This window comes from Diceros bicornis, chromosome 18 (assembly GCF_020826845.1).
Source record: "Diceros bicornis minor isolate mBicDic1 chromosome 18, mDicBic1.mat.cur, whole genome shotgun sequence".
Taxonomy (NCBI): Eukaryota; Metazoa; Chordata; class Mammalia; order Perissodactyla; family Rhinocerotidae; genus Diceros; species Diceros bicornis.
In genome coordinates this window covers 10,787,473-10,993,450 of record NC_080757.1, presented here as the reverse complement: position 1 = coordinate 10,993,450, position 205,978 = coordinate 10,787,473, and the positions used below count along the sequence as shown (strand labels likewise).

Genomic DNA, 205,978 nt, shown 5'->3' with positions numbered 1-205,978 from the left:
CAGAGTCCATAGTTTACATTAGGGTTCACCCTTGGTGTTGTACATTCTACGGGTTTGGACAAGTTTATAAAGACATATATCCCCGATTGTAGCATCATACAGAATAGTTTCACTGCCCTAAAAATCCTCTGTGCTACACCTATTCATTCTGCTCTCCTGTCACCCATGGCTGGTATGAGCTTTCTAGAGGCCAGCCACATCAGTGACTGGCATTGCCTCTCTGTTACCTACAGAAAAAACACCCTGCTCCTTTGCACAGATTCAAGACTCCATGATCTGGTCCAGGCCTCCCTTCCTCCTCTACCTTTCATTTACAATCTCTGCCCTCCACCCCCAACCACTGACACGACTCCTTCTCTCTTCACTCTACACATCTTCCTCCATACTTTTGCTCTCGCCGTTCCCATGGTTTGGAATGCTCTTTACTCCTTTTTCTACCTTTTTCCCCAATTCCACCCATTTTTAAAGGTCCAGTTATTAAAATTCTGCTTTCTCCAGGAACCCTTAGTCCAAACCCTCATTGCTTGCTATCTGAACCACATGACAGCTTTCAAGGGCTTTCTTACCTCCAGTTTATCACTCCTTCAACCCATCTCTCACACTATTGCTGGACTATCCTGATCTAACCTTACTTTGTATACATTGGAACCACCTTCCCCATCAGTGGTCCCTACCAGTGGTGTGCTGCTAAATGTTTAACAACCAGCTCTGGGTAGGGGACCCTGATTTGCAGCATCTGCCAGTTTCCATGGTGTAAATACTTCCACCATGGCCAATTTCAAGCTACCAATAAGACAATATTGAACATGGAGTTGTTAAGAGATGTACACAATTGGTTCTTATAAGGCTATATGTGCAAGCAGCCTCCACCACACCATTGATTTCCATTCAAAACTTTTCATTGGTGTTCCTTAAAGTACTCTTCGTACTATTGTTGCAACTCTCTGTAAATCTAAAATTATTTCAAAATAGAAGGTTTTAAAAGTCTACCAGAGGGGCCAGCCCAGTGGCGTAGTGGTTAAGTTCACGCGCTATGCTTCGGTGGCCCAGGCTTCGCGGGTTCGCATCCTGGGCACGGACCTATGCACCACCTATCAAGCCATGCTGTGGCAGCGTGCCACATATAAAGTGGAGGAGGATGGGCACAGATGTTAGCCCAGGGCCAATCTTCCTCAGCAAAAAGAGGAGGATTGACAACAGATGTTAGCTCAGGGCTAATCTTCCTCACCAAACAAAAAAAAAAGTCTATCAGAAAAGTCTACCAGAACAGACATAGATTCATTTGGCAAACTTCTTTCTCAGCAGAATATGGGTGCCCCTAAACTGTTACCCTCTGAGAAAGAAATGAGGAAATAATAATTGAGATAGGATATCATCCGAAGCCATTGAAAATCTATAGAAGGGCAGCTGGAGAGTTTTTCAAGAATATCTGAATTCTAATTTTGTGAATGAGTGTAACCTAAGAAGGTGGGAAAGGAATGTGAATGTCATTAAGACGAGATGGAATCTGATCAATTGTATTTGAATCAAGTCTCAAGAAAGAAACTTCTTTTTTCTTTTTTTAAATTTTTATTTATTTATTTTTCCCCCAAAGCCCCAGTAGATAGTTGTATGTCATAGCTGCACATCCTTCTAGTTGCTGTATGTGGGACACGGCCTCAGCACGGCCGGAGAAGCGGTGCATCGGCGTGCTCGGGATCCCAACTGGACCGCCAGTAGCGGAGCACGCGCACTTAACCGCTAAGCAACGGGGCCGGCCCTTTTTTTTAAAATTTATTTATCTAGTGTGTTTGTGTGTGTGTGAGGAAGATCAGCCCTGAGCTAACATCCATGCCAATCCTCCTCTTTTTGCTGAGGGAGACTGGCCCTGAGCTAACATCCGTGCCGATCTTCCTCTACTCTATATGGGAGGCCACCACAGCATGGCCTGACAAGTGATGTGTCGGTGCGCCCCCGGGATCTGAACCTGGGCTGCCAGCAGCAGAGCGCTCGCACTTAACCGCTAAGCCATGGGGCCGGCCCCCTCCAGGATTCTTTTTGAAGAGGAGACAGATAGGCCTTTTATACGCTGAAGATAAACGCACTATGTTCTTAGAGCTGTATGGTACTAGTCATGGAGGAAGTGCAGCTAATTCCCTTGCCTTGATTTCAAGGCTCCTTAACTGGCTTTGTATCATTCCACTTATATTTTCCTATGGAAAGAATGGGCAGAGGGACCAGCCAACATAGATGTTCTTTTGCCCTTGGCCATTTCAATTCACTTACAAATAAGTTGATATTGCCGTTTCCTCATCAATCTATTGTGAGTCTGGTTAGCTTGAGTCAGGTGTACCTTCACTCAACATTAAATTGATATTTACAATGTACCAAATATTTGCCAGGCGCAATTCTACGAGCTGGGGACACAATGGTGAACAAAACAGACGGGTTCCCGTCCTTATACAGGTTATGTTCGTTTTTTTTTTTTTCAGTTTTTTTTTTATTGCAATAACATTGGTTTATAACATTGTAAAAATTTCAGGTGGACATCATTATACTTCTATTTCTGCATAGATTACATCATGTTCACCACCAAAATACTAATTACAACCCATCACCATACAGGTTATGTTCTAATGAAGGAGACCAAGACATTAGTAAAGCAATTACACAAATAAATAAATATCAGCAATCTGTGATAAATGCTATAATGTTTGCTATGAGAACATATAATATGAGAAGCTGACTTAGTCTGGTAGGTCGAAAAGTTTCCCTAAAGAATTGACTTGATTGGCAAAATAAATTGTTGGGGCTTACAGAACTGAGGACTCTGCTTTGGACTGTGGTGACTCCATAGATGCAATGCTGCTGTGGTTCTCCCAGGTACTGACTATCTCATCACTCTACAGTACTATACAGTATTTGGCCCCTCTCCTTCTCTGAGTGTGTATGCTTTAGTCTTCCATCAAGTTTATTTGTGCCTCTTCTATTTTGAATGGAAGCTCTTGGGGGTGGTTGTCACTCAGCCTCCTTTAATTATCATGTAGTTGTGCCTTTGCTCAGCTCGGACACTTTACCAATGTCTCAGAGAAATGAACCAATTAAGACTGTCACATTATGCACAGTACGTACTATCATACAAAGATGACAATATATTTTTTAAGTAATAGCTTTATCGAGATATAATTCACATACCATACAATTGAATTACTTAAAGTGTATAATTCAATGTTTTTTAATATCTGAAGAGTGCAACCATCACTCCAATCAATTTTAGAACATTTTCATCACCCCAAAAGACACCCTCTCCCAATTTCCCCATACCCATTAGCAGTCACCCCTCTTTCCCCTAACCCCTCAGCACTAGGCAACTACTAATCTACTTTCTGTCTCTATAGTTTTGCCTATTCTGGACACTTCATGTAAATAGAATTGTATACTATGTGGTCTTTTGTGACTGTCTTTCATTTAGCATAATATTTCAAGGTTCATCCATGTTGTAACATGTACCCAGTGCTTCGTTCTTTTTTATTGCTGAATAATATTTCGTTGTATAGATATACCATATTTTATTTATCTCTTCATCAATTGATGGACATTTGAGTAGTTTCCACTTTTTTTTTGGTGAGGAAGATCAGCCCTGAGCTAACATCCGTGCTAATCCTTCTCTTTTTGCTCAGGAAGACCGGCTCTGAGGCAGCATCTATTGCCAATCCTCCTCCTTTTTGTTTTCCCCCAAAGCCCCAGTAGATAGTTGCATGTCATAGTTGCACATCCTTCTAGTTGCTGCATGTGGGACACAGCCTCAGCATGGCCGGTGCGTCGGTGCTCACCCGGGATCCCAACCCTGGCTGCCAGTGGCGGAACGCGTGCACTTAACCGCTAAGCCACGGGGCCGGCCCAGAGTTTTTTAAATTGAGGTGAAATTCACATAAAACTAACCATTTTTAAATGAACAATTCAGTGGCATTTAGTGCATTCACAGTGTTGTGCAACCACCACCTCTATCCAATTGCAAAACATTTCACCACTCTAAAATCAAACCCCATGCCCCCTAAGCAGTTACCCCCATTCCCCTCCCCGTCGGCACCTGGCAAATATCAATCTGCTTTCTGTTTCTGTAGATTTACCTATTCCGGATATTGCACAATGCAATCATAGAATATGTGACCTTTTGTGTCTGGCTTCTTTCACTTAGCATGATGTTTTTGAAATTCATCTAGTTGTAGCGTGTATTAATACTTCATTCCTTTTTGTGTTTGAATAATATTCCATTACATGTATATACCATAATTGTTTATCCATTCATCTGTTGATGGATATTCGGTTTCCACCTTTTGGCTACTGTGAATAGCTCTGCTGTAAATATTCTCAAGGATTTGTTTGAGTACCTGTTTTTAATTATTTTGGGTATATATCTAGGAGAGGAATTGCTGGATCATATGGACAATACATCTTTGAGAAGAGCAGAAATTGAACTTTCAAACAATGCACCCTATAATTTTTATTTTTAACAAAGGAAAGGGCAGAAATTTCAGAAAATTGAATGGAAGGAGCTGGGACTGATAGCATAGTTTGCTACATAAGTGAGGTAATCCAACCTAGTGTTTGCAGTTCACTCTACCCTATCACAGGATTCTTAAACCAAACAGGAAGTAGATTCAGGGTTTTAGAGTCCAAGCCCAGATATTTAGTTGCTGTCTTGTTCCACAGCACTGTTGTCCACCTAGTTTACTGACGCAAACAAGGTAGCCATGAAGATAGTGCTGGAAACCTAGGAACCGGAGGGAGAAGACTACAAAGTTTCAGGAAAAGAAGCCACTTTCTTCCGTAGAATGAGGGCCAGGGAAATACATTCCGAGAGGTAGCTTGTTTCCAGCTTCAGGGTCATCTTCTATGATACAGAGAATGTCAGTGGAGTTTAATTCTTCATAGAGAATTTTTCCTAAGGCTGTTCGCAATTGTTTTGGAGACCGCAGAGAACAGTTGGGAAAAAAGGGAAATGCCATGTAAATCTCATTGTTTAGGATTCAGAGGCAGAAAGCCCTCTATAGAAGCCACAAGGACCAGTACGGACCGAAGGTTTAAACAAGATGGTGGCTGGGACAGGACCGCTCTATCTTCCTGGGTGAAACTCTATGGCAGAGCAGAGGCGTATAGTTTAGAGAAGTGAAGCTGAGATGGGTAGTAACCCGACTACACTAGCGCTCTAGAAGAGTGGAGCGGAAAGAGATCTCTTGCGCATGTGTGGAACCGGGCGGAGGGGTTTTGAGACAAGGGGTCCAACCTACAGTGCAAGTTTTCTGAAACGTGTGAGTCGTTTAAGTCCAGTTAAAGCCGAGGTGGGGCATTTCCTAAGACGCATGCGTTCTAGACAAGACAAGCGATACCGTGGCGTGGTCTTTTCAACTCCCGGCGTACAGACGACGTCTGAGGTGGAAGGGGCGGTCAGGATTCCCAACACGCATGCGCCTTGAGGCCGAGGCGTTTCCTTCAGAGGGTGTGGAGTGCAGGGCTCTTTACTGCGCAGGCGCAAGGACTGCCCGGTAGGGCTAGTGGTCTATCACCGGGAGGGAAGAGGAGGTTGAAAGGCTTAAAAAACCGGGTGCGCCTGCGCGTTGCCTACCGGTGGGAAGAGCTCAGGATTTGTGAGGGGCGGGGTCACGTAAGCGCGTCATTGGACGGGCAGGTGGGAGGGAGGGTGGAGATCGGGGAGGGTCTGTGCGCTTGCGCAGTGCGGGGGTGGAGGGCGGAGGAGATAGATAGCACGCTTGCGCGGCTGTCACAGGGCTGCTTGGTTGGTCAGTGGGGAGTCGGCGCCTGCGTACTAAGACCCGTGTGCAGCAGCGGCGGCGGGGGTAGAGGCGGCGGCGGCGGCGGCGGCGGCAGCGGGCTCGGAGGCAGCGGTTGGGCTCGCGGCGTGCGGACGGGGTTGAGTCAGTGCGTTCGCGCGAGGTGAGAGCGGGCAGGGCGCGCGTGCGCGGAACCTTGGCTTGGGCCTGGGCATAGAGATGGAACTGCGCGGGGGTCGGGGAGGGGGCAGAGGGGAGCTGCGGCCGCCGCCACACGGGGTTCGGTCGGCGAGCGACGCGAGTTGCGGAGAGGCGCGGCCGCGCGTCCCGGTTGGCGCGCGGGGTGACGGTTGGGGCCGGCCGGGTGACGTTGGAGCGACGCAGGGCGGGGGACGGCGAGCCGCGAGGCGGCCACGCGGGAGAGGCCGCCGGGCGGCCACGCCAAGACGAGGGCCGGGGGCCGGATCGGCCCGCCGGGGCAAGGGTACCTGGGCCGTTGAGAACCGGGCGCCGCGCGGCCACGTGAGGTGGGGGAGGGGGCCATTCGGTGAGAGGGCATGTAGAGGGGGGTTGGCGGCCGGCGGGGGGGAGGGGAGGCGGCGTGGCTCCGGCCTTTGAGGAGGGGGCGGCCTCGGCACCGGAAGTGCCCCCCACGAGAGGCTGTCCTCGGGGTCGGAGGCCGCATGGCCGAACGTGGACGGGGGCCTCATGGTAGCGCGGGGACCCCTCCCCCCAGATCACGGCCACCGGAAGCCCCGGGCGGCCACATGGTGGGCGGGAGCCGGCAACCCCCAGCGCGTGGAGAGCTGGTCCTCGCGGGCGCCTAAGGGAGCTTGGAATTTGGAGGAGAGTGAGAAGCCCGAGGCCCGGATCTTGATCACCCGCGAGAGCCCGCTGCTGGCATATGTTAGCACTCCCCCACCTCATGGGCCCGTGGAACTTTCCCGCAATCCTTATATGAAGTGAGGCTGCCAGCCAGGTGTAAGTGGCACTTTTCTGGGCTGGGAGACCAGAGAAATGGGGAAACCGAGGGCGATTGGACGCGAGCCCAACTCTTCTTGGTTGTACCGACGGCACCTTAAAGTCCAGGGCAGATGAGTTCCCCGCTGTGCTGGGTGCTTTTCACCTTGTCACTGTCTTCTTCGCTGTGTCTGATTTGGGAGTTCCTGGTTTTAGAGTCCTTAACTCTTCTAGCTTAGTATAATTTATACTACTTACTACTACCAGCTTTTTGCTTTCATTTTATTGTCATTCACCACTCCCCACTCCCCCACTTTCTACTGACTGTACAGGCCCGGCCTGAAAAGCCGACAGGACCGATGCATCCTGGGAAAAGTGGGAGGGCCCTCGAGGAGAGGCTGGGTTCCTGGGTTCCCTTTGGGAAACGAGATCGAGGTGTTTGGCAGGGGGATCAGTTAGAAAACAACTTTACTTTCTTCCCCTCGGCTGCATCTGTAAATGCGTGTTGGAGAGGCGGGAATCCCCCAAAGAGGCCTTGTGGTTTCCTGTACCAGTGACTGGCTTGTGTGTGGATGCGGTGGGGGGGGTGTAACAGATGGGTGGGGCCCTGTCCTCCGGTTTCCACCATCTCCCCCCCCCCACATTAGCCCCGCCCTTTTGCTGGCTCATAGCTGCTCACCTAATTATAGCTCTGGTTGTATGTGGGGGAGAGGGGTGGTTGGTTTCAGTGGCAAGTAACACCTGAGTCCTCCCCCTCCCAGGATTTAGGCCTTTGCCCATCTCGGAGATTTGGCATCCTAATTTCCTGGAGCCTTCCTTTCCCAAGCCACCTCTTTAGCTTTCATTAGGGGGTGGGGATCCAGCTTCTTCCTCCTCCCACCAGCGCTTCATACATACACCAGTTCTTAAGTATTTGTGATTTCAATCAATATTTAATCTAGGAACTTTGACTTTATTTTAGGTTGGTAATGGAATAAAGGTCTGAGGGGGAATGAAGCAGTGTTTCCAGAGAGGAGTGGGATAGATTGGAGGCCCTGTTAACCTCCGTCCTTGCTGACCCCAGTTCTCTTCTTGACTCTAGTTGGAATCGAAGCCTCTTAAAATGGCAGATGATTTGGACTTCGAGACAGGAGATGCAGGGGCCTCAGCCACCTTCCCGATGCAGTGCTCAGCATTACGTAAGAATGGCTTTGTGGTGCTCAAAGGCCGGCCATGTAAGATCGTGGAGATGTCTACCTCCAAGACTGGCAAGCACGGCCACGCCAAGGTTAGAATTTCACCTCTGCATGTCTTGCCTTCCCTGCACCTCCTGTATCCCATGGGGCTCCTGGCAGCAGGCTGTCATTAGTCCTAGCTCTCTATCTTCCTTTCGTTCTTTTCTTACCATCCAGTTCCTTGTATTTAGTACTCAGCCCTGGATACCTACTACATCTGCTCCCCGGCCTTCAGCCTTTTCCTTGGTTATCCTCCAGTGCCCCATCATTCTCTGGTAGTCCCTCCCTTTCTCCATCTTTGTGTGAGTCTCTAACTTCCCTTGTTGGTCCTTTATGCTTTGGCTGTTAGCTGGTCCTTCCTTGTTCCTGACTTACTTTTTTGGTCTGTCTGTCTTCCTTTTTTTTTGTTTGTCTCTCTTCCTTTGAGTCTTTGTAGGTGCTCTGTTTCCATCATTTGCCCAGGGTTTCTACAGTCCTAACACAGAATGCAGCCTTCCCTGCTGGGGCTCCAGGTGTACCTCTGAGCTTCCACATCACCCCACTGCCCCACTCTCCAGTGCCAGCTTTCCCTTTGGATCTCTGATGCAGTATCAAACTGCTGCTCCCTGCCCCGCTCCTTGAGTTCTTTGAGCCTCCTTGCTTTCTTGGGTCCTAGCATTCTTGCTAGTGCTTTATCACTTGAGACTTTTCTTTTTCCTCAGAAGTTCCATCTGGTTCATGCTTGTTGGATTTCTTGTGGTTTTGTTCTCTGATAATCTGTCTTCTGTTGACTTGGCATTCATCTTGGGTTACCCCTAATGTCTAGATCCTTTTTTGTGTTCTTTCTGGTTTCCTTATTTCGCACTTGCATAGTTCTTTCTGATTGCCGCCAAGTCCTTTTTTCTCTTCAGCTCTCTTCCTTTCTCGTGCTGTCCTGTTTTCTCAGCTCTTTGCCTTCTACCTTTGTTATTTCCCAAGTTCTCAGCCTTTTATGCTGATGTCCAGAAAACTCTTCCAGACTTTTACCTAGACTCCTCCCACTCCCCTAGGCTCTTAGCCGCTTGTCTGTTAGTGTTTTGATAGATCAAGGTAACTGACTGCTCCACACCTGCCCCTCAGTTTCCCTGGTGCTGTCATCCCTGGTCTCAATGGTGGTCTTTTCGCCTCAGGTTTTTTTTTAGAGGCTTTAGTGTTTCTTTCTCAAGTTGATTGGTTCAATTCCAACTCCCCTAATCTTTGCCCTAACAACCTAGTCTGACTTCCCTCACCAGCCAGGGACAACATGGGCCTTTATCTCCTCCATCCTAGAGCTTGGTTGGGTTTCTCTTTGATGTGATGCATACACACAGGTCCACCTGGTTGGTATTGACATCTTTACTGGGAAGAAATATGAAGATATCTGCCCGTCAACTCATAATATGGATGTCCCCAACATCAAAAGGAATGATTTCCAGGTATGTAGATGGTCTGAGTGTAGATGGGTTAGTGGTTTGTGGGGGGTAATACATATTGACAGGAAGAGCTTGTGCTGGGAGAGAGGAGGGAAATCACAGGAGAGGGTCTGTGGTATTAGCAGTTCCCTACCCCAATTTGTCCATCAGACCCTGTATTCTCAACCTACCTGGGCCTACCTTCAGCTTCCTTCCCTCTCTGCCCCCAGCTGATTGGCATCCAGGATGGGTATCTATCACTGCTCCAGGACAGTGGGGAGGTGCGAGAGGACCTTCGTCTACCTGAGGGAGACCTTGGCAAGGAGATTGAGCAGAAGTACGACTGCGGAGAAGAGATCCTGGTATGGTGCCCCCCCTTTATTTTGTGCCCAGCTTTGCTCTTCGTGCTTCTTCCTCTGAGCTCAGACTTCTGACTATAACTCTTGCTCCCCCAGATCACGGTGCTGTCTGCCATGACAGAGGAGGCAGCTGTTGCAATCAAGGCCATGGCAAAATAACTGGCTCCTAGGTGAGTGTGACAAACTCACCCCCAGCCCCTTTCACACACTGGGTTGTCCCCAGCAAAGAGTTGCTTTAGTCTTGATTGTTCCAGGCTTACTTTCTGCCCCCAGCATGGTCCTCTCCATCTCACCTTTCTTCCTGTTGAAGGTTTTATCCTGTCTTACCTGGTTTCTCTCTCCTACCAGGGTGGCGGTGGTGGCAGCAGTGATCTTCGAGAATGCAGAGGCCCCCTCCCCCAGCCTGGCCCAGCTCTGGCCTGGCCCTTGGCTGGACAACTCCTATACAATTTATTTGACGTTTTATTTTGGTTTCCCCCACCCCCTCAAACTGTCGGGGAGCCCCTGCCCTTCACCCTGCTCCCTTGGCCAGGAGTGAGCAAGCCATGGCCTTGGTGAAGCTGCCCTCCTCTTCTCCCCTCGCACTACAGCCCTGGTGGGGGAGAGGGGGTGGGTGCTGCTTGTGGTTTAGTTTTTTTTTTTTTTTTTTTTTTTTTTTTTTTAAATTCAATCTGGAATCAGAAAGCTGTGGATTCTAGCAAATGGTCCTTGTGCCCTTCCCCTACGCATCCCTGGTCTGGTCTCTTGTTCCCCGTAGCCCTTGACCCCAAGCACCACCCCCACAGACTGGGGACCAGCCCCCTCCCCTGCCTTTGTCTCTCCCCAGATCCCTTTAGATGGGGAGGGAAGAGGAGGAGAGGGGAGGGGACCTGCCCCCTCCTCAGGCATCTGGGAGGGCCCTGCCCCCATGGGCTTCACCCTTTCCTGCAGGCTCTCTCCCCGACACATTTGTTAAAATCAAACCTGAATAAAACTACAAGTTTAATATGAAGCCCCCAACTCAGCTGCTGCTTTGGATTAAATGGGTATTTGTTGACTGGAAGGTAAATTTGGAGACCAGAAAGATTATAGATTAAACTGTGCCAGTGAGTTGATTATAACCAACCCACTACTGTGGACCTGCCTGCCACCCGCCACCCTCCAAGCAGCCTGGCCTAGTCCGGGTGGGAGGCAACACAAACAGTAGTAGCCAGGGGCAGTGGCAGATAGATTTTATTGGCCTAGGACTGGGACACACCAGGGACCCTCACCCATCGCAGGGGGTGGGGGTGAGGCTGAAGATAAAATCCGATGGTCACTTGTGGTAGAATCGTGGGTTCTGGCTGTGCTGGATGAAGGGGAGCCGAGGGCCAGGTTGGCTGGTTGCTGCAAAGCCCGACTGGTGGTGGCGATGAAAGGAGGGCTTTGTCAGTATGCATATTCTCCTTTCTTCATACCCTTACTGACAACCACCCCCAAGGAGGAAGGAAAAAGCAGGGGTGTGGGCTACCTGTCCTACCCAATTCTATTTTCCCTGGTAGTGTAGGGGTTCTGACAGGTTTGGTTACCAATCCTTACCTTTCCTGCTGGTTGCATCTGCACAGGGAGCTGGGGGGAGGCAAGGAGTCCAGGGGCTGGATGTAGAGCTTGGGGGTGCATGGGACGCAGGGAGGACTGCAGAGAAGAGAGTTAGAATCAGAGGCAGCCTGGGGGTCCCCTTACTGTAACCCTTTACCCTGACCTCCCAAGGCTCCATACTCACTGAATCAGAGAAGCCAGTCTGCTGGTTAGCGTGTTCCATCTGCTTTTGCAAGGACAAGGCACTGCCAGGCTGGAGGAACCCTAGGTGGGGAAAAGCAGTGTGTGAAATGAGTAGACAACGGGAAAGAAAAAGGGAGGACTCAGAACTGGGGTCCCTGCGTGGGGTGTTATCACCTGTCTGGGTGGGCTGGAAGTGGCTGTGCACGGCATAGGGCTGTGGCTGTGGCTGAGACAGGTACTGCACTGCAGGAAATGCTGAAGGTGCTGAGAAAGGCAAGAGGCACAGCCATTAGAACCTTCTTTAGCCTGATTCTGACACTCCTCCCTCTGGGCCTTGAGAAAAGCCCCCCTCCCTCTTTCCCACCACTCACCTCTGAGCTGCTGACTAGGACTATAGGCAGGCTGTGTGGGTCCATAGTGAGGTGGGGGCTGAGCAGTCCCATAGGCGCCGCCTGGGCTACCTTGGAATTGCCCGTGCTCTGGGGTCCCTGCGAAAGCAGCTGCTGAGCCCACATAGTGCCGGGTCTAAGGAGAGAGGATGAGAACTCACTACCTGTAAACTCCTTGAAAGCAGAAACTCCAGGGACTTGTGTATGCCCCGTTTTTCCCTATACAGTTAAGTGTTTGATACATTCATGTACTGCATAACGACGTTTCGGTCAACAATGGACCACATATACGACGATGGTCCCATAAGATCACCACCATACAGCCTAGGTGTGTAGTAGGCTATACTATCTAGGTTTGTGTTAGTACACTCCATTATGTTTCTCAGAACATATCCCTGTCGTTAAGCAACGCATGACTGTACTGGTCCAGGGAGGATGCCTGGGTCTGGGTGGAAGTAGGGAAAAACAACAGGCTAGACACCCAATCCTCCTCTTACCGTAAGCACTTGGGGTCCAAACATCTGTTTGGCTCTGTCAGCTGCCATGAGGGTGCCTGGGCGATTGTGTCCTCCAGGGCTCCCTAGAGAGGGAGAGGGGCTTCATGATGCTGAAATGGGGGGCTGCAACCCCCAGGAGGGCCCATTCTGACAAGTGGTTTCTGTACTCCTCACCCTGCATGCTGAGGAGGTGAGTTCCTGTGTGGACAGTCAGGCCCTGCTGGTACGCAGCTGATGTCAGAGTGGTCAGGTCACTGGAGTGAAAGGAAGGCTGGTCAAAATCAAAGACAAGTCCTCCCTCTTTCATTATTAAACAGGGACCTTTTGTTACCTGATCCCAGTTACACTTTGCCCCCAATTTTATTTATTTATTTTTAGCTCTCCAATCCCACCTCTGCTCCTTGCGCCTTCGTTTTTCTTCCTCATGTAAAACTTTCTTGAGCTGCAGAAAAAGCTGGTGCTTCTCTTCCTGTAGGGCCAAAAGCTTCTCCTGCAACTTCAGGATCTGGGAAGGGAGGGGAGAGAAGATGAAGGCAGGAGAGCTAAGGGAAGGAAGAACTGGGAGAGAGCAAGGGACTGCTTACTTGTTCCTTTGTCTCCTCTAGTGACATTCTCTCTTCCATCTCCTTTTTCTTCCTTCTCTCCTGCTCTTCCTTCATTTTCTGTTCCATCATCTTGTCCACTTCTTCTTCCTCTGGAGAAAGAGTCAGGCAGAATGAGCAAGTTGCAGTGTGGTTAAAATATAACGTTAGAGATTGAAGAACAGCAAAAACTGGTTATCCCAATACTTCTTTATGCTCTTAGTAAGGGCTCTTTCCCTCTTGAGGGGACAGGCTTCCCCATCAACGCAACAGGGGACAGAGAGAGGGAGGTTTTTCTAGGTGCTCTCCAAGGTCCTTCCCAGCTCAAGGGTTCTGGAGTTTAGACCTGGTCTCCAACTCCCACCACAACGGGGCTGTTCCTTCCCTCCTCTAACTTCGACGGCCAGCGCATTGGTCGGCCCGTGGGTCGGAGTCAGCCCTGGGGTAGCGGTACCGCCCTGGGCCGTGTGTCTACCCGCTTTTGCCCCGGCTCACCCTGGCGCTTGCGCTCCCGCTCCATCATGATGTGCCGGTGCAACGCCCTGGCCATGGCGTTGGAAAGCTTGGGGCGCTCCAAGAGCGCAGGCATGGTGCCGCCGGGGGCGCTCGGGCTGTGGGTGCCCGACTCTGTCACTGACTGCCAGACCTCGGACCGGGCCTGAGGGCAGACGGGCGCTCAGAAGGGACCGCACCCGGCCCAGGCGGAAGCCCGCCCGCCGCCCCGGTCACGTGTCCGGCGCCCGCCGCCCAGCCCGGCCCGGAAGACAGCCGCGGCTCCACCGCGTGCGCGGGCGGGGCCCGAGTCTCCGGCCGCGGCGCTCCCCGCCCACTGCCCCGCCAGCCCCGGGCGCCGGCCCCTCCCTACCCGCCTTCTCTTTGCTTTCTCCGCGGCCTCCTGCGCGCCTTGGCCGCTGCGTCACATCCGGCAACTGGCCCGAGTCCTTCCGGAGTCAGGGCAGCAGCCGGCCTCGCGGGTGGGGCGGAGAGGGAAAAGCGGAAGCGCCTGCGACGGGTGCCCGTCGCGTCCAAACCCCGTCGCTGCGCCTCAGCCGGCGCTGCTCCTGGCCGCGCGCCAGCCGCGGGGCGCCCCAAGCGGGCTCTGGACTTGCGGGCGGGGCCTCTAATTTGGCGGGGCCGGGCACAGCGGGGACAGCCCCAGCGGGCAGGGGATCCTCCGAGGGGCACGCGAGAGAGAGGCGGAGGCGGGTGCTTTGAGACGGTGTTTATTGGCTCCTTAGAAATCAGAGTCAGTAACAACTGTACAGAGGGCCCCCATCTTGCCTTGCACCCGCCCTTCCCCACTCCCGCCCGGTGGCCCCCGGAAAAAGCAGCTTCATGTGGGGCACAGGGAGACTCCTCTGGGATTCACAGTAACCAAGAACAAAAACGGAAATAAATTAAGTGATATGGGGGAGGGAATCATAGGGAGTCGTGTTCCCCAAATCAGTGCATGAAGAGGAGTTACCCAGGGCCTGGAGCTGGGCTCCCCACAAGCTCCCTCACCTCAGAGGGAGTGTTTCGCGCCCTGGACATGGAGATGTGCTCCACTTCCCATCTAAATCTGAGAGCCTGCCTACACGCTCCTGTGCATTTGCCAGACTGAGCACCTGTGCATGCCATGGGTCACTGGAATGAGTTGGAGGCAGTCGTCACTCAGAGTCCACAGGCCCAAGGCCCAACTGTGCTTGTAGTAGTGAGGTCTCACCCCTCATTCCACCCGTACCAGCAAGGCATAGAGGAGTGTGGCCCCCTTCTCCTTGGTTACCCACTCAAGTTCGGCTGGGGTAAAGTGAGGGTCAGGAGATTCTCTGAGGGCAGTGGAAGGGGGACCAGGGGTGTAGGAGCCAGGGCGCACACACACCTGGAACGCCACCTGGGCCTGGTGGGTCCGCTGGGATTTGGGGTCCCGGAATCTGTCAGGCAAGAAGCAGAAATAGGGCAGTGAGGCCTCTGGCCCCCATCACCTCTCCCCCTTGCTAAAGGCAACCACCACACTGGCCTTGCTGGTCCTAGGAATCACTCCCACCTTTTAAGACCTGGGTCTAGCCATTCTCTCTACTTGAACTGGTCTTCCTCCCAATGCCTACTTAGCTAACTCCCTCACTTCCTTCTCCAAGCCTTTGCTCAAATCTCACCTTCTTAAGGATGTCTACCCTGACTACCCTATTTAATATGCCCACTCCAACCACACTTCTGATCCACTTTACCCCACTCTACTTTTTGTTTCCATAGTACTTACTGGTCACTTTTAAAAATACTAAATACTTATTATGCATAAACATTCTAGAGCAAGAGAGGACATAAGTTCCACAAGAGCAAGATTCCCATTTTGTTCATCGAAATGAAATGAACAAAACATTAAAATGTTCAGTGAAATGAACAAAATAAGTGGTATTTGTTCAATGAATGTGTGAAGAAAGGGCTAGGGTGGAGACTGAGGAACTAGCAAGACAAGGTGGGAACAAGAAAGCAAATCATGGAGACCCAAGTGTCCCTGGCACCCACCTGCCCCCACCCCCGTGTACTCACTGCACTTTGGATGCCAGGGTCTCGGCCCCAGCATATTGGAGAGAGGGGGAAAGCAGCACTGGAGGGGGCTGCTCCTCCCGAGGAGGTGCGCAGTTCTCGCCAGGCTCCTCGAACCCTACCCCAGGCTCTCCCTTCAAGGGCCGGCAGCTTAGAATGGAGGCAGTGCCTGTGAAGAGAGGTGGGTCAGGGCAGCCCTCCCGTGGCCCACAGGCCCGGCCTGCCATACCTGCCCTGCTTCTGCCGGTGCCACGGTACCTGCTCCCAGCTCCCCTCGGTCCAGCACCCTCCGGACAGCTGCCACATTGCTCCCATGATACGCCATGTGCCACTTCTTGGTTAGCGTCCCAGCCTCCAGGCGGGGATTCACCCTAGGAGGTGGACAGATAGGGCAGATTGGACAAAGGTCACTGGCTCCCCAAGATTATCCCCTAAACATGAAGTTTGTCACTTCTTCCCATACAGCCTCTTGGGACCCTCCTTTCTCAAGGGGGCTAAAAACAGTAAGGGAGACTCATGATCCTGCCCCATATGTACCTGAGGTTGAACCTGCACCAGCCAAAAGGCAGGGCGTATTCCCGGGGAGGCTCCCCACGGCGCCTGTGGGCCTCGTCCCCTCGCAGCTTCCGGCAAGACTCACAGTAGCACAGGCTACGCTTCGGCGGAGGCATGAAATAATCCTCTGCAGGAGAGTGAGTGGCAGACTTGGTGCTGTGGCTCCCACCCTGGGTCTCAACCACATGGCCTCCTTCCGACTGATCTCCAGGGAATGAGGCAGGTTCTGGGGGACTGGGGGCTCACCAGGAAGCAGCAGCAGTTCTTGGAAACGGGAGCAAAGGGCATGGTACTCGCAGCTCTTGAGAGGGCTAGCAGCAGGCGGTGGACCCCAGCACACACTCTCCTTGATACCTGAGGGAGCAGAGGGGGCAAAGGTCACAGGAGCTGTGGCTAGAAGTATGGGGTGGGGGGGTAGGATCCTGGTCCCTTCAGGCTGGCTCACCATCTACCATGTCAGCTTTCTCCATGTCCCCTTGGGTTCCAGCACTCTTCCCACTAGCAGTTCCTGGTTCAGGGCTCACGATTGTCACCTGCAGGGGAGAGGGGTGGTCAGCCAGAGCGTGACCAGCCCCCAGGGCCTGCTGACCCCCTCCTTGGACCAGACTTCTCCTTTCCTCAGACAGCCCAGTCTCCCAGGCACTCCTTTCTCCCTGCCTCCCTTGCCACTCACCTGCTCACATTGCCCGTAGAGGTCCACGAGCGCGTGGCAGGGCTGGGAGACATCTGGCACAGCTACCCCCTGGTCCATCCCATTGACGTGGAGATGCAGCCCCCCGGAGCTGTCTAGCCGCAGTCCCAGGATGGTGCCTTCAGGACACGTGTCCAGATTTGGCCCAAACTTCTCATAGATCTGGGAGGAGAGACCTACTGTCTTGCCAGAGATCAGACTCCCACTGGCAGGGGCCACTAAAGTGGCCCTTCACTAAACTTCAGATCGCCAGTCCCTGGGCTTTGCCTCCAGGCCTGCCCACTGTCTGGGCTCTACCTGCCCCCTCGCCCTCCGACAATTACCCAGAGTCCACCTCCCCTTCCCCCACCTTCTCCATGGCAGAGACACAGGAGGCAGCGGCAAGCCCAAGACTGTCCAGGTAATGACACATGCCTTTGCCCACCCACCACAGGGTCCCCCCACTACAGTGCCCCTTTCTACCTGTGGTCCTACCTCCAGGCCAGGGGCCCCACTTCTCTCTTTTGGCCAGCCCCTCCCTACTCAGAGACCTGGCCCTCTCCCTTTTCTCTGCTCCCTACCCACCTTGAGACCATTGTGGAAGACCCCATGGCCCCGCAGCAGCCAGGCTGCCCGTTTGAGGGCACAGGCAGAAGCAGGGAAGTTGAGCCTCTCTGGTGGGCAGGTGATGACTCCCAGGACAAGGGAAGATGTCCACTGCCGGTTCAGGAAGTCGATCCGCACCTGGGGGAGAAGGCAACTATTCCCCAATCATGGCCTCCTGGAAAGATGCCCAGCAGAACCAGGCTCCTCACCCCAGCCAGGGAGGGAAGATAGCACCTGCCAGAGTGTAGCCTGGGGTGCTGCCCCTCCTGATGCTTGGAGGGACCTGAAACTGCAAACTCAGTTGTTTTCTTCCCTCTTTCAGCCTTGGTCTTGCTGTGGCCTCTGTAAGAATTCTTGTCCCTAAGGGCTTCCTTCAGCTGGCTGACATCTTTTAGTTTACAGCAGAAAGGCCCCCTCCTCTGGAAAGCCCTCCCTGTTCCCACATATAGGATCAGGCATCTCCCCTGGATTCCCCCAGCCACTCCCTACTGCTTCCTTCACGAGTCACCATGTGAGCGCTTCCTGCTAACTGACCTACAACCCCCACCAAAGCGTATGAACAGAAGCCCAGGAAGCTCATCCAAGGAGCTTGCTTTCCACTTTGTCGTCAACCTGGAAAGGCCTTTCTCCAGGAGGGTTGGCCCTGGTCCCCCTGAGCAAGAGGAGCTGGGGATAAGGAGGCGAGACCCACCTGGACCAGCAGCTGGGGCACCAGAGGCTGGTTGATGACAACGATGCCCTGATTGTAGCTGGCCACTCGCGTAGCTGTACGATTCCCATTGGACAAGAGAATATTCTTCCCATGGTTCTCCAGGAACTCAAGGGCTGTGGGCATAATGGCCACTTGATTCTGGCCCTGGTGTGGAGGAGAGACTGAGCTGCTGGGGTTGCCAATGTGAGGCCTGAGCTACCCACTGTAGTTTACACAGAGCTTGTGTATAAGCCTCTCCCTATCCAGGACTGAATCAGAGAACCCAAAAATGACCTGGTGGCCAATGGCCCACCAACTGCCCATCCATTTCTCCAGCAGGCCCTGCTGCAGCCTCTTACTCCCAGGCCATGCTCCTCGCCCTCGTCGTCCTCCTCGCCCTCACTGCCAGTTTCTGAGCTGGGGGAAGGAGGCTGGGTGCCTTCTGACTCATCCAGTCTCGTGGAACTGACAATAGACACACTCCGTACTGGCCCGTAGAGATCCAACACAGCCCACACGTTCTGGGGGCACACAAGACCCAGGAAGTGAGAGATCAGTGGAAGACCTCAGTCCCACTCCCAGAACCCAAGGAAGGGTCTTGGGTCTACCTTGGCAATGCCAGTGGTTGCAGGCCCCATATCCTCTCCATCTACCAGGATGTGCATCGTGTCATCTGCCCCCCGCCGAATGCCCACACGGCTCCCCACCTAGGACCAAGGTGAGACAAAACAAGGACAGATGCTCAGCCCACCTCTCCCTGCCACCCCTACTCCCAACCCCACCCCTATCCTCGGAGCCAGCTGCTTCACCCCTAGCCTCTCTAGGTTCCGGCCATAGTTCATCCTCTGGAGCTGCCCGTCACGCCTCACTTCACAGCTGGACACCATCCAAGTAGTCTTAGTCCGGAGCTCTGGCAGGGAGGGAGGCAGCCCCGGGCCGCTGCCTGCTCCGGGCCCCATCTCCCCTGGCGCTAGCGTGGTCAGCCCTAGCCGGAGGGAACCTGCCCATTTCTCATCCAGCTCTTCCACTTTCACCTGTAAGAGAGAAAATACCAGCTGGCGTTAGCTAGGGGCAGGAGGGTAGAAAGCAGTCTGGCCCTGTTGTCAGGGGCCCAGCAGCCTACTTTGTCACATTTCCACAGCCTACCTCAAATACTTCCTCAGTCTTGAGCTCCTTGGTGCTGAAGACGAGGCCATGAGCATAGCCAGCCACACGCACTGCCCTTGTGCCATCCTCCTCCAGAGTGACGTTCTTGCCGCAAGTACTGTGAAATCGGTGAGCCACGCCAGCCACTGTGGAAAGATGGCACCGGAGGAAGGGGGAGGATTGGGGCAGCAAGCTTCAGACAGGACACAGGGCAAAGCTTTCAGTGAAACAGGAAGTTGACATAAAGCTCCCACGTGCCATTACTCCTTCAAGACCTCTGACACCTCTTTTCACTACCGCCAAGACTCACTCCCAAACCTGCTATACCCCGCTGATGGTGTCCTGGCCCCCTGGTAGCAGGGAAGCAGGCTCTGTGTACCAGGTGTAACCTCCTCTCTTCTTCTTGACTGCTTCCCACGAGGGATTGTTCCCTCCCCTTGGCCTGCAGCTGCTGCAGCCAGCCTGTCTTTGAACAGCTTCCCTGCCCTGGAAGCTGTTTATCCCTCAGGCCCACAGAAGGCAAGCAGAGCCCGCCCGCCCTCCCTCCCTGCTGGCTGAACCTGGGGAGTGCAGGGGGAATGACTTCTCAGTGGCAGTGTTGCTAGTCGCCAGGCTGTTGTCCATGGGGCCGGTGGCATTGGTGATGGACACTTGGACACACTGGCCATATAGATCCACTACCGCATACACCTCTGGGTAGGAAAGGATCAGGTCAGAAACCTGATAGCCTGGGGTGAGCCGGGCTGAGGGTGGCAGGCTGAGCCACAGAGCAGTCACCTTTACCCGGAGGCAAGCCTGAGCAGGCAGCGCCTTGGTCCTGGCCGTTGATGAAGTAGTGCAGATCGCCCTTGGCGGTTCGCATCATGCCGATGCGTGCACCTGTGCCCAGTGCATCAAGATCACACCCATAGTTGTTGCGCATCGTGTTACCATCTTGCATGATGGCTGTGCCACTGGAGGGATGGCAGAAGGGGCAGGTCAACTTCGCAGCTTCCTCCCCACACAGGTCCCTGCCCAGTCTCTGCCTGTCAGAACCTTCCAGTGCCTTGGATTGGGGTCTTGACCTGGGGTCTGAGGGCTAATCTTATCTCCCACATCCCTGGGATCCCCTCAGGGAAAAGCAGGAACTGCCATAAGAGGAAGGAGGGTTGAGCCCTGTGGTGGGGGAGAGGGCTCCCAGAATCGAAGGGAAGGGGCAGCCAGATCCCCTAGGTCTGTCATTGTCCATGGCCACCATAGGCCCCAAACCTTGCTTCCCTCACTCACCCCAGCCAGTTCCACCCAGCCCCACCCAGCTGGTCCCTAAAGCAGGCAGCCCAACCTCAGCATCCACGTATCGTAGTCAATGTCCGTCATAGTGTTGGGGAATTCAAGGTCCTCTGGCCGAATAGCAGTCACTCCTGGGAGGAGGCAGGGGTAGGTCAGAGCAGAGCCCCCAGGCACAGGCAGCCAGCCCCTCCCCCAGCACGCACACACACACACACAGGTGCCCCTCACCAGCCTCAATAGAGCCTGACCAGCGGTCCACCATCTTCTGAATGACAATTTCAAACAGCTCTCCATCCCGCAGGGCCCTGCCAGGGAGAGTGGCAATCAGACAGGCTCTACTTGGGTGGCTGAGGCTAGACAGCAAGAAGGTGGGGACGTGAAGCTCTAGGTACTGACCGGTTGGAGATGACGATGGCGTCATTGAACTCACTGCGGCAGTTGTGACGGAGCGCGGTGCGGCCCCCGTTAGTGATGACTGCGTTACTGCCATGCAGCTGGTGGAAGCGCAGGTCGGAGCCCCCAGCCCCTGATGACGGGGAGCTTGGAGACACCTGGTTGTTCCCCTCAGGGAGTGGCTCAGGGACTGGGGGCACCTCTGCAAGAGTGGACATCACCCATCAGGCCTACAGTTGTCTCTGAGGCCTCCTAAGGCTACCCCACCCCCTGCCCCTGCCCAGCCCGGCCCTCACCCACGTCGTCCACGATAGTGGCCTGGGCTGCCTGGCCGTAGAGATCGACAACAGCATAGACGCCAGGGGGCACATTCCAGGCGGCAGGGCCCTGAGTCATCCCATTGACAAAGAAGTGGAGAGTCCCGTCCTCCCGTCGCACGACGCCCACCGTGTCCCCTGCCTTGGAAGAATGGGGGCTGGAGTGAGGAGTCAGGCAGAGTTCCTGCCTGGGCTGGTCCTGCAGCAGCCCCACCTTGCCTACCTCCCCACTGCTGAGCCCCCGTGGTACCCCCCCTCTCCCACCTTGAGGCGGTCCAGGTTGTGCCCATATTCATCCAAGATAGTTGTCCCATTGTGCATCACCCCATTCCCGGTCATCATCCAGGTCCCTAGGGAGTGGCAGAGGACATGAGGGGGAAGCAGGGTGCCTCTCCTTTATACAGCAGTCCCCACGTTACTCCCCGCAGCCATCAGCCCTGCCTGCCTTTCCTTTGACAGTCGGCTTTCTTCCCAGAACAAGGAAAGAAAACTCTGCAGTTCCCAAGCCAGCCACAGGCCCTGTCCACGAGGCACTCCTCAGCCACTGAATGAGTTGTCACAAGTGTGACAAGTAAACAAGGGGCGGGAGAACAAGTGTCAGGGCTTCGGGGACAGCTTCCTCTCTGGGACCCTATCCTTGCCCTACCCTTCTTAGGAGCTCACCAGAGCGCAAGTTGGTCATGGTGGAGGGCAACTGGAGGTAGGCAGGGTTGTGGGTGGTGACACCAATCTCAATGGAGCCAGCCCATTTGTCCACCATCTTGTCAATGCGCACCTGGAACACCTCTCCGTCCCGCAGGGCTCTGCTGCTTAGCACCACACCATGATTGAAGTCATCAGTGGCACTGAGGGCACAGCAAGTGGGGACTGAGACCCCAACACTCACTCTCAGCATGCCACAGCTTAGCCTAGCGATGCCTGCCAGACACCCACTGCCCTAAATCAACCTGCTAAACTTCACACTCCAGGAGGCTCCCCACTTTTCCGTCTAGGACTCCCCAGACCAGAATTCTCTCTGCCTCCCACTTCCCTCCCCCTCCCCCCAATCCTATGAGAGCCCCTTCTGCATGCTTCTCCCCACCCCGTGGGCCATACTGGGGCCTCAAGGCTGTGCGTCCCTCGTGGGTGATGGCTGCCTTCTGCCCACAGTTGGGGTGGAAGAGCAGGCGCTCGGGTTCTGCCTGGGCAGCAGGCGCGGCACGGCGCAGAGCACCCTCAGGGGACAGCGCCCGCAGGATGGCATTGTTCCGGCGTAGACGGTCGCTATGGTTGTTATCGTGGACGATGGTTACCTTCACTGCCATCCCATACAAGTCCACCACACCATACACCACTGGGGGCGTCAGTGGGGTAGCCACACCTATGGGGGTGGAAGGCACAGGGAATGGGGGGGTGAGGGGAGAAGAATCAAATTAGGGAGAACAAGCATCAAAGAGAGGCAGGAGGATGAGGTGCAGACCCCCCCACTGAAAGCCCTGGCCCAGCGGCCCTCTCTGCGCTTCCCCTTACCCTGATCGATGCCATTAATGAAGAAGTGCAGGGCAGAGTTAGACTTCCTCGTGAGACCAATGTGGTCGCCCTCCTATCCAAAGCAGAAAAAGACAGTCTGGAATCCACCCACAATCAGGCTCCAGACTTGTCCTGGGGACCGTGAGAACAGAGTGATCCTAAAGCCTTCCCACCAGCCCACGCCCCAGAGGAACAGCTCCAAAAGGTTCCCGTGAGTCTCTGACCGCGCTGAGCGCTCCATGCGAGTCAGGCACCGCGTCACACCACCCTATAAACATCACACTGTTTACCGCTCACGACGATCTATAAAATCCTATTCACAGGCTCATTTTAGACATTAAGGGGAAAGAAGAAGAAACTACCAAAGAGGAGAAGGTTCTTGCCTCAGGTCACTATCACAAATGGCCAAACAGAAAAGTGAATCGAACCTATATGACTCCAAAATCTGAGTGCCTAACTGCTGGACAACCCTGCCTTCTCAGAGGGAACCTTCTAGCAAAAGATAGAGGGCCTTGCCTTAGGTCACAGAGGGGACCGTGGTGCCCAGGCAGGGATGCAGAGTATCGGGGCCCCTGGAGAGTGGCCCAGACCCCATGGCCACCCTCACCTGCAGCTCATCCAGGCTGAATTCACAGTACTCTCGGCGGGTGCCCTTGCCGTTGGTCAGGATCCCACAGCCGCTCATCATGATGGTGCCTGGGGGAAAGCCGACACCCTGGTTACAGTTTGGGCTTCCTTCACCTCACCGACCCCAGGCCCATACCCCCACCCTGCCAGGGGCTGGTACCTGACTGCAAGTTGGTCATGGTGGCTGGGTAGTCCAAATTGTTGGGGTTGTGGGTAGTGACACCAATCTCAATGGAGCCCGACCACTTATCTACGAGCTTGTCGATGCGGATCTTGGGTAGAGTGACAGCAGAAGGGAGAGGCAGAGAATGTAAATGCAGAGAAAGGACCCTTAGCCATTGGCTCTTCCCCAGGCCCTACCCTTCCAGCGTCAAGGATCAAGCCCCATCTTTAGCTCCCAGAGGGCGAGGTGCTAGCCAGATCCCAGGATCTTGCACACCTCAAACATCTCATTGTCCCGGAGCGGGCGGTTGGTCATGACAACCCCATTGTTGAATTCATCTAGAGGCCGGCGGCGCTCAGCTGTCTTATTATTGTTGCTGAGTTTGATGAGGGTTCCACACTTCTCATGAAAGAGCAGGGCGTCGTTGGAAGTGAGGATGGGTGAGGTGGTAGCACCGCTCGACCCCAGCCCTTCCCCTGCTGATGGGGAGCTTAGGTTCACATTTAGAAGCCCCCCATTGTAGGCAGACAGGATGGCGTTGCTCACCACCTCAGAGAGCTCCATGCTGGCAAAGTCTGCAGCAGTAGGACAGAGGAAAGAAGCTGAAATAAGGCTCTACATCCTCAGGCTTGCCCCTCTCTCCCTACCCCTCTCCTGAGATCCCTCCCTTGTCCACCTCACTTCCCACTCCCATTCCCAGGGCCTCCCCGTAGCCCTCACCATTATGCGACTCAAGGCTGTTAGGAAACGTCTCTGGCCGGGCCTGCGCTGGGGACACCATGAAGGCTGGGGACCAGGTGGGATGGGAGGGGAATAAGGGTTCAGCCCCTGCTGTAGGGCCCACAGCCAGGAGACCCCCTCCTCTAGCCCCTGCTCTCCCCTTCAACAGACTCTGGGGTCTGAGTGTCCCTGCCCACACCCAGCCTCACTTGTCACTACATTTCCCCCATTCCTTCAGCCATTCCCTCCACCCCACTCCTCCACTACTGCCCTGTGTTCTCACCTTCATCTCCAGAGGTCCCCTGTTCAGCCAAAGCAGAATCTTCAGGGGGGGCAGAGGGCTCGAGGGGGAGTGTGGGGATGGGAGAAGGGGGGCTGAAGCCTGGCTCAGGGGGCAGCACGGTGATCTGGGTGCACTTGCCATAAAGGTCCACAACGGCCCAGACACGAGTGGGCAGGCCCGTGGCAGCCACACCGCAATCCCGCCCATTCACCCAGAGCCGAAGCTCCCCAGCAACCGTGCGCTCCACGCCCACACGGTCTCCTTCGCCAAGCTGGTCCAGGTCCTGACCATACTCCTCCAGCACAGAACGTCCATCCTTCAGCACCGAACAGCCCGACACTACCCACGAGCCCCCTTTTAGCCCCGTGGCGCTGCTTGGGAAGTCCAGCACACTGGGGTCCAGTGCCGTCACCCCAATCTCAATGGAGCCACTCCAGGAGTTGACCTATGATACGGGTGGTGAACAGAAACTCAGGATGGGTCATGAATGGGTCTCCCACCATTAGGAAACATTTCACAGGCCACTGCATCCCCCTGTTCCCATCTCTCAGACAGCTAAATGGGTTTTCTCTCTTGAGATGTGAGACACTAATCCAGAGATGCGGTCCCATAAGTAATTTTCTCGACTCTGTCTCAGGGATTGTTGGGTCCAGTTTCCCTTAGCAACTCTGCTTGGTACTCTAGGTGCTCAGTGTCTACGACACCACTCCTTTCCGCACCATGCCGGCTAAATTCCCTGGCTCCAGTCCCCTGCCCTAACTTCCCTGGTCTCTGGGGCTCCTCAACCACCCAAATTCACAGCTCTCCATGCCCATATTTATTCCTTGCTCTTGTATATCATTCTCTTCTAGGCTCTGGCTCCACTCAGATTCACTATGTTCCCAAATTCCACCTCTGTGCGCCAGGCCTCTTCACTAAATCACACACGAGTACACACACCTCCCTCTGTCTTCTCACGCATCTTTCCAGTCCAACCGGTGAGTTTGTCCTTCCATGGTTTGTTCTTTCTTTGGTTATCTCTCTTCTCCCATCACATCTCCAACATCTCACCAATCTCCATCTCCCAGAAATTGTTCCAGGAGGTCTGTTCCCTAGTCATTCCAGTGGGTGAGGCCCCCTGTCCCTTCCCTGCTCCTAGGTCTTGAACAAATTCAAGCTCTCCTTGTTTCCTTCTCCTTCAGACTGAATGTTTCTATTTCAGACTCCCTTTCTGCCTGTCACTTGGTGACCTAAGGTCTGTCGGTTTCCTCTCGATACCCGGTGTTGTGGGCTACCCTGGCTGTCCTACTCCGTCTCCCTCTGGTCCCTTCCCACCACCCTCCACATCTCGGTTCCGCGGCCCCAGCTCCGCACCTTGCGGTCGATGCGGACGGTGAAGACGCGTCCATCGCGCAAGGGTTCCCGGCTCAACACCAGCCCGTGGTTAAACTCCTGGCCCGGCTGCTGTCGCCGCGCTATACGCCCACAGGCCGACAAGCTCACCAAGCGCCCAGTGCGCGGGTGCAGCTCCCCGCCGCTGCCCAGAACCCCGCCGGACCCCGGCCCTGGGCCACTCCCGCCGGGGCCCCCACCCCCGCCTGGTCCCGGTCCGGGGCCTCCCCCAGAGCCCCCACTCCCACCCGACCCCGCCGCCATCGCCGCTGACACCGGGGCCGCGCGACAGCCGCGCTTGGCGGCACCGTGGCAACCGCGGTGCACAGACTCCCTGAGGGAATAGGACCAGGGGCTAGGGCCAGATATGCTTTACGGCACCGCTGGGCAATGAAGCATCCCTAGGCAGCTAGGGAACTAAGACTACCACGGTGGGAACAGAAGGACGACGGGGTCGACAGGTTTGCTTTACGGCACGGAGAGGTGACGGAGTGGCTCCGAGAAGGGTGAAGACTTGAGCAGGGAGCTTTTGCGACAGTGGGAGAAACAACTGCCGCAGGCATCTTTACGACGGAGAGGTGCTGGCGTCCAAACACTTTCGGCTTTGCGACAGCGGCACCGACGACCCCGCCCTCGTCAAGCCAGGCAACACCTAGACATGTTCGCTTTACGGCAAGAGGAGGAGTCGTCTTCCCTTCCCGCTATGCGCTTGAAAGCGGTGTGAGCGGGGTTTGGAAGACCCAAGGAAGGGAACTGGTAGCTTTATAAATGAAAATCTCTGCCCTCCACACCGCCGAGAGCGGATATATCTTACAGCAGTATCGCAATCCCTCCACTTTGCATCACCTCTCGTGAGAGGCAAAGCGGGCCGACTTTTGGTGGAGAAAAGGTTGGCGCTGTTTCTAGTCAAGCCCACCTTGAACTGCAATCCAACCAAACTCTTAGATTTTAAAGCCGCGAATAAAAAATCCAAAGAAACCCTGGAAGGCAGTTTCAAGCAACGATGCTGACGTTCCCAAAAGATCCCCCAGAGCTATTAGTAAGGCCCCAGCCCAACTCCCCGATGCTCGCGCTACGGTTGGAGGATTGTGACGTCACAATTAAGTCGTCTCGCTCCCGCATCAGGACCTCTGACTATGATTGGACAATTCGGATGAGGGCGGGGATGAGGGAGAAGGGCGGGAACAAATCCTACAGACAAAGAAAGAAGGTCTTTGGGTGGACAGAGAGGGAGGGGCTCCCAGCCTGAGGTCCCTATATAGATAGATTCTTGATCCCGCCCACCGCGGCTCCAGGGAGCCGAAGGGGAGGGGACGCGGCCCTCAGCCCGAGCGTCCCCCGCCCTCCGCGGTGGGGGCGGGGCCTCAAGGGGCGGGGCTATGTGGAGTAGGGTGGCGGGGCGGGGGAGCTGAGGGTGGCCCCCTGGCGGGGCCATGGAGAAGCAGGACTCTCTGGGGGCTGCCGGCTGCCTCAACGGGGAATCCCCTGGAGGGGCAACCAGGGGAGTGCCAGGAGGCATTGGAGGAGTCGAGGCAGGCGCCAGGCCGCCCTCCGAAGTAGTCTTGTGTCACGTTTCTGGCCCCCCCCTGCACTCCGGGGGAGTCGTAATTCGCAGTCCTCGTTCCAGCCGGCCCTCCGAGGGGGTAGCGGTCCTTGGTTCCGGGCCCAACCAGCACCCTGGGGAGGTTGCGGGCCACAGCCATGGGCCCGGCACATACCCTGGCGGATTTAATCCCCCCTTCCTTGGAACCCGTGCATCCGGGACGTCCAGCCTTGGGTCCAGGGGGTCTGGGGTGTACAACTCGGGAAGCAGTTCGCGCCCTGGGTCAACTTTCTTGCACCCCCACAAACCTTGTGAGGACCGGCCCCGGGGCATCCTCAAAAACAGCAGTTCCATCTCGATGCAGAAATCCCCCAGTGTGGAGAAGTAAGGAGCCCAGCTCAGTGGGCACGCCGCTCGGAGCCGGGAGGGTGGGGTTCCGGACACTTTGAGGGGGTGGAGCCAGGAGGGAAGGGGCGGAGTCCTGAGAACTATAAGTGAGAGTAAGTGAGGGCGATTGGGTGGGAAATTTGAGTTTCCAGGCCTTTGCGGGAGAGCGGTAGGTACCGGACCAACCCTGGCTACATTGTAAGTGATTATCATTAGGCCTCCTACGCCTCTGGAAGTACAAAGAGGGTGCAAGAAAAAGGTTTTGAATGACTGAAAGAATGAGGGAGGGCTGTGAGAAGAGGTCACTAGGCTTCCTCCTCGTTTTTTGTGTCCTTCCCCCACCCCAGGAAAAAGTCTCAGCGCTGGGATGAAATGAATATCCCGGCCACCTACCACCCTGCTGACAAGGACTACGGATTTATGAAGGTGGATGAGCCCAGCACTCCCTACCACAGGTGCTGAGCCCGTCAACCCAGACTCTCTTCCCTGTTCAAAGGCGGGTTACGGGGAGGAGGCTGAGAGGCTGCAGGGACTGGATATTGCCTGCTGCCTCCCTCCCAGCACTGCTTGCTCCTTCCTTTGCAGGCTGCAGGACAGCAATGAGGACCTACTTGAGGTTTCCTCCCGCACAATGACTCCCGAAGAGCTGGCGGAGAGGTGAGAGTCCTGCCAGAGCTCAGCAGGGTTGTGGGACCTCTTCCTCCTTCCACTCCTGAACTCTGGGGTCTGAGCCAGCTCTGCTTTTTTGACTACAATTCCCGTCAGAACTGACCAAGGCCAAGGTGGGGGAGTCAGCCAGCTTGGCCCTATCTATCACCTGCCACCATTGTTGTTCTCTTCCTTTGGTGCCCCCAACTAGTCTCCCTCCCTTCAGGTTTGCAACAATGGACAATTTCTGCCCCAAGGTCCTCCAGTACAGTGATAACAGAAGCTCAGGGTCTTCAGACAACTTTTCCAAGACACGTGAGATGAGGGTCGGGGATTGAATGAAAAGGGGAGGCGGAGTGAACCTTCAACGAGAGCCTGGAGGGAAAGCCAAGCTCTTACACTGGCCCACAGACTCCAGTGCTTTTGAGAAGCGCCGCAAGGCACACTACGATGAAGGAAAGTTCCTTAGGGCTCAGAAAAACCTGCCATTGGATAATAACAAGAACAGCAATGGGAGTATTGTCAGTATGGGAGGTGGCAGTCGAGGTGTGATGCTGAGCCCAGAGCCCAGACCTATGGAGAGAAGCTGGGCAGGAGGACTGGCCAGAGGAGTCAAAGTTGAGACTGACTTGATGACCAAGAACTACATCCTAGAAGCCAAGGGTTAGCTATGGCGGGGCCCCAGGGACTCAAAGGAATTGTAGTCCAGAGCCTTCTCCACCATAGCCTGTCTTCCTCAGTGGGCATTGGCCCAGGGCCCTGCCTAAGAGGGAGGTAATGCTGGGAGGTGACCCAGGGAAGACAGAGGGCAGCTGGGGTTGGGTCCCTATCAAGGTAGTCTTAGGGGAGGCTGGCTGGTGAGGAGGAACAGAATGCCCAAGAGAACCAGGGGGATGGGGAGGTCACTGAGGTTTTCTAAAATGGGAGGAGGTGATAGAAGTGAGATGAGAACCTGGGGCTTGAGCTTCTCTCCTGTGGTGGGGGCCACAATGGACACCTGAGGGGCCTGGATACGCTAGGTATGAGACTCAGATTGATTTGGGTGACTCCTCAGATTTCCCTACCTCCAGAAATCAGTCCCCAGCTCCAGCCACCATCGTGTTAGAGCAGGAGATTGATCTGCAACGCAAGGAGTATTATAGCAAGGGAAGATACCTGAGGCGCTCTCCCCACCCAGAGCTTGAGGAGGACACAGAAGATGAGCAGCAGGACAGTGAGAGCTGGGCCGGGTCAGCCTGGGGGCAGGAGGGCTGAGAACTAACAGATTGATGGATGCCGCAACCCTGACCCCATGATGCTTCCAGGCTCCACAAGCTTGAACTGGATGATGGAGAATCCCATAAGCACTGAGGTCCGTCTGCTGGACCACACAGGAAACCACTTTCAGGATCCCAAGGCTACTGAGAACTCCCTGACGGTGACAGTGACACCATTGCTGCCTGGTGAGAACACCAGGCCACCATCTCACTGGGCCTGGCTCTTGGCAAGCTCCCATGCCCCCAACCCCCACCCCTTTCAGGCCAGTAGACCAGCAACAGGTGCTAAGAGAGACCATAAACATCCTAGTGTGCAAGGCCCTTGTTGTACGGAGAGGAACCAGGGAGGCTCAGAAGGGTTGGGATCCTCTCCAGCTTGGCATCACCTGCTGACCCCATGCCTCCTCCCTGACTCCTCTCTGCCACCCACCCTACTCCAGGTACTGCCCTGTCTTCCAAAGACAGTAGGTCCCAAGCGGGTGTCAGTGGCTGGTGTCCAAAGGGCTGAACTGGCGAAGCCCAGAAAGCTCAAAGAGGGTACCTGGAAGCAACCCAAACTCCCCAAAACTGAACCAGCACAGACATGAGCCTGAGCCCTGGTGGGGGCAAAGGGCTGCCTGCACTGCCCAGGGAGGGAGAGGAGCTGAGTGGGTAGGTTCTAGGGAATCTGGTGGGTCTCGTGGGCCAGATCTCATGCCTGCTGCACAAAAGCTACTAACCCAACCCCTTTTCTCTCCAGATACAACTGTGCAGCTTCGATGGACTCAGGAGGAGGAAGCCAGACAATGGAAAATGTAGCCAGCTGGGAAGGGGGTGGGGACCAACCTTCCCCTGCCCTCACCACCCTAGGAGTGGACAATAAAGAGAAGAAGAGCAGGCCTCTGGGTGCTGTGAATTGGGGACCCAGGCTGGGCCTGCTCCGTCCTTGAGGAGAGGGGAGGAGGGAGGGAAATTCACACACAGGAAACCAAGGGCAGGCTGAGCAGAGAAGAAAGCTTGGAGTAGTCTGGGGAACTGGGCTCAACAAGAACCTAGGAGTCTGAGAAGGCCCAACTGTAGCAGGATGACAGTGATTGGTGTGATTCAGTCAACCATAAATTTACGGTATCATCTTTACTTCTTACAACAACCCTGGAGGTAGGGGTTATCATCCCCATCTTCCAGATGAGAAAACTGAGGAATCAGAGAGCTTGCCCAAGGTCACACAACCTTTAAGTGACAGAATCAGGATTTGAAACTATATCTGCCAGGCCTCTCAAATTCAACCACTAAAGGAGAAAGAAGCAAAGAAAGACCAGGGCCCCCAGTAGGAAGGTGACAGCAGATAGTCCCTGAGGGCGTGGCTGTGGCTTCTCTGATCTCAGGCCCCTCTCCTCTGCCCAGGCCCCGCCTCTGCCCCTCCCAGCACTGCCTGGAAGTGTGGGGTGAGAGCTCCTCCTAGGACACCCATTCCCCTTGGGGAAAAATCTGCGCCCCCCCAGGCTCTACCCAGGAGAGGACCTTCTCCTTCCTCATCAACGCCCCTTCTGGGGCAGGCAGTGCCTCTACCTGCATCCCCACCTGCTGGGCCCCAGGGCCCACTGGCCTCCGAGCAGTCAAGCTGAGATGACGGTCAAGCTGGATTTCGAAGAGTGTCTTAAGGACTCACCTCGCTTCCGGTAAGTGCGAGCAGGTCTGGAGGGCAGGGAGGGAGTAGTCCGACAACCCCCAACATGCACACGCACTCACACACAACCTTCCCCAGGCCAGACGTCCTTCCAGGGAGTAAGTCTCAAAGGGACAAGATGGAGCTTGGGGCCAGAGTAGGACCTCTGCTATCAAACCGGGTGCTCTGATGTTCTCCACTCCTTGCATGTGGAGGGGGCTGCTCCAGCCTCTCGCACCCCCAGAGCTGGCATTCCCTCCTCCTCCTCACCCAGACCCCTGCCCCTCCCCCAGCACCTGCTCTGGGCGGTTAGCAACTTCCTGCCCTCGCCACATCCACCCTCCCTCCTACCCTTCCTGCTCTGGCCTGGGCCAGCAGCTCCTACACTGCGCAGTGAGCTGAGCAAAAGAGGGTGGGTGGGTGGCTCTTCTTAACCCCTCCACTTTTTCTGTCTGTACCTCCACTCCCTAACCCCAATCCCTGACCTTGCTGAGGCTGACAGACCAGATGGACCCAAGCTCTGTTCCTGTGACCCCACCCCTCCTTTCCCAGAGCCTCTATCGAGTTGGTGGAAGCCGAAGTGTCAGAATTGGAGACCCGGCTGGAAAAGGTGATCCTGACATGGAGAGGTGACCCAGGAGCCAATTAAGATGAGAGGGGCGGGGCCAGGGAGAAAGTTGGAGACCAAGAATGAGTTCCAGGGATTATTGAATGCTAGCCATGTTCCAGGGTAAATATTTGGGGGGGTATAGAGAAAGAGAAAGGTGGTTCTGTGCTGTTAAGGAGCTTGGGATCTTGAAAAACCAGACTCATTGGTGGACTACTCTTGAGCCCTGCATTATGCTGGGCCCTGGGTGTTTGGGAAGAGCAAGACTATTTCTACCTCCAGAGAGCCCGCAGACGGCCTGTGGAGGACCAACTGTGAAACACTTAAACACAAGACAATAAGGCCTTCCCTGGCCTCTCTATAAAACATGCATGCACGTGCACACACACACATGCACACACACACTCCCATTTCCCTTACTCAGCTTTATTTTTCTCTATAGCTTTTACCTCAATCTGACATGTTATATATTTATTTGCTGCATTAGTTTTCTATTGCTGTGTATCAAGTTGCAAATTTAGTGACTAAAAACAATACACATTTGTTATCATAGTTTCTGTAGGTCAGAAACCACCCACAGCTTAGCTGGTCCTCTGCTCAGGGTCTCACAGGCTGCAGGCTCCTCTGAGGCTCAGAGTTTTCTTCCAAGCTCTTGTGATTGTTGGCTGAGTTCAGTTCCTTGCTGTTGCGGGACTGAGGCCCTCATCTCCTAGAGGATACCCACAGTCCCCTGCCATGTGGCCCTGTCCGTAGGCAGTATACATCATAGCAGCTTGCTTCTTCAAGGCCCGCAGGAGAGTCTCTCTTGTGGGTGCTGGCGAGATGGCATAAGTTTATATCGGATGTAATCACAGGAGAAGCATCCATCACCTTTTCCACAGGGTGTAACTGAATCGTGGGAGTGCCATCCCATTGTCTTTGCCATATTCTGTTGGTTAGAAACAAATCACAGGTCTCGCTCGCATTAAAGGGGTGGGGATTATGCAAGAGTGGGAATCACCCGGGGTCGCCTTAGTGTGTGTCTGTAATGATTTTTTTGTGTTTCCCCACTAGAATGTAAGTGCCATGAGGGACTTTTATGTTTTGTTTTTGCTCAATCCCCAGTGCCTATACTGGAGCCTGAAAGTTAGCAGAGGACCAATTTATACATATATTTTTTTAATTCAATTTTTTGAGTTAACTATAGACTCACAAGAAGTTGCAAAAATAGTACAGAGAGGGCCCACGTACCCATCACCCAGCTTCCCCCAGCGGTGGCATTTTATATAACTAGAGTACATTACCGAAACCAGGAAATTGATATTGGCACAATGCAATGAACTGTCTACAGACCTGACTTGGATTTTACCTGTTTTGCATATACTTTTCTGTGTGTGTGAGGAAGATCAGCCCTGAGCTAACATCCGCTACCAATCCTCCTCTTTTTACTGAGGAAGATTGGCCCTGGGCTAACATCCATGCCCATTTTCCTCTACTTTATATGGGACGCCGCCACAGGATGGCTTCACAAGCGGTGCGTCAGTCCATGCCCGGGATCCAAACCTGTGAACCCCAGGCTGCCAAAGCGGAGCACGTGAACTTAACTGCTACACCACCAGGCCGGCCCACATATACTCTTTTTTTAAAAAAAATCTTTGTGTATAATTCAATGGCGCTTTACCACGTGTACAGATTCTTATAACCAGCATCACGTTCAAGATATGAAACTCCTGGGGCTGGCCCCGTGGCTTAGCGGTTAAGTGCGCGTGCTCCACTCCTGTGGCCCGGGTTCGGATCCCGGGCGTGCACTGTCACACCGCTTCTCTGGCCATGCTGAGGCCACGTCCCACATACAGCAACTAGAAGGATGTCCAACTATGACATACAACTATCTACTGGGGCTTTGGGGGAAAAAAAAAGGAGGAGGATTGGCAATAGATGTTAGCTCAGAGCCGGTCTTCCTCAGCAAAAAGAGGAGGATTAGCATGGATGTTAGCTCAGGGCTGATCTTCCTCACACACACACACACACAAAAAAAAAGATATGAAACTCCTATCACCACAAAGGAACTCTTTTGTGCTACCCTTTATAATGATGCCCTCCCCTCCTCCTTCTCAAATCCATGACAACTACTCCTCTGTTCTCCATCTCTAGACTTTTGTCATTTCTAGAATGTTACATAAGTGAATTCATACAGTATGTGACCTTTCAAGATTGGCTCTTTTTTTTCCACTCAGAATAATGCCCTTGAAGTTGATTCAATTTGTTGCATATAAAGAGTGTCAGTAGTTCATGTATGAATAGTTCATTCCTTTGCATTGCTGAGTACTATTCTATTGTATGGATGTACCAGTTTCTCACTAGTTCAGTCTCATGAAAGTTCCTTATTTGGATATATGGGGAGGGTGTGGTGGATGAAGAAAAAACTGGACACTCGGTCCCCCAGCCCCACACAGTGGAGTTGTGAGCATCTGGGTCCTTGTCCCTGGTCACAGACACTCCATGGTGACGTCTGATAAGGCTTGGTTGTGGTCAGTTTTCTGACCATTACTGACCCTGCCAGCCACCCTCAAGTCAAGCTGTATTTCCCTGAAGCTTTCACTTGCCCTAGAAAGTGTTCTTCAGTTCAACAAAAGTTCACTGAGCACCTGTGCGGCCCAAGCTTTCTGAGCTTCTGCTGCCCAGGGTTTCCTCACAGAACCTCCCTGGTAGTCTCCTGTCCCCTGGGCTGAGCTGAAGGGCTCCACAGATATTTGCTCCATCCTAGATGTGGTGACTCAGGCCAGAGCCAAGTGGTGTCACCTCAGGGGCAATGCAGTTCTTGCAGGTAACAAGGGCTGGGGGTCAGGAGACCTCACTTTGGCTTCTGACGCAGCCACCTGGCTCTCCCAGAGACACCCTCCTTGGGCAAGTCACTTGTCCCCTTGTTTATTAAGCCTCCTTATTTGTCAGTTGGGGGGGCAGACAGAATGGGCCCTAGGAGCACCCTAGCATGCCATCTTTGCCCTTCCCTGTGGCTTTAGTAACTAATTAATATTTATGAGAGAATGTTCAGTGAGCTCAGAGTGGGATGACTCGAGACAGTAAATACTATAGAATTTAATAACAGCCAGGTAGAGCATTCATCCTGTGAGCCAGACAGTGCATGAGAATGGAGTTTCTGGGGAGCTCTACATGCAAGAATCAGGGCAGGGCAGGGAGAGATGCATGGGAGTGGACAGAGAAAGACATTTGGAGGTGAAGCTGACACTGGCTTTGGTGACAGGCTGGGAGGAATTTTGTTCCGGGCATAGAGCAGTGGGAGCAAAGAAGCAGAGATGAGAAAGCACCAGGTGTGTGTTAGAAACTGGGAGAGCTGGACTGGGCTGCAGAGAACGGTAGGCAAGGTTGAGAAGGAGGGCACAGCCCTGGGGAAGGGGAGAGGAAGAGGGCAGAAGTGGGGGTCCACCGGGTCTGGTGGCACACGGCACAACTCCCTGTTGCCCTGATGCTTCCTAGCTCCTCAAGCTGGGTAATGGCCTGCTGGAGAGTGGGCGCCATTACCTTGCCGCTGGCCGTGCCTTCATTGTTGGCATTTGTGATCTGGCCCGCCTGGGTCCACCAGAGCCCATGATGGCGGTAGGTGGAGGGCCCAAACCATGGTGAGATGGGGCCTGGGATGTGGAGAGATCCTGTGGAAGGGGGGGGTTGGCTTGGGGTCTGCAGTGGGAGGGGGCCAGAGCCGGGCTGGGGCTGCCATCTAAGACAGCTATAGCAGACTGGATCTAGAGATGGGAGGGCCCTACCGCCCCGTGCCTGGTACTCTCTTTCTGCTCTTCCTGCCTAGGAGTGTCTGGACAAATTCACTGAGAGCCTGCGCCACAAGCTGGACAGCCACGCGGTGAGTGGGGGTAGGTAGGGCTGGTGGGGGAAGCAAGGTTGTCTGTGGTCCTTACCCCCACCTGCCAATTTCTGCTTCCCCTCAGGAGCTTCTAGATGCCACCCAGCACACACTGCAGCAGCAAATCCAGACCCTGGTCAAGGAGTGAGTAGGGAGGGAAACCAACCCTCCAGCCCTCTTCCCATTACCATAGGGGCCTCCTTGAACGAAGGAGTTGTGAGACTTGGTGTGGTGGTGGGGGGTGTTTCTGGTGGCCTGACAGCTATCGCCCATCCCAAGGATCCCCTTGGCGGTGCTATTACACAGGCCACTGAAAGGCTGAGAGGGCCTTCTCCTGGGACTTCTCTGCTGGGGGCAGGTGAGTATACCTGTGATTCTGTGTTATCCTCCCACCCTCAGAGGACTCCGGGGTTTCCGAGAGGCTCGCCGGGATTTCTGGCGGGGGGCCGAGAGCCTGGAGGCTGCTCTTACCCACAATGCAGAGGTCCCCCGGCGCAGGACCCAGGAGGCAGAAGAGGCAGGAGCTGCTTTGAAGACTGCTCGAGCTGGCTACCGGGGACGGGCACTGGATTATGCTCTGCAGGTGCCTGCCCCACCTGTCCTCCTGGGGTACGAGGGCCTCAGTCACCTCGAGGCCAGAGGGCCCCCAGTGTGCAGTGGGAGGGGCGCTGTTTTCAAGACTGACCTGAGGTCTTTTTGGTCCCTCAGATTAATGTGATTGAGGACAAGAGGAAGTTTGACATCATGGAGTTTGTGAGTTGCAGTGGTGGTGAGGGCAAGGTGGGGAGGAGCCTGCGGATGGAGAGCAGGAGGGAAGAGGGAAAGAGGTGTCCTTCCTCAGCTCTGCCCCCTGCCCATCTTGTCCCCCAGGTGCTGCGTTTGGTGGAGGCCCAGGCTACTTATTTCCAGCAGGGCCATGAGGAGCTGAGTCGGCTGGCCCAGTATCGCAAGGAGCTAGGCGGCCAGGTAGGGCCCCAAGGAGCAGGCAGATGGTGGAGGGAGGGCAGGGGCTCTGAGATGACTCTCCTGGCCTAGTTGAGGGAGCCCGGGAACATCTGAGATGCCCCTCCTATGCCCAGTTGCACCAGCTGGTCTTGAATTCAGCTCGAGAGAAGAGGGACATGGAGCAGAGACACGTGCTGCTGAAACAGAAGGTGAGGGCTGGGACTGCAGGCAGGAGGCAGATGGCCTTGGGGCCTTGGTCTCTGCCCACTTCAGTTGCCCTTTGACCCTCTTCTGCCCCCAGGAGCTGGGTGGGGAGGAGCCAGAGCCAAGCCTAAAGGAGGGGCCTGGTGGCCTGGTCATGGAAGGTCATCTCTTCAAACGGGCCAGCAATGCATTTAAGACCTGGAGCAGGTGAGGCGATGATGCCCCAGTCAGCCAAACCCATCCGATTAAATATTTTTTGAGTGGTTTTAGTGCGCTAAGCACAGCAAGAAACACAAACAAAACTCCCTGCCTTCAGAGAGTTTACATTCCATTGGCAAAGACAGACAATTAACATAATAATTAGGTAAATTATATGTTATGTTAGAAGGTAAGAGTGCCATAGGAGAAAAATAATGAAGCAAGGGATGTGGTGAGCTGGGGAGGGGTGGCAATTTGAAATAGGATGGTCAGGGTAGGCCTACATGAGAAGGTGACTTCTGAGTGAAGACTTGAAGGATATCTGGGGGAATAATGTTCGAGACAGAAGGAGGAGCCAGTGCCAAGGCCCTGAAAAACTTGAAGTGTTGGAGGAACAGAGAGGAGGCCATGGGTGTGGACAAAGGGAGGGAGGAGGAAGTGGTAGGAGATGAAGTTGGAGCTCCTGGAGGTGTGAATCATGATAGGGCCTTGCCGGTTGTGCAGGGGTTTAGGCTGTACTCTGAGGGAAATGGGGAGCCATTGCAGGGTACGGAGCAGGGTGGTGATCTGCTCTGGTTCAACTCCTTCTCCATCCAGGGCCACTGCCCATATGGGATCTTTGTGCAAATTAGAAAATGAAGCCCCTTCCCCAAGATACTTGCATCTGTCACAAATTTAGCAATAGACTTATTTTATTAGAAAAAGCATTTTACTGCCATCTGCTGGAAAGTTGTCTCCATAAATGTATCAAATCTGGGTTGGCCAAGATGTTAACAGTACTCCTTAGATGTCCTGGTCTGTGCAACTGTCCTCCCTCCTCTGGGACATCTCATGGGACAGTCAGCCCAGGTCTCCTCTCAGCAAGATCCGTATGGGGCAAAGGGCACAGCCTCTCAGCTGTCCCTGTCCCGAGCCTCATCCCAGTGCTGCGCATGTCCATAACTCTATCTCTACCTCCTCCAGACGCTGGTTCACTATTCAGAGCAACCAGCTGGTTTATCAGAAGAAGTACAAGGTGGGTAAGCCCGGGTCCTGGACGCCTGGGCCCAGGGAGACTCAGCCCTTTCTGCAGCTGGCTGGACGTCTGCCCCCTTATCACCTTTCCTGCCAGGACCCTGTGACTGTGGTGGTAGACGACCTCCGTCTCTGCACAGTGAAGCTCTGCCCTGACTCTGAAAGGCGGTTTTGCTTTGAGGTGGTGTCCCCCAGCAAGTGAGTGCCATCCAGCCCCACGGGTGATGCTCTAATATATCTCAGTCTTTACCAACTGGAAAGGCAGGCCAATCACAAAGGCCTCCTGGAGCAGGGTCTTGGAGCCCCCTATGTAGTCTTAACCCTTTGCTGGCTGGATTGTAGGGCAGTCTGGGCGGGGGGGGGGGGTTCTGAGGGTAGGTTATAGGGTGATTGGGAATATTTAGAAAGATATTACCAGTTGGTATGGAAGTATTTCAGTATGACTGGTACAGTTGAGTACTAGCTGAATGTCAACCTACCTATCCTGCCCCATGGCTTCCCAGGCCTCAGACCCCTCCCCACTCTCTGTCCCGCTTCCTGCTCAGGTCCTGCCTCCTGCAGGCTGACTCAGAGCGCCTCCTGCAGCTGTGGATTAGTGCTGTGCAGAGCAGCATCGCCACAGCCTTCAGCCAGGCACGCCTTGATGACAGCCCCCGGGGTCCAGGCCAGGTACCTTAACATGGGGATGCAGGGCCAGGCTGCCCAGGGAGATGAGGCATCCCTTCTCCTTGGCCCCATGGCCTCTCTTTCTTCCCCTGTCTCCCCCAGGGCTCAGGACACCTGGCCATGGGCTCTGCTGCCACCCTGGGCTGTGGTGGGACAACCAGGGGAAGGGAGCCTGGCGGAGGTGGGCATGTGGCAGCCCAGGTGCAGAGTGTGGACGGCAATGCCCAGTGCTGCGACTGCCGGGAGCCAGCTCCCGAGTGGGCCAGCATCAACCTTGGTGTCACCCTGTGCATTCAGTGCTCCGGCATCCACAGGTCATTCCCTAAGGCCCCAAGCGTGGGCCCCACTCCTTCTGGCTGCAGTGTGTGAGGGGGCAAGATAGAGCCCATCACAGGGGCTCCTCCCTTCCCACCCTGCCCTGGCTTCCTCTCTTAGATCCTGGCCATGACTGGACCACTCAGTGTCTTGGTCTGGCCAAGGTTGGGGGACACCAAAAGGAGTTTATTGGCTTGACTGAAAGAGGTGTGGGGTCAGGGCTGCTGAGAGTGGGGGAGCCAACAAAGAGCAGAGAGAGGTCATGAGGCCTTAGCAAATCTATAGGCCCTCACCCCGAGTCAGTCTGGTGGAAGGGGGAAGGGGAGTGGCATGGAAAGAGTTGTCCAGGCCAGAGTGCCATGGGAGAAGGGAGGTGGCTAGAGAGGCCCTTAAAATGAAATGTGGGGGAAGAAGGGAGAAGAGGGAAGGGTGAACACGCAGGATCCTGCCCAATGCAGGTCAAGGCTACACAGGCCTCCTGGGCCCGTGCCTCTGCACAGCCCCTCATGCACGGCCTTGCCTCCAAGTCTTTTCAGGAGCAGCAGCAGCTGCCCCAGCTGCTGCCCCACAGAGGACCTGACTCCCACTCTGGCCCTCTAGGAGCCTTGGAGTTCATTTCTCCAAAGTCCGGTCTCTGACCCTCGACTCGTGGGAGCCAGAACTAGTGAAGGTGACTTGGGATATGGTGAAGGGGGTGGGGGGTGGGGGCAGGGTCAGTACAAGGCTGCAGAGCTCTGAGGACTCAGAGACTCACCCCCACCCTACTTGTCTGCCTCCGCCTCTGCCTGGGCCGCCCGAAGCTTATGTGTGAGCTGGGAAATGTAGTCATCAACCAGATCTATGAGGCCCGTGTGGAGGCCATGGCAGTGAAGAAGCCAGGGCCCACCTGCTCCCGGTGAGGTTGGGGCTGCCCTCCTTTTGGGAAGGGAGGAGGGTCTAGGATGGGAAGAGGGAAGACCGTCCCCTTCTTTCCCCCGACCCCCCTAGGCAGGAGAAGGAGGCCTGGATTCATGCCAAATACGTGGAGAAGAAGTTCCTGACCAAGCTTCCTGAGATTCGAGGGCGAAGAGGAGGCCGGGGGCCCCCCAGGGGGCAGCCTCCTGTGCCCCCAAAGCCTTCCATCAGGCCCCAGCCAGGGAGCTTCAGATCCAAGCCAGGTATGGCGTTGGTTGGGCATTCATTGAGTGCCTGCTGTGTGCTCAGCACTGTGCCAGGCCTGGTGGGGAGGCACAGAGTATGAGGCCCAGGCCTTCCCCTTGAGAATGCTGGAGGAAAACTGGCACTGGTTTTACAAGGCAAGAGTTTTGGGGGTTACAGTGAAGAAGGAGAAGGAGCATAGGTCTGGGAGTAGGCAGGGAGGGCTATGTAAGGGTGTCAACAACATGAGAAAAGTCCAGAGTGAGAATGAGCTAGGGTTTCCAAAGGCCTGTGAAGGAGAGTGTGAGTTTGAGAGGGAGCCAAGAGAGCTGGGGCTGAGCATCAGTGAGTCAGCTCACCTGTGACATCCCAGCTGGTCAGGATGGTTGGACAGGAAGAGGTGAATGATGCTGTTTCCCTCCACACCCTAGGGGCCACACACAAACACACACACACAGCTCCACCTCCCACCACAGTCCCCAGAGTCCTGAAGGCCTCCCCACAATTGAGAAGTGACCTATCCCATTACAGCATCAGGGCACTGTGCTGAGGGTGTCTTCCCAGACTCACAGCTGATTCCCTCTAACAGAACCCCCCTCTGATGACCTGGGCAGCCTGCACCCGGGGGCCCTGCTGTTTCGAGCTGCTGGGCATCCTCCATCTCTTCCCACCATGGCTGATGCCCTTGCCCATGGAGCCGATGTCAACTGGGTCAACGGGGGTCAGGAGAATGCCACGCCGCTGATCCAGGCCACAGCTGCTGTGAGAGTTGTCAACCTCCGCACCCCACCCTAAGGCTCCTTCTCTTCGACCTCTGCTCTGACTCTGGCCCAGCTCTTACCTCTCCCTCCACCCCCACCTGCTCCCTGGGAGCCCCACCCCATAGGGAGTGATAACCAATAGAGACTGGTTGCTAAGAGTGTGCAGTTTCGAGGCAGACAACCTACGTTTGAATCCAGGCTCTCACCACTTACAGGAACAAGTTATGACCCTCTCTGTGCCTCAGTTTCCTCATCTGTAAAACAGGGATAATATATCTCATTAGGTTGTACTATGGATTCAGTGTATGAATACATGTAAAGAGGTAGGCCAGGGCCTGACACTTAGCTGTACCCCTACAGTCCTGATGCCCATGCCCCACCTTCTGAACTGACCCCACTCTAAAATATCTTTAAATCTGCCTCTAAAGATGCCACCCTCTCTCCCCATTCCTAACCTCTCTATGTAGAATTCTCTTCTGGCCTGTGAGTTTCTCCTCCAGAACGGGGCGAACGTGAACCAAGCGGACAACCACGGCCGGGGCCCGCTCCACCACGCAACCATTCTTGGCCACACGGGGTAGGGGCGGCGGGGATGATGACCTTGGGGAGGAAGGCTCCGGACGGCGTGAGAGGCCGGCTGAACCTGACTATCCTCTCCAGGCTGGCCTGCTTGTTCCTGAAACGGGGGGCCGATCTGGGAGCTCGGGACTCTGAAGGCAGGGACCCTCTCACCATCGCCATGGAAGCAGCCAACGCTGACATCGTCACCCTGTGAGGATGCCTCAAGGGGCGGGGCTAGCGCTCGCACTATCCACTTGGGGCGGGGCTCACGCCGAGACCCGAGCGTGCCAGCCGGGGCGCGGGGAGGGGCGGGGCCAGCTCCTGGACCCGGAGAGGAAAAGAATGCTCCGAGTGTTGATTGGGGCGTGGAGTAAGAAGGGGGGCGGGGAGGTCCGAGGATGGTGAGTTCTTGGTGAGTGAGAGGCATCATTGTTGTAAAGCATCTTTTGAGCACGACCCTGGGGAAACATGAATAAAACAACTCACTCAAAGTTTGGGAAGTTGGGGTGGGGGGAGTGAAGAGAATGTCATTCATTCTTTAATTCCTTCCCCTTCAGGCTACGATTGGCAAAGATGAGAGAGGCCGAAGCGGCCCAGGGTCAGGCAGGTAAAGTACTCTCCGCCCCCGGCCCAACATTGTAATTCTGGGCGTCTGGCCCCCGACGACCCGTTCCCCTCGTGCCCAGCTTGATTAATCTCATTGTTTATTCAACAAACGTGTATTGGGCGCATCCGACGCGAATCCCGGAACAGAGCAAAGAATAGGCGAGGGCGCTGCCCTGACAGCGCAGATGTGCCCTCCACCCACGCGGGAAGCGCGCGCCCTTAGCAGGCCAGCTGCGCAGTCCCCACCATGCTCTTCCGCGCTAGGGCCCGGTCCTCCAGCCTCCCAGCCCTTCCTCCCTCCCCTCAGGGGACGAGACGTATCTCGACATCTTCCGCGACTTCTCCCTCATGGCGTCGGATGACCCGGAGAAGCTGAGCCGGCGTAGTCACGATCTCCACACGCTGTGATCCCAGGCCTTCGCGGGTCCACACCCCCAGCCCCCCCCCTCCCCACCGCCCGGCCCTTCGCCATTAAAGCCTTCGTGCTTTGCTCCCCGCTTCAGAGTTCATTTATTGGGCGCCACCTTCGGGCCGGCAAGGCGTTGGGCGCCGCGGGTCCGGGGTGCGGGAGCGCTTGGGAGTTGGCGACTCCCAGGGAGTGAAGTGGCAGCTCGGGCCTCAGCCCTAGCACCTGGCGGCCCCGGGGCGGGGCTCTCGGCTCAGGCGACGTGGCCAGACGCGGCCGGCCGGGGAGAAGCGGCTCGCGTGGGCTGGGGGCCGGCCTTTCCTTGGTGGGGGCTGGCGTCGCGCCGGAATGGCGAGGCTGCTCTGGCCACCCCGGCCCCGAGGCATCCCCGGAATGCGGCGGCTCAGCACCCACCCCCTCGGGAATTCCCTAGGGAAGCGAACTGGTCCCCAATTCCTGATGGCCGGGCCTCGGTTTCCCGAGTGGAGAAAAGTGCACTCCGGGAGAGGCTGGAGACTCGAGGTTAGACTCCGGCCCTCGCCGAGTTGCAGACGTGCGATCGGGCACACCTGGGGGCTGGCGGGGCTGTCGCGGCCACATCCGTAGCGACGCGCCTGAGTCACCCTCCGGACCCACCCCCGCTTGCGTCCGCCAGTCCAGCCTGTCCGCCCCGTCTCTCCGGTTCGCCGCGCTCGGATCCCACCTCCACCCGAGCCGCGCGAGCCCCGCGGGGGCGGGGGGCGGGGCGCCAAGGGGGCGGGGCTGCCTCTTAAAGGGACCCCGGCCACTGCCCTGAGGCCACTTCCTGGGGGCGGAGAGGACTTCAGCTGCTGCGACGACACCGGGGAAGGCGGCGACGCCCGGGTCCCGAGACTCTCGGCTACTTCCAGCAGAGTCCTCTGACACTCCCAGTTCGGACTCAGCGTGCATTGTCGTTACCCAGCCGATACAGAGGCACCTCCGCCATCAGCTCCAGTCAGCCCTGTCTCCATATCCTGGGACCCGTGCCGGAGCCAGGCCAGGCCAGGCCTCTGACTGGCCCCCGGAGCCCTGCGTGGACTTGCCCCCGGCGACAGAGATCTGCCTGGGAACTCAGAAGCTGGACCCTTCAAAGAGTCGGCCTTGTGCTCGCCACCGTCACCTACTGGTTGAATTCCGGAAACCCACTGTCTGAGGACCACAGAAAGGAATCGCTGACCACCGGAATCGGATGCGTCTGGACCGAAATCTCCCTTCCTTCCCTTCTGGCTACCCTCTGCTCTTTTCATCGGTTCTCTCAACCTTTCGAGCGTTTCTGTGCCCGGAAACCATCCCCCACTACCAAGGTAGCTGGGGTGAGCCCCAAATCTTGCTGCCTTGTTCTCCAACCTGTGCCTCCAACACAGCGAGTCTGAATCTTACGACCCAGTTCTGCACATACCCAGGAAGTTCTGCCTTTTCTTCTCTTTCGGTGTCTCCAATACTCCCCAAAATTTCCCCTCCTCCTGTGCCCTCTTCGACCCCCTCCTTTGGGGGCCCCGTGACCCTGAATGTGGGGGGCACGCTATATTCCACCACTTTGGAGACTCTGACTCGTTTCCCAGACTCCATGCTGGGGGCCATGTTTAGGGCGGGCACCCCCATACCCCCCAACCTCAATACCCAGGGAGGTGGCCACTACTTCATCGACCGAGATGGCAAGGCCTTCCGGCACATCCTCAATTTCCTGCGGCTGGGCCGCCTGGACCTGCCCCGCGGATATGGGGAGACAGCACTTCTCAGGGCAGAGGCCGACTTCTACCAGATCCGGCCCCTCCTGGATGCCCTGCGGGAACTGGAGGCCTCTCGGGGGGCCCCTGCACCCACAGCTGCCCTGCTCCACGCAGATGTAGATGCCAGCCCCCGCCAGGTGCACTTCTCTGCTCGCCGGGGTCCACACCACTATGAGCTGAGCTCTGTCCAGGTGGACACCTTCAGAGCCAACCTCTTCTGCACTGACCCTGAATGTCTGGGTGCCATGCGAGCCCGATTTGGTGTGGCCAATGAGGACAGGGCAGAGGGAGGCCCACACTTTCATCTGGAGTGGGCCCCTCGCCCCGCGGAACTCCCCGAAGTAGAGTACAGGAGACTGGGGCTGCAGCCACTGTGGACTGGGGGGCCAGGAGAACGACGAGAGGTGGTGGGCACGCCGGCCTTCCTGGAGGAGGTGCTGCGGGTGGCTCTGGAACACGGCTTCCGTCTAGACTCCGTCTTCCCTGACCCTGAAGACCTGCTCAACTCCCGATCTCTGCGCTTTGTCCGGCACTGAGGACTGAAAGTGCTGCCCTCAGTTTGACTTGGGGCGGGGGGAGTGGGCAGAAAGGGGGATGAAGGCTCCCCTGAAGCCTCTTTCTAGTTCTGCTTTGGAAGCTGTGAGAGTCAGGGGTCCCACTGCACCTGACTGGAGCCCAGTTGGGGGCAGGAATTCCCAAACCCGAGTCCACTGAGGGCTCACAAGTGGTCCAGAGGCTCTGGACTGCTGCTTTTCCTGGGAGGGGTGGGAAAGGTTTCCGTGACTTGTCTCCTGAGGCTGGGGACCTCCAGTGTTTCTTTGGTGGGAGCTCATTATTCAGGGGTCTGGGAAGGTAGCAGAACCCTGGAGGGACACTGAGGTCTGGGAGAAAAAGGGACTTTGGATTGCTCTAATGTGGTCTCCTGGACGTGGCTTCTCCTCCTGGAGCTGGGTGGCCTGGTCTGGACTGACCAATGAGAGGCTGGAACACTTTGCAACATGGAAAGGGAGATTCTTTGCTGTGTCCCAAGCCACGTACTAAGGGAGACAGAAAGGCTACACCCCACCCTAGGCTGGCATAAGGGAGCTAGGAGAATCCCCATTAACTATGGGGCTGGAGCATCCCTCTGGAGAGCCAAGTGTTTTAAAGGATCTCATATTGATGGTGGGGCTGGCCATGGGAAAGAGGGAGGCATCTTCTTGGGTCCTGCCTTACTTCCTTCGTGTGTGTGTGTGTGTCAGCCAGTGTGTCTGACTGATGTGTGGGTCCCTGACATCTGGGCTCCCATCTGTGTTGCTGGAGACAGCATCTGTGTGCTGGTCTTTCTGTGATCTCTGTGTGTCCTGGCCTGTTTGGGGTTGCCCAGCAACTGTTTGGCACTGGGTGTGTCTGGTATGGGTGTGAGTAGATTGAGAATTAGTTTAATCACAAAGGGTGTGTGTGTGCACGCATCTGCGTTCACATCACCACGTAGGCAGGAGGTGTCTGTTGGGGTTTGAGTCACTAGGATCTTCTTGGTGAGAAGTAAGAGGAGTCCCTGGGCTTAGCTGGGCCTGGAGAGGCCTGTATAGAACTCTTGGTTGCTAAGGCAACCATGGGCCTGTTGCTAGGAGATAGCTGGGGAAGGCCCAAGGCTGCCCAAGACAGAGAGGAGATGAAGGGAAGAGTTTGAGGGAGAATATGGGAAGGGCTGGGATTTCTGGGTCCCTGAGGGGATGGGATACTCACACAGAACTTCTTCACTGGGGGAGTCACTCATTTATCACTGGCTGTGATTTACAAGAAGAAAAATAAAATTGCTTTTGGAACCACAGACTTGTAAAGGCTGCTGAGGGCCAGATTGGGGGTGCCGTCCTCCGTGCAGCAGACGCTCTGCTTTCTCCACCTATCTCCCACTAGAGTGTCTTCTAATCTCTAGTTCCCTGGGCCCCATGTTTACCCCAGCCAGGGATGGAGCAGTGAACTGTTCTGGAACACTCTAGAACCTCCAGGCAAAGGGCTGGAACCAGGATCACAGAGCATTCCAAGGCCCTCCCAGCCTAGGTGGGGCCAGCCTTCTTTCACTACCCCCAGTGGGCCTCATGTGGATGCTGGCACTAGGTGGGGTTTTCCTGGCAGCCGCCCAGGCCTGTGTCTTCTGCCGCCTCCCAGACCGAGATTTGTCAGGCCGCCTGGCTCTGCTCTGCAGCCAGATGGAGGCCCAGTGGAGGGACTGTGAGGCCTCCTGGAACTTCTCGGCCTTTGCCTTAGGTAAGACCAGACATCCAGGGACAGGCCCAGCCACAGTCACCCCCACGTCCCAAGAGGGGCAGCAGGTGGTTTCCCGACTGTGCCCCTCAGCTGTCGCCTCAGCCCTCTCTGCACACGCTGGCCTTTCCCTCTGGGAGAGCTTCAGTCTCCAGGAAAGTCAGGAAAGACCCCAGAACCTCCTTCTGGGCTGATGAGGAAATCGCTGGTCCTTGCTCATCTCCACAGATGAGGTGTCCATGAACAAAGTCGCAGAGAAGACTCACAGAGTCCTGAGGGTCATGGGTGAGGTCAAGGGGGTAGGCATGACCTAGGGCCTTGGATGGGCACCAAGGAGGGGGATGGGAGGAAGGGGCTGGGGAGGCAGGGAAGGGTGGAGAGCAGGTGGAGACAGGAGGGCGTGATGGGGAGGTGCTGGGCTAAAGGGTGGAGGTGACCTGGCCCTGTTGAGGCCCTGGGCAATATAGCTGCTCTCTGCCTCCTCAGAGATCAAAGCGTCTCTCTCCTCACTCCCTTCCTATTGGCAATGGCTTCAAAAGACCAAGCTCCCTGAGTACACCAGGGAAGGTACTGATGCGGGTAGGGGTAAGGGGTGCCTATGAACGCAGGCAAAGGGGTGTGTGGCTGAGCGACTCATTTACCCCCACCCCTCCTTGTCTCATTTCAGCTCTCTGTGCCCCTGCCTGCCGTGAGTAGAAAAGGAGAGGGGTAGTGAAGACAAGGGGCCTCCGGGGTACCTAAGAAGAGCCTGGCAGTTAGCAGGGAGGAAGTGGGGTCCTCTGGAAGGGTGGAGCTGGCGCTTCCCCTCCCCAGCTCTGGTCCTGCTGTCTCCTGCAGGGGGCAGCACCACCCTGTACAACTGCTCCACCTGCGAGGGCTCCGAGGTGTACTGTTGGCCCCGAAAGCGCTGTTTTCCAGGTCCTTACTCCCCACCCCTGCCTCACCCCACTCAGATCTCTGAGCTCTTAGGCTTCCCCAACGTTGACTGGTGTGGTCCCCAGGATCATTCACTGCCTCCTGGGTTCCCTGCAGGAAGTCATGATCTTTGGGAAGCCAGGATTCTGGTCCTCTCTGTCTTCGGAGCTGTCCTGCTCCTGGGTGTTCTGAGCCTCATAGTGGAGTGAGTTGGGGGATCAGGGCAGGAAACAGCCTCACCGCCTCCACCTCCAACCAGCCCAGTGCTTTCCATCACCTATCCTTCCTCCTTCCCTCCCAACTCCCTTCCCTTCCTTCCCAACTCCCTTCCATTCCCTTCCCTTCCCAAGCCTCCCATCTTGTCTTCCCTCAGGTCCAGCCATCTCAAAGCAAAAAGTAACTTGTGAAGATGCTGACAGCCTCCCAGCCTCCAGTTCTAAGGAGCATGTACCCACAACTTCCACTTCCTGGGGGGAGGTGGGGCAGGGAACCAGCCAGCCCCTCAGTTCCAGCCCTAAAGCTTTAGTCTTCCAGACCCTAAAACCCAGATATCCCCATGATCCTAGTGTCAGACAGCCTCCGGGGACCCAGGCACCCGCAACTGTAAAGTTCCTCCCCTCCAAGCCCTCAACCAATCAGATAGGGGCAATCCGATGCCAGGAAATATCTACAGAAGGAAAGAATCCCCTCCACACACACCACCACTCCCACACCCCCTTCTGCCTGTTCCTGGGAAGTGAAGTGGGGGCTGTCTGCCCCAGAAGCTACTCTTGGCCCTGTATGACTGACTGGGAATCCGGGAATGAGTGTTCTGGAAAACTCCCTCCCTCTAGAGTGAGACCACATCAGTCAGTCTGCTGGCATGCTATCACCCCATTGTGCAACCTCAGCCTCCCGCAGAGGTCTCCCTCCTGCCAGGCCCAACTAAACCTGCTGTCAAATTGCCTCTACTGCTGCCTGGCCTCTGTCTGCAGCTAGGGAGGGCATCCGTATAGCAGGGTGGGGGGTGGTTGCACCGCAAGAGACATTTGGCAACATCTGGAGACATTTTTGGTTGCTTTGACTGGGGAATATGGTACTGGCATCTAGTGGGTAGAGACCAGGGATGCTGCTCAACATCCTAAAATGCACAGCAGAGTCCTCTACAACAAAGAATGATCCTGTCCAAAATGTCAATAGTGCGTGGTTGAGAAACCTTGGTGTTCAGTCCCCTGGCTATCAGTTTTTTGGTTTGGGGGATGGGAGATGGGACATGAAAAGAGAGGCCTGTCACCAACCACAAGTCTCAGTCCAAGGGCCTAGGCCTGGAAGGGATTCTGGCCCTCACCTAGCCCAGTGGTTTTCAAACTGGGTACCTGGAGGCTCCAGGGCAAGGATCTCAACCAGCTGCACATCGGAGTCACCTGGGCCTCATCTCCAGAGACTCTGAATTTAGTGGTCTCATATGAGGCCTCAGTTAATCTAACTTACAGCCAGGGTTAGAACCACTGTTTTGGGGTACTCATAAAGGTCCTGGGGATAGGGAGAGGAATGCCTACCCCCTCCAGGAGACTTCATTCTATTTTGTTTTACACATTCTAGCCCAGTCCCTTCATTTTACACACAAAAAATGCTACCCAGAGATCATAGAGCAGGATCATACAACTTGCCCAAAACAACTCGTTCATCCATTCATTTGACAAATACTTAGTGAGTGCCCGCCTGGTGCCAGGCGGCATTACTGCCCATGCTGGGATGAGAAGCCATGTCCCCTGGCTGCCCAGGCACCATAGCTCTCCTCTGGTCTGCAGGAGCTGCCTCGTACCCTCCTATGCTGTACCCTTTTTCTAGGCTCAACACTTTGGAGTTGTCCTTGTTTTCACACCCAACATCTCTCCCCATTCTTGAAGGGCCTCTATCCTGTCTGTCCCCTCCTCCTGCCCTTTGGCCTCCAGCCCACTCTAGAACTGTCTCACTGTGGACCCCAGTCTCCCAGATGTGCCGAGGAAGATGTCCCTGAGCTAACATCTGTGCCAGTCTTCCTCAATTTTGCATGTGGGTCGCTGCCACAGTGTGGCTTGACAAGTGGTGTAGGTCTGCGCCTGGGATCTGGCCTGCAAACTCTGGGCCACCAGGCCACCAAAGCGGAATGTGCTGGACCTAAGCACTATTCCACGGAGCTGGCCCCCACACTGCTCTTCTTAAACCTCCACATTGCTCACACCTCCTGTCCAGCATCAAATGATGGTTAAGAACCTGGGCTGTGGAGTTGGGCTACCTGATTTCAAATCTGGCTCTGTCTCTTACTGGACTTTGGGAAAGTTATTCTCCGTGCCTGTTGCCTCATCTTTTAAATGCAGATCATGTATTTCATTGATTCTATGGGCGTTTTTTTTTCTGTTTACATTTTAACATCTCTGAAGAATCCACCTTAAATTGAAGATATGTCGTGGCATAGTGGTATATATTACAATTGATGATATTGTCAATTCAATGTAATGCAACAGCACTTACCTTACAGAATTACTGTGAGGTCCAAATAAGTTCATATAAAATGCTTGGGACTGTCCCCGACATATAATGGGCCCTCATTAAGTATTAGCCATAATAATCTCTTACTTAAAACCCTTCCCTAGCTCCTCCTTGCCTACAGAATACAGACCTGGCCCTTACCCTGACCTTCAAGCCTCTGCATCAGCAGCTCCCCCCTGCCTTATTTTGTCCTCAGGCCAGAGCTGTCCAAACACAGATTTAACTGGAATCTCTGCTTGGATGCCCCACAGGCATCTCAGACTCCACATGTCCAAACCCACCTTCCTCCCAACCCCGCCCACCTCTTGTAATTTCTCTCAAGCTTAAGGGCAGTGCCAACAGGGTCAAGGACCTCTTCCTCTCATGTCACACACCCACTTCTCATCAGCAAGTGATCTACCTTTGTAATACTTCTTGGAATCTGGGCCCCACGTGTCCCTGGTGCTTTCTCTCCCAGCACTGCGCATCCCACAGCCACACTGAATCACTTGTAGTTGCCCAAACACTATGTCTTCATGTCTCCTCGCCTTTGCCCAGGCTTGTTCCCGGGATGCCCTTCTCCTTTGGCTCAGACACTGCCTCTTCTGAGAAGCCTTCTCTGAGCCCCTGAGACAGGGTAGAGTGTCCCTTCTCTAGGCATCTCTCATGTGGCCTCTGTTATATCAGGTGGTGAGGTTTCTTTATACATCTTCCCTCTACACTATGCACTACCCTATAAAGCCACTACCCAAGGTTTTGTGTCTTTGTTTCCTCAGCGCCCGGCACATGGTAGACACCAGGAAGTGTCCTGACAACTCTAGCCCCTTTGCTGAACCCTTGTGATATGCCCTCCCCACGTAAGCTCTTCATGAGCACGTAGCACAGGAGGCTAGTGGAGTTTGTTTCTTTTCTGGGTACACAAGGCCAAGCCACCAGAGTGTGGCCTGCTGGGGCAGGGCTAGATTTTCTGAGCCCCTCACCAAACAGGGGAGGCTGCTGTGGGTGTGGCAGTTTTAAACAATGGTCCCCACATTCTTTGACATGCCTCCTACCAAGAGGTAGGGTCTACATATCCTTCCCTTGAACCTGGGCTCCATGAATGGCTGACCAATTCATTGAATGCGGCAAAAGTAATGCTGGGCCGCTGAGCCCAGGCCTTAAGAAACTGGCACCTTCTGCCCTCTGCTTCCAGAAACCAGTCACCATGCAATGAGGATACCCAGCCTACATGAAGAGTCCACATGAAGGGTTTGGCCAAAAGCCAGCATCTACTGCTGGACACATGAGTGATAATACAGCCTCCAGCTGTCAAGTCTCCCTCACACTTTCAGTTTTTCCAACTAAGGCCCCAGACATAGTGGAGCAGAGATAAACCATCCCCACAGTGTCCTGTTGGAATTCCAGATTCTCAAAGTCCAGGAGCATAATAAAATGGTTCTTTTATACTACTAGGTATTATTACTTAACTATAGATAACTGGATCATTGGGGCAGAAAAAGAAGCCAAGGACTTGGCCCTACAGGCCCTGGGTTCATGACATGGCTGGCCCTGAAACTTCCTAGCTATGTGCATGAAAAACATCACTTCACCAGCCTAAGCTTCAGTCTTCCTACCTGTAAAATGGAATTAATGATGGCTTACACATATGGAGACTGTATGTTAGACACCATTCTAAGCGTTTTATGGATTGTATTAGTTATCTATAGCTGTGTAACGATTTATTCCAAAACTCAATTGTCTAAAACATTTATTATCTCACAGTTTCTGTGGATCAGAAATTCAGGGGCAGCTTCACTGGGTAGTTCTGGCTCAGAGTTTCTTATGAGGGTGTAGTCAAGATGTTGGTCAGGGCTGCAGGAATCTGGAGGAATCTAAGGTTTGACTGGGGCTGGAGGATCAGCTTCCAAGACAGCTCACTTGCATGCCTGGTGAGTTGGTGTTGGCTGTTGTCAGGAGGCCTCGATTCCTCGACACGTGGAGGCTCTCCATAGAGCTGCTTGAGTGTCCTCATGACATGGTGGCTGGCTTCCCCCAGAGCGAGGGTTCCAGGAGGGGGAGTCACACTGTCTTTTATGACCTAGCTCAGAAGTCACACACCATCCTTTACGCAATATCCCATTGATTACACAGATCAGCCCTATCCTTTGTGGGAAGGCACTATATAAGTGTGAATATGGGGAGGGGAGTTTCATTGGCAGCCATTTTGGAGACTGGCTACCGCATACGTAGACACAGTTAATTCTCCAATAACTCCATAAGGTAGATACTCCTAATAGGCTCATCATGAAGATGAGGAAACAGAGGCACAGAAATGTGAAGTGACTTGCTCATATTCACAGGGTGGTATGAGGTAAAGCTGGGATTCAAACTCAGGTAGGCAGGCTCCAGAGGGAAGGTCTAAGCTACCATGCTGTAAAGGCCCTCAGCTCCATCGTGAGCTTGAAGGAATATTGTAGATCTAAGAGTACTTCCACTTTGGAAAGCAAACTAACAGATACATACAAGGTGGTGGACTGGTGACTCTAAAAACTAGTAAGGCAAATGCAAATTGGGGAAGAAAGGGACTTCATGGACCTGGGAGATGCAGATGGGGTGATGGAACAGGAGCGTTTTATCCAAGGGTCTGGGAAGAGCCAACCATGTGGGGCAAGGGAGTGCCACACAGGGGGGATGGGTTCACCAGGAGAATGCTTATGGGTTAGGTTTGGAAACTCCCATCCCCATCACTCCCAACAAAGGAGCTCTTGATATCAAAAATCTCCTTTGCTTCACCCTACCCAGATGACTCTCTCATCAACAAAGATCACTGAGCACTTATCATATGAGCCAGGCACTAGGCCGCACATCGGGGACATAGCAACGCTCAGGCAACATGAAGTCCTTTTCTACCTGGAACTTGGAGTCTAGCCGGGGAGACAGACAAGTTACTGGCAAATTCCACCAGAATAATGAGTGCAATGACGGGAAAGCACAGGGATCTTGGGGTGCAGGGGAACAGACCTGACCAGTTAGGGTTAGGCTTCCTGCACTTAGCAAGGCCACATTGGGATAACGGTGGGAAGAATTCCAAGAAGAGGGAACCGCCATGCCCAGGCTCAGAAGAGAGAGAGCCAGAACTCTGAGGCTGCCCATGTTGAGAGGTGGACATGGGTGAAGTAGAAGCGGGAGAGCCCAGTGATCCCAGGGATCAGAGCAGGAAAGGAGGAGCTAAGGGGGCACTAATGTAGCTCCCAATGGAAACAGAGAGGTTTCTGCGCAGGGACGGGCCCCACTCCCAACCCAAACCCAAGGCTGGAGGGATGTGGGAGGGAACATGTGGGTGCCCTCTCTGCTTATCCTCCTGGTTTTCTGCCCTGTGGGGCAAGACTTGGCTCCAGTGGTGTGAATGTGCTCATCCTTCTCGGATGTACAGCCTGCAGGGCAGGGCAGAGGTTGGGGAAAAGCAGATGGAGGAGGGTGGTGCCAGATCTGGGCCTCCAGGTTTAAGTGTTGTTAGCAGGATGCCGCATCTCAGCCTAAAGGATGTGCTCCCTGAGGGTGGTTAGGATGGTCAGGTTGTGCTCCCAACATCCCACCCTTCTTTATGGGCAAAGGTGGAGAGGAGAGAAGCTTAACTCCAAAAGTAAGAAATGAATAGGGAGAAGGGAAGGAATAAAGAGGCCTCTGATTCCCTGGAGAGCCAAAGACAAAGGTGGGGCTGAGCTGCTGCCTCTGGTTTCCTGCTGGAGCATAGAGGACGTAGGCCAGGAGTCCAATCAATAGTGTCCTCAGCCTCCTCTCTATCCCCCAGACAAGGCCTAGGCAGGGCCAGCCTCTCTCCCCTGAACCAATGGTAAGAGCCTGTTCCCTGAGCTCCCTATTCTTCTCTCTCACCTTTTCCTGGCCTCTTACTACAGCAGGCTGGTTCTTTCACTCCCCTGTATAAAGCCTTTCAGTGGTTACCAGAGCCCTCAGGTAAGGCCCAAGCTCCTGACCGTGTTCGGCAAGCCCCTGTAGAATGAATCCATTAAGGGCAAGGATCTTGTCTGCTTGTTCACCTGGGTCCCCAGAACCTGGCACAGTGAAAGCTTGCTGGAAGGATGGATTGATGCCTAGTCTGGCTTCTGCCAACCTCTTCGGCTGCATCTGCCTTCATATCTCCCCATGTGTTCTACACTCATGTAGACTCCTAGAAGACCTCCAGTGTACCCAGATCTGTAAGGACACTGGGAATTCCGAGGAAAATCAGGTTTCACATGCTCCATGGAGCCACTGTGTTTCCCACCAAGAACTTGGACAACACCAAGATAAATCTCAAAAACATGTTGAGTGAAAGAAGCCAAACACAAATAATAAACACTGTGTGACTCCATTGACAGGAAGGTCAAGAGCAGGCAAAAGTGATCTATGCGTTTTAGAAATCAGAATAGTAGTTGCCTCTGGGGAATGGAATTGACTGAAAATGGGCACAAGGCAACTTTCTGGGATGGTAGAAATGTTCTAGGTCTTTATCTGCATCCATGGATGTATACATTTGTTGAAATGCATTGAGCTGTACAGTTAAATCTGTGCATGTTACTGGATGTAAGTTATACCTCAATAAAGTACTGTCAGTATAGAAAGTATAGTAACATTCATATGAATATGACAATGCCAAAAAACCCCTCAGTGTATGGATTAAACAGCACATCAGACATAACCAAAGAGAGAATTGGTGAACTGGAAGATACAGCTGAAGAGAGTACCTGGATTGCAACGTGGAGACACAGAGAATGGAAAATATGGAAGAGAGATTAAAAGACATGGAAGACAGAGTGAAAAGGTCTAGTACACTTTTTCTTCTTCTTCTTCTTTTTTTTTTTTTGCTGAGGAAGATTAGCCCTGAGCTAACATCTGTTGCCAATCCTTCTCTTTTTTGCTTGAGGAAGATTAGCCCTGAACTAACATCTGTGCCAGTCTTCCTCCACTTTATATGTGGGTGACCACCACAGCATGGCTGACAAGTGGTGTAGGTGCAGGCCTGGGATCTGAACCCATGAACTCTGGCCACCTAAGCGGAGTGCACAGAACTTAACCACTACACCACTGGGCTGGCCCCTATAGCACATTTCTAATCAGAGTCCCCAAAGGAAAGAACACAAAGAATGCAGGAAAAAGAATATTTGAAGAGATACTGGCTGAGAATTTTCCAAAACTGATAAAGATGCGAATTCATAGATATAGGAAATACAACATACAGAATAAATAGAAAGGAATCTATAGCTAGATACTTTGTAATAGAACTACAAAATACCAATGGTATCTTAAAAGCAGAGAGAAAAGACAGATCACCTACAAAGGAATGGCAATCAGACTGAGGAGACTTCCTCACAACCAGTATGCATCGCAACTATTGTATGCTCACACTGTCCCAGGTTCTCAGAACACAAGGATGAACAAGACAGATCCAGCCCCTGCTGGGTGGAGCCCACAGTGTATCAGGGATGACAGATATGGAGGGAGCAATTACAGGATGATGAGCTGGCCAGGTTGGAGGGCAAGAGAACTGGCAAGAAAACCATACAGGAAGAACTGTGAACTACGATGATTTTCCCATCAATGCTGGTATATCCTGTGTGTTTTACCTTTTTCTCTCTATGGGACTCTGGGGACAGCAGCTGCTATGCTCACACATCCTTCCTTGGGACAGAAAGAGACAGGCCAAATGTACTAAGACTGGTGGCTTCCTCCCTGGGACCCTTGAGAGAAAAGGAGAGGGCATGGTCCTCCTCAGAGCCTTCTTCACGTTCCTGGACTGTGTCCCTGCAGCCACAGGCCAAGCAGCGATGTACAGGGCCCTGGGGTCAGCAGAGGCTACATGGGGGAGGGGGGTTGTGTCAGAATGAGGCCAGGAAGTGCCAGTGCTGGGGAAGGTGCCCTGAGGCATACAGTGCTGCCTTTGATCACCAAGACCAGGTACCAAGCTGGGATGGCGCTGAGAAGCCACTCAGAAGCTCTGTCCCCCCACCAACACACACACACACACACACACACACACACACACACACACACACACACAAGACCTCCCACACGCTCCACCCTGCGGAGCTCCCCAAAAGGTCCTTTTCAGGTGCAGCACATTGGACTGCAGTTCAGAGCTGGGAAAAGGATGACGGCTTCAGTCTTAGACTCTGTTTAGGCTGGGGGCAGACTGCCTGCACCACCGTCAACGCCTGTCTGCCCTGTCTCCATCCCAAAGCACCCTGCACCACCGGCCTTCCTAGACTGGAGTGCTAGGAAGCTCTCTCCCCCACGAGGAGGCAGGGACCGTGTCCTGTTGAGCCTTATACTCCCAGTGCCCCGGCAGGGTATCTCTATCAGGTGTTTATTCATTTAAGGGGTGGGATTCAATTCATTTTGGTTGAGAGAAGTGAAGGATTTGGCAAGAGGGGACATGGGGGAGGACACAGAGAAGGAAGTGTGGGGAGGGGTGAAATGTTCTTTGGAAAAGGCTGGAAGGAGGGTGTGAAGATGGAAAGAGGGTGTGAAGGGAGGCGAGCAAAGGACAGAGGAAGGGAGGCTTCTCAGGGTCCGGCCTGGCGAGGAAGCGGCCCGCCAGCCGCCCTCGCAGCCCTCACCTGTGCCACCAGGGCACTGGGGGCGCGGTGCGGCCGCAGGTCCCGCCCCCCGCGGCCTGGTCCCGCCCTCCCCGGGATTTAGCGCTGGCAGCCGGGGCGGCTCCCGGCCGCCGCTTCCGCCTTCGCCAGGTGAGGGTCCGGAGAAGCAGGGGCGCGCCGCGCTGGCTGGTGGAGCAGCCGTCGCTGGGGGTACGTCCGCGGGTGCGGAACCTGCCCGCCGCCGCTCCGCTCCCCTCCCCGGCTCGCCCCTCCGCGGCCGCGTTTCCTCCTGGCCCCTCTCCTGTGCTTTCACCCTCTCACCTTGCGAGCGGTCCCAGCTCTCCCGGGTCCTGGGCTTTCTCCTCCGCCGCCCCGGCTCGCGCCCAGTTCCCCAGCCCGCGTCCGGGTGTCCATCTGGGAGCCTCGGGGCCTCCGCTACCTCCCGGCTTAACTGAAGTGCGGGGAGGGAGGGGTCCAGGTGTGTGTAAGGGAGAGTGTTTGCGCAGGCGGCCATCAACCCGAGCACCCAGAGCCTTATTTAATACAGACTGGTGGAGGTGCCTTGACGCCAAATTAGATTGAGTGACTCAGGCGTGCGAGCAGGGCTCTGTACCAGGAGCTGGGCTCAGGTGGGTGTGGAAGGGACTGTGCACCTGGCAGCCTAGGTGGCTCTGAAGGCCGTCCTTGAGTTGAGCGCGGCCCGCACGTAGCCGCCCATCGGGAATGACCGATTTGATTTCAGATGTTGCTGCCCTGGGCGTCTCTGGGCTGATGCAGCAGTGTGCCTGCCTAACTCAGGTATGTGTGGACGCTGTACCGTGATGTCATGTGTGTTGTGTGTGTTTATGTGGACCTTGACGTCTCAGATGTGTGGGGCGGTGTGTCTTGGAGGCAGTGAACTGCCATGTCTCAAGTACTTGTATGTGAGAGGGTATGTGGCAGTAAGCCTGGGTGTTCTATGGCAGCATGCTGGAACGTCTCAGATTTGAGAGGACATGTATCTGGGTGTCTCAGGCATCTTTTGCAGCATATCTGTAGGTCTGAGTGTGTGTGTGTGTGTGTGTGTGTGTGTAGCAGTGTTTCTGGGTGTGGGAGGCAATGTATCTTCGTGTGTGTGTTTGTGTGTGTGTACCTGCCTGTCTGAGATAGGGTGTGGTTAGCGTATCTCGGCATCTCTGGTGTGTATGTGGTAGGTCAAAATGTCTCGTGTACATAAGGTGTCTCAGATATATGTAAGTGCATGTGTGCAATGGTGTACCTCAGGTCTAAAAGGGCAGTGGATCTGGGTGTCCTAGGGGTACAGAGGCAGTGTGCCATAATATCTCAAGAGTGAGCAGGGCAACACACCTGAAGTCTGCACAGTGCTAAAATCTTAGGTGTGAGGGGCCAGGCCCGTGGCACGGTGGTTGAGTTCGCACTCTCAGCTTCGGTGGCCCGGGGATCGCAGGTTCGGATCCCAGGTACGGACCTACGCACCGCTTATCAAGCCATGCTATGGCAGGCGTCCCACACATAAAGTGGAGGAAGATGGGCACGGATGTGAGCCCAGGGCCGATCTTCCTCAGCAAAAAGAGGAGGATTGGCAACAGATGTTAGCTCAGGGCTAATCTTCCTCGCTAAATAAATAAGTAAATAGATAAATAACCAAATAAAAAAATAAAATAAAATAAAATCTCAGGTGTGAGGAGGGCAGGTTTGTCAGTGGTGAGGGGGTAGAGTACCTAAGTCTCGAGTATGGGGAGCATTCTTCCCAGGGTCTGTGTGTGTGAGAGGCAGGATTCCTGGCTGTCTCTGATGTGTCCCTCCCTCTGTACCTGAGTGTTTCTGACGGGTTGAGGGTGGAGGTGGCGACCACATCTCTGGTGTCTGAGTGTCTCAGGTGCCTACCCTGGGCCATGTGTCTGGAGGAGAGTGTGTCATCCTTAGGAGTTCCTTCTCTAGACATGCTCCCTGAGGTGGGCTCCGTGTGGCTGCTGCGACTGCTCCGGGACATCCAGCTGGCCCAGTTTTACCGACCCATCCTTGAGGAGCTTAATGTTACTCGGCCAGAACACTTTGACTTTGTGAGACCTGAGGACCTGGATGGCATTGGCATGGGCCGGCCTGGTGAGGGACCCCTGCCCCGAGGCCCTGGTCTCTCCTTCTCCAGCCTGTTAGTTGCCCCCACCCCTCCTCCCACCAGCCCTCTTCTTGCCTGTATCCCTTGCATCCTGCCCCCACCCCCCACCACCCCAGCTGTCTGATTCTGGCCTCCCCCAGCTCAGCGCAGACTGGCTGAAGCTCTGAAGAAGCACCGTTCAGGGCTCAAGTCTAAAAACTGGGTCTACAAGGTGTGTGTTTTAGGGCAGGGATGGGAGGCTTAAAGGGCCAGCTTAGGCCCGGGAATGGGGTGGGCTGAGTGGCAGGGAAGGGTGTGCAGGGTTCTGCACATCTGATTTCCCACCCCTGTTTCAGATCCTTGGGGGTTTTGCTCCTGAGCAGAAGGAGACCATCCCACTCTCAGACAACACTTGGTCCCTCCCTGAGCCAGAGGGAGGGCTCAAGTGTCTGATCCCAGACGGTGCTGTGTGCAGAGGGGAGCTGCTGGGCTCCGGCTGCTTTGGTGTGGTGCACCGAGGGCTGTGGACACTGCCCAGTGGCCAGAGCGTGAGTGTCCAGGGAGCCTACTGCATTCTGGGTACCCAGGCCAGCTGCCCCTCTGTTCCAAGTGCCCTCTCTGCTCTAGCTCTGGCATAGCGGCACCCTAGGGTGCCTGATGGTGTTTCCCTCCGCCCCCAGATCCCAGTGGCTGTCAAGTCCCTGCGGGTGGGTCCAGAAGGCCCCATGGGCACAGAGCTGGGGGACTTCCTTCGAGAGGTGTCCGTCATGATGAACTTGGAGCACCCACACGTGCTGCGCCTGCACGGCCTCGTCCTGGGCCAGCCTCTGCAGATGGTAAGCAGCCCTGGAACTAGTGTGCGACAGGAGGGTGGGCAACGAGTATCCTGTGGGGCCGGACCACTGCTCAGGCGGCGCTGTGCTCCGCAGGTGATGGAGCTGGCGCCACTGGGCTCCCTGCACGCGCGCCTGACCGCCCCAGCCCCTATGCCCCTGCTGCCAGTGGCCCTGCTCTGCCTCTTCCTGCGGCAGTTGGCGGGGGCCATGGCGTACCTGGGGGCCCGCGGGCTGGTGCACCGAGACCTCGCTACGCGCAACCTGCTGCTGGCTTCACCGCGAATAATCAAGGTGGCCGACTTCGGGCTGGTGCGGCCGCTGAGTGGTGCCCGCGGCCGCTACGTCATGGGCGGACCCCGGCCCATCCCCTATGCCTGGTGAGGGGCGGGGCCGGGCGGGTGGTCTGGCTTGGAGCCCCGGAAAGACAGAGCGGATCTGGAGGGCACTAGCTAAGGGGAAGTGCAGAGGGGACTGGTCCTCCAAGGGAGGCTGGATAGTCGTTGGGTCTAGAAGGGCTTGGAAAAGAGGACTTAATGAGGACGACGGGAGTGCCAAGGGGGCGTGCTCAGTGGAAGGTGGGAGCTCCCGGGGGCACGTATCTGGCCCCCTTCAGCTCTACTTCCGCAGGTGTGCTCCAGAGAGCCTGCGCCAGGGGGCCTTCTCTTCTGCCTCGGATGTGTGGATGTTTGGGGTGACGCTGTGGGAGATGTTCTCTGGGGGTGAGGAGCCCTGGGCCGGGGTCCCGCCATACCTCATCCTGCAGAAGCTGGAGAAGGACCGAGCCCGGCTGCCTAGGCCTCCCCTCTGTTCCAGGGCCCTCTATGCGCTCGCCTTGCGCTGCTGGGCCCTCCACCCTGCTGACCGGCCGAGCTTTTCCCACCTGGAGGGGCTGCTCCAAGAGGTGGGAACCCCTGCCTCCCAGATTCACTCAGTCTCTCTTCCCTCCATTCTCTGTCCCAGGGACAAGACTAACAAAGACTCCTGGGCTGGAGTCTGGGACCTGGCTCTGAACAAAAGAGGTTCAGTCCCTACCTGCAGGGAGCTCAGAGCCCTGGGGAGGCAGCTTGGGGCTACAAAGATGCAGGCTGAAGGGCTTGGGGCTGGGGCTGGGCTGGAGAAGGGGAGCACAGAGCAGAGAGCAGTAGGTTGCAGTGGGTGTCTGACAGGCAGAGGAAAAGAAGTTCAGCATGGGAGGGGGAATACAAGTAACTAAAGTGGCAGAGGTGCCAGGGGCTGTGCCATGGGGGGATTTGTAAGGCATGATAAATAACCAGAGCTAACATACAGAGCACTCAACCTGTGTAAGATACTGTACTAAGTGCTTTACATGCATCCTTATGCTGTTTACTCATTGAATCCTCACAACCCACCAAGGTCATTATCATCTCGATTTTACAGATGGGGCGGTTAAGGCACTGACAGTTTCAGTGACTTGCCTAAAGTCACACAGTAGGTGGAGGAGTTGGGATTTGAACCAGTGAATCTGACTTCAGAGCTGTTCCCTAAATCACCATACTCTACTGTTAAAGGAGCTTATTTAGTCTTTACTCTGAGGGCACCTGGGAGCCATGGAAGTGTTTTGAGCAAGGGAGTTACCAGCCAGCTTTACATGTTGTATCACTCTGGCTTGGTGCAAGAATGGATTAGAGGGATGATATTGAAGATGGGCAGACCAGGTAGGTGGCAATGGCTGTGAAGCAGAAGTGAGATGAAGATGTCTGGATGAAAGTCGAGGCAGTGGGGCTGGAGAGAAATGGAAAACTTCCAGAGGTGCTTGGGAGGCAGATCTGATGGGCCTGGGTGTGGAGTAAAAGCAGTATATAAGATGACTCTCCCCTTGGTCACCCTAGGTAGAGACAGGGGCCCCCTTTGTTGCTCCCTGACCCCTGGGCTGTGCCCAGCTTGGCATGGAATCCAGGTCTGCCTCCCCCTACTGAATTACAATTGGGGGACAGGGACAGAGGACATACCTGTTAGGGGTTTGATTGGTGGGTGCATAAACAGGAGTCTCCTTTCTTCCCTGCCCCCATGTTACCCTTCTGACTCAGGCCGCAAGCCCAGCCATCCTTTCCTCCTGTCTCTACAGGCCTGGCCTCCTGAGGGACGTTGTGTGAGGGATGTCACAGAGCCAGGCGCCCTGAGAATGGAGCCTGGGGACTCCATCACTGTCATCGAGGGCAGGTGAGGGCCCCATGCCTCCCACCCATCCCCAGGAGAAGGATTTCCTCCCAACCTTCCCGGCCCTGGTCCCATCTCTACTTCTCCCCAGCTCCTTGAACCCTGATCCTCTGCCTCATTTCCTCCTCTCCCCATTGGGCCCCGAGAGCTCCACCACAGTGCTGGCCTCCCCGCTGGAGCCACCACGGGACCATAGAGCCCTTTTGTGTTAGGGAGAAAAAGGCTTCCCTTCCTCCAGGCAGATGCAGCTCCATGGCCCACAGCTTGTGAGCTGAAAGTGGGCCAAAGCCCAGTCCCCACTCCCCGCCCCACCCCGCCCCCTTCACCAGCGCCTCTTCCCACAGCCCCGACTCTGCAACATGGAAGGGCCAGAATGGTCGCACATTCAAAGTGGGCAGCTTCCCAGCCTCAGCAGTGATGCTGGCAGATGTGGGGGGCTCGCCAGCCACCCGTCCAGTCCACAGAGGCTCCCCTGCCCGGGGAGAGCGACACCAGGGAAACACAGACGGGTGAGGACTTGAAAGAGTAGGGGGCAGAGCTAGACTCGGGGAACCAACCAAGTTCAGCAATTTCTCCGGAAGGGAAGTTTGGGGAGCGGTCCAGGGTGAAGGTGGACTTGCCTCCCAGCTGGAGCTTCCACTCTGGGTGGGGGCCCCACAGAGTTTCTTTGGGAGGGGACATTGATCTGTGCGTTGGGGGTGTGTGTGGAGAATGAAGTGGAATACTCTCCAACAGGGACAGGGCGAAGGCAAAGCTTCGGGATCCACCTCGAGCCCGGGGCCAGAGAAGGAACGTGCCCCTGCAGGCGACGAAAGGTGGGCGTGGAGGTGGGACAGGGCCTCCAGGGTCTCAGAGGAGATCAAGAACCACCCTCCAGTTCTGCACCCTGCTCTGAATCCATGCCTTTGCATATATGATTTCCTTCCCCCACATTCTGCCTGTTGCATCCTAGCTGTGCTCTGAGATCTGCCCTCCCCACGAACAGCGTCTCCCCACTGCAGCCCCTGCACTCTCAGCTCTTTGGGTCCTCAGCTGTCTAGGCCTGGGTGTCCGTTCTGTACACCTGTCTTACTGTTCCACCTAACACAAGGACCACCCTGAGGACAGCTCAGACAGAAAACAGGAAGAAGGCAGCATCTGGGCTTCCTCTCAGGTCATTTTTTTCTCAACTGTGCAGGCATTTCCAAGAGTCTGGAATCGGTTCTGTCCCTGGGCCCCCGCCCCACTGGGGGTGGTGCAAGCCCCCCTGAACTTCGACATGCCAGAGCTGTGCCCCAGGGACCTCCAGGCCTGCCACCCCGCCCTCCCTTTGCCTCAAGCTCTTCTTCTCAGCCCAGCCAGTTCCCCAGGGAGCGGCCTCCCTGGCCCAAAAGAGAACCCCCACACAGTCACCCCATGGGAGCGCCAGGAGCCAGCAAAGCTACTGCCCCCCTCTGGAGGCCTCTCGCCTGACTCCGAGTTGCAGAGGAGGATTATGGAGGTGAGGTCTCCCTGAAGTGGCTTGGTGTCCAGAAGGGGCTACAGGCTGGGGTAGGGGCCCAAGCGAGGCTTTGTTCCCCGCAGATGGAGCTGAGCGTGCATGGAGTCACCCACCAGGAGTGCCAGGCAGCACTGAGGGCCACTGGGGGAGATGTGGTTTCTGCCATCCGGAACCTCAAGGTAAAACCAGACTCTCCTCTTGGGTTCCCGCCTCTCCTGCCGCTGCCCTCTGGCAGTCAGCTGCCTGCCCGCCTGCCTCCACAGGTGGACCAGCTCTTCCACCTGAGTAGCCGATCCAGAGCCGACTGCCGGCGCATCCTCGAGCACTACCAGTGGGACCTCTCAGCTGCCAGTCGCTATGTCCTGGCCCGGCCCTGAGCTCTACTCCCTTGGGCATGGACATCAGCATGACCCAGGGCCTGGCCACTTGGGACCAAGCAGAACCAGAACAAAGTCCTGTCGGAGCAGACTTTCCCACCAGGGGAGATCTTGCTGTAGGCAGCACAGGAGGAGTCCAGGGCCAGGCACTGACAAGTGTCTCCTCCTACCCTGCCCCTTGGCCTCTGAGGGCTCAAGCTCCCTCGGCCAGGTCATAGAAGGATCTTATCTACCCTGCCCACCACATTCCCAACCAAGAGGAAGACTCAGAGGAACAGAGCTGCTACACATCATACCCACAGGAAACTTCTACTTGCTACAGAGAGTGATCCAGTGGCCATACTGGACCATGGGAACAGCCATCCTGAACTGCCGTCAGCTGCCACACTGCACTTTGGGAGCAGCTATCTTGGATGATGGAAGCCTTACTGACTTGGGGCACATGGCCCAAACTGCCTTGGCTTGGTCCGGGGCCATCATGGGTGATGAAAGTTGCTCTCTTGGACTCAAAGACACTTGATCCTGGCAGCATGGATTATGAGATGGGCCAGCCCCCCGGAGCCCAGCTGTCATATTTCCCTTTGTGTCTTCCTACACCAAATCTTTTTTCTACCCTCTCCCATTACATACGTTTTCCAGTGTCCAAAAAGTTACAAAGTTTATATGAATATAACATACAAAGATGCAGCTTCCTTCCTAGGGCAAGGGAAGGAAGGGGTGGTTAAATAAGGCACAGGAAGTTGCAGGAAGCACCAGCTATGGGTAGGGCCCAAGGGGGAGAGGAGGCTGGCACTGGGTTCTAGGCCCTACAACTGTTGGTGGGGAGGTAAGGATCCCCTCAGAGTGCCATGGTCTGAGGCTGAACCGATTGGCCAAGCTGATGCAGGGGAAGGATGGCCACGTCTGTCATCTTTGGTGCTGCTTACCCTTCCCCACCCCAGCCCTGCCATAAAACCCCAGAGCCCTGGATTCCAAAGGCCTTGTCTGGAGCTGAGGTCCTAGAAGGGGCTGGGAGGAGGTGGCTAGGAAAAGTTTGAAAGCTGACATGCCTGTGTGCTGAGGGACTGCCGGAGATAGTGGTGGGAGGGAGCAGGGGAAGGGCTCTCATACATACCCTTCTGTGGGAGCCACAGGTGATAGAAGCCAGGGGAGTAGGGTAGGGATGAGGCACCATGGCCCCCCAGCCTCTCAGGCATCCCTGTCTCTCCTCTAGTGTACATGGAGAAAAGGTGCTGCCTCTGAGGAGGGGCCAGGCCAGGGCAGGCGACCATCTTGAATTCTGGTTGAGGTGATGGTCTCCTCACCCTGAGACAGCCTCTAACTGGTGACGGCAGAGGGCCCAGCGCTTCCTCGCTTCTCGAAGAACATGTAGTCCTGAGGGGAGGGCACTGTCAACAAGTGATCTGGCGGGGCCAGCCTGGCTCAGCTATCACAACCGAGGTCTGGAAGCACATCCCCCCATAAAGTCTGTCCCTAACCCTCTCCTAGCAGGAGGCCAGGAAGTGCACGAAGGCTCAGCGAGAGCAAAGGAGTAGCAGGAGGGCAGGGGCAGGGGTGGCCAACTCACAATGAGGAATGTGGCTCCCAGCAGCACAGCCTTCACCCTCACGTCCAGATCCAGCGGGAACTGTAGGCCGAAGTCATCTGCATCCGTGAGGGCTTCTCGGAGCAGCCCCCCCCACTGCTTGCTGATGCGGCCCACACTGCGGGATTCATCCCGAGTCTTCACCTGTCGAGAGAGGAGGGAGAAAGGGAGGACCCAACTGGGGAGGATGCGACCGATCTCAACCTGCCTCCAGTCTCACTCCCACAGTCACCATGTAAGAACTATGCAGGCTCTACACTTAGTGAATCCTCCCAGCAGCCATGTGACATCTGGGGAAACTGAGGCACCCTAAGTCACACTCCCAGTACAGAGTAAAAATCAGGATTCAAACTCAGCTATGTTGCTCTTGAAAGGCCATACATCACAACTGAACATCAGGGCTGGGAGAAATGGAAGCGCAACATCGTCTGATCTCCTTAGTGTATGGCTGGTTGCTAGGTTTGTTTTGTTACCAAAGTCCTTGCCACCTACAGTTGGTGCCGTTTGTGCCCTGCACAAAGTAGCTTGGCCAAGAGGGCAAGGGAGGCTGCTAAACTCCTGGCTGTACTCCACCAGCCAACCAGGCTCCTAGAAGGCTGTGTCTGCCAAAAGGGGTGGCTTTCCTCTGATCAGCAAAGTAGGGAGGGCCCTGTCTTGTCTAGAATTGCATGCAAGCCTCATCTAGAGGGGCTTCAAGCCCATCTGTTGAGGGGAAGATGCAGCAGTAAGTGGCCTCTGAAGACCACAATTTCCACTGGCCTCTCTGGGCTCAGCAGCAACAGGCCCTGCCGATGTGGGTGGTAATTCACAGTGACTCCCTGGTCCTTTTCCTATGCTCATTCTCCAGTGGCTAGAACTAGAGTGATATCCTTCTGTGTCCTTCCCACCCCCTACCTGCACTGTCCTACAGCTCTGGGAACTTCCTGCAGGCCAGTCTCAGGCTGGATAGGGCCTCTCCCAGGCAGCCCTGCGGTCCCAAGAGTACAGCCTCAAACATGGCCCATTCATAATTATGTAGAAGGGAGACTGGCCCTATGAGAACTCCACAGTCTACATATTCCCATCTAGAGGTCACCCAGTTATCTTTCCCAACCAGTTCCCATCACAGAATCTTTCCCCAGCTACCAAGGTGACGCATTTTTAAAAGTAACCTTAGGTAGGCTACCTCATCAGAAGCCTTGGAAAGTCTACAGGATTATACCTGTTGTTTCTCCTTTATCTGCACAGGTAATTATCCCTTAAAGAGTCTGTAAAGTGACTTTGTCTTCTAGAAAGGAAGGTGCTTCCCAGGCCTCACCCTGAAACGGTCACCACTTGGGTTCTCCAGGCTCCAGGCTGGTGAGTGGAAAGCATGGTCAGAAGGGTATCACCTGGATTCCAGGTTGGAGGGGCCATTTGGACTTCTAGATTGGCAGGGCAAGCCACAGGATGTTAACAAGTTAAATGAGTGCTTGCTCCAGGGCCTGGGCTCACACACTCCTGCACAGCAGCCACAAGGGCCCAGCCCATGACAGACTCAAGAATCATCCTCTACTCTAAATCTGGGCTGGCCTTAGAGTTTTTCCCCCTCAAGACAGGCCTGCAGGTAACAATCAGCAATGGTCCTTAAGATGAAACCCTTTTTGCCGTGTTTTTGTAAGACCATGGGGCCATCATGTTTCTGAATGGAGGCAAACTGGAAGTGTGGTGGGAGTCACAGTGGATTGGGATTGATGAGCTCAGGGTCTTGACCTTAGTGTTGGCCATCCTGCCTCATGGATCATCTTTATGGAGGTCCCAGAAACCTCCCCTTATGCCTGATACGTACCTCAAAGTTAGTGTCTGTGCCACAGCCACAGGTCCAGCAGGGCCCCACCACTCTCAAGATGGTCTTTCGATCGGCATCCTGGATGGAGAACTTGGGGAGGAAGGGATGCCAGGTCTGTAGCACATGGCCAATGGTGGTGCCAGGTGGAGCCTGTACTTCCATCTGGAGTGGGAGGCAGTCAGGGTCACTGCTGAGCCAGGGCATCCTGGCCCAAGCTCTCACCAGTCCAGCTCTACCACCTATCTCCCCTCACAAGGCCTCCCATCCCCTTCACTAGACCACCTGTCATCCCCCTCACTAGACCTCTCATCCCACCTGCCCACTCCCACCAGAGCGAAGCCTCATCCCAGGCCTCATCCCTCGTCCTGCCCCACAATTGGCCCGCCCCATTAAGGCCTGCCCCCTACCCAAGTCACTCCCAGGCTCTATCCCTCCCCGCCCACCTCCTGGAGACCACACGGGCAGCAGCTGCAGCCACAGCGGAGGGGGCGGAGCAGGCGCAGCACCTCTCGGTCCCCGGGGTCCACCAGGCGGACACGCAGTGGCCGGCCGGCACCACAGCACAGACGGGCGCAGCAGTTGCTCTCCTCAGCCGCCTGACCCAGGGGCTGTCCGGCCCCCGAGCGCAGTTCATACCGGTTACTTGTCTCCCAGCCTAGGAGCGCTGCCAAGGGGTGATACGCTGAGGCTCAGGCACCGGCGCCTGTCCAAAAGCCCACTATCTCTGCCCCCATCACGAGGCCCAACCTACTCCTCCTTCCACTCACTTTCCACTCGCTCAGCCTTCTGATGAATCAAGATCTGATCAATCTGGAAAGAGAGTAGGGGCCGCCCCGCCGTCAGCTGGCCGGCTTGGACGTCCGGTCCCTTTCCCGTCACTCCTCCCTCCTCCCCTCCCTCCCACTCACCTGCACCAGGAATTCGAGGCCAGAAGGCACCCCTGGCAGTGGCAAGAAGGGGACAGCAGGCCCCGGGGCCCCGGGGCCAGGAGAAGGGAAGAGAGCGAAGCCGGGCGCAGGGGCAGGCGCGTGGGCGGGCACTGGCGCCTGCCCGGGCCCAGGATGCAGCGCCGGCTCCGGGTACCCGGCAGTCACAGGGTAGGGAGGTGGGGGCGAAGGGGCGTAGTCTTTAGGGGGCAAATGGCCTGTGGGGGGACAGGAGTAGATTAGAATAGGACCCGCGGCCTCATCCCCAAACCCCTTAGCCCACGGGCCACGAGGCCACGGGGGAAATGTGGTGGCAAGAGACTGAGAAAGATGGGGCGGGGGAGCAGGGCGGCGGCTCCCCGGGAGGAAGGGAGGAGCCCCACTAAGCCAGTCTGAGCACATTCCCAGAGGATGTGTTCGACACCCGGCTCCCAGGTCCGTGGGGGGATAACGGAGACCCTCGGCCTTGCGCCCACTTACCTGCCATGGGGAAGGGGCGAGGGTTCGCGGGATGTCGGTATCCGAGAAGCTTAGTTCTAGAAGTGGAGGCAAGCTCGGAGACAGCCAGACAGACACAGAGACAGACACAAAGACGGACAGGCAAACGCCGAAAGGCAGCTGCGCCCGGCGCCGGCCCAGGGTCTCTTGGGCGGCGCCTCTGACTCGGAGAGAAACCGAAAGTGTCAGCGGGCGGGGCAGGGTACCTGGGACCCTGGATTCCCTCAGGGGCCCCAGAACCGCCCCCTCCCTTTGTTCTCCCATTTTCCGCGGAGTAGGCTGTAGGCAGACGGCAGGACAGATGGACCTGCGGTCAGACCGACGACCCGACCTCGAGGGAGATCTCCTGACCCTTCTGTGCCCCCCGCTCACCTGAAGCCCCTAGAATAGCCGGGGTGCCCAGCACTCGGCGGCTCTCAGAAGCTAGTGGAGGCGGGCCCAGGACCTGACTCCGCCCCTCGACCCGTCCAGGCCCCGCCTCCCCGGCCTGGGTGGCGCGGCTGCGCAGAAATGATGCCGGCTCTCCCGCGGGGCCGCGGACTCTGGACCACCGGTTCCTTCTGGTTGTCCGCGTTCCCGCCCTTTCCGCTCTCATGTAGAGTCCGAGAAAGGAAGCTCGCCTGGGGAGGGCAGCCGGCTGAGACCTAGCCCTGCGACACCCATCAGGTCTACGGGCGCAGAGTCCTCAGTCCCCCTTAGTGGGAACGAGGGCCGCTTGCGCGGCCCTGGACCCCAGGCTCCTCCTCCCAAGGGCGGTTCGGGCCTCGCTGACGCAGCGGAACACCCTTCACACTCGTTGGCTTCTAGGACTGGCTCCTGGCTCCCTTTCCACCTCTCTGGGGCTACCTCGCTGTCCCCTCTCCCTGGCGCAGCAGTGACCCACACAGACACCTTGCAATTCCAGTACTTCCTTCAGGCGCCCCCAGCCACGCGGGTGACAGGCCGCCAAACCGAGTCAATAATGAGCGTGCGTGAGGTGAGGCGCGGGGCCAGAGGAGGCAGCGCGGTCAGCAGGAAAGGCTTCCCCCAAGAAGAGTCTCTTCCTCTCGATCCTGAGCAGAGGCATGCAGGCGTGAGGAAGTCCTGCGCCTTGGGGGCCTATAGGCTGAGTGGCAAGAGATGAGTTTAGAGAGGGAGTCCAGCCCACGTGCACAGAGGGCCTTCTGGGAGCTGGGACTCGGCCCCAAGGACAGCAGCTAGCCCACTGAAAGATTTTAAGACCGAGGGAGGTCAGATGTTTTAGAAAAACCATTAAAACTGCAGCGTGGAGAACAATGGAGGCACTCAGGCTGGCTTGTTGGCAGTAGTCGGGGGCGAGGGGGAGGATGGCTGTGGTAGTGCAGACCGACAGCAGAGGCAGATTTTGGAGATATCTAGACAATAATATAGAACTTGTTTGGGGGGTGAGATGTGGAGGTGAGGAGTCCAGGATGACCCTAGGTGCCTGCCTGGTGACCAGGCAGGTGGAGGCGTCACCCATCAAGATGAACATGGGGAGATGCAACTTCGGGGGTTCCTCTGCCTCTATGTCCATGTTCCTCTGGGCTGGTCAGCTGCTCCCACAGCTTCAGTCATCATCTGCTTCAGACCCAAGTGCCTGGTACCCCTTAGTGCCTCAGATTCTACATGACCCAAACCATGGGCCAGCCTCCACGAAAACACATAGACGTACAGAAATTCAGTTATTCAACCAAGATTTAGTGAGCACTTACTGTATGTCAGACAGCATTGAAAGTGATAGGAATATACAGCAGTTAAAAAGAATTGACAAAAATTCCTGATCTCCTTGGGTTTACATTCTAATGGAGAAGAGACTGATAATGTAAACAAAATACATCGGAAGTCAGATGGTGACAAACGCTATGAAGAAAAATAGAACAGGATAGGAGGACAGAGAGTGGTGGGCAAGAGTTGCAATTTTGAAGAGGGTGGACTAGGAAGGCATCATCAGGAAGGTGATAGTTGAGCAAAGACCTAAGGGAAGGTCAAGGATTGAGCCATGCACACTTCTAGGTGAAGAGTGTTTCAGGCAGAGGGAACAACAAGGGCCAAGGCCCCAAAGCAGAAGTGTGCCTTACTTGTTCCATGAACAAAAAGGAGACTGGTGTGGCTGGAATGGAATGGAATGAACGAGGGGGAGGTAAGAGAGGTCACAGGAGGCCAGATCACATACGGCCTTTTAAATCATTGGATTATACTCTGAGTGAAATGGGCAGTGTTGGAGGGTTTGGACAGAGAAGAGACATGAGACTTACATACCAAATCAGTGGTCCTCAACCCTGGCCACAAGTTAGAATCATCTGGGGGTGCTTTAAAAATCCCTCTGCCTGGGCCCCACTTCATATCAATTAAATTAGAATATGTGGGGCAAGGTGCAGACCTAAGAACTTTTTGAAAATTTCCCAGCAGATTTTTTTTTTTTTGGTGAGGAAGATTGTCCCTGAGCTAACATCTGTGCCAATCTTCCTCTATTTTTTGTATGTGGGATGCTGCCACAGCATGGCTTGATGAGTGGTGTGTACGTCCACACCTGGGGATCCAAATCTGTGAACCCTGGGCCAGGAGGCCGAAGTGGAACACACGATCTTAACCACTATGCCACCAGGACGGGCCCCCCAGCAGATTTTAAATTGCAACCAAGGCTGAGGACTACTGTATTAGAAGGGTCTCTCTCTCTCTCAGGCTGCAGTGTCCAGAATAGGCTATAGGTAGGCAAGGGCAGAAGGAAGTTCTTGCAAAGAGCTGGGTGAGATATGATGGTGGCTCAGACCAGGCACCAGAGTGGTAGCAATGGAGGTGGTGAGAAATGGTCAGATTCCGGTTATGTATTTGAACCAAGAGGATTTGATGATGGCTTGGATATAGGATGTGAGGCAAAGGGAAGTCAAAGTTGACTGGGGCTTGTCCCAGGAGACCCTTCACAGTGTGGGCTCCACCCTTACTCTGGTCATTTCCCGCCTGCCCCCTCCGTCCTGAGCTCCAAACACTCCTGTTCTCCCTCTTGTTACCAGCGTGATCTTGTCCCTTTTTTCTGGTGAACTATTCATGCTGAAACCCAGCAGATGGACGGAAGTGCTACCAGTCCCCAAAGGCAAAACAAGCCCACCTCAGTATCTCCTTGTAACACTCAACATATTGTAACCAATTATTTTTTTAAAGGGTCCGTCTTCACTGCTGAAATCTGAGTTTCTTGGTATGTACAAGAAGGAAAGAACTTAGCTCTGGGAATTGGACAGAAGAGAGACTGAATCACAGCTTACCCACGTCCCAGCTGTATGATATAGAACAAGTTACTTCAACTCTCTTATCTTCACTTCCCACTAACTTGCAGGGCTCTTGAAAAGACTGAATACAATGTGCAGTAATAATAGGGACCAATTATCAAGCAGGCCTTATTTATCTTGGTTCCCCAAGAGTTCAGCCCAAAGCTAAGGTATTAGGGATCACATTACATGGAGGGTGGCCATTCCAGATTCCGGATTCTCCACCTGGAGGTTCTATGTGCCCCAGACATTACCTGAGATGAAGGATGGAAATGCAGCAAGAGCACTGGACTGGGAGGTAGGAGCCTGGGGATCCAGTGCTGGCTCTGCCACTGGCACTCGGGCTACTCTGGAGGTCCCCTCTGAGACCTTATTTCACTCATCTTTAAAATGAAGAAATATTGTGATCCTCTACTAATACACCTCAAATCATGCCTCCTCCCTTGATATAAATGTTTCAGTGGCTCTCCATTGCCCTCAGAACAGAGTCCAACCTCTCAGCACAGGGCCCTCCACCATTTGGCCCCTGCTACCCGCATTGTTGGCTACTGACCCTCTCAAGATCCTCAAGCCAGCCACCAGGAATTCTTTCAGGTCTTGAATGCACTAGGCTCTCCCCTGCTTCAGGGCTGCCTCAAAAGCTCTTGCCTTGGTTTGGAACACACCCCTCTCTCTCCTCATCACCTAACTCCTCCGGGTCTCCAGTGAACACCCTTTTACACTGCAGCTACTACAGGAATCTGGAGCTCAGGAGGGACTGGGGTGGAAGATAGACATTCTGGATTGAAAAGTATGCAGATTGTAATTAAAGATATGGGGCTGAATGAGATTACCTGAAAATCTTCTCATTTGGAGAAATGGTCTATACTTTTTTGAATGCGCACCTTCAGAAAAATTAAGTATGCACGTAATATACTATACAGATATGCACTTTATAAAACATACACAAAAATAGAAATCAAAAAGGATGAAATTAAAATATGTATACATAGGCGTTCTATTTTTGTGTGTGTGTGAGGAAGATTAGCCCCTGAACTAACATCCAATGCCAATCCTCCTCTTTTTTGCTGAGGAAGATTGGCCCTGGGCTAACATCCGTGCCCATCTTCCTCTACATTATATGGGACCCCGCCACAGCATGGCTTTACAAGCAGTGGGTTGGTGCGCGCCTGGGATCTGAACCTGCAAACCCTGGGCTGCCAAAGTGGAGCACGCGCACTTAACCGCCACACCACTGGGCTGGCCCCATGTTTTTCTTTTTCATTAAAATTTGGAAGCCATTGATTTCAACTGGGTAGAGGAGAAGCTGGCAAAGCAGCCACAGAGATGGGGAAAACCAGAAGAGTGGTGTCACAGAAGTGACATGATGTGTTTCAAAGACAGTGTGGCCAATTGTGTCAAATGCTGCAGAAAAGCTGAGGAAGATGAGACTGAAAATCATGCACTGGATCTGGCAACCAGGAGGTCATAGTGATTCACAGGATCCCTCCAAGGGCATTTATGGGGAAGAGATGGGATGGAAGACTGATCAGAGTGGGTTGCAGAGTAAACTTGAGTCCAGACCTCTCTCCCGAGCTCAGACACCTTCCTGAGCTCCCCAACTACCTGCTTGGTGCCTCCACTTGGATGTGTCCTAAGCAACACGTCCAAAACTGATCTTCTAATCTGCCTCCCCCTAATCTGCCCCTCCTTTGGTTTTTCTCATTTGGGTAACAGCACCTCCATTCAACCAGATGCGTAAACTAGAAATCTTTCTCTCATTCGCCCCTTATATCCAATCCATCAGCAAGTCCTATCAGCATTATCTTCAAAATAGTCCTTTCACCACCTCTTGCAGCCTAAAGCAAGCCACCTTCATCATCTGACATCTGGACCTCTTCAGGCCTCCTGATCTCCCTGTTGTATCCTTACCTTCCTCCAGTTGGTTCTCCAGATCTTTTAAATGTATAAATCAGATCCTAGCAGCCTCTCACTTTAAACCTTTCAATGACTTACTGTCGCCCTACAAATAAATTCCCAGTGCTTACCACTGCCTGCAAGGCCTGCACTGCATCTGGGACTCCCTACTCACTACATGTCAGCCACACTGGTTTTGCTTTCTCCAACTCACTCAATGTTCTCCTGCCTCAAGGATTTTGAACTGCTCCTTTTCAACCTGTTTTGCTAGCTATTCTTTCTGCCTAGAATACACTTCCTTTCCACTTTGTGCATGGTCAGCTCCAGTTTCAACGGAGGCCTTCCCCTCTAAAGGGGCACCCCCTCCACTGTCCCATTGTTTCACTGCCTCCCTGTTCTTTTCCTTCAAGCACATAACACAACTTACAATGATATATTTGTGTGTTTCGTTGTTTAAGGTTCGTTTCCACTACTAGATGGGCAACTCCACAAGGGAAAGGATGGCGTCTGTCTTGTTCACAGTTGAATTTCCTTGTTATGTGTGTCTGCCTGACCCATGATCAACACTTGATGACTTAATAAACACGGCCCCCTAAATATCTTGCAGTTCTCTACATGCTGTGGGTGCTACTCCAGCCTGCCTCACCACCTTTCCTCACTCCTTTGCTGTCTAACTCAGAAGCGGCCTACATTGAAGACTTGTGTGGCCCCATATTCCTCCCCTCCCCATCTCTGTTTCTGTTCAGTTTCCTCTGCACAACAGAGCTCTTTTAAGGATCATTTCAAGCACTATGAAGCATCTTCTGACCCCCAATACATGACGTTCTGTCCTTGCTTTGAACTCCAAAGTAGTCTGTAACTAATGGCACTCCTCCTGTCCTGCCTTGCCTTAACCCTGACTTCTAGAGTGAGTACTCAATAAACTTGTGGAATGACAGGGATGAAAACCACCGCCCTACAGTAATCTTCAAATTTAGTGAGTATCAGAACCACAAGATGAGCTTATTAGCAGACAGATTCCGGGGGCCAGCCTGGTGGTGCAAGCGGTTAGGTGCATGCACTCTGCTGTGGTGGCTCAGGGTTCGCTGGTTCGGGATCCCGGGCGCGCACCAACGCACCGCTTGTCAAGCCATGCTGTGGTGGCGTCCCATATAAAGTGGAGGAAGATGGGCACGGATGTTAGCCCAGGACCAGTCTTCCTCAGCAAAATAAAAGAGGAGGATTGGCAGATGTTAGCTCAGGGCTGATCTTCCTCACACACACAAAAAAGAAGACGACAGATTCCCAGGCCCCAAAGATGGCTTCAATAAGAACCTGCATTATTTCAAGCATTCTTTATGACTCTGATGCCCAGCAGTTTAAGAACCTCATAACAAGTTAACTTGAAGCGAACAGAATCCCCAGACCCAAGGCTCACTGATTCAGTCTTAGGAAAGGGAGAGAGTTCAGAAGTTGACAATCCCTATCCTTCTTCCTCCAAGAGGTTAGATGAACAAAGACTCCAAAATTCTTTATTTGCCTTTCTCTTTTAATCCCCTCCCTGCTCCAACTCTCAAAAAAGTACCCAGAAATTAAACACAAGGAAGCTCAAAGAGCCAAGGCAAGCCAGCCCAAGAGTAGCAGGCTCCCTCCCACAGGGGCCAAAGTCTGGGCGCTGGGATCTCCACTCAGAGCCTGGTAGTAAAAGCTGGTGCAGAATAAGGTGGTTCCAGAGGCTAGCAGTAACCCGGCCTGAGGGAGATACAAGGAAGAATACAGGCTAGTAAGAACAGGGCACGATGAGAAGTGGGTGGGGCTTGGTCAGGGTTAGAGAAGGGGGGAAGATTACCCAGAGGGGCTTTCTGCAGTGGGGCACCCCTAACAGGGCCAGGCTGTGTAAGAAGTGGTGTTTGTTGGTCTTGTCAAAGAGCTGTGAAAAAAAGAGAAATGGGGGGACTTCCTAAGCAACGCACGGGCAAAAGTTTGTCCCCCAACTGAAGTGCCAGCTTGCTTCTCGGTCAGACGGAGTTCTCCGCCTCAGGCTTCCAGCTCCAAAGACCCGCGCTCCGCCCCTCCCCTAGTTCCCTCAGGGACCCCAGACTTTGTGCCCTCATAGACCCGGAAGTCGGAGAGCCCCAACGCATTACTTCACCTCCTTTCCGTAGGCATCCGGGAACTGGGCGCCTGTGGAAAGGAGAGGAAAAGGTTACCAGCCCTAGCGCCAGCCCTGACCGCCCCCATTCCCGGGGGCACCCAGGTGGACACTGGCGAGAAATGGCGCCCCCAGGAGGCTTTTGATTCGTGGAAACATACATGGACAGTTGTGGGAACCAACTGGACCGAGCTGAGGGACTTGAAAAGGTTTAGGGCTCCCCGGGCTGTCTAGTCAATGGGAGCCCCGGCAATGCCCATAAACCCCACCCCTGCACCAGACCCCAAAGGTCGCCCATAGCACAATCCCAGCTCCATCCCCAGCCCCTGACCGTGCGCCCCGTAGGAGGCCAAGCCTAAGGCCCCGGCTCCGGACAAAGCACCCAACCGGCGGAAAGCAGCCCCTGGCCCAGCCATGGCCGTAGTTGGTCACGCGCCCGACGAACACCGCCCAGGCCACCCAAGAGGCCAGCCAATCCCGATCTTCCATGCAAATAAGGCCCACAGGTGCCCAATCCGGGCTGTGTTCATTTCAGCGTCCAGGTCCTCACCCGGGTACTGGCGCCTTTGTAAAACCTCTGTTGAGTGGCGAAGACGTCTGGCGGCGGAGAAACCAGAACCAATTAGAAGCGGAGGAGCGGAGCAGTGTGTGTGGGGGGGGGGGGGGGCGGGACTGCGGGGGGCGGGACTAGAGGATTTGCGTCACGGATTGGCCCACTTTCCAAGTTGATCGCCTCTTCTAACACCGCCCCCCCACCTCCGCCCAATTTCCGAAGATCCCAGTCCCCAAGCAAAGTTCCGCCCCTTTCCCCACAGGCTCCTCCTTTTCAGCTTTAAGCCAGACTCACTCCCCAAAAGAGGCAGCCCCACGGATACCAAAGCCCCACCCATAGCCATTAAACCCCGCCCACTACCCAGATGGCTCCTCCTCCAGGCCCGAAGGCTCCTCCTTCTTCATATGATGCCCCGCCCCCTATATTCACCCCTCCTTCCCCAACCCCCAACCAACCAAGAGAACCCCGAGGGTGGGAGATCTGGGGGGATGTCTCCACCCTTCCCCGGCCCGCTTCGTCCATCCGTCGGTCTATCCACTCCCGCCCCCTTCCACCGTTACCAATCCCCCCACACTCCGGAGGGCGGGCAGGCAGGCGAGTGCGAGCTAGGGGTGTGCGCTGCTCTCTCGGCAGGGGGCGGGGGAGGCGGCCGCGCGGTGACGCGCGGGGCTGCTGCGGCTGCTCCGCCGGCGGATCATCACTCTCGGGCTGGGATGGACGCGGGGCGGGCGGGCCCTGGCGCGCGGAGCCAGGAGTCCGGGCCTCCTGGCTACTGAGCGTACCTCGAAGCCTCCCCCTTACCCCCACTTTCCCTCCTAGGAGCCGTGCCGACCTCCGCCCCGGGGCTCCAGACTCGGCTCCCCCCTCCTCTGACTCCTCGGACCTCCCCCTCCCGCCCGCCCTCGGGATCGACTAGATCCCTCCCCCTCCCCTAGGATTCCGGCTGGATCCCTGCCCCTGCACCGCGGATCCTGCGCTCCCGGGCTCCGGGCCCCTGGGGATTGCCGTGGACTCCTCCTCCCGCACCCGATCCCTTAGGATCCTCCGCCTGTACCGCCTACTGGTCCCTCGAAGCCGGCCCACGGAGGCAGTGGATCCCCAACCCAGTGCTGTCCCGTTGCCCTCTCCTCGCCCCACCGTCCCCACTGCGGGGTTCCCTGTTCTTGGGCTCCTCCTGACCCCATCCCCTACCTCTCCTTTCACCGGGGATCGACTGGATCCCGGCCCCGCCCCCCGGGGCTGGGGCGATCCCCCTCCCCCGCCGGGTGAGGCGCTGCGGGCGGGGGCTGGGCCTGCGGAGCCGCGGGGGCTCAGAGGCCGCCGCCCCCCTCCCGAAACCCGTCCGCCCCCTACTCGGAGCCCTGGATGGAGGCACCACGGCCCCAGGGCTGAGCCAGGTAGGAGCTAAGCCGGGCTGGGTGGAGGGGGCTGCGTGGCGGTCCACTGGGGTCTCCCTCTTCCCATCTCTTTCCCTGCGCCTGGCTTCCCCCAGCCTGCTCTGTCTGCGTGTCTCCGCCTAGGGATGCTCTCGCCGTGTCTCTGCGTCTCGGTCTCTTTGTCTCTGCCTCTCTCCAGCCCATGAATGATCCTTTGAATGGGCCCACAGACCCCGTGTGTTCCCATCTCCCCCTCCCCCTCCTTCTCCCCTTCCCGGCCAAGCCATTTTCCCCACTGCAGGAAGAGGGGGGGGCCTGCGGCCTGAGCCCCGGTCCCTCAACTCTCCCCGGCTCGGGGAGTCAGGCCTGGGCAGGAATGGAGAGAGCAAGGCAGAGGGATAGGGAGAAGGAGGGGGGAGCAAGATGTGGCAGACAGAGATGGGGAGAGAAAATGGGGGAGACAGAGATAGAGAAAGGAAAGAGAGAGAGAAATAGAAGGGGCTTGAGGGAGAAATTTGAGGAAGGGATTTGAAGGGGAGAGAAGGATGAAAAACACCAAGGAGGGAGATATAGAAGAGAGAGATGAAAAAAAGACGGAAGGGTGAGAGACTAAAGGCAAGAGCCGGAGCAAGCTGGAAGAGGCCGGGGAAAGATGCTCTGAGGGAGCGCTATGGAGAGGAGAGAGATGGGGTGGGGGGGAGCTCCAGTGGGAGGGAAGAAGGGGGAGAAGCTGGCAGGGAGGAGGCCAGGGCCTAAAGTACCTTAAGGAAGGGGGGGTGACAGAGGCAGACTGTGTTAGTGGGAGGGGGAGGGGGCGGCAAGGCCATGGAAGCAGAGACCAGCCTGGCATGGGCAGAAGAGATCCTGAGGGAGCCAGCCCTATGCCCCTTCCAGGTGATGGGGGAACAGGAGCTTAAGAGGACCTGAAGAGGGGGAGGGCATGACTGGGTGTGTGTGGTAAGGATTCCTGTGTCCTCATCTCTGGACTAAATTGACACCTGCAGAGAGCCACCCGCGGGCTGGTGCCTGGCTCTGAAAACCCCGTGTCAGCAAACAGCTCTGGCAGCTAGGGGGGGGGGCTGGGGGGGGCTTGCTGAAACGACCTGGGTGTCTGCTCCTTCAATCTGATCTCTTCCCTTGTCCTGCCCCTGCTACCCTGAGCACCCAGGCATCAGAGTAGCAACTGTGGGGGGCTGGCAAGGGGAAGGGGAAATGAAAAGCTCAGATGTGACAAAAAGAAAACCGAGGTTTGTCCCCAGGACACAGGTCAAAATGCTGTGCATGGAAGAGAAGGCGTCTGGGGTCCAAGGCTGTTCAAGACTGGGGGGCAGTTGGTGGGTGCATCTGATGCTCTCCAAACCCACCTCAGCACCCCTTCTCCCCAGCCAGAGAGGCCTGGTCCCTAGAGCTAGGCTCTGATTGGCCAACAAGGGGCAAGAAGCGGGTCTTTTAGGGTTCTCTAAGCCCCCAATCTCCTCACCCCTCAACATACATACTTCTTCCTCTATGCTAAGGTTGGGGGAAACTCGAGCGTTCTGACTCATGCCTTTGCTCTCCCTCTCATGCCCTGAGTGGACCCCATAACCAAGCCAGCCCCTTCCTCTCTTCCTCTAGAACCCCCTCCAGGGTGAAAGCTGCAGCCCGTTGCCGAGGTAACATTGCGGGGCAGCATCCCGTCGCCCAGCAACCGGCTGCAGGATCACGCATCTGTCCCTGGATTTGCCCCTCCAGCATCACCTCCCTACTCGAGCCCCTGCCTCAAAGCACCTTAACTTCTGAGGGAAGAAATGGAGAGGGCCAGGGGGAAAAGGGTCCCCTGCTGCACAAATCCTTAGGGAATGGGATGTTGAAGAGAGGAGAAGGTGCTAGGCTTGTGCAGTCCCAAGAAAGACTTGAGTCTGGCCTGGGGTTGGGGTTCAGTGCCATGAAATTACAGCGCAGAAGTAATTAACACATATAAACAAACCTGCCACTTCCTGCTAATTAATGACTTGGTATTTTTATTTTCTCTTCCTTGCCCATCTCATCCTTCCCAGGGAGGTGGGAACTGGGACTCCTGAGTCCCCTGAGGAGAGCCTGCCTGGGAGGGATAAAGCAGCTGGAAGGGGGTGTCCTGGGTCTAGGGAGCTGACCCTCCTCTGGTTCTGTGCTGGACAGTTACCACATCTTGACCCCACCCCCCAGCCTCAGACTTTTCTATTTGGGTCCCTGCTGATGGGAGGGGGGTTGTTGGGGTTGGGGAGGGGCCTGGGGGCCTGGAGGTGAAAGAAGGGGGGCAACGTGCTCTGAATTTCAAATCACTAACCACTTGTCTCTTCTGTTTCCTCTTTCCTCTCTGTCTGCCCCGTCCAATTTTCCTTCCCTTCTCCCACCTCTCCTCTGTATTTTTCTGTCCATCTGTCTGTCTGTCTGAATCTTGCATACCGTGTCCCTCCTCCCCGAAGATCGGGCCTGCCTTCACCTTCTCCCACTTCCTTCCCCTTCCCCACCCCTTGCCCCCTCCATGGAGAGGAATAGATCTCTCCTCTGTCCAGTCTAACCCAGGGCCCTCCCCAACCCCCTCCTCCCTCCTTTCCCCCACCCCCTCCTCCCTCCTGGGGCGAGGGGGGCCTCCCTCCCTTCCCCCCCTTCTCTCTCTCTCCGAGGGGGGGGGGTCCCAGGGAGGGAGGGGGGGGTCCCCCGATCAGCATGTGGCTCCTGGCGCTGTGTCTGGTGGGGCTGGCGGGGGCTCAGCGGGGGGGAGGGGGTCCTGGCGGCGGCGTCCCGGGCGGCCCGAGCCTGGGCCTCAGCAGCCTCGGGGAGGAGCGCTTCCCAGTGGTGAACACGGCCTACGGGCGAGTGCGCGGTGTGCGGCGTGAGCTCAACAACGAGATCCTGGGCCCAGTCGTGCAATTCTTGGGTGTGCCCTACGCTACGCCACCCCTCGGCGCCCGCCGCTTCCAGCCGCCCGAGGCCCCCGCCTCGTGGCCCGGCGTGCGCAACGCCACCACCCTGCCGCCCGCCTGCCCGCAGAACCTGCACGGGGCGCTGCCCGCCATCATGCTGCCTGTGTGGTTCACCGACAACTTGGAGGCGGCCGCCACCTACGTGCAGAACCAGAGTGAGGACTGCCTATACCTCAACCTCTACGTGCCCACCGAGGACGGTAAGGGCGCTGGCACCAGGCCGAGCACCCCGTGGACACAGCCCACAAACGCACATGCAAACCTTCAGGCACTGGCACGGCCAGGGGCCCGGTGCTGGGCTTTTGGGGGGCCGTGAGGGGCATTCTGTCCCTGCAGGCTCTGCATGACCTCCGAGGGTGGTATGGGTGCCTGCCAGGCAGTCCCAGGAATGAATCCCACAGACAGCCACCCCAGAAGTTCTTTGTGCCCACAGAGAATCGATGGTAAGGGCAGCAGGCACTAGGCTGGGTTTACCCACCCTCTCCGCACAGAGGCGCACACAGAGTGGCCACTGAGGGTGATGAGGTGATGGAGGCATTCATCTTCTGCCTAGACACCCACTCCAGCTCTGCCGGACCTCCCACCCCCAGGCCTGGGCTTGTCCCTGGCTCAATATCTACTTTAGCTATATCTATCAAGGACAACATAGACTCCTCCTTTCCCTCAGGCCGGCATGGGTAGACTTCCATCTGTCACATCAGATCCAGAGCCCCTGGCCTGAGCTGAGTGCCTGTTCTCCAGGATGCTGTGTCCCCTGACCCCTATATACCCCAAAAGGATCAGGGAAGCTCTTTGGCAAAGATTCCTCCACTTACAGCAAAGCCCACCTATCCCCATCAGAACACTTTCCCTAGGGCCCTTCAGCTGGCTCTTGTCAGTGAACTCTCTAGTTCACTACAGCACTGCTCATGGCCCCCAGCACACTCCCCCTGGACAGTTCTCCCCCTGCCAACCTTCAGCACACCAAGGTTAATCAGAATATCTTTCAGAATACCTTCCAGATGTCTACAACAGAAGAGTGATCAGCAGAAATCCAGCCACCCCAACAGACCTCACAAACAGCCCCCACGGGATCCTTCTAACACCCCATGTCACTACTCCAAAACACCCCAACACCCCCAGAGACCAGTAACTCTTACAACACTCCCACAGGCCATTTTCCAACAACTTTACACATAGGCCTGGTACCCAGGAAACCCTGTATGTACACCCTACACACCCAATACTGCCACATCATGTCCTCAAGTCCCACTACAGACCAGGAATCTCAGCTACTCAACAACACTCAGGTCATGTACCCAACCGACCTACACACTGACCATGTGCTCCAACACCCCACATATCACAATTCCCAGCAACTTCACACAGCACACATCCCAACACTTCTCTGAAATTGTGTGTCCATCACCCACACAGGCCTGGGCCCCCAGTATCCCTGGATATAGATCATGTGACCTAGTAACACCCACACATAGGCCTTTACCCCAGTCATTCTGCACCTGGAACATGTGCTCCAACAGGCCACTCACACCACAGTCCCCAATACCCTCTACACTTCTCAAACATTGCTTACCCCACTTCCTACCTAGAGATCATCTGTATCATACCTCAGGCTGTGACAACAGCCAGCAGCCTTACACCCTACTCACAGATCCGGTACTCCAACACCTCACTCCCTGCACTCAGAGTCCTCTCATGCCAATCACAGAACACCTCATGCACCTCAACCCATGTTCTTCCCAACACCTCCCATATGGACCATCCACCCTGTATTCCCATACCAGTCATGCACCCTAACACCCTACCTACCCCTCCCCATATAAACCGTGCCTCCTAGCAACTTGGACACACAATGCATAGAAGTATCATCTCCTCCAATCCTATCCAGATTCCAAGCACCCTAACAGACCATTTACCCCAATACATTCCACACATCCTCCCCAATACCCCAACACCCTCCACATGAGAACCATCCACTTCACATTCCCCTGCCCTCTCATGGACCACTTATCCCACCGCCCTCCTGCCTGTGAATCATTCTCTCCACTGCCTCCACACAGACTGGCTATCTCAGTGCTCTCCACTCGTGGACTCTCTACCCCCACATCTTCGTGTAGGCTGTCCACCCCAGTGTCCCCTTCAGTGGGCTATCTATCTCACTACCCCACAAGTGAAACATCCACCCAGTACTTCCCACTAATGGACTGTCCACCCCAACACTTCCAAATAAGTTGTCTACTCTGCCCCCACACCACCCATGCCCACGCCTTCTGTATTTTTATCCATCACTTATTGCAGACCTGCTTAGGGCCTGACACATTCAGGTGATCTCACTGAATCTTCACACCAGCTTTGGGAGGAAGAGGTTGACTCAGGCATACACACACACACACACACACACACACACACACACACACACACACTTAATATTCTCATGCACACACATGGCCTGCTGACTTCATTCCCATCCCCATCCTGTTATGGAGAAGAACAGGTCCTGATCCTAATGGGTCCCCACGGGGTTATCATTGCTAGTTGGGAGAAGCCTTCCAGAGGCTGGCCTGGGCCTTGCTGACCCATCCCTCCTCATTCTGTTGAGGAGAAGCCTATGAGCCTGGGGGAACCCCTTCAGGCCTCTGGGTTCCAGCTTTCCCCTGACCAATCCCGCAATCGGAAAGAACCCTGGAGCCAAACTCTGAGCCCATTGTGGGGCCTTTCCTTGACAGTGGACACACTTTGTGCCTCCCAGCACCTCGTGGCACCTTATGTGTCAAGCTAGCTCAGGGCACTGTGTTCCTTTTCCCTATTTGAGGACTGAACCCCCCAATTGGGGAGGGGGGCTTTTGGCATTAGAGCAGGGGTTGGTGGGGGGCTGGTGCCCCTGGTGGGAAGTTTACCATTTTGGGGGAGGAGAGCAGGCCTGGGTAAGGGATGAGGTTGGGGGAGGTGCAGAGGGAAGAGGTGGAGTGGAGGGCAAGACCTGATGACCCCTTTCCCTGCTTCACCCCACACTGGGGAGATGGGGTGAGAAGCCAGGCCTGTGAGTGTGGATGGAAGAGAAATGCTGATGGGTGAGAGGCTGGGTAGGTGGGCAGGCAGCCTTAGCTGACCTCCCCACGGCTCTCCAGTGGGGAGCTGAGGGCTTCCAGGGGCTTCAAGCTGCAGGGGCGGGCTACCCCTAACCCCATCCTACCCTGTGCCCTCCAGATTGGTCCAGAGGGAAGCAGAGTCCTTTCTGCTGCAGCCCCTCCTCTCTACAGCCTGAGGGAGCAGGCAGGTGCTTGACTGGCCCTGAAGAGGGCCTTTGTGAGTGGTGGCCTGGGTGGCACAGCTGGCCTTGGGCTCCCAGGCACCCTGGCGGGCTTCCCCTCCCCTCCCATCCCACCTCTAACACCGTTTCATTTCCAGCAATTAGCAAACACATCGACAAGCCAAATCCTTTCCAGCCAAATCAATATATCTTAAGACAGGCCTCAGCCCACTCAGGCACCCCACCCCCCCAAAAACAGCCTTTTCTTTGGGGCATGACTTTTTCCGGGGAGGGGAACAAAATTGGGTTGTAGAAACGTTTTTCTCTTTTCTTGGTTTCTTTTTCTTGCAAACAATTTTGCTTTTTTTGGCTTATTTTTTCTGCCCCCCACCCTCCCCTTTTCTGCTTTCTCTCCTCCCCTCCCCATCCACCACCTCCCCCGACCCCCATCTTTCCCCACAAAATTGTCCTTTTTTCTCTGTTTTGTGTTCCCGGTCTTAGGTCCGCTCACAAAAAAACGTGACGAGGCGACGCTCAATCCGCCAGACACAGGTAGATTTAAAAATCCCGCTGCTGCATGTGGTTGCTGATAAGAGGACGTTCACGGCCCTGCCCCTAACTAAATGCCCCACAGCCCTCAAGGCCCCTCAGTTCTCCCAACTAAAAAAATGAAAAAGAAAAGAAAAGAAAAATTTGTGATAATTGGAAAAAAGAATTATGAAAACTTCAAACGAAATTTGAACAATGTTGGACCCACTAGAAAACCTGCAAGAAAAGCTAAACATGGTGAAAATTAAGTGAAAAAAGAAATTGGAATATCAGAAAAAAAAAACTCCAAAGAATTAAATGTTTAGAGTTTGACAGAAATTTGGACTGTTTTGAAACTTGTGAAATGTAACATTTGAAAAAACAATTTTAATTTGGAGCAAAACAACGTTTGAAAAAAAATTTTAAAGTTGGCAAATTGATGACACAATTGAAACATCAGAAACCTGCTACAATTTCCAAAAGCCTATCAGACGCAGAAAACACAAACATTTGAAGCAAATTAAAGAATTTGGAAATTTTTGAAAACAGGGCCCAATATCTTGAAGTTTCACCAGAAAATTTTGAAAAAAAAATGCAAAGAACTTTTTTCTTTTTTTCTTTTTTTCCAAAAACGGATCTTTTGTTTTTTTTCTTTTCTTGTTGAATCTGCCCCGAGAGCTTCTTGCTTTTTGGTTGTTGTTTTTTCTTTCTTTCTTGATCCTGTTTTTTTGTTGTGGGTTTTGAATTCTTGTTGCCCCAGCCCCCCTTCCTGCTCCTTCCCTTTCTGACCCCCTCCCCCACCAATGGGAGTGGAGGTGCTGGGTGGGGAGGAGGGGGTGAACTGAGGACATTTAGCACAGGACCTCGGAGGGAAGGAGACTCCAGCCTGAAGCCCACTGGAGGTTGAACAAAGGGAAGAATAGGATTTGGGGAGGACACAGAGGGGATACTGCCCACCTACGAGCTCCTGGCCAAAGTTAGGTGGAGGGAGGTGGCAGAGAAGGTCTTAGAAGACAGGAGGCAGGAAGCTGTCTGGGGTGGGGGGCTGTGGAGGGGAGGGTCTTAGTGACCTGTTGGTTGACTTTCTGGCAGGAGGAAAGTTTCTAGCAGGAAGACGGAGGGTGGCAGAGGAGCTGGGGACCAGCTGTGGAGACCCAGGCCTGGCTTTTGTTTGCCGAGTGCTAGTCAGAGATTGCAGGTGTCAAGAAAGAGGAGGGCCTGTGGGACAGTGGTGACCCCAGCCCCAGCATTGTGGCTAAATCATGGAGGGGTTGCAGGGGAGGGTACTTACTATAGCCTTGGGGACCCTGGCAAGCCCTCTCAGACTCCCACCCTCTTCTGGAATTAGTCACTCAGTCCCATCTGGAGTGCCTCAGGGGCCTACTACATGTAGCAGTGATTATGGGATCTTTTGGGGACATGGAAAGAGAGGGGTTCAGTGCAGAACCCAGGGCTCAGGCCAGTTTGGGGGGTCCGAGACTAGAAGCTATACCCTGGCTTCATTAAGCAGGCTATTTCCCACCCTGCCTCCTCTTGCCACAGTAATTAGGCTGGGGGTTGCCGTGGTAACTGGGGAGGTGACCTAGAAAGGAATTAGGGCGGGGAGGAGACCAAGCCCCCAGGGACCCTAGGGCCTGGCACCCCCTCACCCACAGACCAGGCTACCACGTGGAGCTGAGGCCCAAGGCCTGAGTCTGAGGAGACGCCAGGACCCTCCCAGCATCTCTAGCTCTATTGCCAGCCTTGGAACCTTGCTCTTCCTAGGAGCAGGAAGATTAGCTGTGTGTGTGTAGGGAGGGGGTTCCCTGGATCCAGCAGATGCCCTGAGGGGGGCCACCCCCCACCTCCACTTCTGTTAGGCTTGGAAGGTCTGCCCAGCTTTGGAGAAGTGCTGTGGGGCAGGCTGGCAGGAGGTGGGGAGGGACCTTCTGCCAGGGCTAGCTGGGGAGGGAGGGAGGGGAATCCGGTCTTGCCCCCCAGGGATGGGAGTGACATGTCCCTTGAGCTCCGGGCTGGTCCTCAGCAGGCCTAGGAGCTGGGCGGTGCTGCTTCTGGTCTGACTGTATCCTTGTCCCCCACTTCCTGGCCCACCCTCCCGCCCTCTCCCCACACAGATATCCGGGACTCTGGGAAGAAGCCTGTGATGCTCTTTCTGCACGGCGGCTCCTACATGGAGGGCACTGGGAACATGTTCGATGGCTCCGTCCTGGCTGCCTATGGCAACGTCATTGTAGCCACACTCAACTACCGCCTTGGGGTGCTCGGTGAGGGTGGGCAGCCAACTCTAGGGGCTGGAGTATGGGGGCGGATCCTGGCGGGCAGGGTTCCTCTAAACCCAGCAGAAGCAGAATGGCTTCTGGGCTGGACTGAGCTGCCCAGAGAGGGGGCAAGGGTGCTGTGACACCCCCAGGGAGCCCATTTCTTCCTCTACCTCCAGGTTTTCTCAGCACTGGGGACCAGGCTGCAAAAGGCAACTACGGACTCCTGGACCAGATCCAGGCCCTGCGCTGGCTCAGTGAAAACATTGCCCACTTTGGGGGCGACCCCGAGCGCATCACCATCTTTGGGTCTGGGGCAGGGGCCTCTTGTGTCAACCTTCTGATCCTCTCCCATCATTCAGAAGGTACCAGCAACCTTCTCAGTCTGCCCCTCCCTTCTCCTTTCCCACACCCCTGACCCTACCAGCTCCCCCTTCTCCCTTGGGCTTATACTGCCCAGCCTGAAGCCTGCCTGTTGCCTATCTCGCCAGGGCTGTTCCAGAAGGCCATCGCCCAAAGTGGCACTGCCATTTCCAGCTGGTCTGTCAACTACCAGCCGCTTAAGTACACGCGGCTGCTGGCGGCCAAGGTGGGCTGTGACCGGGAGGACAGTGCTGAAGCTGTGGAGTGTCTGCGCCGGAAGCCTTCCCGGGAGCTGGTGGACCAGGACGTGCAGCCTGCCCGGTATGGGTATGGGTGTGGCAGAGGGCCAGGTCCTTGCTGGTTCCAAGGAGGTTGAGGATGAGAGGTGCCCACAGGCATTCTATTTGGCAAGGAGAGGTGGGCTTCAGGCCCCTCTAGGAGCTCTACCTTCTGTCTTGAAAGCCTTCCCTGAGTGGAGGTGCCTAAACAGAGCAGGTGTGCACAAGATGCCATGAAGGGCTTCAGGGAAGACTTCCTGAGAGGCCAAGTGCCCCGAGGACTCAGGAGATTTTAACTAGGGGAGAAGGGTTTTCTGGGCAGAGGCTCAGCAGGCTGCGAGCTGAGAGGAAGCTGTGAGCAGGTAATGAAACCCTGACCCCTTCCCCCCAGCTACCACATCGCCTTCGGGCCCGTGGTGGATGGTGACGTCGTTCCCGATGACCCTGAGATCCTCATGCAGCAGGGAGAATTCCTCAACTACGACATGCTCATCGGTGTCAACCAGGGAGAGGGCCTCAAGTTCGTGGAGGACTCCGCAGAGAGTGAGGACGGTGTGTCCGCCAGCGCCTTCGACTTCACAGTCTCCAACTTTGTGGACAACCTGTATGGCTACCCGGAGGGCAAGGATGTGCTGCGGGAGACTATCAAATTTATGTACACGGACTGGGCCGACCGGGACAATGGCGAGATGCGGCGCAAGACCCTGCTGGCGCTCTTTACTGACCACCAGTGGGTGGCACCAGCTGTGGCCACCGCCAAGCTGCACGCCGACTACCAGTCTCCTGTCTACTTTTACACCTTCTACCACCACTGCCAGGCTGAGGGCAGGCCCGAGTGGGCAGACGCAGCGCATGGGGATGAGCTACCCTACGTCTTCGGTGTGCCCATGGTGGGTGCCACTGACCTCTTCCCCTGCAACTTCTCCAAGAATGATGTCATGCTCAGCGCCGTGGTCATGACCTACTGGACCAACTTCGCCAAGACTGGGTGAGGCCCAGAGGGGCTGGGTGGGGCACCCTTGCAGGCCAAGGGACACACACCCTCCATCCTCGGCTCCTCTCCCTCACTCCTTCACACGGCCATCATTCCTCCATTAAAGCGCTCTTGCCTTCTCCACTCAGACACCTGCTGGACACCTTCTCTGTGCCGGGCACTGAGTTGCATGTTAGAAATTCAGCAGAGTTAGAGAGGTCCTTGTCCTTTCTGGGGGTGGGCTCATTTGGTGGCTTTGGCTCTGTGTCTGTCTCTCCTCTCCCTTGCCTCCCCACCCTTTCTCTCTCCTCCCAGTGCTCTGCCCCTCTGTCTGACTGCTCCGATCTGTGTGTCTGAGTATGTGTAAGGCTTTGTGTCTGTCTGTTTTCTTTATTGCTGTCTCTACATCTCTCTTGAAATCCATTGATATCTCTCCCTCTCCCTCTGCTCTCTTTGCTCTATTTCCTTTTTGCCTGCTGATTTCACCCTGGCTGTCTCTCCTGTGACTTTGTCTCTCTGTTTCTATATGTCTCTATCTCACTCAGTCTCAGCTTCTGCCTCTCTCACTGGCTGTCTCTTTGTCTGTCTCTGCCTATCTCTGGCCCTCTGTCCTCATCTCTGGCAGTCTGTCTCCATCCCTATTTGTCTCTCTGTCTCTGGCAGTTTCTCTGTCTCTTCGTGTCCATCTCTGTCTCTCTCTTTTTCTCTGACTTTCTTTCTGTCTCCCTGCATCTTTATCTATCTCGCTCCCCATGCCTCCTACACCCCCGTGGGAGCCTCACCCTCACTCCTCCTTTCCCTGCCCTCCTGTGCCCACAGTGACCCCAACCAGCCAGTGCCACAGGACACCAAGTTCATCCACACCAAGCCCAACCGCTTTGAGGAGGTGGTGTGGAGCAAGTTCAACAGCAAGGAGAAGCAGTACCTGCATATCGGCTTGAAGCCCCGCGTGCGTGACAACTACCGCGCCAACAAGGTGGCCTTCTGGCTAGAGCTCGTGCCCCACCTGCACAACCTGCACACGGAGCTCTTCACCACCACCACGCGCCTGCCTCCCTACGCCACTCGCTGGCCGCCTCGCCCACCCCCCGGCGCCCCGGGCACACGCCGGCCCCCACCGCCTGCCACCCTGCCACCGGAGCCTGAGCCCGAGCCCGGCCCCAGGGCCTATGACCGTTTCCCCGGGGACTCCCGAGACTACTCCACGGAGCTAAGTGTCACTGTGGCTGTGGGCGCCTCCCTCCTCTTCCTCAACATCCTCGCCTTCGCCGCCCTCTACTACAAGCGGGACCGGCGGCAGGAGCTGCGGTGCAGGCGGCTCAGCCCACCGGGCGGCTCAGGCTCCGGGGTGCCTGGTGGGGGACCCCTGCTCCCGGCCACCGGCCGTGAGCTGCCACCAGAGGAGGAGCTAGTGTCACTACAGCTGAAGCGAGGCGGTGGCATCGGGGCGGACCCTACCGAAGCCCTACGCCCTGCCTGCCCGCCTGACTACACCCTGGCCCTGCGCCGGGCACCGGACGATGTGCCTCTCTTGGCCCCCGGGGCCCTGACCCTGCTGCCCAGTGGCCTGGGGCCCCCGCCGCCCCCGCCGCCCCCCTCCCTCCATCCCTTTGGGCCCTTCCCCCCGCCTCCCCCCACCGCTACCAGCCACAACAACACGCTACCCCACCCCCACTCCACTACTCGGGTATAGGGGGTGGCCTGGGGGGGCCTCCTCCCCGGCCCTCCCGGCCCGGCGGGAAGTGCCACTCCGAAGGCAGGGAGGAGGACTTGGCCACAGGCTTTTCTCGTGTGGAGCTGCCACACGTCAAGGAGCATTAGGTGGACGTGGGTTTCCTCCCCGGGATGCGTGTTTTGCCCATGCAGAGAGGCCCACTCTCTTCTCTGGACCTGGGCCTCTGTACAATTGGAGGGCGTTTTGTTTGCCCCCCACTGGGACACCAGTCTTCGGTGTGTGGAAACGTGGGAGCATTTTCCCATGCGGAGGTGTGCTTTCTCACAAGGGGGTGTGTTTTCCCATGTGCAGGGTGAGGTTTTTTTTTGCCGCCCTGGACACATGTTGGCCCCCTCAAAGAGTTTCTGCGGGGATTTGTACCCCAGAATCCTGTTCCCTCATGCCTTCTCCCACCTCCTCCCCCCTCCCCACCCCATGGAGACCCTGGAAGTGGAGTGTTCACGGACAGTGACCCTTGGCCACCAGACAACGCAGGGTGGTGCCTGGGAAGTAGCGAGGAAATCACAGCCCCCCCCCCCCGCCCCACACCCCTCCCCATCCCAGCGAAGCATGTTCCTCCCCCATGGCACAAGTCAGATGGAGCACGTTCTCTCCAGTTGGCCTCGCCTTCCACAGATGACAGACAAAGATTCCCTGCCAGGGGGATGGGAGGAAATCCGTGCATCCCTGTGCTGCCTGGGAACTTGTTTTCCCACGGGTCCGGGACACGTTTCTCTGAGTGGAAGTATGTTCTTGCATGTGGATGTGTGTTTTCCCATGCAGACGGTCCCTTTCTCTGCAGCACCTCCCTGCATCCACCAGGCCTCAGGCCCGGCACTTAATTCCTCCTCACACAGCAGGTGGGAACAGACTTCAAACTAACGGAGCTGAGAGCTGACTGGGATGTACAAACCCTGAGGGGAGAGCTCTGCCCCCCGCCCCAGATGCTGAGTTGGGGGGTGGGGACATGGCACCTGTCACCCACAGAGGCCATGCATGTTTGACCAAAGCCCTCATCAGGGTCTGAGGACAGCCTTTCCCTCAGTCTTCAGACCATTTGCTCATCCGTGCCAAACTGGGTAGGTGAGTTTGAGGGGGGAAGACCCCCAAAGTGTGCCAAGGATTCCCCAGTCCTGGGTCAGGGCAGGTCAATGTGGGGGCACGTGGATACAGAGGAGGGAAAGTGACAGCTGAAGGGGTCCCGACTGTGTCTCTCTCCTCACCATGTCTCATCCCTCCCTCTGTGCCTCAGTTCTCCATTCCTCCATCTCTGTCTCCCTCTTTGAAGCCGTCCCCATCTGTCAGACCAGTTTCTCCCTCAGCTGCCCACTCTCTTCTTTGACCTGCCCCCTCTTCCCTTGGCCACCAGGGCTGAAGGAAAGGAGTGGAGGAGAGGAGAGCAGGGGAGAAAGGCTTCACGGGACAGGCTGGGGACAGAATGAGGTCAGCTGTGCTGAGGAGCAGATGGAGGGGGCAGTGGGAGACGGGGCTTGGGCAGACACCAGCAGGAAGAATTTGAAAGGACATGTGTGAGGTGACTGCCCGGAGGGCACCTGAGGAGAAAGGGTTTGAGCCTCTGGGGAAAAGAACGATGTCAGGAAGGGTTTTAAGGGACACCAGTGGAGAAGGAGCGAATCCTCATCTGCTGGCATTTTGTGGGTTTCTTAGTGCCAAACTTGAGTAGGGGGTGGGGTGCTGTCTTCCACTGACACCTAAATCCAGTATCCCTGGTCTTGGCTCCCCAGAACTTTGCCTCCTGGCTGTCCCTTCTCCTCCCGCCTCCACCCGTGGAAACTTAGTTCTTTTCCCACCTCTCCCTGCCTGGTCCAGCTCCTCTCCAAACAGCCATGCCCTCTAAATGCTAGGGACCTGGGCCCTGAACCCTGTAGACAGATGCCCCCCAAATTGGGGCATGGGAGGGGGGCTGGGGGACCCCATGATTCAGCCACGGACTCCAGTGCCCAGCCCCTCTCCCCAGAACAATTCCCTGACAATCCCATGTCCCCACCCCAACCCTTCACGGCTCTGTACACATTTTTAAACCTGGCAAAAGATGAAGAGAATATTGTAAATATAAAAGTTTAACTGTTGGTTGTGCCTGCTGTTATGTTAGGGGGTGGGGGCAGGGGGCTCTGAAAAAACAAGCCCTGGGGAAGTGACTGCCGATGAGGGAGGAGGAGGGTGTCCGAGCCCACAGCCCTTTTCAGTGAACGTCTCCCAGCTCCGAGGGCTGAGAGAAAGGAAGAGTGGGTGCTGGAGTAAGACTGCCATGGTAATGGGGCTGTCTGGGGAGTTCAGATCAGGAGCCGTGCAGAGGTCAGAGCGTGGTGGAGAGAAGGAGCAGGCAGGGGCTGATGGCAGACACTAGACAGGCCAGAGGGCCCATGGGCTGTCCAGGTGTGCCACAGGAGAGGCATGCAAGGTGAAGGGCTTAGCCTCTGCCAAGGCCTGGGCCCAGGCTGGAGGGTCAACTGTGGGCCCAGGACTCTCCCTCTTGGCACATTGTGAGGGAGACCCCCAGCATCATTGTGACCCGCTTACCCCCAGTAGCCTCTGGGACAGGCAGGCGGGCCGGTAGATACTGTGGGCACAGAGGGCTGGGGGCCAAGGGGCCCCGGTGGCCCTAGGGACCCCCATGGCTATGGCTGAGTGGCCACAACCCGGGTGGGCTTCGTATCACAGCCCCAACACCAACAACTGCCAGGACCTGGGCAACTCCTTCCTGTTGCTGCTGGGCCTCATCATCTGCATTAACATTGGCATCAATATGGTGACACTGGTCAGGGTGGGGCTGGGCAGGAGGGTGCTGGTAGGACGGTGGGGTCGGGGAACAGGCCTGGTGGCCAGGACCTGCCTGGGGTCACTGTGTCCTCCCCCACCTAGCTCTGGTGCAGACTCCGTGGCTTCTTACACCAAGTGTTCCATATTGTTTGTGAGAAAGGTAAGCAGGGGCTGGGGGTTGGGGTGTAGGAGGGGCAGAAACCAGGCTTTCTAGCCCTGACCCTAAGCTGGCCTCTTCCCCTCCTGCTCTCTCCTCTCAGACACCATAGCTGTGCAGCTTCTTCTCCCTGCACCCTGCCTCTCCATCCCTGGAGGAGCCAGCCTCCTCACCAGCCTCTCACCTCTCCCTGATCCACAGAAGCTTCTAAGTCATCCTCACCTGGGAAGCAGACCCAGCTCCCGAAGCAGAGCTTCCCTGCAGTCCACCTTCGATGCACCATGGACCCTGTGAAAATGACCGTGACCCCTCCACCCACTCGCCGCTATCACCATCGAGGCTCTTCAGCGTGCCGTGCCCACTGCCCGGTAGCCTGGGCCCCAGACACTGACAATGACGAGAAGCCCCCACATCAGCACCCAGCAATCTGCTCCCACAACTGGGATCACCCTAAGGACTGGAAAGGCTTCCAACCCACCTGGGGGTTCTGGGCTCCCTGGGCCCAGGACACTGTGGAACCACCTCCCCAGACCATCCGCTTCCAGCAGACCATAGAGGAAAGACCCCTCAAAAGAGAGATGCGGTCAGAGCTGGGCCTGGAGGCCTATGTGTATCCTGTGAACCCCCCACCCCCCAGCCCTCAGGCCCCGAGCCACAAGAACAGTGGAGGCAGGGCGGGGGCGGGGGCTGAGGCAGAGCAGGAGCAGTGCTTGCCAGCCCCACCAGCCCCGCCACCCATCCGAGGCCCAGCGATCGTCCCAGACATCCCCCAGCGCCACTCCTCAGGCCGCATAGTGTATGATGCCCGCGATGTGAGGCGGCGGCTTCGAGAGCTGACCCGAGAAGTGGAGGCCCTGTCCCACTGTTACCCCCTGGCCTCTGGATCCAGCACTGCTGAGGGGATGGACAAGGACTGGGTATACCATTCCCTGGCAGAGAGGTGACTGGGAAAAGAATAAAAAGGAGAGAGAAGGTAGTTTGTGGTAGTGTGGGGGATGTCAGAGCCCACACAGCACCCAGAAGCCCTAGTTGCTAAGGGAATGATCTCCCTGGCAACAGGGCCTAGAGAGCCCCAAGGACCCTCATCAACTCTTGGCCTCCCCAGGCCCTGTCCTCAGCCCTTTCCCAGACCCTTCATGGTTGTAAGACTCCTACCTGACTCTACTCTGTTTTCTTTAGTGCCCAGAGAAGCCTCCCAAATCCCACCCCAGATCCCCAGGCACTCTTTTACTAGATGGGGAACCCTCATCCCCATGGCCCTAGCTCCTCAGAGGTCTCGTTCCTGCCAGAGCCCAGGTTTAGGCTGCAGCTAGGGGTGAGACATGGTTCCCTCTTAAGCCCTGGTTTCTTTGAGGAGGGATGGCTGAAGGTCAAGGCATCCAGTCCCTCACAGTTCCCCAGTCAGAACCTGAAGCTCCTGTACCCTCAAGCAGGCTTGGAGCTGAGGAAGAAATACTGGGGACACACTCAAGGGCTGCCTCACGATAACATCACAGCCCTCTGTGACCTCACTCCTCTAATTAGCACCTCCATGTCACAAATGAGTAGACTGAGGCTCAGAAAGACCAAGTGACTTATTCGTGGTCACAAGGTCACCAAGGATCAACTTCACGACCTCAGATGCTCCATCCCCCTGCTCCCACAGGTAGATTCCCATTGCCACTGAGTCAGCCTGGCCCATCGGAATCTCCCACCTTCAGTCTGCCATGTGAACTCATCAGAATACCGCATCCACTGGACAACAGGAAAACCCAGGCTCTACCCTACTTCTAGACAATTGGAATCACACATGCATGCACACATGTACATGTGTGTGCACATACACACCTTGGGAACAAGGAGCCATGTGAGTGCGCATAGGCTGAGGGAGCTGGACCTCACCTGCCATACCAGCTGGGTTTCTGGAATGTACCCAGGATAGGTACAGGCCTTTTGTGAATCGCCCAGCTTGTCTGATCATTTTCATTCAGCTAACGTAATTGATCATTTTAAGCTGATTCCATTCAGTGAGTATGCATTGAGCACCTCCTATGTGTTTGGAGGCTTGATGGGAAATGTCCACTGGCTGTTCCTTTATTTATTTATTTTTTATTGAGGTAACATTGGTTTATAACATTACATAGATTTCAGGTTTTATCACCTGAATTATAATTCAACTTCTGTATAAACTACATCGTGTTCACCACCAAAAGCTGTTTCTCTATTCTGCTGAGTTGTTCAGTGTGCAAACAAATGACTTGAGGTCCCCAGGGCACCATTTTCACAGACCCCAGTGATGAGCCTGGTTTAAATCGAAGACTCCTTTTGTCATATCAACAATTACGTCTATTTTGCGCTTTGTGAATTTCATGTGGTTTGCTTAAGGTGGCAGCTAGCAGTTTTTCAACTTAGAAGGGTGGTTCAGTGGGAGGGCATTTGGTTAGGATGGAGAGGGGTGGTCCCTGGCAGAGGCAGCAACCCCAGCAAGGTAGAAGTCAGTCTTGCTCTGAAGTGAAGGGGCCAATGGGCTCAACGACCACCAGCACTGAGGGCTGCAATCCCTGGCCAGAAAGGGGTGGGTAGAGTGGGTGCTAGAGGGATTATGACAGGGAAATGGCCAGGTCAGGGAGGGAATGGTGCAGCAGGGGGGCGATCCCAGAAGGGACTCTTGCTGTCACTGGTCCATCTAGTCACCCTAGCTCTGGCCCCAAGTAAGCATGGGTTGGAAAGTACCAACAGGCTACATAAGCTGCCATAATGTCTCAAAAGAACAATAAAATAGAGGAAATCCTTTATGCATGATTCAATTCCTATGAAGATTGTCTCACAACTGTAGCTACCATATTTTCAAACCAGGAATCAGGTGTTGAGTTAAGCAAGTCCCACAGAGACAGAGGGACAGACTGGGATATCTGGGGACTGGGCTCCATTGAGTGGGAGAGATGGCCATATAAAGGGTCTGCCAAGTGGATAAAAAAGCTGCCACCTCTGCATTGTGACTTCCTTCAATGTGCCTCATTATGACCCAGCTCCCTCACCAGCTGGTAGGTGTCCCCAGGTCCTGGCATGAGTTCAGTGTGGGTCGGGGCTGGTGGGGGGGGGCGCGGCCCAGGTGGCCCTAGGACCCCCCCACCATGGAAAACCAGCTCTGGTATGACACCCTGGGGTGCTGCAGTCAATACCAAGAAAGTCCCCAGGATGCTGAGGACTTCCTACTCCTGCTGCTGGGCCTCATCATTCTTGTCAACATTGGGATCAACATGGCAACTGTGGTCAGTGATGGTTGTGGACCATCCCTAGGGGTAAAGAGGGCTGAGGATCAAAGCCAGCTGCAGCCTGCACCTCTCCCTGCAGGAGTGGTCTTGGCTGGGATGGGGGTGGAGGGTGGGGGTGGAGAGCCTGGCCTTCACTCCCACCCGCCCACCCCACTCCACCCCCAGATGTGGCATGGGTTCCAGAATGCCTTAGACAAGATGATCTGTTGGATTAATCAAAAAAGTAAGTATGGTAGCTAGAGAGGTAGGGACCCCCCCCAGCACACAACCACCACAGCCCTAGACACCCAGGCCCTGGTGTTCTCAACCCCGAACTCATGACAATTGCCCCGCCTACATGGACTCGTGCCTCCCCCAGATGAAATCTTGCAGGCTTGTGAAAGTTCTCCCCAAGATTCACCAGCCAAGGTCCAAGACGTCCACATCCACTGCATCCTGGACCCTGTAGAAGTGAAGATGGCCCGGCCCACTTGTTGCTACTCTTCCTCCTACCACCGCATCCGCAACCGCTGCTCACGCCGCTGCCGCCGCCGCAGCCGCAGCCACCAGCAAAGGCTGAAGAACCACAGACAGTTCCCCTACAACCGCTCAGTCTTCCGTAGCCAACAGCACAGCCGCAAGATGTCACAGCTGTGGCCAATGCCCCCCTTTGATCGGGAGGATCTGGACTCCTGCCTGGAAGAGGAGGATGACCTGTCCTTCCCATATCCCAAGTACCCACAGCGGGGCTGGGGAGGGCTCTACCAGCAAATGGGCCTGCCCTCCAATCTGGGGCTGTGGGGCCGCCAGGGTGGGATTCTGGCCAGCCTGCCACCACCCTCTCTCTACCTGTCACCTGAGCTGCGCCGCATGCCAAAGCGTGTGGAGGCCAAGTCGGAGCTGAGGCTGCAGTCCTACAGGCCCCTCTGCTCACAGTCCCGCATCTGGGGCAATATGGAGGCTGAGCAGTGGACCTCGTCTCTGCCAACTCCCCGCCAGCTGCCCCGTAACCCCTCCTGGGTCCCCGGGGGGCACAGCCCCTACTCCTCAGGGGGCCAGCTACTGTGTGACTCCTGGGATCAGAGGCGGCGTGGTCTGGAGGGCTCTGAGCCTCCATCTCTCCTGGTGCCCCGGGGCTCCCGTCCCGAGGCCCAAGAGCAGTGCTCCCCACAGTCCCACCGGCGGAGCCTCCCCAGCCATGCTTACAGCCAGCCCAACCGTAGCCCCCACCCATCCACGGGACACTTGTGCTACGGCTCCCGAGACCCTCATGAGGCTCGGCGCCGGGCGGCCGAACGGGCAGAAGCACTGTCCACTCGGCACCCTCTGACTACCTCCACCTCCCTCACGGTGTTGGGCGAGGCCTCATACCAACAGGCCCTGGCTCCCAGCCCGGCCCTGCTCTCCCGCTCCTCCCAGCCCCTGCCCGAAGTCCAGGCTGCTGAGCTCCCTCCACCTCCACCCACCTTCGTGCCACTCAGACGGAATCCGGGGGGCAATGCCAACTACCAGGTGTATGACAGCCTGGAGCTGAAGCGGCAGGTGCAGGATAGCAGAGCGCGAGCCAACTCACTGCCGCCACCTTCCACCTTAGCCTCGAGGCCCTCCCTCCACAGGAGCCGGACCGGGAAACTTAACTGACCAGCAGCGAAAGTAGGCAGTGGGGCAGGGCATGGGGAGAGGAATAAAGAGCAACAGAGTCCAGGAAACACTGTGGTGGTCTGTGGCTTGGAAGCGCCACTCCTTCTGCCGACGTGGGTCCCTGCCCTAGGCTTCCTGAAATGAGAAGCCAGTGTCCCCTTCTTGGCATGAAGTTCCCCTTGGCTTATTGGACACAGTCCTGCTAGCAGGGCCCTCCTGGTCCTGCACCATGCGCTAAGTAGATCTTGCAGCTGCAGACTCCAAACCACTGGTCTCTGGGCACCTACTCTGTGTCTCTGCTCTCCCTGTCCCCACAGGGGGCTCAGAGGTTCAGCCCCACGTGAGAAGCTAAGGTCAGATTCCAGCCCTGGGGGTTCCACACTTGGACAGATGTGGGCCCTTGGCCCAGTGAAGGGCAACAAGAAGGCCAAGGCTCTGGATTCCTGCCAGGCCTTCCCCAGGGCTCTGAGGCCAAGGTCTTCCCAGTCTCAGGAGCGATCAAGGGGATGGAATGCGTGAGTGTTTGAATGAGTGAGTCAGCAGGCAGTGAGGGAACGAATGAGGGTGGGAGGGGAGGTGTGCTGGCTTCCCAGCCCTGTTTGACTGTCCAGGCTCAGGTTATCTGAACCCGGTTACCAGGGAAAGCCACCGTGGGCCCTCCTTTTCCTCCCCCTCCTTCATTGTGACCCCAACTACCTGCCCCATTATGATCCAGTCCTTCTCCCCCTCCCCCACCAGAGGAGTCTGGATCCTAGTGAGTATATGGGGGCCAGGGGGCCCAGGTAGTCCTGGGACCCCCGGCCATGGGTGAGCGAGCCCACCACAGAGCCCAAGTGTGCTCTGGCACCAACCTCAGGAAGTGCCAGGACCTAGGAGACTCAATTCTTCTGATTCTGGGCAGTGTCATCTTGCTCAACGTGGGGATCAATGTGGTGATTCTGGTCAGAGCAGGGTCTGGGCAGCAGGGTTGGGGGATCCCTGGGGCCTGGAAGGGGCTGAGGTGGGAGGGCAGTTGGGATGTGTCCAGGGTTGGATTTCAAGGCTCACCCGACTTCCTGACCCTCCCCTCCCCTGCTCCCCTCAGCTCTGGAGGCATCTGAAGAGCTCCTTGCGGATTCTTTTCCGTCATTTTTTCCCCAAAGGTGAGTGGGCCCCAGCACGGCCTCAAGGGGATGTGGGTCTGTGCCCTTTCTTCTATCCCTCTCCCCATTCTCAGCCTCTCAGGAACCCAGCCTTGTCCCATCCCACCTTTCCCTGCAGACAAGCAACCCAGCCGTATAGGCAGCCATCCCATGTGTATGCGCTGCTCCGTGGATCCCAAGAACCTGTTCACAAGAGTCTCTTCCCACTTCCATCATCGCCCAAGCTTCCTGCTTGGGCACCCTAACCACCTTGACTCCTGGATACCAGACACGAATGATGAGAAGGCTTCTAGGTGCTGCTGGATGCCACCTCAGTGTGGACAGGCCAAGGCTCCTGTGGAGGCTCCGTGGGGACTGTGGAAGGAGGGGATGATGGGAGCTGGGGAGGCCCCTCAGGTCACAGCCTTAAAGGCCCAAGCCACCTTCTTCTCCAGGCAAGAGACATCTTCCCAGTTCCCCAGGATGAGCAAGTTGGACATGGTTCCACTCCGCTTGCCCCCAAAGAGCAAGACTAAGACCCCAGACTATGACCCAAACCAGGCCCCCACCCAGGCCCCGACCCACTCCCCAGTCCACGCCCCTGAGCACACCCACCCCCAGGCCCAGACTCGCTCCCCAGTCCAGACCCCTGAGCACATCCCTGCCCAGGCCCAGACCCGCTCCCCAGTCCACTACCCTGAACACACCCAACCCCAGGTTCAGATCCGCTCCCTAGTCCACCCCCCTGAGCATAGCCCCACCCGGGCCCAGACCCACTCCCAAGCCCTCACTCCTGAGCACACCCCTGCCCAGGCCCAGGGCCCTGAGCACACTTCAGTCCACACCCTGGGCCACAGCCCAGAGCACATAACAGTCCATGCCCCAGCCTGCACCCCAGCCCAGGCTCGTCTAACCTATACCCATGCCCACAATCTGGTCCCTGCCCCAAACTCTGTCCCAGCCCCTCCTCCAACTTCTGCCCCTGCCACTACTCCTGCCCCAGCCCCTACACCAGCCCCTGTCCCAATCTCTGCCTCAACCCCTACCCCAGCATTGGTCATGGCCCGGACTACCACTCCAGTCCCTGCACCTGTCCCTGCCACCACCTCTACCCCCATCCTAACTCCTATTCCCTCTACCCCGCCTGCCTTCAGCCAAGGCCTCTCCACTGGCCATGTGGTCTACAATGCCCGCGGGGTAAAGCAGAACTTATTCCGTGTGTGCCTCCCCCAGAACTCTGAGTATTCCAGAAAGTACTTGGGCACTCTTTCCAGGCCCCAAGAGGGGCAGGGCCTGGTGAGCTCTGGTACAGCTGAGCAAACATCGAATCAACGTAGTGGGGACAGTGCCAAGCCCTCCATAGGATCCATATTGGGTTACCTGGAGTTGGGGAATATGGAATGGAAGATCTCAAATGATTTCGAAGACAAGTTCTCACAGCCCAAGACCTTCCCTTACTGCAGCTTCCATCCTTGCAGTTCTGAGAAGAGAAACACAGAGTCCCAAGCTCCAGTCTACCCCAAATTCCTGGTCTACTCCAAGGATGCTACACCTTCTCAACCTTGCTTTCATTCTCCAACAAATGCCTGGAGCCCACTGTGCACCATTCCTCCACCATGCACTCTTTCCCTGCCTCTTGTTTCTCCCAGGTCCTTTGTCCTTCATCAACCCACCAACAACCAGAAGCCCTCCACCTTAATACAAACCCCTACCTTTCCCCCAACCTCCAAGTCTCCTCAGTCTGTCCCCTCTTCCCAGTTCCCCATCCCTCTGCAGTTCTCTACCATTTCCCAATCCCCAATCCAACCCCAATCCCCGGAACTTCATGAGCGTCTAGGCCTCACCCAAGACTCTGGCCTCCAAAAGACCCCAAGCCCTTCAAAAGACTCTAAAGTTCCCAGGAACACAGGCCTTACCCAAAATCCAGGCCTCCGCAAGAACCCAGGCCTTACCCAAGATCCAGGCCTCCACAAGAACCCAGGCCTTACCCAAGATCCAGGCCTCCACAAGAACCCAGGCCTTACCCAAGATCCAGGCCTCCATAAGAACCCAGGCCTTGCTCAAGATCCAGGCCTACATAAGCTCCCAAGCCTTACCCAAGACTCTGCCCTTCACAAGAATCCTCAAGATTTTGTCACTACTCAAGATTCTGGCCCCCAAAAGAGTGTAGGTCCTACTCAAGATCCAAGTATCTCTAGGAGCACATGTCTTACCCAACACCCTGGCCTCCACAAGAACACACCATTTCCCCAAACTTCTGACATTCAGAGGACCTCAGGCTTTATGCAAGACACTGGAGTTTATAGGAATCTAGAAGGAAACCAAGAGACTGTACTCCACAAAAGTCAAGATCTCTCCCAAACAACTGGTCTCCAAAACAGCCCAGGCCCTTCTCAAGAATCTGGGGGTTACAAGAGTACAGGTAATGCCCAAGATCCTGGAGTCTATAGAAGTCTAGGCCTTACCCAAGATTCTGGCCTGCAGAAGAACCCATACCTTGCCCAAGACTCTGGAGTCAACAACAGCTCAGGCCTTTGCCAGGAATCAGGTCTCCACAAGAGCCCAGGCCTTGTCCAAACTTCTGGCCTCCATAAGGGCTCAGGACTTACCCAAGACTCGGGAGACTACAAGAATCTAGAGACTACAAGAGACGATAAGAATACTCAAGATTCTGGAGTTTGCAGGAGCCTGGGCCTTACTCAAAATTCTGACCTCCATAAGAATCTAGGCCTTACCCACACCACTGAAGTTGAAAAGAAAAGTGACCTTACCCAAGACGTTAGAATTCACAGGAGCCCAGAACGTACCGAAGGCCCTAACTTCCACAAGAACCCAGGAATTAATCAAGATCCTGGCCCCCAGAAGGGTCCAGCCCTTACCCAAGACTCTGGCCTCCCCAAGACTCAAGGCCTTATGGAGGAATCAGGCCTCTACAAGAACACATGCCTTATCCCAAATCCTGACCTCCACAAGAACCCAGGCCTTGCTGCAGGTACTGAGTCTGTCCAAGTCTTGGGCCCACCTCAGACTGCAAAGTCAACACTGGCCCTGATGAAATCATTTGTATCTGAGGAGGCTCCTCAGAAGGAGGATGCAGAGAGGCACGTACTATGGACTTCTGTCCCACCCAGTCAGAACTCCTGCTCTTCCAAGGCCCGGGTGATCTACAATGACCTGCAAACCTTCTCAGAGGTACCTGTACTAATTGAGCTGCAGCCACCCTCCCGGAGAGCAGGCAGCCAAGACTGGGTGTACCGCCCTGTGGATATGGTTCCTCCAGCCTGCCAGAACTATCGCCAGATGTCTATGCCTCCCAAGATCAACTGGAAGCCCTACTGTCCTGGGCCAGGCACCCGGGTAGGGCATGTGGTCTTTGATGCCCGCCAGAGACAGTTTGGAGTGGGCAGGGACAAGTGTGAAGCTCCATCTCCCAGGTGCCTTCACCAAGAGGCACCCAACAACTCATCAGAGACCATTAAGGAGTGGGGCTATCAGTGTGTGATGAGAACCTCGGAAAAAGAGGGAACAAATGTGCATCAGGAATAAAGAGGCAAGAGAAGTGTTCTGTGATTGATTTAGGACACCCACCCTAGCCCCATTCCTGACACTGGCCACCCACAGGGCCTGATGAGGACTGGGACTATCCCTGCCCCTGCCTCTCCTCCATAGTGGCACAGCTAAACCCATTATCCCCAAGGCCCTAGAGCTGCATTGTCCTTTCCCTTGTCACTCATCCCCAGCATCTTCAAAGCTCCCACAGAGCCCAGAGAACTTAGTTCTTTTTAGGGTGGCTCAGAGGCCACCCTCTGGGGAGGAGGTAAGATGTAGGGATGCCCGATGCCTGATTACCCCAGACTGTGAGAAAGAGCCCAGTCTTCAGTTTTCCTGATCTAGTCTTTTGGGTCACAATCAGATGTATGGAAACCTGCCTCCCCAGTTCTGGGCTGTGTTTTGAGGTCTCTTTGTCAGTGACTAGGAACCCCTGAGATCTGGCATCCCCAAATTGAGCTCTGGATTCTGAGAGTCCCTTCCTTTACAGGCCTCTAGTTTTTCTGGGTGTCTCTGCTTAATTTTCTTGCCCATGGACTTAGGCCTATCTCATTCTGGAGACAGGCCCCGGGGAAATGAGACTGTAAGAAGCCCTGGTCCAGTGATGGATTGGCCTGATCTGTGACCTTGTCCTTGGTTTCCTATCTTTCTGTCCTATTATTCTGTCTCCTAGTTTCATCCTGGACTTAAGCTGTGTCCCTGATAGCTTACTGAAGCTATTCCTATTGGTTATTGAAAGCAATTGGTTACTGAAAGCAATTTCCTTCCCTTGATAATTTTCCATTGCCCTGCCCCGGCCCAGCTGGGAGTTTCTTCTGGACTTGATTTTCTGCCCTAATAACTCTTCTGTGTACACACACGAGCTGTGAGACCCCAAAGTGTTTTCCCTGCCACCACTCATGTGTATCTGAGGTGGGCATTGCTAACATGTATGTGCCTTCCCTGAGTCAGACGTCCATTCCTGGGTCACCACCTGTGTGTTCTTGCCTAACACCACCACCACCAATTCCAAGAGATGCCTCCCCACCCAACAACTCTTTCCAACAACTCTCTGGCTCAGCTCTGCCCTTGGACAAGTCATGTGCAACCTTTCTAGGCTGCAGTCTCATTTCCAAAATGAAGTTATAATTGCATGGAAGAACCCTCCTAGATCCAAATGACCAGGGCTCCTCTACTCACACGTGAGAGTAGAGGCCCCTATTTCTCCCAGGCGCTAGAATATGTTCCCCATTATTGTTTGCTATTCAGATCCATCCCATTACCCCTCTGCTCCAACCCCAAGGAATGTTTGTATGGGGTTGACCTAGGCTTGGAAAGGCACAGAACAGTTTATCTCCACAGAAACTACAACTTCCATCAGGCACTAGTTCAGCGGAACAAGAAGGGACATGGGGGCGTGGCCCCAACGCCTTGGTAGCACCGAAGACAAACTATAACTCCTAGGATAGCGCGAGATCTCCGCAGAGAGGGAGAGTCTGAACTCTGACTGGAGGCGGGGCCGGCCCGGAACCACCCTGACAGCCTCCAGAAAAGGGCGTGGCCCTATTTAGGGGCGTGGCCTTATGGGCAGCAGGAAGAAGTTACCTGTTGAATCATTTTATGCATTCTCTTCCCAACCCTTGTAGCTACCCCGAAAAGGGAAGCCGCAGACCATAGGCTCTTCCGAAAAAGAGGTAAGGGGAGGTAAACAAGGGGCGGCGGAGGAGACTGGCTATCGCATTCCGTAGGAGGAGTCCAACAGCTAATTTTTACCTGCTGAGTCAGGTGAACTGGTCCATGGGGGCGGGGACTAGCATATGAGAAAAGGGCAAGGACGGAGGAGGTATTTGTTCGTTTTCAAGACTAAATTCAGAGCCCTTCATCTGCAGACCCATTGGCGGACTGTCTCTGGGGCACTCTCTCGGCCTCGGGAAGAGAAAAGAACCGGGGCGACTTTTCAGCAGCAAAGGAAAGGCCCGTCTAGGCTTTCTCCCCTCCGTGTTTTCCCTAGCCCAAATTGATAGAGCCACATGGCTTCCACGGTCTGGGGGAGTGCACCCTGGTGGGGCCCGCCGCCCCCAGCCCCAGCCCGGCCGCTCATGGACATCGACTTCTGCTCCGGAGCGCAGCTGCAGGAACTAACCCAGTTGATCCAGGAGCTAGGTGTACAGGAGAGTTGGAGTGACGGGCCCAAGCCGGGACCAGACCTCCTCCGGGCCAAGGACTTTGTCTTCTCTTTGCTCGGTAAGTAACCCTCTCTGCCTTCGGGAACTCACAGATCTCAGCCCCGCCCCACCCAGCCCCGGCTTTGGGTCACGCCCTCACAATCCCTTCTCTTCCCTTAGGTCTTGTTCACCGCAGAGACCCCCGCTTTCCTCCCCAGGCAGAGCTCTTGTTGCTTCGTGGCGGGATTCGCGAGGGCTCCCTGGATCTGGGGCCTGCACCCCTAGGTCCCTACGCCCGGGGACCTCACTACGACGCCGGCTTCACACTCCTGGTGCCGGTGTTTTCTCTAGACAGCACTGGGCAGGAGCTACAAATGGACAGGGAATCCTGTTACGCATGGCTCTGTCTCCCAGAGCAGTTACGCGGAACCTCGGTCCGGGAGGCATGGCAGGATTGCCTAGGACCCCCAGTCCCAGGAGGACTTGATTCGATCCACAGAACCGAAAGTGAAGGAAGTCCCAAGGACTGGCAAAGCTCAGTGGACCAGCCGCATGGTTACATCAGTGAGCATGAGCCGCAGGTGTCTTTGGAAAAACCACCTAGTAACATTTCGGGGCCCGAGTCGCCTGGGCAAGACGTAACCGATCTTGGCTTTCCCGCACCATTGAAAAAACTGAATGGTGACGTCACCAAAGCAGCCGACGTTAGCCCAGTCCCACAGCCGTCGGAGGCTTGGGAGACATGGCCCACATTGTGCCCCGCACAGGTGGCTGCGTGGTTCTTTGCTTCTTTGGCCGCGGTCGCTGAGTCTCTGTTCCCGGTCCCTGGTGCCCCGCGCTTGGTCCACGCAGCCCGCCACGAGGGGTTCACCACCGTCCTCCTGGCTACGCCGGGCCCCCCGCGCCACCTCCTGCTCTTCGACCTGATCCCCGTGGTGTCCGTGACCGGCTGGCCCGAAGGGGCTCGGAGCCACTCGTGGGCCGGCCCGCTGGCTTCCGAGTCGTCCTTCTACCTGGTGCCCGGCAGCAGCACAGAGCGGCCGGGCGCTTCGGGCTGGCAGCTCTGCTTCGCCCGCCAGGAGCTGGCGCTCAAGGCGCGCATACCCGCTCCGTTGCTGCAAGCGCACGGGGCGGCCCAGGCCCTGCTGCGCCCGCTGGTGGCCGGGACCCGGGCCGCGGCGCCCTACCTCCTGCGGACGTTGCTTTACTGGGCGTGCGAGCGGCTGCCGGCGCTCTATCTGGCGCGGCCCGAGAATGCGGGCGCCTGCTGCCTCGGGCTGCTGGATGAGCTGGGCCGTGTGCTCGAGGCCAGGATGCTGCCCCACTATTTTCTGAGCGGCCGAAAGCTGCGTGCGGGGGACAGCGCCGCTGCGCTGCTCGGAGCGTTGGCCCGGCTCCGCGGGGACCCTACCGGGGCCCTGCGAGCAGCGGTGGAGGAGGCCAAGGCTGCGCGCAAGGGGGGCGGCTTAGCTGGCGTGGGAGGCGGGGCCCATTAAAGACGCTGCTCCTACCAGCGTGGAAAGTGCTTGTTGTTGGCCAGCGGGATGTGGAGGGTGACTGCTCGCCCCTCGCCTGGGAGACAGATCTAGTGCCCTGCCCAAAGGTCCCTTTCTAGAAGGCCTCCTCGCCGGTTCCTCCCCATCCTCCCACCCTCCTCCCGCCCCATTCTTGGCATAGGTCCTTCCATTCCGGCCTCTCTACTTTCCAAATCTGTGGCCAGCAACCCTCTCACTCCGGTGCAGCCTCCGGTAACCATCTCCCCCCAATTCTTATGGCCTTTTCTCTTAGGAGTCAATAGGATGGGGGAATGTTTTTTGCTGACAAAACGTGGAAGGGAGAGAGGTATGGAGACCAGGGACTGACCAATTTGGCTCACACAAAAGCAGAGATATTAATGAGGCCGGATTTCACCCCAGGCTAGATCTCACCACTACCCCCATCTCTTCAGTTATTGCCCCCACTTTCCTCATCCAGTTGTGAACTCCCATCCTGGGCAGTAGAGTCTCTTCCCTTTCTCCATTCTTGGGGCGTCCGCCATTCCGTCTGCCTTAAGCCCAACCTCTCCCCCCATCCAGGGTTCCATTCAGTGGAGTCGCCTCCTTGTCCCTCCTCCTCTGAACCCCGAGACATGCGGCCTTGCCTCCACTCTGCCTGCCTCTAAGACCGTCCCCACTCCCTGCCTCCAAGGAACCCTGGGGTTCCGCCCGCCCAGCTTCACCCCACTCTTTCCCAGCGTCTCCGCCCCCTGCCCCGCCCCCGGGCCGGCTCTCCGAGGAGGGGGAGCTGCTGTCGCCGCCGCCGCCTCAGCTCCCCAACAGCCGCTGCCGCTGCCGCGCTCCCGCCGCTCGGCTTGGTCCAGCGGCCAGGCCCAGTGCTCTGACTTCGCTGTACCAGGGCGCTCTGCGGAGACACCCTCACTCCTTCCTGGGGTCCTGGGCGCCTAGCCGGGCTTGGGGGGAAGCTCCGCTTGCAGAGGACGGGGGGGGGGGGAGCCTGGAACCGGAGCCAGCGCCACCTGTCGCCGGATCAACAAGACAGGACAGGTTGAGGGGCGTCGGGGAAGGAAGAGGGGGTGCTGTAGGCAGTCCCGGGGAGGAGACGAAGCTCTGTCGCAGGAAGCTCTGATGCGCTCTGACTTGTAGGGGGCCTGTTCACATTTGGGGATTGGTGACAACGTGGGTGCACTCCTCGCTGAGGGGGCTGAATGGATTAGAGGGCGTGGGATCTAAACAGCACCAGCTGTCCCCGAGGAAATTAAGGGACAGCCAGGAAAAAAAAAAAAAGAAGCAGAAAAACCGGATGCTCCTTATTTCCAGGTAAGGGAGGGACCTCCAGACAACAACCTGGTGTATCCATTAGGAAGGGAGGCTTTGGATGTGGCTTCAAAAGGAGAGGAGGATAACAAGGTGAGGAAAGGGGCTCAACCGCGGGAACCCAGTGCCACTAGAAATGGGAGTGACTTGGTGAAAAAAAAGGTATTGTCCAGAGACAGGGTCTAGGAACCCCTTCTCACTGACCACGGACAGCTTGGATATTCCCAGACATAGTTTTTGGGGATTTCAGTGAAAAAAGTGGGGGATCCTCTCCACTTAGAGGATGGCAAAGACACCAAGGTTGGATTCCTCCCTGACATTGGCAGCACGCTAGTAGGGATGGGGTGGGGTGAGCTAATATATCCCCAAAGCTAAGGACCCACACCTTTTAGATTACAAGAGTAGATTTGGCAGGAGTGCAGGGCCCCAAAATAGGGTGGAAAAGTGCCTGGGGATATTGGAACTACATCTTGGAAATTTTGAGGGTCTTGGCTTTGGGATAGCGGAAGTGGGAACAGGGACGCTGGAGAGCAGGGAAAGGGAGAGTTTTCAGTAGGGGGCGAAAGTCGAGGGTGGGGTCTACTGAGAGGTACATAGGCTGCTGGGTCCGGAGCTAAGACGGGGCCCAAGGGTGGGAGCTGGTGTAAAGGGGTGGGGGGGAAGGGTCTAGGGCTTATCCTCAGGTCCTGTTGGTGGGGCGCAGAATCGGGACTGTAGTGTCGAGCATGCCCTGGTGAGCGGGCTTCTCTGGAGGAGCCCAGCGCGCTTCGGGCGCTTGCTGGTTTGGGGGTGTCTCTTCCTGGGGCGCCATGGCGGCGCTGGCCAGTAGCCTGATCCGGCAGAAGCGGGAGGTCCGCGAGCCCGGGGGCAGCCGGCCTGTGTCGGCGCAGCGACGCGTGTGTCCCCGCGGCACCAAGTCCCTTTGCCAGAAGCAGCTCCTCATCTTGCTGTCCAAGGTGCAACTGTGCGGGGGGCTGCCCGCGCGGCCAGATCGCGGCCCGGGTGAGTGGCTGGGGCGGGGTCTCCGGGCCTTGGGTCTCTCTGCCTGGGAGGTTGAGGCCAGAGACTCTGAAGAATGCGGCCCGACTGAGGGCGCTCCCCGAAAGTGAAAGGGGGTGGGCCAGGACAACAAAGTCTCTGCCAGACTATGCCTCAGTTTCCCTTCTCTTTTGTCCATAACCTCGAGTCTCCTTGCTTTCGAGGGCAAGGGGAAAGCTTGAGGGGCTAAGTCGGGGGCCCCTAAGCCTCACAGCTCCTGCTCGCCGCCCCCAACACAGGAATCCCCACCCCCACCGTTCTCCGCCTACGTGCCGGCTCTCGCGATTCTTGCAATCCCGAGCGGAGGGGCTGGGGGTTCCGGACGCCTGGGTCACCTCGAGGGTTTCTGCAGCTCCGGCAGCCCCGCCCCCGCCCCGGTTCTCCCGCTCCTCCCCGCCTCGGCTGGACTCCTTCTGGCCGAGCTTGCCTGGCTCGGCGCCAATCCCCGCTCCTCTCCCCCGGCTGTCCTTGCAGCTACCTCACCAGTCCCCCTCTCTGTGCGCCATCCTCCCGTGACCTGCGCTTCAAGAAGGGAACTGGGCACCCCCCCGTTACCCCCTACGCGACTCCAAAATCGGGTCCCACATACTCAGGGGACCCTCTGCCGCCAGGAACTCAGACACAGTACATGGCTGGAGACCTGCACGGAGACTGGGGGTTGTACCACCTACGAGGAGGTACAGGGAAGTCGGCCTAGAGCAAGCGACGGGGAAGGAGAGCTATGAGGGTTAGCGTGTAGTCCCCGTCCAGTTACGACAGGCAGGGAGTCCCTCTGGCCTCGGTCCCGCCCGCTCCCAGCTCTCCTGGGGGTGGCCCCTTCGCGGTCTCCTCTCCCCGCCGCCGGCCCTCCACAGTGGTACGGTCCGCAGCCCACCCTTTGAGTGGGACCGGGCCCCACGTGACTCAGCCTGCCTCGCCAGCTCCCCAGCCCCCTCCCCCATTTCCTTGATTTGGTACCGAATGTCCCCCACCCCAGGCGGGTTACCTGGCTGAGCCTCAGGGAGGGCTGGGCCCCCCGGGAGCCAGCAGACTGACAGACAGACAGACAGACAGATGGGTCAGTGTCAGACAGGCCGGCGCTGGGCCAAGGCAAGGCCCGCGCCAAGCAAGCGGCAGCCGCAGCAGCAGGTGCTGAGTCAGCGTCAGGCCCAGTCCCACCCCCACTCCTGAGGGGGCGCCCCTACCTTGTGGTCACTTTGCTGCCCCCCACATTCGCAAACACACTGCCCCTTCAGCAGCCCTGCCTGTCTCCCACTGTCCTCTGCCTTTTGATGTATCTCTCCCCTTCCTCTTCCCTCTTCTCCCCTCCCCCTGCTTCTGGTTGAGCTGTAGAGTAGGAATTAAGCAATTTCAATAAATTTCAATAAATTAAACTGAAAGCTGGTGGTTAGAGGAAGCAGAAGGGACCCACACCCCAGCTTTCTCAGGAGTCAAAGAGAGGTGGGAGAGAGCTTGCTTGGAGGATCCAAGAGCTGGGGCCCTGGGACCCTCTTCCTTCCCTCCATTCTCCTTTGTTTGTTTCTTCTGATCCCGCCAAGTGTAGAAATGTTTCTGGGAACAGAGATGTCATTTTCAAAGACGAATGTCTCTCTCTCCAGAGCCTCAGCTCAAAGGCATCGTCACCAAACTGTTCTGCCGCCAGGGTTTCTACCTCCAGGCGAATCCTGACGGGAGCATCCAGGGCACCCCCGAGGACACCAGCTCTTTCAGTGAGAGGGGAAGCCAGTGGCTGGGTGGGAAGGGGGAGATGGGGCTAGGAGATGACAATCCTATTCCCTTTCAGGTTCTGTTGTTTTCAGTCTGGCTCTTTGATCCCCCAAGGGCAGAAGTGGAGCTGGGATGGGGGGAGCTTAGATGGGGGTTCGAGGCCTGGGGTACTGATGCCCGCTCTCTCCACCCCCAGCGCACTTCAACCTGATCCCAGTGGGGCTCCGTGTGGTCACCATCCAGAGTGCCAAGCTGGGTCACTACATGGCCATGAATGCTGAGGGGCTGCTCTACAGCTCGGTGAGACAGTGAGGCTGAGTGGCCTGGGGTTTGGGGACTCGCCCACATCAGAGCACCTCCTCTAGGGTCCATCCAATCCCTACTCCTTGCACAGCCCCCCAGATACCCCCAGGCTCTTTGAATGTCCAACTCTCTCAGCCTTTTAGGGCCGCCATTTCTTGTCCTACCTCCTCTCGACTTCATTATTACTCACTTCCCTGAAGTCATTCACGATAGGGGACTGTGAGAGGTTGGGAGTAGAGTAGAGAGAAGGTATCTTCTTATTCCAGGGCTCCCAAAAGTCTAGTTCCTGACCCTCAGGGGCCTTCCTCATCCTCTTTTTCTCCCAGTTTCTGCGTGGGCTCAGAAGTTGGCCCTCCCAGCCCGAAATGTGTGGATTATATCCTGGCTTGTTCTTCCCAGGGCTGCCTTCTGTCCAGTGATGTGTCTTTTTGTCTCTGTCTGTGTGCCTTTCTGGGTCTTTGTCCCCTCAGCCACATTTCACAGCTGAGTGTCGCTTTAAGGAGTGCGTCTTTGAGAATTACTATGTCCTGTACGCCTCTGCTCTCTATCGCCAGTGCCGTTCTGGCCGGGCCTGGTACCTGGGCCTGGACAAGAAAGGTCGAGTCATGAAGGGAAATCGAGTCAAGAAGACCAAGGCAGCTGCCCACTTTGTGCCCAAGCTCCTGGAGGGTGAGTATGACTCAAGAAAAGGTGGGCCACATGGGAGGGTATTGACCTTGACATCGATATTTAGCTCAGGGGCTACAAGTGTTAAGAGGACACCTGGTATGACAAGTAAGGCCAGGAAGGCTTTGGCCTTTGGGGGTTTGTGGAGCTCTCTTCCTGTGGGTTGGGGTTCCCCAAGGGTAAGTGTAGGAGAAAGGAGCCCTTTCAGAGCTCTGATTCTACCTAGGTCTCTCTGTGCCTAACTCTCTTTCCTGCTCGTCTCTCTCCCCTTCACAGTGGCCATGTACCGGGAGCCTTCTCTCCACAGTGTCCCTGAGACCTCCCCTTCCAGTCCCCTTGCCCCCTGAAATGTAGTCCCTGGACTGGAGGCTCCCTGCGCTTGCACTGAGCCAGCCACCATCACCTGCTCCTTGCCCTGCTCTCTCGCCTGCTGCCACACTTATGCCCTGAGCAGCCAGGTCCCACCAGCTGCTCTACCCTGAGGGAGCCTAGGGGCTGGCTGTGACTTCTGGGGCTGCTGAGACCCTTAGATCCTTGGACCCAGGAGGAGGTCAGAGAGGGAGATATCTGAAAATGGTCCTGGCTGATCACTTCTTTCCTTCCACACTCACACACCTCCAAAGCCTTTCCCCCAAAGGGCACTGGGGGTTCCAAAACTGACAGAACCAGGGCATAAATACTCTCCTCCGCAGGCTCATCCAGTTCCTGGAGCCCTATGGCCTTTTCATTGCCACTGAACCGTAGATTTATAGGTCCACTGGAGCTCAGGATTAGTTTCCTTATTTCCCTACTCCGCCTTCTGCCTTGTTCTGGACAGGTTCTGGAACACCAGGCACCCCAGCCAGGGCCATTTCTGCATTAAGGCTCTGTGCTGGAACACAGGCATGCTGCCAGGCTCTGTTCTGGACCCATCAGGCTCTGTCCTTGACCCAGGTGGACCCATGGTTTCCAAGTAGAAAGAGGCTGATGTTGAGCCCTGTCCAGCTGTTGGCCTTGGCCTGACTGGGACCAGTCTCAGATCACCACAGGTTTAACTTTCCTATCCCAGAGACACCCAATTCTAGAGCATGGAGTTCTAGACACATATGGAGCCATGTTTCTTTTTGAATCTCAGCTTTAGGACATAGACCCCGACTCTCAGCCTTTCCCTCCAGGATGGAACTGGGGCCTGTATAGCCATATTATTGCTCTAGAGTTAAGTTCTAGACCCACCCTCCCACCTTCTCTAGTGATACCTATTAACAATGAGCTCTGGAAAGAACCCAGTTATGATTTATAAAGAATTAACTTCTGCATGAATCAAGAATCACTTCTTGTTTTCCTAGATAATTTTCTAAAAATCGTATTCTTCCTATAGAGTGCTAACCTTATTTTTACATGCAGTTTCTAGCTCCTGAAATTCAGCTGGGGTCCTGCCAGGGAAACAGAGTCTGAGGAAGGGCAGAGGAGTTTTGGAAGGAATCTCTGGCTCGCATTAGGGAAGCTAGGATGGGAAAGGGGCCAAAACCATGGCATGACTGGACCTGTGCTTGGGTTTGGGGGACGTGAACACTTAGCTACCTCAGCAGGAATTCCTTCCAGGTCCCCTTTAAAGCTGAGGGCTTTAGGGTAATGAGTCTAGAATAAAAAGGACAAAGTGGACATATCCTTGACTCCCCCCCCCCCCCCCCCCCCCCCCGCCCCAGTGAGGAGATCCCAATTCAGCAATAAGTCCCACCCATCATGGGCGCTAGACCTCATACACCCCTAGAGCTTCTAACTGAATAGGACTTGCTTTACCTTACAGCTTATAACCTCAGCTGGGTTTTAGGTACCCAAAAGGGACCTAATTAGATTTTTCTGAAAAACGTGGAGAGCTAGGGGCAGGCCTGAAAAAGATCAGGAAGACACTAGTGAGCTAGGAGGGAGACTGAGTAGCCTCAGACCTGGACAGGGTAGACTGAGGAGGCCCTGAAGGGAGGGGCTCGGGCTCAGAGGCAGGTCACTGTTCTTCAGGCTCTTTCTACTTCTGGCTTGTTGCAAGAGGGGTAGATGCTCCCCTCACCCACACAGACCCGGCTCAGGCTCCACTCATCTCCTGGCTCTGCTCCCAGGAGACCCGGTCTCCACTCCATGCTTTCTCAATTAAAGACGATTTATACAACTGAGGTGTTGTCTGTCCTCTGTGGGTGGCAGGCATTGGCAGTTGCTCTGGGCGGGACTAAGTCCCAGGGGCGGGGCGGGTGGGCTGGCGGCTGCCCCCCAACAACAGGTGCACATTCCTGGGCGCCTCGTCACTTCCCTTGAGCTGGCTGTCCCTGCGGCTCACCGAGCGAACTCACTGAGCGACGCGGCTGGGCTATGACCCTAGCGGTTCTGCTGCTGCTGCTGGGGGCGCTGGGGGCGCCGCTCGCCCCGGGTAAGTCTGGGCCTCAAAGGGGCAGTGACAGGGCCAGAGGTCATGGCCAGGCACCATAGCTTCACTAGTGCTCTCCTCCTCCAGGCGCCCGCGGCTCCGAGGCAGAGGGCCGACTCCGCGAGAAACTTTTCTCGGGCTATGACAGCTCGGTGCGGCCGGCGCGGGAGGTGGGAGACCGCGTCGGGGTCAGCATTGGTCTCAGCTTGGCGCAACTCATCAGCCTGGTGAGGGCGCACGCGAGGGTTTGAGGTCCGGCCCACTGACCGGCTGGGGGCGTGGCCCTCCCTAGGCAAGGCAGGACCCAGGGACGGTTCGGGGCGGGGCCTGAGACGAGGCCAGGCTAAGAGATGGACGGGCTGTTATCAGATATTGGGTCGAAATTGGACCAGTGGACCATCTGTGGGCGTGACTGCCGAACAGGCCAAGGGTAGAGCAGGGTAGGGTGAGGAACGGGCCTGTGGGCGGATCTTGAAGTGCAGCTGGGGCCGATTGACAGGCTGGGGGGCGGGCCTTGAGGCGGGGTCACAGGCTGGGGCGGAGCTTGGTGCCGGACAACGTCAATAAACAACAACAGGCGGAGGTTCAGAGCTTGGTGAATTACGAGCTGTGGGTGGGGCCCCGGACCGAACCAAGCGGAGGGCCGGCGGGGTTGCTAGACGAATTGGCTGGCAGTATAGACCACAGGATATGTCTGAGATAGAGGCGGGGCTTAAACTAACGCAGCTTCTAGGAGGCGGGGCTTGCACCCAGGAGAGCGGGACTCAGAAAAAGGAGGGAGTTTCCAGGGAGCGCTTGACCCGCCCAGCCCCCTCATTTCTCTACACTTACATCACTTCTACCCTTTAAACTTTTCCCTTCTAGAACGAGAAGGATGAGGAGATGAGCACAAAGGTGTACTTAGACCTGGTACGGAGACCCCACCGGGTGGGAAAGGGCGTCCTGCTGCCTTTACAATTTCCTCGAATGTCTGGCCCAGTGAATATTTTTTGCTTCACCACCTCAGAAAACACAAATAACTGAAACAGAAGCTTCAGGAAACAATACCTATCTTTACTATGGGAGTTGCACTACATGCATATTTCATTCTAATTTTTTTTACACTGGTTTGGGGCCACTAATTTGATTCTCGACCCGCTAAAGGGTCGCGAACTGCAGTTTGAAAACCAGTGTTTTAGAGGACAGCTAGTGCAACCTCCTCATTTTACAGACTAAAAAACTGGGGACCGGTGCGAGGGAAGGGGAAATTAGCTGATGGGGTTCCAGCGAGTGCAGGTGAAGCCGGAATCAGAACCACAGCCCATGCCCGCGCTGCTCCCCTCACTTGCACTCCCGGGCTTCCTTCGGACATCCCAAGTCTCCTCCCAGCCTCTAGCTCGGGACAGCCCCTCAGCCTCTGCTTCCCTAGGAGTGGACTGACTACAGGCTGAGCTGGAACCCTGCAGAGTACGAGGGCATCGAATCACTCCGCATCACGGCCGAATCCGTGTGGCTACCAGACGTGGTGCTCCTAAACAAGTAGGATCCTCCTAAAGTCTGGGTGGTGGGGCGGGGCCTCCATAGAGGCGGGGCCTCCGGAGGGCCGGTCCTGATCCTAGATGAGAAGATTCCTTCCCTGCAGCAATGACGGAAATTTTGACGTTGCTCTGGACATAAACGTCGTGGTGTCCTCCGATGGCTCCGTGCGCTGGCAACCCCCGGGCATCTATCACAGCAGCTGCAGCATCCAGGTCTTTAGGCTCAGCCGGCGAGGCTCAAGGCGCTCTCAGAAATCTGCCCTCTCCTCAGACATCCTGACTTCCCAGAGACTCCCCTCCCTCCTCCATTATCCCCCATGACCCTCACATCTCTCTCGCCCTCCTGATCAGTTGAGTTTCATCTTCTCTGTCCACTTTCATTGACTTCCAGTCTTCCTCATAACCCTCCTCCATTACCCATGGCCTCCCCTAATAACCTTCCAATTCCTCTGTGACCCCACTTCCCTGTGACCTCCCCTGGTGGTCCCTGTCTCCCTGGTGCCCCATCTCCTCTGACCCCTATCTGCCCCATGACCTCCCCAACTCCCCTAGCCCTGACCAGTTCTCTGGCAGCTCGAGTGACTCCCCACTCCATCCAGGTCACCTACTTCCCCTTTGACTGGCAGAACTGTACCATGGTGTTCAGTTCCTATAGCTATGACAGCTCAGAGGTCAGCCTGCAGACTGGCTCGGGTCCTGGTGGGCAGGAGCGGCAGGAAGTGCACATTCATGAAGGGACCTTCATTGGTGAGTGGGCATGGCTCCCACGGCCATGGGCTTTATGATTTCCAGTTTCTAACACGCTGATAAATATACTCCATCAGTGATGCCCAAAACAACCCTGTGGAGTCAACAAGATAGGTACGACTATCTACGTTTTTCAGATATGACAATTGAGACTTATTAAAGTTTATTAGAGATGGGCTGCCCAGCACAGGGTCCACAGCTAGCTCATTAGCACATCAGCCCCCTCTGCTCTAGGATGTGGCAGAGAAAGCCCTATCTGGCACCGACAAGGACAGGTCCACATCTGTGTCCCCTTCTTCTGCTCTTCTTCCCCTTCCCCACCAAGAGAATGGCCAATGGGAGATTATCCACAAACCTTCTCGGCTAATCCAGCATCCGGTGGATCCTAGGGGAGCAGGGGAAGGACAGCGTGAAGAAGTCACCTTCTACCTCATCATTCGCCGGAAGCCTCTCTTCTACCTGGTCAATGTCATTGCCCCATGTATCCTCATCACTCTCCTGGCCATCTTTGTCTTCTACCTGCCGCCAGATGCAGGTAAGGGGGCAAAAGGCCCCAGCTCTCCTTATTACCTCTTCCTCTTCACCCTTAATCCAGGCAAGGTTTTCCTGCCAACTCAAGCCATCATGGATCGTGCTTTAGTTATCTCACCCAGGTTTTCCCTTCAACCAGAGCCTTTTCATCTGGATCCAGGTTTTCTCTCCAACCACAGGCTCTGCCTCCCCTCTGCTGCCCAGTTCTGTCCACCCAGTAACTTCTGAACTCTACCCTTCAGAATCCTAGGATCTCATCCTCGGAACCACTATTCCTGTGACCAAAAAATTCCCAGGCTTAAACAACTCTCCCTTTCCCTTTCCCCATTCCTGGCTTCCTCCCTCCCCCACCTGCTAGTCCCTTAATCTCCTATCTCTCTTGGAAATAATAGCCAACATTTCTCTAGGAGATAGCATAATGTAGTAACAGTGTAACCTTGGGCAAATTCCTTAATCTCTGTGTCTCAGTTTCCTGATCTGGAAAGGGGGACAACCATTGTCCCTATCACATAGGATTATTTTGAGGATTAACTGAGTTAATAAAACTATGCCTGGTACCCGGTAAATTCTATGTAAGTGTTGGTATTGTCTTTGCTCTTTTTGAGCAAAGACTTGCTATAAGGTAATACAATTAACATGTTACATATATTAACTCAATTCTAATCTTTATAACAACTCTGTGAGGTAAATACTGAATTGTCTTCCCATTTTACAGAGGAAGATAAACAGGCTGAGAGAGTTTAAGTCATTTGTCTGACATTACACAGTTAGATAGAGGCAGTGTCGCTATTCCAACTCTGGTTAGTGCTGGTCTGATTCAGAGACCGATATGATATCTTTAACTCTGGTATTCAAAACATGCTTTCCTTCTCTCTGGAATCAAGTCCTCTGTCTAGGGAAGGAGAGGGATGCAGCTCTAGAACACACTTCCAAATGTAACTTCTACTTCCTCCTGGAACAAGGCAAGTCTTGGAACCCAATACTAAAGGACTAAAGTAGAGCAGACCATAAAAGTTATTTATTTCAATACCTTCATGAAGTTTGCAGGTCTGTTGTATGCCACAAGAATAATAAGCCACCCGGTATATCCTTATATATTTTGTTTCATTTTTAGATCCCTCAAATTGCTATATAGTTCCTGAAAATGCTACAGTGGTTGGTCCATTCATTCATGCAGCAATATTTGTTGAGCATCCATAATGTGCAAGGCACTGGGAATACATTGGTGAAAAAAAGAGACAAAAATCCCTGCTCTCATGGAATTTATATTCTAGTGGGGGAGACAGTCAATAAACATAATAAATAAATCCATTAGATAGTGTATTAGAAGAGGACAAGTCCTAAGGAGGAAAATACAGTAGGAAAAGGGGTTGGGGAGGATGAGAATGAGGGCAGGGGTTGCAATTTAAAAACAGGATGGTCCATGAATGCCTCACTAAAAAGGGAATATTTGATCAATATTTGAACAAAGACTTGAAGGAGGTGAGAGAATGACCCTGACAGATATCTAGGGGAATAATGTACCAAGTGTTAACAGTGAATGCAAAGGCCCTGAGATGAGAGTGAGTATGCCTTGCATAATTCAAGAAATAGCCAATGTAACTGAATGAAGCAAGAGAGAAAACAGTAGGAGATGAAGTCAGAGAGCTAATGGGAAGGGCTTGTAGACCATACTAAGGACTTTGGCTTTTATGTTGAAGGAGACAGGAAGCCACTGGAAGGTTTTGAGAAGAGCAGTGATATGATCTGATTTACATTTTGACAGAATCAATCTGGCTGCTCTGTTGAGAACAGTCAGCAGGGGGGCAAAGGAAGAAGCAAAGAGGACGCCTTTATAATAACTCAGACCTGAGGTAATGGTGGTTTGTACCAGGGTGGTAGTGGTAGATGTGATGTCATCAGTTTAAGGATATACTTTGAAGGTAGAGCTATGGATTGGATATGGAATGAGAGAGAGAGGAGAGTTGAGAATGACTCAAAAGATTTGGCCTGAGCCACAGGAAAGATGGAGTTGTCATTTATGAAATGGGCAAAACTATGGGAGGAGTTGCTGGTGAGAGAATTAGGTTTTGGACATGTTAAGTTTGAAATGTCTATTGGACATCCAAGTGGAGAGGTTAAGTAGGCAGGTGGATATAAGTCTGGAGTTTAGTGGAGTAAGTTCACACTAGAGTTATAAATGTAGGAGTCATTTGCATGCAGTTGGCCTTTCCAAAAGACTGTCCTTGAATGGGCTGGAAACATGGTGACCGATTATGGCATAGTGATGGCTTTTGGGCAAAGCCTAATCCTTCCACCTTCCCTTCTGCCTCCTAAGGAGAGAAGATGGGGCTCTCAATCTTTGCCCTGCTGACCCTTACCGTGTTCCTGCTGCTGCTGGCAGACAAAGTGCCTGAGACCTCCTTGTCTGTCCCCATCATTATCAAGTACCTCATGTTTACCATGGTCCTCGTCACCTTCTCAGTCATCCTTAGCGTCGTAGTCCTCAACCTGCACCATCGCTCACCCCACACCCACCAAATGCCCCTTTGGGTCCGTCAGGTAAGAGGATCTCCGCCTACAACCTGTGTTAACTTTCAGTCCTAGTATTTGGCTTTATGTCTGGGTATCACTTCTCCCTCCCACCATCTTCAACCTTCCCTTTCACAGACCTGAGGGAGAACTACAACTCCTGGTAGAGTGTTGAAATGCCAAGGCCTGTTGATGTTGAAACGTTGCACAATTAATGTTACCCTCCCATCATTATCATTTCATAGATCTCATACTCTCATCATCAATACTGCCCGTCCTGGGTCCCAGGGAAACATTCTCAGCGTTAGGTACTATCAGGGTAGAAGTCCTCTGAACTATTCTTTCCACTCAGGATGCTTCCCAAACCACTTAGCTTTTAAGCTGTGTGGTTTCATTTCCTTGTATGCACGCATGCGCAGGAATGGGCATGTTGCGTGGGGGTGGTTAGCTGCTTCCCTTCTGGTCTGGAGTCATGAAAGCCCCCTCCAACACGACTCTTCTTTTACTCTGCAGATCTTCATCCAAAAACTCCCTCTGTACCTGGGTCTGAAGAGGCCCAAACCTGAGAGAGACAAGATGCCGCCACCTGTAGCCCTCAGGGATTCTCCAGGAAGTGGCTGGGGTCGGGGAACAGATGAATATTTCATCCGGAAGCCACCAAGTGATTTTCTCTTCCCCAAACCCAACAGGTAGTAGCTACTCTTCATCACCCACACAGAAGGTAAGAGGGAGGGAGAACTTCAGTTCCCAGAAGACTGTGTGGAGGCAGGCGGCCTGGGCCCCCGGAAGATGCTGTGGTTGAGCATCATGGGAGTTGTAGTATCCCTTCTGCTGCCCACTTAGCGTAAAGCAGAGAACTAAAGCGTAGAGGGATGAGAGGAATTGCGGAAGGCTGGCGAGGTCTCCCCGCTGGCAGGGAGAGGCTGAAGGGCCCTGTCAGGTTTGAAAACTGGCAGGGTGTTGGAGGAAGGAGTTAGGGCGGGGCCTAGAGCGCTGGCTCTGGCTGTGTGTCTTTGCGCCCGGGGCGTGGCCAAAGAGTCCCGCCCCTTTCAGGTTCCAGCCTGAACTGCCTGTCCCGGACATGCGGCGATTTATCGATGGTCCAAGCCGGGCTGTGGGCCTGCCCCCCGAGCTGCAGGAGGTCGTTTCCTCGATCAGCTACATCGCTCGACAGCTGCAAGAGCAGGAGGACCACGACGCGGTAAGCCCACTGAGGGTGGAGCAGGGCAGGGCCTCGATTCCATTCGCAAACTCAAGCTTCGCCCCTACCACTCGGTTTTATTTATGACTGGAAGTTTGCCTCACTTGGTCCCGCCCCCTGCTTTCCGATTGGTTCTGTCCTCCCATCCATCGCCGGCCGTTTTGCACTTCTCTGTTCCGCAGTCTGCCCTCGTCTCAGAGCTGTGGTGGGAGGACCAGAGCCGGGTGTGGGTCTCTGGGAGTGGCCTTCCCTGGGGATCTGGGGCTCAGGAACAGTTTCTTGTGCCTACCGCCAGCTGAAAGAAGACTGGCAATTTGTGGCCATGGTCGTGGACCGCCTCTTCCTGTGGACCTTCATCATCTTCACCAGCGTCGGGACCCTCGTCATCTTCCTGGACGCCACTTACCACTTGCCCCCTGCCGACCCCTTTCCTTGAGAGCAGAGGGTCGAGACTCAGGTCCTGGACCAGTTAAATCGAGAGTTCGGCAGTACTCTGAAACCTTATCCCTTTCTGCCTCTTCACTCCTTCACTAGGCATCCAGTCCCCTCCTCATTTCGTTTCTGGGGAGAGAGCCGAAGTGGGACTGGGCAGTAGGAGGCCTTGGGCCCACCAGAATGCACTATCAGGTTATTTACTCTTTGGCTTCTTGAAGAAGCTCCTTTGAACATCAACACCTAGGCTCCCAGTAAAATGGAACAAAGAACAAGAACTAGACGGTAAGCCTTATGAGGGCAGGAACTATATCTTGTTCAATGTAATATCTCCAGCACCTAGCACAAGTCCTGACCTATAGTAGGTGCTTTACATTTGTTGAATGAATAGGGAAGAATTTTTTCTGGAAGGAAATACACCAATTAATAGTGCTTATGTTTGTGTGTTGGGACTAGTGGTCATTTTTTCTTTATTTTTACCTTTCTGTAATTTATTATGTTTTGCAAACAGTATTATCTTTAGGATAAAAAAAGCTTATTTCTAAAAGGATGCATTTGTAATGAGAAAAAAAAAAACTGCACTTTAAAAACACTCAAGTTAGGGCCGGCCCCGTGGCTTAGCGGTTGAGTGCGAGGCTCCGCTGCTGACAGCCCGGGTTTGGATCCCGGGCGCGCACTGATGCACTGCTTCTCCAGCCATGCTGAGGCCGCGTCCCACATACAGCAACTAGAAGGATGTGCTGCTATGACATACAACTATCTACTGGGGCTTTGGGGGAAAAATAAATAAACAAAATTTTTAAAATAATAATAAAAAAAATAAAAACACTCAAGTTCCAGCTTTGGTGCTGACTTTGGACAAGCTATTAAACTGCTCTGTGCCTAAGTTTCCCTATGTGTAAAATGAAGCTAATACTAGTATCTGCCTCCTAGTCTGAGGATCATATGAGAAGATGGGAATAAAAGCACTATACGGTATATATCAGAGGTTGCAAACTGGTGTCTGTTGTTTGGCCCATGTTGTTGGCTTACACAATTTTAAATTTGAATTAGTTTGCTACTTTTAAAATTTGGGTATTTCCCAGAGAAATCTGGATTTCTGGCTTCTCTTGAAAAATTTTAAAAACTACAGTAACATCAGGCCAACTCCCCTGTTGGCAGCAATGTGCTAGAGCTGATTAGTGGCTGCCCACTTTGGTCAAGGTATTTGTTCCAGAATTCCTCAAAGCCCCCACCCCCCTGACCAGCTTCACTCATTTTACTTGCCCATCCCTCCACCACACTAGACAAACTACACGGGAGGGGGGACAAGGAGTTGAAGCCAATGGGACGCTAGGAGTCAAAAAAGAAAAGTTGTTGTCTCTTATGGCCATCACACATTTTGTGCCTCAGTTTCCTTTCAATTTGGAGAAAGGCTTGCACCTGGTTTAAGGCAGGGCTTTTCTGGGACATGAAGATCTTGTGCCCAGCAGGCTGTGCAAACTGGACTGAATTAATCTTCCTGCCTGGGGCCAGACCAAAGTCAGCTTGAGCCTAGTGGCTGCAGCAATTATGGTGAAGTACCTAAGAAAAGTTGTTGTCTCTTATGGCCATCACACATTTTGTGCCTCAGTTTCCTTTCAATTTGGAGAAAGGCTTGCACCTGGTTTAAGGCAGGGCTTTTCTGGGACATGAAGATCTTGTGCCCAGCAGGCTGTGCAAACTGGACTGAATTAATCTTCCTGCCTGGGGCCAGACCAAAGTCAGCTTGAGCCTAGTGGCTGCAGCAATTACGGTGAAGTACCTAGGGTCAGCAAGCCCTCACACCTACTCAATTGCTGGAAGTTGTTGTCCTAAGAGGGAGAACAGGGCTGCAACTCCCAAGGATCCCTATGGGACAAGGTTAGCATGTCCCTGTCCAGCCAGACCCACCAGCCACGCAAATAATTGCACCTGGCATCCCACTGCAGAGCACAGTTTGTTTGTCTTGTTGGTTTATTGGCCTAGAGAGTTGGACACACACACAAATGCGGAGATAAATATTGGTCAGTTTCTCTAAATCTGGATCCTCACTACGTATAGAGCTAGAGTCTGTAGAAGTCTAAATCTTGCGTGCTGTGGCACAGAACCAGTGGCCTTCCCACTCCACCATCACCCTTCTTCCTAGGGAACATGGGGAAAGAGGGCACAAACTGACAAGACTTGATAATTTTCAAAAGACGAAATAGTAAAATCCCAAATTTCCAACATCTGAAATGCACAATATTCAAGTTCCCCAGCTCAGATACATATATTTTTAATTTCCATTTTGCCACAATCTCACTTGTTGCCCAGAACCACCAAATTCTGGAAACTATTTTCCTAAGTCATATTTTCAAAAAAATAAATGTCTACAATCTCAGTTCTCCCAAAATGTTCATGGTTTTGGAATTTTGACCTGTTCTGAAATTCAAATTCCCCAGTCCATCCTCAACCTCTTCCATCTCCTGTGCCTTTTTGCCTCAGAGGAGTGCAGGTTAAGGACATAGGGGGACTGTCATCGCATCTGCCCCCTGCCTCCAAGGCCTTCCTCAGTCTCTCTTGTGGTTCCGCTGTGTGTGTATATATATATATAATTTGTGTGTAGATATATATATGTATTCTTTATTATGTACTTTTTTCGCAGTTTTTCTAAAGTGCCAGAAATAAGATTTGTGGGAATTTTTTAGTGACTTTTTTTTTTTGCATTTTTCCCTGTTTTAAACTTTTTTCCCCCTTAAAAATTGGAACTTGGTACATTCAGTAGGAAACTCTTCACTCGGACTGTGGCCAAGACCAAGAAAAGTGCAAAGAGACAGAGGAGGAGTGAAGGAGCGACACTCCTCCGTGGTTAACATTCAGGGAGCCTGTCGAAAACCTTCCCCTTCTTATATGCTGGGAGGGTGAGAGGAGGCAGGAGGAGGCTCCTGTCCCTCCCCCAAACTCACCTCCCTCCAAAAGCCATGATCTTGCCCTTTCAGCATCTGTTGAGAGGGCAGCCATCTTGGCCGCAGAAAACAGTAGCTGGGAAAAAGGCTGCCATTTTGATGACAGCAACTTTTCCCCTTTTTAAACTGCACTCCTCTAATTCCCATTTATCAAATTTGCTCCCCCAAACTGGCTCTCCCCTTGTGAGCTGCTTTGTTGTTTTTTTTTTTTTCGAGGTGAAGGTGGGTGGGATGGGAAATGTTCATCCAATCACAGAGTGGGGAAGCCCAGTTATCAAAGAGAATTAGGAGCAAACATTTCTTCAACTCCCCCACTGGAAAGAAACATAGGGACCCCTGACCAGGGTTAACTAGTGCAAATTAGGGATCAGGGACTATTTAAGGTCCCTGCACCCCATCCCTAGGCTGGGATCTTTGGGTGTGGGGAACTGAGTCAAAAATGGGGTGTAAGGTGCTATTTTGGAGGGAAAGTTGGTGGGGATACCCCAAAGCCCACCAAGGGAGTAGGATGGTTTTCCAAAAACCATCTGGAGTGATGGTGAGGGGAGCAACACTGGGGAAGATGGGGTAAAGGTAAGGATGGGAGGTCATGTGCAAATCTTGGGCTTACCCACCCATCCAACTCCCATCATTTTTCTGGCTATTTGGTCTAGTCTGGGAGAAACCATCAGGAAAAAACAGGGAGAAAAGTAGATTCCCTTCCCCATCCCGTATGGAGCTCCTCTCTCCTGGCCCCCAAATCTGGTTTAGCCCAGTAGAGGCCATATGCAGAGGCAGGAAGAGGTGTGATCTACTCACCTCTTTTGCCTTGGAAGAATCTGGGGCTCACTGGATTTGAGGGTCAAGATAGGGCCAAGATTGATGCTGCCCTGGGCTGAGAAAGTGCTCAGCCATGGAACAGATGGAGTAGGGTAGCCCTCCCCCCAACACCTCCTTGACCTGGACTGGGAGAGGCTATCTCCAGAGTCTAGGAGTATGACGAGGAATATGGAAGATCCAAAGGCATGGAAGCCAAGGAAAGCATGGCATCATAACGTGACGGAAACAAGGACATAGAAACCCACCCTTGGGAAGAATGGAATCCAAAGCCATGCTCCTGGGGGGGGGGGCCCGGGGGGGGTCAGGTATCACAATGGTCTGGTCCAGGCCCTGGGCCACGAAGAATGGAATGTGCTAGGAAGCATCTAGGGAAGGGCTTAGAGAAAGCTTCAGAATGAGAGGGGATCACTATGGGAGAGAGATGGTTTCCCCCTAGGTTTACGAATTAGGGGGGAGGGTTAGACATTCAGAGCTGGTGGGGGCCATGAGTAGAGATTCTTATAAGTATATTGCTCAGTTGCCCCAAGGGCTGGAGAAGGGATGGGAGCTGGCCCCGCCCCTCATGGAGGCCATTCCCTGGAGGAGAACTGAGAGGGGAACCACCAAAGATCCCTTCCCAGGAGATGGGAAAACTACAATCTCACACAAAGCAGCCTGACCCCTGAGCTCCAGGGGCCCCCACGTCCCTGCACAAGAGTGTGGAGGGACTCCCAAGGGGCAGGGAAGCCAGGGAGCTGGTAGTGGCGGGGGGTTCAGGGAGGGTGGCATCTGGTGAAAGGGGAGATCTGGGCCCAGAGCTCACCCCACATCTCCCTTCTGGGTTCTCTCAACCCCTGCCCTTTCCCCTTCTCCCTTAGGGGGGACTGGTGGAGGGAGAGATGGGGGGGGTGGCGTTGGGGGAGTAGGGGGTGCTGCTTGAGGATTGACTGCGTAGCCAAAGACCCCTGGTAGGAAGGGAAGGGCCCCCCCTCCCTTCTCATCAGGTAGGACCATGTTAAGAGCAACCGGGAGAGCGGCCAAGTTGCTGAAGTTGTAAGGGTAGGCAGCAAGGAGCTGGGGGCCATAGACGAGTGGGTAGGGCTCGGGGTAGAAGGTGACTTTGGCAGCCCCCATCGCCTCCATCCGGTCTCCCTCCCCAGCCCCCACTGGCCCCTCACTCCCAGGTTTTCCCCTGCCACTGCCAGGTTCCCGGCCACTCCCAATTAGAGCCAGTGGAAATTCCTGCATAGGAGGGTATGCATAGGTGCCCGCTCCTGCCACCACTGGGGGCTCCTCACCCCCCGAGATGACAGGGTCCTGGAGTGAGGCGGTCTTGGAAGCTTCCTCAGCAGCAGCGCTCCCGCAACCTGCCTCCCCGCTGGATGAGGAGACTTGCATCTCTTGGGGGGCTTCCTCCTTGACATCCCCAGGTCTGGTGCCAGCGCTGCTCTTGGAATAGGCAATGACAGGTGTGGGGGTACCCCCGGGCCGCTCAGCAGCATGCCTCTGCCCGTGGCGGCTCAGGGCGGCTGCCGTCTTGCACACCTTGGCGCAGTGAGGGCAGGCAAAGCGGGTGGAAGGCCGACGTCCAGCCCGGGAGCCGTGGGAACCTCCACTGTGGGCCTCCTGGTGCTTTCGCAGCTTCCTCAGAGTGGCAAATGTCTGGGCACAGTCCCCGCAGCGGTGCCTCCGCTCGCCACGGGCACGCCCTGCAGCGCCCTCGGCCGCGGGGGTCTCATCCCAGCTCCTCCGTTCCAGCTTCTGTCTCCAGCGTGGCGGCCGGCGGCCTCTGGGCATCCCGCTGCCCCCAGTGCTGCCTGTGCCTGCAGCTCCAGCCTTGCGCTTGGGCTTGTACGAGTAGTAGGGCCTCCAGAGCTGGTCCTCCCCACCAGCCTTTGATTCCTCCTCCTCCTCCTCCTCCTCCTCCTCATCATCATCATCATCGTCCTCCTCTTCGTCCTCCTCCTCACTCTCCTCCACCTCCTCTCCGCTCAGCTCCCCAGGACGCAGGTCAGTTTCTGAGATGCGGCGCTTGACAATGGCCTCCTCACCGATTCGCACAGTGATCTGACACAGTGGAGGTGGAGCCTGTAGCTGAGAGGGGCCCCGGCCAGGGCCTGCAGGGGGACCCCCGCCCCCACCAATCCCACCAGCTGGCTTGGCCGTGTATGTCAGAGTCCTTCCAGCCCGTGGGTTCCGGCCCTTGGCCTCCTCTGTGGCTGTGGCGGGCCCTGCGGCTGTTGCTGGGCTGACTGCTGTGGCTACGCTTGCTGGTGTAGCTGCAGGCTCGGGGGGAGGAGGTGGGTACTCACGTTTTTTGGGAGGCCTTGGGGGAGCAGTGTAAGTGATGACCGAGGCGGCTTGGGCCCCCGCTGTGCTGGCTGGCCCACTCCCTGTTCCACCACTGCTACTGCCCCCATGAACAATGACAGATGGAGCTGGGTGGGCAAAAGTGATGACAGAGGGTGGAGGGCCAGGCTCTGGGGCAGGTGGGGGTCCAGGTGGTGGGCTGGCTGGCATTGCTGCAGGGGCCGGTGTGTTGAGGCTTGGAGAAAGGGGGGCTTCGGGGGCTCCCTGGCTGTAGGTCTTGTAGGGCCGCTTGGCTGCCCGCATGGGGAGCAGGCGGTACAGCTTGAGGGTATTGAGCTTGGGCTTATAGCCTCCATTGGGTGTCTTCTCACTGGCCAGGAGGCCCGGGCTAATGCCATGGAAGGCTCGCTGGTGGGTCTTCAGGTTATAATAAGTGACAAAGGTCTCCCAGCAGAAGATGCACTGGTACCTGGGCCAGGACAGCAGGGAACAGGGCAGGGACAGAGCCACTTGAGTCAGGGGCCATGAAGCCAGGGCCTCAGCTTCCCATGTCCTCTACTGCCCTCCACTCAGACCTATAACTGCCCCAGCCATTTGCTCACCCTCCTTTCATGCTGCTTGTCTCACCTTGCCAGCCTCAGGAGGGACCCCAGTCCTAGCTCACTGCCCCACTACCAGCTGTGAGACGCTAGGCCTCAGCTGTTCCATCTGTGAACTGGGAATAATCACATACCTCGCCTAACTCACAAACCTTTTTTTTTTGTAGCTCAAATGACAGAATAGGGAAATGTCTTATGAACAAGGACACATTCTGGAAATACATATTATAACTATTAGTGGACATGCCTGCACTCTCCCTAGTCCTTTCCTATGAGGGCAACTTTCTCTTTCTTCCTCAGCCTTCTCCACACCACCAAGCCAGGACATGGCACCTAGAGGTGCTAATAAACATCAGCAGAACAAAGTGGGGCTGGAGGGAGGCAGATGGGTGAGTAATGGAGCAGGCCAGTCTCAGGATGATTTTCTAGGCCCCATCCTCTGCCCATTCCCTCCCTTGTCCATGTGGTCCCTGGGTGCTGACGCTTGACCGCTGCGCCCCCACCCACCCCCCAATCCCCGGCCCTCCAGGCCACTCACCTGCGTTCCCCGGTGTGCCACACCTCGTGCTTGGTGCGGTACTCAGCCAGGGCGAACACCTTCTCACAATAGCGGCAGGGGTACTTCCTCCGCCACGAGTGTACATTACTGTGCCGCTTCAGGCTGGACAGGGTCACGTAGGAACGCTCACAGGCCGCGCACACATATAGCACGTGGCCACCCACCACCTTCACCACGTGCTCTGGGCCACCATGGAAGCCCACTGGTGGGGGCAGGGCTGAGGCATCCACTCCTGCAGGACCACTGGGGCCAGAGCCGCCTGCTCCCAGCCCTGCAGACCCCCGAGTGCTGGCCCCCCGTCGGCACTGTGCCTCATGGGTCTGTAGCCGCTTGGGATGGATGAAGCTTTTCCCACATCGGGGGCAGGGGAGGGGCCGCCGGGGCAGGGGGGGCTGTGAGTCCGGAGCCTGGGCCTCAGCCCTGTCACTCTCCCATTCTCCAGCTGGCCTAGGCCCAGGCCCGAAGCTGTCCTCTTCAGGCTGCGAGGTGGCCATGGGGGCTGGGGCAGGAGGTACCCAGGCATCACCTCCCTCCCCCAGGCCCTGCAGGCGGGATATGCCCAGACGCCGCCCCAGAGCTCCGATCTCTGCCACAGCTGCCCCGTCCCCTCCACCGCCAGGTAGTGCAAGCCGGGCACTGTAGATGAAATTGAGGACATCAGAGAAGGCGGCTGCTGGGACTCCTGGCAGCTCCAGGACTCGGGGTGGGGATGAAGCAGGGGGTGAGGCTGGAGGAGAAGAAGAGGAGGAGGAAGAGGAGGAGGAGGAGGAAGAGGAAGAGGAGGAGGAGGAGGAGGAAGAGGAAGAGGAGGAGGAAGAGGAGGAGGAGGAGGAGGAGGAGGAGGCAGCTGTGGTGGTGGCAGGGTTGGGGGCTGAGCTCCCAGTAACTGGTGGGAGGGGCAGTGGGGCTGAAGCGAGCAGGGCCTCTCTGAAGAAGGGACTAGAAGCAGCCAGGACACTGCGGTGAGCAGGGAACTTGGTGTCTCCGGCTATGAGGGTGACGTCACAGAAGAGGCCACGGAGACGCTGCTCATTGAGCTGGCGCAGGACGGCGGGGGCATGGGACGGATCCGTCACCTCTGCAGGGGGGGGCATGGCGCCAGCCTAGACGGAGAAGAGGCCAGGAGAGGGTCTCAGAGGCTGGGCAGAGGGCAGGGGCCTCTAAAACCAGGGAGGTGAGCTGGGAGGTGGTTGGAGGTTGTTGGTCAGAGACTAGAGGAAAGCTAACTTGTGGTCACAGAAGTCAGGGGTTAACCTTAGCCACCTACGTCTGGCCAGCGGGGCTGAAAGAGGCCAGGGATACCTCAGGTCATGACGAAGGTCAAGGGGTCAGAACCTCCAAAGTCAGACTAGGGAGGTAAGCAATGGACACCTCTCTCCCATTGGAAGGAAGAGGAAGCCCCCACAACTACTGATGACCATTTCACAGGACTACCCAGCTTAGACAAAATGGCTGCCCTTGCTGGCCTGCTGCCTTTGGTCCAATTTCTCCTAGCTACAGACCTCTCGCACGGCACCGTCTCACCTGAGAGCACAGCCAACATGGAGTGGAGCGGGGGTGGCTCAGCGAGTCTCTTCTGCAGGGCCTCTTCCTTCTGTGGAAAAACAGAAACCATGACTTCAGGAAGGAAACTGGGAAGGAAAGGACCCCAGGAGGTGGGGGGTGGCACAGCACTTGGGGTCAGAGACGATGCTGAGGCTGCTCTGCAGACCCTGACCCTCAGTCAGGTAATTTGTTTAGCTGCATCCAATCAGACCTAGGAGGTCACACAGATTATTGCAAGGCCTTGTCCTGCTGGCCCCAGAGAAGTACAGGAACAAGATAATTTGCATATTCCCAATGTACCTCAAAACAATACAGCAGCGTAGTTCGATCTCATAGGTCCAGGGAAGCCTGTTGGATCACTCTCAAGTCCCTTTGGCCCAATCTTTGGGGCTCAAAGGAAATGAAAGATTTGCATGTCGTCTTTCATTATAATAGTCTCATTTACATATCAAAATAGATTTGCTAGAGCTTTTTTATTGGACCAAGCTGCTAGATATTCAAATTAGGAGAGGACCTCCTCTCACACATGCCAGCCTCACAAAGCTTAGAGGAGGTTTCTGGTCTTGGTGCCAGGCGACCATCAAAGACCATGGATTCATATATACGTGCCAGCTTGCTCCAGTCTCTGAGGGCACTGGAAAGGCCACCAGACCGGGAGTGAGGAGGCTTGGGTCCCCTTCCTTACTCTGAGAGCTTGTGGATTTGAGACTTTGGCTTAAAAAGGGAGGAGGGAACCCAACCCCTACCTCAACTCTTGCTGGGAGGCTCATCCAAAGGAATACCAGATAACCCAACAGTGAGCTGTCGCGGTCACGCACAGAAAGCACCTCACAGCTGCTTCTCCTGTGTGGGCACAGCCAGGGCTTTGGGGTCCCATTTTTCAGTTGAAGATCTGAGATCCAGATCCACAGAGTGACTTGGTCAGAGTCACACAGAGCTGGTAATAACAGGTCAGGGGGGCCTGTTCACAGAGCCAGGCCTGCTGACCTGACAGCAGAGGTCTCAGCCCATCGTCCACCCTCCACAAGGTGTGGGAGCTCTCTCATTCCGAATGCCCTGGGTCACACATGTCCTCTGAGGTGTCCTGCATCAGGAGTTCCTCATACAATTCCCATCCCCCCAAAAATGCTCTTTTCCCATTTATTACTCATACTATCTGGACTAAAAGGCCTTCCCTCCACAGCCCATTTCATGTTCCCAAAAGACTGCTCTGACTCCTCTCCTGGAGAAGGAGGAGGTGATAAAGAGGGGTGATATTCAAAAGTTCTAATAGCCCTGACTGCCAGGCACACACCAGTACTGGGTCAAGTGTTACCTTGTCAGTTGTCAGATGGCAGATGGGTCGGGAATCCTGGGGAACCGCCCGTCGCCCCGGAACCCCCCCTCGCCCCTACTGCCCCATTTGTGGGCTGGTGTTCAGCTCTGGTTATAAAGTGAGGAAAGAGAGCAAGGCCTCCCACTCCCTTTCGTGATAGCCACTGGCCCACTGGGACCCCCAAGAGTCAGTGCTTTTCTTGCATCACCTCATTTGCTCCTCAGCACTTCCCCATTTTATTTATTTATTTATTTTTAAACAGTTTTTTTAATTTTACTTTATTTTTTTTTGTGAGGAAGATCAGCCCTGAGCTAACATCCATGCTAATCCTCCTCTTTTTGCTGAGGAAGACCGGCTCAGAGCTAACATCTATTGCCAATCCTCCTCCTTTTTTTTTTTCCCCCAAAGTCCCAGTAGATAGTTGTATGGCATAGTGGCACATCCTTCTAGTTGCTGTATGTGGGATGCGGCCTCAGCATGGCCGGAGAAGCGGTGCGTCGGTGCGCTCCCGGGATCCGAACCCAGGCCGCCAGTAGCAGAGCGTGCGCACTTAACCGCTAAGCCACGGGGCCAGCCCCAGCACCTCCCCATTTTACACTGACAGACCAAGGCTGAGAGATGCCAGATAGCTCGCCCAAGGATATACGACCAGTTAGTAGCAGGGCTGGGATGTGATCCCAGGAAGTTTGGCTCTAAAGCCTGTGTTCTTGACCATACCACATCAGGATGAAAGATATGTTTACAGCTGTGATGTTGCAATATAATAAGTATATATATTTGGTCTTCATCCCTGTTCCTGACACATAGCTCCTAAAACTCCTGTAATTTCCCAAGTGCTATCACTAGCATCCTCTGTTCTAATCTTTGGTCTTGGACCCTGGTTCCTAACACTAAGCTCCTAAATCCCTTGGAATTTCCTGGGTGATAGAAGCATCTTTTGTTCTAATGAGGTGACTCTGGATGGGCTCCTGGATAGCTTCAGGATGGGCGCTGGTCACCAGAAAGACCAAGCCATGATTAGAAGCTCGGAACTTCCAGCCCTGGCCCCCAACCTCTGGGGAGAGGAGAGGGCCTGGAGATTGAGTTAATAATTGATCATGCCTATGTGATGAAGCCTCCATAAAAATCCCTAAACTATGGGGTTCATAGACTTTCGGGTTGCATTCCGCAAGGGTGGTACACTCCAACTCCGTGAAGACAGGAGCTCCTGTGCTCAGGATCCTTCTAGACTTTGCCCTATGTACCTCTTCATCTAGCTATTCATCTGTATTATCATATCCTGTATTATATAATAAACCAATAAACACAAGTAAGCATTTCCCTCAGTTCTATGAGCCATTCTAGCAAACTATCAGATTTGAGGAGGGGGCCATGGGAAAATTCAATTTACAGCTGGTCAGACAGGACAGGAGGCCCAGACTTGCGATTGGCATCTGAAGTGGGGGCAGTCTTGTGAGACTGAGTCCTTAACCTCTGGGATCTGATGCTGTCTCTGGGATAGCGTCAGAATTGAGTTGAACTGTAGGACACCCAGCTGGTGTCAGAGAATTGGTCAGTGTGGGAAAACCCCACACATTTGGTATCACAAGTGTTGTGAGTAGAATGTATAGAAAAACAATTGTTTATCTTTAAATAGCACCGACTAGGGCCCCCACTAGCCCATCTAGTACCTTCATGAAAATTAAAGGAAGGGGAAAAAATTAGAGGAAGGGCCCCTTCCTCCAGGAGGCAGCAGCCCTGCACAGGTGAGCAAAGCAGAGGTTCGACTCCAGCCCCCAGTTACCCCCTTGGCCAGGCCTGCCCTGTGCAACGGGCTTTGTGCCTGAGGCGCGGCTACGTGCTGCCAAAATAACGTGGACCATACCTGTCAGGGCTTCTTAGAACCACAGAGGTCCAAAGCTGGCCTGGGATCACCTAGAATCATCATCATCATGGTACTTGTAGCTGCCATTTATGAAATGCTTAGTATATGTCAAGTACACTGCTAAGCATTTAATCTGCATCATCTCATTTCAACACTCAAAAGGCCCACAGAGAAGCAGGGGCTATCATCACCCTCATTGTACAGGTGAGGAAACTGAGACTTTAAATACTCTAAACTCCTTACTTTCAGGTAGAGAGAATATAGTGGCAGGTGATTTGCCCCCCGGTCTCATGGCTAACCAAGTCGGGATTTGGACCCAGCTCTTCTGAGTTCAACTGCCCCATCACTAGCCACTGCCCTGCAAGGGCTTATGGGAGGTGGAGAAGACACTAGCTTTGTGACCCTGGGCAAGCTGCTTAACCTCTCTGTATCACAGTGTCCTTGTCGATAAGGTGGGATAATGAATAGTTCCCCCTTCGTAGGGTCGTTGGCAGTGCCTAGACGAGTGTGTGGCACACAGTAAATGCTCAGTAAGCGCTAGCTCTCCTTATCATTCTGGAACTCAGTCCCGGAAAATGGTGGGGGGAAGTGGTGAAGAAAAAGAGGCAGAAATCAGGCTTCATGGTAGGTTTGGTGGCTCTGTGGTTTTTAGTTTTTTATTTGTTTTTACCGTTTCTCTACTCTTGACTGGCCGTGTGATCTTAGAAGTGTGACTGAGGGTGGGATCCGAGCACTGAAACCAGACACACTCCACTTCTTGCTGTTCCCTTTGCCTGGAATGTTCTTTCCTCAGACAGCCTCCTGTCTTGCTGCCCCACCTCCGTTAAGCCTAGACTCAAAAGTCACCTTCTCCTGGAGGCCTTCCCTGGCCACACCCTATCTCCCCAAATTTCCTATCCCTCTCCCCGATTTTTTCTCCCTGACACTTGGTAAACCCATTGCTCATTTATCTCTAGAATGTAACCTCCAAAGGAGGGGGAGATTTTGTTTGCTTTGTTTACTGCAATCTCCAGTGCTTAGAACAGTGCCTGAGACATAATGGGGGATTAAAAAAATTTGGTGAATGAATGGAGCTGCCTTCTTCAACTGCCTATCCTCAGGAAGGAAGCCATTCTCAGTGTTGGACCAAAGTGGCTGAGACCCGGGGATGATAAGCATAACTTGACCACTTCTGGGGCATCACACTTTGCCTAATACGCTTCCAGGGCTTGACATGCATTATCTCATTTAATGACGTCCTCAAAGTGGCCACCTACAGTCAGTGTTTATATTATCCCAGTCTTACAGATGAGGAAACTGAGGCTCATAGAAGGATATACCTTGCTCAAAGTCACACAGCTTGTGAGCAGCAGAGTCAAAATTCAAATCCAGGCCTGTGTGAACCCAGATGCTGAGTCTTTTCCTCTCCACAACGCCGGACTGTCCCCTGACGGGGCCTATGGCCAGCCAGCGGTTACAGAAATCACCACGCGAGGTCTCCGCACTAGGTGCAAACTGTGTCGTGTCTGACTCCGCCCTTTCCCTCGCTCCCCACATCTAGCGGTCACCAAGTCTGGTCGAATCTGCAGCCTAGCTTGGAATGGCTCTGGAAGCCTTCCCTTCAACCCGCCTCTGGCCCCTACACTAGCTCAGGGCCTTGTTAACACTCACAGGGTCCAAGGCCATGGCCTCAGCCATTCCCCTGCCTCCAGGCTTATCTTCCACCATCCAGCCTTCCTCTCACTGAGGGCCAGCTTCCCCAGGGCAGCTCAGGTGGTATCACTCCTGGGCTCAGAAACCTTCACTGGTCCCCACTCACTCCAGAATAAAGTTTGAATTCCTCAGCCAGCCATTCAAGAGTCTAGCTCCAATCTTCCTTTCTAGTCTTGCCTGGTGTCAGCCTCCCTTCAAGCACCCGGTGTGCTCTTGAACCTCATGTGTCCCACACCCTCATGCCTTTGCCTATCCTGGTTCTCCTGCCAGAAACGCAACCTTTCCCCAACCTCTTCCCCAAATCCCTCCAAAGTGTGAAAATCTAATTCAAATGTCACCTCCCTCTTGGCCCTCCCTGACCCACAGGGCAAGGACAAGCTCTCCTTCGCCTGGCTCATCAACATTTGTTGCCCCGATGGCCACCACTCAGCAGCAGATATTAGGTTCTCACTCCCCAGGCTGGGACGCCCTGAGTCACTGTCTGAGCACACTGGTCTTCTAAAATAGCCGGGCGCAGGTGCTAAGTTCTGCAGAGATTGGGGAGAAGTGTGTGTGTGTGCGTGTGTGTGTAGTGGAGGTGCACAGAAAGCTTCAGAAGGGCAGCAGAGGACAGTATATAAGGGCACAGGATCTGGAACCTGACTGCCTGGGTTCAAATCCACCTTTACCTCTTACTAGCTAAGTGGCTTTGGGCAAATTATTTCTCTGGGCCTCAGCTGTCTCGTCTGAAAAAGAGAAGTAATGAGAACATCTACTTCCACAGGGCGTTGCGAAGACTAAATGAGTGATCATATGTAAAAGCACTGAGAATAGTGCCTGGTACATAGCAAGTGCTAATGAGTGTTTACTGCTATTGTTATTAGCCAAGCCCTGAGACAGGGCTCCGTGCTGGCAGAGGGCTAACAGTGGCTGGCACAGGCATAGCCCCCAACTGTAGCTACTTTCCAGGTACACTTCCCATGTGGTACTTACTTACTACCCTGTTGGAAGATAGGCAAGGCATGTAATTAGCCCCATTTTACAGATGAGGAACTGAGGCTCACTCAGGGCAAGCGCCAGTGAGGAAGTGGGAGGGCCAGAACTCTTCAGTTCTAGTCTAGGCCTCCTTCCCCTCCACCAGGCCGTCGTGCACCTGTTGTGCAGGCCTCACCCAGCAGCCAGCACCCCTCAAGCAGGAGGGCCCCACCATAGTGCCCTCTCCGACCCCCATGCATATCCGCCCTTCCAGCCAGGCCACGCGCAGTCCACAGTGGCATGCACACTTGGAGCACGCATACCACTCACCCCTACATGCACACACACATCTACAAAACAGCCCAGGCCCCAAAGGTGAGGAAAACCTGTTCTGAGGAATCTGCCTAGTGAGCGAATTCTGTTCCCAGACCCTTCCACAGTTGCAGGAGTGGCCCAGTGTGCGTCACAGAAGAGACGGAAAAGCAGAGATACCCGTAAGGGGGGCAGAGAGAGGGTGAAGCAGGAGGAGGAGACTGAAAACTTCGTGTTTCTTTTTTCCATTTCAGTGACAAGAGTCACACCCGGCCTTTACGTAAACATGGCCAAGGAGCCAGTCTGTCCAAGCTCAGTTTCCTTGCAGCCGCCAGGCCTCTCCTCCCGGTGACCCTGACATGCTGGGCAGGCCGGTGAGGGGCAAGCACACAGACCCTGCACAAAGACTAGCTGGGCCACCACGACAACACCCAGGCCTCCCGCCGGCTGCCCTTGCTCTGCCCCATATTTATCTCTCTGCCTTCTTCATAACATATCCCCACAGCAGCCCCACACGGCCACTTAAACACACAGAAGGCAGGCACGCACACACAGCTTGCGCGGATCTCCAGTCTGAGGCCCACATTGCCCTTGTCACGCCACCTCCCTCCCCACAAGTGTTTTCTGACCAGCTCGCCTCCCAGCCCAACAGCACGGACAGGCTCCCACAAACAACGTCACAAAAGAATCCTGGAGAGAATGTTGCAAACACACAACCTTTCCCTCGCTCAGCTGCCCACCATCCCATAAACACAACCTGCACATTCCAGCCAGAGCCCCTCACACCAGTGCCAGCTGCCATACAAGTACCTGAGACACACCCTGGGGTTTCTCGCTTCCCATATGATCCAAGGGACCTGAGTTCTAGATGTGCACCCCCCAATGCAACTCACTCCTCCCACAGATACACAAACCCACCTAGCCGGCCATCCTCACGAAGACTGGACCACAACTCAGCAGGGCCACAGAAATGCGACCCAGACGTGACACCTTCCCACTCAAAGGTACACAACTGCCCCCTCCACATGGGTACACACACTCTGCACTCTGGTACCCTCCACAGCACTTACACCACGCCAGCTATGCAGAAAACAACAGTTCATAAATAGTTTATATGTGCAGCATGAGAAACATAACGTGCAACAAAACACATGCTGGTATAAAACATACATAAAACCCCACATCTAACAAACTCAGCATGCATTGCACCCTGCTTCGACTGCAGACCTGTCACCCAAAGCCACAGGGCCACATCTTGTAATTCTGCCCCACAACATTGGACACCCCTCCATCTGGCTTTCTGTCCCCATGGCCCAGGGAGGGCCCTACCCGGACCCCTGGCTGCCAGACCAGCAAACAGTGGTGCCCAGGAGAGGTTTACCTTGCCCCACAACACAGCAGGAGACACACAATTTCCAGGACTCACAGCCACAACCCTGCCCCGACGGCGCGGCGGCTCCGGGGCCCCTGCTCGCCCTGCGCACCCCGCACACCCCAACTGTGGGGCGCTCGGCGGCCCACCCCTCCCCCTCTCTGCCTGGCTCCTACGCCATCGCCCTCCCAGCAGCTTGCAGCGCCGGCCCGGGCTCACACCCGCCCCGCCCCACCCCCAACCTGCCCTACAAGGGGAGGGGGACATTAGGCTGCAGAATTAACCCTTCAAATGGGGAGTGAGCGCGGCCCCTTCCACGGCCACAGGCGATCTCGCCCCCCGACCACTGCTCGGTCTGACGCCGTACTGGGGCCCCCTTAGCCGCCCCCCAGCGCCGTGCGCGCTTGGGGGCGGGGCCAGACTCAGCCCCCGACCCCTGAGCCCCCAGGTCAACCTCAAAGGGGAGCGGTCCGGCGCGGGGCGCGGCCCGGGCCCCCGCGGCGCCGGGCAGCAGGAAGGGGGCCCGGCCGTTGGCTCCGGTCCGCCCTGGCCCTGCCCGGTTCGCCCCGGGGCCCACCTGACTGCGATGGCGCCGCGTCCGCCAGGCCCGGCTCATCACCGTGGCCGCCCCCGGCCGCTCCGGTTTCGCCCGCCTCCAGCTCCGGCTCCGGCTCCGGCTCCGGCCCCGGCCCCGGCCCCCCCTGCGCCTGGCCCCGGCCCGGCCCCGCCGCCGCCGCCGCCGCTGACATCATCGGCTCCCCCCGCCCCGGTCCTACCCCCACCCCCACCCCCGGAAACAGTCCCCCCCCAGCGCCGCCGCCGCCGCCGAGAGGAGGCCGGCGCAGCGCAGCCGATACCGACACCAAGCTCTGGGCTTGGGCTTGGGGCGAGCACGCCCGACGGCCTTCGCTCCCGGGAAGGGAGCGGCGCCGCGCAGGGCCGCCAGACGGGTGGGCACCGAGCGGGGCGCGGGCCTGGCTGCAGCACCCTCGCAGGTCCGCACGACCACCCACTCTCTAAGAAGGGAAGCCCCCCCCCCCCACCGCCCCCTGCACGTCCTTCACTCAGCAGTGCACACAGCCCAGAGCACGCACACCCTCTCCGGGCGCAGACACGCAACATGGCAGGCTCACAATCAGGCCCAGTGGGACCGGCAGACCCAGGCTCAGCACACTCATAGGGCAGCCCTGGACACACACACATACACGCACACCCTCCCCAGAAATGCACAGGGACCCCCCACCAGGCCGCGGGCCAGGAAGGCCCCAGCCCTACGGAACAGGCACAAATAATGACTACCAGCGCAGATGCATACGCAGCTTGGTATTTTGTCCCCACCGGCAGAAATATCCATGTCTATATACTTGTGCGTAAATGCAGAGGCCTTGGTGTGGGCCTCCTGGGACAGCACCAACAAAACACCAGGTGGAAGCACACACAGAAGAAGCACATTCCTGAAACTCCAGAGGGACAGTCTCAGAGACTCCTCCCTGGTGTTCAAAAATTCAAAATTCAGGAGACAGAGGAGCCGGCCCTCAGAGCTCCTTTCAGTAAAACCTTTCTGAAACAAGGGGAGACACAAATAAATTAATTTAAAACCAAAGAAGTCTCATCACAGAGTAGTTGTGAAGAGAAAAAAAAAGAATCTGACAAACTTTGGAGTCAAAGACATAGATATAAAGCAAGCAGAGTTGGAAACAATGAGAAAATAGGCCCACCTCCACCTCAGGGAGGTTCCAAGGAGGAATCTCCCACCCCCACCCACCTCAGGAAGGTTCCAGGGAAGAACCCCATCCCCACTCCAACCAGGTCACAATGGTTGGAGCTCTGATGGGTCCAGGCCCCCTGAGCCAGGAGTAGCAGGAGAAAGTCCAAGGAGAGATGGTGAGTGTGGAGGGCAGGGGCGCATAGGCCCCCTCCCTGTAGCTTCTGGCTGGTGCCTTTCCCTTCCTCCCCTAAAACTTCCCAGCTGTCCTACAGACACCCACAAATGAAATTCACAATGGTGTACCCAGACGTCTCTGGAACCTGTGACATCACACAGATACACAGCATCTGAGGCCGCCTCCCCTTCCTCAAACCAACAGAGCATCCCTGGGTCCTCTTTCTCTCCTCCCAGGAACAATTTACCCAGAGAAACAGTGCTCCAGGACCGCTTACTCCCTGCTTCCTGCTTTAGAGGCTCAAGGCCCACATTGTACCACGTCATCCATTTTTCAGGCCCTTTCTAGCTCCCGAGAGTTCCTCAGTAAGACAGCCTGCCCCTCTACTCTCCCTCAGGGTTCCAGCCCCCAGCCTGGCATTCGCCTTGCCCCAGACCCTCCAGGCTATGGCTGCCCTAATGCCTGAGCTCCTTTCTCCCTAACAGGCTGGCAGTCACCCCTACTTCAACCTGCCCGACTTCACCCAGCCATCGCCGCCCTCCACTCCGTCCAGCCTCCCCTCACAACAGCGCTGCCGGCCCTCCAATGCCACCAAGGGCCTGCTCGTGGCCCTGCTGGGTGGGGGCCTGCCCGCTGGCTTCGTGGGCCCCTTCTCCCGTATGGCTTACCAGGCTTCCCACTTACCCTCGCTGGAGCTGCTCATCTGTCGATGCCTCTTCCACCTCCCCATTGCCTTGCTACTTAAACTGCGTCGCAACCCACTGTTGGGACCTCCGGATGTCCGGGGCCGGGCCTGCCTCCACGCCCTGCTCAACGTCCTCAGCATTGGATGCGCCTACAGTGCGGTTCAGGTGGTGCCTGCTGGCAACGCTGCCACTGTCCGCAAAGGTTCTTCCACCGTCTGCTCTGCCCTCCTTGCCCTCTGCCTTGAGAGCCAGGGTCTCAGCGGCTATGATTGGTGTGGCCTGTTGGGCAGCACCCTGGGACTAATCATCATTGTGGGACCTGGACTAGGGACACTGCAGGAGGGGACCACGGGCCTCTATACCGCCCTGGGCTATGTGCTCGCTTTCCTGAGTGGCCTGGCACTGTCGCTGGGGCTTCTGGTGTATCGTTCCCTGGACTTCCCCTCCTGCCTACCAACAGTGGCCTTCCTGTTTGGCTTGGTGGGGCTGGCAGGCTCTGTGCCAGGCCTCTTTGTGCTGCAGACCCCCGTGCTGCCCAATGATCTTCTGAGTTGGAGCTGTGTGGGGGCAGTGGGGATCCTCGCCCTGGTCTCCTTTGTGTGTGTGAGCTATGCGGTCACCAAGGCCCACCCTGCCTTGGTGTGTGCTGTCCTACACTCTGAGGTGGTGGTGGCCCTGATGCTGCAGTATTATGTGCTCTATGAGAATGTGGCACCTTCTGACATCATGGGGGCAGGGGTGGTGTTGGGCAGCATTGCCATCATCACTGCCCAGAACCTCAGCTGTGAGAGGGAAGGGCAGGGGGTGGAGTGAGATCAAACTTGAGAGCCTGGGGGTTGGGGGGGCAGGGGTAAACAGAAGGAGAGACTGGAATACAAACATAGAACAAGTGACTGGAAAAGAACTGGTGTGGGAGAGGGACACCCCTTGGAGTCAAGGGTGACTTGGGGACGTGCTGGAGAGGGACTGCCTGGAAGACCCAGAACAAGCCTGGGGACCAAGAGATGTGGAATCTAGGCTGGGGCTTGGAGATCAGGGCGTAACTAAGGGGTAAGGTCTGACGAGCACATCAAAGGGGCTGAGGCAGGCAGGCCATGAACCATGGGGAGGATTTTTCCCTCAGAAGCAGAGAAGAGCATTGGGGCTGGAGTGTTTGGGGCTTTCAGGCAAACAGAGCAAGCAGCTGTGCTGGGGGAAGGGAGTGTGCCTTTTTTCCCTGAGCGTCCGTTTCCCTTCCTGGTGGTGACGTGACATTGACATCAAACAAGGATCACTCTGAATGTGGCTGTGCAGTTGGTGTCATCTCTGCTTTGGAAGGAGAGTGGAAGTCCTACCCCGCTCTTATTGGACAATCCCTTGGGATCCCCGCTCCCCATCTTATTTCTGAAATATTCTAGGCGGGGGGGGATTTCCTAATGTTCAGACGCCTTGACCCCGATTCCCACAGGACTTCTGTGTCCCGCCCCAAGGCTAATCTGCTTTTCCCGGATTGTCGCGGTCCCATGATCTCTCCCGGACAGCGACCAGCCTCCTTCTGGAGCAGGTCTCCGAGCTGAGGCCTCTTCGAGCGGCTCAGGCCGGGGACCCAGGGCCAGAGCTCCGTACAGCGCTCCATTAGAGGCCAGAAGATGCCCACCCGTCCCAGGAGGCCGCTCAATAAACATCAGCTACTTCCGGGCAAGCAATTGGCCTCGCCATCTTGATCTGTTCATGCATATTCAGCGCGATTACTGCATATTCATGACCAAGGACGGCCCCAGCACTCCCGCCTCCAGGAACCCACTTGGGAGGACCCGGCTGGCCCCGCCTCCTTCATTACCGATTCGCAGAACAGACCATTTTCCAGCGGTGGGGGGGGATATTAATGAGAGACTTCTGCTGAAGACGAAACCATACTCCAAACTAGAGTAAAAGAGGCCTATATTTACCCTCCATCCTTCAAACCTTAAATTTCAGTGCGAGAGAGAGCAGCGAGGGGAGGCGGCGGGATAAAAAGTTCCCCTCCCCCCTGTCATTTCAAAAGGTCGCCCAGAGAGGGAGCGAGAGAGCGAGGATCAACGACTCAGGCGCACGCCCCGTGCAGGCCGGTGCAGGCGGCCCCGTAGCGCAAGGGAAGGCGGGAAAGGAAGGGGCGGATACGCAGGGGCGAGTCTATAAAGGGCGTCATTCGGTCAGTTCTCTCCTCAGAAGCGCCGAGAGCGCGGCCGGGACGGTTGGAGAAGAAGGCGGCTCCCGGAAGGGGGAGAGACAAACTGCCGTAACCTCTGCCGTTCAGGAGCCCGGTTACTTATTTATTCGTTACCCTTTTTCTTCTTCCTCCCCTCAGGATCTTTTCCTTCCCCCCCCTCTTTTTTTTTTCCTTTTTAGGAGACGAAAAATCTCCGGAAAGGGGGAAGAGAGCTCCTTTCGCTCTTTTTCGTTTCCCCGCCTCCTTCCCTCCCCCACCTTTCCCTCCTCCGGCTTTTTCTTCCCTACTCGGGGAGGTCCTTCTCGGTGGCCGCCCCGACGGGGTCTGAGCACCTAGGCGGAGGCGGCGCAGGGTTTTTGTAGTGAGGTTTGCGCCTGCGCAGCGCGCCTGCCTCCGCGATGCATGGAGGCGGCCCCCCCTCCGGGGACAGCGCATGCCCGCTGCGCACCATCAAGAGAGTGCAGTTCGGAGTCCTCAGTCCGGATGAACTGGTAAGCGGCTCTGCCCTTCGACTCCTCCTCCCTCCCGCGCCGCGGGCGGGGCTTGACGGTGGCTGCGGAAACTTGGTGCTTCTCGCTGCGTAAGAGTCACCGGCAGGGAGAGTGGGTTAGCGGCGCCGACGCAGTGTGGGGGTCCAGCCTCGCGTCCTCCCACAGTTAAATTTTGCTAGGATGTGAGCAGGCTGAGCGCTGTGTCCGGGAGGGGGGCCTGGCCACAGAAGGGGCTGGTGAGGAGGGTGACTGGCTCCACATCTCAGAGTTACCGACGTTAAACGAGGTGAGACGAATCCTAGGGGGCCTTTCAGCTTTGGATAAGAGGCCGAGCCCCAGATATTTTTCCTCCCCCTTCTACAAATATTAATTGAGCACTTGCTATGTGATAGAACAGACGCTGGGGATACAGAGCTGAGCAAGACAGACAAGGACCTGCCTTCTGTGGGAAGGGGCAGGGGAGACAGACACTAAACATATGGATAAATGAATAAACAAGATAATTCAGTTAATAGCAAGTGCCCTGAATAAAGTGAAACGGTGTAAGGCGATGGACGTCACTGAGGTGAGGCTTCTTTAGATGGAGTGGTGTTAGGGTCTGGGAAGGCCTGTCTGAGGAGGTGACATTACTTGAAAATCATCCAGGCCATAAATTCTAGGTCAAGAGCTTTTCAGGCAGAGGAAGCAGCAAGTGCAAAGAGCCTGAGAGAGGAAGGAACTTGGTGTGTTCCAGGCGCTGAAAGAAGGCCAGCGTGGCTGGGGTTTAGTGGCTGAGAAGGAGAGTATTACCAAAATGGGCAGAGGAAGCATCAGGTGGGGCATGCCAGGTGGGATATTGTAAATCATGATAAAGAATAGAAAATAGAATATTCTATTTTCAGTAGGAAGCCATTGGAGAATTATAAGCAGGAGAGGGACATCAAGTTTACATTAAAAGAGAAAACAAAACCTACTCCTTTGTTTGTCCTGTGAAGATCTGATTGGGGAGGAGGGCTAAGAATGGAAGTGGGAGAGACCAGGGAGGAGAGTGGGTCTAGGGGAGAGCTGTGGGTGACTTGGACTCCTTCCTTTGTGGAGCGAACTGGTTGGAGAGAATGGAGTTGAATGGCTGTGTTTGTGGATGGAGGCAGTCGCTGGAAGAGAAGGCTCAGGTGTGTGAAAGTTGTGTCAGGAGTTAGAACTTCCTGAACTCACATCATACCACAGAATAAATTCCAAATGGAGTTAAGATTTAAACCTAAAAAACAAAATGTAAAGCACCAGAAAAATACAGAAGGCTTTTAAGGTGCTGATACTAGGGGCAGAACCCTTAATAGTAATGAGTTAATTGTAGGTAAATTTTTATCGAGTCCCTATTATGTGATAGGCACTGAGCTAAGCATTTTAAATACAAGGCCAGATTTTAAAGAAAGGAAGGGCACATTTCACGAGCACTTCTGTTTATCAGAGACACCATGGACAGCTGAAAAACAGATTGGGAAACAACGTTTGCAATGTGATGGACAAGGTTAGATTTCTTTTTTTTTTTTTGTGAGGAAGATTGGCCCTGAGCTAACATCTGCCAATCCTCTTTTTTTGCTGAGGAAGACTGGCCCTGGGCTAACATCTGTGCCCATCCTTCTCCATCTTCCTCCACTTTATGTGGGACGCCGCCACAGCATGGCATGATAAGCGGTGCATCGGTGCACGCCCGGGATCTGAACCAGCGAACCCCGGGCTGCCGCAGCGGAGCACGCACACTTAACTGCTTGCACCACCGGGCAGGCTCTAGATTTCTTAATATACAAGGAACACTTACAAATCGGGAAGGAGAGCACACATCTAGACAAAGGGATGAAAGATCCGAATAGGCAGTTCACAGAAGTAGTATAAATGGCCAATAAAAAATATTCAGCTTGCTAACAAAAACGTGCAAATTAAATAAAATTTTTTTCCTTATCTGATTTTTCCCTGCTGGCAAAAATATTGGGAAATAGGCACGCTTACGCATTGTTGTAGGAGGATAAATTGGTATAACCTTTTTGGAGGACAATCGGACAATTTAATCAGTCATTTAATATGCGTATTCCTTGGCCCAGCATTACCACTTCTAAAAATTTATCCTTGAATAAGAAACTCTTAATTTGTTCCTCTCGAACTTGCCCCTCCTCTAAGTCTTGCCTAGTTCATTGAGCAAGCATTGCCTCCGCTGTTCATCCAGTTGCTCAGGCCAAAAACTAAAAAGCCATCTTTGATTCTTCTCTTTCTCACAACCTCCACTCAGTCTGCCACTGTCAGTTGTACCTTTCAAAATATATCTGGAATCCAGCCATTTATGACCATCTCCATCTCTACTGCCACGTTCCATTCCCCCATCATCTTTCCTATGGAGTACTGCAGCGCCCAGTTGTTCCTCCTGCAGTTTGCAGGGCAGCTAGAGAGATCTTTTTATCATGTCTCTTCCTGCATGGAATTCCTTCCAAAGGATCCCAACTCCTTACTCTGACGTATGAGGTCCTTTATTATCTGGCCCCTGCTTGCCTCCCCATCTCATCACCAATCTCCTCTTTGCTCTTCTTTAACCACACTGACCTGCTTGTTCCTCCAACACTGCAAGCTCATTCCTGCCTCAAGGACTTTATTATTCAGTATTCCTGCTGCTTAGAACAACATTGCTTGGGTCTGCTCCTTTAAGTCAGTATGTTCTCTGCTCCGATGTCATGTCATTAGGAGCACTTCCCTGACCACTCTGTAAAGTAGCATCCGCATTCTCTAAGCCTTAGTCTTGATTTAATTTTACTTCATAGCCTGTCACTACCTGAAAGGATTAGTTTTTGGTTACCTCAATAGAAGGTAAATTGCATGAGGGACTTGGTGTTCACCTCATTTCCTTCAGCCTCTCAAATAGTGCCTGGCACATAATAGGCATGTAATACAAGTTAATTGAATAAATGAGTGAATAAAATATTGGGGAAGGATTTTTATTACAACATTGTTTGAAAATGGTAATTATAAATCGCCTGAATATTTACTAGTGGTTGCTATTGGGTAATCCAGTGTCTTTTCTTACAATAGAATAAGACCTTCCCTATATATTAAATCCCCTGTTCCCAAACTGCTGAGGCACTGCAGCAAACTCACAGGGGCCCAGTGAGAGGTTTTAAATTTTCAAGAGAAGCACAGAAACACAGCAACATTTGATGCCCTGGGAACTCTTAGTTCCAGGTAGTTCCCTTTCAGCATTAGATGGCGCCAAATCCCTTTCGATGACGTCATGTCTTTGTAAAGCTGGGTTTTTAGCAGTTGCTAAATACTGGGTAAAAATCAGTGTAGAGCAAGAAATAAGGGTGGTGATGTCCAATCTGATTCCAAGATTTGAGAAGTTGTGCAGTGCCCAACAGGTGTCGTAGGTAAATAATTGTGGTTATTTGGGAAATAAATTAAACTATTTTTATTTTAATATATTAAAATATTTTTCTCAGTTTATATGTGTTATTTTTTCAAATGGCTATTGAGTTTGCTAGGACATAAATGCTTATTAAATTGTTTGGATCTAGGTACCTAATAAGTGTGGGCCTGTTTTGACCTAGAGAGTGCTGTGCAAGTTACTAAGACACTAAGGGCGTTGTGTACTGATAGAGTTTAGGAATCTGTATAAGTGAAAAAGTTACAGGACAGTATGCAGAATGAGACCTCACTTATGTAAGAATGGGAACATATTGCATTTTTTAAAAAGTATGGAAGGCTGTTTCACAAAACTTTATAGGGGTCATCTCTGGGATGCAGGATTATGGGAGACTTTGATTTTGCTTTGCAGTGCTTGCAGTTTTTATGGTGCTCCAGTATTTAGAGGGAATAACAGTTATACCTCGGGTAGGATGGTGGGTAGGTCACGGGCTTCTTGTGGAACATAAGGGTCGACTGTCTTCCAGAAGTCTTGGAGTGGGGTGTATATCGAGGTACAGAGGGCTTTGAGAATTGGCTGCAACGTAGAGCTGTTGTCTTTGCTGTTGTAGGATGGGTTTGGATGTTACCGAGTGAGGGTAAGGAAGCGGGGAGGGTTGGTGCTAGGGCTTTATGCAAAGCTTGTACAAAGTCAGGAGAAATGGGTACTTGATTACATTTGAAGGAGTTGACCCCTGTTCATTAAAAGCAACTGTCTCCCTTGGAAAGCATAATTTATTTATTCCCCAACTTATTTCAGGAAGGATTTAAAACAGTAGTATACTTTTATGTAGTGTGGGTTACATTGGTGAATCAGAAGATTGTCCTTGTCTTCAAATTATTTAGAGTCTATTGAGAGATTTCCTATACATTCAACAACTGTTTACTGAGTTTGGACCATGTGCTGTTTGTTTGCTGTGTCCATGCTGAGGATATAAAGATCAGTGAAACATGATCCTTGCCCTCAAGGGTTACAGTCCAGTGGGAGAGACAAATGTGTAAACAAGTAATTAAAGTTGGACTGAGAACCTTGCTGGGGTGTGGACAAGGTTAGGAAGATTTAGAGAAGACTTCACAAAGGTGACATTTGAATTGAGTCTTAAAGAAGTTTACTGGAAAGGGGGCATGTGAAGAAAAGGAATTTTGAGAAATCTAGTGCAGTCGGAGCATAAATGTAGGGGGACAAATGTGGTAACAAATAAAGCTGTAAGTGTGGGTTGAAGCCAAGTTGTAAGGACCTTGTGTGCTTTGCTAAAGTGAGGAGAGCAAATGAGTATTTTCTGAGAAATATGGCGGGCCTTTTGTTCTCTCACCTCAGGGGCATCCCCCTGGGACTGGCCACCTCCTCAGGGGTCTAACCTTTATCCTGTAGGTAGTGAGAACTAGTGTTTGGATGAAAGGTTGGGGGCTAAAGTAGTTTGTATATAATCCAGAAAGACAATTTGTTAATTTACGTAGAGGGATAGTCCAGAACATTCCAGGACAGCGCCTGGCCCAGTCTCAATGCCTGGAAGCAGAATTAGTCCTTAGAAGGTGGTTGGCTTGGTGCGCATGGACTTGGAGCAGAGGGAGGTGAAAAGGTTTGAGCATGATTTCCCTTAGGTACCTCTAGTGACTCCCTGACAGATTCAGGCCTGCTTCCGCTTTTTTGTGTTTCGTTGAAGGTGAGCAAACTCCTTTGTATTTCTCCCAAGACATAATGCAGCTGATGGGGTTCCAGCTTTGTGAATTTGTGAACTGGGCCTGTCTCCCTGAGATTTCACCAGGTTATCTTCATGAGCATTGTGGGTATTCAGAACCTCTTCAGCCTTGCATCTGTAGACCGTTTTTGGTTTCTACCCAGCAGTGGCTAGTCAGATCCATTATGAGGGCATTACTGGTTTGACTGGCAGGGGACAACATTCTCTCTTTTTTCCAAGTTCTTTGAGGGCACTTCCTGTAGTGTAGGGTTCTAAGCAGTTTAGTTCAGTTTAACAAACATTTATTGTGAGTCATGGGATCCAGGATGATAGAGAAATGCTGCCTGCTCAAGAGATGCTTATAATCTATGGGGAAGCCAGGCCCGAGTAGATAATTTCATTGCATATGAGATGTGTGGTGATAGAGGGGTTATGGAAGCACACAGTAGGCATGGCATTCTGCCTTAGGGAGGCTGTGGAAAGGTTTTCTGGAAGAGACATGTCTGAGCCGAGTCTTTAAATAGCACTTTGTCTTGTGGGGAAGGGCATTCCAAGCAGAGATAACAGCATGTACAGCAGGGACCCAGAGGAGTGCGTCACGTATGCTGGGTGATAGGGGGACTACAGGGGACTCTGTTATTGATGTGGAAAAAGAAAGGAAGGTGGAAACATCATAAAACCCTTATTGTAGGCTGTCCTGCTGAGTTTGGACATGATTCTGAGGACGAGAGGGTATGAGGATTAGCTTTCCATTTTAGAAGAAACACCCCAATTGTGATATGGGTGGATTGGAGAGAAACAGGCTGATGACCTATGGAACACTCTGGTGTAGACTACAAAGGAAGGGCCTGACCTAGGGCAGTGATTGGAGGGATGGAGAAGAGGGGCAAGACTGAAGAAGTATTTAGGAGATAAAAATGACAAGTTCTTGGTGAATGATTGGACAATGATAGCTGTCATTTATTGAACACGTATTAAACTGTTGGGGAAGAGGGAGAATCCCCCTCTGCCCTTTCCCTTAAGGTTCTTATGGCTAGCCAAGTAATTAAAAGACAGGTTAGCAGGAGAAAATAATACCAAGTTTAATAACATGTATACATGGGAGAAACCAGGGAAACTGAGTTTCTCAACACAATGGCAGAGATTCTCATCTTAAATACTATCTTCAGCTAAAGACAAAGGAGGATGTTGTGGGGGGTAGTTGTTTGGGATTTCAGAGGGGAAGACGACAATTCACATGGAGAGAGAAATGTAAATGTTTGTCAGACAATTCTTTACAGGACCATCTAGAGATTGTGGCTGGAGAGACAGAAATCACAGTAATCAAGAGTATGTAGGGCTGGCCCCGTGGCTTAGCAGTTAAGTACGCGCGCTCCGCTACTGGCGGCCCGGGTTCGGATCCTGGGCCCGCACCGATGCACCGCTTCTCTGGCCATGCTGAGGCTGCGTCCCACATACAGCAACTAGAAGGATGTGCAACTATGACATACAACTATCTACTGGGGCTTTGGGGGAAGAAAAAGAAAAAGGAGGAGGATTGGCAATAGATGTTAGCTCAGAGCCAGTCTTCCTCAGCAAAAAGAGGAGGATTAGCGTGGATGTTAGCTCAGGGCTGATCTTCCTCACACACACACAAAAAAAGGAAGATAGTATTAACAAAAAAGAAAAGAGTATGTAGATTTAAGTCCTCTCCTTCCGTACTGATAAGAGTTTCTACAGATGAGGCCATCCCCCCCTCTTCCCAATGTAGAAAGGGAGATGCATTTACAAATGTAAATATTTGGTAAACAGAACTTTGAAAAGAATGGGCTTAGCGGGACCCTGCCAGTCTGTCTGTACCCAGAGTTAAATTCTAAATTCCTTTAGGCAGTTAATGGGGGAGGTCAAATGTCCGTCAGAGAAAATAACCAAGGTAAAGAGATATATTTCAGGGTGGCCAGTATTGATTTCCCACAACATCCTGGGTTTGTGGGCTAATTAAGTCCTTAATGGTTACATAGTTCATAAGTGATAGAGCCAGAATTCTAAACCAGGGGTCTCCGACTCCAGCCCATGCCCTGTCAACTGTTTTATGCCTGAGGGAAGGCCGGATAAGTGTTGTTTCTGACTTGAGTGCCACCATCTTAGATGGGGACTAAAGGAAAAGGAGAGATTTTTGTAGAGAAGGGAGTTTGCGTTTAGACATTTTGAATTTGATTTATCAGTGAGATATCTGAAGGGGTTCAGTAGGTCATTTAATATGTGAACCCAAAGTCCAGGAGAAAGATGAGGCCTAGAGGTAGAGATTTGGGTGTCATCAGTATATAGTCAAAATCATGGGGCAGCATATAGGGCACAATGAGAAGTGTGGATGAGCTGAAACCTTGGGGAGTAGCAGTGTTTAAGGAGCAGACCAAGGCAGAGGAGCTTAGGAAGGAGACTAGGAAGCCGAAGCCAGGAGGTAGGAAGAGAGAGTGAGCTTCAAGGAAGTGGCCTATCTGCAGTGTGTCACAGGCCAACAAACTAAAACTGGGACAGGCTTGTTGGATTTGGCAGAGTGGAGCTCAGTGGTCCATCAAGAGTGGTTTCCGGGATGTGGTGGTAGCAGAAAAAGATGTACTATTTAGGAAGATTGCTGTGTATATGCTCTCATAATCACTGCAGTTTGCAGTTTGAACTCAGTCGTCTGTTTGTCGAGCATGACGTGGTGGAGAGAATACACAGCAAATCCTGGCTCTAGCGCTTTCTAGTTGTATGACCTTGGGCCTCTCAGTTTTATAATCTGTAAAATGGAGCCAGTGATGCATATTTTAGAATAGGTTAGTCGTGAAGATAAGAATGAATCAGCTAGCACTGCGCTTGGGACCAGGAAGATGTCTCCTGGAGTTTAAATAATTATTTATGCTGCAGCATGGTTGACTAAGATGAGCATATGTTTGGGAGCAGAGAGGGTTGGGTTCCGCTTCTGCTGGCTCCTTCAGATTGAGGCTTTGGGCAAGTCACTTCACACAGCCTCAGGTTTCGCATGTCTGAGATACGAATTCATGCTAAAAGGATTAGTGGTTAGGGTTAGAGAAACAAGGTACATTAGGTACCTTTGCTGCCTAGCATGAAGTTGACACTCAGATCGAAGCTTTTATTAAGTTCCTCTAAGTTCTTCTCTCTAGAAGTTAGTAGACCAAAGCCTAACTAATTTAAAAGTCCTTAGTTTTCAGCGTGTGAAAACTAAAGTTTGCCTCAGCTAACCTCCAGCCCAGGGCAGAAATCTCTTCTCCAACTCGTGTCTACTTCTGAGCTCTTCCATCTCTCCCTTTCCTTCACTGAATTGGTCCCTTTAAGTCCTGGCTCCACCTCTCTCAGGATTCTGGCCCTTCGCTCTGCCTGCATCTCATGAGGTGCCTGGGTTCACTTTTGCTCCAAATAATTTTCACCAACCTGCTGCTCTGGCACCCGGCTCTCCTGTTTTATAATAAAGTCTCCATCTGAAGGTGAAAGGGTTCAGGCTGGCCAGGCCCTTAAGGAGGAGGAGGTGACAGGGATCGGGGCAAAGAGTGCCTAACTTGAGGAGCTGAAATTGGAGTTGGCAGAGCATGTCTTGGGGGGAGGATACCTGGGCTGTCTCAGCGGGACGCAGTGCAGAGTGGTTCCTGCTAGGTACTTAGATTCTGGGCTTGATTTCAGCCTCGGGGAGGAAACAAGGCATTAATACCCCCTTGAAACAACTTTTATTTCTTTTTTCTGTTAAGTCCTGTGGATGTCAATGACTTAGAATTCAGCCCAGAGGGATGTCTGGGGTTGAGTCCTAGAGATAGGCGATCTGTATGGAGCCCAGGGTCGACTGCAGTCTAGTCTGAGCACCCCGCTCCCGCTCAGACAGTGACTGGAACAAGCTTGTGACTTGTGATATTCAACTCGGGCATTTCCAGAGGTATACGCACTGATCCCCCATTCCCCTCACTCCAGGCTAAACCTGGTTAGTTCTTCTGTAAGTAGTTTGGGGTTCTTTGAGGCCTTAGTATAGGAAAGCTGGAAACTAGGAATCCTAGTTAATTGTTATTGGCCTTTTTTTCCCGCAGAAGCGAATGTCTGTGACAGAGGGTGGTATCAAATACCCAGAGACAACCGAGGGAGGCCGCCCGAAGCTTGGGGGGCTGATGGATCCGAGGCAGGGGGTGATTGAGCGGACTGGTCGCTGCCAAACATGTGCAGGTGAGTGTTGAGGGGCTGGCATGGAATCCTGAAGGGCAAGGAGAGAGGCTTGGCTCCTTAAAGAAAACCAGGCCTGAGGGTGGACCCCTGGAGACCTAGTCTCCAAGGTGACAGTGGGAGGAAAATGTGGTGTGTGTTCCCACAGGAAACATGACAGAGTGTCCTGGCCACTTTGGCCACATTGAGCTGGCCAAACCTGTGTTTCATGTGGGCTTCCTGGTGAAGACAATGAAAGTTTTGCGCTGTGTCTGCTTCTTCTGCTCCAAATTGCTTGTGGACTCTGTGAGTGGGGGATAGGCCCCGGCCTCAGGGAGGGGTTGCTTGGTGAGGGGCAGGGGAGCAGGCCCAACTGACCCTGCTCTGCTCTGCCCCCAGAATAACCCAAAGATCAAGGACATTTTGGCGAAGTCCAAGGGGCAGCCCAAGAAGCGGCTCACGCATGTCTATGACCTCTGCAAAGGCAAAAACATCTGCGAGGGTGGGGAGGAGATGGACAACAAGTTCGGTGTGGAGCAGCCTGAGGGCGATGAGGATTTGACCAAAGAAAAGGTAGCTGGGGCTGGCCTAGACTGCTGGGAGGGAGGGGTCAGGAGGTGGTCCTAGAGGTCTGGAGAGAAGAGTGGGAGGGCTGGCCTGGTGTGGAGGGAGATGGCCTGATCTCTGGCCTCTGATGACCCCTCTCTCCTTTGAAGGGCCATGGTGGCTGTGGGCGGTACCAGCCCAGGATCCGGCGCTCTGGCTTGGAGCTATATGCAGAGTGGAAGCACGTCAATGAGGACTCTCAGGAGAAGAAAATCCTGCTGAGTCCTGAGCGAGTGCATGAGATCTTCAAACGCATCTCAGATGAGGAGTGTTTTGTGCTGGGCATGGAGCCGCGCTATGCCCGGCCTGAGTGGATGATTGTCACAGTGCTGCCCGTGCCCCCTCTCTCTGTGCGGCCTGCTGTTGTGATGCAGGGGTCTGCCCGTAACCAGGTTAGTGGCTTCAGGATCCTGCCTCTCAGATAGATAGCTAGATGTCTGAAGGGAGGGAGCCCTGTGGCTGGGGGTGAAGGTGTGCAGGAGCCAGTGGTGGAGTGCAGTGTGCATGGGTGACGGACAGATCATCTGGGTCTGAAAATACCCTGCCATTTGTTAGCTGTGAGACCTTTAACAAGGCCCTTGACATGGTTAAAGGTCACAAAGGTGCTTCTGTATCTATGAAATGAGAGACCAGACTTGCCTCCCAGAGTGGTGTGAGGATGAGAGAGGTGCTGTGTGCTGGCACATGCATGCTCAGTGCTCAGTGGTGGCTGGATTGTGACAGTGCTGACTTCTACCTCAGGATGACCTAACTCATAAACTGGCCGACATCGTGAAGATCAACAATCAGCTTCGGCGCAATGAGCAGAATGGTGCGGCGGCCCATGTCATTGCAGAGGATGTGAAGCTCCTCCAGTTCCATGTAGCCACCATGGTGGACAATGAGCTGCCTGGCTTGCCCCGTGTGAGTCAGCACGCTCCCCACACCCTGCGCCTGAGTAGGGGGCCAGCATGAGGCCTCCAAGCTCTGGAGAAGGACCCACTGCTGACTACTGGGGTGCCCCCCCCAATGTTTCTTCACAGGCCATGCAGAAGTCTGGGCGTCCCCTCAAGTCCCTGAAGCAGCGGTTGAAGGGCAAGGAAGGCCGAGTGCGAGGGAACCTGATGGGCAAGCGAGTGGACTTTTCAGCCCGCACTGTCATCACCCCTGACCCCAACCTCTCCATTGACCAAGTTGGCGTGCCTCGCTCCATTGCCGCCAATATGACCTTTGCAGAGATTGTCACCCCCTTCAACATTGACAGGTGTGCCTCAATTCAGAAGCCCTGCATGGAGTGGCCAGGGGAGACATGAGGGGAATGGGCTTGGAGCGAGCAAGAGGGAGCATTGAGGTTTAGAAGTTTGGGCTTTGGGCTGGCCCCGTGGCTTAGCGGTTAAGTGCGCGTGCTCCACTGCTGGCGGCCTGGGATCGGATCCTGGGCGTGCACCGACGCACCGCTTCTCCGGCCACGCTGAGGCCACGTCCCACATACAGCAACTAGAAGGATGTGCAACTGTGACGTACAAGTATCTACTGGGGCTTTGGGGGAACAATAAATAAATAAAAAAGTTTGGGCTTCCACTTGGAGCTTTGGTGTGAGGGTAGTGACAAGGGCTTTTTGGGAAGCATTTTATTTATTGTACCTCTTTTCCCTCCTAGACTTCAGGAACTAGTGCGCAGGGGGAACAGCCAGTACCCAGGGGCCAAGTACATCATCCGAGACAATGGCGATCGCATTGACCTGCGCTTCCACCCCAAGCCCAGTGACCTTCACCTGCAGACTGGCTATAAGGCACGTAATAGGGCCGGCCCCGTGGTTTAGCGGTTAAGTGCGTGCACTCCGCTACCGGTGGCCCGGGTTCGGGTCCCGGGCGCGCACTGACGCACCGCTTGTCCGGCCATGCTGAGGCCGTGTCCCACGTACAGCAACTAGGAGAATGTGCAGCTGTGACATACAACTATCTACTGGGGCTTTGGGGGAAAAATAAATAAATAAAATTATTAAAAAAAAAAAAAGGCACGTAATAGACCAGGGCCTTTCTCATCTGAGTGGGAAGCTCTCTGGAGTGGGGGCCTGCTGGAGTGGGCCATCTGAGGCTGTCTTGTTCATTAGGATCCAGGCTTGTTGACTCTCTTTATAAAAGACTACTGCTGTCCTAGGCTAGGTTATAGCTGCCAGCCACTGGAATTCTGGGTGGGGATCACATAAACCCAAGGGTAGCAAGAGGGACATAAATGGCGGGGAAGAGGGATCTAGGGATGGACAGAGCAGAAGGCTTCGTGTTCAGAGTCTCTCTCTCTTTTCTCCCTTGATTGAGTTCCCTGAGGTGGAGGGTATTATGTCTTAGTCATCTCTGATAACCTGGTATCTATCCCAGGCCTGGGCCAAAGGGGATCGTTGATAAGCGTTTTAAGTGAAATAACACCACCACAGTGTCATGCGTTTCCGTGTACAAAGCATTTTAAGTACACTGTCATTTCATTCTTAGCATATCCCTTGCACTGAGACTAATCTGCACTTCATCTCCCTAGGTGGAACGACACATGTGCGATGGGGACATTGTTATCTTCAACCGGCAGCCAACTTTGCACAAAATGTCCATGATGGGCCATCGGGTCCGCATTCTCCCCTGGTCTACTTTTCGCTTGAATCTTAGGTCAGTCCCCTTGCTGAGGAAAGCAGGCTGGGACGGGGCTGCTCCCTGAGGTTTCATACAGTCATCTTCCCGCCTCTGACTTCTCTCTTTCCCTGCAGTGTGACAACTCCGTACAATGCAGACTTTGATGGGGATGAGATGAACTTGCACCTGCCACAGTCTCTGGAGACTCGGGCAGAGATCCAAGAGCTCGCCATGGTGCCACGCATGATTGTCACCCCCCAGAGCAATCGCCCTGTCATGGGCATTGTGCAGGACACGCTCACTGCAGTGCGCAAATTCACTAAGAGAGACGTCTTCCTGGAGCGGGTGTGTGATCCTAGAGAGGAAACCTGTCTGGGCAGGTGGAGGGGCCTCAGGGTAGCGGGGCGGAGGACGGAAGGAAGCGCTATGATTTTTGCCCTGACTTGCTTTGCACTGACCTGTATGTGAGACTGGCTTTTCTATGAGGCGGAAGGAAGGGGGTCAGGAAAGATCAGAGGCCGAAAAAGGTGCATGGCTTTAGCTCCCCATTTAATTCCTTAAAATGGCATGTAATTTCAGGTGTTGTCTGGAAAGTAAAGGTGAAGGGAAAAATAAATGTGACTTTGTTAAAATTTTTATTTATTTGTTTATTTTTACTTCCACTTATTTCCTGATTATTAAGTAATTGGTACTTGTTAAAAAACAAACAAACGTGGGGCCAGCCCGGTGGCGCAAGCGGTTAAGTGCGCACGTTCCGCTGCGGCGGCCCGGGGTTCGCCGGTTCGGATCCCAGGTGCGCACCGACGCACCGCTTGTTAGGCCGTGCTGTGGCGGCGTCCCATATAAAGTAGAGGGAGATGGGCATAGATGTTAGCCCAGGGCCAGTCTTCCTCAGCAAAAAAGAGGAGGATTGGCATTGGATGTTAGCTCAGGGCTGGTGCTCCTCACAAAAAAAAAAAAAAAAAAGAAGTCTCACTATCACAATGAATTTTTTATTAAAAGTTTGGAAAACACTTTCCCTGGAATCTCTTTGCCCCTGAAATCTGGCTTCACACCTTGGGCAGGGTGGCCTCCCCTAACATACCCAGAGGTGAGGCCTGCAGTTATGACTTTGTGTCTTTCTTGCTCTTTATCTCACAGGGTGAAGTGATGAACCTCCTAATGTTCCTGTCAACGTGGGACGGGAAGGTCCCACAGCCAGCCATCCTGAAGCCCCGGCCCCTGTGGACAGGCAAACAGATCTTCTCTCTCATCATACCAGGCCACATCAATTGCATCCGCACCCACAGCACCCATCCCGATGATGAGGACAGTGGCCCTTACAAACACATCTCTCCTGGGGACACCAAAGTAGGGCTTAGCTTCTGGATGTGTGGGGACAAGATTTGGACATTGGAGCCAGAACAGGTGCCTTGAGTGGGTGCTTTGTCCACAGGTGGTGGTGGAGAATGGGGAGCTGATCATGGGCATCCTGTGTAAGAAGTCTTTGGGCACATCAGCCGGCTCCCTGGTCCACATCTCTTACCTAGAGATGGGTCATGACATCACTCGCCTCTTCTACTCCAACATTCAGACCGTCATCAACAACTGGCTCCTCATCGAGGGTGAGCATAGGAGCTCTACCAAGCCCTCTATGAATGCTATCTCTCCCACTTCTTGCTGCCCTTCTTCCATCTCTTGCTCTTTCCTCCTTGGATTGGTGTTTCTCCATCAGCTCTCGGCTACAGTTCCATCCCATGCTTCTTGGGAATCTAAAGAGGGTGTTGCTGATGCCTCTCCTTGTCTCTAGGTCATACCATTGGCATTGGGGACTCCATCGCAGATTCTAAGACTTACCAGGACATTCAGAATACTATTAAGAAGGCCAAGCAGGATGTAATAGAGGTGAGAGAGAAGGCTGGGCGAGGACTGAATAAGAGGCTCTCAGAGACTTTGAACCTAACACCAGCTCTAGCAAGAAGGGTGTCGGGGTTAGAGGAAAGGGAAGTAGTTACAGAGGTTGATGTTGCCCTGAGAATTCTGCTTCCTCCTTTGCACCCAGGTCATTGAGAAGGCTCATAACAATGAGCTGGAACCCACCCCAGGGAACACTCTGCGGCAGACATTTGAGAACCAGGTGAACCGCATTCTCAACGATGCTCGAGACAAGACTGGCTCCTCTGCCCAGAAATCCCTGTCTGAATACAACAACTTTAAGTCTATGGTTGTGTCTGGGGCTAAAGGTTCCAAGATCAACATCTCCCAGGTGGGGAGCCTTGTCTTTCCAGATAGGGGGCCACATGAAGGTTGGGAGGGGGGAAAGTGTATGTTTGGAGGGGTTGGGAAGTTGGGGAAAAATACTGGGAACTCTTATTTTTAAGGCAAAGGGAGGGCCGACCCCGTGGCTTAGTGGTTAAGTGCGTGCACTCCGCTGCTGGTGGCCCAGGTTCGGATCCCGGGCGCGCACCGACGCGCCGCTTCTCTGGCCGTGCTGAGGCTGCATCCCACATACAGCAACTAGAAGGATGTGCAGCTATGACATACAATTATCTACTGGGGCTTTGGGGGGAAAATAAATAAATAAGTAAAATCTTTAAAAAAAAAAAAATAAGGCAAAGGGAGAGTTAGACGTACCCCACCTTTTCTGTTTCCCAGGTCATTGCTGTTGTTGGGCAGCAGAACGTGGAGGGCAAGCGGATCCCATTTGGATTCAAACACCGGACTCTGCCTCACTTCATCAAGGATGACTATGGGCCTGAGAGCCGTGGCTTTGTGGAGAACTCCTACCTGGCTGGCCTCACCCCCACTGAGTTCTTTTTCCATGCCATGGGGGGTCGTGAGGGTCTCATCGACACAGCTGTGAAGACTGCTGAGACTGGTGAGGCTTTTCAATCCGGGGCCCTTTCATGGGCTGGTACCAGGGACTACCACAGGCTGAAAATCCCGTAGGATGTGGAGAGTGGCGCTTCTCAGGCTAAAGGCTTCTATTCCCAGAGATGTAATTTGGGCCTTTATGGAAAGAATAGAGACTAGAGTTAGGCAGATGCCAAGAGTTAGGCAAACACCCTTGTTCTGATTGCTGTACTGCATTCCATGATGCAGGGAGAGAGCCTCAGGGTCTCTGCTACTGACCTGTCACATGGCGGGTGGTTCCTACAGGCCTCTACTTAGCCCTGGCTCCATCTGGTGGTGGACGTGACTTTCACTGAGAGACCTTGGGGTTGAGGGGGCTCCCACCTGGCTCATCTGAGGATCCACATGGGTTAAGGATCCAGAGTGGCCACATGGCTTGTCCTAAGATAGGGAGGACTTTGGGGCTTTGTCATCCTCTCCTTGCCTTGGGTCCCACAAGTGATTACCTCCCCCCAGGCTACATCCAGCGGCGGCTCATCAAGTCCATGGAGTCGGTGATGGTAAAGTATGATGCGACTGTGCGGAACTCCATCAACCAGGTGGTGCAGCTGCGCTACGGCGAGGACGGCCTGGCGGGCGAGAGTGTTGAGTTCCAGAATCTGGCTACCCTTAAGCCTTCCAACAAGGCTTTTGAGAAGAAGTGAGGAGGGGCAGGCGGGTGGTTCTCACCCCCTGGGGCTCAGGGCCCGCGTTGTAGGATTCCTTTCCCCACACACAGAGCCTGGAATGTGTCTTGCAGTAGAACTTACTTTTTAAAGCCGTTTCCCCACCCCTCTGAAAGCAGCTGTGTGATGGGAGAGGGTGGGTCCAGGGCAGAGTTAAGACCCATCCCTGGTTTGTCCCTAGTGATGGTACAAAGCAGGCCCAGAGGGGCTGGTGCAGGCTCAGGTCCTATTGGCAGCCCTCAAGCCTGGATCTTATATTTCCCCGCTCAGGAGTCTTGCCTCCAAACCCCTGTTCCTGTAGGTTGCACACCTTTGGGAGTCTCACAGTGCCCATTGTGGGGATCAGACCCCAGCCCCACCTGCCCCTTGACTCCACTCCCTGCCAACTGTAGGTTCCGCTTTGATTATACCAATGAGAGGGCTCTGCGGCGCACACTGCAGGAGGATCTGGTGAAGGACGTGCTGAGTAATGCACACATTCAGAACGAGCTGGAGCGAGAATTTGAGCGGATGCGGGAGGATCGAGAGGTGCTCAGGGTCATCTTCCCAACTGGCGACAGCAAGGTGTGTGTGGGCAGAAAGGGCTGGGCTGGAGAAGTGCTGCCACTGCATGGCTGTCCCAACCCGTGAACCTCCCTCACTTCCATGCTGCCTCAGGTTGTGCTCCCTTGTAACCTGCTGCGCATGATCTGGAATGCTCAGAAAATCTTCCACATCAACCCTCGCCTTCCCTCCGACCTGCACCCCATCAAGGTGGTAGAGGGTGAGTACCTGCTTCAGGGCCTCCATGCCAGGCTTGGGGGGATAGGAGCCAGCTGGACCCTGGTCTACAATCTCTTCACCCCTCGCTTGGCCCCCAGGAGTCAAGGAATTGAGCAAGAAGCTGGTGATTGTGAATGGGGATGACCCACTGAGCCGGCAGGCTCAGGAGAATGCCACGCTGCTCTTCAATATTCACCTACGATCCACGCTGTGCTCCCGCCGCATGGCTGAGGAGTTTCGGCTCAGTGGAGAGGCCTTCGACTGGTTGCTCGGTGAGATCGAGTCCAAGTTCAACCAAGCCATTGTGAGTATTGTACTCCTCACCTCAGTCTTGTTTATCTCCTTTGACCTATTGACTTCTCTGGTCTCTGAGAACAGCCCACTTCTACCCACAATCACCTAATAATGGCTCTCATTCATTGAGAGACTGCTGTGTACCAAGTCCTGTGTTTGGGGGTTTATACCTTTATTCCTTAGCAGTCTTAAGACGGACGACCCTAGTTGGGGGGGTGGGGGTTAGTCCCGTGTAGCAGAGATAAAAACTGAGCCTTGGAGAGATGGTGTGACTGTATTGTATGATACATATAGAAAATAAGTGGCATGGCTGGGATATGAAATGGGAGTATTGCTCTTTATTTTCTTAAAATGCCTGCTGTGCGCAGAATCCTGATTTAGATGGAGGTAGGGAATTGGAGGGAGTAAGCAGAAAAGAGATTTATAGATATTGGAATATACTATTACTATCTTTAAGAGGTTTACAGGGTAATGGAAGGAGAGAAACATAATTATAGGCATGTCTCTGAGTCCATTTGGTGTAAATCCAGTTTTATAAATCCAATAATTAAAATGCATTAGGGAATACTACAAAACATGGTTGAAAGAAATTAAAGAAGACTTAAATGGAAAGACATCTGTGTTCATGGATTAGAAGACTTAATATTGTTAAACGGCAGTAATCCCCAAAGTGATCTACAGATTCAGCACAATCCCTATCAAATTCCAGCTGCCTTTTTTGCAGAAATTTACAAGCTGATCTTAAAATTCGTATGGAAATGCAAGGGACCCAGAATAGCCAAAACAATTTTGAGAAAGAACAAAGTTGGAAGACTCCCACTTCCTGATTTTAAAAGTTACTGCAGAGCTACAGTAATCAAGACAGTATACTACTGACATAAAGATACATATACAGATCAGTGGAATAGAATTGAGAGTCTAGAAATAAACCCTCACATTTATGGTCACTTGATTTTTGACAAGGGTGCCAAGTCAATTAAATGGGGAAAGAATAGTCTTTTCAACAAACAGTGCTAGGACAACTGGATATCCACATGTAAAAGAATGAAGTTGGATCCCTACCTCACACCATATACAAAAATTATCTCAAAATACATTAAAGAGCTAAAATTAAGTGCTAAAATTGTAAAACCCTTAGGAGAAAACACAGGGGTAAATCTTCACCACCTCAGATTTGCCAGTGGATTCTTAGGTATGACACCAAAAGCATGAGCAGCAACAACAACAACAAAAATAGATAGATTGGAATTCATCAAAATTTAAAACTTTTGTGATTTAGAGAACACCAAGAAAGTAAAAAGACAACACACAGAATGGGAGGAAATATTTGCAAATCATATATCTGATAAGAGCTATGCATAAAAGGATATATAAAGGTCTATTACAAGTCAACAATAAAAAGAAAAAATGTTGGGCCAGCCTGGTGGTGTAGTGGTTAAGTTCACGTGCTCCACTTTGGCGGCACAGGGTTTGGATCCCGGGCATGGACCTACACACCGCTCATCAAGCCATGCTGTGGTGGCGTCCCACATGAAAAATAGAGGAAGATTGGCACAGATGTTAGCTCAGGGCCAATCTTCCTCACCAAAAAAAAAAAAAACAAAAAGTGAGGGGCTTATCATTAAGCCTTCTAGGGTAGACAGAGATATAAGGAAAAAATAAATGATTCATAAAAAAAAGTCAAAGGATTTGAATGGATGTTTTCCCCAGAGAAGATATATAAACCACCGGTAAAAACATGAAAAGGTTCTCAACATCATTAGTTAACAGGGAAATGCAAATCAAAACCACAGTGCAATACCACTTCATGCCCACTAGGATGGCTAAAAAAAAACTTACAAGTATTGGTAAGGATGTGGGGAAATTGGAACTTGCATACCTGGCTGGTGGGAATGGTGCAGCTGCTTTGGAAAGCAGTCTGGCAGTTCCTCAAAAGGTTAAACATAGAGTTACTATATAAGCCAGCAATTCAACTCCTAGGAATATACCCAGGAGAATCGAAAACATATGTCCACACAAAAACCTGTGCACAAATGTTCATAGCATTATAATAACCAAGCAGTGGAAACAACCTAAATGTCCATCCATTCATGAATGGATAAACAAAACTGATATATCCACACAAGGGAATATTATTCAGTGATAAAAAAGAATGAGCTGTCAAGCCATAAAGAGACAGCGATGAACCTTAAATACGTATTACTAAGTGAAAGAAGCCAGTCTGAAAAGGCTACATATTGTGTGATTCCATACCATGAAAAAGGTGAAATTTTATGATATGTGATTATATCTCAATTAAAATAATATATTGGAGAGCTTCCCACTTAGAAGACTTATGAAATAAATATTTACCCTGTAACTAGCATACTTGTAGGAATCTGGACTGTGGGTGCTATACTACCTTTTTCTGGGTGTGCCAGCACATCAGGTGCTAAATGGCATGTGTAAATTGAAGCGATGTCTGAGGAAGGGGATGATCAAATAAGACTGATTTTTTTTTTTTTTAAGTTTCTCTGTCCTTTCCAAATGCCTTTGCCCCATGTCCTCTAAGAGCAGAGGATAGTCCCAGCTCTGACTGCATTTCACTCTCGTTCACCCGAAGGGAGAAGTTTGCTTTTTCTGATGCCAGCTTTTCTTACTCTGTAGGCCCATCCTGGGGAAATGGTTGGAGCTCTGGCTGCACAGTCCCTTGGAGAACCTGCCACCCAGATGACCTTGAACACCTTCCACTACGCTGGTGTGTCTGCCAAGAATGTGACACTGGGTGTGCCCCGACTTAAGGAGCTCATCAACATTTCCAAGAAGCCAAAGACACCCTCACTTACTGTCTTCCTGCTGGGCCAGTCTGCTCGAGATGCTGAGAGAGCCAAGGTAGGGGTTGGGTAGATGGGCTTCCTGGCAGGAGGAAAAGGAGGGGAACTCTTCCCGTTGAATAAAGGGTTTGGGATTTCCTCTATAGGAAGGTTTGAAGAGGCCTTTGGAGCCACCCAAATGCCTATGTCATGAATCTGTCTTTCTTCCCAGGACATTTTGTGCCGCCTGGAACATACAACATTGAGGAAGGTGACTGCCAACACAGCCATCTACTATGACCCCAACCCGCAGAGCACGGTGGTGGCAGAGGATCAGGAATGGGTGAATGTCTACTATGAGATGCCTGACTTTGACGTGGCCCGAATCTCCCCCTGGCTTTTGCGGGTGGAGCTGGACCGGAAGCACATGACTGACCGGAAGCTGACCATGGAACAGATTGCTGAAAAGATCAATGCTGGTAAGGCTGGGAGAGCAGGCCCAGCTCAGGAGTCCTGCCTGGACTTCCCGTCTGTCATGTCACTGCACTCTAGTCCCAAACAAGCCACCCAGCCTCACCGCCTTCCATGCACCAGTTCTGTTCCTCTAATGCATCTCTTCTCCAGGATCACTGCTCCCTAGTCTTCAGTATCTCCAGTTCCCCTCTGCCCTCCCTTTTCTTTCTCAGTGTTTCCCCTCTCTCTTTCTAGAAGGGTTCTATGTGAAAGAGGGGAAGCCAAAAGAGAACCCTGTGTGGGGAGAGCTGCAGATGAACAGTGACTAGGACGCAAGTCCTATAGATGCCGTCTTTCTCATGGCTGCTTCTCCCCACTAGGCTTCGGTGATGACTTGAATTGCATCTTTAATGATGATAACGCAGAGAAGCTGGTGCTCCGTATCCGCATCATGAACAGTGATGAAAACAAGATGCAAGAGGTAAATGGGACCCGAGAAGAAATTGATATGTTAAACATAGAAAACTGTTAAATCATGTTTGTGACAAAAGAAGTTAAAATGAAAGAACGTTGAGGTACCAGTCACACCACCTAATGTAGGAATGGAGAATGGTGGTTAGCTATGATTTTCAAAACTTTCAGCAGCAAAAATCTTTGAAATCTGAAGTAGAGGTCATATAGATAAAACAGATGGCATTGAAATGGGGGCGACTCCATAGCCATGTCACATGTGGGAGAGCCTTGGCTCTCCCACAAGGCTCCTGCATGAGGGTTGGGGGCAGGTTGGACAGTAGGAATTGCTGTGTCCTAGGGAAAGTGATGTGACAGCAGGTGGAACAAGACCCGAGAAAATGTTTGACAAGTGACTTCACTCCTGGGCCTGGCTCCTAAAAAATTGCTCAGCAGATGTGGGTGTCTGTTGCTTTAATAATAAAAACTCTGAACTTACTAACTAATGAACTGTCAGAGAATAGATAAGAAAATTGTGACATGTCTTGATGGAATACAGTATACCTCCATTAAATGAGATCACTTGTCAAGGCAGTGGCAGCCTGGGCACCTGCTCCGTGAGTGCCAGAGCGAGCAGAAACTGCTGATGCCTTGCTGCAGCCCTCAGAGTGCACACAGACACAAGTGGGAATTGTGTTAGGGTGGTGGGGTGGGTGCCTTTTCTAAGGTTTCTTTTAATATAGTCCTACAAACACAATCAAAAGTAATCTCACTGGAACTGAAGAGGGCGGACCTGACTTGACTCTTAGGTCCCTGAGGAGGCTGTGGTGTGGGCTGAGCCTGGGAAGAGACCGGAGGATTCCAGGAGCTGACTTCACTCTTGTTGCAGGAAGAAGAGGTGGTGGACAAGATGGATGATGACGTTTTCCTGCGCTGCATTGAGTCCAACATGCTGACAGATATGACCCTGCAGGGTATCGAGCAGATCAGCAAGGTCAGCCATTCCCTCCCCCATAGCCCTTCCACCTCCCACTTCTTTCCCTCCACCCCACCCAACCTGAGCTTACTCTGTCCTCCTCCAGGTATACATGCACTTGCCGCAGACAGACAACAAGAAGAAGATCATTATCACAGAGGATGGGGAGTTCAAGGCCCTGCAGGAGTGGATCCTGGAGACGGACGGTGTGAGCTTGATGCGGGTGCTCAGTGAGAAGGACGTGGACCCCGTGCGCACCACATCCAATGACATTGTGGAGATCTTCACGGTGAGCCGCTCAGAGACCCGCTGCCCTGGTCTTTCCTGGATCTCTGGCTATAAGCCCCCTTCCCTGGTTGCATTCCTTGCTCTCCACTCACAGGATTTCCTTGGTCAGATTTTTTAATGTCTGAATCTACTTTCACTGACTTCTGACCCTCTCTCTTTGGATCTGGGTGGCAGTAGGAGCCGGGAGGAGAGCAGAGCTACTTGTTCTTGACCCTTCACCTCCAACTCCCATGTCAGGTGCTGGGCATTGAAGCTGTGCGGAAGGCCCTGGAGCGGGAGCTGTACCATGTCATCTCCTTTGATGGTTCCTATGTCAATTACCGGCACTTGGCTCTCTTGTGTGATACCATGACCTGTCGCGGCCACTTGATGGCCATCACGCGACATGGAGTCAACCGCCAGGATACCGGACCTCTCATGAAATGCTCCTTTGAAGAAACGGTAATGGCAGAACTTCTGAGCAGGGTGGAACTAGAGAGAAGGGAAGGAGGGAGTGCTGTGGGAAGAAGGGCATCCACCAGAGTGAATGTGCGGTGGGCACTGGAGCTGTTCCTCCCTCTTTTGTGTCAGTGGGCTGTCACGAGAGGAACAGCCCTGGGGCACTGTGTAGAGGGTCTAATGGGGCCTGCCCCCTCTTCCCATGGTTCAGGTGGATGTGCTTATGGAAGCAGCCGCACACGGAGAGAGTGACCCCATGAAGGGGGTGTCTGAGAATATCATGCTGGGCCAGCTGGCTCCAGCTGGCACTGGCTGTTTTGACCTCCTGCTCGATGCAGAGAAGTGCAAGTATGGCATGGAGATCCCCACCAATATCCCCGGCTTGGGGGCTGCTGGACGTGAGTATGAGGGCCTCAGCTGCACAGAACCTGGCTGGGCCTACCAGGAGGAGGCAGGCCATGGATGGGAGGGCGGCCAGTCCCTAGGTGATGGTCCTCATAAGTCACCGTGTGCCCCTTTGCAGCCACTGGCATGTTCTTCGGCTCAGCACCCAGTCCTATGGGAGGAATTTCTCCGGCCATGACACCCTGGAATGTGGGTGCCACCCCAGCCTATGGCGCCTGGTCCCCCAGTGTTGGTGAGTGACCCAGCCCAGGAAGAGAGCCCTCTAGGTGGTTCAGAGGGTGGGTGAGCTGGGCTCGTGAAGAGCCACCACATTGGGACACTGGAGGCCTTGGAGCTCTAGGGAAGGTGTCGGGTGGGGTGGGTTGCTTGGGCTCCTGCTCTGGTTTTAACTTAACCTTTCTCTCACTTTACAGGGAGTGGAATGACCCCAGGGGCAGCTGGTTTCTCTCCCAGTGCTGCTTCAGATGCCAGCGGCTTCAGCCCAGGTTACTCCCCTGCCTGGTCTCCCACGCCAGGCTCCCCAGGCTCCCCAGGCCCCTCAAGCCCATACATCCCCTCACCAGGTGAGTCGTCCCTGTCTGACAGGGCCAAGTTTGTTTCCTCTCGGATCTTACCTTTTGGGCGAGTCTCTCCATCACTAAACTCCTTTCGGCTTCTTTCCCACAGGTGGTGCCATGTCTCCCAGCTACTCGCCCACATCGCCTGCCTATGAGCCCCGCTCCCCTGGGGGCTATACGCCCCAGAGTCCCTCTTACTCCCCCACTTCACCCTCCTACTCCCCTACCTCTCCATCCTATTCTCCGACCAGTCCCAACTACAGTCCCACATCACCCAGCTACTCTCCAACCTCTCCCAGCTACTCCCCGACCTCTCCCAGCTACTCCCCAACCTCTCCCAGTTATTCTCCCACTTCTCCCAGCTACTCGCCCACTTCCCCAAGCTACTCGCCCACATCACCTAGCTACTCGCCAACTTCTCCCAGCTACTCGCCAACCTCTCCCAGTTACTCGCCAACCTCTCCCAGTTACTCGCCAACTTCACCCAGCTATTCTCCTACCTCTCCCAGCTACTCGCCAACATCTCCGAGCTATTCACCAACGTCACCAAGCTACTCACCCACTTCCCCAAGTTATTCACCCACCAGCCCTAACTATTCTCCAACCAGTCCCAATTACACCCCAACATCACCCAGCTATAGCCCAACATCACCCAGCTACTCACCTACTAGTCCCAACTACACACCGACAAGCCCTAACTACAGCCCAACCTCTCCAAGCTACTCTCCAACCTCACCCAGCTACTCCCCGACCTCCCCAAGCTACTCTCCTTCAAGCCCACGATACACACCACAGTCTCCAACCTATACCCCGAGCTCTCCCAGCTACAGTCCCAGCTCTCCCAGCTACAGCCCTACCTCACCGAAGTACACCCCAACCAGTCCTTCTTACAGTCCCAGCTCACCGGAGTACACCCCAACCTCTCCCAAGTACTCACCCACCAGCCCGAAATACTCACCCACCTCTCCCAAGTACTCTCCTACCAGTCCCACCTATTCACCCACCACCCCAAAATACTCACCAACGTCTCCTACTTATTCACCAACCTCTCCAGTCTATACCCCAACCTCCCCCAAGTATTCACCTACTAGCCCCACTTACTCACCCACCTCCCCCAAGTACTCGCCCACCAGCCCCACCTACTCACCCACCTCCCCCAAAGGCTCTACCTATTCGCCCACTTCCCCTGGCTACTCGCCCACCAGCCCCACCTATAGCCTCACCAGCCCAGCCATCAGCCCGGATGACAGTGATGAGGAGAACTGAGGGTGAGCAGGGTGTGGCGGCAGCTGGCTAGGGCGAAGGGCAGCCTTGGTGATGCCCTGCAGCCCTCACCTCCCTCGTGGGGTGCAGGCCTCCAGCCCAGGTCCTTTGTACATAGCTCTTTGTGACAAAGTTCCCCATTGAAGTTCTGGTCCCATTTCTGGTGGGCCTTTTTGTCTTGTCCTCTACTTGTGCTGTTTCAGAACCCACTCACCCAGCTGTGGTGTTCTCGTTCCTACCCCACCCACCCCAGGCCTGTCCCCAAGTTGAGGATCTCTCCTTGCCTATGGCTTGATTTGGGGGTAAAGGGTATTTTAACTTCCTAGGGGTAGTTCTTGCTCTGGGTCGTTTACGGCTGATCCTTGGAAAGAACAAAGCTAAAAGCTAAAAAGCTGCCTTTTGTCTGTTATTTTATTTTTTGAAGTTTAAATAAAGTTTACTAATTTTGACCAAAAGTGTGTACATCAAATGCTTAATTTGGAGGCAAGAATACCCAGGCCCCGGCCCCTGCCTGGGCTGCTGTTCCATTTAGTGTGTTTGAGCTGATCCCAGGGGAGCAGGCAAGACAATGAGAGCAGACAGTCTGTCCATTGAAGAAATACCGACTGTGTGCCATGCATCGCTCTGTCCCGGGCTTGTGGTGGTCAGACAGAGACCACCCTTGTCCTGCATTAGGGCAATAGTGAACATAATGGCTTTTTAGCCCATTTTAGTATGTAATTTGGAAAAGCATAGAAAGATGTAGTACAGAAGCAGAAAAATTTCACCCTTCATGCCGCCACCAGGAGGCATGTTTTCTTTTGCTATTTTTCCTACACATTTCTCAAGTTACTTCTAATCAGCTTTTGTTTTGGCCTCAAACCAACAGTGAGAAGATTATGAATACTGAAAGCCAAAGTTAAAGGATTTGGGGATAATTTTCTGGTTTTAGCTGATCATTTCATATTTTCTTTCATTAGCTCCTTCTTAACGTGGATATCAACTTTCTATATTCTCTGCAAGCTATTTCTGCTTTGCTTTAGCTATTTTTAATTAATTTTCTTAAACTTTGAAATATTTCATAGTATAGAAAGTGATACGGCCAACATCTATTAATTTATCACTAAGATTATAGATGGTAGATATCATTTTGCCACATTTAATCCAGATCTTAAATTGTTTTGAAGGAAATGAGTTCTTTTTATAAAAAGGATATACATATATTTATTATAAAAGATATGAGCACTGTAGAAAGAAGAAAATAAATTTCCCCAAATCCTACCGCCTAGAAACTAGTGTTGACAGTTGGTGAACACAATTTTACCAGACATCTCTTTCATCATGTAGAATGATGATAAAAGGTTAGATACAAATTGTTTAATAAGAATGGGATTAGTGGGCCGGCCCCGTGGCTTAGCGGTTTAAGTGCACGCGCTCTGCTACTGGCGGCCTGGGTTTGGATCCTGGGCGCGCACCGACGCACCGCTTCTCTGGCCATGCTGAGGCCGTGTCCCACATACAGCAACTAGAAGGATGTGCAACTAAGACATACAACTATCTACTGGGGCTTTGGGGAAAGAAAGGAGGAGGATTGGCAATAGATGTTAGCTCAGAGCCAGTCTTCCTCAGCAAAAAGAAGGATTAGCATGGATGTTAGCTCAGGGCCGGTCTTCCTCACAAAAAAAAAAAAAAGAAAAGAATGGGATTAGTTACATACTGTCTTGATTTGTGGCTGCTATAACAGAATACCACAGACTAGCTTATAAACGACAGGAATTTTTCTCACAGTTCTGGAGGCTGGGATGTCCAAGATTAAGACAGTGGCAGATTCAGTGCCTGGTGAGGGCCTGCTTCCTGGTTCATAGATGGCCATCTTCGCACTGTGTCCTCATATGGTGGAACGGGTGAGCGAGCCCTCTGGGTCCCTTTTATAAAGGCACTAACCCAGTTCATGAGAGCTCCACCCTCATGACCTAAGCACCTTCCCGAAGCCCCACTTCCTAATACCATCACAGTGGGGATTAGATTTCAACATATGAATTTTTGGGAGACAAACATTCTGTCTATAGCACATATTATGTAATAAATACAATGATTTTTAAGAAGAAAAAAGTGAAACTGATGAATTTGCTGGATGTTATATCACCGATTTTTCTCCTTAAGAAACGTTCCTAGAGCCAGCCCTGATGGCCTAGTGTTTAAAAGTTTGGCGCACTCCGCTTCAGCCGCCCGGGTTCAGTTCCTGGATGTGGAACCACACCTCTCATATGTTAGTAGCCATGCTATGGTGGCAGCTCACATAGAAGAACTAGGACGTAACAACTAGAAAATACAACTACATACTGGGGCCTTGGGGAGGGAAAAAAAAAAGAGAGGAAGATTGGCAACAGATGTTAGCTCAGGGCTAATCTTTCCCAGCAAGAAAATATATATATTCCTAAAAGTTCCTTCTAATATTAACATACATTATGATTTCTCAAAAAATTAAAAATAGAAATACCGTGTAATCCAGCTATTCCTCTACTGGATATTCATCCAAAGAACATGAAATCAATAATTCAAAAAGATTTATGCACCCTTATGTTCATCACAGCATTATTCACAATAGCCAAGACATGGAAGCAACCCAAGTGCCCATCAATGGATTAATGGATAGAGATGTGGTATATATCTGTACAATGGAATACCACTCAGCCATAAAAAATACAAAATTGTGCCATTTGTGACAAGATGCATGGACTTTGGGCATATTATGCTAAGCAAAATAAGTCAGACTTGATGGAGCAACATGAATACTGTATGGTTTCACTCATGTGGAAGATAAACAAGTGGATAAGGAGAACAAATAGGTGGTTACCAGAGGGCAAGGAGGTGGGGGGACGGTGAAAGGGTTAAAGGGGCACATGTGTATGGTGATGGATAAAAACTGGATTATTGGTGGTGAACACAGTGCAGTCTATACAGAAACTGAAATATAACGTACACCTAAAATTTACACAATGTTATAAGCCAATATGACCTCAATAAAATAATTTAAAAAGATACAATTATGAAAACTATTGAGAAATTGATGATATGCTATTTTAAAAAACGTTTAAAGTTTAGATGGCATGGGTTGATTTCCTACAGTATTCTCGTGTTCCTTCTTCCTATGTTTTCTATGGTTTTAAAATTTCGTTTTATGTGCTTTAAAAGAGAATAAATCCGTATACCCCTACCCAGTTTAAGAAATTGAATCTTGCTGTCTCTTAAATGCTCCTGCCATAGCGTGGCCTTCCCTCTTACCCAGAGATAACCACTACCTTGAATGTTGTTAATTGTTCTTAAGAATGTTATTAAATATGTTTTTGAACTTCATATAAATGAAATCACACTGTATATCTTCTTTGTGACATACTTCTTTTAGTCAACATTAAGTTTTAGAGGTTCATCCTTGTTGAGGTTTATAGCTATTCAGTAATTTTTACGACAGAATAGACTTTATTGCATTGTTTAAATATATACTTTATCCATGTTACTGTTGATGGATATTTCTTTATTACAACATAGCCACCACGAAAATTCCTGTACCTGTCCAACGTGCACATAGGCATGGGTTTCTCTAGGGTATATCCTGGAAATGGAATTGCAGGATTGGATCATTGGATGTGTACTAGGTGAAACCAAACTTTTCCAAAATGGTTCTACTAGTTTACAATCCCACCAGCAATGGATGAGAATTCCCTTGCTCTACAATCTCTTCAATATGTGGTAGTGTTCAAATTAAAAAATGTCACCTATTTTGTGTGACATAGTATCTTATTTTATTTTTTTTTAAGATTTTATTTATTTATTTTTCCCCCAAAGTCCCATTAGATAGTTGTCTGTCATAGTTGCACATCCTTCTAGTTGCTGTATGTGGGACGCGGCCTCAGCATGGCCGGAGAAGCGGTGCGTCGGTGCGCACCCGGGATCCGAACCCGGGCCGCCGGCAGCGGAGCGCGCGCACTTAACCGCTAAGCCATGGGGCCGGCCCACATAGTATCTTATTATGCTTTTAATTTGCAATCCCTGAGTTACTAAAGAGGCTGAGCATCCATCTTAAGGGACAATGGTGTTTCCTCTTCTGGGAAGTGCATGTTTGTCTTTTTCCCATTTTTTCCCTTTAGTTATTCCTCTTTTGTGATTGATTTATAGGAGCTATTTACATATTTTGGATACTAATCTTTTCCAATTATCTATGTTGCAAACAATCTTCCAATTTAATGGCTTGGCTTTTCACTCTATTCAGTGTCTTGAGTTCTTATCGTAGTTGAATTTACCAATTTTTAAAATGTTTTGTGTTTTTTATATGTTTAAGAAATCCATCCTTACTCTATACAATATTCTCCTATATTGTCCTCCAAAAGTTTTATGGTTTCGTCTTTTGCATCTAGGTCTTTAATCCACCTAAAGTTGATTTTTATTTGGTGGGAAGAAGGGATCCAATTTCATTGTTTTCCACATAGATACTAATTGTCCTAGTATGATTTATTAAAAGACCCATCCTGTTCAAACCATCTGTCTGTCTAAACTGTCTTGGTGTGTACTTAGTCTGTTTCTGGGTTCTTTATTCTCTTCTTTTGGTCTATTTTCTCTTCTTCTGCTAAGCATACCACATTAATTGCTAGACTTTTATTGTATTTTGAGTATCTGGTAAAGCAACTTTCCCTCACCTTATTCTTTTTCAACAATGTTTTGGCTATTTTTGGCCCTTTGTTCTTCCATAAAATATTTAGATCTAGCTCATAAAAATAACCCAGCAAGGATTTTTGTTAAAGTTTCATTAAATCTATAGCTTAGTGTGGGGAGGACCTCGTTTCTAACGTTTTGATATACAGAAATGAAATCACTTCTTCATTTCGTCACTTTTTCATATCAATTTTATATCCAGCAAACTTTGTAATCTTTCTTCATAATCTATTCATTTATGTGTAGGGTTCTTTGTTTTACACATAGACAATTATATCATGTACACATAATGCCAAGTTTGTTTATTCCTTTTCAATTATTGACTTTTATTTCTGTGTTACTATACTCTGAGAAATTTAAGTTGCTGATTAAAGAATGATAACATCCTTGTCTGCTCTTGATCTTAAAAAAGGATGATTTCATTGTTTCACTAACAAGTATGATGTGTTATAATTTAAAAAAAAAAAACTTTTATCAAGTTAAGGAAGTATCCTTCCATGTCTAGTTTGCTAAAAGATCTTATTATGAATGAACATGAAATAATAATAATTGGGATTATTCTCCCATTTTCTGTTCTTTCAGAGTATAGAATTACCTGTTCTACAAATATTTGGTAACACTCATCTGAACTGTGGTCGGGCCAGATGCTAGGGTGTTTCTATGTGGGAAGATAGTTATGTACTTATTCAATTTCCTTAATTATAGGACTAGTCATGTGTTCTATTTCTTCTTGATTTAGTTTTGGTAAATTGTATTTTCCTAGGAACTTTCTTCAAATACAGTTATTAATAATATCTTATTTTTATCATTTGTTTAATTTCTGCTGTTCCTGGAGTGTGTCACCATTTTGTCTCCTGTATTGTTTATTTGTTCTCTATCTCTCTAGCCATCTTGTCATACGATTGTCTCTTTTTTACTCTTAAATAATGAACTTTTGGCTTCGTTGATTCCATTACATGTTCGATTTCTAATGAATTAATTTCTTTTTTTTTTTTTTTTAAGATTTCATTTATTTATTTTTCCCCCAACGCCCCAGTAGATAGTTGTCTGTCATAGCTGCACATCCTTCCAGTTGCTGTACGTGGGACGCGGCCTCAGCATGGCCGGAGAAGCGGTACGTCAGTGCGATCCCGGGATCCGAACCCGGGCCGCCAGCAGCGGAGCGCACGCACTTAACCGCCAAGCCACGGGGCCGGCCCTAATGAATTAATTTCTGTTCTTAGCTATATTGTTTCCTGCCTTTCTACTTTCTTTGGGTTTATTCTGCTATTCTTTTAGGTGATTTCATTAGCTTTTTAGCTGTAAACAGTTATATTGTATTTTAAAGAAATTAAGAGGAAAACAAGAGTCTTTTATATTTACCTGGATAGTTAGCATTTCCTATGCTATCATTCCTTCCTGAAGGTCTGTATTTCCCTCTTGTATCATTTCTCTTCAGCCTACACACTGCTGGTGACAAATGATCTTAGTTTTCTTTTATCTGAAAATGTCTATTTTACCTTCATTCCTAAAGGATATCTTCATTGGATATAAGATTCTGGTGTGACAAGTTTATTTTTCCTTTTAGCACTTGCAAGATGTCCTAGTATCTTCCGGCCTTCATAGTTTCTGATCAATTTGCGGTCTTTGAATCATTATTTCCCTGCATTATTTTTTTCTGAATACTTTCAAGATTTTTTTTTCTTTTGTTTCCAGTAGTTTTACTGTGGTGTGCCTAGGCATAGTTTTCTTATTTATCGTGTTTGGGTTTCCCTGAGATTTTTGATTTTCTAAATTTATATCTTTCACCATATTTGGGAATTTTTCAGACATTATTCTTTTAAATATTGTTTTCTGCCCCATTCTTTCCCCTCCTTCTGATAGTCCAATAACATGCATGTTAGACTTTTAGATTTTGCCCCACTTGCCCCTGAGATGCTTATTCATTTTCAAAAAATTTTTGTCTCTCTTCTTTACATAATTTTTATTTATCTGCTATCAAGTTTACTGACTTTCTTCTGTCATCTACATTCTGTTATTAAGCCTATCCAGTGAATTTTTCATATCAAATGTTATATTTTTCAGTTCTAGAATTTTCATTGATATATACAGTAAATTCTTGTTATTCATGATAATTATGTTCTATAAGATCACCATGAACACCGAATTCATGAATACCGAACCGTTGCTCCTAGAAAACATACAGGGTTAGGTTCTTGCAAGCTTCTGGTCACATTTTCAACAACTCATCAATACATAATCTTGTTTTATGTGTGTTTCTGTTAAAGACATGTTATTTAATACATGTTCTTGATTCGTTATCATTGAACTCATGGCCAAAAGCATTATAACTCATGCCTGAACAAATCTTATCTAACACACATATTTACTCCATAAGGTACATCACAGCCTCCTTGCACTTAGTAACACCAGACAGCGATTCAGCGCTATGTTTGGGCTCCATTTTATTTTATTTTATTTTTTTGCTGAGGACAATTCACCCTGAGCTAACATCTGCTGCCAATCTTCTTCATTTTTGTATGTGAGCTGGCACCACAGCATGGCCACTGACAGACAAGTGGTGTAGGTCCATACCCGGGAACCAAAACCAGGATGCCACAGAAGTGGAGTGTACCAAACTTAACCTCTAGGCCACCGGGGCTGGCCCTGGGCACCATTTTAAATAGCTAAGTCAGCAACAAAGAGCAAAAAAAAAGTGAAAAACATGTCACTAAATATACCTCAAAAAGGACACTTGTTTATAGTATGAGAGCTGAAACAAGAAGGCAGAGGGTTGCCTTGTTCAGCCTCAGCTGAGAACCTGTGTGTGGGTAACTCAAATTTTCACATCTGTATATGTCTGCAAATGACCACACAAACACCACACATATTGATTTTGGAATTACAAATAAAGTTTAGCAAGTAGGAGAGTTTGCAGATATGGAATCAGCCAACAGTAAGGACCAACTGTGTGTGTGTGTGTTTATCTTTCTTTCCTCTTTCTCTCTCTGTTGAAATTTCTTATCTTTTAACTCACTGTAAGAGTATATTTATTTACCTCATTGAGCGTAATTGCAATAGCTGTTTTAAGTCCTTGTCTAATAATTCCAGCCCTCATCTCGAGGTTGGCTTCTGTTGATTTTTCTTTTCCCTTATGAATCGGTTACATTATCCTGGTTCTTTGTGTGTAAAGTAATTTATATTGCATCTGGATATGGTCAATATTATGTTATGGTGACTCTGAATTCTGTAATATTACTCCAAAGACTGTGTGCTTTTGTTTTATTAGGCAGTTAACATGGTTAGACTCAAACTGCAAATATTGTCTCATCTGTGACGGATGGCAGGAGTAGTTTTTGAGGCCAGTATTTCAGCTTTGTTCTGACCCCAAGAGAGCTCTTAGTTGTCTGTCCACACACCCACCCCCCAGCCCCTTCTCTCTGGTGAACTAGCTGGCCTCTGGTTTAACTTGTTGTTCTTAATTAAAATGAACTACCAGCCTCCTCTTACTTGCTTACCACCACCATCTCCATTGTTTTAGAGAGTACCCTTAGACTTGAACTTCCCCACACTCTGTTTCAAATAAAGTCAGTTCCTTTGGAGAGTGTGTCAGATCTCTGTGTTTTTATGAACTGCCCTGTCCCCCTGTGCAAAATCTCTAAGCCACTACTCTTGGTGCTGGGTGGGTGGGCGGTGGTAGCCTCTGATCTTCTCAGCTTGCCTCTTCCCAGCATGGAGCCTCTGCCCTGTGAGCGAGCTGGGGCAAGGACATTTGGGGTTCTGCTATTCTTGGCCTGCCATACTTGGGGTAGAGCCTCTTTCCACTGTATCCCTTGTTTAGGAGCTGAGAGGAGAGGAAGCCTTGTCTTCTTGGCCATACCTGCCCAGAGCGGAGCTTCCATCAAAGTAAGCTGGGGTTGGACGGCAGATATAGAGAGGGAGCAGGTCGTGGTGCAATGCCATAGACTCTCACTGTTCTAAGTTTTAGTAGATTTTCTAGAATAAATGTTTCTTCATCTGTGGCATCCTCTTAGGACAATTACCAAACTTTGATATTTAAAATAGTTTTCACCATTAAATTTGTTTCACTGGGAAGTGCTCCATGGAACTCCTTGTGCTGCCATCCTGGAGGTGAAACTTCACCTTCATTGTTCTTCTTTGCTTCTCTCTCTTAATTAAATTTGGATGTTAAATTAGTAACAACTTTATTAAGATATAATTTACATACCATACAATTCACCCATGTCAAGTGTACAGTTCAATGGTTTTTATCATATTCACAGATATATGCAACCATCACCACAATCAATTTTAGAACATTTTCATCACTTGAAAAAGAAACCCCATGTCCTTTAGCTATCGGCCCCCCATACTCCCCTCCCCAGCTCTAAGCAACCATTTATCTACTTTCTGTCTGAATAGACTGGCTTATTTTGAACACTGCATATAAATGGATGTAGTCTTTTGTGACTGGTTACTTTTCACCTTTGTTCTTGAAAGATAGTGTTGCTGGTTATTGACTTCTAGGTTGACAGTTATTTTCTCTCAGAACACTGAAGATTATTCCTTTGTCTCCTGCCTTCACTTGTTGCTGTTGAAAGAAGTCAGTCATCTGTCTAATTGCTTTTCCTTTGTAGGAAATCTGTCTTTCCTCTTTGGCTGTTTATAAGGTCTCTTTTTCCTTGGTGCTCCACAATTTCACTATCACATGACCTAATGTGGCTTCCTTTCTTTTTATCACAACCGTCTTGTGATATTGTGGGCTTTATAGATATGAGGATTGATGTTTTTCAATAATTCTGAAAAATATTATCTTTTTTCCATTCTATCTATTATCTCCTCCTGGAATTCTGATTAGATATATGTTAAGCCTTCTGACTCTAATTATCCATATCTCTTAATCTCGCTTTTGTTTTCTGTCGGTTTGTCTCTCTTGAATGCATTCTGGACAATTTCTTCAGATCTATGCTTTGATTCACTATTTTCTTTAGCTAAGCCTATTCTGTTTGTTTTGTCCATTGAGTTAATTTCAATTTTCATATATTTTCTTTCTAGAAGTTCTATTTAGTTATTTTTTCAAATCTTCTTGGTCATTCTTTATAGACTCTTATCTCTTGCTCCTATTTTCAAGTATCTCTTTTATTCCTTTAAACAAATCAATCAGGTGAGGCTAGGTTAAGCTGTGGTAACAAACAACCTGAACATCTCAGTGGCTTAAAACAACAAAGATTTTTTTTCCACTGCCTGTTGGTTGAGCCTATGCTGTGTGTCATTGTCCCCACTCTGGGGCCTATGCTGACAGGGCAGCCCTGTCTGGAACTTTGTTGGTTGTAGTGGTAGAAGGAGAAAGAACCTGGTGAAGCTCACACTGGTTTAAAAGCTTCTGTTGAAATGTGACACCTCTCACACAAATCAAGCCTGACTTTCAGAGGAGGGCGAAGTGTAGAGAGAGGAATAGATATCAGTCAATAGTAAAAATACCACTCATCATAAACAGTGTTAACTGATCGTTTGTTCCTGGCAATTACAATAAGTGAAGCCTTTGCCCGGGCCAGGCCTCCGGTGAGGCAAGCAAGGCACTCACTCTCAGAGGCACAAAATTTAAGGGGACAACAAAAAACTCATAATCTAGATAAATAATATTTTAAAGCAATACTTTAAAAAATCAAAATAAAGGTAAAAATCCATTATGAGTGAAATATGAACATTTTAAATTAAAAAAGGATCAATATTAGTGATTTTTTTTTTTCTCTTGCCTCTGGCCCCAGCATGGCTCAGCACAGCACTGGCCTTGGTAGGTGTAATTCTGCAGTCTCTTGTCTCTCCTGACTCTTCCGTGGTGCTTTATTTGCATACGTATTTTATAGCTTTGGATTGTGAGCTGCTCTTTTCCCTTGGAACTTTATCTGTGGAAGACCTCTGAGTCCTTAACGGAAGGGGCATACTTCTAGAGAGAATTTGTGTTTGCTTTGCCTGGCACCTGGGTGCACTACCAACCGGGAACGCTTTGCACTCGGTTGTTAAAGTTTTCTTGGGCTACTAAGGCAGTGGGAATTTGAGCATAAACCATGGAAGGCCTGGATTGTGGTTTCAGGTTCTCAGGAGAGATTATTTATTTTCTTCTATTCAAGGTCAAGACAGGCCAGTTCCCTCGCTCCCTCCTTCCCTGACATGGGTTTTGGGTTTTGTTTTCTATGCTTTTATATTGAGGTTGTAGGTGGTCCCAACCACACGCAGAAACCCCCCCACTATCTTGGTAGAGCCCTGTGTTCTACCTCCTGTCCCCTGCATCCTGGAAAACAGGCTGGGCAAAATTCAAGGACTCCTGTGTTTCACAGAAACCCTTGGGGAGAAAAGCTGACCTTGGCACTCACTTATCTCCTAGGCTTCCTGATTTTACTTCATTTTTGGTCTCTGTATGAATACTTCCATTTGTGCCAGCTCAGCAGTGTTCTTTAAAAAAAATTTTTTTTTCTTTTTTTGGTGAGGAAGATTGGCCCTGAGCTAACATCTGTGCCCATCTTCCTCTATTTTGTATGTGGGATGCCACCACAGCATGGCTTAATGAGTGGTGTATATGTCCGTGCCCAGGATCCGAACCTACGAACCCCGGACCGCCAAAGCAGAGTTCACGAACTTAACCACTATGCCACTGGGCTGGCCCCTTTAAAAAGTTTTTTTTTTACAAAATATTTCATCCAGGATTTTAGTCTTTTCAATTAAGAGAGCTATTTAGGATATCTAGTTTGCTGTATGGCCATCCCACCTCCTGGTTGTGGCTTTTATCCTTTTTATTTTGTCAGGTTTTATAATATTTACTTTCTGTTCTGCAGATATAATCCCTCCAGTTAGTAGTCTTATTCATGTATTTTAATGGCTCATCTGTAGTCTTACCACTGCTTCTCCACTGTCATCTTTTTTATTCATCTCCCTAGTACATTTCAGAAAAGGCTCATAATTGCTTTATTATATTCCCTGAATTCTTTTATTTTTGAGAATATCTTCCTGTAGCCTTTAAAATTGAAGCACATCTTGGCTGGATATTTCTTTTCCTCCGAATTTTGTAGACATTGCTTGATTTCTGTGTTAGTCAAGGTTCTCCAGAGAAACAGAACCAGTAGGATATATATAAATAGAAGGAGATTTACTATGAGGAATTGGCTTATGGGATTATGGAGGCTGAGAAATCCCACAGTCTGCCGTCTGCAAGCTGGAGACCCAAGAAAGCCAGTGGTGTAATTCAGCCCAAGTCCGAAGGCCTAAGAACTAGGGGAGCTGATGGTCTAAATCCCTGTTTGAAGGCAAAGAAGATGAGATGAGATGTCCCAGCTCAAGCAAGTGAGGCAGGGAAAAAGGGGCAAATTCCTCCTTCCTCTACCTTTTGTTCTGTTCATGCTCTCAGAGGGTTGGGTGATGCCCACTCACATGGGGAAGGGCAATTTCCTTTACTGAGTCTGCCAGTTCACATGCTAATCTTATCCAGAAACACCCAGAAATGATGTTTAATCTGGGCACCCATGGCCAGGCAAGTTGATACATAAAATTAACCATGACAAGTCCACCCCTTGTCAACTTGGCACCTATATGCATTTACTTAAACCATACTTAATCTCCAAATAAAGACAGTAACAAGGTCTTAATTCTGCCTAGCATGATACAACTGGCCCATGTACAACCGATTTGCACTAACCCCTTCCTCAGAAGAGGAGGGGAAGTCCTTGAGTGATGTTTACTCTTCTCCTTGATATCCTGTAACTTAAATACTATGGATGTAAAATAAACAATACTTAAATACTATAATATAAAGTCAGTACATCTTATGTTATATGATAAGGAAATAGAGGAAAGAAAACAAAAATAGATATATATATATACACACACCAATTTATTCATAACAAAATAAGGAGGAAATACTTCTAACAATTAGAGTCCTCGCTTCTGAAATTGGCCACATAGCTGGTATTTATAACTAGCTTCTTCTATTACCCAGTCTGTATTCTCTGTGCCTTCAGCAAGCACCTCAGCTGGTCATGTTTCTTTACCTGGTGGAGTGACCCAAACCTTCATTCCTGAAAGGTCTAGGCCATTACTCATCCTTCCCAGATTAGATTGTAGTTTTCCATTGACTTTAATTACAGGGCATGGTAATACTAAGAGATGCCCTTTATTCCAGACATACTCTTTCTTACCTCCATTATGGACAGTAGTTCAATTTCCCCTTGGTAGTCAGGATCAATCACCCCACCCAGCCAACACCATAACTCCCTTCTTTGCCTGTTGATTCGGAGGCGTGAGGAGCCCAAAGTGGCTGGGTGGCAGTCTTAACCTCCAGTTCGATGGAATCATTGTTATGTCTCCTGGTGGAAGTCTCCTTCCTTCTGGAACTAAGACCTTTAGGCTAGTAGTCATAAAGTCACAGGAACAGGAAGCAAAAACCTTGCTAATGGGTTATCAGGGGTAATAATGAGTGAGCCACTCCTATCTCCACTCCTTGATTCCTTGCCCCATGAATCCTGGCTATCGGAGAAACAGCACCATATATTAAACGCTGATTTAGAGCATAGACAGCCTCCTGAAGAACCTTGCCCCAGCCCTGCAAGGTATTGCCACCTAGCTGGTTTTGTAACTGAGTCTTCAGAAGGCCATTCAACCATTTTTCCAAACAGCTGCTTCAGGATGGTGGGGAATATGGTAAGACCAGTGAATTCCATGAGCATGGGCCCACAGCCACACTTGTTTTGCTGTGAAGTGAGTTCTTCAATCAGAAGCAATGTGGTATGGGATACCATGATGTATGGATAAGTCATTCTGTAAGTCCACAGATAGTGGTTTTGGCAGAAGCATTGCATTCAGGGAAGGCAAATCCATATGCAGAGTGTTACTATTCCAGTAAGAATCAAATACTGCCCCTTCCCTAATGGAAGCTGCCCCATGTAATCAACCTGCCAGCATCTATCACTGACACTTCAAGCCCCATTGGATCGGCTGGATCACATGGCCCAAGCGGCAGAGCAGCTTGCACAGCAACCTGAACCTGTTGCAGAGCTTTCTCTTGTTCTGGGCGCCACTCAAAACTTGCAACTTTTTGGGTCACTCAGTAAATGGACCAAAGTATCACACCCAAATGAGGAATACGTTGCCTCCAAAATCCAAAGAGGCCCACTAGGCCTTGTGCCTCTTTCTTGATTGTAGTAGGGACCAAATACAACAACTTGTACTTCACCTTAGAAGGGATCTCTCAACACTCTCTACACTGGTGGACTCCCAGAAATTTCACCCGAGAACACCTCTGAATTTTGGTCAGATTTATTTCCCACCCTCTGATACACGAATGTCTTACCAATAAGTCTAGAGTTGCTACTTCTCACTCACTATGTCCAATCATCATCATGTCATCAAGGTAATGGACCAGTGTGATATCTTGAGGAAGGCAAAGGGGATCAAGTTGCCTGTAAACTAAATTATGACACATGGCTGCAGAGCTGATACACCCCTGAGGGAGGACAGTGAACTGTATTGCTGGCCTTGCCAGCTGAAAGCAAACTGCTTCTGGCGAGCCTTATGGACAGGAATGGAGAAAAGGGCATTTGTTAGATCAATAGCTGCCTACCAGGAACCAGGGCATGTGTTAATTTGCTCGAGCAATGAAACCACATCTGGTACAGCAGCTGCAATTGGCATCACCACCTGATTAAGCTTACGATAATCCACTGTCATTATTGCTTGATTTTTGTATGAGTCAGGGTTCTCCAGAGAAACAGAACCAGTAGAAGATATATGTTTATTAATATCTGTATTAATAAATCTCCATATATATAAACTTATATATATTAAAATCAGATTTATTATGAGGAATTGGCCCACACAATTATAGAGGCTGAGAAGTCCCACGATCTGCTGTCTGTAAGCTGGAGACCCAAGAAAGCCAGGGGTGTAATTCAGTCAAAGTCCAAAGGCCGAGAACCAGGGGAGCTGATGGTGTAAATCCCAGTCCGAGGGCCACTGAAGATAAGATGAGATGTCCCAGCTCAAGCAAGTGAGGCAGAAAAAAAGGGGTGAATTTCTCCTTCCTCCACTTTTTGTTCTGGTCAGGCCCTCAGTGGATTAGATTATACCCACCCACATTGGGGAGGGCCAGCTCCTTTACTGAGTCCAGCATTTCAAATGCCAATTTCATCCAGAAACACTCTCACAGACACACTCGGAAATAATGCTTAATCTGGGCACTTGACCTGTCAAGGTGACACATAAAATTAACCATCACAATATTTTCTGGCATTGAATGCCGCTTTGAAGAAATCCGAGGCCATCCTGATATTTCCTCTCTTTAATATTCCTTCCTGAACACTTGGGAATTATTTCTGTCTTTGAAGTCCAATGATACCCAGAGTACATTTTATTATCTATTGCTGTGTAACAAATTACCCCCAAATCCAGTGACTTACAACTTTTATTATATCGCAGTGTCTGAGTGTTTTTTTTAATTGAGGTGAAGTTCACAAAGCATGAATCAACTACTTTAAAGTGTACAAGTCAGTGGCATTTAGCACATTCACAAGGCTGTGCAACTACTGCCTCTCTCTAGTTCCAAAACATTTTTATCAACCCAAAAGAAAACCCTATCCCCATCAGCAGTCACTCCCTGTTCTCCTTTCTCCCAACCCCTGACAACCACCAATTTGCTTTCTGCATCTATAATCTGGGTGTTTTTGCTAGGACCATGAAGTGCTAATTCTGAAATTTGTAGTGAAGAATAAAGAGCCAAGAATAGCCAAGACACTTGTGAGTAGAGGAGTAAGAAAGGGAGGACCTGCCCTGTCAAATATCAAGATTTATTTTTAAACCATTGTAATTAAGATGGCTTAGTACTTTCAGAGTGTTAGACATACTGAGCAATGGAATAGAATAGAGAGCCCAGATATTGACCTGTGCATATGTGGACTTACACAGTGATGGAATGCAGATCAGTAGGGAGAGGAGAAACCATTCAATCAATGAGGGAAAGAAAGATGAAACTGGATTCCTATCTCATACTAAAACACCAATCCTAGATGGATTAAAGACTTCAATGTCAAAAGAAAAAAAATTAAGCTTGTAGTAAAAATAGACTAATATTTTTTTCTGAGGTTGGGCTAGGGAAAAATTTATTAAATAAGACACAGAGAGGATGTGGATCAACAGGATCCACATGGCTCAAGGGAGGGAGTGTAAATTTGTGTAAACTGTTTGGAAAACAGTCGATGTTATATTAAAAAGGTAAACATTACCTACCCCAGAACCTAGCATTCTAATCCTAGCTACGTGCTCAGAGAAACTTCAGCTTGGGCACCAGGAGGCACACAGCATGTTCATAGAAGCAGTGTTTGTAATAGCGAAACCATGGAAACAACTCGAATGTCTACAGGCAGGAGAATGAATATTGTGGCTTATTCACCAAATGACATATTATACAGTAGTTTGAACTAGAACAACATAGGTGGATTTTAACAATCTAAGTATTAAATGAAAAAAGTAATCTCAGAAGATTACATGATACCATTTTTTATAATGTTAAAATTTAACTAAAATTAAGCAATATTTTACCACTACATGTATATGTCATAAAATCAACATTAAAAATCAAAGGACAGAGTCGTGGAATAGGAATTTTCTTTTTTTTTTTTTTTAATTATTTGTTTATTGCAGTAACATTGGTTTATAATATTGTATAAATTTCAGGTGTACATCATTATACTTCTATTTCTGCATAGATTACATCATGTTCACCACCCAAATACTAATTACAACCCATCACTACACACATGTGCCAAATTATCCCTTTCACCCTCCTCCCTCCTCCCGTCCCCTCTGGTAACCACCAATCCAATCTCTGTCTCTATGTGTTTGTTTGTTGTTGTTATTATCTACTACTTAATGAAGGAAATCGTACGGTATTTGACCTTCTCCCTCTGACTTATTTCACTTTGCATAATACCCTCAATGTCCATCGATGTTGTCACAAATGGCTGGATTTCATCGTTTCTTATGGCTGAGTATGGAATAGGAATTTTCTACCATCATGCTCCCACAGAACATCAATTTTGAAAACTACCCACGGATGAGAGTATCTTTGTGGGAGTGCAGGAGTCTAGGAGTCCAGCAGAGAAGTTCCAGCACATGGTGGGAGCAAAAAGTCCAAGAACAGACACATTGAGGAGGATAAGAGCAGGGTCAGTTTACCCCCACCACCGCTTCCCCAAGGCAGCACAGCTCATTGCCAGGAGAGGACCCCTCCTGCCTGGCCTGCGATTCCCCCAGGGGGGAAGGTGAGAGCGCAGTGAGTGGCTTCCTCAGCTATGCAGGACACTGCCCAAGAGGCCAACTACTCTCTTACCCCACCCAGAATACTGAGGTGATCTGGGTGGCTGAGAGGATGGGAGAGGCTGGGAGCACAGCAACCAGGGCTCATAACTCATCACAGGGCTCAGATCTCAGTGAACACTTCAAGGACTCCACCAGGAAGACTGACCAGAGCTGCTTGAAATGGGTATACGAAAAGATGCTCAACGTTGCTGATCATCAGGGAAATGCAAATCAAAACCACAATGAAACATCACACCTGTTAGGATGGCTATTATCAAAAAGTCAAGAGATAACAAGTGTTGGCGAGGCTGTGGAGAAAAGGGAACCCTTGTGCACTGTTGGTGGGAATGTAGATTGGTGTGGTCACTATGGAAAACATATGAAAGTTCCTCAACAAATTAAAAATAAAACTACCATATGATCCAACAATTTCACTTCTGGGTGTATATCCAAAGGAAATAAAATCACTATCTGGAAGAGATATCTGCATTCCCAGGTTCATTGCAGCATTATTCACAATAGCCAAGATATGGAATATGGAAACAACCTAAGTGTCCATCAGTGGATGAATAGGTAAAGAAAATGTGGTATAGGGCCGGCCCCGTGGCTTAGCAGTTAGGTGCGCACACTCCACTGCTGGCGGCCCGGGTTCGGATCCCGGGCGCGCACCAACGCACCGCTTCTCCAGCCATGCTGAGGCCGCGTCCCACATACAGCAACTAGAAGGATGTGCAGCTATGACATACAACAATCTACTGGGGCTTTGGGGGGAAAATAAATAAATAAATAAAATCTTTAAAAAAAAAAAAGAAAATGTGGTATATATATATTTGTATGAAATATTATTGAGTCTTAAAAGAAGACTCAATACTTCTTTGACATTACGCGCACATGCACAAAATTGGATTATTCATATTCCTTGGTTCATGACACACGGTCATTGTTGAATATGACCATGAAATATTATTAAGTCTTAAAAGAAGAAGAAAATCCTGCTATTTGCAACAACATGGATAAACCTGGAGGACATTATGCTAAGTGAAACAAGCCAGACACAGAAAGACAAAAACTGCATGATCTCACTTACATGTTGAGTCTAAAAATAATTGAACTCACGGAAACAGAGAGTAGAATGGTGGTTGCCAGGGGCTAGGGAGTGGGGGAAATGCAGAGATGTTGATCAAAGGATACAAACTTTCACTTGTAAGATGAACAAGTTTTGGAGACCTAATGTGCAGCATGGGGACTAGAGTTAATAATAATGTACACTTGAAATTTGCTAAGAGAATAGATCTCAAGTGTTCTCACCTCACACGTACAAAAATGGTAACGATGTGAGGTGATGGATATGTTACTTAGCTTGATTGTGGTGACCATTTCACAGTGTATACATATATTAAATTATCACGCTGTATATCTTAAATATATACAATTTTTATTAGTCAATCATACTTCAATAAACCCGGAGGAAAAAAAGCAAGATTCAGAATAGTGTTATCCTTACGTTTGGGCTGTCAGGGAGACCAGTTGGGTGAGAAGTATGTAGGTAGATGTAAGTTATCATCAATGTTTTATTTATTTATTTATTTTCCCCCAAAGCCCCAGTAGATAGTTGTATGTCATAGCTGCACATCCTTCTAGTTGCTGTATGTGGGACACGGCCTCAGCACGGCCGGAGAAGTGGTGCGTCAGTGCGCGCCGGGGATCCAAACCTGGGCCGCCAGAGGTGGAGCACGCGCACTTAACTGCTAAGCCATGGGGCCGGCCCCTATCATCAATGTTTTAGTTCTTGGTTTGGGTAGTGGGTTGATGGGTGTATAAAATAGGGTCATGCATGGAACAACAATGACCATGTGTCGTGAACCAAGGAATATGAATAATCCAATTTTGGGCATGCACACTTAATGTCAAAAAATAAATTTTTGAAATGTACTTCATCAATTTAAGATTAAAGAAGGAAAACCAAATGATCATATCAATAAATTTAGTAAGGGCATTTGATGAATATCAATATCCATTCACAATTTTTAAAAAAACCACAAAAGTTTTATCAACTAGAATAAAAGGATACTTCCTGAACCTGATGAAAAGAATCTATGAAAAATATATAGGAAATATCATCCTTAATGATGAAGCATTAAGATGATGCATTAAGGATGGAGAAACATTCTTTTTAAGATCTGGAATGAGACAAGTATGACCTCTCTCACCACTTTTATTCATCTTTGTCCAAGAAAGGAAGTCTGATCATACTCCTTAATGACTTACTTTGGGTTGCATAACAGAGACGACAGAACACAAGATGCACACAAACTTAAATGCCTCAGCTGCTTGAAAGTTCTAAAAAATATTCGATTTCTGAACCACATGGAACACCATTGAGAACTTGAGAAGCAGAGGGATGATAACTGGGAAAGCCACGGCCCCTGCCAGCATGGCCACTGACAGGTTCTCCTACCCTGCCACATCACACCGATAGTTCACACATTACCCATGGACCCTCCAACATCTGTAAATTCTGAATTAGTGTTTGAAACAGATCAGGCCCTATTACCACACAGGACAATCATAAACCCAGTGAAATGCCCTTTGTTTCCCAGATTTACAATTATAGACCATCAGCCTTTCCTAGTGGAGACACACATTTGAGATCATGTTGTAAAGGCACTGAAAATCTGATTTTATCTATTTTGTCTCAAAATTTCCAAAATTGCAGTACCATACATGAATCCTTATTGGAAGCAGAAAAAGAGAGTCTTGCAGTGTTTCAAGTGCCAGCCATAGTTTTTAATTTTCATATCTGTCATATCTAAGTCTGGTTCTGATGCTTGCTCTGTCTTTTCGAACTGTGTTTTGACTTTTAGTATGACTTGTAAATTTTTGTCAAAAGCCAGACACGATGCACTGGGTAAAAGGAACTGCTGTATACAGGCCTTTAGTGATGTGACCATGAGGTGTGGGGGGAAGGGAAGCATCCCATAGGCCTCAGTCTTCTAGGGAGCCTGTGCCCCTGGGCCGTGAACTTCACAGGTGCATCTCAGTTTTTTCTTCCCCTTAGGTGGAACAAGATTGTTGGAGAGGGCTGGAGTTGAGAATTTCCCTTCTCCCAGGGTTAGGCTCTGGTAAAATTGTTTCTCTTGAGGGAAGGCCTTGTTAGGAGGAACAGAAGGCTCTGGGTGAATTTCAAAACAGCGCTTTCCCCCTTCTCCTGCCTGAAGCAAAAGATTTTTCTCTGATCTTCACTGTAAGAACCTGGTGGAGCCCCTGGAGGTAAAACTGACAAAGAATAGACCACTCCCCCCAAGACTGGGCACCCCTGGAGTTTTTAACTCTCAGGCTTGTCCACACTGAGCCTCCAGCAACTGCATAATTACTGCTTCAATTTTCCCACCCTCATAGTGGTTCTAGTGGAGGTTTCTGTTCCCGGGTTTCTGCTCTGGTAAGTTGTAATTCTTTGTGTCTGCCTATCTGTCTCTCCAATTTGAGGGGCAGCGGTTTACCCAGTGACCTCAATTCTATAACAGATCTAAGAAATTTGTTGATTTTCAGTTTCTTAGTAAGGAGTGACAACTTCCAAGCGCCTTACATACCAGACAGGAAACTGGAAGTGTCTCTCTCTCTCTTTTTTAATAATAGCTTTATTGAGATATAATTAATATTACCCCCTCCCCAAAAATTCACCCTTTTAGAGTGTAAAATTCAGTGGTTTATAGGATATTCACAAAGTTGTGCAACTGTCTAATTTTAGAACATTTCATCACTCCAAAAAGAAACCCCATTGTAATCACTCCCCATTCCCCTTCCCCCTAGCCCTAGGCAACCACGACCTTTTGTCTCTATGGATTTGCCTGTTCTGGACATTTCATATAAATGCAATCATAATATGTGGCCTTTTGTGTATAGCTTCTTTCACTTAGCATAATGTTTTCAAGTTTCATCCATGTTGTAGCACATATCGGTACTTCATTCCTTTTTATGGTTGACTAATATTCTATTATACGGCTATACGACATTTTTATGTATCCATTCATCAACTGATGGACATTTTGGTTGTTTCCTCTTTTTGGCTACTATGAATAATGCATCCATGAACATTCATGTAGAGATTTTGTGTGAACATATGTTTTCAATTTTCTTGGATATATTCCTGAGAGTGGAATTGCTGGGTGATGTGGAACTCTATGTTTAACATTTGAGGAACTGTGCTTACTGGCCATTTATACATTTATTTAGAGAAATAGTATTCAAATCCTCTGCTCATTTTTAAATTGGGTTGTTTGTCTTTTTATGGTTGAGTCGTAAGAGTTCTTTATATATTCTGCATACAAATCCCTTATCAGATATATGATTTGCAAATGTTTTCTCCCATTCTATGAGTTGTCTTTTCACTTTCTTGGTGATGTCCTCTGAAGCAAAAACGTGTTTAATTTTGATGAAGTCCAATATATCTACTTTTTCTTTGATTCCTTGTACTTTTGGTAACATATCTAAGAAATCATTGCCTTGGGGCCGGCCCGGTGGCGCAAGCGGTTAAGTGCGTGCACTCTGCTGCGGCGGCCCGGGGTTCGCCGGTTCAGATCCCGGGAGTGCAGGGACACACCACTTGTCAAGCCATGCTGTGGCGGCGTCCCATATAAAGTAGAGGAAGATGGGCATGGATGTTAGCCCAGGGCCAGTCTTCCTTAGCAAAAAAAACAGGAAGGTTGGCAGATGTTAGCTCAGGGCCAATCCTCCTAACAAAAAAAAAAAAAAAAAGAAATCATTGCCTAATTCAAGGTCACAAAGTTTTAGGCCTGTGTTTTCTTCTAAGAGTTTTATAGTTCTAGCTCTTACATTTAGACCTATGATCTATTTAGAGACAATTTTGTATATGATATGAGGTAGGAATCCAACTTCATTCTTTTACATGTGGCTATTCAGTTGTCCCAGCACCATTTGTTGAAAACACTATTCTTTCCCCATTTAATTATCAAAAATTGGGGGCTGGCCCAGTGCTGTAGTGGTTAAGTTTGTGTGCTCCACTTCGGCGGCCTGGGGTTCACCAGTTCAGATCCTGCTCCCGGAGCTATGCACTGCTTATCAAGCCATGCTGTGGCAGGCGTCCCACATGTAAAGTAGAGGAAGATGGGCACGGATGTCAGCCCAGGGCCAATCTTCCTCAGCGAAAAGGGGAGGATTGGCAACAGATGTTAGCTCAGGGTTAATCTTCTTCACCAAAAAAAAAAAAAAAAAAAGGTTGACTGGAAATGTAAGGGTTTACACCTTGCTGATTCTTACTAATCCTTCACATGTCAAATCAAACTTACCTTCCTCAGTGATGCCTTCCCTGACTATCTCCTGACTCCTAGCACCCAGTTAGACAGGGCCTCTGTAATGGGATCCCAAGACCCCCATTCACAGCCCTCTGCCTATACGTGTAATTATTTACCTACTTACTTGCTCCATGTCTGTCCCTGCAGATTCAAACTCCCTGCAGCCGCTGCAGGATTTGAGTGCCCTGTGCCTGATCCCCCATTGCTGGGCTCCCTAGAGCCCTTTTGAAGGAGGTTTCCTTTGTAGTGTTGGTTTTGCCTGAAGGAGCCCCTTTCTAGGGTGACCGGTTCATCTCTGTTTGCCTGGCACAGAGAGTCCAGGGTCCCATGAAACACCTCAATTCCAGGCAATCTCGGTGGCTGGTCACCCTACTATTAGTGCTCCAGGACAGGCTTGGGGCCTGAGGGGCTCTTCATCCCAGGCCTGAGTCCTCGTCATGCTCCTCAGCTTTCCCCCAAGTCTGGGAAACCGACTCCTTCCTCGTATCTGTAGGAAGCAGAGTCTGTCCTCCGCCAACTATGGGGGCTTCCTGGTGCCCCTTTCGCCACCTGATTGCCATTTGTGGGCTCCAGGGTCTGCTAGAGAAACAAGGTCAGGGAGGCAGGACTCCTTGCTCAGCCTCTCTGATGACTCTTGCTCTCCTAAGACCTAGTCCGGGATAAGCTGCAGAAGCGGAGAGCTCCGTCAGAGGTCGGGGTTTATCACCAGCCTCCTGGGCTGCTTTCAGCGAAGTGGACTCCCTGTGCTGCTGCAGCTGCACTGAAGGAGGGTCTTCTCAGAAATGCCCCATGACTCTCGTTCTCAGAGCATTGTGAGGAGGTCATTCTTTACCCCATCTTTTTAGGGAAGATCTCAGGAGAAATTCCTCCAGGATCCCAATACAAAGAGCAGGAGTTTTCCTGAGCAACTGGTTTGTTGTTAATCTCAGGGACTCTTGGAAGCGGTTATTGACCAAGTCTCCCTTCCTACCTTAGCTACTGGGACGTTCAGAGTAGATTTGTGCCCCTCCCCCCATGTAAAGTAATTAGAGCATCAAGTTTCCCATTTTATACTTGTTGCTGGTTTGTGATGGCTCTTCCTTGCTTTTTCATCTTCTTTTACCGTTCTGTTCTTTATTGAGGTAAAATTACATCCAGTGAAATGCACAAATCTTAAGTATACAGTTGGATGAGTTTTGACAGCTCAAATCTTGATACCCATTTACCCAACACCCAACTCAAGAGAAAGACCATTTCTTTTCTTTCTTTCTTTTTTTTTTTTTTGTGAGGAAGATCAGCCCTGAGCTAACATCTGCCAATCCTCCTCTTTTTTTGCTGAGGAAGACTGGCCCTGGGCTAACATCCGTGCCCATCTTCCTCCACTTTATACGGGACGCCACCACAGCATGGCTTGCCAAGCGTTGCATCAGTGGGCGCCTGGGATCCCAACCGGCGAACCCCAGGCCGCTGCAGCAGAACGCACGCACTTAACTGCTTGCGCCACCGGGCCGGTCCCCGAGAAAGACCATTTCTATCACCCAGAAAGTTCCCTTGTATTCCTTTACGGTCAACACTCCCCACCCCAAAACCACAGTTTTCCCTGCTTTTAATGTATTCTCTTGTTGTTTTTCATGTATTCTTTTAAATACCTTAAACTCTCTCTTGGAATGAGGAAAGGCATGAATAATTAGGATATTAAAATGCTAGAAAAGTCCCAGCTCTGGCTCATTGCCTTACAGAGCTTACCTCTCAGTTGGGAGAATGACCCCCACAGAGCATGGAATGCTGAGGAAGCTTGGAGTGGCTGATCCTACCATCTGAGGTCCTCCTCCCCTCCTCCTGTCTGACAACCTTCTCCACATCTCGCTCCCCAGCCCTGTGGGTGCCTCCCAGTTCACTCACTCATGGGTGGTTCTGGCCTTTGCTCCATCTGTCCCTTTCCATCTCTGATCGTTATGGACCCTCCACCTCTGGCAACCCAGCCCCAAACTCAGTCTTCACAGTTCGTCCAACAAACCGCTTTTGCTATGTGACTGTCATTGTGCCAGGTGAGGGGGACACAAAGACGGAGCCAAGACGGTCATGATAAGGAAGGTCAGGAAGGGCTGCTTACCCACATGTGTAAAAGTCACTTCTCAATACAAGGCAGTATCTGACCTCAGAAGATGACTCTCACCCTAAACTCACGCGCACCAACCTCACTAGGCTCTCCGTAGCGCCTAGCGATGTAAGGTCCTCTAGTTTATGAAGGCATTCAAAGTATTTATTTTATGTTGACGAGGTGCCAAGCACAGTTCTAGACACTTGGGTTCCATCAGTAAACAAACCTGTAAGGCCCCCTGCCCTGGGAGCTTACATTGTAACGGGAGAAGAGACACAATAAATGTAACAAAGAAGTAAATCATGTAGTATGTGAGAAAGTGACAATTGCTATGGCAAAAAGAAAAAGGACAGGGGCCAGCCCCGTGGCGCAGTGGTTGAGTTCGGCGTGCTCTACTTCAGCAGCCCGGGTTTGCAGGTTTGGATCCCGGGCACAGACCTATACTATACGTTGGCCATGCTGTGGTGGTGACCTACATACAAAGTAGAGGAAGATTGGCACAGATGTTAGCTCAGGGCTAATCTTCCTCAAGCAAAAAAAAAAAAAAAGAGGAAGATTGGCAACAGATGTTTACTCTGAGTGAATCTTCCTCAGCAAGAAAAAAAAAAAAAGAAGAAAAGCAAAAGGCCAGGGTTGGGGGATCAGGAGTTTGGAGCTGAGGGCCAGACACAGGATTAAATGAGGGAGTCAGGGTAGGCCTCGTTGAGCAGCTGAGAGTTGAGCAGACTTGAAGGGGGTGAGGGAGGGAGCCCAGTGGGTGTCCCCAGTGAGCTGGGGAAAGCTCATTGGGGGCCAGGGTTCTCAGTCAGTGGCGATTTTTCCCTCTTGCCCAGGGAACTTTTGCCAATGTCTGGAGACATTTTTGGTTGTCACAACTGTGTGTGTTGGGGTGCTACTGGTATCTGGTAGGGAGAGGCTGGAAACATCCTACAATGCACAGGAGAGCCCCCACGACAAAGAATCATCGGCGCAAACAGTCACTAGTGCTGAAATTGGGAAACTCTGGTCTAGCAGAGGGAACAGCCAGTTCAAGGCACCTTCGGCAGATGTGTGCCTGGTGCTCACAGAGCTACTTGGAGCCCCCACGGCTGGAGGGAGATAACTGGAGTCCAGGTTGGAGGGGGAGCAGGCCTGCTGCTGTAGGGCAGGGAGGCACTGCGAGGACTTTGGCTTCACTCCGAGTGACGGACTTGAGGAGCCACTGCATGATTTGACGCAGAGGAGTGATGTCATCTCACTGAATGTTTTAGAGGCCCCTTCAGGCTGCTGAGCTGGGAACAGGCTGGGGGCCGGGGTGTTAGAGTAGAAGCAGGACCATAGGAGACCAGTGCAGTGACCCCAGGAGCCAGCCTGGCCTCCTGTTTGGAGACTGGCCCTGGGCTAACATCGGTGCCCCATCTTCCTCCACTTTATGTGGGACGCGGCCTCAGCATGGCCTGACAAGCGGTGCGTCGGTGCGCACCTGGGATCCGAACCCCGGGCCGCCAGCAGTGGAGCACGCGCACTTAACCGCTACGCCACGGGGCCGGCGCCTCAGACTTGAGAGCAAAAACAGCAGCGATGAGATGGGACTCCCACGGGCCACCACCACACCTCGAACCCTCTTTTCCTGGCACAGGCCAAGCCTGTGGCAAGGGCCCAGGATCCCCCTTCTGGCCCTTCCCTTCCACACTCAGGTGTGCTCTGGTGTCTCCCATGTGAGAAACAAACCAAATAGACAAAACTGTCCTCCAACAGAGGAAACCTGGATGGGGTCACCATTGAGTGCCAACCTTCTGAACAGTTGTATTCCTTTATTATGAAAGATGCTAGGGGTTCCCACCACCTCGCTGTGTGAATTCTGCTTACTGTGAGCGTGCATTCCTTTTTCAGATAAAACAGAAGTGGAGAATTTAAAATATTTAACAAAAATGATCAAATCTACTATAAAGCACCCTCCCACTGGCACTGTGGCCCCCCTTCAGCTACCACCTGCCCCCCCACCTCCCCAACAAATCCCTTCACAGTCAAACTTCACCTTCACTCACTGCAGTCTGGCTTCTGCCTCCCCATCTCCACCCCAACTGTTCTGACCTCCTGCTCTTAAATCAGCACAGTTGACCCCTCCCTGCCCCTGACACCCTCCTCCTCTTTCCCCCCAGATGGCTGGTCCTCTTCATGGCTTCTGGAGCTCCCCAGAGTTAAGCCTGACTCCACTTCTCCTCCCTCTCTCTCTAGGTAATCTTCTCCCACAGCTTTAAATATCATTTATTTAAAATGCCATTTATACCTTCAGCCTGGCTCCAGCCTGAAATACCCAAATGCTGGGCCCACTTCTCTGCTTGGACATCTCACAGGCAGTTCAAACCTAACACGATCAGAATAGACCTCTTTGTCTCAAACCTCTTGCTCCCTGGAGGTCCCTGTCTCACACTATGGCACCCACGTCCACCCAGAGGCTGGAGCCATCCGAGCTGCCCGTAGTGCCTCCTCCCCTTTGGGACCATTTCTAACTTGTGTTGCTGTTCTGTTTTATGACTGTGTCTGAAGGCCCTCCACATCTCTCCATTTCCACTGCCTCCTCTTTAGCCTAAATTGCCATCATCCCTCTCCTGGACAGCCGCAGGACCCTCTAGCCAGGCTCCCTGCCTCCTCTGTTACTCCCTCCAGTCTGCTCCTCTGATCTCTCTAAAATAAGTCTTCTCCCTCCCTGGCTTGAATCGGGTTTGACGGCTTCCCTTTGCCCTTAGGGTAAACTCCACAATGTTGCACGCAGCCTCACAGTGGGCCACTACCCCTCCCTCATCATGTGCTGCCAGGTCTTTCCCACTCTTGGGCCTTTATCTGCCTTCTGGGGATGCTCTTTTTCCCAACAAAGATATATTATTTATGTTAACATATTGGTTTAAAAATTTTTTAAATTCTGGTAAAATACACGTAACGTAAAATTTATCATCTTAATCATTTTTAAGTGCACAGTTCAACAGTGTTAAGTACATTCATGTGGTTGTGCAACCATCACCACCACCCATTTCCAGAACTTCTTGCAAAACTGAAACTCTGTACCCATTAAACAACAATTTCCCATTATTCCTTCCTCCCAGTGCTTGGCAACCACCATTCTACTTTCTGTCTCTATGATTTTGACCACTCTAGGTACCTCGTATAAATAGGATACAGTATTTGTCTTGTGACTGGGTTATTTCACTTGACATAATGTCCTTAAGGTTCATCCATGTGTGTCAGAATTTCCGTCCTTTTTAAGGCTGAACAACAATCCATTGTATGTATATTCCACATTTTGTTTATATATTCCTCCATCCATGGACGTTTGGGTTGCTTTTCACCTTTTGGCCATTATGAATAATGCTGCTATGAACATTGGCGTATAAATATCTCTTCAAGATCCTGCTTTCAATTCTTTCGAGTATATACCCAGAAGTGGAATTGCTGGATCATATGGTAGCTCTATTTTTAATTTTTTGAGGAACTTCCATGCTGTTTTCCATAGCAGCTGCACCATTTTACATTCCCACCAGTAGTGCACAAGGGTTCCAATTTCTCCACATCCTCGCCAACACTTGTTATTTTGTGGGCTTTTTAATATTAGCCATCCTAATGAGTGTGGGGTGATATCTCATTGTGGTTTTGATTTGCATTTCCCTAATAACTAGTGATGCTGAGCATCCTTTTATGTGCTTATTGGCCATTTGTTTATCTTCTTTGGAGAAATGTCTGTTCAAGTCCTTTATCCATTTTTTAATCAGGTTGTGTTTTTGTTTTCGAGTTGCAGGAGTTCTTTATATAATCCCTTCTCAAATATATGATTTGCAAATATTTCCTCTCATTTCGTAGGGTTGCCTTTTCACTCTGTTGATTGTGTCTTTTGATACACAGAAGTTTTTAATTTTGATATAGCCCAATTTACTTATCTTTAGTTTTGTTGCCTGTGCTTTTGGTGTCATATCCAAGAAATCATTGCCAAATCCAATGTCATGAAGCTTTTCTGCTATGTTTTCTTCTAAGAGTTTTATAGTTGTAGCTGGGAATACTCATAAACTCCTTTCTCCCTGGCTAACTCCAACTCAAGTTTTGCTGCATAAATGGCTCTTCCCCAGGAGGCCTTATCCAATCCTGGCCACACTCCCATTGCCCTGTGACATCCTCTCATGACCCACACAATACAATTTCCCCTTTGTGGCCCTTTCCACAAGTGTAGCGAAGTTTTCACTTGGTGGGCGTTTATCATCTTAAAGGTAGGAGTCTCTTGTTCTCAATGTAGGAGCAACACCCAGTACAGGCCTTGGCACCTAGTGGGCCTCCGTACATTTTTGTGGACTGAGTGAATGAAGGAATGAATGATAGAGTAGACAGTGAGCACAGGAGGAGGTTAAAGTCTGGATGATCAGAAAGAGGTGAGATCTGTGCTAAACCTTGAAGGCCAGGAAAGGTTTGGAGAGAAAAGAAGTTTGGGAAGGGCTTCCAGCAGGAGGGAACAACACGTACTCAGAGGTGAGAATGAGCAAGGCTCTCTGACATCAGTAGGCGGCCAGCCTGGCTGGAGCATGGGCCAAGAGGGCTGGGTGGGCCCGGCCTACACTGAGCACATGAGACTGACCAGAAGGATGAGGGGAGCCAGTGAGGAGTTGGAACCACCCTGTGACATAATAAAATCCTGTTTCTGGAAGATTCTTCGGCAGCAAGGTCAAAATGGATGTGACTGGAGATACCGAGGCCAGCATGGAAACCTCTGCTGGTGTGAAACCTCGTCCACGCTGTCAGAGAACCCAGCTCGTTACCTCAGTGCTGTGGCCTTTCAATCTCTTGCTAAGCTCTTTGCTAAGAACCTTCTGAGCAGAACTAACTGGTTGCTGCTCGGCTTCCTGGCATGAACCTGTTTACTGCACTGGTCATGCAGGTGGGTTTGGTTGTGCTCACACATTGGTTTTGTCCTTGTCATCTGCCATCCCCACACCACACAGTGGGACACACAGCAGGCCCTGAACGGACAGGTCAGGTGAATGAACGCTTTAATATAGGCATTCTTCTCCCTGAAAAATGGGTCCTGCTCTTCTAATGCAGTTTAAGGGAAAAGCCTGATAGGTTTTCTCAGAATAATTCCTGGTCAGACAGAATACAGAGTATACTCCTTGTATCCAACTACAATTTCCTCTTTGTATAATGAAAACTGCCTTGCACAGCTCCTTGCGTGCAAGTAGGGGCTAATAAATAATTGTCAGCACTGAACAGATAGCAATGCCTCAAGAATTGTTGACTGACTACCCTAAATAGAACATACAGAACGTAAACAAGCCTAAGCATCCACCAAAAGCCCAATGACAAAACTGCCACCAGCGTGGACATTGGGTGTCATTGACTGCCCAGGATCTGATCATCATGTCATATGCATGTTGGTAGGAAGTAGAGCCTTCCACATTCGGTAGAGGCCTCAAAGCCAGAGGTTCACTTTCCCAGCATCCCTTGCAGCTGATAACAAGCACATGACCCAGGCTGAGCCAGGTGGAGACTGCCCCCGCAGACTTTGGTTTGAGGGCTAGTGAGGCAAAGCAGCAAGAAGATCATCCATCCCAGGGCCAGCAGCAGCCTCCAGCATCCAGGGCCAGTGGTGCTGGCAGTCCTGGCTGTGTGTCTGTGTCCCGCAGGGCCTGTGGTGGGCGTGTCCTCACCAGACCAGATCTGCTTTGGCCCTGTCTATGCTGCAGTTTCCTTGAGCCAGTTTCCTGAGCGTGAACCTTCCTGGTCATTCTGGGAGCTACCTACGGCCTTCCAGTAAACTCCTTTTCTGCTTATAAACACAAGTGTGTTTTTTTTAATTGCTTTCAATTAAAAATTCTAACCGCTCAGCCACAGATGAGAGCTTGAGGCGGAGGTGGAGGCCTTACGTTCTGCTGGGCTGAGGGCATGCATCAGCTTCAGGCCCAGGCTCTGCCCAGGGGACTCCGCCAGCAAGGCCTGAGCAGGACTCTGAAGTGGTGGGGGCAGAGGCTGAGAATGCAGAGCAGAGGTTGCAGACAGCAGCTGTGCCATCACCTGAAATGCAAATTCTCCCTCCCAGAATCAGAAATGGGATGGGGCCCAGCAATTGGTGTTTTAACATGCCCACTAGCTGATTCAGTTGCACCCAAAACTTTGCCCTAGCACTTCAAGGAGGAGCCGCATACAGCAGAAAAAGCAACAGACAGAAATCAGAGACCCATTTGCAGCCCTTGACTACTGGTTTTGTACACATTTGCCTTACCTCTCAGAGTCTCGGGTTTTTTCATCTATAACATGGGGATCATAACATCACCATAGAGGTTAGTTGTGAGGATTAAATTAAATAACACTGTAGACATCCAGCGCCAAACCTGGTGCCTGGCACACGGCAGAGGCCCATTAAATGGCGGCGACCACTGTTCACACTGGTTATAGTTAGTCCTCCTCGTAGACAGCTGTGCAAATTTGGGCAAGGCCCCTAGTTTCTCAGCCTCATTTTTTCTTCTCTGTAGCATGCAGATAACAACCCTCACCTCCCAGGCTTGTTTGGGGAATCAATGAAGATAAAACATGAAAGCAGTGTTTTATGTAAGTTAAAACATGAAACTATGAAAACATGAAGTAAAACACGAAAGTTCAAAAATATGCAACCTAGACACCAACACAAGATGAGGTGGGGCTCAGTTGTGGGCTTCTCATTCGGCAGACCCTGGGCTCCTCCTGTGGGCAGGAGCTGCCTTAGGCAGAGGGGATCCAGCAGTGACCTGGCAGAAAGACTCTCTGCCTTGAAGTTGCTCATAATTTAACTTTCAACTCAATCAGACCCGAGTAGACTGCTCAAATTTCTACAGGGAAACATTTATATGCATATATATATTTATATACATACATATGTATAACTATAAAACTCTCTATAAATATAGAGAGAGACATATAGATATATATGTCTTTACATGTGTGTGTTAAATATGTGTCTGTATAGTTATATAGATTTGAATTAGATTTACATTGAGGTTAGTTTTGAAAATGCACGTTTAAAAAAATTTGTTGATGGGGGCCGGCTCAGTGGAGTAGTGGTTAAGGTTGCACACTCCACTTCATCAGCCCAGGGTTCTCAGGTTCAGATCCCGGGGGTGGACCTATGCACTGCTCATCAAGCCATGCTGTGGTGGCGTCCCAAATACAAAATAGAGGAAGATTGGCATAGACGTTAGCTCAGGGACAATCTTCCTCAAGCAAAAGAGGAAGACTGGCAACAGATGTTAGCTCAGAGCCAATCTTCCTCACCAAAAAAAAAAAAAAAAGAAAAAAAAAGTTGTTGATAATTCATTTCCTCTTTGCAAAACAGTTAATTATTTATTTATTTAGACTAAATGAGACAAGCATATGGGAATAAGAGTGGATGGTGAAGAGTCTCTCTCTCACCATAGACTCCCAGGTACCCAGTTCCCCTTCTGTAGGGGAAACTGCTAGTACCAGTTTTTTGTGTCTCCTTCCGGAAACATAGGCTGTGCATATACAAGATATATGTGTGTGTGTGTACATATATGTTTTGCATTTTTGCTTTTTTCACTTAACAATATATCTTAGAGCTTGTTCCTTAAATGGCTGCATGTATGCATTAGGTTTTGTCTACTGTTTTTCTACCATAAACAATTCTACAATAAAAAAATACACTGCTTTATAGTGTCCCATGATGTGACCCCCAACTCTCTTCTCCAGCAGAATCCCCCTACCCAGGCCTTATTTCTTTTCATCCCATTTTCCCATTTGAGACCCAGAGAGCTGGGTGGCGCACCCAAAGCCTTACCAAAGGCCTGAAGCCAGTGGAGACCAGAATTCAGGTTTCCCATTTCTCAACCCACCTCTGGCTAAGGGGTTAATGGCTGTTGGCAGACATGATGTATTCTTGATTGATTTGTGCATTTACACTTGACTTCCCAAAAGGGTTTAATGTGGCTGCCACTGAAGTATCAGGACTTGTGTTTGCTTTTACTACATTTTCTCCCGCTTGGCGGGTGGCCAGGGGGTCTGACCCATCACAGCCAACCTAAGACTGAGTCAAGCTGCAGCTCGGGGCCAAGACTGAGGCAGGTGCCAAGGGCCAGGGCCAAACTAGATGGATCACATTAGCATCAGGCCGAACACCACATCACCAATACAGCCAAGTCTGAGCTTCAGGCCAGAGAGCCAGGCAGAGTGGCGGAGGGGGCGGGTGGCATCCAATGCACATACCACCTGGGAGTCTGGCCCCCTCCTGACCCTCAACACCTGGGCTGAGTCTTACTTTAGGCAGATATGAAATGGATGGAGAGCTGGGGATAAAAGTAAAAACCTTGTGACCTAGGAAACTCTGAAATAGTCAGAGAAAGTACAAAGGCAAAGAAGTAGATGAAAGTCAGGCTAACGATTGCCCCCCTAACCTTGGAATGCTGACCACTCTTCTCTGCTCACCAAATCCTACACAGTCGTCTAGGCTAGGTTGTCTTTCCCCTCCTCTGGGGAGTAATGGAACATGTGAGGAGAGAGGAGGTCACTTTGGAGACCCAGGTTTCAATTCTGGTACCTCCACTTCCTGGCTTTTGAGCAAAATCACTCCTTCTGTCATACAGCAAATATTTATGGAGCGCCAACTATGTATAAGGCTTTAGCCAGATGCTGAGAAGCAAATATAAATAATCACAGTCCCTGCACCCAAGAAGCTAACAAGAGGGGAGTCAGATGAGTGAACAGATGACAACTTGATGGGATAGTGATGTGCTCAGGGTGAGCACAGGCAGCTGGAACACAGAGGGAGGCCCTAACCGGGGAGAGTATGTACAGAGAACCTGATAGGTCCAGATACAATCCTTTGGGGAATTCCTTGGGACCAACCAAGGAAAAGTAGCCATTCATTCAACAAATATATAAAGTGCCTACTGTGTGCCCGGCACCAAGCAAGGCACTGGAGACACAATGGTCCACAGGACAGATTTAGCCCCAGACTCATGGAACTTCACGCCCAATAAGGGAGACAGACAATAAATATAAATTGCCGTCAGTACAATGACGGAAACGCATAGTGCTGTGATCAAGAATAGCATGAGGGGAATACAAACGTGGAGGAAAGAGGAGGAAGAACCTTGTGACATTGGACCAGAGTTAGAGGAGTCATTATGAATATACTATATAATATTTATATATCCTAGCTCTGTCTGATAAACGGTTTTATAGCAGTGACACTTCAAGTAGTACTGAGTTTACCTTGTGCTTAGATCTTGGTTTCTAAATACGCTTCTCTGTGACAGGAAACAGAGTTCCTTGAAGAAATGGCTGCTGATCCCAGGGCTGGTGCTGAGGAAGTACAAGGTGTGCCTGGAACATCTTATTGTGCCAGAAGAAAGAGAAAGAGAGAAATATGAAGGAGGAAGAGGAGGAGGAGGAAGGGAAGGAGGAGAAGGAGAGGAGAAGGAAAAGGAGAGTCAGATGGAAAAAGCTCCCACTGGATGAATCTGAAACAGTTTAAGTATTAAAATGAATAATGACTTAGTGGATTATAATACGATAAAAAATACACCAGTAATGAGTACATGGTTATACTAAAAATAATAACATAGTAAATGGGAGAGAAGGGAAATTACAGTGGAATGTAATTAATAAATGTAGAGAGAGAATTAGGAAATCCGTGTTTTGAAACCAACATAGTAATAATGGATTCAGGCAAGAATCATGAATGAATGCTAAAATCTTTATGTGAAAGTTTGTTGCAGAACAGGGTATTTACAGATTCTCAAATGTCTTTCCACAGACTATTCATTACAGAGATGATAAAGGTAACTTTAGAGTAGAGGAGCCTGGCACACGTGACCTTAACCAAGGGATCCAAGTTAACCTCACCAGTGATGGGATGAATTGATGTACTGTTCCTCCTGATGTGAGGCACCAAGAAGAATACAACAGCATTTCTATGGTTTTCCTGCCAAAAAATGTGCAATCTGAATTTAACCATAAGAAAAAAACTAGGGGACATTCTGCGATATTGTGATTTATAATAAGAAATATATATTTCGTCTTTGTCCCCCGTTTCTGGCACAGAGCTCCTAAACCCTCATAATTTCCCAAGTGATAAGAGCAATGGCAACATCATTTGTTATTTGGTCTTTTGTCCTCAGTTCCTAAAATAGTTCCAGAGCCGTAAAGGTGAAAGCAGTGTCTTGTGTCATAACAAGCCGCTTTCAACTACACCCACCTGAGTTTATGTTAATGAGGTGACTTTTAGAAACCCCCTAATGATGGGGCCTGGCTGCTAGGGAAACCAACCATGTGATTAGAGGGTTGGAACTTTAAGTCCCACCCCCTGACCTGCAGGGAGGGGACAAGGGCTAGAGATTGAGTTCAATCCCCAATGGCCAATGATTTAATCAATTGTGCATATGTCATGAAGCCTCCATAAAACCTCCCAAAAAACCAAACAGGTTCAGAGAGCTTCTGGGTTGGTGAATACGTGGAGGTGCTGGGAGGATGGTGTGCCCAGAGAGGGTATGGAAGCTCCATGTCCCTCCCCACGTATCTTGCCCTACGCATCTCTTCCATCCGGCTGTTCCTGAGTTATATCCTTTTGCAATAAAACGGTAATCTAGTAAGTAAACTGTTTTCTTGGGTTCTGTGAGCCATCCTAGCAAATGAATCGAACCTGAGGAGGAGATCGCAAGAACATCTGATTTATAGCCAGTCGGTCAGAAGTACAGATAACAAGCTGGACTTACAGTTGGTATCTGAAGAGAAGGGGAGGGGCCCGTCTTGTGGGACTGAGCCCTTAACCTGCGGGATCTGATTATCTACAGGTCGATGGTGTCAGGATTGAGTTAAATTGTAGGATACTCAGTTGGTGTCCCAGAATTGCTTGATGTGTGGAAAATCCCACACGTCTCGTGTCAGAAATGAAGCAGTGTCACAGTGTTGAGAGGAGAGGAGACATACAACAGGAAGTGGTTTTTCCTCTACACATTCTATAAAACAACTGGCCTGTGCTCAAAAATACCGGCGTCGTGAAAGACAAAGGCCGAGGAACTGTTCTCCATTTAAAGAGCCTAAAAAGAAAGGGGTGATTAGGTACATGTGTGTGGTGATGGATGGTAATTAGTCTTTGGGTGGTGAACATGATGTAATCTACACAGAAATTGAAATATAATGATGTGCACCTGAAATTTATATAATGTTATAAACCAATGTTACCTCAAAAAACAAAAAACTGCATAGAATTTAGCAAAACCTAAAAAAAAGAGCCTAAAAATGACATGACAGTGCAACATGTGATCCTGAATTGGAAGAAACAATTGCTATAGAGGACATTATTGGGACAATTGGGGAAATTTGAATATAGATATATATACTAGATAATGGTGTTGTACAGATATTAAATATCCAGATTTTTTTTTTTTTTTTTTTTGCTGAAGAAGATTCACTGACATTCAACTAACATCTGTTGCCAATCTTCCTCTTTTTGCTTGAGGAAGATTCGTCCTGAGCTAACATCTGTGCCAATCTTCCTCTATTTTGTATGTAGGTCACCGCCACAGCATGGGTGCTAACGAGTAGTGTAGGTCTGCGCCCAGGAACCCAGCCCGGGCCTCCAAATCAGAGCTCGCTGAACTTAACCACCAGGCCACGGGGCCGGCCGCCAGAATTTGATAGTTCTATTGTAGTTAAGTAAGAGAAAATCTTTGTTCTTAGGAGATCCGTACTGAAGTGTAGGGTAAAAGGTCACGATGTCTGCCACTTACTCTCACGTATTTCGAAAATAATAGTATGTATATCCATGTATGTATATAATATACGTGAAGAGAAAGATAAAGCAAATGTGGAAAAATGTTACCCACTGGGGAATACAGGGGAAAGGTCTAGGGGTGTTCATTGTACTAGTAAGTTTTCCGCAGGTTTAAAATTATTCAAAATAAAATTCCGAAACAAACTAATTAAAAATACTTTGGAGTGAATTCAGTGATCTATTATGGAATTTCCATATAAACTCCGCTTATGATATCAAGTTTGGTAGAAGAATGAATGAGCCAACTTAAAGACAGCATTTATCTCCCTAAAATAACAAGCGAAAGAAACTAGAAGCCAGAGGGGTAGGTGGCCAAGGAAAGAGGGTTTCAAAATGAGAGTGGGAAAGAATCAGAGATGCTGCTGAGATGAGGGCCCAGGTATATCTACTGGGTTGAGTAAAAGCAAGGCCTTTGGTGGAGCACCCGAACGTTCAGCAGGGCAGGGGGAGAACAGGACAGGAGTCATCCGTGAATGGATGGTTGTGAAAGCCTGGAGGAGGATGGTGAAGTGTCCAGATCCCCGTGCCAATCCTCGGGGAGGGGCTTCCCCCACAGCACCAAGCATTTTTCAGACTCCACCGGGGTGTCCAAGAAGTCAACTCAACTCTGACGCTATCTACCCGGAAACAGACTCAGATTCCACAGGTAAAGGGCTCAGTCCCGGAAGACTGCCCTCCACTTCAGAGGCCAGTCACAAGCCCAAGTTGTTACCTGTGCTTCTGGCCAACTGGCTATAAACCAGAGGTTCCCAGGACCCCCTCCTTGGGTTTGATTAATTTGCTAGAATGGCTCACAGAACTCAGGAAGACTTGTTTATCCACTAGATTACCGATGTATTCCAAAGGATGTGAATCAACAGCCAGATGAAGAGATACACAGTGTGAGGTCTCGAACAAAGGAGCTTCTGTCCTCTCTGAGCTTGGGGCCCGGCATGGCAGCACGTGGAAGCATTCTGCTTCCCCAATGTGGAAGCTCTCAGATCCTCCTCCTCTTTTTTTGGGTTTTATGGAGGCTTCATTACATAGGCATGATTGATTAAATCATTGGCCATTGGTGATTGATCCAACTTCTAGACTCTCTCTCCTTCCCAGAAACTTTCAGTTCCACCCCACTATTCAAGTTGGTTCCCTTGGCAACCAACCCCTTATCCTTAGGTACTTTCCAAAAATTACCTTCATTACCATAGACCCAGTTGTGATGGAAAGGGCGTATTATGAATAACAACACACTCATTTCACCTTTATGGCTCTGAAGCCTTTTCAGGAACTGAGAACAAAAGACCAAATATTATAACAAAAGATGCTCCCGTTGCTCTCATCACTCAGGAAATTCCAAGGGTTTTAAGAGCTGTGAGCCAAGCTGTGGTTAAAGACCAAATATATCTGAGAAATATATTTTGGTCATTTGAATGACCAAATTTGTATATTTCTTATAAATCACAATATTGCAGATGGGGACAGCAGGTAGCGGTGGAGAGAAAGGGGCCCAGGACCAGGTCTTGAGGAATTCAGTTGTTTTATTAATTGACTGAAGTTTAACTTGAGCTTACAAATTTTGACCAAAAGCGTGTGTGGTGGTGGTTTGGGAGGGTGGTGATGAATATCCAGTCCTCCCCTAGACTTGGTATCAACTCATCTTGGTTTGCCTGGAGCTGTCCCAGTTTTAGCATTGAAAGTCCCATGTCTTGGGAACCTCCTCAGTCCCAGGCAAAGCGGGATGGTTACTGTTCACTCCCAGGCTGCTCCCACCATTAAATATTCACTGGTCACAGCCAACCCAGGAGGTTAGATTATGTTTATTCATTCAACAAACTTTTGCTGCCACTGGAAATATGATGGCAGCAAAGCATACACAGTCCCCACCCTTACCAACCATGTGACAGCCTTTCTTTGCATATAAGTGATATTAATCAAACTGAGCCTCTAAAAAACAACTCCAAAAAAACCTTATTCTCCCTCATTATAATGGTAGAAAACTTGAGAAGAAAAGCGTAAAAAGGCAGAGAAAAAAAATCATACTGGCAGAATTCCTTTCAGTATTTTTCCTACACATTTCCCAAGTCACTTCCGATCAGCGTCCCAAAAACATGCAAGTTAATTTTAATTTTGGCTGCAAACCAAGAACAAAAAGGTTAAGTGTATTGGATTAATTTTTCAAGCCAAAGTTAGATGTTCTGAGGATGATCTGCTGTCTCCAAGGGTCCCACTCCTGTTTTTTTCCATCAGCAGGTGTGATCACAGGCCTGGCAGAGGCGGGTAATGACTTTCCCTCTCAGCAAGGCTTCCTCGTTTACAATTTTTTTTCTTTTTACAAATTAAAATGCTGCATTCACTTGATAACAAATTAAGTAGAACAGAGGAGATTACCATGAAAAACAACAGTGCCTCACCCCTTCCCATCCTGTTCCACCCACCCCACTCCCACGACCTAGAGGCAACCCCTTTTAACGGTTTCTGTTTTTAGTTCTTCTGGAAGTTATTTCCAAAATCCTAGCTAAAATGCTCATACTTCTATTTCTTTATACATCAACGTTAGTGAATGCTGACTTTCCAACGTAAAACACAAGGCATTTAACTCACATTCCTTCTTTTTCTCCTCTTCCCGATGACGACTATTTATATAATTATTTTGGTTATAGTATAATTAAACCTCTATTGTCCACTTTTGTCAGTATCCCTGGTGAGAGGCCAGCTTCAATGCTTCTTTCTCTCCTCACTTCCACGTGCAACCTTTCCTCAGTCTCACATTTACAAAGTCAAGATCTTGAGTGTTTACACTCTTTTCTGCAACCACAACCAAGTCTTCTGGATTTTTCTACAGGTTGATTCTAAAAGTTGAAACCCAGTGAACAGTACTTACATTATTATGGTCATGTAAATATTGGTCAAACTCAGGCCAAACCATGGGCAGGATTATACTTCCTTTTCCATGCGTTCAATCCCACAATCCAGGAGAATTTTGCAAGCATGAAGGTCATTGACTGATACCATATCAATTAGATACAATCATGTCGTAATCTACCTTGATTTTCATTTAAATCAAGAGTTACATTGAAGCTATTAAATCAATAGCTTCAGTTTTGGAATTTTCCTAGAGATTCTAATTGCTTTTCTTTCTTCTTGTACTCTTTACTTGCATCATATATTTATTTTTTCCAGTTATCATTCATACTATTTATTCAATCCGAGCCCCATTTTGCCTCCTCCTCCAATTAGAACTCATCATCACTAAGCTTGTTCCACACTCATCGTCTTGGCACCTCGTTCACTGA

The 205,978-nt window shown here is 52.1% G+C and overlaps 20 protein-coding genes across 40 annotated transcripts; 15 read left to right on the top strand and 5 right to left on the bottom strand.

Annotated features, from left to right (window-relative positions):
- Positions 1-5,207: 5,207 nt before the first annotated feature.
- Positions 5,208-10,704, top strand: EIF5A (eukaryotic translation initiation factor 5A). Of its 3 annotated transcripts, none has more exons than XM_058559866.1 (6): positions 5,208-5,291; positions 7,813-7,998; positions 9,274-9,378; positions 9,585-9,716; positions 9,810-9,883; positions 10,062-10,704. In XM_058559866.1, exons 1-5 carry the CDS (start codon positions 5,223-5,225, stop codon positions 9,870-9,872), a joined length of 555 nt encoding a protein of 184 aa, XP_058415849.1. In that variant the 5' UTR covers positions 5,208-5,222; the 3' UTR covers positions 9,873-9,883; positions 10,062-10,704. The 3 variants fall into 3 exon arrangements, with proteins under 3 accessions (XP_058415849.1, XP_058415850.1, XP_058415851.1); XM_058559867.1 differs by lacking the exon at positions 5,208-5,291 and adding an exon at positions 5,763-5,934; XM_058559868.1 differs by lacking the exon at positions 5,208-5,291 and adding an exon at positions 6,570-6,752.
- Positions 10,705-10,909: 205 nt separating this feature from the next.
- Positions 10,910-13,902, bottom strand: GPS2 (G protein pathway suppressor 2). Of its 2 annotated transcripts, XM_058559864.1 has the most exons (11): positions 13,790-13,902; positions 13,416-13,578; positions 12,924-13,033; positions 12,732-12,844; positions 12,514-12,593; positions 12,340-12,422; positions 11,825-11,978; positions 11,628-11,717; positions 11,455-11,534; positions 11,271-11,366; positions 10,910-11,091 (listed from the first exon to the last, which is right to left on the bottom strand). In XM_058559864.1, exons 2-11 carry the CDS (start codon positions 13,507-13,509, stop codon positions 11,008-11,010), a joined length of 984 nt encoding a protein of 327 aa, XP_058415847.1. In that variant the 5' UTR covers positions 13,510-13,578; positions 13,790-13,902; the 3' UTR covers positions 10,910-11,007. The 2 variants fall into 2 exon arrangements, with proteins under 2 accessions (XP_058415847.1, XP_058415848.1); XM_058559865.1 differs by lacking the exon at positions 13,790-13,902 and having other exon boundaries at positions 13,416-13,644.
- A 210-nt stretch (positions 13,903-14,112) lies between these two features.
- On the bottom strand, positions 14,113-27,067 carry NEURL4 (neuralized E3 ubiquitin protein ligase 4). 3 transcript variants are annotated; one of them, XM_058559857.1, is made up of 29 exons: positions 25,749-27,067; positions 24,396-24,840; positions 24,113-24,178; positions 23,669-23,967; positions 23,390-23,501; positions 23,210-23,298; positions 22,603-22,675; positions 22,189-22,453; positions 21,757-21,938; positions 21,358-21,443; positions 21,073-21,235; positions 20,780-20,978; positions 20,612-20,688; positions 20,436-20,514; positions 19,898-20,067; positions 19,675-19,806; positions 19,115-19,260; positions 18,778-19,002; positions 18,577-18,675; positions 18,328-18,489; positions 17,969-18,133; positions 17,257-17,415; positions 16,675-16,854; positions 16,447-16,534; positions 16,248-16,355; positions 15,984-16,128; positions 15,705-15,817; positions 15,450-15,615; positions 14,113-14,833 (listed from the first exon to the last, which is right to left on the bottom strand). In XM_058559857.1, the coding sequence occupies exons 1-29, from the start codon at positions 26,028-26,030 to the stop codon at positions 14,629-14,631; spliced, it is 4,680 nt and encodes a 1,559-aa protein (XP_058415840.1). In that variant the 5' UTR covers positions 26,031-27,067; the 3' UTR covers positions 14,113-14,628. The 3 variants fall into 3 exon arrangements, with proteins under 3 accessions (XP_058415840.1, XP_058415839.1, XP_058415841.1); XM_058559856.1 differs by having other exon boundaries at positions 19,892-20,067; positions 25,749-27,066; XM_058559858.1 differs by lacking the exon at positions 24,113-24,178.
- A 132-nt stretch (positions 27,068-27,199) lies between these two features.
- LOC131416984 (uncharacterized) lies at positions 27,200-30,404 on the top strand. The gene is made up of 7 exons (XM_058559869.1): positions 27,200-27,693; positions 28,044-28,151; positions 28,282-28,353; positions 28,571-28,659; positions 29,649-29,786; positions 30,041-30,251; positions 30,340-30,404. The coding sequence occupies exons 1-6, from the start codon at positions 27,200-27,202 to the stop codon at positions 30,106-30,108; spliced, it is 969 nt and encodes a 322-aa protein (XP_058415852.1). The 3' UTR covers positions 30,109-30,251; positions 30,340-30,404.
- Positions 30,402-42,609, top strand: ACAP1 (ArfGAP with coiled-coil, ankyrin repeat and PH domains 1). 3 transcript variants are annotated; one of them, XM_058559859.1, is made up of 22 exons: positions 30,402-31,258; positions 31,798-31,855; positions 35,330-35,449; positions 35,658-35,711; positions 35,797-35,855; positions 36,111-36,294; positions 36,420-36,464; positions 36,582-36,677; positions 36,791-36,865; positions 36,958-37,067; positions 38,022-38,073; positions 38,170-38,270; positions 38,618-38,741; positions 38,841-39,052; positions 39,654-39,723; positions 39,854-39,948; positions 40,041-40,210; positions 40,780-40,952; positions 41,419-41,528; positions 41,612-41,722; positions 42,070-42,119; positions 42,426-42,609. In XM_058559859.1, exons 1-22 carry the CDS (start codon positions 31,206-31,208, stop codon positions 42,524-42,526), a joined length of 2,223 nt encoding a protein of 740 aa, XP_058415842.1. In that variant the 5' UTR covers positions 30,402-31,205; the 3' UTR covers positions 42,527-42,609. The 3 variants fall into 3 exon arrangements, with proteins under 3 accessions (XP_058415842.1, XP_058415843.1, XP_058415844.1); XM_058559860.1 differs by lacking the exon at positions 35,330-35,449; XM_058559861.1 differs by lacking the exons at positions 30,402-31,258; positions 31,798-31,855 and adding an exon at positions 31,858-31,874.
- A 263-nt stretch (positions 42,610-42,872) lies between these two features.
- Positions 42,873-46,106, top strand: KCTD11 (potassium channel tetramerization domain containing 11). Its single transcript, XM_058559863.1, has one exon. The coding sequence runs from the start codon at positions 43,735-43,737 to the stop codon at positions 44,809-44,811; it is 1,077 nt and encodes a 358-aa protein (XP_058415846.1). The 5' UTR covers positions 42,873-43,734; the 3' UTR covers positions 44,812-46,106.
- Positions 46,107-46,288: 182 nt separating this feature from the next.
- Positions 46,289-47,844, top strand: TMEM95 (transmembrane protein 95). The gene is made up of 7 exons (XM_058559870.1): positions 46,289-46,525; positions 46,751-46,807; positions 47,009-47,089; positions 47,190-47,210; positions 47,336-47,440; positions 47,555-47,642; positions 47,811-47,844. Exons 1-7 carry the CDS (start codon positions 46,357-46,359, stop codon positions 47,842-47,844), a joined length of 555 nt encoding a protein of 184 aa, XP_058415853.1. The 5' UTR covers positions 46,289-46,356.
- An 8,803-nt stretch (positions 47,845-56,647) lies between these two features.
- On the top strand, positions 56,648-64,136 carry TNK1 (tyrosine kinase non receptor 1). The gene is given in 14 exon segments (XM_058559847.1): positions 56,648-56,712; positions 57,245-58,608; positions 58,762-58,832; positions 58,957-59,148; positions 59,281-59,436; positions 59,530-59,813; positions 60,064-60,337; positions 61,523-61,617; positions 61,959-62,123; positions 62,350-62,429; positions 62,792-63,042; positions 63,044-63,094; positions 63,178-63,273; positions 63,358-64,136. Coding segments are annotated over 13 exon segments (2,040 nt in total). The 5' UTR covers positions 56,648-56,712; positions 57,245-58,397; the 3' UTR covers positions 63,472-64,136.
- Positions 64,113-69,569, bottom strand: PLSCR3 (phospholipid scramblase 3). 4 transcript variants are annotated; one of them, XM_058559851.1, is made up of 8 exons: positions 68,660-69,568; positions 68,270-68,451; positions 67,772-68,007; positions 67,631-67,673; positions 67,307-67,527; positions 66,864-67,025; positions 65,039-65,200; positions 64,113-64,845 (listed from the first exon to the last, which is right to left on the bottom strand). In XM_058559851.1, the coding sequence occupies exons 2-8, from the start codon at positions 68,274-68,276 to the stop codon at positions 64,789-64,791; spliced, it is 888 nt and encodes a 295-aa protein (XP_058415834.1). In that variant the 5' UTR covers positions 68,277-68,451; positions 68,660-69,568; the 3' UTR covers positions 64,113-64,788. The 4 variants fall into 4 exon arrangements, with proteins under 4 accessions (XP_058415834.1, XP_058415833.1, XP_058415835.1 ...); XM_058559850.1 differs by having other exon boundaries at positions 68,270-68,447; XM_058559852.1 differs by having other exon boundaries at positions 68,270-68,447; positions 69,179-69,568.
- Positions 69,570-74,953: 5,384 nt separating this feature from the next.
- TMEM256 (transmembrane protein 256) lies at positions 74,954-76,024 on the bottom strand. The gene is made up of 4 exons (XM_058559854.1): positions 75,909-76,024; positions 75,578-75,609; positions 75,275-75,355; positions 74,954-75,177 (listed from the first exon to the last, which is right to left on the bottom strand). Exons 1-4 carry the CDS (start codon positions 75,991-75,993, stop codon positions 75,034-75,036), a joined length of 342 nt encoding a protein of 113 aa, XP_058415837.1. The 5' UTR covers positions 75,994-76,024; the 3' UTR covers positions 74,954-75,033.
- Positions 76,025-77,050: 1,026 nt separating this feature from the next.
- On the top strand, positions 77,051-91,905 carry NLGN2 (neuroligin 2). Of its 5 annotated transcripts, none has more exons than XM_058559843.1 (8): positions 77,462-77,527; positions 79,951-80,651; positions 84,203-84,253; positions 86,344-86,493; positions 86,667-86,852; positions 86,979-87,171; positions 87,520-88,116; positions 88,921-91,905. In XM_058559843.1, exons 2-8 carry the CDS (start codon positions 80,195-80,197, stop codon positions 89,792-89,794), a joined length of 2,508 nt encoding a protein of 835 aa, XP_058415826.1. In that variant the 5' UTR covers positions 77,462-77,527; positions 79,951-80,194; the 3' UTR covers positions 89,795-91,905. The 5 variants fall into 5 exon arrangements, with proteins under 5 accessions (XP_058415829.1, XP_058415826.1, XP_058415828.1 ...); XM_058559845.1 differs by having other exon boundaries at positions 77,468-77,527; positions 80,519-80,651; XM_058559846.1 differs by lacking the exon at positions 79,951-80,651 and having other exon boundaries at positions 77,051-77,527.
- Positions 91,906-92,000: 95 nt separating this feature from the next.
- On the top strand, positions 92,001-95,347 carry SPEM1 (spermatid maturation 1). The gene is made up of 3 exons (XM_058559855.1): positions 92,001-92,594; positions 92,699-92,756; positions 92,955-95,347. Exons 1-3 carry the CDS (start codon positions 92,451-92,453, stop codon positions 93,695-93,697), a joined length of 945 nt encoding a protein of 314 aa, XP_058415838.1. The 5' UTR covers positions 92,001-92,450; the 3' UTR covers positions 93,698-95,347.
- Positions 95,348-95,815: 468 nt separating this feature from the next.
- Positions 95,816-97,634, top strand: SPEM2 (SPEM family member 2). Its single transcript, XM_058559848.1, has 3 exons — positions 95,816-96,004; positions 96,173-96,230; positions 96,366-97,634. The coding sequence occupies exons 1-3, from the start codon at positions 95,867-95,869 to the stop codon at positions 97,625-97,627; spliced, it is 1,458 nt and encodes a 485-aa protein (XP_058415831.1). The 5' UTR covers positions 95,816-95,866; the 3' UTR covers positions 97,628-97,634.
- Positions 97,635-98,389: 755 nt separating this feature from the next.
- Positions 98,390-102,294, top strand: SPEM3 (SPEM family member 3). Its single transcript, XM_058559453.1, has 3 exons — positions 98,390-98,568; positions 98,712-98,769; positions 98,888-102,294. Exons 1-3 carry the CDS (start codon positions 98,431-98,433, stop codon positions 102,292-102,294), a joined length of 3,603 nt encoding a protein of 1,200 aa, XP_058415436.1. The 5' UTR covers positions 98,390-98,430.
- Positions 102,295-103,849: 1,555 nt separating this feature from the next.
- TMEM102 (transmembrane protein 102) lies at positions 103,850-105,951 on the top strand. Of its 3 annotated transcripts, none has more exons than XM_058559838.1 (3): positions 103,850-103,970; positions 104,288-104,520; positions 104,622-105,951. In XM_058559838.1, the coding sequence occupies exons 2-3, from the start codon at positions 104,307-104,309 to the stop codon at positions 105,935-105,937; spliced, it is 1,530 nt and encodes a 509-aa protein (XP_058415821.1). In that variant the 5' UTR covers positions 103,850-103,970; positions 104,288-104,306; the 3' UTR covers positions 105,938-105,951. The 3 variants fall into 3 exon arrangements, with proteins under 3 accessions (XP_058415821.1, XP_058415822.1, XP_058415820.1); XM_058559839.1 differs by having other exon boundaries at positions 104,166-104,520; XM_058559837.1 differs by lacking the exon at positions 103,850-103,970 and having other exon boundaries at positions 103,978-104,520.
- A 1,992-nt stretch (positions 105,952-107,943) lies between these two features.
- On the top strand, positions 107,944-112,629 carry FGF11 (fibroblast growth factor 11). Of its 2 annotated transcripts, none has more exons than XM_058559841.1 (5): positions 107,944-108,256; positions 109,891-110,001; positions 110,196-110,299; positions 110,857-110,971; positions 111,245-112,629. In XM_058559841.1, the coding sequence occupies exons 1-5, from the start codon at positions 108,064-108,066 to the stop codon at positions 111,313-111,315; spliced, it is 594 nt and encodes a 197-aa protein (XP_058415824.1). In that variant the 5' UTR covers positions 107,944-108,063; the 3' UTR covers positions 111,316-112,629. The 2 variants fall into 2 exon arrangements, with proteins under 2 accessions (XP_058415824.1, XP_058415823.1); XM_058559840.1 differs by having other exon boundaries at positions 110,773-110,971.
- A 644-nt stretch (positions 112,630-113,273) lies between these two features.
- CHRNB1 (cholinergic receptor nicotinic beta 1 subunit) lies at positions 113,274-120,738 on the top strand. The gene is made up of 11 exons (XM_058559835.1): positions 113,274-113,366; positions 113,451-113,590; positions 114,228-114,272; positions 114,772-114,881; positions 114,985-115,093; positions 115,480-115,627; positions 115,953-116,162; positions 118,476-118,699; positions 119,183-119,358; positions 119,723-119,870; positions 120,166-120,738. Exons 1-11 carry the CDS (start codon positions 113,309-113,311, stop codon positions 120,304-120,306), a joined length of 1,509 nt encoding a protein of 502 aa, XP_058415818.1. The 5' UTR covers positions 113,274-113,308; the 3' UTR covers positions 120,307-120,738.
- Positions 120,739-124,351: 3,613 nt separating this feature from the next.
- On the bottom strand, positions 124,352-137,990 carry ZBTB4 (zinc finger and BTB domain containing 4). Of its 4 annotated transcripts, none has more exons than XM_058559834.1 (4): positions 137,867-137,990; positions 129,038-129,107; positions 127,493-128,616; positions 124,352-126,824 (listed from the first exon to the last, which is right to left on the bottom strand). In XM_058559834.1, the coding sequence occupies exons 3-4, from the start codon at positions 128,605-128,607 to the stop codon at positions 124,865-124,867; spliced, it is 3,075 nt and encodes a 1,024-aa protein (XP_058415817.1). In that variant the 5' UTR covers positions 128,608-128,616; positions 129,038-129,107; positions 137,867-137,990; the 3' UTR covers positions 124,352-124,864. The 4 variants fall into 4 exon arrangements, with proteins under 4 accessions (XP_058415817.1, XP_058415814.1, XP_058415816.1 ...); XM_058559831.1 differs by lacking the exon at positions 137,867-137,990 and adding an exon at positions 137,145-137,249; XM_058559833.1 differs by lacking the exon at positions 137,867-137,990 and adding an exon at positions 136,577-136,651.
- Positions 136,504-139,974, top strand: SLC35G6 (solute carrier family 35 member G6). The gene is made up of 5 exons (XM_058559452.1): positions 136,504-136,865; positions 136,949-137,126; positions 137,173-137,283; positions 137,368-137,562; positions 138,936-139,974. Exons 1-5 carry the CDS (start codon positions 136,504-136,506, stop codon positions 139,947-139,949), a joined length of 1,860 nt encoding a protein of 619 aa, XP_058415435.1. The 3' UTR covers positions 139,950-139,974.
- Positions 139,975-141,329: 1,355 nt separating this feature from the next.
- Positions 141,330-166,977, top strand: POLR2A (RNA polymerase II subunit A). The gene is made up of 29 exons (XM_058559814.1): positions 141,330-141,815; positions 150,973-151,105; positions 151,251-151,387; positions 151,481-151,654; positions 151,798-152,079; positions 152,429-152,590; positions 152,710-152,930; positions 153,326-153,458; positions 154,199-154,323; positions 154,422-154,632; positions 155,428-155,637; positions 155,723-155,891; positions 156,077-156,171; positions 156,329-156,532; positions 156,922-157,144; positions 157,636-157,819; positions 158,237-158,408; positions 158,502-158,607; positions 158,705-158,910; positions 161,547-161,771; positions 161,925-162,171; positions 162,526-162,626; positions 163,485-163,589; positions 163,678-163,860; positions 164,097-164,300; positions 164,509-164,695; positions 164,821-164,934; positions 165,116-165,265; positions 165,369-166,977. The coding sequence occupies exons 1-29, from the start codon at positions 141,723-141,725 to the stop codon at positions 166,523-166,525; spliced, it is 5,913 nt and encodes a 1,970-aa protein (XP_058415797.1). The 5' UTR covers positions 141,330-141,722; the 3' UTR covers positions 166,526-166,977.
- The last annotated feature ends 39,001 nt before the right edge of the window (positions 166,978-205,978 follow it).

Bases quoted from the DNA above. Each gene is read 5' to 3' on its own strand.
- SPEM2 (XM_058559848.1), top strand. From the start codon at position 95,867: ATGGAAAACCAGCTCTGGTATGACACCCTGGGGTGCTGCAGTCAATAC. The intron at 96,005-96,172 runs GTCAGTGATGGT...CTCCACCCCCAG, and splicing joins GGATCAACATGGCAACTGTG to ATGTGGCATGGGTTCCAGAA. The intron at 96,231-96,365 runs GTAAGTATGGTA...TGCCTCCCCCAG, and splicing joins CTGTTGGATTAATCAAAAAA to ATGAAATCTTGCAGGCTTGT.
- SPEM1 (XM_058559855.1), top strand. From the start codon at position 92,451: ATGGCTATGGCTGAGTGGCCACAACCCGGGTGGGCTTCGTATCACAGC. The intron at 92,595-92,698 runs GTCAGGGTGGGG...TCCCCCACCTAG, and splicing joins GCATCAATATGGTGACACTG to CTCTGGTGCAGACTCCGTGG. The intron at 92,757-92,954 runs GTAAGCAGGGGC...CCTGATCCACAG, and splicing joins CCATATTGTTTGTGAGAAAG to AAGCTTCTAAGTCATCCTCA.
- CHRNB1 (XM_058559835.1), top strand. From the start codon at position 113,309: ATGACCCTAGCGGTTCTGCTGCTGCTGCTGGGGGCGCTGGGGGCGCCG. The intron at 114,882-114,984 runs GTAGGATCCTCC...CCTTCCCTGCAG, and splicing joins GACGTGGTGCTCCTAAACAA to CAATGACGGAAATTTTGACG. The intron at 116,163-118,475 runs GTAAGGGGGCAA...CTGCCTCCTAAG, and splicing joins CTACCTGCCGCCAGATGCAG to GAGAGAAGATGGGGCTCTCA.
- SPEM3 (XM_058559453.1), top strand. From the start codon at position 98,431: ATGGGTGAGCGAGCCCACCACAGAGCCCAAGTGTGCTCTGGCACCAAC. The intron at 98,569-98,711 runs GTCAGAGCAGGG...TGCTCCCCTCAG, and splicing joins GGATCAATGTGGTGATTCTG to CTCTGGAGGCATCTGAAGAG. The intron at 98,770-98,887 runs GTGAGTGGGCCC...CTTTCCCTGCAG, and splicing joins CCGTCATTTTTTCCCCAAAG to ACAAGCAACCCAGCCGTATA.
- TMEM256 (XM_058559854.1), bottom strand. From the start codon at position 75,993: ATGGCTGGGCCAGGGGCTGCTTTCCGCCGGTTGGGTGCTTTGTCCGGA. The intron at 75,610-75,908 runs GTCAGGGGCTGG...TCCTTTCCACAG, and splicing joins GGCCTCCTACGGGGCGCACG to GCGCCCAGTTCCCGGATGCC. The intron at 75,356-75,577 runs GTGAAGTAATGC...TTTTTTTCACAG, and splicing joins CGGATGCCTACGGAAAGGAG to CTCTTTGACAAGACCAACAA.
- ZBTB4 (XM_058559834.1), bottom strand. From the start codon at position 128,607: ATGCCCCCCCCTGCAGAGGTGACGGATCCGTCCCATGCCCCCGCCGTC. The intron at 126,825-127,492 runs GTGAGTGGCCTG...GTCCTGGCCCAG, and splicing joins TGGCACACCGGGGAACGCAG to GTACCAGTGCATCTTCTGCT.
- KCTD11 (XM_058559863.1), top strand. From the start codon at position 43,735: ATGCGTCTGGACCGAAATCTCCCTTCCTTCCCTTCTGGCTACCCTCTG.
- LOC131416984 (XM_058559869.1), top strand. From the start codon at position 27,200: ATGGAGAAGCAGGACTCTCTGGGGGCTGCCGGCTGCCTCAACGGGGAA. The intron at 28,354-28,570 runs GTGAGAGTCCTG...CCCTCCCTTCAG, and splicing joins CCCGAAGAGCTGGCGGAGAG to GTTTGCAACAATGGACAATT. The intron at 29,787-30,040 runs GTGAGAACACCA...ACCCTACTCCAG, and splicing joins AGTGACACCATTGCTGCCTG to GTACTGCCCTGTCTTCCAAA.
- PLSCR3 (XM_058559851.1), bottom strand. The intron at 67,528-67,630 runs GTGAGTGGAAGG...ACCCCTTGGCAG, and splicing joins GAAGGCTGAGCGAGTGGAAA to CGCTCCTAGGCTGGGAGACA. The intron at 64,846-65,038 runs GTGAGTTGGCCA...CCCTCCCCTCAG, and splicing joins TGGGAGCCACATTCCTCATT to GACTACATGTTCTTCGAGAA.
- TMEM102 (XM_058559838.1), top strand. From the start codon at position 104,307: ATGGCTTCCACGGTCTGGGGGAGTGCACCCTGGTGGGGCCCGCCGCCC. The intron at 104,521-104,621 runs GTAAGTAACCCT...CTCTTCCCTTAG, and splicing joins CTTTGTCTTCTCTTTGCTCG to GTCTTGTTCACCGCAGAGAC.
- GPS2 (XM_058559864.1), bottom strand. From the start codon at position 13,509: ATGCCTGCGCTCTTGGAGCGCCCCAAGCTTTCCAACGCCATGGCCAGG. The intron at 11,367-11,454 runs GTGAGTATGGAG...TCTTCTCTGCAG, and splicing joins AGACTGGCTTCTCTGATTCA to TCCTCCCTGCGTCCCATGCA. The intron at 11,092-11,270 runs GTAAGGATTGGT...CGCCACCACCAG, and splicing joins AGATGCAACCAGCAGGAAAG to TCGGGCTTTGCAGCAACCAG.
- TMEM95 (XM_058559870.1), top strand. From the start codon at position 46,357: ATGTGGATGCTGGCACTAGGTGGGGTTTTCCTGGCAGCCGCCCAGGCC. The intron at 47,090-47,189 runs GTACTGATGCGG...GTCTCATTTCAG, and splicing joins CCCTGAGTACACCAGGGAAG to CTCTCTGTGCCCCTGCCTGC. The intron at 47,211-47,335 runs GTGAGTAGAAAA...TCCCCTCCCCAG, and splicing joins TCTCTGTGCCCCTGCCTGCC to CTCTGGTCCTGCTGTCTCCT.
- FGF11 (XM_058559840.1), top strand. From the start codon at position 108,064: ATGGCGGCGCTGGCCAGTAGCCTGATCCGGCAGAAGCGGGAGGTCCGC. The intron at 108,257-109,890 runs GTGAGTGGCTGG...CTCTCTCTCCAG, and splicing joins GCGGCCAGATCGCGGCCCGG to AGCCTCAGCTCAAAGGCATC. The intron at 110,300-110,772 runs GTGAGACAGTGA...TTGTCCCCTCAG, and splicing joins AGGGGCTGCTCTACAGCTCG to CCACATTTCACAGCTGAGTG.
- POLR2A (XM_058559814.1), top strand. From the start codon at position 141,723: ATGCATGGAGGCGGCCCCCCCTCCGGGGACAGCGCATGCCCGCTGCGC. The intron at 155,892-156,076 runs GTGAGCATAGGA...CCTTGTCTCTAG, and splicing joins CAACTGGCTCCTCATCGAGG to GTCATACCATTGGCATTGGG. The intron at 164,935-165,115 runs GTGAGTGACCCA...CTCACTTTACAG, and splicing joins CGCCTGGTCCCCCAGTGTTG to GGAGTGGAATGACCCCAGGG.
- ACAP1 (XM_058559859.1), top strand. From the start codon at position 31,206: ATGACGGTCAAGCTGGATTTCGAAGAGTGTCTTAAGGACTCACCTCGC. The intron at 31,259-31,797 runs GTAAGTGCGAGC...CTCCTTTCCCAG, and splicing joins AAGGACTCACCTCGCTTCCG to AGCCTCTATCGAGTTGGTGG. The intron at 38,074-38,169 runs GTGGGTAAGCCC...CTTTCCTGCCAG, and splicing joins TTTATCAGAAGAAGTACAAG to GACCCTGTGACTGTGGTGGT.
- EIF5A (XM_058559866.1), top strand. From the start codon at position 5,223: ATGTGTGGAACCGGGCGGAGGGGTTTTGAGACAAGGGGTCCAACCTAC. The intron at 7,999-9,273 runs GTTAGAATTTCA...GCATACACACAG, and splicing joins GCAAGCACGGCCACGCCAAG to GTCCACCTGGTTGGTATTGA. The intron at 9,379-9,584 runs GTATGTAGATGG...CTCTGCCCCCAG, and splicing joins TCAAAAGGAATGATTTCCAG to CTGATTGGCATCCAGGATGG.
- NEURL4 (XM_058559856.1), bottom strand. From the start codon at position 26,030: ATGGCGGCGGGGTCGGGTGGGAGTGGGGGCTCTGGGGGAGGCCCCGGA. The intron at 22,454-22,602 runs GTAAGGGGAAGC...CCACCCCCATAG, and splicing joins CATTAATGGCATCGATCAGG to GTGTGGCTACCCCACTGACG. The intron at 21,939-22,188 runs GTATGGCCCACG...CTGTGCCCTCAG, and splicing joins CGCACAGCCTTGAGGCCCCA to TGCCACTGATGACTTCAATC.
- NLGN2 (XM_058559843.1), top strand. From the start codon at position 80,195: ATGTGGCTCCTGGCGCTGTGTCTGGTGGGGCTGGCGGGGGCTCAGCGG. The intron at 86,494-86,666 runs GTGAGGGTGGGC...CTCTACCTCCAG, and splicing joins CTACCGCCTTGGGGTGCTCG to GTTTTCTCAGCACTGGGGAC. The intron at 87,172-87,519 runs GTATGGGTATGG...CCTTCCCCCCAG, and splicing joins CAGGACGTGCAGCCTGCCCG to CTACCACATCGCCTTCGGGC.
- SLC35G6 (XM_058559452.1), top strand. From the start codon at position 136,504: ATGGCCCAGGGAGGGCCCTACCCGGACCCCTGGCTGCCAGACCAGCAA. The intron at 136,866-136,948 runs GTGAGCGCGGCC...GGGCCCCCTTAG, and splicing joins ATTAACCCTTCAAATGGGGA to CCGCCCCCCAGCGCCGTGCG. The intron at 137,284-137,367 runs GCCCGGCCCCGC...CCCCGGAAACAG, and splicing joins CCCCCCTGCGCCTGGCCCCG to TCCCCCCCCAGCGCCGCCGC.